This window comes from Phodopus roborovskii, unplaced genomic scaffold (assembly GCF_943737965.1).
Source record: "Phodopus roborovskii unplaced genomic scaffold, PHOROB, whole genome shotgun sequence".
Classification (NCBI taxonomy): Eukaryota; Metazoa; Chordata; class Mammalia; order Rodentia; family Cricetidae; genus Phodopus; species Phodopus roborovskii.
Window position 1 is genome coordinate 13,159,944 of NW_026126629.1, and position 288,358 is coordinate 13,448,301.

Consider the following 288,358-nt stretch of genomic DNA (forward strand, 5'->3'; position numbering starts at 1 on the left):
AACCATTATGAGATGCCTGTGGCTTCCTTTGATTAGGTTCCTTGCAGTCCCCTCCCCAGCATTAATTTCATAAAATAGAGAAGAAAGTGAAATAGAGCACACCTCAAATGAAGAAACTATAGGCAGAGGTTCACTGGCTGCAAAGCCTGCATGTCTGGGTCTCTAGCTGATGACCAGCAAAGATTCAGGTATTTCCAGAGAAGCTGCAGCATGGCAAAATTCCTTGGTAATGCCATTACAGACATTGTGGTATTAATTCCAAGTGGTTCTTAGACCTGAGACTCAGGGTTGACTAGAACAGGAACTTCCATCTCCCAGCATGTTTTTGAACCTCAGGGACAAGCTTTGGACTTGACAGGCATATGGCATAGAGAGAAATGACCAAAAGTCCTCCCTTCCCCAGCTGGGCCATTTTAAAGAAAGCATCCTATGCTTAGATGACTCTTAGTAACCTTAGCCCATGCAATGGGAATTAAGTGGAGTGCTGGCTGTTCTGGTGCCTGGCCAAGCCAGGGGATGGCTTTGGCTTCTGTTTCCTGTACAAGTACCCTTGCCAAAGAGTGTGGCTAATCCCCAAAGAAGCAGAAGCATGGAAATGTTTCCCTGCTTTCTTTGATACAGTTTCCCTGTGAGGGTTTAAAGCGAAGTTGTTTGTTGTTAGATTAACAGTTCTTTCCGTTTTTCCTTACAGCATCCTGTTCTCCCAGGACTCAAATGTTGAAGGCTGTGCTTAAAGCCAAAGCCGAAAGATGCCTGGTCTGGGCTCCTCCCCGATGACCAAGCTGTTGATTGGATCAGACTCAGCTCTCAGGAATTCCTGCCTACTCATTCATCCACCAAATCCATTTAAGAACATGTTCCCTGTGCTTGTCACATGTCAGATGTGAGGGTAGGAGCTGAGAACACAGCTGTGACAATTCTAGGGTACCGATTCTTGCAAAAGGACCCTCTGTTCCCTCATCCCCATGGCCAGATGTGTTCAGAGATATCTGATTCCACTTTACGATGACTTTATTTTTTTGTCCCACATGTTTAAGTATTTTAAAACATCTTTTAAAAAGTATCTCATAGAAGACAAGTTTTCAAAAACTAATAAAATGAGAAGTATAAAAGCTAATAAAATTATGATTTTTTATATCCATGTCCAGAAATATAACTGCTAACACACTGATATATTTCTTTCTGATCTTTTTTTTTTCTCTAATCCATGTAAACTTGGAGACATACCACATCCCTGCAATAGGAAGAATTGGTCCTATCACCCATTCCTTCCAAAGAACTTTGGGAATTAAGGGTGTTGGCTAAGAATGAAATAAAGCCTTTTTCTAAGGGTGGCTTTGCAGACCCTCCAGGGTAACCAAGAGTACCTCCACAGAAGCATGAAATGGTTGCTTTATTAGGAGCCACAGGAAACAAACCAAAAACAACACATCCCAGCAATACAGAAACTGACTGCAGGATAAAGGGAGGTGCAGACTAATTATATGGTTATCCAGGAAAGAGCAACTTGCTTACTGAGGGTTGGGACCCTATCCCTGACAAATTAGTGCTAATACCTGTCTTTGGGAGAAGTAGGTGCTGATGTATGTAAACAGGAATCAGACTCAAGGCTCATTTAGGTGGGGATATTGCAAAGAAAATCTTACACAGAGGCTGAGAGATGGCAGAAGCATGGGAACTTGAGTTGGAACTCCAGAATCAATGTAAAAATGTCAAATGTGGTAAATGTGCATGTGTAGTCCTTTTGGTTGTGAGTGGAAACACAGATCCTTAAAGCTTGCTGGCTGGCAAATGAGAGACTATTTCAAAACCCAAGTCAGATATGTAGATGGCAACAGAAGAGCAATGGCTGAACTCTGGCCTCCATATGCATGCGCACACATGGGCATGGGCATGGACACACACACACACACACACACACACACACACACACACACACACACACAGTGTGACCCAGTGCTAATATCCATCTAACCATCAAAGCCCTTCTAGACCCATGTTTCACTTTGGTCTTTGTTGCTGGGGACTTGAGAAAGTGTTCTACAAGACAAACACTCCTCCTCTTACTTAAGCAAAGCCCCTGGGTGACATCAGGGTAGGAGATGCAGGTTAGAATAGGAGGATATATGTCCCTGGAAGGGATGTTTCTCCCAGGAGAAAAAGTGGTTAATTACAAATTGAATGCTACAAAGACCTTGCTTTTTGGGGTTTTGTTTAACGAAAGAAAGGGAAAAAATATTATGACTCACTCTAGGAGAGACACTGAGCTATATAGAAACACAGGATGGGAGTCACAGCATATCCCTACCTCTACAAAGAACATTGTTGATGTAGACATAATAAGATAGCCTCTATTGATTGATTTAAACTGCAGTAATGGAGCTATAATGGGAAAAAACAAAGGAAAAGAAAGGTGATGTAAGAACCAGATCATCAGCATAGAAAGTTCATTTTCTGTTTCTATAACAAAACACCCAAGAGCAGACAATTTATAAAGGAAAATATTTTATTTTGGCTCCTGTTCCTGTTGGCTGGAAATTTCCAAATCAGGCAGCTGCACCTGGAGAAGGTAATATGATTTAACACAAATGGGGGAAGGAAGGCCAAACAGGCATATTCCAGGAGAGGAGCCAGATCCTAAGACTTGCCTTCATTCACTTCATGGCAAGTCATTCTTGAAACAACTGACCTAGACCCACCAGTATGAGAACTCACCCCGGTTCACTGTCCTTTGCCTTGTGAGTTTATAACTTTTTGAAGGTCCCACCATTTTGTAACAGCATTCCGTTGGCAGCTCAATTTCAGTGCCAGCTCTGGTAGAAACAAAGCATATCTAGGCCACAGTGACTGTAAAGTGATAACGTGTAAGGTTCATAGATTACACATGATGACTTGGAAGAGATGAGATGTGCTCAGAGGTGGCATGTGGTCTGCCTTAGCATCATCACTGTATGTACTCCTAGTTCTCTTAATTGTGTCGGTATAGAGTCATCACTAAAGGTTTATAATCTATGAAGCATAGCTACCCCCGCCATTTGCAAAATGGGAGTGGGTTTTGCTGTATGGCTGTTGTAGAGAGAGTGTACCCTATCCATGTGCTTCATTGGGGACGAGACACCCCGGCCCTGGTTACTTGGCATAGCCAATGGTCTAGGAAGTCCTGGCCGTGGAAGATCTTTGGTAATGAAGAACTTTCTGAGACCTTGATCAGAATCTTCATGACAGCTTGAGAGAAAGCTCACCAATTAGAGGATTTGCTGCATGAACATGGAGAACTGAGTTCAAATCCCAAGAATCTATTTGCATTCAGGTACAGTCCTAATGACATACCTACAACCCCAGTTCTGTTGGCAGTGGGGTGGAGAACTGACATGTTTTGCTGACCATCAATCCAGCTCCAGGCTAAGTGTCTCAAGGGCACATGGCAGAGAGTGACAGAACAGGACACCTGGTATCCTTCTGTGGTCTCCTTATGTAGTAAACATGGCTGCATTTACTCTCACATATATACCACCTGTATACACTACAATATTTTTTTAACTAATCTTTCTTACTGCCGTATGTTAGATAGAGGTAGTTCTGGCTGGGGAAGACAAGGAACTACACAGCTCTGTATATGGTCTATGGCCTTTCCAGTTAACACTAGCCTATTGACATTTTTTTTTCTCTACATGTCTTGAAAATTTGCTTTTCATCTTCATGACATCTGGTCTCATGTGACTGTGATATTAGTGGCAAATCTACATACAGAATACTGTTTTGGTTCAGGGTGCAGTGCCAGAGCCCTTCTCTGTGCTAGGGTCCTGGCCCTGCCACTTTCTATCTTTGACATTGAGGTGCACAGCTGCAGTTCCTGCCTCTGAAAATGAGACCATTGCAAATACCTATGCCACAGAGCATTAGTGAGACATAAAGAAATGCATATATGCAAAGTGCTTAGAACAAGGCCTTCTACTTAGTAAACACCCAGTAAACCCTAGTTGCTACTTTTAAAAAATTTGCCTATCCTTCCTTTAAGTATAGGGTTTCCTTTTTACAAAATTTCACTTTCATAACTTGGGTAATATTGTGTATAATTTCCCAGAATTTAATTATACACTGTAAGGATGTATCTCAGTGACAGAGCATGTCTCCAGCATGTGGGTTCAATTTTCAGCACCAAAACTTCCACTTAATTATATAGCGTCTTAGTCAGTGTTCTATTGTTGTGAAAGGATACCATGACCACAGCATCTCTTATTAAAGGAAGCATTTAATTGGGGCTGGCTTACAGGTTCAGAAGTTTAGTCCATTACCATCACAGCAGGGAATAGGGCAATATACAGGCTGGGAATTGTATAGCCAGATCTTCAGACAGCAAGAATAGAAAGCCACTCAGCCTGGTTTGGGCTTTTGAAACCTGAAATTCCACCCCCAGTGACATACTTCCTCCAACAAGGCTACACTCACTCTAACAAGACAGCACCTTGTAATGTTTCTCAAGTAGTACCACTTGTGATGGAATGGTACTACTTCAATATATGAAGCATTCAAAAATATGAGCCCATGGAGACCATTTTTACTCAAACCACCGTATGTAGATAACTCACTTTCATTAGATAATAATGCATAGAAAATAAAAATAATTTTAGTTTTCATTCAAAGGTAAATTTATGTATATATGATGTATCTGGCATATGTGCTTAAAATCATTCCTCCCACATATATACATTGTACATATAAACATAAAAAATAGAACTATACAAAAATGAATTTTATCCCCTCCCTCCTTCCCTCACTCCCCACTCCATTCCTTCCTTTTTTCCTTCCCTCTCTTTCTTCCTCCCTCCTGTTCTTCCTTCCTTTCTCCCTCCCTTCTTTCCTTCTTTTGTAGACAAGGTCTCCTGTAGCCCAAGAACTGACCTTGAACTTCTGACCTTTCTCGATCTACCTCCTGAGTGCTGGGATTGCACATGTAAGGATGTCTTGTTTCAGTTGTGTTTTATTATCATTATTTTCTAATCTTTACTGATTCCTATTTTGCATTGGTATTTTATGTTCAAGTTTAATTTCATATCTTATAGTAACAGAATCTCCCAGTGAAAAGGCAAATGTGATTATCAGTTTCTTGAGAGTCTCCCTAGAGATGGCCTTACCTTTGAATTTATAAATATTCATATCCATCCATATTTCTTCATGTACAAATTGCAGTACACTGTACCTATGTACCTCTTATCCTGTTCCTGGCTTTTCCTCTTTGATATATAGACTTAGAGCGAGTTTTACCTGAGCACACTGGGAAACGTTTGTTCTTGTTAATGGGATGACATTTCTTTGTCTTTGATTCTCGGAAATAACTGGGGCCACTGTGGGACACCATGGCAGCCAAACCTGCTCTTGGCTTCTTATACTAAAGATTCCAATGAATTTAATATAAATATATTCCAATGGGGGGATCATTTGCCATCCATCCCACCTTCAGAGGCTTGCACCACACCCAAGCTTTGACCTTCCTGCCCATAAGGAAGAATGAGGCAGTGCTACCCGTGGAACATTCATTCCTGCCACCAAACAGCTGAGCTAAAAAGGGAAATGGCTCTTTCTGGAAGGGCATGTGTGGACCTTCAGCAATGACATGCTGATGCCTGGCAATGAGCCCAGAATCACAAAACTTTCTCAGCCATATCAAACAAATGGCATTTGCACCATTAGGGCAAGGCTCAGCAATATCAAATCAGCAATGCTTCAAGCTTTATATGTGTGCTTCTCCTTGTGAATAAATAAGGGGTCACTTTACACCAGAAACAGTCTTCCTGGCCCAGGGCTACACAGTAGCTTCATTTCCCCACCTCTGGGGCATGTGTAGGAACCCCAAGCACTGAATCTCTTAGCAGATTGTCACTTCCTGGAGAGTTAGGATTGATCCCTAATTCAAAACACACACACACACACACACACACACACACACACACACACAGACATACACACATAAACACAAATTCACATACACACAGACACAGATACACACACACACAGACACAGATACACACACACAGACACAGATACACACACATACATATACACACAAACAGACACACAGAGAGACAAACACAGACACACACACACAGACACACATAGACACACACAGACACACACACACATACCTACCTCACTGTGTGGTCCTGGCTGACCTGGAACTCACTGTGTAGGCCAGACTGCCCTCAAACCCACAGAGATCTTTGCCTTCCAAATGCTGGGATTAAAGGTGTGCACCACAGTGCTAGGCTCCCCCATCAACACTTTCTGAATGTTTATGTTTTACACAGGTCAAGTTTTAGGACTTGAAGCATGCACGTACATGCAGGTTTAGCTTTTCTTCTCATTTCAGCATGGCACCCTGCCCCTGTAACTCTCGTATATAGGCCACAATTGGCTTCTTGACTGCTTCTTGTATATTTCTATTAAAGAGGATCCAAGAAGAAGGATGGACTTTTTCACATAAATTTCCTACTAGATCTTGCGATAAGCAAAGCTTCTCAAGTTCCCTGGCTTAACTCAAAGAAGGTAAAAAGGAAGGGAAATCATCATTGAACTACCTTGAACTCCCCATGGCAGAAACTGTCCCAAATATCCAGTGTCCCTTTCTTAGTGGTGGTGGGCTTTGTCTCTAGGTACAGGGCTGCAGAGAAGAAAGGGCACATTCACCGGCTTCTGTGCAATTAGATGTATCTATGAATGAAAGATTGACAGAAGGCACATAAAAGGAAATGTCCTGTGACCACATTTAGGAGCGTTCCTGAAGAAACTTCTAGAGTATCTTTTGACTTTTATCATCATCTGCCTGGGATACAGATGTTGACTTAGCTCCCAAAGGTGAAGTTGTGAAAGAAAAAGTTGTTGAATACAATGCATTAAATAGCAAGATAGACATTATGCAGGACTGCCTTGATAGATGAATAGAAAACAAGAACCATCAGGAATTTGTCATCAAGGGTCAAGGGTGGAGCTCAGAGGCTAGAAAATTACCAGAAGAAAACATCAAAGGCAAGGGAGATTCCAGGTAAACTGACCTAACAGGATTCTTGTTCAAGGCAGGTGTGGAGCTCAGGCATCACCTGGAGGATGATGCTGGTGAGGAGCCTGCTGGATAGAAGGAGATCAGATATGGAGGATGGAGGCTTCTGGCCAGACCTACTTAGCAGTATTCTTTTCTAATACTATTTATTTATTTATTTATTTATTTATTTATTTATTTATTTATTTTACTACATCCCAGGCACAGTTTCCTCTCCCTTCTCTCTTCCCGCCCCCCCCCTGTTCTCATCCCCCAATCTACTCCTCTGTTTCTGTTTAGGAAAAGGGAAGGTCTCCCATGAGTATCAATAAAACATGGCATGTCAAGTTTCAGCAGGACTAAGCACCTCCCATATATTAAGGCTGAACAAGGTGACCCAGCATGAGAAATAGGGTCCCCAAAACCAGTAAAAGATTTAGATAGCCCTTGTTCCCATTGTTAGGAGTCCCACAAGAGGACCAAGCTACACAACTGTAACATGCATACAGAGTGCCTAGGTCAGTCCAGTCCCTTGCAGGCTCCCTGGTGTATGCTAAGTCTCTGTGAGTTCCCATGAGACCAGGTTAGTTGATCCTGTGAGTTTTTTGTCCCCTCTGGCTCCTAGAATCTTTCCTCCCTCTCTTCTGCAGGATTCCCTGAGCTCTGACTAATGCTTGGCTGTGGGTCTACATCTGTTTCCATCAGTTCCTAGCAGGATTCTTGCTTACACTGGACAATGTAAAAACAAACATGAAAGTCCAAGAGTTAGGCCTAACTAAGAAAAAGCTGAGAGAAGCTTGAGAAGAGTTTGCCTAAGGGGAGGGTTGCTGAGGAATATTATTTAAAAGTGTGTTACTTTTGTTTATGTTGCATTTGTTTAACTTTGTGAAACTGTGTTATTGTGCCTGTCTAAAACATCTCTTTTGTCTAATAAAGAGCTGAATAGCCAATAGTGAGGCAGGAGAGAGGAATAAGTGGGTCTGGCAGGCAGAGAGGTTATATATGGGAGAAAAGGAGGAGGGTTTCACGGGCCAGCCATCCAGCCACCCGCATACACAACAAGCCATGGAGAAAGAAGTAAAGAAAGGCATATAGTAATGGAGAAAGATAAAAGCCCAAGGCCAAAGATAGATGGAATAATTTAAGTTAAGAAAAGCTGGCAAGAAACAAGCCAAGCTAAGGCTGTGCATTCATAACTAAGAAGGCCTTTGTTTGTGATTTATTTGGGAGCTGGGTGGTGGGCCTCCCCCCAAAGTCAAAAGACTAAACAGCAAGGAGAGTAAACATCACACAACAGAGGGTCACTGTGAAGGACTTCACTATAGAGGGGGTAAAAGACTTCAAGGGAACTTGATGCCTGATCTCATCCAGCCTTAGAGTTGCACATTTTATTTTTCCATAAGGTAGAAATTAATTCTGGTCAGCTGTTTTGAATTATGCTTTTAAAATCCTAATAACATGAATTCATAATGTTGTCAGTGAATCTTAGGATCTGGCTTTCCAATTTACACAGTAAATCACGTTGCTTGACACTTCAACCCTTCAGGGCTTGGAGTTGAGCAGGACATGGGAGCTTAAAATGATCTTTTAGGAGGTTGGATTCTTGGCGGCAGCTTGATTACTTACATGGTGACCGAATTTCAGCCCCACACCTGCTTGACCCATGGTATGGTATAAGGGATAGTAGACTATGTGCCTTTCTCCAGCTGAGCAGCTGCATGCATCTTCATCCCTTTCCAATCTCTATTAGAAGAGCTGGCTGCTGGTCAGGGACCTGGGATGAGGATATGCTCCACAACAGAGAAATTGGTAAGAATGACTTTGTTTCTGGACTGTAGAAACAGCTAAGGTAGTAATAAGGAAATATGAGAATTAATAATCAAGCATCAGGGTGTGTTTCAGGGGATTGAAAACTATTGAAAGAAAAGCATTAAGAATTAGGAGGAGTCTAGACAAGCCGACTTAATAGAATTAATTGCAATGAAGCCAGCTGGGATGAAGTGAGGAAGGTGGCTCATGGGTCAGTGTTAGGATGGCTTGTTGACCCTAGCACCAGCCTTAGTCAGTGTTTGCATGAGTTTGTTGACTTAAAGGTGGAGGTAGTTTTATAGGTTTAGGTTGTAGCCACTTTTTTTCTCATGTATGTGGTAGCAGGTATCGATCCCAGAACACGAGTATGGTAAACAAGTTACTACTGACCTATTTCTCGACATTTTTGAGGAGTCTCTCTGGGAACTGGTCCCCTGGCCTCTGTCTAGTTTGAAGCCATATGGGTCATTTGCTAGGGTTTACTGCTGCCAATGGACATGGAGTGTCCCTGTGACTTCGAGAAGGTGCTTTTCAGTCCATCCCCCATTTCCTGTTGAATGGGATGTCAGCTTATATAACCATACCCTCTGTGTGCTAAGTTGAAATCTCTGTCTTCTCTATGGAAGTCCTCACTCAGTGTTCTCAGTTACTCCAGGATTATCCTTCATCTCTTTGTTACCTGGTGCATCCTTGATTCAACAGCCTAGGGCAAGACTGAGTATGATCTCAGGGTTCAGAAGAAATCTCCTTTGTTTTCAAGAACAGAGGTGATGCTGAGTCATCCAGGGAGAGCTGACACCCTGTCACCCTGATGGAGCTTTCCACCTGGGAGGATAGATAGGCAAGGGACATCCTTTCGGCTACAAGAGGAAGAAGACAGTGCTTGATGAGTGCAATTCCTCCTCATCTCTATAACACTCAGAAAACTGTATATAGCCTTCACCTCATAGAGCCAGATATCATCTTATAGTCAGAAGCAGGAAGTGGAGGCAGCCATGGACACTGAGTCTTTTAATAAAATAAAAATAAAATGATTCAAGACTTCCTAAAAATTATCATTTTGAAGGCCACCTATAAACAAGTTTTAGTAACTGATTGATATTTTCCTAATTTTTTCTAAAACAAACAAACACAAACAGCAGTAGGGACCCAGGGGGAAAATACAGACTGACTGTATCCAATTAGGGAAATTCTATTTCTCTGTCATTGTGGGATGAGTTGCACCCTAAATATTGTATTTTTGTTGTAACCTCTAGTCACTCAGAATGCAATTTTATTTGGAGATGGAGGCTTTAAGGAGATAACAAAATTAAAATAAGATCTTAACCCCACACAAATGATGCCTTAATCAAAAGAGACTAGAAAACAGGCATAAAGGGAAGAGCATGTGGCATCCACAAACTAAGAAGGGAAGCTTCAGAATGATTCCAACCTTGCTGTCATATTAAAAATCTATGCATGTGGAAATCAGAGGACAATTTTATGGAGTGAGATCCTTCCCTCTACCTTTACATGGGTCCCAAGGGGTTGAATCTGGGTGATCAGGCTTATATGACAAGTGACTTTATCTGTTGAGCCACCTTGCCAGACTCTTGCCGACATCTTAATGTTAGACTTCCAGCCTCCAGAACCACAAGAAGAGGTCCATCTCTGTTTAAATCATTCTGCCTGAGGTTCTTGCTAATGGCAAATTAATGTCTGCCTGGCTAGGAGTGTAAATAAACTTCTCTCTGTTTCGCATTTTACAACTTTTGTATCAATGGGAGCATGTTAAAATTGTATCTAGTTACTGAGCATTTTCTATGTGCCAGGCATTGTTCCAAGGCTTATATATGTTTGCTCATTGAAATCACAGAACAACTTCATTTAGTTCTCATGTGAAGGTATGAAAACTGGGGCATAGAAAGTTTCAGTGGCAAGTGTCAGACAGTATTGTAAGCTAGATGCTCAGCCTAAGGGTTGTCCTTCCCACGAAGCCTTCCCACCCAAAATCAACAAACTTAGATTTTCACACAAAGAACCCCTCTCTCTAGATAAAAACAGGGTCCTGCTACATAGCCCAGACTGGTCTTGATCTCATGGCCCTCATGCCTGCCTCCTTCTTCCCCCTGAATGCTAAGATTACAGGCATATGCCATCCTAGCTAGTTTCTGTGTTGGCACAAGTCTGCCTATTGCACCTGCTATCAGAGCCATGTGGAATGGTAGATTTTATCCTAGGTTTAAAAGCTAAAGCCACGAGCCACAGTGAAGTCTGTGTGGCTTTAGCAAGTAGCAACTGTCCCTTCTTAGGAACACTAAGTGACTCATAAGGAGGAGTGAAGGCATTTCCTCTTCTAGGAGAGGTTGGTCACTGTGATTTTAAGCATTGGAAAGCCTTCCTCAGCTTTGAAGCCCCTTCCACTGTGTTCATAGCTGTAAATCATTTTTGAGAAGCTTTGCTTGAAAGGACTTTATAACTTAAGAGAGAAGAGAAACAAACTATTTGCTGCCCAGTGACAGGCAGATTTAGGGCTGGAACACTAAGAACTGTCTGGGAGTAGGAGACAGGATGGGGGTGGGGTGGAACCTGGCCCATCCTTAAGAGGTCCCAGCTGTCTCTTGTAGCCTCGACTAGACTAGGTCTGAATATTAAGATGGTTGCATGGGGGCTTTGGTAGATTATCTAGGAGGGTTACCATTGGCAGCACACTAGAGCTGCCTGAGAAGCACCAGAGGAAATGGTGCCTGTCCAAAATACTCTTGGGAGAACTGCTTGGAATCCTGACTCCTGACTTCCTGAGTCCCATCCTCACGAGGAACTTATTAGTAAATAATCAAATAATTGGGCCGTCCTTAGGAGTCAATTAAATAAGTCTCCCCCTTCCTGTTATTTTCAGTCTTTTACTGTTGGTTCCAGTTTACAGGTTTCTTCAAACTTTCCCCTTATTTCTTCTATTGGGTTTCCATATCTTTCATTTCCAAGGGCTCTCTTGCCTTTTAAGAGTCTTTCTTTCTTTATGAAAAAATAAAACCAAACATCTATTCATATTTTTGCAACATGACTTCTTGCTCAGTTCTTTGCATGCTACAGTGCCCATGTAGAGAGCAGAGGATAGCCTGTAGAAGTCAGTTCTCCTATTCCATCATATTGCTTTTGGGGATCAAACTCAGGTCATTAGGTTGTCAGACTGGGCAGTGAGTGCCTGTTCATGCTGAGCTATTTCACCAGCCCAATTCTTCCTTTATAAAAGGGCATTAATGGCTCCATGAGGGCCTCATAATCTTGTTCATTTGTAATTTCTGAAGACCCTTACTCTAAAAAGACTCTCCAGGGAAGCGATTTCAAGTTATGTATTTGAGAATATACAATACTTTAACATAACATACACACATGCATGCACATGTGTATATATATTATATGTATGTACATATATTTTATATATATATATCTTCTGTTCAATCTGATGAAAAATTTATAATAAAATTGTAGGATATGCTCACCTACTGTTCTCTAGACTCAACACCACACAGATCTCTATAATTTATTCTTCTCTATTTCCCCTCATCCCCAACAACCTCCCACTAGACTTAATGGGCATATTCTGCATTATCTTGTTATTTGAAAGCTAAAGGTTTTGTTTAATTTAAGAAAAAAACATTATTAAGTGTATGCATGCATGTGCATGTATATGGGCACACATGTGCCATAGCACATACACACGGAAGCCAGAAAACAACTTATAAAAGTCATTTCTTTCCTCTAAAATCTGCAATTTCTGGGATGAAACTTGGGTTGCCAGGCTTGGTGGCGCACTTGCCTGCTGAGTTCGCCCAACCATCATTGTTCATTCCAGTTGTTAAGAAGCTGTTCTATGATGCAACCCTGCAGGATCACTTGGCTTTCCATGTCTGCTCTGACACTACTCAGTAAACTGAGAAATAAAAAAAAAACACAAGGAAATGTGCATTCCTATCATTGCAGTTTGTACCCTCTGCCTCCGACTCTTCATCATCAGTCCTTCCCAGCTCATGGGCTTGGGTCATACTCCAGCTCTCTCAGCTGTTCTTTACTGGTCAAAGGTTGACACAGTTGTGATATTTTTTCACATGACACGTGACACTTAGATCCTTAGACCTTTATGTCTTATCAGGAGTTGGAGAATTTTTTTCCACCAGTATGGAGATTGTTGGAGAGGCATTCTAGTCATGTAGTTCTCCATGTCTCCTCCCTAGAGTAGCACTGTAGTTCTCTGGGTACATGACAGAAAAGCAAATTCCTGTGCCCCACCCCAGGCATACTGAATTTGAAATTTTAGGGCTGGTGGCCAGCACTCTGTGTTATTTGGATCTGAGGCATGCTAAACATTGTGAGCCAAATGTCCAGCTTGGTCTGCCTTCCCACCTGTAACCTCAGCCACACACAGCCTTCAACTCCCCAGGTGTCAGACTTCTTAATACATAATTCTAAGATGGTGTTTGAACGTATTTTCTTAGAATTGTCTATTTGGCATCCTAACAAATGGTGACCCTTGTTTGCATTTCCCTTGCAACCCACTTCTCATGAGCATGTAAAAATCTTATGACAGTCTTCAGCCTATTGTAAGTCCACACTACAATCACCCTTTTGTGTGACTTTCACAAACCAAGCCTGTATTCTCCCGATCTAAATAACCCATGGTCAGTTATCAAACAACTGGGGAGGTGTCCGTGGTTTAGAGTTCTCTGACATTATCCACACTAGTCATTCCCAAGATATTCCTACCTCTCTCTTTTCCTTTCCCACATAAACATAATAAAAGCTTTGGTCTAGGCTGTCTCTTCCCTCCTAAGTCCAATGCTTCTCCACATGCCTCCGCATGACTTAGCATTCCATCTTTCATGAAATGTCAGCAATAAAGATCTTCTTTCAACACCTTGACCTCTCTGTGTATTACAGTCACCCCACAAATTAAAATCCTGTGGAATACATTTAAATCAGTGCCTAATAGAAATAGAAGCAATGTGACACTCAAGGAAATGAGAAAATTGGGACAAAGATGACAAAATAGGAATGCAGAGAATTAGACGAAGCCTGGAAAGATTCATACGCATCCAACACTCAGTAAGTCTTCTACCTTTGTAGAAGAAAGGGAAATGGCGATCCAGCTCTTCAAATTGCCAAAGAAAACACATAATTACCTCAAACACTCAGGAAGTCACAAGACAACAGCCAAGTTGTTCAGAGAAGGGAAGCTTTTCCTGGTGTGGGGAACTGAAGCTCACCCTGCCCCTCTCAGATCCTTTATGGAGACTGTTGAAAAGGGAGCGTTGTGTCTGGTTCCCAGACACAGGCTGTGGAGAGCCACTTCTTTCCCATCTCTCAATTTAGATTGTAGCACAGACTCCAAAGCATTTTTAGTAAGCTCATCTCAAGAATGATGTGCCTGAGTGGGGCTATTTCAGAGCTCTGGGTCTGGTGTTTGCTTTCCTAATGGTTTATTTAATCTTAAGAAATGAACTGTAGGCAGACCCTGTCTTTTCCAGCATTTTAAACATGCACATTACCATCCACACAGTTAAATCTCCCTACCATTATTTAGTTGACCAATTAAAGAGACAAGTAATGATGAAATGAAAAAAAAAAGGAGATGTATTCAATATGGCCACTTAGGGAAGCAGAGGAAACAAAGGGTCCAGTGACTACCAAGTCTACCTTCAGGACTATTGACAAGAGCTTTAAGTTTAAATGACACCAAGAGATAGTCGTAAATGGAGCAGTGCTGCCTAGTTAAGGTGTCTCTTGCCCACCCCTGACCTACCATTGTCTCAGCTCACTCAAGCCAATCTGTAAAGTGGTCTGAGAAATTGTCAGAACTGTGGGAAATCCTGGGAGGCAAATTTCTCCTCTGGATGGCATTAGACCTCCAGGGTTGTTTGCATTTTGCATTTCTCCATGATGGGATGCCTCAATTAAATTTTTTTTTTTTTTTTGGAATATGTTTCAAGAGTCTGATGGCCAAAGGGAGGTGCACAAGGACTCCTCCCTTACCAAGGTGGTTATTTCAGTGGTATGGAGAAGTGGTGGTTTTTTTCAAGTTCTCTTTCAGTGTTATTAATTTCAGTCGAGCTGTTGGGGTTAGCAAGGAGAACAAGCAGTCTAGGGCCAGATAAAGAGCACCTTCAATGATTTTTATAGACAGCCAGATACCACAGGCTTGCATGATGACCGGTCCAACCATCTAGGAACAAGCAAGAGATGGCTTATGAAAGAAAGATAGAAGCCCCAAAGAAAAGGGGTACCGGGCTCTGGCAAATGGAATTCAGATCCATATCATAGGCTAGGTCTCAATCTCAGCCAGATTCAGTTTCCATGGCTGAGGCCAAAACAAAATGTAGAAAGGGAGGGTGGAAGTCACGCTTGCTCCAGTGTTCAGGTCACGTCTACTAGTGTGGAGCAGGAGCTGACAGGTTTGGTCGTGGTCACGTAGCAAATCTGAAGCCAGATGGACATTTCGAGGTAGTCAGCCACGAAACTGGAGTGAAAGGTTAACCCCAAGAAAGACCTGAGTCCAGCACCAAAGAAGCAAGGTCAGTGGCGGGGCGGAGCCTGGGAACGGCTGGCGCGAGGGCGGGGCGGGACAGGAGGCGGGGCCTAGCTTAGGAGACTCGCGCCTGCGCGCCGACCACGGGGGGGCGGGGCTACGCACGCGTAGTGCGCGGGCCCCGGAGGGCGGAGTCCAGGCGGGCGCCGGCCAAGGGAGGGGGCGCGGCGTCCGTGAAGTCCGGCGCTCCCTCAGGCCATGGAGGCGATGCTGGCTGCTGCGGGGCAGGCGGCTGGGCAGATGGGAATGTGACCAGACTGGCCCTCGCCTCTGTTCCATCCTCGGGCTGGCAGGTCGCTGGGCGACCCGCATCCGGGCCGCGGCCGAGGAGGCAGCGCGACCTCCGCACGGTGAGAGCCCGGGGTCAGGGCCGGGGTCGCGGGGGCGCCCGAAGGTGCCCGTCTCCGAGACGCGGCGCAGGCGGGTGGAGGGCCGGGCGTCCTTGGCTACCAGCGGTCTGGGACGACCCTAGGAGCCCCCGCCCCCTCTCCCGAGCTGCCTGCGGTGCAGCGGGCAGGCCGGACGCCCCTACCCGGCCGTGCTGTGATGGGAAGGGGTCGCGGGACGCCCGGGCTGTATCCTTCCTGCAGCGGGAAATCAGGGCGAGGCTGAGAAGCCCCAGGATGCTCGTGTTCGTAAGGGAAAGTACCTGACAGCCCGGGATGAGTGGGATTTTTTTTTTTTTTAAATCACTGAGTCAAAACAAAGACACGCCCTAAAACACGTCTGGGGAAAGAACTTTGGTATATTACACCGTATCAATACGTTTAGATGCTCCCCCTTCCTCTCTCTGTCTCTCTGTCTTCTTTTGGACATCTATTTTTATGCAGTTTTAAATGTACCTACTTTCTTGACAAAGTAAGGGCGGGGGGCATTCGTTTGAGGTGGTTTTGGCGATAAAGCCTGACATTGGACTTCAATAATTGCAAATTCATCTCTGCTGCTACCTAGCCAATTAGGCTTGCTCATCATCTAGAGTAGGCCTTAGCAGTGGAAATTACTGGCGCAAATACTCTTTGCTGTCCCAGATTAGAATGTCCAGTTTCACTTAGAGAGAGAAGGTGCATGCCTTTAATCCCAGAATTCAGGAGGCAGAGGCAGGTGGATTTCTGTGAGTTCCCGGCTAGCCTGATCTACTTAGCAAGCTCGAGGCTAGCCAAAGCTATATAGACCTATGTCAAAATGAGAGACAGATATATATATATATATATATATATATATATATATATATGAGAGAGAGAGAGAATGTTTTTTTCAGAGTAGCCATTTAAAATCATGTTTTACTTTTGGTCAAGAACATTAAGTATTAATGAATATATGTATTTAGATAGTTGATTAACTTATCACCGTTTAGGCTAAAAAACTTTAATCACATTTAATGCGGAAGATAAGTACAAAACATGCCTTATAACATGTAATCTATAATTGTTAAGGATGTAAGCATTGATGGATGGTTTGCAGTCAGTCTTCTTCCCAGACTTTATTGATGTTTTGCCTCTCTTAATTTGTTAAAGCGAATTGATCTTGTATGGTGGTTTTTGTTCTTGTTCAGAACAACATTGGCCTCAATCTCTAGGTTAGAAGTACTTCCAACCCTTCATTTGTACTGTAATTTGTTTCTTTAATACGCCATAACAAGAAAGCTTGAAGCTTTCCCAATTTCTGGTGCTTGCCTATATCCTCATGTCATCTACAAGTATCCACGTCCTCTCCATGCCACTACATGCAGTTCACAGATGACATCTTCCTGTTCCCTCTGTCCAGAATGTCTTCCTAGGAAACATTTTGCTCTTATGACCTCAGGAAAGTGTTGAATTTGAATCTTGTCCAGGCCTCTCATCTCTTGTTTTCACTGATCCATTTGGACCATCCCATTGCGTACTTAGTACTTTGTCATTTGGGAGTTAGTGGTTTGCTTAAATATGTCTCCCACAGGCTTTTGAGTGTCTTACTAAGTTTGTTGCTACAGCACACACTGCTAAAATCTATTTACTGAATGCATTTTGGTGAAAGGGTAAAGGCTTGAATGCAGATTAAAGATAAGCAAAACATGTTTAGACTGTCTTTCAGTATCAGAAAACTTGGAAAAGAATACCATTATTACTTTTAAAAATGGTTTATTTTTATTTTATGTGTTTTGGTCTTTTGCCTGCATGTATGTTTGTGTGTCAGATCCCCTGGATCTGGAATTACAGACTGAGCTGCCATGTGGGTGCTGGGAATTGAACCAGGATCCTCTGGAAGAGAAAGCTGTGCTTTTTTTAAACTGCTGAGCTATCTCTCCAGCCCCAACATTACCACTTTTATTTGTTTAAGGATGAAGTAAAAATTGATACTGTTAGGGATGACATCCTAGATATGATGGAAAAAAGTCAATCTACTTTTTTTATTGAGGTGCAGTGATTTGCCTAATTATATGAGTAGAAAGGGACAGAGCTGGGAATACAACCTTAGTCTTTTAACCATCCTTGTAGTTCACTTTTACTCTCTTTTATTCTAATTCTACATCCAAAGATTTTTAAAAATTATATTTATCTAGAGAGGGAGAGGAAGAGAGAGAGAGAATATATGTGTGTGTGTTCATGTTCACGCATACTCATGTTCCTGTTCCTGTGTGTGTGTTATGATGGGCATGTGCGGAGGTCAGTTGTGGGAGTGGGTTTCCTTTTACCAGCATATGGGTGCTGGGGATAAAAAGCTGTGCCAGGGCTGGCAAGAAGCACCTTAACCTACTGAGCCATCTTGTCTCCCCCTACCCCTTTAAAGAGTCTCACTGTAACCCAGGCTAGCCCAGAACACAATGGGTTGTTCAGCTTAGGCTGACCTCACATCTCTGCAGCCCATCTCAGCTTTCTTAGTGTTATGATAACAGAAATAAGCTACCAATGCCTAGCCTCTGATTCTCAGTAGAGGTTTTACCATCATGGTGAGGTATGAGAGAGGTGACGTTTATTCGAGAAGGACTATATTAGTAGATATTGAAGTTGAAAGATTTCACAGATCATTTGGTTCAGCTCTAAAACTTTTTCATTTTGAGCAACTAAAGCCTGACAAAGCAAGTAGCTTGACTCTGTCTCCATTCAATCTCTGTTGCAGCTCCTGACTTCCTGTTTGTGTGTTTCCCATTGCTTTGTGAAGAAGTCAGCTTGTGCTTTCCTCCTCCTCCAGGTCCTTAGCTGCCACTCCTAGGAACCTAAAGCCCTTGAGTGACTGAGAAATGTGATAGCTCATTTGGGAAAATGGGAGGAACTGGGCTTTCACCACTCCACTGGGGTGCAGTTTGCACTTTGGTCTGGGGAGCCTGTGGTCACCATATGGAGATCCTGCACAATTCCTTCTGTTGGTGAAGTGAGACTTCAATATAATTGGTTGACAGCTGGGTAATAGCATGGCTAAAATTACATGTATGGCTTGTGTGTTGTGAGAACAGCTTCTCTGATTACTCCTGTGATAATTTTTTAGGAACAAAAAGTGATTATTGTAGGTTTATGTTTCTAAAAAGTCAGTTTTAGCTATGTGCTTAGTATAGTGGACCTGACCAGTTCCCAAAGGCATTTGTTTTGTAACTGGTCAAAGAAACAAAATCAAGAGAAGCAATTCCTTGATTCTTGTTAGTTCCAAATAATTTTATACCACTAACTGATTGGTGTGTAAGTGTAATCTTTAATCTGTACTTTCATATTTGATGGGTTTTCTTTCTTTCTTTCTTTCTTTTTTTTTTTTTTTTGCTAGTTTTTATGCCCTTGGGTTATTAATCAATGTGATAGAGCATAGTTAACTATTTCTAAATGGACATGTAAGTTGTTTATCATTTGTAAGTAGTGCAGAGATTATATTTAGGTGTCCTGGATGGCCTAACTAGAATGCCTCTCCCAGTTATGTTCAGGATTTTGCAGTTACTGTATTGCCACACATTCATCATCTTTTTTTCCTGTAGGCTAAAGGCCCATGGGAGGAATTACAGCATCAGAGGATATGAAGATTTTTTTTATCAGTTTCAAAAGCTCTTGCTAGATTTACTTTAGAAAGATTTGTACTTCTTCCAGCAGAATTCAGTTGACTAATTTTGTCAATACTTTCACGGCCTTTTGTTTTGTCTTTTAAAAAATGAAGGTAAGAGATTTTCTGTCTAATACTTAAATGCACATGCAGGTTTTTTTTTTTTTTCTTCTCTCTATGAATAGGTTGTCCTCACCCACTAATTCACTGAAGTATTCTTATTAGCATTAACACTGAAAGTTTTTTGTTACTTTTTACATTTATTTTGAGACAGTTTCTTGAAACCTAGGCTGACCTTGAATCCTGATCCTTTTTATTCTACCTTCCATGAATTATAGGCACGTGTGAACATACTGACTTATCTTTTAGTATTGAAGACTTGGTAGTTTTTAAAGATTTTATTAGAATCATTGTCTTTAAGAAAATACTTTCCAATTTTGTGTTTTAATTGTGAGGTTTGAGTATGATGGTACACCACCATCTGAAGCATGGTGTTTAATTAGCCTTTAGATCCATCCTCCTGTCTCAGGCCATACTTCTGTTTGGTGCTTACTTTTGAAAGATGAAATATGGAAGTATTAATTAGAATGTTTAGCAGGATGCTTCTTAAATCTTTAGACTTATAACCCTTTAAATGCTCTTGAATACCTTAATGGACTTTTGATTATTTAAATTAGAATTTTTGATATTTATCAAAGTATAAATATACATTTATTTTTGATTGCTTAAAGTAACAAATCTATAATGTATTATAATAAATTTAAGCAAACCAAAGTGTTTGTGAATGTAGTGTATTTAAATTTTTGCTTGTTCAGTGTTGGTCAGAAGGTCATTTCTGACTTAACTTGAATTGTTAATCATTCAAAAAGCTACAAATCAAAACCTTATTATCTGCTCTTTTTGGGGGGGAAGTGATATATTCTAGACAGATAAGATAGTCCAGAACAATAGTTACCAGATATACTCCACTAACACCTGGCATTCCAGAGTTTACTACTACTCATTGGCCACCTAGAAGGTAGGTTCTTGGTGTCATTATTTTATGGATGACATATAAAGGGATCTGCTGAAGATAATGTAGGTAGTTCTAGCAAGCCATGACACTGGACCTGGTCTGACTTTTCTTTAAAAGGCGCTGTTCAAATGTGTATTACCTTATTGCATTGCTAAAGATTGGACTTCCTCTTCTGTGCATTTGAAAGATTTATTTTTAAAACCAACACTTCCTGACAGGTGAACTTTCTCTAGTTTACCTGTTTGTGTTGACTTGTAGCTTAATTTGAATATGGCTGGAGGATCATCTTTGAGGATTTCTTGATCTTAAAAATACCCTATGATATCTCTTAGGGAGATGGCTGATGTAACAACATAGAAATATATTAAGGTGTGTTTCCCATAGAATATAATTGAAATAGATCATATGTGAAATGAAGTCTGAACTCTGGTAGAAGTGGAGATTGCAGGTATTTCTTGAAAGATAAAAGGTTGTGTGTAACCCTTTGTACGAGGGTGGGAATGTGGAGTGACGATTTGGAAAGAACTGAGATTGGAGTGTCCTTTGTTGTGTTCTTTCCATTGCTCTGTGATATGTTGCACCTAATCTTGTGATACATCTAATCCCGATCTGATTGTGTGCTTGTCAATGATAAGGGCTGAGTAGGAAATATGAATGACTGCTGGATGACATGACACTGGAAGAAGGAAGAGACTTCTGGGAAATAACAAATCATGTAGTTCAAAGGAGTGACCAAGAAAGCAAGCCCTGGAATAAAATAGGTGTAGGAGAGTTGAGGGAACCACAGTGAGGGAGCTTAAGGACATACTAGCATTGTGCATTTGGAATGCCATCCCAGGCTGTAGTTAGTTTATGTGCATCATGTGGCAGTTTCTATTGGCATTGACAGCCCTTCCACCCCCACATTTTCTCAGCATTCTGTGGCTTCCTGTCTCTTTTGTTTTCTAACTTCTGATTGCCAGGGTGCTGATGCTGGGGTGTGACTCAGCCTATTAAGCGATCAGCCAATCAGAATGCTCCTTTCTTTTTGAGTGAATTGACCAGTCAAAAAAATGTTATGTGTAGCCTTTGAGCTTAGTTCTACTCTATTGAGTTTGTTGCTTTATGTCTCCTAGTGACTCTTTGGTATTATGGTTGCTTAAATTGAGGCCTGGAACTATGAGGAGGTAGAGGATTCTTAAAGATCTGTGGGAGCGTGGGAGATGTTTTAAGTTTACTTGGTCAGGTTTTTTTTTTTTTTTTTTTTTTTTTTTTGAGCTGGTGTCTTACTGTGTGATCCTGGCTGGCCTGGAACTCAGAGATCCACTTGCCTCTGCTTCTTGCTTGGTGGAACAGAACCATGGTGGTCCATAGTTTCTGTTTTTATGGTAGGCATTGAAAAGGCCAGATGACACCTCACATGCTACTTGTTGTTTTCAAAGCCCATTCTTCACCCTTTAAATTGCAAAAAGAAGAACAGTTTCTAATCCTATGGTTTTGGATTGGCAGCCTCCCCACCCAGCCACCTCCCCACACTAAGATACCATAATCTCTGATGAGTGAGCTGGTAGTATACACTAGGGACGACAAAGAGGCAGCCATCAAAGGTTCTTTGACTAGTTCTTGTCATCATATTAATGATATTTGGTTGCAGTCTGAGTGCTTTGGAAATTTGAGAGCTTTCTCAGACCATTATGTCTTGGCAGCCAGTGTTAGGGATGAAAGTTCAGTGTTCTCAGAAGATCATGGCTTAGAAAAGCAGGAACTATTCATAACAGCTCTTAAGTGTGTAGAATGGGGTTGGTGTTATTTTGGAGAGAGTTGGTAGGCCAGCTTATAGGAAGCAATCAGGTGGTATTTCTTTTCAAAGGATGGAAAAGCAAAGACCATTTTTCATTTTCTTTGCTCTCCCCATTTTCTGCTTCATCGTAGTGTGGACTTGTTAACCTTTATTTTTGTCTTTAGCTAGAGTTATGTACTTGTCTGTGTGTACTGTCTCGCAGTCGATGTTTTTCTAGGACTTGAGAGCTTCTACATTGCTGATTTTCTTCAATCTTGGCTTTAAAAATAGACCAAGTCTGAATGGAATCAGACATCCATCTATTGAAGATGGGTGAACACTTGCTTGGCATATACAGTGAACTAAACAATTCATACACCTTTTTGGAACATACATACAAATGAAACAAAAGAATATAAGTACATGTGTGTGTAGTATCTCAGCTGCTACAGTCCTATGGAGAAAGTAAAGCAGAATGAGGTGGAAAGAACATGGGTAGGGATCCTGCTATTTTTTTACAGGGCGGTTACTCGAAGGTCTAATTGGAACTGATTCTTGAACAGAAATTTTAAAGTAAAAGTGTGGTCTGTGCTTAAAGTAAAAGTGTGGTCTGTGCAGACTCTAGAAGAGAAAGCATTTTTTTTTTATAATTACCATTTTTTTAAATTTAACTTTTTAGTGTGGTATGGCATGTTGTGTGCATTTGTGTGTGGAGGTCAGGGGTACAAGTTGAGTATCTTCTTCAGCTGATCTCTGCCTTATTTTTTGAGGGAAAGTCTCTCATTGAGCCTGGAACTCATTGGTTCAGCAAGACTAGCTGGTCAGTGCACCCCTGGGATCCTCCTGTCTCCTCCACTTGCCCAGCACTAGCATTACAGATACAGGTTACATATGCTTAGCTTTTTATAAGGGTGCTGGGGATCTGAATGCAAGTCCTCATGCTTATATAGTAAGTGCTTTATTGATGGAGCCACTGCACATTCCTTAGTGAGAGAACATTTGATAAATATGGAACAGGCATGCAGAGATGCTATGCTGTATGATGCTAGGTCTGTTTTCAGAGTGATGGGTATGTTAGTGGAGACATTGAAGGGAGTGATTGGCACAAAGTGGATAGGTGTGTTGGGTGGGAGAAGTCAGACCATATGTGATTGTGTAGACTCTTAAGTTCATAGCCAGTGTAGAGTTTTGGCTTTGTGTATTCATTTTGCTGGAGATTAAACTGAGCCCCTCCCAGTTGCAAACTACAGAGCTACATCCTTGGCTTTGCTTGTTTTAAATGGTTCTCTCTGCTGCTAAGTAGAGAATGTCCGCATTAGGGGCAATGAGATCATTTCGCCAGCTGCAGCAGTAAATCTGGTTGGGTGATGGTATTGATTTTAGACAGGAGTTGGGAGAAGTATTATAGTCTGAATACATTTTGAATATAGAAGTAATGATTTGATGATGGATTGGATCTGGCCTGAAAAACCAGAATAGAGTTGACATTGATAAGTAATACTGCATAAGAAGCAAGTTTTAGGGGAAAAAATTAAGGTGTTTAAATTTAGATATGCTAGGTTGGCAGTAGAGACATTATAGATATCTGGGTATATTTGTGATTAATATAGGTTAGGGAGTGAGTGTGTCCGGGAAAGTCCAGAGATATCCCTTGAGATTTTGGAATGCTGAGAAATAGAGACACACAGACAGACACACAGACAAACACACATGCACATGCACACAAGAAGGCATGAAGTAAGTGGTTTGGGACAGCCAGGACTTTGCAGAGAAATGTGATCTTAAAACACCAAAGAAGAAAGTAAATGATATCCATGAATTCAAGCTAATAAGGGAGGAGGGAGTGATCAACTATGCCAGAAAGATGTCTATTTTATGATAGTTCGCTTTAACGGTTAGGTTTATGGGGAAGTGGTATGACATGGTGTTAGTTGGCAGAGAGGAATTGGAGAGAGCACGGTAGATAGATTTTAAAAGGAATTTGCTAGTCAGTGAACTTGGAAAAGTAGCAATGGAAGCATGTGGAATCAAGCAGTTGTTCATTTAAAAAATGTAGGTATTTTATGGTGTATTTGTATATACATTTAAATTCTATGTTGTAAATGGAGCAATTTCTTTGAGGTATATATAAAACTGGTATAATCTAAGCACTCTAGCTCCATCATCACACACTTGATCTTAGCTGAATGGTCGAGAAACAAACCAGCATTGACTTTACCTTTGCTATGATGGACTACCTGACAGAACAATTAAGAAAGGAAGAACTGAGTGTGGTTCATGACTTGAAAAGGTACAGTTCATTATGGTGGAAAAGGCATGCCCACTGAGTGTGAGGCTGAGGGCATATTATGTCAGTTAGGAAATGGATTTGGGCTAGAAGCTTGACTGGGCAATATCTCATGGCCCACTAATTCAGTTAGATACCATTGCCAAAAGGTTCCACAGCCTTTCAGAATAGCACCACTATTGGGAACCAAGTGATTAAATACACGAGCCTTCAAGTGTGAGGTACATTTTTTTCATCAAAACTGTAACATATGTCCATGTGTATTTCCTTGTCCCCCTTCCCTTCCCAGATAAACACAATGGCTAGCTTTCATTTTTTAATAGAGGGTTGATAATTAACATCAGTTCAAAATTATAGTTTATACACAGTTGACCATATTTTAATGTTGATAGGGAATGAGCTTAGTAGCCTCATATTTACTGACTTTATTTTTTAGCAGTTTTGTTCATTGTTTGTACGTTGTAAACTCTAAAGATTTGGTAATCTGACATGGTAGTTTTACTCTGAGGTATCTCTTCAAAAAGAAATAAAATTAAAAACTAAAACAACAAAATGTACAATGTATAAATGATTCTCACCCCTCTTTTTTCCCAGTATACCTGACACATACATACATACATACATACAAAACTGCCTGTGGTTATTGAGATAATATCTGAGATGAGCTCAGAAACACTGTCCAATATGCATGCTCCATTCAGCACTTTACAGCCTCCCGTGGTTTCTTTTTGTTTAAGTAGTGAGTATTCTGCTGGAGCAGCTTTGCAGTTGCTTCCTAGTATTCTCCATTAAGCCAGGTCCACATTTTCTAACATAGCATTAATCCATGTTCTTGACTTTAGGATTTCTGAATTTAAGCAGGCACTATCTATTGAATCTTCTGAGGCTTCTTGTCTACAGAAGTTGCTTTTCCTTCTTTTATGCCTCTTAATCATTTCATGCCCACACATGCTTTAGGATGGTGGACCATTTCCTTGAGAATTCTAATGTTTCTCGTTTTAGGATTGTAAGATAAACACAGAAAGTCTTCTATGAGCTCCTTTGCATACTGTCTGTGGTAGTTCTAGGACAGTGAGACATTGAACATGGACATGTTTTTTTTTTTTTTTTTATACATGCTAGCCTTCATTTTTTAAGCAATTCTTCAGCATCTTAATACCTCATTAAATTGTTTCCTCTTTTTGTTGTTGTTTGGGACAGGATCTCACAGTGTAGTAAATGTTCACTATGATTATACCATCTGGAGTTACAAGTGTCTTTCCAGAAAAGTTTGCTTTCCTGACTGGTTTCTGTTAGCTCCAGTATAGATACTTGGTGGATTTTTGTTCATTTTGACCCAGTTTTGATTGACACACTGGTTGGACATTTATATAATTTAGTTGGTATGCGATACACTGAAATAAACAATTTAAATGACATTTTTCTGTATGTGATATGAGATATGAATGTGGGCAAGTATGTGCTTCATTGTGGGTGTAGGTCAGAGGACTTCTGAAAATGGATTCTTCCCTTTGGCTCTGGGTTCTAGGGATAGAATTCAGGTGGTTAGGCTTGCACAGAAAGTGCTTCTACATGGTGACCTATCTCTGGATGAAATAACATTCTTAATCACAGAATTATACAGAACCAATCTGAGGGAACTAATTATATTTAAATATTCTTGTCAGCAAATAAAGTAAGATTTACTGAACACTTTATTATATATGCCAGATCTGTTTGTGTTTGAGATTTTCCTTTGGCTTCTCATTCACATTCATTCTCTTTTCCTTTATATTTCTAAGGGTATTGTCCTTAGTCATATTTCACTCTGAAATCCAGTCGGTCTTAAAACTCATTCCTTGAATGTGATCTACCTCCTAACAGCTTCATTAGTGCTTGTTACCATCTTGTAGGTCACATAGATTTCTTTGCAGTCTCCTCTGTCTGAAAGCGTTACTGTGTTCCATTAGAATTCACCAAACATGTTTTGGCAACTTGCTGTGGTCTTGCCTTGTTAGTACTAGTAACGAGAGGCAGAGTAAGAGAAGGGTGCATCCACACCTGATTATGATACCATGTCTGAGGCACAGTAAACAAGAGTTGTGGAACATCTAGGGCACTGTGGGAAGACAGCCAAAGTGTGTTTCCCACACACCACTCAACACAACCCTTGACAGCGTATGTAGGTCTCCTACAGTTTGCCTGAAGTCTGACAGTGTCTGCCTGCAGGCAGCATCAGATCCTACCAGGTGAAGGTTTAGCCTTCTAAGACTTCTACTTCAGATGCCCATGGCAAGCCCTCCTTTGTGGCCTGTGCTTATGACTGACAGGTTACTTATACCAGGCTTTACCTGATTCCCTCCTCGAGTTTATTTAATTTGTTTATAGATGTTATAAAGGAATTATGAAAGATGTAGATGAATAGCTAGGTGACTAGGGCAAGCACGTGGATAGGGGCTCATGGCCTTTATGCTCTTTTTGGCTATACCTCTCTTTAGGCAACTCGTCATGCTCAGCACTCCAGAAGCTTGCTGAACTGTGTCCCTTTTGTTTTTATGGAGGTGTCATAATGTGCGGACAGTTGATTGCACTGTTGGACTCCGGTGATCAGCATGACCTTCAGCCCCTCTCTGGAAGTTTAGGGATAGAGCTGAAAGTGCAATTTTCTAATCATGCCTCTGTCATTTGGTGACTCAGCTCCTGCCCTGGGGTTATATAAGGACACAGCACACAGAGGAAGTACTCATCACTGGAGATTCTAGGGGCTTTAAGAGCTGCCTGCCAGGAACCCAGGGCAGAGACCAGTTATGTGTTTCTCGTTACACCACCATGTCCCAGGCATCTTGGGATAGGGAGTATCTTTCATATACATATGTTTTAAGTTTTTACTTTTGTTGCTACCAGCCACTTTTAGATCTTTGTTGTTATTTTTATACAATTTTAAGTCCTCTTAATAGCTTTGGTTTTTACTATCTTGTCATCCAGTTTAGAAAATAGCATATCTTCAGAGTATTTTTCTTGATGGGGGCGCTATCTTCCCTCTTCCTTCTGTTCACAGAATGAAGTCCCCAGACAACAACACCTGGAACTGGTCTTTAACTCAGACTCCCCTGTGCTCTGCTCATAAACCTTTCAGGAAGTAAAGCTTTTTATATTCTCTTCCAAATGCATGCCACATTCTTCCCTTTTTTACCATTATTTGAGTCATCTTTTCTTTTGCCAACAATCTTCCCTTTGCTTTCTCAAATCCACAGTGGACCTTTTAGTTCTTGGCACTCTCTCTTCCTTGCCTTCAGAGGCGTCACTTGGTTCTCCTTCCTTTTCTTCTTTTCGTTTGCTTTACTGGTGCCTTTAGTCCTATGTTCAGCTTTCTTTCTTGGTTAAGCTTCATGCATGCAACTCAGTAGCTCCCTGACTTTTGTTCTCTTGTCTTTCATTTGTCATTAGTTGTCAAGTTTTGGTGGTTCTGTTCCTTCTTCACTTCCTTGGACTGTCTCTGAATAGACTACTGTAAAATGCCATTTCAGAGTAAATATGCTTAGTCTCTGATTTCCTATATAATTTGTGTTCAGGAAACCTGTGTTGGTTATAGTAGAATTTTTTTGTGTTGACCCCTTGGAATAGTACTTGAGCCATCAATTAGATGTTCTCTATCTACAAAAAGTTACTTTCTAACATCTGTATTAGACATTATAATTTCTTCTTTTTCTGAGAAATTTTATTTCAGATTTTGGGATATTGTTTGTTAAGATTATTAAGAAAAAGCATGGGATCCGATTTCTGGTTGGGAGAATTGCTGGAAACAATCTTAACAGGATTAAAAAAGATTTAGTTTTAATTTCATATATTTATATGTGTGCTTGTGTGCTTATGTGCCCCGTGCATGTGAAAGGTGCTCTTAGAGGCCAGTGGGTGTTGGGATCCCTGGAGCAGGGGTTATGGGAGGTTGTGAGCCTGAAAACTGAACCTGGTTAGCCATCTCTCCAGCCCCAGCAGACTATTTTTGTAGTGGGACGGAAAAGATACTAGAAGTTTGCAAGTAACAACTTGGCTTTTAGTGCCCTAAAGTCAGGTAAAGATAAACTGCAAAACTGCAAGGTTGTGAGACTGACAGAAGACAGAAATGTGAGCATTAGTATGGAGTATTTTAAGCTAATTCTTGAATAGTACTTTGAAGAGAAGCTGTTTAGCTGTCAGTTAGTAACCAGTAGGAACTCCTTATACAATTGTTGCATGTTTCTGGAAAGAACTGACATAATGTCCTAATAAATGAGAAGTAGTTAATGCCATTGTCATAGCTCCACATCACCCTTTAGTTGAAGTTAAAGCATTGAAGTCCTGAATTGGAGTTCTCTTGGAACCTGGGTATAGGTATAGAAAAGCTACCTCTACCATGTCCGACCCCTTCCCCCAGTTCAAAGACTTGACTGTTTATTGTTGTTACATACACATTTAAAGAAATCAATGTATAAATACAACCTGCCGAGATGGTTCAATATTACTTTCCCGTATGTTTCTAGGGCTGACTATGTTATTACATAGTCAGTCAGTTTTATTCCTGAGGAAGACTAGTTCTTCCTCTCTCAGGAGTTATTAATTACCTGTGGCTCTTCATCTAGGGCTGGGACCCCGTGAAATTTTCCATATCTACAGTGGGATGTCAGCTGTTAGAGTTGTCTTAGGTCTCCTTCAGGTAGCCAGATTGTTGAGCTTGTGTGAGTGTAGCTTCGCTTTCCTGACATAGCTAAAAAGTACAGTCTTACACCAGATGTCCTCATCTTCTGTTTCTTATAGTATCTCTACCTCCTCTTCCTAGATGTACCTTGAGCTTTAGTTGAAGGAGTTGTGGTGAAGATGAATCAGTTGGGGCTGTTCATCCCATGGTCAGTGTTATTTATATTTTGACTAGTTGTGGCTTTCTGTAGTGGTTTCCTTCTGCAACAAAAAGAAACTTCTTTGATGAGGAATAGCACTACACTTACCTGTGGGAATGAAGTAATTATTTAGAATGCAGTTAGGAATTATACTGGTTTAATTATACTGGTGGTGATAGGTCCTCTTCTAAGAATCATGGCCTCACTGATCAGTGTAGTTGGCTGTGTTCTATTCCCAGTTGGAAGGGCTGAAGAGGGTAGTTAGATGTGCTCACTGTTGCTAAGGGCCTGTGAGTGAACTTGGCTGACTGACTGCCATTTTTGCCCAGATGAGTTGAGTCTGGAGTGCATCATAGTTGGGTAGGACTATTGGGTGCTTTCCTTCTTTGGAAGTCTTCACAGTGCATTCCTGAATAATGAAAACTAGACCTCAGGGAGGAGTTTTCAGGTGAGATCCAGTTTGGGTTTTCTGGGTCCTGTGTCTTAGCTCATGGCCCCTTCATCAATAGAGAATCACTTTTTTCCCTCTTGGGCCAACAGCGGTGAGGCATTTTATTTCAACGTAATTCAAGATGTTCCATTTTGTGCAGCTTTCTGCACTGTGATGGCCACAGTTAGTAACTGCTGTATTGACAGAGCAGATATATGGATTGGATAGAACAGCCATAGAACGTTGACACTGTCTGTGGGTGATATTGGAAACTGACTGTGTGGGATGAAATTATTCATGAGATTGAAGGCAGGTGTAAGGATGATTGAAGTGTGTATAATCTTTTGGGTTAAGAGAAGCTAAGTCCCGAAGGTTGGTTGAGGAATAGGAGGTGGAACAAGGTATCAGGGCATTCAGTTCTTTGTATTGCCCATTAGGTGGCAGTGTTGTCTCAAGTTAGTTGGATTTTGGAGAAGTTTGTGGGTCGTTGAATCTTTATGTTATAATGAATATTTAAAAGGAAACAGTTTCTTAGAAACTTATGTAAAATGTTTCATATCATATGTATTTAGGTTTTATGGTGCTCATGTTTAAAGGGGCCACATTTTGAAAGAGGATATTGGTGGAATAGGAATTAGTTGTTCTCTGAATAGTGTGGCCATTCAACTCTGGATTAATGTCTGCAGTAGAGCAGAGTCCTACCTGCCATCTCTGTCACTTTCCCACATCATTAAGAAGTACTCTACCTGATTGGGTGCCCGTGAGGAAGACTCCTGACCTGCACAAGTGCAGTGCTCCTCACACTCTCTGTGACTCTGTAGAAGTGTCTTTCCTATGCTGTATACACAGACCTAGATGTGTAACCAAACTCGCTGAAACATTTGCTTTACTGTGTATGACTCCCTTTGATATGTTCTAGTCTATTCTTGATACAAGGACCCAGAAAAATGCTTCAGATATGTAAAACTAATTATAAGAAACAATTAAACATTAGTAAAACTGCTGAAACTGTAACCGTCTTAGGGTCTGTGTTGATTTTCCATACGTAAAACACAAAATGAAAACGATTTATTTTAAATTCTGTTGCCAATTTGTTATAGTAACCTATAACAAATTATTTTAGACTGAATAATTTAAAACAATGCAAATTTATTATTCATAATTGTAGGGCTTGAGAAAACCAAGATTGGTTTACCTACAGATCTGTTATGCAGTGAGAGCGTTCTTTCTCAGGACCACACATCTATGTCCTCACATGGTATTGGGGAAAATCATCTGACTTGGGTACTGGGTAGAGCAGCAAGTGCTCTTAGCTCTGAGTCAACTCTCCAGCCCTCTTGTTCTTTCTTTATGAGCCACTGGCTATGACCAGCACACTTTGGGAGTCAACTCTCCAGCCCTCTTGTTCTTTCTTTATGAGCCACTGGCTATGACCAGCACACTTTGGTCTGATCATATGTAACTGGTTGTCGTGCACCACTGTACCTTGTTCTAGACCTCTTCCTAAGGGTCAAGCTGACTTGCTTTTTCTTCTTCAGTTTGTTGTTTCAGAACTTTCTCTTACATCTTCTAATTGTACTTTCATGTATAAGTTGTGCTCTTACATCACACTTCTGTTTAGAACATTGTTTTTCATTTTCTACTATTGATTTCTTAGCCATTTCTTAATTCTTGAGGTGGCTAGAAGTATTTTAGGCTTATTGTACAGGGGATAAATTATTTTTCTGTTTATAATAGCTGACATTTGCTTTTTATGTTCCATGGTATGTATTTAGGTGTGTTTGCATGAAGAAAAGCTATTTAATGATACAGTTTTTGAGATGGAGGAGATGGGTCTTTGTGAGTTCAAGGCCAGCCAGTACTACACAGTGAGACCCTGTCTAGAAAAAAAAAAATGTGGTTTCTGTCCATGTTATAATTCATTGTCTAAAAGTACTTCTGTTTCCTTACTTGTTCTCTAATACACCTGCAATTTATGTATCATTGATTTTAAAATTATTTAATTTTAAATTATGTATTCATATGGGTTTACAAGCGTGAATGCAATGCCTGTGGAGGCTTGAAAAGGGCATGAGATTTGGAGGTGGACTTACAGGCAGTTTTGAGTCACTGAACCCAAGTCCTCTGGAAGAACAGTACATTCTCTTAACTGTGGAACTACTTCTTCAGCCCTTTAATTTAATAGAAATTACTTAGCCTCTCTGTGCTTACTGTCTTCATTTTAAGAGTAAAGATACTAATTTTATAAAGTAGTTGTGAAGATTTTATATATATATTAATACATAAGAAATTTTTAGAAGATTGTTTAACATATAGAACTATAAACTGCTATTGCAGTTGCTGCTCCAGCTTGTGTAGAGAGCCGCTGGCTTAGGTTCTGTTGTCCCATCAGTCTCTGTATTAACTTGGACAAGTTACTTAACTCCTCTACTGTATAATCTATAAAAGCCATCTTTAAGGTCTGGGGGTATGTGAAGAGGTCAGCCATAGCCCCACACTGTGCTTTTTGGCTTGGGCAGGCAGAAATCAACCAGTGGTTGGGTACCATTATGGTGAGCAAGTACAGGGTGGACAGTTGGAAAAGAGGAGGTAAAATGGTTTATGTGCTGGGGAGAATGGCAGATCTTAGGGCGTGAGGGCGGTGAGGAATGGGTGACATGGATGGCCTGTTTGCTACCTAGGTCCATGATGATTGCCAGCATGGGCTGTTACTATGGGCCACATCGTGGGCCGTGGCCCTGACACAACTGTGGGGGGTCTTTGTTGATGTCTGTGGCTCCTGATACCTCCGAGGGCCCTGTGGATGCCTGGAGTGTGGGCCTTCACCTGTGACCATGTTGATATCAGAAGAATATGCCCCCCACTGGGGTCATGCCAATCTGGGTGACCTTCGGTGCCAGCTAGGACCACAGTGACATCCAGGCCTGGGCTGCTGGCATGTCTGGGTCTGCAGCCAGAGTCTATGTTGATGTCCATGGCTCATGTTGCCACCAAAGGCCATATGATTGCCCAGGGTCTGTGTTGGTGTCTGAGGTCTGTGTTGCTGCTGGGCCCATACAGACCTAAGTGGCAAGTGCTGCCACTTGTGCTGCAAGTGCATCTTATGGGCCTAAGTGGCAGCCAGGGCCATGTCTGGGTCTATGGCCCTGCCATAGCCAAGGTCTGCACTGATGTCTGAGGCCTCTGTTACCGTCAAGGGCTATGCAGGTGCCTTGGGATCTGTTGCCACCTGGGGCCATGTTGGTGTTTGAGGGCTGTGCTGCCACTGGGTCCAGGCCTATCTGAGTGATCTGCATTGCCAACTGGGGCAATGGCTGCTGCAAAGTACCATACCGAGCCATGGTCTGTGTTGATATCTGGGCTGCCACCTAGGGCTACATTAGTGTCTGAGGGCTGAGCCTATGCTGGGGCCATACAGACCAGAGTGGCCTGCACTGCCACCTGAGGCTGTGTTGGTGTTCTGGCCTGGGTTGCTGACAGTGGTTATGTCTGGTTCCATGGCTCTGTTGCAGTCCTGGTCTGGTCTGTGTTAAAGTCTGTGCCTCCTGTTACCACTCAAGGCAGTGAGTTGAGGGCTGCACAAAGTTGGTTCCAAACCTCACTGGCTGCAGCACTAGGGAGCACCAGTCCTACCCTCACCAACTGCAGCACTCAGGAGAGCAGACCCAAGGTTGTGAGAGCTGGAGAACTGGCTCTGCTCCTTGCTGCCTGTTGCATTGGGTGATCTAGCCAGGGCAGTTCTGTAGAGCTCGCCCAGGTGGTGATGGATGGTGATGACAAGCCCAGGTACCACATATACCTAGAACCAGGGCTGTGAATTAGCCCACCCAACATCCACCTCATCTATGAATTGTTGGAGCATGTGAAGGGGCTGGGCCTGCAAATCCAAAACTGTATGATCTGCACAACACAGGACAACAACAGGATATCCAGGGGAGTCCCAGTGAGAGCTCATTATCAATGGAATAACAGAAGCCAGACCAGTGATTCAGAGCAATGAACACTTACAAATGAAGATGCAGGAATTTAAAGGTACACTGTGTGACTCACTGGGCCGCACTACAACTTCCACACCAAGAATTTTTTTTGATTGTTCTTTTAAATTTTGTTGTGTGTGTGTGTGGGGGGGGCTTACAAAGGCAGAGGGCAGATGTGAGGGGACAGGGAGATGAATGGGATCAGGGGACATGATGTGAAATCCACAGAGTCAATAAGAGGTTTAAAAAGTTATCTTTAATGACCTCAGTGTCACATTTTCTTGTTCTCAGTCAGTGACAATTAGGTCCTTCCATTTTCTTGGTTGCACAGGCCTAGAGTTTCTTGTTCAGGTGGTCACAGGGTATGCACAGCATGTTTTCTATACATATTTCTGTCTCTTGGGATGTTTATCTGAGCAAGACTGGGCCTGATTCATTTGTGTGCATCAGTGTTTGTTGTGTGCCATATTCTGTGCTAAAAGCTTGGAATTCAAAAATGATTTTATTAAGCTTCAGTATATATTTTCTCATTGCAGTCATATTTTGAAATTATTTGTATTGCTCAGGTTCTCCATATCCTTGCTGGTTGAATTTGCTCATTGTGTTTAGTGAGACTTCATCCTTGCCTCCTCCAGCCCCATTGTTCTACAGGCATTATTCCATATCCTCCAAGTTCAGATTTCTAGGCTACTGTATGTGAGTGGGGCCTGTTACTAGTGTTGCTGCTATAGGCCAAGATACTCCTGGGGTTGGAGTCAGTGTGCCATCAGAGTGACATCTTGACATGTGTGTTAGGACTGATCCTTGTTTTCCCTGTCTAGTTAGTGTTTTATGTCTCATAATAACACTCCGTATTTGGTACCAAATGTTCCAAAAAGTACTACTTTTTTATTTTTAACTTCCTTGAGTTCTTCTATCCAAAAGGATGAAAAATTCAAAATCAAAACCAAGAAGTGATTGCCTCTATATTAATTCCCTCAAGTTAATGACTAAATCTTTGTTGCTTTAAAACAATAGGTGATTCTCCACTCCATATCCTTATCTCTCCATACTTGAAGCCATTTCACTTTGTCTCCTTAAACTTCTCTGGCAAAAGGAGCTCATATAAAAAACTAGCAGGTCCAATCATTCTTTTACACGACTTTCTGTTATCTTCAATTCTCTTCCAAACATCTTTTTTTTTTCTTGATCCTGTCCTTTGCTGTTAGATTATTCATTGTCAGTCTTTTGTTGCCTACTGTCTCCCCTCCTCCCATCTATGGTCCCTGAAAGTTGCCTTAGGATTCCTCTCTTGGGTGTTTTTCAGGGAACTCCCTTGTTTCTCATGAGTGTTTGGTTTTTGTCTCTGTGCTGATAATTCTAAAATCATCATTCCTCTTTCTGGTTTTGCTCTTGCTTTTTGACCTCTTTTGCTTGACCAGGAGACATTGTTATCTGCATAGTTTATAGGCAGAATCAGCTCCTCAGTATCAGCTTAACATACTGAGTTCATGACCTTGTTCTCTCTACTTACCCTTGATAAGGTATTGCTCATTGTCCAGTTGGACAAATCTGGAATAGTAAGCCCTTTCAATTAATGAATTATTCATTTATTTATCTCCCCAAATTTGTCTCTGACAAAATCCCTAAGATTTAATATTGGAAATTTTTTGTATTTAAGTTTTTTTGCCACAATCCTTGCAGCTTTTTCTTAACCTATCTCCTTCTAAATTGATTTTCTTCTTTGAGAGTATCATATGCGTATATAATGTTTTCTCCTTTCTCTTTCCCCTCTTCCTTCTCATATCTCCCTTTGATCCTTGTTCAGTGCTCTTATCCCTACCAGTTCCTTTCCTAGATTCATGCCTTCCTATTCTTCCTAGGCATTCCAATATGTCCTTCTATCCCCTTCATGTATTCTCTTCTTTTGTTAATAACACACTGAGCCCATTAGTCCTGTCTCTTGGAATGTTAACTGATGTTGTTGACCTGCCCTTGTGCAGGGTGGCCATAGCACAGTGATCTCATGAGTTCAGTAGTTATGTCATGCCCCAGCATTTCACAGCACCATCCTTCTCCTCCAGCTCTTACATTCTTTCTACCCTTCTTCTGAGATGTTCTTTGAGCCTTGAGGTTGGACATTGATATTTGTATGGACTACCCATTTAGGGCTGAGTACTCAGTAGGACTAATTCTCAGCACTTTGATCAGTTATGAGTCTCTGCATTAACTCTTTATCACTGCTTCACTGGCCAAGGATGAGGGCAGTACTTACCTATGGGTATAGGCATAAATACTTAGAAGGTATTTATTTTGACAACATGTGATTTAGCTAAACAGTAGTAGTAGATTTCTCCCTAAGTCCTGTAACCTCCTGAGCCATGGGTTTTTGACCAGGATTTTATAGTACTAGTCGTGAATTCCTTCCGGTCGAACAGGTCTCAAATAGAATTCAAAGGTAGTTGGTTATTCCCATGACCTCAGTGCCACTCTGCACCAGAGAGCACAGATTTCTTAGTAGGACACATAACGTCCTTTACAGGTACGTTTTCTCTATGTCCCCCTTTTCTTCTGATTCAGTTTTTTGAATGTTTATTGTATTATTTTCCTTGTTTAGCTAATATGTGTTTGCTGAATGTGTCATGTTGGTTTGATGCTTTCATTTATGCTTCTAACTTAGAATGTATTGTTTTCTATATTCAGTGTTTTTGTTGTTATTTGCTGCTTATTTTTGAGTTTTAGTGCAAACATTGCCTCCTGTGGAACCATATAGGATGTCTCCCTCTCCTAAACACTTCTTTTGATCCTGTGTGCTACCCTATATTATATAGTAGAGATTATAGTTTTGCACTACCATTTCTTGTTTACATGGCTTTTTCTTTGGGGATATCTTAATTTTTCTATACCTTCTAGCACAGAGCCTGCTGTATAATAGGCTTTAAATAAATATTTAATGAATGAGTAAATTTATTTTTACGTCATTACTGGAATGAGAGGTAATAAGTTCCTTATATTATACTCTGTTTACTTTTCAAAATCTTGTCTTAAAGTTTTGCTTAGGAAAAAAGGCATTATGCTAGTCTGAGATTGAAGTTTGCAATGGATTAAGTGGGACATTTCTTCAGAGGTGAATTATGTTAGTGCAGAGCATTACCATGGCATGCCTTGTGTCACAAATCATTTATGGATATGAATACTGTCCCTCAGTTCAGTTGCTGTGGTATTTTGTAGATAAAGACATTTTGCAATAGCAGTGCAGTGATCTTCACTAATTTGAAGTTGTTTTTGTTTTTTTTTTTAACAGCTGAAAGATGTTATACTATGGATTTCCTAATTGCTGTTAAGAGTTGAATACTTGACTGTATGCCCCATAATTGTACCGTACATGGACTTAGCATTTAAAAAACACAATCATACTAACATTGTTGTCATATCTTATTTCTTTCATAATTTAATATTTCTAAATGTGTTTTAAGCTCAGAAGTTTGTTTCTTCTTAGAAAAATGAAAAATAAAAGAGGTACCATGGCTTTGAGTAGAAGGTGATAATGTGAATTAGAGTCATTTATTAAGCAACAAAGCATGTATCATTGAAGAGACAGATTTTTTTTTTCCTGTTAGTATTGGTAACACAGTGTGGTTTCTGTAGAGGAGGGAAGAATCAATGCTATAAATTGATACCTGTTACACTTAGGGCAACAGAAGCTTGGAAACCATTTTGTAGGATTTCAGAGATTAATTGAAATATATTGCCAATTATATATTTGGTTTCTATGTTTATATCTATATATGTGTTGATTTTGTAGATTGAGGGATAGACTAATAAAATTGTCAGTGAGACACTGTTGCTTTCACCATACACACACACACACACACACACACACACACACACACACACCACCACCACCACCACCACCACCACCACCACCACCACCACCACCACCACCACCACCGCCGCCGCCGCCGCCACCACCACCACTATGTCCTAGGGCATAAGTGAGAAAATAAATGGATGAAAGTCATAGATTGAAAGTGAAGAACTTGGCCCCCAGTGTAGGGAAAATGAACTTGGAGTGGTCTGAGGATTGTTTCTTGGTGAACTGACAGGAAATAAGAAGATCATGGTGTGAGGAATGCGAGAAAGGTGAAGAGTTGTGTATTCTGAGCCAAAGAGACTATACGTGCAAGCGCATGTGGGTGAACCCCAGCACTCCCCAACAAATCATATGTAAATGGTTAGTGAAATAATCTTGGGCTAATGACCATCTACACTGACCATAGGAATCTTGAATCCTCTTAACTTTTTATTCCTCCACTGGATTTAGTTTTCAGTGTATTATCCCCAAACCTCCTCTTTATAACATTGTTTATGTTTGTGTATGTGCTATAATGTCTACTCTTTGCTAGAGCATTCTGTCTGTGAGATTCATGTGTGTACCATGTATAGTAATAGCATGTCAAGGATGCCTAGTACATAGCAAAATTAATGTATGGTGGTATGAGGAACATTGTACTGGTGTTTTAGAAAGCATACTCTAATTCTGCCAGGAAAGAGAATGTTGTTCAATGTATGTTTTTAGGTATGTATTTTAATTTCAGCCCATGTTTTATTTCCTGTAGGTGGTAGAATTTAGATATTTAGAATTCATACAGATTGTTCTTGCTTCTTTAGTTTTTGCTTCCAGGGATTTGGGGGATTATTTAACTACAAAGTAAGACATCTTCAAATTTCTATAGCATTAAGTTATAAAAACTGCTGTTGAAAATTTATAAAATGACCTCAGTTTATCTTGGTCGCCATTTCTTGCAGCTTGGTTGAGCACTAGTTCAAGCAGTTGCATACTCACACAAACTGTGATTATGTTTAGATGCTACCTCGAACTGGTAGTGAGCGTATGCTATGCTAGGCATGCAGAGACTGATGGAGGGAAGTCGACTGTTCCCTCATGTGTTCATGTTTGAGTGAAAGGATGAAGAGTCACTTAGACCTCTAATGTTTCTCTGGCTGCAGGAAGTAACTCTACTTTGTCTAAATTAAAATTTATATCTGATTGAGAAGCTGAGACAGATTTTGAGTTCAAGGCCAGACTAGTCTGCAAATTAATCTTTCCTTCCCCTATTTCTTAGTGTGATCCAGCCCAGTCTTTGTTTAATTTTCCTGAATGGTCTAAAAAAAAAAAATCTGTTACTGGGAATTTGTTTAAATTAGGGATCCTTTTGAATTCTGCACATTCCTTTAGTTAATGTGTTTCTTCTGTTTGTAACAGTACCTCTTCATCCCTTGAGGGGGGAAAAAAAAAAAAAACAAAACTTGAGTCTTTCCCTTGTAAAAGATTTTCACAGTCTAGATTTAACTGGTTATGTCCTGTGTTGCTTTAGAGTTTTTCTGTTCCTACCTTTTTTTGTAAACAGACAGTTGTGATAGGTTATTTCATAGGTGATTTTTTTTAAACTTCTTTTCATTCATAACAGGGTGTCAGGATTGATTTCACTTTAGTTCTTTTACTGTGTTGGAGCCTGTCAGAACTACTAAAATGTACTTTTCTGTGAAAATAAAATTTCTATTCATGTCTGTTTGAATTTGGCAGGGTTCTCTAGGGAAATGGAATGAATTGAATGTATGTACATTATAAAGAGATTTATTAGGTTGTATTAGGGATTGCACTTAGACCAACAGTGATTGCTTTTTTGCTGGATATGTTGGAAGTCTGTAGCTCAGTGCACAAAGCTGCCTGGTTTAGTGGTTTCAGACCAGTGCAGAAGGCTTGGAAGCTCTTGGAGAATCTTGTTAGTAGGCATAATTTGGAGGGCTGAGGAAGCTGGAGTTTGGTGTCAACTAATAGTAGCAACAGTGATGGACACTTGTTCAGGGAGAAGCAAAGGCAGGCAGGCAACACTGTCTTTTCCCTGGACTATTTTGAAACTCGCTCTGAAGAGCAGGCTGGCCTCAAACTCAGAGATCTGCCTGCCTCTGCTTCCTGAGCACTGGAATTAAAGGCGTGCACCACCACCACCCAGCTTTCATAATGTTTCTTATATAAGTATTAATTATCTATAATATATAGGACAAACTTAGTGGGGTAACATACTAAATTCAATCTACAGAGTATATGTGCCACTAGCGAATTCACATCCCAGTAACCATCCATCCTTGTTAAAGTCACTGGTGTTACTATTCTCTTCTAACACTTGATTTTTTGTGACCCTGCCCTTATTGCTCATTTAATTAAAATTTGAGAACTTTGTTCTAGCAAGCCTGATATAAACCACAATATTAAACTGTTGCATGTTGAGATTTGACAAGCACCAGTGTATACAAAGTCTGCATTTATTTGTTATGTCTGCATATCTCCTTCTTCAGTAGCTACAAAGGTATTAATAGGCTTGATTATTATTCCATCAGTGGCACTAGATTCTTTTCCTGGCCTTTAACATATTAATGAAATTTGCATGCTCCATAGTTTGCACTCCTGAACTCTGGTAATACCTGGGAGAAAATATGCATATTGTTTCACCAGGAGAGCTTCTGATTCCACTTTTTATGCTAGTATTCTTGCTGCCCTCTCAATTCAAGTTTTAGCAAGTAATAATACACTTTGACTTTACACCGACTAAGATGATGAATCTTCCAAAGTCACAGATTCCTTGAGCCTAACTTTTGCAAGTTTGGTACCATGTGATTAAAAAGCAAGTTGTAGTAGGACAGAAAAGGTCAAGCTGATGAATGATGGGGCTTTGTATTGAACCTTGTACCTTCTTTTTAAAACTATGAAGGACCTGGAGTGAAAGGTACAGTTTTAAATCTTTGGAGGTTTCCTTTCTTACATAATCGCCATAGTTAAGCATTTGAATCAGCTTATGTTGTATATGAAAGCCAGGAAAAACTGGGCAAAGAGGATGTCAGGAGAAGTAACTGAATAACACAAATTAGAAAACATGCCTGTTTAGTCATTAGCATTGTTCAGTTAATTGCCGCTAGATTAAGTAACAAATTTTTGCCCATTAAATCCCTAAAATTCAAGCAGTTTGTAACCTTCTGAAAAGCTACTTGCAGTACTAAATAAGGAAGGTGAGTGGGTGGTTTCTTAGAGGATAATGTAATGGATATGAAAAGAGTTTGCAAAGGGGCAGGTTTGAGTGTTCTGCAGAACTTGGCACCCTGACCCCACAGTCCTCAGGCTTCTCCTGTGACATTAGCCTCCCACCTCCTTTCTTCATGCTTGTCCTTCACTGATGCTATACCTCCCAATATATTTCATTCCTTTGTCATTGAAGGCAGTCTGTACTGACCTTGATGTCAGAAGTGAACACAAATCATCTTTGTAGCTTTATGGATATTATTTTACTTTTTAGACTTGAGTTAGCTTTTGGAGATGGGAAAAAAACTATCACCCCATTATTATGGAGATTAAGTAATTAATGATGAAGTGATAGACATGGTGCTGCTTATGTATATGTTCAATAATATTTGTTCCTATTTTCCAGTTCTTATTCAGCAGAAGATTCCTTTTCAACCAAGAAACTTTGATTTACTAGTTTTTCAAATGTGTCATGCTAATTTGTATTTATACTATTAACTTTGAAAGCTCAGAAACAGTATTTATTACAGTATCTTACAGATTATATGATTAGAGATGTAGCCAACATGGATTTTTTTCAGATTGTTAGTGGTTACATTTTTAAGGACATACCAGGTGAAGTGCATCAAAGGTTACTGAAATGAGGCAGGATCACAATGCTTGTTTATTTTAGAGCTACAAGCAGATGTAGGAGAAAGTCTCTTAGCATTCAGACAAAAGGTCTATTTCCAGTGACAATAGCAGGGCTCACACAGATATGCAGGTTTAGAAAATTTACATGAGACATCAAAATAATTTCATTCTGAGACCACAGGTTAATTTGTTCGGCAATTAGTTGTATATTAAAAACTCCATAATATTACTGTATGAAGAAGTACATTTAGATTCTAACATTCCCCCCACCCTCCAGCTGACAGACCCTGAAGCACTTTGTAGTGACAGTGTGTTTGGCCTTCGAGCTCCTCTTTGGAAGCTACTGGAAAATAACAAGTATTATGCTTACTTTAGACAGAAAAGTAAGGATGGAGAAGTAAAAGGCTAGCATTATCTCCTCAGTCTACTTCTGCAGGCAGGAGACACTACACGATAGACTCTTTATTATATATTATTTAACAATTGGAAAACGACCATTACATGTGATGCAGTATTGTTACCAATTTTCTTACAGCTATTCTAAAAGTGTGAGTATGGAAGTGTGATTTTGTGATAAAGGCCACTATCAAAAATGGGAAAAAGTGTTTGTCTGGCATGGGTATTGTTACTGTTTCTTTTACTATGTAGGGCAATCATGGCTGCTTGATTTTTGAGACCACTGCAGAAACTAATTTGGATTCATAGTCCTTTTAGTACATTAATAGCTCAAAGTAGCCACCACCAAACACAGGTCCACAAAACACTTTAATTTTTCAGTCTTGATGTATTATGTTTATTAAAAAATTGGGTGCTGGGTGCTGGAGATGCCTCAGAGGTTAAGAGCAGTGGCTGCTCTTCCACAGGTTCTGAATTCAACTCCCAGCAACTACATGGTGGCTTACAGATAATGAGATCTGGTGACCTCTTCTGGCATGTAGGCATACATGCAGGCAGAACACAATATAATAAATAAAAATCTTTTTAAGGTTAAAATAAAAAAAAAAATCAAGATTAAATATGGTTTTACATTTTGATTATTTTACATAGGAGTTATGGATATTTTTCTACATATAATTAATAAATACATACTTATATATCCATGTAATTATACTTATTTAACAATGTTTAATCTTCCTTTTTTTCTCCCCACAGATTCTGTCAAGTTTTAAGAACAAATGCACCTTATAGCTCATGGAAGAAAAAACACAAATCAAGACGTTTTTGGGTTCCAGGCTGCCAAAATATGGAACAAAATCTGTGAGAAGTACACTGCAGCCAATGGCAAATGGGGCCACTGTGACTTTATTAGGGACATCCAAGAACAGTAATGTCAAAAGTTACATCAAAAATAATGGCTCTGATTGTTCATTGTCCCATTCATTTAATTGGAGGCAAGCAAATAAGTACCAATTTGGTTCAGAAAATACAGCAGAACGTAACAGTATTCAGAGTGCACATGATAAACTAATTGATCCTGAGCAACATGCTCCTGCTCCAGGAACGCTGGATGGGAGCGGGATAAAGGGAGGCTTGAAAAGTGCTTCCTTGTTCACATCCAAGTTAGCAAGACCATCCACCATGTTTTTGTCATCTACAGAGGAGTTAAATCAAAAATCTTTTTCTGGACCATCTAACTTGGGTAAATTCACCAAAGGCACATTACTAGGAAGGACTTCATATTCTTCGGTCAATGCGAAGTCACATTTGAATACGTTTTATAGGAACCAATCACCTGGTAACATGCAGAAGCCAAGAGTGAACTCCTGTGCCACCAGAAGCAGTTCTGGAGAAAGTTTAGCACAGTCCCCAGACAACACTAAATCTATTACTTGTGAAAAAATGGTAAGGTCACAAAGTTTTTCACATTCCATTCAGAATTCATTCCTCCCGCCTTCATCCATAACGAGATCACATTCCTTCAACAGAGCTGTAGACCTTACAAAGCCTTATCAGAACCAACAGCTACCTGTTCGCATGCCTCTCCGGTCAGGTATGCTATCAAGAAATTCTCGGCAGTCAGAAGTACTCAATGGGAATGAACATTTGGGGTTTGGTTTTAATAGGCCTTATGCTGCTGGTGGAAAGAAATTGACCTTATCCAATGGCCCAGGTGTATCTTCTACTTTGGGTTATAGGATGGTTCATCCCTCTCTACTGAAATCTGGCCGACCTTCATATTCTGGGACTATGACAGTTGATAGTAATAAAAATTCTCCTGCTGACATGTGTGTAGAAGAAGAAGCTATAGTTTTGGCAAAGGATGGCTCTACTGGTAAGGACCAAGAACTAGTTGAAAATGAAAGTTATCAAACAGACAATGATCAGACCATAAAGCATGAGTCTAAAATTAGGTACCTGAGTGATGATGTGGATGATATTTCCTTGTCATCTTTGTCATCTTCTGATAAGAATGATTTAAGTGAAGATTTCAGCGATGATTTTATAGACTTAGAGGACTCCAACAGAACTAGAATAACTCCAGAGGAAATTACTCTCAAAGAAGAAAAGTGTGAAAACGGACCATCAAAGGATATATTTGATTCTTCTAAGGAAAACGAACAGATCTTCAGTAAAGCTGATGAGTGGATCGATATAAGTGTCTCTGGTAAGTATGAATATCCTTAATTTATGTGCTTTCACCTAGGGTTTCTAACAGCTAACATCTAGGATTATCTTCTGATAGATTCCAAGATGCTGTTTCATGGAGGAGTCTTCAGTCTAGATAAAAGTGGAGCAGCAGGACATCAGTCTTGTGGTTTGTTTTGATCCTGTTTTCATCTTATCTAGGATAGAATCAGTCCAAACTCTTCAGACTTTGCTGTTTTAGGGGCTGTCTGTATCAGGCTGATTCCCATAGAGTGTAGGCTGTGCTTTCCAAATGCTCTTTTCTGCTCTGCCTGGGAGTGGCTCGCCATTAAAGATTACCATTCACTGTAATCATCATAGCAGTCCGCTAAGAGTGAAGCTGTAGCAAATGCCTATCATAACAGGCAGTGTGCAGTTGAATGCTTTCTATACTAGGGAACGTTTTTGGTTAGTAGTTCTTATGGTGATACTCTCTGAAGCATTATTTACTTAATGTTACTTAGGAGAGAATGTGTATTAAACCTCTCTTCTTAAACTTGGCTATATTGGTACTTAGTGCAGGATGAAGGTTATTTGTTCAATTATCCTGAAAAATGAATACTGAAGGAGTGCACAAAGGCATGCCTAGTCAAGGGACTAGGTCACACAGTGATGCACTGAACTCCTGTAGTCTGCAGCTCTCCCAAAATGGAAGATGTCTAGAACGCATTTTCTCCTGTTCAGGATACACCTGTGAGGCTAAACAGGTCACAGAGACGGGGAACATTTCCTGAACAGTGGTTCAAATTCAGCATCTTGAGAAATACTAAAGGAATGTGAGGATGTGAGAAATGTTGCAGAGTGAGTTTTATATTTACTACAAAGTGGTTCAGCAGCTTATTTTTAAAACTTTGCCTATTTTTTGTTGTTTATTTAGAATTTAGAAAAATGCTGCCATTACAATTTTTGAACCAAATGCTGTTATAATACATTGGATTATTAAAGCTTATATATTTTAGAAACGAGAAATGACTGTTTTGTAAATTCATGTTTTTTCCTTTCTTTTAAAATCATCTGAAGACAGGAGTGAATGTACAAAGCATAATACCACTGGAAATAACTTGATTTCACCAGATACGGATTACAGAGCTGGGTCTTCGTTTGAACTCTCTCCATCTGATAGCTCTGATGGAACATACATGTGGGATGAAGAGGGCCTGGAACCCATTGGAACTGTCCATCCTGTTGGCAGCTATGAGTCCTCTGAAATGAACAGCATAGTATGTATGGAATTGTGCCCCCTTTTGGAGTTTTCTTTTTACTCTATTATACAAAGATATATGACACTGATAAATATTTTAAACCTTGAAATCAACCGCCTTATTTGAGAAGTAGGAATTTATACCTGTCTGTTGATAGCGTATAAAATGTATACCTAAAACATCAAGAGTATGTGACACTTGACTTTAATACATACACAAATGTACGTATGCACGCACGCGCGCGCGCGCACACACACACACACACACACACTTCATTATACACCCAGGCATTTGGGCCTTCTGTATTGGTCAGATTAACCTGACTTTCAAGGAAGTGAAGGGTATGGCCTGTAGACATTTTTAGTTGCTATACTGAGAAGTGCCACTTGGTAAAGGGAGTCAGGGTGGTGCTTAACACCAGTGTTCCACAGAAAGGGTGGAGACTTGATGCAAAAATAGCTCCATGACCAAGAAATAGATGTTGGCAAACCCTCTGTTAGGCTGTTGATGTACTACCATTCTATTACCAACTCATTGTGGCTTAATACAATGGGAGGTTTTGGCGCTTGTTTTTGCAAAGTCTGGGCAGCTCTCCATTATAGTTGTCTTTAGTGACCTAAGCTGCTTTGTCCCTGAGCTTGATCTTGTCTTCGAAGCCCCTTATTCCTGTGCTAGAAGACAGTATTGACAGTCATGGTCTTGAGATTTTTTTATTTGGCCTGCAAGTAGCACAAGGTGCTTTCACTTACAACCTGGTAATCAGAGCCTGTCTGTGGTCCCATGTAAGTACTCAGGGAATAGGAAATGTAAGCCCTGTTTCTGGAAAGAAAGCTACTGGGCATTAATGCATGCCTCTTTTACAAAACATTACAAGTAACATGGTTAACGATACACGAATAAAATATAGCTGGTGTATTTAAAATGGCTCAGTGTAATTATTTAGGTTATAAAATCCTCATGCAATCAAATTGGTTTATAGATATAATATTCTAACTGGCTTTTCAGGCAGCATAACTTTCTATATTCATATAAGCCTATGACATGGAGAAATCATATTTTACAAGAGGCTTTTATAAGGAAATCTTTGTGTATGTAGTTTACAGAGTTATCTTCATTTGACTCAGGTTAAAGTTACAGTTTATTACATCCTATATTCTTTAGTAAAAGACCTTTTAAGTCTATAATTGAGGTGTGTATCAACATTTTTTCCAGTAGATGGCAGTAGTAAGTCACTTAGGATGCAGTTTTTAAAGGTTCATTGTCATAACAGATGGAAGGCTCTCTCTAGAGTTTAGAATGTACATGGATAACCTTGCTATTAAAATCCATGAGTGTATGTCTTGATTAGTATGCTTGAGAATAACAGATAGGAAGCAGTGAGTCTTCACACTGTACTTTAGAACAAGATGGTGACTCCTCATTTTTCTCTCTGCTTCTTTTTGAGTCTAGGTTTTACTATGTAGACCTGACTATCCCAGTACTCTCTGTGTCAACCAGAGTGACTTCAGATTCACAGAGCTTTGCTTTCCTCTGTCTCCCAAGTGCTGGGATTAAAGGTGTGCATTACCATGCCCAATTTAGATATTTTTCTTTTCTGGTCCAAGGGGAAGATGGTTTGAGGAAGGATAGAGGGATCAACAACAGCGTGTTGAGGTCTTTTTTGATAGTGGATTTACTGTTTTAGATGAATGTTCATATCTTTTTCTTAGACAGTTCAGCTTTCATGATACATCACTTAACTGTGGTCTTGATTGAGCTGCCTCTTTTGGCTGATGCATTTTGTCTTCCCTCTTTGTGCCCATATATCAGTATAGTTTGTCAGTTTTATTTGTATATTTCCCTCCCTGTTTGATCCTTAGAAGATAATTTATTTAAAATTAATTTTGTCTTTTCCTTTTAACCAAGGAGTTTGCACTTGCATTTTTTTATATACTTCACTCTGACATCTTACTATTTTTACTTGAATTGTTTCCTTTTTCTGTTTTCTTTTCCTTTGCTAAAATAATTCTAATACTTGTAACTTAACTTCAAATGAACTTTAGCATGCTCTCTCTTTCCTTGAGCTTTACAACAATGTTAATTCCAGCTTAGGTTAATATACGGGAAATTTCTCTAGCTTGTATACTGGTTGTCACTACTGATGCAGTTTAGAGGAAGCCACCCACCTGTCCTGTTAGGAATTTAGCCCAGGGCCTTGTGCATACTGTGTATGCACTCCAGCACTGGGCTGCATCCCCAGTCAGCTCCTGTTTCCTTCAGCTGATGCTTTTAGAGCAAGCCTTTGTTTTTGAGGGAAAAGAATGGTAAAGACACTTGGCTCAAGTTCTCTTGTTGTCAAGGATAAGCAACTTTCAGAATGGCACTTTGTAAACAGTCATTCTAGAATCTTGGCTGTTAGTTTACATATTTAGTAATATTTGTGTATAATTCACATTCAGTAAAGCACAGGAATTTACAGCCCAAGGAATTTTGGTGGAATTGTCCAGATTGTTATGGGGAGTATTTTCATCACCTCAGGAAACTTCTGTTCCTTTCATTGATCCTCTTAATCCAGAGAAACTTACTTCTTAACATGAGAAAGAGAGGAAAGGATGCTGCTGGAATGTTTCTTCTGTCGCTGTAGATTAATTATCCTATTCCTAAACTGTGTATAAATGGAGTTGGGCACATATTATTTTGTGTTTGGCTTTCTTTAATGAGTTGTAGGTTTTTATTTTTTGTTTTATTGTCTGTCCACGTGTGTTGTTCCCTCTTCTCTATGATCAAGTAAGCATTCTACCACTGAGCTGTATATATCACAGCCCTTGTCCATTATTCTTGTTGAATCCTATTCCTTAGTGTGAATGTAGTACAGCTTGTTGCATCCCCTTGTTGAGTGGCTTCTTAGGTTGTTTGAAATTTTGGGCTATTTTGTGAATCACATTGTTGAGAATATTTTGTTGTATTTTTTTAGTGGAAATTCATTTCAGCTGGCAAAATAGGAGAGGGATTCCTTTAATTGTAGGTATGCTTATTTTTTATAAGGGTTGCCAGTTTCCCAAACTATGTCCCATTGGCAGTAAATATCCCTTCCAAAGTTTCTGCATTCTTGTCTACACCGTCATCTGTTCTGGTGGGGAGATCATGGTATTGCTTTGAGACTATACTTGCTGCCATTTAGGATAGACTCTTTTGTGATATGCCTTTTATTAGTTTTATTTACATTAAAAATTATTTATATGGATCATTCATATATTTTTGCTGGTTAGTTTTATGTCAACCTGAGTTGTTTGGGAAGAGGGACTTCCAGTTGAGAAAATTGGTCTGTAGGCATGTCTGCAGGGCCTTTCCTGATTAATGATTGATGTGAGTGGGACTGGGGTAGGAGGGCAGTAGTGTCTCTGGCTGGTGGTCCTGAGTTGTGTGAGAAAACAGGTGAAGCAAGCCCACAAGGAGAAAGCCAGTAATTAGCATCACTCCATGGTTCCTGCCTCCAGGTACCTGCCTCAATTTTTTGCTCTGACCTCAGTGATGGAGTACAACCTGAGAATAGTAAAAAGAAACAAATTACTTCCTCCCCAAGTGACTTTTGGTTATGATATTTTATCATGCAATAGAAACCCTAAGACACATATTAAATATAAATCTTAGGTACCTAATATATCTTTGTGTATATTTTCCATTCTGGGTTACCTTCTAAATTTCTAGATAATATTTTTTGATGATAAATTAACAGTTTTAATGTTATTCAATTTACTTTTTTTCTTTTGTTATTACTTTTCTCCACTTGGAAATCTTTGTTTACCCTAAAAGTCAAAAAGATGTTTCAACCAGACCAAATATTCATTACAGTAAACACTTAAGTAAAGATGTATGGACTAAAGGATATAGTGTGTGACTTACTGGGCCACACTACCTTCTGTGCTGGTTTTTTTTTTTTTTTTTTTTTAATTTGTTTTGTTTTTTGGGGTTTTACTTTAAATCTTATTTTGGTGGGGAGATTGCGAGAGGACAGAATCGAGGGGATGGAGAGATGAAAGGGATGGAGATGCATCTTGTGAAATCCATAAAAAGTAAAAAGTTAAAGTTATTTCAGTATTTTCTTCTAAAAACTTTATTTATATTTAAACTTTTACATTTAGATCTACAGTTCACCTGGAAATTTACTTTGCATAATGTGTAGGATAAAAGTCAAGAATAATTTTTATGGTATGGTGTAAAATAGAGGTTCAGTATCTGTTAATATTTTTTGGAGGGGTATGAATTGGAAATCCATTTTCTCCCATTATTCTACTAACAGAACATTTTTTTGTCAAAACTCAGTGACTACATATATAAATATTTTTAGTTGTTTGGAGTTCTATTATAGTTCATAACAGTGGTTCTCAACCTTCCTAATGCTGTAGCTCTTTAATATAGTTCCTCATGTTGTGGTGACTTCCAAATTATAAGATTATTTTTGAGAAAAAATTATTTTTATTTCTATACCATTAACTGTAATTTTGCTACTGTCATGAATCATAATGTCAATATTTTTGCAGATACAGGTTTGCCAGCGGACTTACAACCCATAGTTTGAGTATGCTAATTTAGAGTAAGTTTCTGTGAAGGAGTAGGAGTTTGCAAAGGATTGCATTTAATTTATAGGTAAATTTTGGAGAGAATCTAAGTGTTTACATTAGCCTTCCCATTTGTGTCTGTGTAGTATAGTCCTCCATTTACTTGGTGTTTAAAATTTTTTCTTCTCTCTCTCTTCTCGACCCCCTCCCCGTCAATTTCTGTGAATTGTTACAGATAGGTTAGCAATGATTTTTTTTTTAAGTTGACATAATCTAGAGTCACCTAGAACTAAAATCTCAATAATAAATTGTCTAGATAAGAGGGCCTGTAAGTGATTTTCTTATTGAGCTGAGTGAGCTAGGAGGATCCAGCCTGCATGTAGGTAGCACTTTTTCTAGGAAGAGCTCTAGAGTGTATGCATTAATTTATTACTGTGCTCTTGACTGTGATTGCAGTGTGACCTGTTCTTTCCAGTGGCTGTTACGTCCACCATATTTCATAATTTTATAATAGCTCTTTGAAGTGGTTGTGGATGTTTACCACTTTTTTTAGATTGGGGTGAATTCAAGAGGAATTGAGTAAATTGAAGCTGTTTATTCAGGACTAAGTTCTATATTCTTGGTCTTGTGTACTTAATTTTCAGCCTTTTGTATGACCAGGATACTCTCTAGAGTATATTCTCTAGGATTTTAGAAAATTACATCTTTATTTATTTATTTTGTGTGTATGTGTAGATTTTTCTGAACCCATACCTGAGAGTTAATGTCTTTATCTGCTGAGTCATTTTGCCAGCCTTTAAACTTTTAATTGAAATTAACTGCTTTGAAGACTAAATATAGTAAATATAATTACACTCACATCTGCAGTGCTTGGGAACTATAAACACAGTGATTCATACTTGGAATTCTCTTTGCTGTGGTGCTGTGGTCATTGCAGAGGAGTACTACAGCAGCGTGATGACAGATGTCCCAATACTAAGATATTTGGGAAGCGATGAGTTTAAGCCATATGTATAGATAGCTTTTGTTTTGGGAATGCTTTTTTTTTCATATTTTTGGTTGTGAGCCTAGCCTTTAAGGGCTGAGCTGTCCCTCTAGTCCTAGAATGCTTAAAAAAAAAAAAAAAAAAAAAAAAAAACTGAGCATGGGAGTACATACTGTCCCTGCTACTCATCTGTCATGTGACATCATGGGTGGGGCAGAGCATGTGCCTGAGGTAGATGGGAAAGCTGACCCTGCCCACCACCATCTACAACACTTAGGAGAGTAGGCACTGTACCTCTCTTGGGCAGCACAATAGAGCCAACCCTGTTGACAGAGGTGTGGGTGATTCAGTCCTGATATTGTGAACCTGAAAGGGCAGTTACTCCCCTGTCATGTGATGGCATGGATGGGAGAGAGATACCCCCCTCCCTGCCCCCGCCGCCTGAGGCAGGTGGGAGAGCTGGCCCTGAGGTCATAAGAGCTGGAAAGCTGGCTCTGCCCCTCATCTGATGCAGCACTTGGGAGAGTGGTCTTTATGCTACACAGTAGAGCTGTCCCTGAATGTGTAGGTGAGGGAGAGCTAACACTGAACACATGAAAGCAGGAAAACTGGCCCTGCTCGCCCTGGTGGTGAGGACAAGGGGAAGCTAGTGGGCTGATCAACCCTGAACCAACTACCCAGGTCCAGAACCAGGGATATGGGTTGGCTCACCCACAATGCAGGGCCACAACAGGATAACTAAGAGGAGTTCCAGTGAGGACCTAGCATCTACAGTGTAATGGAAGACAGAGACCTTGAACCAGACTCTTTGCAATGAACACTTGCAAATAAAGACATATGGACAAAAGAGTTTACTGTGTGATTCACTGTATCACACTATAGCTTACATTACATTTTTTTTTTTCATTTTTTCCTCCTTCTTTTCTCCCATAAATTTTACATGGGGAGGGGTACTGCAAGGGCAGAGGGTAGACTGAAGGATAAGAAATGAATGGGATTGAGATGCATGATGTAAAAGACACAAAGAATAATTAAAAAAAGTTAAAAATATTGGAGGGATTGTCTTGCTCTGTAGCATGTTCTGTAGCATGTAGGCTAGCATGTTCTGTGAGATCCTTATTCACATTCTAGGATTGAGGACTTGAGCTGCCAGCCTGCCTAGAGTGATTAAAACAGGATGGGCAAGGAGGTGTTCTAAGTAATTTATTCTGGAACACGTTGGGTTTTGTGTTTTTTCAGCCTTGTCTTGTTTTCAAATAGTAGGCCAGTGTAATTCCTTATTTAAACTAGCTACTTCCCTTTAGAAGCAAATTACTTGACACTAACAAATAGTCAGGCCTCCATTTGATAATGCTGACATATTTTTATTTCAAATGAGTCTTTTTTTCATTGAGGCAAGTGGCTGCATTTGGGTTGTCCAGCTGACTGCAGATAGACATCTGCTGATAGACATCACTGAGAATTACATGTACACGGGGTCTTATGAAACTTAGTAGTTTATGGGGCTTTATGAATTACATTGATTGTAATAAATTTTGGAATTTTTGTTATCCAGAAATAGAAAAAGAAATGAAAATATCAAATCTGATATGTATTGTCTTTGAGTTTTAGAGGAAACTTAGAGATTATAAAATTTATCTTTAATTAATTATATATGATCTTAGTCTCATTTAACTTACCCTTTTATGTTTTACATTGAGGAGACTAGAGATACTTTGATCATTTCTAAAGTATATTTACATATATCACCTCAAAGACAGTGGTAGCTTGTTTTCTTTCTACTGGTTTTTACCCCATTTAAGAGTCTTTTACTACTCAACGGAACTTTGGTGAGGTCTTTTATTATTATTATTATTATTATTATTATTATTATTATTATTAACCTTTTCTTTCTTGTTCAGGGATGCTTGGATCACTCTAGCTTGCCTTGCCAATATCCTTGTGTAAGGATCATTTGAAATTAGTTGTATTTCTCCAGATACTTACATTTTGCCTCTTCCTACATGCTGGAACCTAGCAAGCCTTCCTTTCCTGTGGTCCCTCTGCCTCTCAAAGTTTATTCACCTTCCAAGGTTGCATTCTGATCTTTCTCTTCTCTTTGTCCCTGCAAAGGGTTGTGGTTTAATGATGAGGTGCAACCCAACACTTTTAAACCACAACTTGTTTTTCTGCCAGATTGTGAAGACTCCTCGTCTGTTTTACACCATCATTACTGATTAGTGGTCCCTTTCAGTTTGTTTGGAACTGTAGCAACCCTTCCTCCTATTTTCAGCACTATCCCTGTGTGTTACCATACTACTTTATGTTGATTTTTCCACTTACATTGAAGACGTAAGGATCTTGTAAGGATCTGACTATGTTTCTTTTATTTTTATAACAAAGGAGAACTTTGAAGTGACATTAACAATCTAGATTATATAGGAAGCTAGAGACATGGTAGTGATCTGAATTATGAGTTTTATTTTATTGTTTGTTAAATTCTCATTTTTTGGTGATTATTGCCCTTCACCCCAGATTTAAAAAAAAAAAAAAAACAAAGTCTATATGAGTATTGAATGTCAGACTGTGATTTGTGTTTCATGAGACTATTTTCTGGCTAAACTATGGTTCTTATGAGTTTTTTACTTTTTTGTGGTTTATTACATTTATTTATTTGTTTATTTGTATGTGCATGAGAGCAGGAATTATGCATATGGAGGTCAGAGGATAACTTGCAGGAGTCAATTCTCTCCTAAAATTCAGGTACTTAGGCTAGGTGGTAAACTACTTTATCTACTGAGACATCTTGCCATCCCTGTTTTTGTCTTTTTCTTTCATGGTGAATTTATAGCTTTCCTTGATTTTCTGTTGAAGCTAATATGGAATATTATTTCCCCCATTCTTTTATACTTATGTTACAATGTTAACATAACATCAATAACACAGTGTTTATGGTCTCTACAAAACGATACAGAACATGGTGTGGTTTATTAAAGAGCTTGGTTGATGGTAGTGCTTATAATCTCTCCATCTAGAGGCAGGAAGGTTATGAGTGAGTGAGAAGGCTGGGGTAGCCCAAGAATTGATATGACTGAGAGATAGAGAAGAGCCTGTCAGTGCAGAACACTTGCCAGGGAGAGGACAGACTTTTGTTCTGTGAACTGAGAAAGAGCTATGGGAGGACTTTAGTGGGAAGGAGCATAATTTGATTCACATTTAGAAAATGTTCTTTGTGAAAGATGAGTTGGAAGGCATGGAGATTAGTGAAAGCCATTGTTGAAGAGAGGGTGGTAGTGGCTGGCACTAAGGTGGTGAGTAGAGACAGAGGAAAAGACATTTTGGAAAATATTTAGAGAGGTATAGTTGGCTGAATTCCATACTTGATTGATTGTACAGATGGAAGCATTACCTCCTCAATTTTAGAAGTTACAAGTAATATTTCTATTCTCTCTGCCATCATCTGGAGTTGCTGGTTTGACTTGTTACTTTCTTGTCGGCTTCCAGCTCCTTGTAATATGTGGAATCTATCCCATGACTTTGATTTTCCATAGCCTTTTCTCACTTCAGTCAGTCTGGCCACTTTACCTTCTAGTTCCTGCTGCTTGTTTTGAGTGTGGTTGATTGTTTTTTCTCATTGCTCACTTAGGTTTTAGGTCCTAAGGTCTCAGTAAATCCTTATTGACATGAATGCCATGAAAGGCCCCATAAGTATTGCCATTCAGTTAAAAAATAGAAACCCCTGAACTGCAGCTACTGTTTAGTATTTTCCATGCATATTGTGACATAACTTCTTTAGAAAGTGAGTTTCTAAGGCATCACGTGTCATAATAGCAAGCTGCCAGTAACTAAAAATGTGGTGCCAGTGTAGATGGGAAGGTGAGGGACGGCTTACAGAAAGTTGAGAGTCTTAAAATAGGTAAATGGGAATCTCAAACTCATCTTCTTCCCTCAAGCTGTTCCCTGATACTGAATCACAGAACGAGAGAATAGAAGGATCTACCCAGTGCAGTTGCTACAGATATGTATCCCTTATAGTGAGAGGGAGAAATCTGCTCTCTCAGCAGATGTTTTCCCATATAAATTACCAGTAAAACTTCTTTCTTGTCCCAGGAATATATAACTCACCTTTGAATATACTTAAATTTATTAGGATAATTGTTTTGTTTTGACCCTTTAAACATAATTATCTCATTTGTTAATAATGAATGCTATAATACATTAGGTACTTTGCAATCTGAAGTTTAGTTCAGTAGTTTATTTTTTTTTTCTCTTGAGTTTTTACTGTGTTGCAGGAATACTGTTAATTTCAATGAGTTCAGATTCTGGTACCATATAAACAGATGATGACAGCATGGATTTAAAAGTGGTAGGCTATTATTAGTGTGCATGATGGCTACAGATAACAGAAGGGAGGTGTGACTGTTGGAGAGGGAGAAGAGAGGGGAAGAGGATGCATTTTTTTAAATAGAGAAAATGACATTAGAATGAAGTTTTGGCCAATGAAACCATGAAGGTGAACATGTTAGCATAGGGAAAGCATGTATAGTAGTATGTGGGTGTCATTAAGTCATGATGAGGAATAGCAGCATAGCTAAGTATAAGTGTGACACGGTGGAAGACAGTTAGGGATGAAGTTAGGGGGATGAGGTAGGAAGGCAGGGGAAAATCTGTTATTCCAAGCTGAACCTGCAGATATTTGCAAATAATATTTTTAAAGGTAGTGAGATTGACACAGTAGTAAATACTCTATAAATAGTTCTGTTTCAAATGCTCATATATACTTGTATCTGTAATATTAAACACAGTATTTTTTGGAATGTTTATTTGTCTTTCATAAGTGTAGAGTTGGTGTACTATTTAAACTTCTAGGCCAAAGGCTTTGTATGAAACAGAAACATTTAAAAGTTATTTGTTAGCTGGACAGTGGTGGTGCATGCCTTTAATCCCAGCACTCCAGAGGCAAAGCCAGGCAGATCTTTCTAAGTTTGAGGCCAGCCTGGTCTACAGAGATAGTTTCAGGATACCAAAGACTACACATAGAAATCCTATGTTGAACACCCCCCCCAAATAATTTGTTACCAAAAAGTAGCATTCTTAACTATGTCCTCATTAGGTAGCTGTGGTTCCTAATGTGGGTGCATCGTTAATAAGATCAAGGAGGCTTGACTTCTCAAAACTGGATTAGACAGGTATTAAAGACTTGTTCAAAAGGACACTAAAGCTGAAAAGTAAATGTTTTTCACGAATTGGATGATTTTTAAGAGTTGCTAAAGTTGCTGTCTATTCCAAATGAGCAGTTTATATTTTAATACACCCCAAGCTATTTTCTTTGATTGTCCTAAAGTAAATGCCAGGACCTACTGCCTCCAAGTTCTTCCATTTCTAGGGGTATTTAGGTGACATACCCCAGTCTTTTATCACTCTTTTGGTTGAGGACTCAGGTTGCCTATAGTCTCAGAACCTGTGAACTGAGTACCTTGCTCTGGGTTGCATGTAGGCTGAGACTGAAAGGTGGTTTGTGGGGCCTCCATCTTTTAATATATGATGTAGTGGAAAGTAGCCTAAGAACATTAGGCCACAAAGCAGAACCCCAAATTTGATCTTACCTTTAGAGTCAGTGTCTCATAACTTACAACCAACCTATAGTGTACTTCCCTCATGAGAAGTTACATCAGATTATTTGGGGACATCTCCAAGCTCTGAGGTTGCCACAGAAATGATAAGTGTTCTCCTTTTCATGCCTATCAGGAAGTGTGTGATTTCTTATTTGATGCTTCTATTGATAATACTTTGTTCAGATAAATGAATGAAATGCCCACCAAGTTTTTCAATGCAAATTCTGTTTATTTTGTGCAGATACTTTGAGAGTGTGTAAATATTTATATCTATCTTTTCCAGTGTTAGGATCTCTTGATGCTGTTTTAATTGGAATTTTGTTGTAAGGAAGAGCTAACCCATTTCCTGTCTGATTAAGGTGATTCATGTCATTATGGACTGATAGGCACTTACTCTGTATTTCAGCAGTGTTGTTATTCAATTGTTTTTGCTAACTAATAGGACTACCTTTATGCCAAATCCTCATTACTTTTGAACATTCCTTGTTTTGGCACCAGAAGGTCCTAGTAGAATCTTCACGTCTAGAAATAGATTTAGGAACCATAACTAAGGACTATGTGTGTGCTTTTTTTCATGTCATTGATTTTCAAGCATTGTGGTAAAATGTAGTTAGGAATTATGTGTAATTTCTGTTATTCAGTATTCATAGTGGTACCTTCAACTCCACTTATTATCACAGAGTTCATTCTAGTCTTTCCTTTTCCTTCTTTTTAACTCTTCTCTCAGCTGAGAAACCTAACCATGACTTGTGTGTGCATATTAGGGTCATATGTGTGCTATAAATGTATCTACATGTGCATACATGAGTCATACCTTTCTTTTCAGCTTTATTCTTAACAGTTTATAGCTTAAGTATTATTTTTCAGGTTTCCTTTTTTTATAGTTCTTAACCTCTTTTGGCAGTTAACAATTTGTCATAATTATGGTTCATTTGCTATTGTGTATATTGAGGCTTTCTTTATGTCTTGATTTACTTAAAGTATTTATTTCGTGTCATTTCATGGATATATTCCTATTTTTTCATACAAGGCATACTACATTATTTTGTTGATTATCAACAAAATAATAACATTGTTATTAGAGTAAATATATTGTTACTCTAATAACAATGAATATCAGGATTATTTCTAATATTTTGCAATTACAAATTGCTATAGCAATCATCCTAGTGCACATTTCTTTTTACAATTTAGATAGATGCTTTTGTCATCTTCTGTCTTTTCCAACACTTGTTCAGTTATTCTTAAACTTATGCATATCAAAGTGCTAGTTATTAATACCACTATGGCAACCACTAACTATATCACACCTGTGCTACTAATGCATTCATGGTTCAGCTTATTAAGCATGTCTTAACTAAATCTATCACCCACTGTTACAATTTCATAAGCCTGTAGAACTTAAAGTAAATTTTTTAAATGCTTAAAGTGCAGTGAAGTACAACTTCGCTAGGGCTTATTGTTGAGGCCACAACCTACTACATGATCGACAACTACTATAAGTTTCCATGTGCTGTATGGCTTCAGTGATTTACGTGACTGGGACAATGAAGAAAGGACACACACAGAAAAGCTGGATCAGGTATACTGTGTTCACCTTGGTGGAGATACTCCAAGGGCGGCGGCAACAGCAGCAACCTGCAAACTTAGTGCCTTTTTTTCATCTGAATTGATGAGGTGGGTTTACTGTATATAGCTGGGTAATGAGGTGGATTTGTAATAAGTGGCTGAACAAGAAGTTGCATTTAACTTATTGTAGTAGGTCTTTTTAGGGGAATAGTCTCAGGCTGAAGTCAATCCTAGAAAAGGAAGTGATGGTTGATAGTTTCTGCCTAAACTGAATATCCACACATGAACCATAGAAGATTGGCAGTTTCATGGGTCTATGACAGTGGGATCCTTGGCATGGCACACATTCACTCAGGGCTTTCTCTGCTCCTGACACATTTCCTTAGGCCTTCTTCCTTTCCCTACAAGAAGTCCCACTATTAACTTCCCAGTGATCATCTCCTCCTTTTAACCTTAAAGGCACCACTGTGCTTTCAGCCTGCTGGGAGCCACTACAGAAAGATGGGAAATAATATTTAGACTATGAAAGGCAATGGCAATAATATTGGCGGTAAAACAGGAGAAATAGAAAAAAAAATCTGGCTATAGAATTCGAAGGATAGAAAAACAATAGATTGGTTTTCTCATGCTGTAACAAATTCCTACAGCACAGCTCTAATTGTCTTGTTGGAAAACAGTAAGAAGCATATCTCAGTGACTAAATCAAGATGTCAGCATGGCAGTACTCCTTCTAGGAGTTTCTAAAGGGGTCTGGTTTCCTTATCTCTTCCAGCTTTTAACAGTTGCCTTTGGCTCATGGCCTCCTATCTCTGTTTCAGGTAGCTGGGCAGTCTTTTTTCCAGAAAGACTTTAGTAGTGGGTTACTATGTGGGAACAAGGAACAAGAAAGGTTATTGGCTTAGAAGTCACCAAGGGCCGAATGTTTGAGAATTGTGTATGTTGAGAATTGTGCATTTTTAGTTATTAAATATGCTTTTGGTGTCTACCAAGTAACAATTACAAGCAAGATCATAACAGTTTTGGATCTTTCTTGAGTAACTGTTAAATAAATAAGGACTTTGCTCCATTATTCTTTTCAAATTGGGGACATTTCTGTTTAATTATTTTTCTTTCTCCATTTTTCTTCCCTTTTCTAGATGTTTTGTTATTTGACCATTATATCTCCTTTGATTCAATTTTCTTTCTATTTTTATTTTTTTTTAAGCCTTATTACTTTTCTTTTGGCCAGTTTCATTGAAGATTTTCATAATGCTTATTGTCTGTTAAAGTTTTAAATAAGGCAGTTCTTTATTTCTGTATGGAAACTTCAGGATGTATTTAAACCTAAGGAGTTTTTGTACTATACCAGTCCCCCAGCTTTGATAGCAATCAAATGTGATTTAATCTAGGTTCAGCTGCTACTGTCTCCCAACCTGGGATTGATTAGAGTGCTTTATTTTTTCATGTGTGTGTTGGTGACATGCATGTACAGGTTTAGACTTGTAGACACCTGAAACAGAATACATCGGTACTCATTGAGGAAGGGTCCCTCAGTCAAACCCAAAGGTCACTGATATAGCTATTATTCTTATACACCTTGGTGTGGGGGGGTTCCCTGTTTTTACCTTTGGAGGCTGGAATCATGGTCTAACCAGTTGGCATAACACTTACATAGGTTCTGGGGACCCCCAAGTACTGTCCTCATCCTTACACAGCAAGTGCTTTAACTTCTGAAGCATCTCCTCCACCACATCTTTATCATTTTAGATGTAATATAAAATATGCATTGTGAGCCAAGGTGGTCAATGTCTATAATCTCAGACTTTAGGAAATAGAGGTAGGAAGATCAGGAGTTCAAAGTCATCTTCAGCTACATATAGAGTTTGAGGCCTACCTTGCTTACAGGTGACTCTGTAAAAGAGAAAAGAAATGAAAGAGACTAAGTGTATGCTTGCACATTTATTGTAAGTATGTTGAATATATTCCCAATATTTTGTCTTGAGGTATAACTACGATCCAGCAGATGAGATGGCTCATCTGGTAAACGTACTTACTTAAAAAGCTTGATGATCTGAGTGCTGGGGCCCATAGGTGAAGGAGAGAGTCTACTTGCCAAAGTTCTCCTCTGATCTCTATTGTTCTGTCATGTACACAGCTGCACATTCATTCTCATTCATTCACACTCACTCCTGCATGGCCTCCCCTTATACACATACACCCAATACATTTTAAAAAGATCATTACAATCCCTCCTTTCCATCTTCCTTTCCTTCTTTGCTTCCTTACCTCCCTTCTCTCCTACCCCTCTCTCCTCCTTCCTCTGTCCCTCCATTCCTTCTGTCTTTCTGGGCACAGCCTACTTTCCTTTGTGGAGTTCTGTGTGCAGGCCAAGTTGTCCTTGGACTTGCTCTAATCCTCTTATGTCTGCCTCCTGAGTGCTGGATGACAGACATGAATCTCCACAGCAGTATTTCTTGTTATTGAAAATCCAGTCATTTTTATGAGAACCTTTTTTGGATACAGGTTTAGTTTAGAAAAATTATTGTAAAGATAGTAGCAGGGAGTTTTTGTCTGTTTTATAGCTGGTTTCCTTTATTCTTAATATTACACATTTGTTATATTAATTAACCATTGTTGGTACTTTATTACATAATGCGGTTATTTAGAGCCTAGGAGTTTTGGGGACACACAATTAATAGTCATGTTCTCTGTGGTCTGACCATGTCTCTGACTTTCCATGTTGAAGGCCTTGGCAGTTTTAAGGAGCATTGCTCAAGAATTTTGTTCAATGTGCACAATTAGGATATATCTGATGCTTTTCTTTCCTTCTTAAGTAACTCTTTGAGAATTCCATACAGTGTGTTTTGATCATACTTACTCTCTGAGGGGGGTCCCTGCAGGTGTCATACAGGGAAGTGAACCCCTCAAAGAGCTAAAATGAAAACCCCATGCAGATTGACTTTGTCAGTCTTGATCAGACTTCAGGAAGTCTAATGCCTGGCAGTTTATTGTCAGCATATTTAAAACAGTACCATTTGGGAAAAGCCTTCTGGGGACCAATTAGTCCAATCACTCCAATTCCAGGTGCACGGTAAAGCAAGGTGTGACTATATAGAGACTCTTTTATGTAGTACATATGGCCATGAGGATGGGTTCTAGCTGAAAGGCCTAGAATCTAGTGTGGTCTCTGATCAATAGCATAGAGATCAGCAGGGAGTCAAGTACAGGTGACATCTTCCCTAAGGATGGATAATGGTCTAGGGAGGAATATGGGAAAGGTCTAAGAATAGTCATTCTGGGGAATTAGGACGAGGTCTGCCCTCACAAAAAGCACAACCTCTACCACTCTCAGCTTTCTGGATGGAATGCAGGTGTTTCTCTCCTTATTGAGGAGACACTCTTGTGACTAACATTCCTGGTTCTCTCAGTGCTTCTCTGTGAGTACAAGGGCCTCTGTGCTCCCTGTGCTTTTTTGTTTGTTTGTTTTTTGTTCTTTTTTTTTTTTTTTTAAGGAAAAAAATAGTGGTTGTAATAGAAGCCAAGGTTGAATGCATTGCCTCTGTAACTAGTCTAATTGATAGGCAAGTATGAGAGACATACAAGAATAGGTAACATTGGATTGAGGAAAGGCAAAAACTATCCTTAATTCATCCATGTCTTAATTTCTGCTATTATTTTTGCTGTGAGCAAAATGAGTGTAATATGGCCATTCCACACAAACCTTTATGAACAGTCCTTAGCATGGCAAAACAATATCGTATGTCTCCTATCACAGGTGTGTCTTTTCTACCCTAACAAAGGCGTTTGGATTCTGCATTGACAAGAATTAACGTACAATATAGTCATAAAATATAATAGCATCAATTTTGGGTTAGTCCATATTTCCTCAAAGTCTCAGCTTGAGGAGTTAAAGTCTTGATGTCTCCCCAAGTTATCAGCTTACCCTCCCTCTTGGGACATCACCTCTTGATGGATTTGTCATCTGCTCTCAGATGTTTTTGTTCATCTAGTGGTCTCTGGATGTCCTGGTCAGAAGTTTTCACTCATGTGGTCTTTAGGGCAAATGCTTTGAGGCGGCAGAAAAACCATTATCCTTTTAAAATTAGCATAGATAAATCCTATGTGAGGATGTAAGTATGTATAAACAATCTCCCTTTATTTATTTCGTTATTTGCCAATTAAATATGTGATGGCATCATTCCATAATAGCTTGACTCCATGTATAGCAAGAGATTTTACTAACATGATTAATATTAAAATTTCTGAAATTATTTCCTAGCATAAGCAGGACCATTATTAACATTTAACTGTAATGAGAGTCCTAGAAAGGAAATATATAAAATGCTAAATAGTTGTTGTTGGTTTTTTTTTTTTTAAATCTTCGGGGCCTGCCACCCAGTTTCCAAATAAATACATGAAATCTTATTCTTACTTAAGAATGCCCACCCTTAACATGGCTTGTTTCTAGCCAGTTGTTCTGATATAAATTAACCTGTTTCTCTTCCATGTTTTGCTTCTGGGATTTTTATCTTTTTTCTGTTTTCTGTTTTTTTTTTTTTTTCTTTTTCTTTTTTTAATTTCCGTATATGTCTTTCTTCTTTCTAACTCCGTGGCTGGTTGTGTGGCTGGGTGGCTGGCCCCTGGTGGCGTCCTCTCCTCCTTTTCTCACTTATAGCTCTTCTTTTTCTCAGTCCTTCATTTCTCCTCTTATTAATTCCATCTGACTGGCAGCCCCACCTATTTCTATCACCTGCCTAGCTATTGGCCATTCATCTCTTTATTAGACTAATCAGGTGTTTTAGGCAGGCAAAGTAACACAGCTTCACAGAGTTAAACAAATGTAACATAAAAAATGCAACACATCTTTGCATCATTAAACAAATATTCCACAGCCTAAGTGAATGTAACACACCTTAAATATTCTACAACAGAGCTGTTTGACAAAGTTAAGTTTCAGATAAGATATAGTGGTGTTTTACTGGAGTTTCCAGGGCCCCCTGCTGTGCCTGGGGCTGTGTTCTGTAGCTGGCTAGTTAGGGAGAGGCATTGTGCATGCCTGTATTGTGTTTTGGGCACAGATCTTCCCATTCCTGACAGCAGAGAATGGTCCAAGACATAGACAGCTATATTTTCAGATATCACACTGATGTTCATTCACTATTAATTATGTGTTAGATGCTTGGAATACTGTATAAAATTTATGTTTAATAAAGAATAGGCTCTTGTGAGCCTCCTTAAACTTTCACCCTTGCCAGAGTCTGACCTTTTATCAGACCAAGAGAAAGAGTAAAACCAAAAAAAAAAGAATCCTTTAACAATGGTGATTAACTCTTAAAGATTTAAACTTGTCTTTAAATTTAAAAATTGGTATCTTTAAGATTTAGAATAATCTTAGTTATGAGTTTAAGAAGACTTTCCTCCTAGGTAACAGGATATTTAGAAGTACCTAAGAAATAATCAGAAAATATGAAGTACAAAACAATTGGATTTTTCCATGCAAGCATGAAAGTACCTATTTAGTCAATAATGTAAGAAATAAAATTGTAGAAATATCAAAGCATAACAGTTTCATGAAGAAAGAATTTGCTCAAAGGCTTTAGTTTTCACTACTTTCTGAAAACAATTTGATGTAACACGTTTGCAGACTGTATTCAAAATAATTGCAGGTGGAAAACTTCAAAATAATCTAATTCTTACTGATTGCCCTTTTGCTTAAACTCTTTTTGGCCTCTAGGGGGATTTAAGCAACATATAATTATCATTGTATTTTTTCACCATATTATCTAGAAAAATATTCTTTTAAAATATTTTATCTATCTATTTATTTTTATATTATGGGCACATTTGTCTGTGTGAAGGTGTTTGATTCCCTGGAACTGGAGTTAAGACAGTTGTGAGATGCCATATGGGTACTGGGAATTGAGCCTGGGTCCTCTGGAAGAGTAGCCAGTGCTCTTAACCATTGAGCAATCTCTCCAGCCCACCCAGAAAAAATAATCAAAAAACTTTATTGATCCCAATTTTTTCCTATTTTTCCTTTAAATCTGTCCCAATCATGTTTACTTGACTTTTAAATTTTTGTTATGTTGTACAAAAATTTATATTTAAAAATGAAGTTTACCAATGAAGACAATACAAAATTTCTTTATCTTACTAACGTTGTAGTGTGTGATTGGATAGAAGCATAACTTGACCAGGCAACCATCTATTAGGTATGCCTGATTTTAAACAAACTTTGCTTTTAATTACTTGTTTTAGGCTTAATCTTCAAAACACAGATAAAGGACAAAGCTTGTCTTTTTAAATAAATCATATTTGTACTTAGTATGACTACAACAACTTGGCTTTGAGTATATTAAAGAATTTGGTAATTTATAGGGTGACCATTAATTTGCATGTCTTGAACAAGTTAGTAATTTTTATAAGATTAGCATTTTACAGTTTTTGACAAACACCTCTGAGTTAATTTTTGTTAACCAAAGTATGTTTTCATAACCTTAGGGATTATTATCATACAAAAGTCGATTCTAATCCAAAATATCTTGGAGATTTGCTGTTGCCTCTTTCATTTAAAAAGAAGATATAATAATAAGCAGAGGGCTTGTTAGGACTAAGAAGTTCATAGGTGCTGTCCTTTACCGGTGGTAACAGCCTCAGCTGTTCTGGCTTTCCTCCTAGCAGGGCTTCTTCTGGTGTTTGGAATTCTAGAGACAGAGGTGCCAGTGGTCCAACATTACTGGCGTGTTTCAATAAGATTGGAGTTTATCTATCTATCTATCTATCTATCTATCTATCTATCTATCTATCTATCTATCGGTTGTGAGCCTAGCCTTTTAATAGCTGAGCCCTATTTTTATTATTTTCAAAGCAAGTTACTCTACCTAATGTTTGTTTGTTGTCTCTGCATCTGCTTCCATCAGTTGCTGGCTGATGCCTCTGACGACAGTTGGTCCAGGCACCAGTCTAGTCAGAGGAGACGGCCAGTTCAAGGCTACTTATCCACTATTGCTAGGAGCCTGCATGGGATTGACCTAGGTACTTGGCATACTTGTTACAGTTATGTAGTTTGGTCTTCTCATGGGACTCCTAACAGCAGGAGCAGGGGTTGTCTCTGACTCGTTTACTGGCTTCTGGGACCCTATTTTACTTGGGTCACCTTACCCAACCTTAATCCATGGGGAGGTACTTAGTCTTATTGCAACTTGATATGCCATGCCTTATTGATACTCATGGGAGATTGCCCTTTCCTGGATGGAGAGGGTAGAGGAGGGGGTTGGGGGAATGTGAGGGGAGGGATTGAGAGGGGGGTCTGAGAGGGAAGGATCGTGGGGAGGCTGCAATTGGGATGAAAAATAAATAGAATAAAAAAGTAACACCTGAAACAGTGAAGGCTATTAGCTTTTTGAATAATGTGGCTGGTAAGGCCTTAGCTCATAGAAATAATGATAAAAAGCCTAAAGAAGTTATTTTTTTTTTCACTAAATAAAATGCAGATAATTGACAGGTTACATTAACATGTTACTTGGTATTTATAAAAAGAAGACCCTCGTTTTAAGATTTTTATAAAAATACCCCAAGAGTATTGCCTAAATTTAATGCTTTTATAGTGGCTCCTGAAAAGAATAAATCATGCTTACACACAAATTTTCTATGTGTCACAAAAAATAGTGTACCCACCACAAAAAAGATTGTACCCAATCTAGGTTATACAGCTCAAAAGTCTAAACTCCCCACAACCCATCAGCTTTTATTAGATGTTTCTTGGCCATTGAATATTTTAACACTGAAATTTTCTGGTTGATAATTCATGGTGGTCTCGGGGAGTTTATGTTAATTAGGTAGCTTAGTTCTAGAGGCTTGCTATGCCAGAAGGACCAAACACTGAGAAAAGGGTTGCTTTGAGTCATGTGTTAGGCTGGCTTCTGGGAAAAAAGAAAAAAATGCTGGAGGCAGAGCTCAGTCATGTGGACAGTAATTTAATCAGTGTTGACTCTCTTAAGACAGTCCAACAAAACCCCGGACACTGGGTCGTGGGTGGCATCTTTGTTAATAGTGCTGTGTGTGTTGTTGTGTGTCAGTGTGCCATGGAGATGACACGTACTGGTTTCATTTGGAGAGCGCACGGAAGCTTTGAATTAATGACCATCCCAGACCTTGTCTTATGTGGCTCTTCTTTGGTGTCTGTGTGTGTTCATTTTTTGACCATAATTCTAAATATATTACTTTCCTGAAATCTTTGCGTTCTACTTAATTGTCAAATCCCAGCAAGACCTTTGAGAACCCTTCAGCCTGCAGCCAGTATCTCAAGTATGGTTTTGTGTAAGCCTATGCCCTGTAACATTTTGCCTAACTATAGATAGTATCAAAAATCATTGTAGTTTGTATCAGGGAAAAGTAGAATTTGGTATACCAGCCCTGACTCAACCAAAAAAAAAAGTGTTTAATGAAGAGAGGCTGAAAGGATGGTGGATGGGATTGGTTCCTTTAATTCTTGGATGAGTTCCTTGTCATTTGTGCTGTGAAATTATAGTGTCACAATACTCTATTCCTATAGAGATAGATCTTCTGGGTAGAACATGAAAGGCAGAATAAAAAGAAATGAAGTATACAGTCCTTGAGTTATCTTCTGTAATGGAAGCCATATGAAAGTGACTAATTTAGAAGTTTTGGTTTTGACTGCTTTGTAGTGGAAGAGATGTTAGGGTTGATATAGGACCTAGCTGATAGAGCTTGTTGCTGAGCAATCATGGATGTCTACATAGGATTCAGAAACATAACTGGTTATTTCTGAGGTAGCACTGGACTGGATAAAGCTGCTAGACAGTGACAGATGGGTTAGATAAAAGCTATTGGAGAGTTTCTTTACACGAAAGGAAGCTGTCTTTGTCCAAGTACGGAGTGGAAGACCCTAGATAAAGTGGTTGTGTTTCATGTGCATTTCATGCTCAACTGTGATATTCATCTTTTGAGACCTTAACAAGGTCTCGCCTGGTAAGTGCTGATTAAGGGGTCCACTTTGTATAATGTCACATCTGCTATATAAGTACTTCTGTGAAATCAAGCAAAAGACAGATCTTATCACATATTGTCTCAGCTCTCCGTGAGTCTTAAAGATGCCAAAAAAAAAAAAAAAAAAAATAGTAAAAACAGGTAGGGGTGGGGAGAAGGAATGTCAAGGGGCTAGTTTTTGTAAGGACTGCTATTTGTTGAGCAATGGTATGAAAATATCAGACACTGATCGGCTTGAAACTGATCGTGTGTGTGTGTATTCATGTGTGTCTATCCTCCTGCCTCACCAGCCCTGGTTCTCAACAGGGCTAGCTGGCCAATGAGCTCCAGGGATCCTCTTATGTATGCCTCCAAAGTGCTGGGATTGCAAGTGTGCACCACCATGCCTGGCTTTTATGTGTGTTTGCTGGGAATTCAGCTTACAAGCATTTTACTGAATGAGCTGTTTCTTCAGTCTCTAAAACAAAGGTCTTTATGCTGCTCTATTGAGTACACCAGTGGGTGTACAGCCAAAATTCCATGATGGTTCTAAAACATTAAAGGCTATAAACAAGTCCCTTCTGCTCTTCTGTGCTTGGAACAGTATGAATCTTAGAAGATACTGATTCTTTTATCTACTTTGATAACTTGTATTTGATTTTATTTTATGTATATGGGTATTTTGTGTATACATACCGCGTGTATGCCTGGTGCCCTTGGAGGTAGGAAGAGGTGTTGAATCTCTGTAACTAGAATTAGAGATGGTTGTGAGCCACTATGTAGGTGCTGGGGATTGAACACAGGTCCTCTGGAAGACCAGCAAGTGCTCTAAACTGCTGACCACTCTCTGCAGCTCCTCTTTGTGTTTTGAATTGATTTCATATAATAATTTCTCTGGCTCATATTTAAATTCCATATTTGTTTATTTGATTCCCCTTCTTGGACTTTGAAGATTTTTAATGAAGTAGTCTTTCTTCCAGTTCAGTTGTTTCCTCATCTATAAATGGAGGTTTCTCCCAGCCACCAATTCCATAATAAACACTCAGAGGCCAATGCATCTCCCTGATCCTACCTTTTTTTCTCCATATCTTTGTTTGTGTTTCTTGTCTGGCTCTATTCTGCCTGGCTCTATTCCATCAACAAATAAAAGCAACACATATTGACATCCCACATCAATCATCTTTGTTTTCTGTTATTGAGATACTATTGGTTTGAGGTATTGCTCTAGTATAGTGTTGTCTAACACCTATATTAGGGGATTGAATTTTCCTTGAGTATGTGCTAAGTTTTATTTAGTAGACACCATGCTGGTCCTTTTAAAAACATAAATTCGGGTGTCACTATTACTTGAGATTGCAGATATATGTGTGAGGTTGAATAATGGCCAACCAAGAAAGCATAACCACTTTTAGTTTCCTTGTTTTCAGTTTCTACTTCAGTTCTGCTTCAATTTGAGTTCTAGAAAGTTTAGCTGTCACTATAGTATGCTGTTGCTTACTGTTATATGCTAGGAGAAGGCTGACATTCTGGGTCTTTCTTTGAGTCTTTGCACTGAGTGTTTTCACACACACTCATCTATTCTGTAGCCTACTTTCAACCCTATACTTATTTGCTCTCGTGGATTTTTGTTTTCCTTTTTTTACTTCTTCATTGACCCTTTGAGTGTCAAGAGGAAGGTAAGGTAATTTTATTTGCTGTGGTCTTTTAGTATACATAAAGTATTATAGCACTAATCTAAACACTGCCAACTCAAGGCCACATATTTTAATTAAGTAATGAGATACAATTTATAATTTTAATAATGATAAACTACTTTAAAATAAGCATCCCAGGGCCAGTGAAATGCCCAGGGTGACTAAAGGTGCTTGCCACCAGCCTGACAAACTTTTGAGTTCAGTTCCTGAGAACCCACATTCTGGAAGGATAAAATTAATCCCACATTGTCCTCTGACCTCTATACTCATCCTGTGATGAGTAAAAGTTTAAAAAAACATTCTAAGCCAGGTGTGGGTGGCTTACACCTTTAATCTCAGCACTCAGGAGGTAGAGGCAGGCAGATCTCCATGAGTTCAAGGCCAGCCTGCTCAAATAGAGCGAATTCCAGGACAGGCTCCAAAGCAGTACAGAGAAAGCCCATCTCAAAAAAACCAAAACCAAACCAAAACAAAAAATCCAAAACAAAACAAAACAAAACAAAACAAAAAATATCCTAAAGGCAATAGAAAAAAAAAATAGAAAGGAAAAAGACCTTTCGGGAAGAATAACAGACCAGATCTCATTTGTTTCAGTAATTACTCAATATGTAAATGAACTAAATACCTTTAGTAGGGTTAAATCTGATTTAAAAATAATAATCTAATCATTTGTCCTTTATGACCCAGCCTTTATGTATAGGGGCAGATAGACTGGGGTATAAGAAGGGCTATTGATGAACACATGCTGACCTGGGTTTCTGTGGGTTCTTAGTCACCAGCTCTTGTAGAACCTGCTTTTGCTCTATGGTCAGTGTCTCCTTCCAGAACTCAGTTACCCGCTAGCCTAGACTTTTCATTGTGTCCTTCATGGCCTTTAAGTTTGTTTCCCATTTTTTCTTCGTGTCTATATTTCACTTTCAGGATTTTCTTTTGATGTATTTATCTTTAGATAATTGCATTAAAAGTTAAAAATATATTTCTAATATAATATGGATAAGTTTACATTTATCAGATAACCAGAGATTCACTTTGTAACCTCTAGTTAAAAGAAAGCTTAGGTTGGCTGTTTAATTAGAGAAAGTACTTTTCAGAGTAAAGAAATTCCTAGGGATATTAGGTATGGTGACCTATTCCTAGAATCCTACTACTTGGGAGAGTGAAGCAAGAGGAAAATGAGTTTCAGGCCAGTTTAGGCCACATGGGGAGACTATTGTAAAGGGGACACACACACACACACACACACACACACACACACACACACACACACACACACACAAAGATGAATAATTAGATCTTGGTAAAGTCCAGTTCATAAGAAGGCAGGGCAGTGTAAAGGTGTAACTTAAAATGAAACTTTTAAACACTAAGTCAAAACTCACAGCAGTAGAATCATCCTGTCACTGACTCTACTTCTGAGCACAATGAAATGCAAAGAAGACCTGACGAAATGCTCATAAGAGGCCCCAACAGAGGGCAACAGTGAAGGAAGGAACTTCTGGGACTTCTGTAACTCAGTAACAGGGTCTTACACAAAGAGATGCTGCTAGGAAGTCATGCTCTTCCAGCTCTGTGAAGAAAAGCAAAGAGCTAAAATACACATCAGTTCCAGCAATCAAGGGTACAAGTATCACTTCCATCGTCACTGGTCTCCCACAGAGAAGGCTTGGCCTGCTCAGCTCTAACATGGCCTCCAGGTTGTAGCTAGACCTTCCCATGAGGCTTATGAGACAGGTGGAGAAGACTTTACCTTAGAGTCATTTCTGTCTTTGATTGTCATGCCTGTGTAGAGCCAAAGAACAGTCTTGCCTTAAAATAAGGGATGCAGATGCAAAAATGGGGATTCATTCTGCTTTTAGTTACCTTGTGGGCCTAATTAAGAAGACATGGTTTTCAGCTAATTTGACAATGAATGAATGGACCTCCTCTACCCTTAATCAGTATTGAGTTATTTGTTGCTTATTGATGGGGAGATGTCCTGAGAAATATATTGTTAGGCGATTTAGTTGTTTTGTGAATGTCATGGAATATACTAAGGTGGCTACAATTTCATCAGACAGTATAATCTTAGGAGACCACTGTTGTGTTAATGTATGTAGTCTGCCTTGGCTGAAATGCCTTATGCAGCATATACCTGTTGAACAAAGATTTGGCCAATACAATACAAAGTTAAAATTTTTATTTTCAGATGACATCATGGTTTATAAAGCAAATCTCATGGAATCTTTGAGTAGTAACAATTTTTAAGTTTTCTAAGTACAAGGTAAATATGTAAATATTTTATTTCTTCTTGTGCTTGTAATTCCCATACTTCTCAGGAGGACCAGGTCAGATCTATGTAGTGAGACCCTGTCTCTAAAGGGGGGAAAAAGGCAAAAACAACAACAACAACAACAAAAAACTAATTTGATAGCTAGGAACTAGAATTAACAAAAATAGAATCTTAAAATATACCTAGGTGTACATCTAATAGGATGTACACAGGGTATCTGAAGAATAGAGTTGAAGAAAGAAATGAAAAGAGAGTTAAAGAATGCAGAGTTATGTAGTGTTGGTGGGGTATGAGATGCCATGACATTATTCTACACTTACATGATGTGTACATTTAGAATAATACCAGCCAAAACCTTATGTGAATAGAGACAGGCTCAGTTATACACAAGGAAAAACAAACTACATAGTTTGAAAAGATTAAATAAAATTGCAAGAATTACACTACCTCATTTTAAAGATCTGTCTGTTAGGGCAGTATCAGCCAAGAGTGGTCACACAATTCATTGGAACATGATGGCAACGTCAGAAAATACAAGGACACATACTTTGACAGATGTGAAAAATCAGCTCAGAGGAGAAAGACTCCTACCTTTTATGCACCAGACACTCTTAGCACACAGATATGCATGTAACTAAAAAGTGGAGTTAATAAAACCAAAGCAGGAGCTGGTAGAAGCAGACTCCAATGGGTTCACAGGGAGAGACTGCAGCAGGGATGTGGACCCTCTCCATGCACATGACTTCCTCTCTTTCTGTAGTATGTAGTGCTTACCCTGTGCAGATAATGGTGAGGAAAATTACACTTCATTACTTTTTTCCTGGACCTCACAGTAGTAAGACCCAGGAATATTGCTGGTGTCATTCTGAGACAGTCATTAGTTTAACATCTTCCAGTGCTCATTTATTTGTTGATGACTCCCATGCTGTACATCTTTTTGCCCAACAGACCTCTATATTCAGTTGTCTGCTAGAGACATGTCTCTTCAGAAATGGAATAGGTACATCAAAATTATTGAGTTCTAAAACTTTGTGTTCAGTTTTTTGTTTTCCTACTAAAACCAACCTTCATTTTTGTGTGTGGGGGCGGGTGTCAGTCATTGTCTTCCTTCCTTCCTTCCTTCCTTCCTTCCTTCCTTCCTTCCTTCCTTCTGCACTTTTTCTTGTATTGGGTTCTTTTTGACACAGGGTTTCTCTGTGTAGTCCTGGCTGTCTGGGTACTTGTGCTGTAGACTGGGAGATCCCCCTGCCTCTGCCCAAGTGAATCAGTTAAAGGCACGTACCACCACCACCCAGCTGGTTCTTCACGTTTTATGTGTTAGCTATTAGGCATCAGTTTTTAAGTATCTGGTTTTTAAGCCCAAATTCCAATCTTACATGGACTTTGCTTGTTATGTTACTTTGATGTTATGTGTCCACTCCACAATGTGTATCAGAACTACTTTATTGTCACCAGCACTGTCAGGCTAGTGTATGTGTCCTATGGATTCAACAGTAGCCACAACATTGTTTTCCCAGCCCCCACTGATACCTGTTTTCAGTGTTAGAGCCACAATAACATTTCTTTATTTCAAATCACAACCTCTCAGTTCTTGACAATTTTTTATTCTTCTTTGCCTATGTTCACCCTGTTGTAGAATAGTTCTTCATATGTGTTGGCATTTTATTTGTGAAACTATTGGTAATATGCCAAGTGGTAATATGCAAGGCCAGGGTTTACATGAACTTCCTTACTGTCAATAAGAAGAAAACTTTTATCTAATATTGAATTTTACTGTTAAATAAGTCTAATAAAAGCAGTATGTCTTTACTACAGAAATATCAAAAAGAATAAGAGCATAAGCATGTATGATCTCATAGAATGGTTTATTATTCCCTTTTAAATATGTAGACATTTGTGCATATTTAATTCACTCCTATACTTTCTCCTAGATGCCTCTCATTTCACAGAACATCTTAACATAAAACTAGACAGATTCCAGAAATAGCATATGTAATGATTTGTGCTAAGCATTAAATGTTGATACTTCCTCCTCCCCCACTAATAAGACTGTCCTTTTTATAGTCTTATAGGCTTTAGTAAATCCTCAAGGTTATATTATGATTTTTCTATTACTTTTTCATTATAGCAGGCTTAGACCCTGTTTTTAAGGTTATTTGAAAAAAAAAAAAACAAACCTTTTCATTATAAAACAAATGTGTAATAAAAGCACAGATAAAGCAATTATAGTTTAGATATAATTTTTTCACATTTATTTACTGAATATGTGTGTGTGTGTGTGTGTGTGTGCACATGCATGCCTGTGTATATGTGATAAATCATGCATGTGTATGTGCATGTATACCATAGTACGTGTGTAGGTCAGTGGACTGTGGAAGCAGAAAACTAACTCCCATTAGCAGGTCCTATGGCTGGGGTAAATACCATTTCTGCTGACCCTTCTCAACTTTTGTGACATGTACAGCATTGTTAGGCTAGATATTATTTTAGCAGTTGTTGGTAGTACTGCTTTTGTTGATTGGGTGTACCTCATTTGGCTCTGCTGTGGACTTAGAATACTATGCTCTGGCCTTAATTGTCATTTTTGGTTTGGGACACCCAGTGCCATCTAGTTTGATAAGTACTCAACTTATCACAGCCAGATTTTTTTAAAATAGAGGATTGTATATGATTTTTAGAATTTAATTAAAATTAATTAGATTACTACTTTCCTGTCCTTCTTACCAGGAGTTAAGCTCCGCTAATCCATGCCTTCCACTTCTTGAACCCTTGTTACATATACCAATACCTAATACATATACATGGGTCAACAGAGAAATTTATCTTGCTGAGTCTATTTAATATTGCCTGCATGTATATTTTTCTAGGGCTGAGCACTCAGTACTGGATAACTAATGAGGAGTTAATTGATTGGGCTTCTTCAGCTATGGGTGGGATCCTGTAGGACTGCCTCCATCTGCTTTGGAATTGTCAAGTTCTTGTTCAGGCTGCCATGTTGTTGAGATTTCATAGATGTAGCTTTGCTGTCATAGCTAGAAGGCACAGCCTCACAGCAAACTTCTGGTCCTCTGGCTCTTAGAATCTTTCTGCTCTCTCTTCTGTGATGTTCCCTAGGCCTTGGCTGTAAAAGTTGTGTTGTGGTATACCACTTCTGGCTGGTGTCCATGGCCAGTTGCTTTCTGCATCTTTGACTAACTGTGGTTTTCCGTAATGGTCTCCTGCTTCAAAAAGAAGCTTCTTTGATGAGAGGTGAACTATACTTAACTGTGGGTGTAAGATTAAATATTTAGGCCAGGAAGTGGTGCCGCACGCCTTTAATCCCAGCACTCAGGAGGCAGAGATAGGTGGATCTGTAATCGAGGCCATCCTAGTCTACAGAAAGAGTTCTCGAACTCTTGGAAAAACAAACAAACAAATAGCAAAACAAAAAGTAAGTATTTAGAATGCAGTTAAGAGTTACACTGGTCTAGGAAAGTGGCAGAAGTAGCTCTGCTCTAGTCTATAATCTCAGGGGGTATGTGCAGTTGGTCACAATACCAGGCATGATTCCCTCCTGTTAAGTGAGTCTTCAGTCCAATTAGATGGCTTGTGGTTACCACCAAGATATGAGTGCCACAACTGTTCCTTAGCTTGCCATTTTGGGCTTCGCAGTGGTTCATAAGCTTCACAGCTGGGTAGGACCATTGACCATTGTCTGTTGCCCTCCTCTAGCAGATCACACAATCACCTTGTACTGTATAGTACCTAGTCCTCAGGAAAGAAGCATTTGGGTCAGTTCCAGCTTAAATCCTTTGAGTTCTGTGTCCACAATGCATGGTGTCTTTAGCAGTAGGGATTTACTTCCAGCTTTTAGAAGTAACCAAGGGCAACAACAGTAGAAATCTCTTGGACTCTTGACCAACAACTTGAGTTTCTCATTCCTGTACTGGGGTTTTTGTTAGCTAGGGTTCTCATGGGGAGTGTTGATCACTGCAAGTGGTGCAACTTCATTTAAACTACATAATGTATGTGTAGACATATACTTGCATGTGTTATATAGACAAATGTAAAATAAAAATTGCCTATCTTCTTTCGAACATGCTAGTGTTATTTCCCCCTTCTCCTTCTTGCTGCTTTTGTATTAACTTCCCTTTCTTCCCCTGAGTTAAAGGTCTGTATTTTTCTCATTTTTCCTTTATCTCATTTGCATCCTACTGTTTTCCTTCCTCAGCTGGGGGTCCAAAATTCAAAGTTAATGTACAAATGAATTTTTAAAAGTACTTTTAAAAATCAGAACTATTTTATTCTTACAGTACAAATACTGAATAAACCAAGTTATTATATGATGATACTTTCAAAATGAATGATTTTATGTGTCCTTGGGTAAGGTCATATTGTTTTACCACTTTTATTCATAGGATATTCTGAATAATCTTGAATCATGTGACCTTGAGGATGATGATCTTATGCTGGATGTGGATTTGCCGGAGGATGCACCTCTTGAAAATGGTAAGTTAAGATTGCTAAGTCTGCAGATGTATGTGTGTGAGTGGCTGGGTTGTAACCAGTTTAATAACTGTTAAGTCAAGACTGGGAATCCATCTCTGTTGGTGTAAGAGAGGTTTACTTGTTACATGTTTAAAACCTGATTATGTGGTGGGTCTTAAATATAATTTTGTATGATTCAGCAACATTGTATACCTTTATCTAAACATGGTGTGTGTGCGTGTGTTTGAATGCCTAGTTTTTCCTCACTTTGCTTCATTCTAAATTCCAAAAGAAATCTATTTAGAGAAACACTTGTTTTATAAAGCATTATAATAGTATTAATTTGATAACTATTTTAAGGTCAGTTCTGGGAAAGTAATCATCTTCTGAATGAAGGTGACTCCTAATTTTAGTCTATCTTTCTCCCTGTGTTCCCATAACCAGCAAGGTAGAGTTTTAGACAATCTATATGCAAAAGGACTCTTGTCCTCAGTGGTATAGCATATACAGGGTTACTATATTAGGAACTAGTAAGACAGCCAGAAACACTCTTAGGATCAGGGTTGAACTGGGAATCCTGCTATTCTGGAAATAATGGCTCCAGAGATCTGAGGATTTCCTGTCAGTACCCATTTGTGTGGTGTCCCAGGCTTCCCCAGAGCCAGGGAGAAAGTACAAAGAAGGGAAAGAAGGGGTGTTTTTTTTTTTTTTTTTTATCCATGGTGCTAGGACAGTGAAGGTTTTTCAGAAACTGAGTATGTTTGTTCTAAATGTGCTTTCTTCTTACCACCACATCAGTCATATTGCCATTGGTTGGACTTTTTTCTTTTAATTCCATAAAAAGTCCTCTCTAACAGTCTGCAGAATTAACATGTATTTATTTCCCTGATTCATGAATTCTGAATTGCCTGGCATGACATAATGTATGAAACTGTGAAGATTACTGAGGAGTTTAGTATTTTAGGATCCGCACTACTTTGGGTTGGTTATTATTATGATAAATCTCAGAAGTATAACAGGGAAAGCAGAAACTCACAGCTTAGGCTTAAAATCAGGACACTCATTTTAACCATGCTCTGCTGATGACAGCAAGTGTTTTGACTACCCCACTGAAACCACTCACAACAAGCAGGCCATGACTGAGCCTGGATTTACCAATCTGTTAAGTGAAGCACTGAGGGTATTGGTCATTGTTATTGTAGGAGTAGAGACTGTTAGACTGTCCTGTGGTGCTTCTGGCACTTGGGACACTTCTGCAACCAGGATGGAATTCCAGTCCCAAGAAAGAAATCATAGCCAACACTAGGAGGAATAGAAAGCTGAACTGCCAGGCTTAGGGTTAGTGCAGGGAGATTATAAGGAGGGCGCTTAGGGAATCACTGTTTTTCTAGATCTATGGAACAGGATTCCTCATAACACTATAGCAGTTCAATGGGTGATGGAAAACATAGTTGCTGTTGAGAAGTCTGAGTTAGTGACCTGGGAGACCAAGTTAAACACTGCTGGCACACAAAGGGAAAATAAAATGTAAACCATTGAAAATGACTGACCATTTAATAACAAGACCTTATGGTACAGGAGATGTGACATGTTTGATCGCATTTTATTCTTTTTTCAAGACTGGTAGGGAATGGTGAGGGATTTCCCTCTTTGGGATAAGTCACATCATAGGAAGTGTGTGTCACTTGATAGGTTACTACAACTTCTCTTTGGAAATATTATTCCCTTTTTGAGCTGATAGACAAAGCGCAGATCAAACCAGTCTTATAACTCAACTCAATTCTAGAGCAGAGCCTAGCTACTCTCACGTTAGACAGATGTGGAATCACAGAGAAGCTGTAGGTCTTTGAATCCTTTGTTGCATTCTCAGGAGAAATAGTCAGGGACTCCATTAACATTGCACATATGGTACAGATGTTTTCCTAGGAGAAAACAAACAAATATTGGCTATTTTGAACTAAAAGGACACCAAAAAGAGCAGAGTGTGGGCCTAAAATTAGTTCTGTCAGTAGGGACCCTAGTAAAGTAGTACTTATTACCACTTTAGAAAGGTAGAAAATACTTTTTAGATCTCTTTGGGAGATAAGAATGTGGAGGTACTGGTAGGTTAGGTATCTTTTAACATGCTGATGACTGTTGGTTTTAGTGCTTATTGGCTGTTTTCCATTTGAAGTAGTTTTACAAGATTAAGAACAGACTGTATTGGTTGGCTGAGCCCTCAGGTGTTTCAGCTTCACTTATTCTGCCAGTATTATTGGTGTTTGTGCCCAAGAAGATGGGAAAATCAGTGAGACCTTCCATTTGGATTTGGTTTGGGTACATGTTACTATGACCTCATTAAAAATAGGTGGTCCTTTGTTTTAAAAATAGTTCGTTGGGTAGCATGTATATGCATGTATGTGGGGGTGTATTTTCTTGTCCATGTGTATCATTGCAGAGACTAGAGGTTGATGATGGGTGTGTTTCTCTATTGTTCACTTCCTTATTGTTTGAGACAGTGTTACTTCTGTGAACCTGCTGTTCCCCATGTAGCCTAGACTGGCTGGCTGGTCATTGAACACCAGCATCTTCTAGTCTCCACCCACCCACCTTGTGCTGGCGGGTATAGGCACCCAATGCCAAGCCCTTTTTTTTTTTTTTTGTTTTTTGTTTTTTGTTTTTTGTTTTTTGTTTTGTATGGGTGCATGAGGGTTCTGGACTGTGGACTTCTTGCTTACAGAGTAATAATTTTTCCCACTGAGCCATCTCTCTAATCACTTTCTAGATGATTTTAAAGAAGTCATAAGGAAAGTGCTTATTTGATAATTGCATTTTGTGCAGGTCTTTTTGTCTGCTATCCAGGGGAGGAAAGGATGTGTGTTAGTCTAATGCTTGCTGAACAGTTAAATTCTAGGATTTGGGGGTGTTCACTTCTGAGTGTTTTAGTGGCCCTTGGATGGGTATGTAACAGTAATGATGTTTAGGATAGTGGTATAGTTTATGTATGTTAATAGAACATTCTATCACTTACTGGTAGGTACATAAAACATTTTCATACTGTAAGTACTGTAATATATTTGTAAAGGAGACTGAGAAGGGGCAAAGAAAGACAGAATACAGGTCAAAGGACACTTGAGTACTGAAAGAGGATATAAAGCCAAGTGTTTTTCTGATTTTGACTCTGTCCTTTTTTTTTTTTTCTTATTTTATATTGGGTAAGTACACAAAAAATGTAGTTGATAGTGAAAGTGAAACAAACTTGTGAAACTCCATGGCTTTAGAATGGCTATTCTAACTGTATAGAAGTTCAAAGATCCATGGAGTGTGTGTTTGAGTGGCTCCCTTAATCTAGTTGTGCAGTGCTTTTATTTGGGAGTTTATTACAATAAGGTGTTTTAGATAAAAATAAAACATTTGCAAAGCTCCTTTAGGTTTTTGGAGAAGCTTATGTAGAGTCAAAAGTAAGGCAGGCAGTCAAGTGTTCTACTTCCCCTAAGAACACTTTATTAATTGCCAAGTTTTCTTTTTCTCTCCCTAATGTCTTTGGAAAGGAAAGGGTGTTCAGAGACCCAGTGTCCCTCCTCTGAGTGACTGGGGTAGAGTGTCTGTCTGCTGTGTAGGATATTATTTTATTCTAGCTCCATTCTGCTTTGTTCTTTGGCTCATCCCAGATCATCCCAGAAATAATGTTTTTATTTCATAGAGGGTGAGTGTAATGTGTATGGTTTTTCCGCCCGCCGCCGCTGGTCTTGTCCCGCCGCCACGCCACCAGCCCCAAATAATACACAGAGACTCTGTATTTGGTACAATACTGTTGGCCCTGTTACTTGTTTCTTATCGGCTAGCTCTGCCTTAATTATTAACCCATTTGTGCTGATCTATGTATTTCTCTTACCGGGGAGCCGGCGGCATACTGCTTTCTTCAGACTCTCCATCTTGACTCCTCCTTACTATTTCCTATTTCCTCCTTGTCTCCTAGTCCCTCCTATCTTCCTTTCCTATTGGCCAACAGTGCTTTATTATTAACCAGTATGAGAAACATATATACATAATTGCATCTCCCATCAGGTGAGGAAGACTGGGTAACATTTGTTTAGAGTCTTGTGCATGCTTTCTGATGGTGTTCACTGACCCTGACGTTTGCAGGGAATTTAGCTGTCACCTCTCCCCTCTCCCCTGTGGGCCTGAATCAGCTCAATCAGAGCCTGAATCACAGGAAAGACTTTGAAAATCCTTTTCTGTACTGTCTTTTGCACTCCACCATTGTAGGTTTTTATTTGATTGACTTTTTTTTTTTTTTCTTGAGATAGTATCTAACTGTGTAGCTTTTGCTGGCCTGTAATGTGTTCTGTAGACTAGGATACCCTTTAACTCACTGAGATTTGCCTGCCTCTGCTTCCAAGCACCCTCATGCCTGCCTGCCATCATGGGCTCATAAACTACTGTCACATTCTTTACACAGATTTACATCTTTATGGTTTTGCAGAGAGTCTTTTAATTATGATTATGATTCCTAAGAGCTAGTCTAGATTTCCTTGAGGCTATTTTCCAATGCCATTTAGATCTTTTAAATTATTTAGCCGTGCCCTCTGAGCTGAGAACAGACTATATACAGTTTTCCCTGTTCTGAAAATGTTTAGCTTTAGCAGATATCACACTTAAGAGGTCAGAGAGAGAGGTCCTTCAGAAGGAAATCAAAGAGGTATGGAATTGTGGGTGAGGAATCAAGAACCATTTAGGCTTGAGTTGTGAGTTGGAAAGCTTGTACTTAATAACAGAATGTTTTAATTTTACAAGCTGTTTTTTTTTTTTTTTTTTTTAAACCTTGACCTGAATTAGTAGACCAAGGAATTTCATAAGGAAACAGTTTTGCAATCTGAATTTCTTTTGGAAGGCTATTAGATGTTTACAATTGGTCCTTTCTGTTGTAGGGCCTCTTTTTGTTGTAGAGTGTTTCTCAATATTTCTGGTATGCCAGAAATGCAGCTGTGTTGCCTTTTCCTCTTGTTTAGGAAATTCTGATGGCCAGCCATCGCCCACAAACACACACCTGGCATTTGGCACGTTAGAATGTAATCCTCAGGTTAGTGGATTGCCCTAGTGAATACTTTCTCTGTATACTGTTAATCATTTTAGCCATTCTGTTTAGACTTAGACTTTGAAAGATGTTTTTCTAATGATTTACATGAATCCCACACAAAGTTTAATTGCTGACTAAATTATGCTTATCCTATATTTAAATCCATCCAGCCACATTTTTGCTACACTCTGTATGAAGATACATGAGGCTCATCTTATTCCTGATTGCTTCCAGCTACTTATTTTTTTTTTCCTAGAAATTTATCTTTCTGTACCAGTAGCTTGTTAACTAATTCAGTTTATCATTTTTTTCACTTAAATGATTCTTTTTTAACATTAAATTATAGTTGAAAACTTTCTTGGTAATGTAAAGCCTCCTCAGGCTGTCAGTTATAATGTCATCCTATTTCTCATCCAATTACTTATATACAAATTACTATCTGTGTCATATTATCTCTCTTAGGACTTGAAAGCTCTAATGTAAGAGAAAAAAGAAATCTAGGATACATTGAGTATCATGTTTTATTCCTTTATCAAACAAGGAAAAATGACACCCAGAATGACAGGATCCACATATCATATATCTACCTGTTAGCTAATTATATTCTTTCCCTCTCCAGTGGGTTAGAACCCTGATGCTGTCTGTCTTTTACAGTCCTACAACTAACATATGCTGCTTTTTGCCATTGGAACTAGTGACCTTTAGCAGGAAGGAGACTACTCTCCAGAAACAGCTTCAGGTTGTAGTTAGGGTCTGGTCTGGCCAAAGGATATTTTTGGATCAGCATCTTGGCTTTTAGTATTCAGTTGAGGTAGCTTTAGGATTGCCCTTAGTCTTTCTTGGAGGTTTACCACAGGCGCCATCACCCTTGCAGCATTATACATTCAAGGGAACTTATTTTCCCTGTAAAGTGATATGTGCTGCTCTTGTTAGGCCCAGAAGCCAGATTTTTATCAATCTCCCTCTTGTGATTTTGTTGTTTTCCATTTCTTTTCTATTTTATACCTTTTATTCTGTCAAGGAATACCTTAATCTTGCCTAGGTAACCACCACTAGTATTTTAATATTGCCATCATAGCTAGATTCTGAAGTTTGTAAAGATGTGCTTGATGGACAGAAATCGAGGAAAGAGCTTAGGAGCAGCACTGTTGGGAGAACCAGGATCCTCTGTAGAAATTAGGTCTAGATGTGAACTTCATTCTTCTGCAGTAGTGGCGGATGTTTGTCTCTCCTGCTAACCAGACGTTAGGAATGAATTCCAGCTTCAGTAAAGAGCCCTCATTTGGAGTCTGTTCACCAGAGCCCCGCAATAACTTGTGCTCTGGAATTGCTCTAGTAATTAGCTTGCGTACCTGGTTTGCTTGCCTCCTACTACTCTTTGCACTGTGCTGATTTTCTGATTATATTTCTGATTTTCTGATTCTGAGAATATACAGGTCATTCTAATAACAACATTGATTCCTTTGGTACTGGAAATTTCTCCTCTTCAATTAAGGAAAAAATATTTAAGAGTAGATGTGTATTTGCATCAGCTGCTGAACTGTTAGGTGAAATAATACTCTGGGGGCCTCAGTGAGTGAATCTGAGTGTAATGCAACTGTGAGTTTGCTGAACTGAAATTTCAGTTTGCTAAACTGAAATTATCTTTAAACCTCAGGGTTTAAATTTTTTCCTTTGCCCCTTCATTTCTACTGATATTTTTCAACAGAGTGGTCATCATACCATTTATTATCCATAACTCAAATTCAACTTGATTTTAACAATAAAATAACAAGACGTTATTGGGAGTAATTTCATATTAGGCTTCTTTTAAAAGCTATCTCTACAAACTATGTGTTAGTGTTCACTGATTCCTCCTCATGAATGCGAACAAAATTTCAGTGTTTTTACAAAAGTATGCGTAAGTTGTTTGCTTTTTTTTCTGCAATATCTTTTTATAAATGGGAAGCCTTTTTATCTTCTCTGTAATGAAACAATTAGCAAATTTTAAATCCAAGTTTTTTGGCTAATGATAACAGCCATTTAAAATAAGTTAATTAAAAAACACAATTCTATTGATATGTAAAGTTCATCATAAGAAATTCTGAACTCCTTCATGTAGTTCTTGGACTGGAGAAGCCCTTCTTGTTGCATAGCTTGGGATAGCGTTTAGAAGTATTTTTAGTAACAGTCCTAACTCAGTAGCTATGTAAGCATTGGGAGAAGATGGAGTCACAGGGCAGGCTGGGCTTGCTTCCCACAGGGAGGGCTGGGAGTGGAGCAGGAAGGAAGGCCTGTTTCAGCAGCGCCTGTGTGTAGCTATGTCTGAGTAGGCAGTCGGCAACACAATGTCTCCCTTGTATCAAGTAGCTTTCTCAGAGAGTGCTCAGAGATGTAAGAGCAGAGCATTTGGGTGAGTGAAGAAGCTTGGGTGCTTCAGGGATTCTTCTCGAGTTTTTGTATCTGGGTATCTGGGTTTCAGGAGTGGACTATTTGTTGTTACAAAGTACTGGCTTTGTTTTCAGTAGCATTTCTGTCTTTCTGAGCCAGCTCTGTTGCAGGCAGATTGGAGCAGCTTACTGTTTAAAAGTGGTGAGCTTTATTTAAAAACACGATCGTCCAGGATGAAGGGTAGATTTGTGCTTCTTGAGGCTGAGAAGCTTAAATTGAGGCACTCATTTCTAAGAATGGACCCTCTGCTGTTCTTAAGATGTACACTTTCCTGTGCTGATTGTTTATATATATATATATATTTTCTGATTGCTTATATTTGAAACACGCAATGTTGATTTCAGGGAAGTGTTCCTTGTTTTAAAACAGCCCAACAGTTAATTGTTCACTTAAGTGGCTCATACAGAAGTATTATAATTTACTTCAGTTTGGAGGTTTAAAGTTCAGTTTTCACTTTGGAAACTTTATTTTGTGATTACTTAGCTTACATGGCTGGTGCTTTTAGAATTAAAAAAAAATAAATACTTTCAGCAGCATTTAATTATCAGAGCATAAGTAGTTAAGTTTTTGTAGAGTGTGAACATATTTATAGTCTGTTACTTTTTAATCTGCCTAGTGGAGTGTGACAATATGAATCGCTTTGACCGAGCAGACAGAAATGTACGACAGTCACAGGACGGATTTTGGAAAAGAGCACCCCAGAGGTGGAGTGGACAGGAGCATTACCACCTTAGCCACCCTGATCACTATCATCACCATGGGAAAAGTGACTTGAGCAGGTGAGTGTTGCTCTGACTGCAGCTTTACCTCTGTTCTCTGTTTAACCTGACTAACAAGTCTATCTCCAAGCTGATTTTGCCAGGTTTTCAAGGCACCTAAACCAGTTCAGGTTATACATGATATGTAATTGTTATAATAACTAATTATAGCTGGACTCTTTTTTCAGTAGCTTAATTCTAGATTTACAAATTAAATTTGCATCTATTGTAAAGAGTTGTTTAAGTTGTAATATGACTGGGGGAGAGGATTCACATTTGGGAATTGATGAATTGACTTTTTATAATTTTTAAAAATTATATTGTACAAAGTAACTACTAAGTTATTGGTTTTATTTTGCTTATCAGTTAAACATGTAAAATTTCACAAATACTGTTAAGGGATGTGATATGACACTAGGCGTACTTTCCATTTTAAAGGATAAAGTATGGAATTTGATCGGACCGTGTAATATAATGGGCTCACAGCCAAAACACCTGAGGTAATAGCTTCACCTGGTATAGATTAGTTTTGCAAGCTTAGTTTATTTAACCCTCTTCACACTTCTGTCTTCAGTCTACCATTTGTGACCAGGCTTTAAAACACTTTGCTATTAGTATGCATGGATCAGGATAAAGGTTCTTATGCTGTACCTCGTTTGTGGTTTGCAATGACATATTTTTTTAATTCAATTTTGTTTTTACTATCTCATCCCACAAGTGGTTTATGGTATATCCTGGAGTATATCTTGGAGTGTATTGTAGTGCAAATAATAAAACTGAGATGAAGAAATGATGGAAGGAAATCATATGGTCCTCTATACCCCTAAAATAAACAAAGTTGTTGCTAAGGGTCCTTGTAGCAAAAGTAAAGAGCAAAGCTTGGCCTTTGTTACCAGATACCAGTGTACATAAGATGGAGAATTTGTTTCTCTGGATTTATTCGTCTTACAAGACAAATACACAGGGAGTTATTATGTGTGAGGTCTTAGAGTGCTTTGGACATAAATTGGGCAGGTCCTGAGTGGTACAGTAACTTTCATAACTCTTCTACGTTATGTTTTTCTGTCTAAGCTAAACAAATTCTAGTCCAATAAAATGTTTTTTAGAGGACTAAGGAAAAATAGGGTTCAATGAAAGCCTTCTGTTGGAGTAAATAAATAGGATGTAATTGGGCAGTGTGGGAGAACTCATGCAGTACTTCCTCTAGGCATTGGAGAGTTGATCCTGTCAGGCAGTAGCCTTCTGCAGAGATCCTCTTCATCATTCTAATAGCCATCATGCTTCTCTCATCTTGATACATCTTTACAATAAGTTAAATGAAGGCAGGTATATGAAGCCTAAAGAAGAAATAAGCAAAGTTACTTTGCTTCACTGTCCTTACAATACCTAACAGAAACACTAACAGTGGGGATAGGTTTGTTTTGACCCAGTTCCAGTGTTTGAGTCCATCATTGCAGGGAGGTGTGGTGAGGCAGCTCATGGTGTGTTAGGAGCATTTGATGGAGGTTGCTCACATCACTGCAAATGAGGAATCAGAGAGAGGCTGGAGCTACCCGGAATAGCCTTGAAAAGCTTAACCTTAATAGTTTATTTCTACCAGATTCCCTCCTCCTATTCATTGTCCAGCCAGATTATCATTATCATCTGGGAACAAACACATCATGAGCCTATGAGATACATGTCATAATCAAACCATAAAAATGCTTATTTTTTAAAATTTGTTCATTCACTTAATAAATACTCATTTGTGTAACATCCTCTAAAGTCTTAGGCTGGTATGAATTTGGAGATAGTATGACAGGTGGAAGTTGTGGATTTTTAATGACTTCTTGGACTATTGTATTAAAGATGATAGGAAGAATTCTGCATTGATATAGCTTAATAGTAGACAGCTTTGCACTGAAACTAGGAAAAGACTCTTGTGCATGTGCCACGTCATACACATATGAATAGTATGTAGAGTCTGTGGAGACAAAAACGTGTGGGTACTTTAGAATGCATTGTTACTGCCGTGATAATGTGTGCCTACTAAAGGAATGAAAAGGGATACCATGAGTGTGCAGCAGTTCTCTGTTTCTGTGTTTTATCTAGGATAGCACAGAATAAGTGGTTACTTTTGAATCAGTCTGCAGACCTGACTAGGAGTAATATAGTGTTTGAAGGAGAGAAGTGAGCCTCAGCCGGCCACAAGGGCAGTTGCAGAGTTTGTGTGGTGGAATCTGGCATTTTCAGATACCCACTCTTCAAGTTTACCATTGAAGGATTTCTTGTTGATTTAGACAACTGAAGTATCATATCTGTAGTTTAAGGTAAGGGAGGCAAATTGCAGCATAAAGGAGGCACGACTTAGACTATCAGAAATGGAATGGGTAACATGGAGGTAATTGTCTCTGTCCTCAGAAATGGTCCAACAGAGGCTGAATTTAATCATCTACCAGAAAAGTTAGAAAGTAAACCTCCTCTCCCCTCTGTGATTTTTGCAGAAGTCAGTGAAAGATAACATGTAACATTTCCCAAAACATGATCACAAAACCCCCTCAGAGTTTATAGACCTTAAGGCATTTGTAATTGTGAATTATTAATTTCTAGTGGTTGGTAGTGAGGGGAGAGAGATGCACAGTGTTTTTGCAGATTGCTAATCTGATTTACCATTCTAAGGAATGGTTGAGTGTGTTGATAGTGCTGAGGCTCATGGGTTGACTGGTCCACTATACTTTAAAGCTTTGGTGTTTGTTCTGAGCTTTTTTAGCTATGCCAGAGGTATTTACAAGGATACATGTCACACACACACACACACACACACACACACACACACACACACACACACACAAACAACAAAAACAAAATAACTTCCACAGCAAGCCTTGGAACTGTCATTTTCTGTCTTCATGTTAGTGTCAAAGAGTTTGAGACTACAAACCTCTAGGTCTTTTAATATCAAGTGTACAAAAGTCCCTCTTCCTATTCTCTAACATCAGTGAGTACTGGTTCCCTTTCTTTTGGTGCTTAGCCACTATTGTTATCATAGTTCATCATAGCATTGTGTCTTAGCCATAACTTAGGCCTATTGGGGCATTAGTGGTTCAGAATGATGGCTCTGTCTGTTCCCTGGTGTTCTCCCAAGAGCTTTCCTTTCCTAAAACTTTTATGCCATCTGGAGTTCTCTCTATCCTAACAAACTTACAGCCTTGCCCTCCTTGTACTTATGCTAATTATAACAAATCTAGCATTTAACTAAATGTATTTCTTTCACACTTTCATAGTAGCATTTTTGTAGGTCAGATTCTTATTTTCTAGGAGTCCTAGTATTTTACTGTTTGGATATGGGGATGTGTGTTTGTCCTCACTCTTCGTTGTCATTTCTAAATGAAGTATTTCTAAGTTGCTGGTCTGAGACTTGGGCTGTTTAGCAGAATCAACTCCTTTTCATTGATCCCTCTATCTATATTTTATAAAAATTGTGGCCTCTTGGCTTACTATACTGTGTTATTGTAAGCTTTCACACACCATGAACTCTCCATTGTTATGCAAATGACTTAACTTTTACTGCGCTCTTAGGATTTTCTATTTATACTTTGTCATCTGAGAACAGATAGTTTTACTTTTTCTTTTTCGATCCGTATAGTTTTGTTTCTTGCACAATAATTGCTATGGCTACATCTTTTGGCATGGTGTTGAATAGAAGTAGTGAGAGCCAATAGCTATGTCTTTTTTTTTTTTTTTTTTTTTCCCGATATTAGGGGGAAAACATTCATCTTTTAAGGTCAGGAATGGAATTGTTTTGTTTCGTTGGTTTTTTTGTTTGTTTGTTTCCCAACCATATTTCCTTTTTCAATCTGAAGATGTTCCTGTCTATTCATGCTTTGTTGAACATTTTTATCTTGTTGGCATGCTGGTTCTATCTAATGCTTTTCCAGAGTCCATTGAGATGTTTTTCCTCTCCTTTCATCCATTTAATACAGTATGTCACATGATTTTTAGGTACTGAGCCAGCCATTTATTTCTCAAACAGCTATTTGCTTATGGCATGTAATTTTTACATTTCTATGTGCTGTGGATTTTTAACTACTTGTAAATACTAATTTAGTTTTGTTGAGCTGGATTTGTTTTTGGTTCTGGGCCATTTAGAATGAATTAGGAAGTGTTCTACTAGTATTTTGGGGAAGTTTGTGCAGGAATGATACTAACTTTTAATTAGATCTGAGCTTTACTTTGTGGCAATAGTTTTGTTACTAATTTAATATCTTTAGATATTCTATAGATGCATATTAGGTCTTAGAGTGCATTGTTGCCCAAGAACTTTGGCTCCTTGTTGATATGCTGGTCTGAAATGTTTGTTCCTGAAGGCAAACTTACAGAGGTACTGAATTCTTCTTTGTTACTATATCTTGGAAGGAAGGAAGATTGGGTAGCAACGGATTCTCACATTTTTTATTTACTTACAGTGACTTCTTTTAATTCTTCTTTATTTTAAAGGATTTCTTTGCTAAATATAGAATGCTTTGTTGATAGTTTTTTTTTTTATAAGTTTTTGACCCTGCAAAATATTGACCTATTACTTCCAGTTGAAAAATCAACTCTTATTTAACACTTCTTTCAAATCACGTGTCACTTTCCTTGCCATTTAAAGGACACTCGTGTTAACTTTGGCTTCTCACAGATAGATTTTGGCTTTCCTTTAGCTTATCATCCCCTTGAGCTACTTGGATATGTAGATAAATATTTCATTAAATTTGGAAATTTCCAATCATTACAGTTTATTTCCACCACTCATTTTCTCCTCCCATTATGTCACATTAGGAATTAAGTGAATATCATTCTTTGCTTGTCACAAGAAGTTTGAAAGAGAAATACATAAAATAGGCAAGATACTCAAATCAGATCTCCCCTCTCCAGGAATTGTTTGTGCTATGGCTTGTTGCCACTTTGCATTCCTGCCCTCAGTGAGGGCCATACCCTCACCAGCATTGGGGGTTGTGGTTTGGACATTAACCCTTCGGTATGTAGTGGTGTCTTGTTTTAATTCATAATTCTCTAATGATATATAATACTGAACATTTTTCCAGTTGCTTGTTTTCCATCCATTTCTCTTCTTTGCTGAGGTGTCCAGATCTTTGCCAATTTTTAAATTGAATTATTCTCCTATTGTTGAATTTTTAAGTTCTTTATTATTTGAGATATGAGTCTTGTATCAGATACACGTATAAGGAAATACTTTCTCCCAGTTTGAGGCTTTTTCTTTTTTTCTTTTTTCTTTTTTAATTTGCAGATGACTTTTAGAAATAAAGCTTGGGTATAGTTCTTCCTTAGAATATGTGTATGTAGTCATACACTTACACTGTGTCTAAAAATATTTGCAAACCCAAGACACTCTGGGGGTTTTACCCCGATGCTGTAGGAACTTTATAGTTTTATATCTTACATTGATGTCTGTTACTAGTTTTGGATTAATTTTTGTGAGCCTTTTGTTTTGTCTTGTTCCTTGGTTTCATTTGTACAAATGACCTTCTATTGAATCACCTTTGCCCCTTTTTCAAAGAGGAGGTGACTGCATTTATGAATCATTTCTAGACTGTTTCCTTATTTTCATGTTTTTGTCTGTTAGTTCACCAATTCCATACTGTTGTGATTATCATAGCTTCAGATAGGAAGTCTCAAGTGAGTGAGTGAGTGTTAATTTTGGCTGTTCTTTTTCTTACTTATCAAATCACTTCAGTGATAGGCACAAGGTAACATCCTAGAATGTTGATTATGATTGGTTCATATCTAGCATTTAAAGGATAAAATTGTTACCATAAAACATGCATGTTTAATTTCTGTGGGGAAGTTCTTAATGGTGAGACAATATTAAAGATTAAACTTGAAATAAAAATTGTGATAAAGACAAATAAACCTCTCATACCCACACATGTGCTCACATATACACATCTGTACCTGCTGGTCCTATAGTCACAGTATTTTGAAGATGAGGAAGAATAAGAAACTAAGTTATACATATGGCATATAATTTGGGAAGTAGTAATTCTTTAGTGATATAATTGGTTTTTATTTAGGCTGGTGGATGTGATAGCAAGTGATGCTTCAAATTAACTTTGGATTTCTAAAGATCCACTTAAAAGATTTTCTTTCTCTAGCTTCTGTAAATCCTGTGGGGTTTTTCTTTTTTCTCCTCTCAATTTAATTGGCTGACTTATAGAATAGTATTAAGGCATTTTTTTCTCATGCAATTAATTATTGCTCTTGCCCATATCATTACTGGTTGAATATATAAATGCTACCCTGTGACAGCCCATAGAGTCTGTGACCTACACTCAGTTGTCGTAGATTGTGGTCACGCCTGAGATTCCTCCCTCCCTCTGTTTTGCTGTTGTCTGGTTCTACTCTTAGAAATCTGTTACTGCTGGCTTTTGCACTGCTGTAGAATGAATTAATTATATCAAAGGACAGTGGGGTGTGGTGGGTAGAGCTCTCTTTTCTCTCATGATTATTTTTCACTCTCTTTATTCTTTTGCTCCTGGGTATGAGCTTGTCTCTTAGAAAATGATTTTAGGTCCTCTCTGTTTCCAGGATTCTTTGTCATATGTAAATAATATCACCTGGCAATTTAGAAACCTGAAGATTGTCATTGTCGTCTGTCCTGCAGTCTCTCTCTAACTTTTTCATCACAATGCTTGCTTTCTCTTCCTCCCATGTCTGCTGCCTCCCAGCCTTCATGGTTGTATCTGTGTTTCCCCACCAGCCTTCACATAATTATCTTATAATTAGATGGTTTGGCAACAAATCCCAACTATAAAGCTAATATGTCAATGTCCATATCTTTATAGTTGGTAAATATAAATGAAAGGGATGTGGTGGCTCCTTGTATTACTCTTGACATTTCTGTTCTAAAGTTGGAAATTATTAGTAGTGTGATAACAATATTACTTAATTTAATCATTATGCCAGTCTAGAGAAGTAATTGTATACTGTCCTCATTAATTTGTAGGCAAGAAAAATGAAGTGTACAGAAACTATGTTACTTGCCTTGTGTTGTATGACTGATGAATAATAGTGGGGACTTCCAACTCAAGATCTGTACAACAAATTAAAAAAAATTAAATATGATCCGGTTTTTAAAAGGCTTATATTTTAATTAGTCATTTTAGTGGCTGTTGTCAGCTAAAATTTGAATCCAAATGCAAGGCAATGGCAGGTTCTTTAATGTGCCTTTCTTGATGGCAGCTCTTAGTCCATATAACCAGTTAGCGATGAATGGTTCCTGTCTCTTCTCTTGAAACTCCTGAGTGCCATGCATAAATGGCTCTCATCTCTGTTAACTCAGTTATCTCTGTGAACCCAGTGTAATCTTCTGTTCATACTTGATTATCATGCTGTAGAGAGCTGACTAGTTCTCCTTAGGAGCTTTCTTGTCTAGTTTTCCTTTTACTCATGTGGCAAAATAATTAAGGGTAGTATGCTTTTTAATGAAAACAATTTTTAGAATAGCTTTATCCTTTGATAATTTCATACATGTATGCAGTGTATCTTGGTAGTATCTACTTCAGTACTCCCCTCCTACCTGCTACACCTGGATCCCCTTTCTTCTTTTCCTCCTCTTTTTTTTTTTTTTCCTTTTTAAAAATAACCTCCAGGTGTAGTTAGTACTGTTGGCATGAGCCTTGGATGTGAAGCCATCCACTAGAACATTGGCAACTTAACATCAGCCAGATCCCTAAGGAAAAATGACTTTACCTCCCCCACAGCCATTAATTGCAAATAGCTCCTTAGCTGGGGTGAAGCCTTATGAGCCCCTCCCTAGTCTGTACTGGAATGTTGACTTGTTTGATTTTGTGCCAATAACCATAGTTCCTGTGCGTTCACGAGCCCTGTGGTCATGCCGTGTCCACAAGACAGCATTTCACAGCATTCTTCTGAGTCCTCCAGCTTTTGCACTCTTTCTGCCCTCCTCATCTGCAACATTTCTGAACCTTTTCAGGGTTGATATGTATGTCCTATTTAGGGCTGAGCACTCAACAATCACTCCCAGCTCTGTGACCAAGTTGGGAATCTCCCACTGACTGCTACTTAATACAGTAAAAAGCTTCTCTGACCAAGGGTGAGAAGAACTTTAATTTATGGGTGTTAACAAGTATTTACAAGGTAATTTGACTTCATGTCCATTTAGCAAAACAATAGTCACAGGCTCCATCCTATGACCTCTATAGATAAGGGCTTTTGACCAGATTTGTACCAGGCATGGATTCTCTCCTGTGGAACAGGCCTTGATTCCAATTAGAAGGCTGTTAGCCACCTCATAACTGTCAGACACTGCACCAGTGGGCACATGGTTCCTGACAGGTCAGTATTTTAGCATGCAGGGCCTGCCATGGAATAAGTCCACTGATTAATGTCATATACTAGTAAGCTGATCTAGCCAGCAGGGAAGAAGTTTCTAGGTCAGTTCCAGCTTGATTTTTTTGTTCTGCAATCAAAGTGTGTTGTGTCTTCAGCAATAGGATCTTGTCATCAATTTATAGTGTGGAAACAAGAATAATGGTAATTAATAGCCTGTGTTGTTTTGGGAACCTCTGAGGCCTCCCTGACTCACAGGGAGGTATCTCACACCTGTCACTGAGATTTTTTAATACTGAGATTTTTATTTAATAACTCATTTCTTCTTAAGGAAGCATTGACTACTGTCTCAGTTCAGGTTTCTATTGCCGTCAAGAGACATCATGACTACCACAACTCTTATTAAGGAAAAGCATCTAATTGTGGTGCTTACATCTTGAGAGGTTTAGTCCATTATCATCATGGTGTGACATGGTGGCATCAGGCAGACATGGTGCTGGAGATGGAGCTGAGATTCCTATGTCTTGACTGGCAGGCAACAGAAAGTGGTGTGTCTCACTGGGCAAGGCTCGAGCATATATGAGGCCTAAAAGCTGGCACCCACAGTGACATATTTCCTCCAACAAGGCCATACATACTCCAGCACCTCCTAATAGTGCCACTGCCTTTGGGGGCCGTTTTCTTTCAGACCCCCACACCTACCCACCCAAGATACCTCCATTTAAATTCATACTCCCACCCACATGTTTACGAAATATGAGTTTCTATAAGGCTTTTTAATGGATCCTTTGTTTTGGTTAATCCTCCATACACATTTCTTCCTGTTCTCCCAGTGCCCCTCATACCCATAATTTGCCTGCATGAATGTATGTACACCGTATGCATACTTGCATCTTGTGCCTGCAGAGGGTAAAAGGCAGCCTTGGATCCTGTGGAACTGGAGTTAGGGATTTTTAGGAGAACATGTAGGTGCTGGGAATTGAACCCAGGTCCTTTGCAAGAACAAAAAGTGCTGTTATCCACAAAACCATCTCTCTGGCACTAAATCAATTTTTAAAGAATGTTTTTTCTTTTCCATGTCATAGCTATAGAGTTTTAGAATCTCAGAGATGAAAGCTTAAAAAAAAAAACAAACATGAAAAAATCCAAACTGGTACTTAAAATCCATTCTCCTTATTCATTTAGTACCAGGCAATAATAGCAGTTAATCTCTATGCACGTCATAGGAATAAGAATTTAGTCTTTTTCTTCATTGCCAGCCATAAAAAACATACACAGTGTACTGTGTCCTACCTGAGGGGATTAGGAAGCCTTCCCAGAAGGAAGTGTCAACTAACTAAAGATGACAAGGAGTTGTTGAGATATATGAGTGGATGGAGGGCAGGATGAGTGGATTAGCAAGAACCATTGAAAAACTGAGGGACACTTTGTAGTGTGCTTTGGGAATTGTGGGTAATTAGCTGTTAAGTGTCTATGAGGGAGATAGGTTTGGGTAAAGAGATTGAAGAAGAAACTGAATTCTATCTGTGGCATCATAAGCCATTTTGAAGATTTTCCTTTTACTTTGAGCCATTACCCTGTTCTTTTTTCCCCTATGAAGCCTCAGCCTTTTATTTCAAGCTCTAACTTCCTACTTTACTTTCCTAAGATTTTGCTACCTTAGGAAAACCCCCAAGTTGCTCATTCCCTCAGAAGTGCCACTATTTTCATATCTACTATTTAGTTGCTGGGTTATTCTGTATTTTCATCTTAATTCTTGTTGGTTTTTCACTAGATGTTTTTCGTCAGAAGGTAATCATAGGTGGGTAAATGCATACTAATTTACTGATGTTTAAAATCTTAAGATCCATAATTTAAAATTGATGAAAAATATACATAATTATGGTACCAAATAGGATATTATTAGTGGTTTAACAATTATTGAAGATTTTTTACTTGGTTTAGGAGAGTCCTAAAATTTAAATTAGTAGTTTCAAAGAAAAACAGTCTTGGGGAAATCTTCTACAATAAATATTGAAAGTTCTGAAATATTTGTTGAAAAACAGAAGCTTAAGTAGATACATATTTCTCTCTTCATGGTGGTCGAAATCCAACACACTGAATTTTGCATATTTAATTCACTGAATTTAGCTTCATTTCTAATATAAAACAATGGCTATTATATTGCAGAAATCATTGCTAAGTATACACTGTGTTAAATATTGAGATTTCATGTACTTGTCATTCTTTAATAACCTTCTGAAATTATGTGCAATGTGGGTGCAGTCATGTTTAAGCTATCAATTCTGGTTAATACATTATATTTTACATTCTCACGAAATATATCATCCTTAGTTTTTCTCTCATTCTGCGTGGATAATATGGAATAAAACTGAAGAGAAATTCCCGGTTTTTTGTTTGTTTGTTTGTTTTTTTTTTTTTACGATGGATTTTACTTTGAAGCTAAAGCGGGCCTTGCTTTCCCAATGCTCTTGCCCCACGGCTGTGATTATAAGCTTAAATGTCCATGTCCATAGCACATCTAGCTTAAAGTTTTAAAGGCAGACTCTTTTTTTTTTTTTTTTTTTTTTTTTGAGATAGGTTCTCATATACTTTGGGCTGGCCTGAAACTTGCAGTATAGCTAAGAAGCATAACTTTGAACTCCTAATCCCCTGGCCTAATGCTGCCTGAGTAACGATGGGATTATAGGACTGCACCAACATGCCCAGTTCATGTGGTATGAGAATCAAGCCAGGGTCTTGTGCATGCTGGGCAAGCACTCTTGTCCATGGCTCAAAGAGTAGGCTTTGATTTTTTTTTTAAACCGTAGTTTGTGATTAGAAAATTCATGGTGTACATCAGACTCTGATAAAACCTTGCTTAAACCTTTATTAATAAAGATGATTTATTAGCAGTATAAGAAAAGAACAGAGAAATAACTTCATTAGCTTTAGCTTTAGCTACATTGGGAACTAATGTTGCTTCATTATTTAGCTATGGATTTAGAATGGTTTGCAGTTTAAGATGCCAGCCTATTAGAAGCTCAGGACCAGTACCCCAAGAGGGATGTGAGCATAGTTCTAAGAGTTAGAGCCTTGTCAAGAATATTTTTCTTTTGGTTCTTAAGGAAGGTTTATTCAGCCATTGTGTGAAATACATGAAGTGAGTGGGGTTAGGCAATCATAGAAGATAACAGTTTTGCTAACAGCTAAAGGACTGTACTTTTCACTGGGGACAGTCAGTGACTGAGATGACTACAAAGACATTGTGAAACTGTTTTGTAAAGATAGCAACAATAATGTTATACCTTTCTTTCTTTTTTCTTAAATTGTATATCTTTTCCTTCCTTCTTCCCCACCCTTCCAGAGGCTCTCCTTATAGAGAATCCCCTTTGGGTCATTTTGAAAGCTATGGAGGGACTCCCTTTTTCCAGGCTCAGAAGATGTTTGCTGATGTGCCAGACAACACAGTGATACTGGATGAGATGACCCTCCGGCATATGGTCCAGGACTGCACGGCTGTAAAAACGCAGTTACTCAAGCTCAAACGTCTATTGCATCAGGTGAGTGTGTAATAATTATTCCAGTTCTACTTTTGTAACTTGAAAATATATTGGCTTTCTTAAAAAAAAGTTACTTGTATTTCTAACATTTATAGTTTTGGGTAGAAACAAAGCCTATAAATCTTACATACTTTGAATTCATCTCCAACACCATAAGACAAAAGAGAAAGAACGGAGGACTCTTGTTAGAGATGAAAGGAAAGATTAAGATAGCCAGTACTTCTTTTATAAGGTTGCTGAAAGATTAGAAATTGTAATGGTTAATTGAACAGTCTGTTACCAGAAACATAGTGGGTATTCAGTAACTAATGTAGTTTCAGCTTAGTGGCAAACAGGATTAATTTGATTTGTGTTTGAGACTTTCAGGATCTGTTTTCTTTAGACTAGAGTCTAGACCCATGGTAGAAGAAGGGTATGAGCAAAGTCACAGGATACACTGATGGAAGGTCTCAGTTTATGATTCATGAGTACCTTCTTTGTGGTAAATATTTAGAATTAGCAGATAAACAAAAAATAGAGTACCGATTTTAAACTGTAGGTAGCTTTTATGTGATTTAAAATCTGTCTTTTTGCATTTGATATTCTAGCCTAATTTAAAATCATAGATGAGAAAGAACAGCCTGATCTCTCTCAGTCTGCTGTCTGGGTCATTTTTCTTAGAGTTGTGTCCCTTTGCATCATATGAACAGGATCCAGGTTTTAGACTTATCTGTCTGCTCAGTAAAGGTTAGCTGAAAGTAATGTAAGGCTCCAACAGTTGACTGTGAAGAATAGGTTTTTCCCTGCCGATCGGTCCCACTGCTATGCCAGCCCCAAATAACACATAGAGACACTGTATTAGATATAATTCTGTTGGCCTGTTACTAGCATTGCTTATTGGCTAGCTCTGTCTTAAATATTATCCCATTTCTATTAATCTAAGTATTTCCACTTGGTCTCATCTTACCGGAGAGAGGGCTGGGACCTGTGTTCTCTCAAGTCTCTGCATGTTGATTCCTCCCTACTACTTCCTCTCTCCTCCTTGTCTTCTAGTCCCGCCTATCTTGCTTTCCTGTTGGCCAACAGTGCTTTATTCATTAACCAATATGAGAAACATGTTTACAGAATGACATCTCCCATCAGTTAGTTGACTCTGGGAGGAAGAATTCTTACTAATGTATGTTGTTTCATATTGGTCCTAGCTTTTCTTGACTTCTGTGGCTATTGAATAAGTATTAAAAAGAAGCTTTTGTGTGCTGGATCTGGGAAAAAGAGGGCAGAGAGTATCCTGCAATGCTAGGACTCCTCCTAAGCATACAAGGAGACTATGGTGGAACTGTGCAGACATAGAGATTTCACCTTACATAAACTGTAACTAACAGGCTTTGCTCCATAATGTTTCACCGCTGGCTGTTCTGGGAGGAAGAGGTTCTTTCTGGTCATGAGCTTTTGTTTCAAAGGTACAATATGGTAAAAAAAGGGTAGGGAACAGCTAAAATTTATTAAATGCCTTTTGTGAGTTAGTCATTGTTTTAGGGTATATTCCTCAGTGATAAAGCTTTATTAAATATCAGCTGACAAGATGAGGCCATGTTCAATAATGAAGTAAAGATGATAACTGTGGAAAGAGGATGAGTTAACAGCTGGTGACCAGTATCATAGGGATTATCTTCTTTGAAGGCTTTTATGTGTGTGAAGCTGTGAAACTCTTGAGTGTTCTTTTCTATCCTTACAGTCACCAAATGTTAGGGAGTTCACATTGAACAGGTGGATTTATTATTTATGGAGTAAAAACAAAATTGTGAGATTAAAATTGCAGAATGTCTTTAGAGTTTTCTAGTTACAAAATAAATTAAAAATTGGCATCTAAGATTTCACATAACTTCTCTTCCGTCTTTAATTAAAAAGTCTCATTATTATTGTATAAGTAATAGGTATGTGCCTGTGTGACTGAGGGATGTAGGTGTGTGACCATGTCTCTGAGTTGGCTCTGTCCTTATCGTGATTTCAGGGGTTGAATTCAGATCATCTTTACCTCCAGAGACATCTTGCTGCCCCTTTTAATTTTACTAATAAAAAAAGTCATGAAGTGTATACATAGTTTTTAAAAGCTCATGTACTATGTGAAGGCTTAATGAAAAATACAAAATAATTTTATTCTCTTTTTACACCTCAATCAGCCTATCAGCCTGTTGTGTAAACAGTTTACTGACTATAGTTCCGTAACTTTGTTATACAAGACTTCCTTTTGCCACAGTCTGGAGCTGTATCCACCTATGTCACTGGCTTCCATCACTCAGTCCCCCCTCCTAAAATTCCAGCCTCTGTTAAAATAGTGCCACAAGAGAATAAGATCTGATTGCAAATATGAACCCATGTGAGATACTTTGGATTTGGTCTGTAACATCTGGACATTTTAATTTTATTTATTACATACAATTTCATTAAATTTTCACATTAATATATTCTTTTTTGGTTGGGGGAAGCAGACAGGTTTTTTCTTTGTAGCTTTGGCTGAAAACTCACCATACAGGTCAGGCTGGCCTTGAACTCAGAGATCTGTGTTGTCCTTTTAATTGTTGCTTCCTTGTTTTTTTTTTTTTTTTCCCTCATATTTTACATATCATTCCTAGTTCCCTCTCCCTCCTATGCCACACCACAACCCCCCTCCCATTTCCCACCCACTCCACAGGGAGGGTGATACCTTCCCAGAGGGATCCATCAAAATCTGTCAAGTCTTTTGGAATAGTGTCTAGGCCCTCCTTCCTGTCTCTAGGTTAAGGGAGTATCCCTCCATGGGGAATGTGCTCCCAAATCAGCAACTACTATCAGCAACAAGCCCTTAGGCCACAAGAGCTGAAGCCTGAGGGAATTCTGTTCTTCCAGGCACTTTCAAAACTAGGAAACACATAAGAAGACAGTAAGAAAGGAAAAAAACCAGAAAATGTAGGTTGGACATTCTTAAGAAAAATATTGAACTCTGTTTTATTAATGCTCTAAGCAGAAGGTTTAGAAAATAAGTAGTGAGAAAAAAACCCAGGGATTTTTTTTTTTTTTTTTTTTTTTTTTTAATTCATTGTCTTTGTGTCTGAGACTGATGCCCATGTCCCTTAAAGGACAGTCTCAAAAAAAAAAAAAAAAAAAAAAAAAAAAAAAAAAGTGTGTGTGTGTGTGTGTGTGTGTGTGTGTGTGTGTGTGTTTCTGGGTGCATGTATATAAATGTACCATGTACATAAGTGTTTAGGGGCAGACAAAGAAAATTTTGAAAGCAGCAGTATCCTGGGTGGTACTCTGAATTTAGAACATGCTGAGTGGTTACTTCTTGGTGGCAGAAAACCAGAAATAGGGGTTGGCAAGGAAGGATGAGGGGTATGGCTTATAATGTCAGTAGAGACATTACAGTGAATAAAATAGGACTAAGCATGAATCAACTCAAAGAAAATGTTGAAGGAATGCATAAAAAATGTAGTAAAGTGTTACTAATAAAGTTCATTTTTTCTGAATTTTACTTCTTTTCCAAAATTAAATACATAAGCATGAACATAGATGGTAAAACTTGTCACCACACAGTTCTTATTACTCCAGGAATAAAAGTATATATGAACATCACATGAAGACTATATACTGTAGGGGGTCTCAGACATGTAAAATGTGAAACTTCTTGATAGACAACAGTACCCAGGTTGAGAAATGAAACACAGCCAAGGTCCCAGTGTGGTCCTTTCTGGTTGAAGACACCTGCTTAAAAGCAACATAGCTTTCCTTATAGACATTTTATTTGCTGTTCTGCCCCGCCTCCTTCAGCTTCTTTTGGAGATAGGAACTCGTGCCGTTGTTTCAGAGCGCTCCATCTTCTCTGGCTTCTATTTTAGTATTAAAGGTCAATTTTTTGTTTGTTTTTCTGTGACAAATGTTCATTTCTAAAATAATCCTAGTGTAGATGATGCCAAAGTTTTTCTCTCTAGTGCTCATTCCCTCTTTCCTTCCTTTTATTTTTATTAATCCAGAGCCTTGTCTTGCTTCAAGTCCTCAGTGCTAAGGGGTCTCCTACCCACTAAGTAATACTAGTATTTTGTTTTCCTTGAAGTATTGGTACCATTTGGTGGGTCATATTAAAGTATGACCTTGGGATATTGATAGGATTAGTACTGAAACAGTAAGTATATTTCAGGAAGAATTGACCCTTTGAATAGCTCTGTGCCCATGAACAAGATATGATGGTAAGATGATTTAGTTCTTTAATTTTTTTGAGCAATATTTTTATATTAATTTAGTTTTATTAGGTTTACTTCTCAAACTCAATGTTTTATTGCTGTTTGTAAGTGCTAGCATTTTTTCCTTTTTTAAAATTCAAATTAAAAACAATATTATTTTATATATCAGTCCCAGTTCTCCCTCCAATCCTCCCATGCCCCCCCCACTGACCCCCATCCTATCCCTCTTTTGCTCCATAGAAAGGGTGAAGCCTTCCATGGGGGAATCATCAAAGTCTGTAACATCATTTGGGGCAGGGCCTAGGCCCTCCCCAGTGTGTCTAGGCTGAGAGAGTGTCCCTTTATGGGGAATGGGCTCTCAATGTTCATTCATAAACTAGGGATAAATAGTGCTACTATTTTTTGTTTGTTTGTTTTTCCACAGAGACAGGAGGTGTGTGTGTGTGTGTGTATATGTATGCGTGCATGCACGCATGTGCATCTCTCTCTCTCTCTCTCCCTCCCTCCCCCTCTCTCCCCCTTCCTCCCCCTCTCTCTCCCTCTCCCCCCTCTCTCTCTCGTTGGTCTTAAACTTACTATGAGGACCAGACTTGCTTTGAACACATGATCAATCTGCCTCAGTCCTGAGTGCTAGAATTTCAAGAATTTTTTTAAGATCAGTAAGTTTCTTGAAGTTCATGAGGTAGGTTCTCTGCATCAAACCAAATATTACAGTACATTTCCTGCTAGCAAGGGTGTGTTCAAAATTACTTTAGCTATCCAGGAGCTTCTGTGGTTTCATATACATTTTAGGATTGGTTTTACTAATTTTCTGAAGGAAGTCTCAGGCATTTTGATATGGATTTTATTGATTCTGTGAATTGCTGTGGGTAGTATTGTTGTGAGGTATACATCAGAGAAGACTACTTGGGCACAGGTTCAAACCACTAGAGAGTCTTCATTAGCTGACTGGCAACAGCACTGGATCTTTGGACCCGAGTATAGTCCTGAGTATAATCATGAGCCTTTCTCAAGGTGAGCTTTTAAGTACAAAATCCAAATCCTGGCTTGACACATCTCAGTTATCCAGAAGTAGAAGTACAGAAACCTAAAAGCAAGGTTAGTACATTGGTACATTAGGTCTTTGTTCTCCTTTGGCAGGTGTAGCTGCCTATGTGCTGAATTTCGAGGCCTGAATGGTACTTCTATCGTGGTATCCTTGTGCTAAGGGCTCAGGGCCTGTTACAGTATGATGAGTTGAGAATTGTTAATTGTTTGGTTGAGTTGTTCACTACATATGAGTTCCCAAAGTAAACTGTGTTTACTTTAAGGTTTCTTTTATTTGTTGTTACTCTGTCCCTCTCCATACTCTATTAAGTACTGTTTGCATGCCAAAGAGTATGACAGTATTGAAGTTAAAAAGAAAGAACCTTATTCTTGCTTGTAAGTCAGTGCATTATTCTTAAAACTATAGGCTAAACCTGGCTGTGAGTGTTGAAATGCATGCTGTTCATAATGGTTATGCTTTTTAGTGAAGCAAACCAATATAAAATTATTAAGGACCATTGCATGTAATAAGGATAAACACTATTTAATGGAACTTGTTATAATACTAGGTGTACAGATACACACATACATATATGCATGTATACATATTCGTGTATGTATATGTAGAGTACCTGGATGTGACAGAAAGCACCATATTTAGTTAGGCAAAGAGGAGAATACTCAAAGCTTAATTCATAGATGATAAATGCTTATGCAGAATAGCTAGCTTATAGTTTGAGATGACATACAAGTGTTAAATAATTAGAAGAATGGTGTTTTGCAAAGGGTATCAAATTATATGTTGTATGAGTCAATCTAAAGTGTGTGATGTGAATCCCCAAGTTCTTACTGCTTATAGGCCCACTATAATTCAACTAATGTCTTAGCAGTGTTAAATTTGAAACTTGTGAAAATGCATCCATATTGGAAATGTTAATGGGTTTGTGAACATTGAAAAAAGACCAGAAGAGAGAAAAAATCAAGCAAAGAAACAAACAAAACCCCTTTAGTGGAGGATACTATACTAACACAGAGCAGTGAATGAGAATGGGAAATAGAAAAGTACTGAAGTATTAACTAAGAAAACCACAAAGATTGTAAAAAGAAATGTTGAGTTCACTCAGTGATACAGATCAATAGGATAGAGCAGATTGCTTTAGAGCTAAATGTTTTTAAAACAAAATGGAAACATTAGAAAAAAATGTGTTTGTGTGTTTCCCTCCCTCCCTTTCTCTTCCTTTCTTCCTTCTGTAATTTGGGCTCAGGTAATGAGCAGTGTCTTATTAGGTGTTTAGCTCAGCCCTGAATGTTATTAGCATTATAGGCATGCATTACCATGCCTAACTAAAAGTAATGTTTGTAAGTGTATATGTGTAGTGGGGAGGGTACTATAGAAAGACATGCCCAGATTCAGAGATCTGTTGCTTGGGTTTAATGCTAAATCTAGACATAGGTTTACCGATAGTATTTTCTCAAACTACTATGATTTGTTCCATTTTAACACATTCTCATATATTTTTAAATGTCAAGTATTTTTCTTTTGTTTAAGATGCTTTACCTCAACTATCTGTTAGGACCAACTCAATTCTGAAAAACTGAAAAATCAGGCATTAAAAGTCTCTACTGTTTAGATCCTCAAATGTTGCTTGAATTATTAGATTTTAAACACCCATAGATCAGTTATGGACATTAGTTACTCAAATTTGTTAGCTGACATTATGAACTGTATTTGATGTGATTTGCTTATTTATATATCTTTGAACTTACAAATAAACAGCCCAGCTACTTTTGTAAAAAAGAAGAAGCTCTTTCTCTTCCCTCTGCTTCTTTCTTGAGATGCCTCCATGGCCAGGCTCTAGCCTGTCTGAACACAAAGCAGCTTTGTTGACATCACTGATGATGCTTGTCAGTACAGGCTGCCCAGTGCTGCCAGAATCTTTTGCTAACCATTTCAAGCATTGATGTCTATTGCAGCTGCTCTGGAACTCATAGGAAGACCTCAGTTCTTGCAAACTCATGGGAGAACCTCCTGGGTAAGATGGCATTACTAGGTTTTCCAGTGGTTAAATGTGGAAGTTACATATCAGGCTGGAAGTGTACTTTCATGCTGCCTCACTAAACAAGCAAGCAAGCAAGCAAACAGCATTGTAAGAAGTCTGGCTGAGAGTAAATCTTTCATGGTTTTAGATGAGAAGGTGTTTTCATCTTTATTAAAATGCCAGTGTGGACTGGGGGTGTAGCTCAGTGGTAGAGTTCTTGCCTAGTGGGAACAAGACCCTGGATTCAACTCTCAGTCTGAAAACACATTCATTTTTGTGATTTGTTGCTGAATACATTAGCATTATAAGTGCATTTAGAATTCAAAGTCTAAAGAAACTGCTGATACTTCCTTCACTCAGTAAAAATCCAGACTATTTGGGCAGTTAACTAAACTTATGTTTTGTTCGGTAGGTGTACTTTTTCTTTTTTCTTATGTACGTGTATATGCTTATGCAGAACACTCAAAACAGTGTCCAACATCAATAAGTATTACTTTCTTATTGTGTATAATGTGAAGTAGGAAACCATGTGTGATATTATTTTTTAGTATTTGTTAAATTAAGTGTGTGTGTGTGTGTGTGTGTGTGTGTGTGTGCGCGCGCGTGCGCGCGTGTTTAGCGCAGAGGACAAACAAAGAACAACTTGGAAGAGTTTATTTTCTTCTTCTACCATGTGCTTCCTAGGGATTGAACTCAGGTCATCAAGCTTGGGGACGAATGCCCTTGCCTGCTAAACCATCTTTAAAATTAAAATGCTTTCAATCCATGCATAATTTTCTGTTTCCACATGTCTCAAAAGTATTTTCTAATTTTGGCCCAGATGCTTTCATCTTAGTCAAGGTTAAGTAGAATACTACCACTGTGTCTTATTTAAGGGAGGAGTCTTACCAATTAATTCAGGTGGAGAGTATGTTATGATCATTAAGCTCTTATGCTTTGATCTAAGTAAAAGCTTATTTCCCCTGTGATCTTCTAAATCTAAATTGCTAGTCTTTAAAAAATAAAGTGCAAAAATTTTAAAACATTAAGATATAGTAACAACTTAATTATTAATAATTGCTACTTATGTTAGGCTAGCCTGTGCAGTTTCCCCCAGTTTTACAATATTAGTTTGGGGATTGCAGAGATAGCCCAGTTGGTAGAGTCCTTGCCTGCTGGGCCTGAAGCCCTGGCTTTGGTTCCAACTATCTCATTAAACTAAGCATGGTACCACCTTGCCTCTAATCCCAACACTTGGGGGTGAGGCAGAAAGGCCTGGAATTCAAGGTCATCCTTAGCTATGCAGCAGGTTTGAGTCTAGCTTGGGCTTCATGACACCCTGTCTGGGGAAAAGAAAATATATGGTGCCTTGGTTTTTAAATTGACTTCTATCCTAATACCCTGATAATAAAGGACAGTGTTGGTATGAAATAAATTCTTAAGGATGTGTCAGTACTTTTGTATCCTGGAACAGGAGTTTGACAGTTTGCTATCGGCTGCAGAAGTTAACTTTTAGAGGTTTTTGTGTATTCAAAAGTGTTACAAATGAAGTCATTATACAATAACACCAGCTTATGGCTTCTCTAGCTTCTTTGTGAGTACTCTGCTTTACTTGGCTACCTGTCCCCCCCATCCCCACCCCACCTCTGCTCATTTCTCTTCCTCCTTACCCCTGCTTTTCCTTCCTAGAGTTCTGGTGTAGCTCAGACTGCTTTCTGACCACTTCTTCAGTGTCCCTTGTGCTGGGATAACAGGCATGTGCTGGGATGTTTTGTTTTTGATAGCATGATTACATTCCTTTCATTTATAGTCTTATATTTATAGAATTAATCTCATTTGTTCACGACATACTTTGCTTTTTAGATATGTTGAATCTGATTTTCAGTATTATGTTAAAGAATTTTGCATCTTTGTTGTGAACAATATTGGTCATTTTTTTACTTGTTCTATTTTTTGTCTTGTCAGGGATGTGGACAGAAAGGTTCACTTTGAAAAACTTTCAAATTTAAATTCATTTTCATTGATAGTCATGGGCTTATTACAGGGTATTTGTTTAATCTTAGATGAGTTTGAACACTTTCTAGTTTTAGAGAAACTTCTTCATTTTATTTTCAAATTTGTATACATAGAACTGTGCATGTGATTGGCTCTTGATTATCAGCATCTGAGAGATTTTAATGACCCTCTGTTTCCACTCCTGGAACTAATCTTGGTTTGCATTCCCTGTCCACCTTTGGCAGTTGTGCGGCATGTTCTCATAGTTCTGAAGGAACGTGTTTGTTGACTGGTTGGTTGGTTGGTTTTTCTCGAGACAGGGTCTCTATATTTGCCTGGCTGGCCTGGAACTTGCTGCCTCCCTGCCTCCCAATGCTGGGATTAAAGGCAGTTGCCACCACTCCTGGCCAAAGAAACTTACTAGTTTCATTGATTGTGTTTTGCTTCATTACTGTCTGCTCTTTACTGTTTAGTTTGTCTTCTCTACTTGTTCTTGGTTTATTATGTTCTAGTGTGACTGACACCTATTTATGTCAGCCTTTCTAGCCACCACTTTCCCTAAGCACTGCTTTAGTTGCGTTCCATAAACTTTGATCTGTAACATCATTCTCTCATTTACCTGTGCCCTTCTCTTTAGACCCATACAGGATTAGAGGTTTACTTTCCTTTCCAGATTCTGAGAGTCATCCTGTCATGAGGGGATCCCGTCTTCATAGGACCTAGTTTGTGTGTTCAGTCCTTTGAGTAGAGCTTCTTAAATTCTTAGCTCCCATGTTTCATGCTTGCCTGTTTCTTCTGTGACATCAGTGACTAAGTGTGATGCCCCTTTTTATTGCCTCCATACACCCCTGAGGAGACTCTTAATTTCATTTTCCTGGTCAGTGTTTTTTCTCTTCATTGATTAAATTGGATCATTTCTGTTGTTTTCATAATACTGATAGCAAGTTTTAAAAGTAAATATAAAAATTGTCAATTATTTTACCTTATGTATTTTATTTATTTGTGGAATAAGACATTTTCTTCTATTTACTTCACTTTTAGTTTTGAACATTTTTTGATAACTTAGTAATATATCTCTTCTAGTTAATTCAAAATTCTGTGTTATTTATGGTTTTGGTGTTTGTATGAGTTGACATTTTTTTCTATTTGAAGTTTTTGTCTTGTTTAAATTCTATGATGAAACACAAACACACACACACACACACACACACACACACACACACACACACACACACACACACACACACACCCCTACCGCTTTCCTGTAGTAGGGAAAGGTCTAATAGGCTTCAGGGTACAAGCTCTGGATGGAAACCACAGTTGAATTACGTGTTCAGCAGAAGCTAGTTGGGGCCTGCTGGATCTGCTTTTAGTTTACTTCTTGGCTATCTTTCTAACTTTGATAATAAGCTATTCAAGACCAATTTAGATGCAATTTAATGGTTTTCCTGCTATATTCCTATTCTCTCTCTCTCTTCCTCTCCCTCTCTTTCTGTCTCTTCCTGTCTCACCCCCTTTCCCTCTTCTCTCTTATATGTCTCACAACTACACCCACAGCCATTGCAAAACAATATCTGCTTTGTTTTCCCTTATTCTTTGGGGTTCTGTACAGTAAACAGGAAGATAATTGGAAATAGGTTAAATTTTCAGAGCCTGTTTTTCTCAAATGTACTTATTTGTAAGATTTACCCTGCATTGATGTGTCATGCCATTAGAGTAGAGTTGGACTTCCTATTGAAATTTCTTCCCTTTCTCTTTGTTTTAAAACCATTTTCAAAATTTAATGTTCTGGGACTAAGGGGGATGGTTTAGTCAGTTGAACACTTGTCTTGAGAACACAAGGATCTGGTCCTTGATCCGCAGTACCCATGTGAAATGTCCGGTGTGTGGTGGCACTAGGGAGGCAGAGAGAGGAGGCTATCCCTAGCCTCATTGCTAAGTCGTAGGCCAGTGGAAGACTGCCTCACAAGAAATGGATGTCATTCCTGAGGATGGTGCGTGTGTGTGTGTGTGTGTGTGTGTGTGCACTCACACGCACACACACACACACACACAAACACACTTTTCTGTTATCAAGATACTGCCTCTCCTCTCAGGTCCTAGTGTCTATACTATCACTAGTAGAAATGTTAATTTATCAAATGCTGAGAATCTGGCAAATGCTAAATAAGCCCATATCTACAGACTCTGATTGTCCTGTAACAAATCACCCAATGCCCCCCTCTCCTAATCAGGCACACCTGCCTCAGTTCAGGTAAAACATGGTTGTGTGGGCTTTGAACACGTATGAATGATAAGGGCAGTATTGTTGGTGCTGTGAAAGTTGTGCTGCATTGCTCAGGCTCAGCTCTTCAGCATCATCTGTGGCATATTCTGCACTGGTTCATCTTTCTTGAGATTGTCTCTTTGAATCATTGAACTTTTTTTTTTTTTTTAATTAGTAAGTCAGTTTAGAAAAGACTAGAACTTAATAGTATCCTCTCATTTAACATTCTGATGTTCAAAGGACAAAATATTATATTTCTCATTCTTTTCTTACTGGGGATACATTCTGTAGCTAGTAGAGCTGAAGACATAGTGCTGAAATCACAAGCTTGAACTCGCAGTATGTAGATTTATATAGCACCTTCTCATTAAGACATAGAGCATTCCCGGCTTCCTCTTATATGTGTCTCAATGTTCCTTCATACTCAGTACCTTTGTCTGTGTCTATCCAGATTTCCAGCACTGTATACCATTTGGCCTTCTTTTCCAGATGTCTTATGTAGAGTCACGTGATACATATTCTTAAGTATCTAGTATTTTATCAAATGATTTTTATGGCCAGGATTTGATGAGTTTCAATATACTATTCGACTGGAGTTCCCAGTTTTTCTTGGCTGAGTTAATTTTAAATGTTTTTAGGGTGTTTTCTGTAGTCCTTTTCTAACTAACTGTTCAGTGGATGTGCTCTTTCCTCAGGTTATCTTCGCCCCACTCCCTTTCCTTTCCACATTTCCTTCTGCCAGTGCAGGAATGAGAGGGGCTTCTGAAGTCTCACTTTTCGTTCTGTGCCCGTGTTTGAGCTAGGGGCAGTTGAAGTTCAAGTGAATGTTGGTGATTATTGCATTAATCTTTTGTCTTTTCCGTCTTTTCCTGGTAGCATGATGGAAGTGGATCATTGAATGATGTTGAGCTATCATTGTCATCCAGTCCAGAGCCAGAAGATGGTGATCAGATATATAAGGTATGGCTAGCTAGTTATGCTGAAGATTTCAAAGTCTTTACTCTAAAAGTAATACAGTGATAACATTTTAAGCTTTAAATAATAGAGGTTTTAGCAGGTTATAGTGGCACATGTCTATGTATCCCAGGAGACTGATTAGAAGTCTGCCTGTGCTACACAACACGTTCCAGGTCAGCCCAGATAATGTAGTGAGATACTGTCACAAAAATGTCTGAGGTAGTTCAGTGGCCAAATACTTGTTTAACATCCACAAGGCCATGAATCAGATTAATCTCTACTACAGAAAACAGGACAGCCTAGAGCCTCGCATTCTGGGAAAACAGTCACATTTCTTCTGAACCTTTGCTGCTGTATGAAACTAAAATGATAACCCAGTGACGTATTCCTTTAAATTATCCTTCCTTGTCATTGGAAAGTAATTGGCCCCTGTGTTATTACTGTTGCTTATAACCATGAATAAAAATTATCAAAATAAGATTTCCAATAAAATTAAAATGGTAGGAGGTACTTCATATATTCATAGAACTGAAGAAACTTTCAAGTAATGTGGTTATCCTTCCCATATTTGAAATTCTAATTATAGAATCTATACATATTTTAATAAGCAATTGGAAATATAATTTTCATGATCTTTAGATTTTAGTGGATAGCTTTTACAACTGTTTCTCAAGTGTACACAGATAATTTTTGATTCATTTGATATTTTCAAGGCATTTATTTTCCATTTCCAGGCTGTAATGGCCCATGTTTGCTAGTCATGGCAATAATAGATAATCTCAGAACATTAGTGACTTAACATATTGTTAAGTCTTACTTAGTTACACATGGTCTGTGTATTAGCTGAAATTCTGTTTTATTTGTCTTCAATCTGAGAGGCTGAGTGATCAGCCCTGTGGTTTGGCATAGCATTGTTGTATAAAGGAAGAAGAACTTTGAGACATTCACATGAATTCTCATGAATATGGCAGATACTACTTCCAGATGATTCAGGTGGTGTAGGCTGAAAATAGCTGGACAGAGGAGTATAGACTGCTTATAGATGTCTGAGTAATCCACTAAGAACTGAATCCTAAGAATATAGCACAGTAGTTATGTTGGGCTACTAATCTGATCTGGCCCTTCTCATTTGTTGTCACTCACTCAATCACTTTCTGTCTGTGGGTTTCCACATGACTGGTAGTGAAGTAGTGGTCCATGTCAGCAAACCTGCAGAAGATTGTGGCTTATTTAGAAAACTGTTTCATATTTGCATCCAGTTTAAGACCAGTGATTTAGATGACCTCAGAGAATGTCTAAATTTTTTTCAGCTTTCTGGCTGACATTTCCCCCCCCTCCAATTAAATATCGCCTCAGATTTTATCAGGTTTTGTACAAGTGAAGAATTATGAGACAAGGTCTTGTGTAGTCCAGAATGCTGTGTAACTGCCATATAACTGAGGCTAGCCCCCGTGTAGCTGAGGCTAGCCTCTGTATAGCCTTGAACTCCAGGTCCTCTCACTTTCACTTTTGAAGTACTGTGATTACAAGGATGTACCACCATACCAGCACAGGAACTTGCTGTGAAGAGACAAAACTAATTTCAATTTTTTGCATTGCCATGGTTTCATTGCTTATTTTTCTAGTTTGTTCATATGTTTAGTATTGCATGATAGACACATTGACAATTGACATTAATTCATGTCCCTATTCCCTTTTTGTCTAGGTTCTCTAATCCATCTTTTTCCTCCTGATTCATGAAGTTTTACTTGCTAAACTATTCTTCAAGTCCAGCTTTTATAGGCTTTCTGAATTACAAAATAGATGATAAAATTTTTATAAGCTCTGATTTAAATCATATTTCAAAAAAATTCATTTAATGTTTATTTGTGATCTTTTGTTAAAATATTTGCATTTTTAAAAAAGTTAAAAAAGACAGTTTCTTAAATGTATGTTATCTATTTTAATCATATTCACCCTGTATCCGTGTTTATTTGTATCTGAAGATGACATATTTTGCTCAGTAATAACACATAATATTTGTTTACATGTTTTTGTTCTAGAAAAATCTTTGATGATAATATACATTCTAATTTCTTATAGTACTTTCACAGTATATGTCTATATGGGGATAATTGAGTAGTGGTACACAAAATGGGCTAGGATAGGTTAACAGTACTTGCCATTTTGGAAATAGCATCAGAATATTGCTTAACTTGACAAAGGCTTCCATTTTACAGTACTGATATGTGTGGTTGACAGAGTTGGCCAGTGCCTTTCCTTTTCCTTCAATCAGCACTTGTTAGGAAAGTGTCTCCTTACAGAATACTCCTTGGTACTCATCTGGCATATTTGTATTTTTTTCCTCTGTTCTGAGACAATCTTGAAAATTCTTTTATACATTAATTACACCCTGACAGCTTATAAGTGTCCCTTGAAATTTTAGTTGAAGTTTTGGATGGTGATTTCCTCTACTGTATGACCTTTACCCTAGTTTCTTTATTATGTTAATGCAAAGGAAAAACAGCATATATCTCTGTGTGGCCAAGGTCAGCATAAATGCTAATTCAAATGAGAACTTCATGAATATTAGCAGTTACTTCCATTTAGCCCAATGTTTGCATGTCAGTTGCCATTAGATCATGAAATCTTTCTAAAATTTTAATGTATTTCCTTTTAGATGAACAAATCATTCATTCATTATTTGACCTCATTGACTTTATGCTTCACATTAGAATATTTTATATAACAGTATTTTTCATATTTCAGAATGAAGATTTATTAAATGAAATAAAACAACTTAAAGAGGAAATAAAGAAAAAAGATGAAAAAATTCAACTATTAGAGCATCGGCTTGTAAGTATTATAACACTGTAAAACAGGATCTTCATGAGGAGCTGTGTTTGCTTTTGTAAGATGGGGCTAGAGTAGAGCTTGACATTGGTTTGGCTCTCAGAGTTCAGTGTAGCATTGTGTTTAGAATGCATATGTCCCATTTAAAGTATGCGATGCAACTTTGACATAAAATGAGTACCTGGCATTTTCTGTCTGTAAGTAGAGTGACACTGAGTGCTTGGCCTTGACCATTGGTTATATTGAAAGGGAATCTAGGGAAATACTTCAACTCTGAATGATGGTAAGTGATTCCTCAGGTTAGCCTTGATTGAATCTTCATAATTTTATAATTGTGATTTCAAACACTCATGAGAAAACCATTGGTATAGTACCTTGAATTCAGTTATAGGGTAGTTTGTAATAATTAAAGGACCAGACTAAAATGAACATACTGCATAAAAATCACAATTAAAAGAGAATATTTACTCAGAATCAAACAACAACATAACAGCAAATTCAGCTTTATAAAGTACTGCTTTCAGTCAGAATGTCAAGGATGTAGCATAGTGAATTCTGTGCTTTTAAGATTGAATGAATAGGAACAAACATGGGATATGGTTAACAGGGCAAAGGCAGGTGATGAGAATTATGTAGAGAATTTATTTTTCAATTCAGAATATTCCAGTATGGAAAAAATTATTGAAGAGGCTGTGTAGCCCTGCACAGAGGAACAGACAAAGCATGTGGACTGCTTTTATTTAATACTCAGTAGAGTTCCATCAGAGATCCATTTAAGAAACTGTAGTGCTTGTTGCTGGAACACTTTCTCTGGAGAGTTATAAGGAAACACCTGTTCTTCCTTATAGGGCACATCATCAGCCTGAAATACAGTTCCACCAAAAAGTCCGTCTTGGGGACCTAATGAGTCTACTTAGTTTACTTTCAGACTTTGGGTGAGGGGTTGCTTGAAGGAGCAGGGATGAGCCCAAAGCACTCAGACCACTCGGACTTTTCATCCCATAGCTACATAGATGGAGTTAATATTCCACAGAATATAAATTCTAGCACCTCACAAGATTACAGGGCCACATTAACTAGGGCAGAGGTAGACATAGCAGGTGGAGGGTGCAGAAAAGAGTGACCAGAATCTCAGGTGAGGTATTGGAACCTTCTACCCTGTCTTTTGAAGGAATACCAATCTTAACGTTTTCTTGCAAGTAGTTACATCTGATCAAATCCATGGCTGTTGGGGGCCAAGGAGAGTACTTTACAGTAAGATCAAACAAAATAAACAAGAAAAGGAATATAAGTTTTCAGAGCATTATCTTATGCCCTTGATTGCTGCATATATCCTCCATCTAAGTGATGTGGCACATTTTCATATATCTAAAATCATATGTAGTGAGTTTTTTAGGCAGTTTAAAAGATTGTCAAGCAAAATGTTGTAGTTCACTGGCTTTATCTCAAATCCAGTTCTTGAAAAGGGGGAGGCAGCTGAATAGACCTTGAAGTCTGGTGTAGGCATGTATGCCATGAAAGTAGCCAGAGTGGCATTGCACTTTGGCTTGCTCTTCTTAATATAGTGTCTGTCTATGTGTATGTGCAGAAGAAAAACATTTTGAACATTTATGGTTTTGTCCAGGCAACCCGGTGTAACTGCCATCAGAAATCTAAAGATCAAAAGTGTATATATGCTGATAAATTTACCCAGACACCCTGGAGAAGAATCCCTGTAAGTCACCTGTTCTTGACTTCGTCTTTTGCTATTTTGTTGTGTTGCTTTGATTTTTTTTTTAATCTAACCACTAATAATTTTGAATCTGCCATAGCTATTTTGTGTTTAGATGAGCTGCTCTTCCCTTATTTCCTAGGTGTTATGTGCTTTCCAAAGCTTTCTTGTGTGCTCTATACAAATGAATGTGCTTTTAGTAGCTTTTCCATTGTGCATATTGTGGCCCATCTTATTGAAGTGTCTACTCTTTTCTCATCGCATGTTTTTGTGGGAAAAGTAATGTTGTGGTCCTACTTGTACAATATATCCCACTTTGAAAGTGTATGATGTGGTATGTTCCCTTTTGTGTTGAAACTTTTCCATATAGCTTTTATTATTATAATTACAAACTTTTGAGAGAATTAGGAAATATTAATCCATAAAAACATAGTTAGGGTTATGACTTATTTGAAATAATAGGAAATATCTGCCTAAAATTGTTTGTTGTTTTTGTAAGTATTATGTATCAAAATATATGTAGTGCTAAAAGTACTGTATTATTCATTCTTGAGTACTTGGAAGTCACTTCAGGGTGTTAGTCATTATCTGTTATATGGGGTAGGTAATAGGCTTTTATTAATAAGAGAATGCTTGGTACACTTGGAGACTCCTTTTGTGTTCTATATTGAAGCAGACTCCCACTAATACAAAGTAATAGAAAAATACATAGGTTAATATAGTAAATCCAACTTAGAAAAGTTAACAGTAAGCTTTAATTTTTATAAAATTGTTACTTTGTTTCTTTCCATATAATATGTAATTGCTTTCTCTGTATGTGGGATGATATGATAATAGAAACTAGCTTATTTGAACATCTTCTTTCACTGTGGTTCTTGAAGGAAAAAACTGGGGGAATGAGAGAAGGAAATACACAGATAAATGCATGCTCCTCAGTTCCTAAACAGCTGAAGGAAGTACTGAATCACTGATATAAATCAGTGCAAATTTCGAGGAGTTTGGAGGATATGGGAAAGTCTAGATTAAATCAAGAGTATGGTGAAGGATGGTAAAGGTAGGACTTAAGTTACAGAAAGCAAATGGCATCCTTAGACAAAGATCCCCCAATTCTACTAGATGTTAAAGGGTATGGAAATGTTTGGAGACAAGTCCAAAATAAGTTATGATGCCCAGTGCCTCTACATGGGTGTTTGATCTCCAATTTTCCTACGGAGTGTAGTTTTAAACATCATTGATTAGCTTTTCTGTTAAGTATAAGAAGTTCTATTTTGTATCTTTATGCAAACCTTAGACTTCATAATCACCCTGGCTTCCCCAGCCTCATTGTTCTGGAAGCATGGTATTAATCTATCTCCTACTCTAGGTAAAAGTAACTGATGTAGAACCACCCCAGTTGCATGTCAGAGTTAATTTTTACAATGATCTTGGGAGACGTAAAGGTCAGGTGCTTAGCCAAGCACTATCAAAAACTTGAACTTAAGCTTCCTCCATTAGTGTTTTTTTTTTTTTTTTTTTTAAGAGATATCATCTGGCCACATTCCTTTGTTTTATAGATAGGAAATGGCCTCTTAAGTCTCTACAGTAAAGAAATGGCTGAGACAGTACTATAACTTAGGACTCCTGACCACCAGTGATTGGTTCCTTATTCCAAAAGCACACTGAAGAGCCTTTGAGGAGGAGAGGTTTTGAAAAGTATAATGGGAGGAGTGAGATGTCTATCTGCTAGTAGACGCAGAGGTGGGAGACAGTCTGGTGGCAGTGGGTTCACAGGTAGGGTGGAACACAGATGTGACTTAAGGAGAGCAGTGAAGTTAGTGTGAAAGCTCATGTAAGTACGGAATCAGAAAGTCTAACCTATGGACTACAGCTCGTTTATTTACTTCAGTAATATTAAGTATCAGGTTAGTAATGAATTTACCTGTCTAGCGTGTTTAGACAGAGTACAGGTGATACAGATGAGGGGGTGCAGCATCGTTCTTGTTTGGTAATCTTTAGGTTTTTTTTTTTTAAAGACAGATTTTTAGAAATGAAAAGGCCAGTTAAAAATCATTGCAGTCTATAGTAAAATTAAAAAAAAATGTAAAGCCTTTAAGAAGGTAACAGATTATAATCAATGTCTTTTCATATTTTCTCATAACACCTTGGGGCATTTCAGTGTTTTTGACATTGCTACAGTCTCTTGATTATAGCATCTTCTTGGACTTTCTGTGTGAATTCCATTTGAACGTTATCTAAAAACACGAAGGAGGAAATCTGATTGCAGTAAAAGATGGAAGGATAATGGCTGAGAGATTTACTGACTAGGTTTGTTTGAAGCCATGTAGGAGGTGGAAAGAAACGGGAAAGGTAATAGATGGACACCTTGATAGATAGCTACCAGTGACAGCAGAATGGTTGAAGAGCAAATGCTTTGAAGCTGACATGAATTTCCTGTGGAGATTTGTCTGAGTGGAGTGAGGTATCTCCTCGTGGCTATAAGTAAGATACCTGAAGTAGAGAATCCACAAGAAATAATAAGCAAAGCAGTAGAGCAGACAAGATACCTGTGGCTTATTCCTCTGTGCCAAGCTCTGTCCACTAAGGGTCGCAAAAGATATAATACCAGCCCACCAGATGCCTACTTCCTGTGACTTAACAGTATGCTGGATGCCAGTGATCTTATTTCTCCACACAAGGAAGCTAAGACTGAGAAGCAACTTGTTCAAATACTTGCATGACTCGGGAATGCTGTGGGAGGCTGGTGCTATGAGAAACCAAAGTTCATTTTATTTTGTTTTTGTTCTTGTTTGAGACATGGCTTCACTATTTAGCCCTGGCTGCCTGATATAGAGCAGGGTGGCCTTGAACTCAACAGACTTCCACATACCTCTGTTCCTAAATTTAGGTATTACAGGCTTGCACAGCCAAGCCTGGCTGAAGGTTCATTTATATAATATATAAAGTTATAGAGCCAGCTGTGGTTGGTACAGTCCAGTTGATTCCAGTGCTTGAAGGCTGATGAAAGGATGGCTACAGTTAAAAAGCCAGGCTGTGCTTTATAGCAGAGCTTGTCACTCTTTTTAAACATAGTCTTTACAGCATTATTTAATATTGACTATTACTACTAATAATAAAATAAAAGACATCATGAATTTGAGAAGGATTAGAACATATGGGGAAAGTAAGTAGGAGGGAAATGATGTAATTATATTTAATTTAAAAATTGCAGAAATAATTTGGATGAGAAAAAATAAGACAAGGAATAAGTTCTATTACTCTATGTATTTCTAATATTGTTAACCTTAACATTTAAAGATAGAAAGTCCTTTTGCACATTAAATTCCAAATTATCAGGACATACTATTTTTTACCCGCCAGCATTTGCTTCAACACCTTAATCTGAATAATTAAGAATTTAACCCTTGGTCCCTGTCAGACAGAAGAGGTCTAAAGGATCTATTTGTCTTGTCACATAATCAGCTGGCCTGGATCACTATCAAAACAAGTGTGGGAAGATGCAGACTATTATGTTACGTGTTGAAACTGTTCACAGTTGGGCCTGATTCTGCTTCTCTCTCCTGGTTTAATAACCGACTGCTACAATGAGAGGAGCATGGCAAGATGGTCTTCCATACGTTTCAGAATGTTCTTTTGGAGTTATTTCTAACATTGAATGATGAATGTAGTAGAGACACTTGTAACATATCAACCCAACAAGTGGAATATGGTGTACTCATCTGTAAGCAGTCGTTTCTCTAAGAATTAGGTGTTTGTGCTGTAGACTTACTGAGTCAAGTTATTTTTGTAAAATCAGAAAACTTACCATAGGTGCATCAAAAAAGCATATCACATATGTGTGATTTCTAAAAGTTAATGTTTATAATTTTACTAGCAAGAAATCAGTTTCCTCTTTCTCGGCCTGGGAGATAGTATATCAGAGTAACTGAAACAATAGTGTATCTTGCAGATTTGTCTTTTGAGTAAACTGTCCCATGTGCTTTCCTGAACTGGAGCCTGGGCAGCGGCATTGATTAACATTTCTAAAGAACTGTCTGACTTTTAGACTCAAATTTGCCACTTTCCTCCTCATTAGGAATTGCCAAATTGTAACTCAGGTATTTATATGGGTATTTGGAGATAAGTACTCAAAGGGAATTAAAGGATTTATTTCTTTGCCAAGGGGTCTTTTATTTATTTTTTGTTGTATTTATATTTGTCATTCAAAGAGGTTTGTTTATGTGAACACACACACATACTTCAATGTCTGAACAAGTAACATTTGTGAGGTATCACACAATTGCTTTTGCATTATGTAATGTTAATCATTTTCAGGCATTGAGTTTTGATTATAGTATTTTGCAGTTAGCTTTATAAATATTGGCAGGAGCCATCTCTGCCTCTGAGACATCACATTCTAGCAGGCAGAAGTCAGCACACAAGAATTATTTATTTTCATGTCTTCTGCTGTTTTTTGAAACAACCATGTTTTACGATTTCTAGTTATATATAAAACCATTAACTGCGTAGAATTGTTTTTCAAGGCCAATAACAAATTATACATGGCTGTTACAACCATCTGCTGATCTGTTTATAAATGTCTGTCATTCAATTTGGATTTATTCCAGACCTATGGAAGATATTTTTGAAGCTGAGTGTGTCGGACGGAGCAGTATTTTCTCTGATGAATTATAAAATAAAATATATTATGATCAAGTTTGCTAGTACTAGAACCATTTCATTTGTGTTTTGTAGTTTTATCTGCGGATATCTTTTAATTTGGCTACAGTGGAGAGTTGAGGCAAAATATGTCTTTGATTCTGTGCTGTTCAACATCTGACATACAAATGCCTTCCAATTTTGATAAAACATGATTACGCCAAATTAAGGAGCTACTAGTTATCCATACTAAAAGCAAGCATCACCTATGGCTTGCATGCCACACTTTGTAAGAATGTATTGTCATAATATCCTAATTATTTCTAACCCTAGCTTTATTTTTTGTGTTCTAATCTTTTGAAAATCTGTGACTTGAAAAGAAATAAGTGTATTTGTTTGATAATGTTTGATTCCCTGATTCATAAATTAATGTTACCTATATGTTAGTAATGTAATTTATTCTCCTTTTTACAGTTCTTCTTCTTCAAAATAGTAGATAATCTAATACTTTAAAAGATATTTAATGATGGATTTACTACATGCCAGAAAAGCTTATTTGTGTGTTAATTACAAAAAGAGTCACATTTTCTGTAAAAATGTTTGACAACTAGAGTTTGAATTTGGATGTGTTAATAGTATGAGCTGCCTGTATGTTAAAAATGAAATTTACTTCTAATTAACACTGTTGCTGTGTTATTTTAAGTGAAAACAAATATGACTTTGGTTTCTCTGGTTCCCTTCTTTATTATGCCTCCCTACCCCATCTCTTTCTGCACAGGGTGGGTACTCTGCCCCCTCCTTCTCTCCTTGGCAGGGCTCCTTCCAGGGGATGCCACGGACTGTTCCACCGCATCGCAGACAGAGTGAGTCTGTGTCTCTCACTCCCATCTTGCTCTGGCTTCCCCTTCATGGTATTTCCCTTCTGCATGACCTGTCCCTCTCCAGTACCTTCTTTCCCTCCTGAGCTACCTGCAGGCACCTGCTATGGAGCACTCCCTGTGGTCTGCTCTCTTAACCTTGACGCATGCAAACAAACCTCTACTCTGGCCTAAAAGCTGTCAGAGGTTAATTCCACCTTAACACTGTTGAAACCTTCTACTGGTGACCCTAGACCTACTGACATGCATCTGTCTTTAAACAGATCTTATCAAGATGGTGAAATATGAGTAAAATTGCTGTTTGTCAAGTTATTTTGAAAATGTGCACATTATCCACAGATTCGATAGACAGATGCATATTATTTAGGGACCAGGCTTACTAGACCATTGCACACTTCCTAAGCAAAGGCTTTGATTGTACTTAACTGCCATCTAAAAACTTTAAATAAAACGTTTCAAGGCCTTTTTTAAAAACACTAATATGACTTTATAATTTGTTAGCCGCTTCACAGCACAGAAACAATGGCTTGGAATATATATGCATGTTTACTAACACTTAATGATTCAGTTATCACTTGACCTTCCACCTGTGTTGACTGCTTTAGATTATGTATAACTATACCTGGTAAGTTTGGCTGCATTTTATCTTTTTTGAAAAGTCACCCCTTCCAAAAAAAAGTTAGTATTAATGAAAATAGTCAATCAGAGTTAGTTCTATACCTTCTTCATGGATTTATTCTCATTATGTGATCTATAAAGAGTCTAAAGTGTATTTTTAAGAGTATATAATTTATTTTTTAATTATAGCCTGATTTATCAAAATCATAAATGATTAACATTAATCTCAGATAAGACATGGTTTGGTTGGTGCCTCTCTTCCTGTGATTTCTTTTTTTGATGAAAAGTAAGAGTTTGTAGAGCCTGCAGACTGTAACAGGGTATTGTGAAGCTAGTTCTTTTATGTAGAGGCTGAAGAGTAATAAGATAGTGAGGTAATAGGAAACCCATTAACAAATAATGGATTTTGAGGCTTGTAGTCAGTACCCATTAACAAATAATGGATTTTGAGGCTTGTAGTCAGTAACCAGCACTGCTTGACAGGTTTATCTTAGATCACCCTACCTGCCTCTGGGCTCACTGAAGTCCCCTTCTCATGTCCTCCTCCTCTCCACCAATTTTTCCTGCTATGTCTCTGCTAGCTGCAATATAGAATTGAAATAAGATTAATTGGCCTGCATTGCAAATGGAACTTTTAAAAATTAATTTTGAAGTATGTATCTGGAAGTATCCCTCTCATTAATTTCTTAACTGGAGTAGCTATAGAATTTTCTTACCCCTTCCTCTGGCCATTGGCCTTCTGTTTAGAGTCTGATTGTGTACTATTGTGATCAAGACTGATCTCTGATTTTGCTAGGTCAAACCTCTTTCTGCATTTCCAGATTAGGAAAAAAGAAAGATTAGTTGTATGCTTTAGCTCTGCTAGCTAATCAGGGATGGGTGGATATGTCCTTCTCTAGAGATGCTCATAGCAGTCTTGTTAGCCTTAGCTTCAGGTTCGTTCCACACCCTTTAGCAACTCTCACTGAGTTTGAGAGTTTCTTTTGGAAGAGAAAGGTGTTTTAACAACTCTTATTATCTGAGGTTCACCCTGTGGATAGCCAATGCAATGTGCTAACAAAGCTTATTTTTCTATCCCCGCCCCATTTTGTATGATGAAGTAAGGCCATGAAATCATAGGAATGAATCCAGTGATTTTATAGAGAGTATAAGAATAGATTTTTTTTTGTATACTAAATGAACATTCAACAAAATACTGTCTTTTTCTACATTTAACTAGTGCATGTTTCCCAGCACTCAGTTTTTATAGAAGTTGATTATTAATAATAGAAGGTAGTTAAAGAGTTTTTCTTTCATTATAATGCTTCATTTTAAAAGTCAAGCATGGGCCTGGAGAGATGGCTCAGAGGTTAAGAGCACCGACTGCTCTTCCAGAGGACTTGGGTTCAATTCTCAGCACCCACATAGCCACTAACAACTGTCTACAACTCCAAGATCTGACACCCTCACAAAGACATATGTGCAGGCAAAACACTAATGTACATAAAATAAAATAAGTTGAGCATTGACTAAAGTGCACTGTGTTTATCATCAGTGCAGAGGTCAGAAGTTGAGGCTCAGTCTTTAGTAATGACAGTCTGGTTTGCTTCTTAAGTTGTAAGAATAGATAGTCCAGTGTGAAAACATAGCCTGTTCTAAAAATGCAGAATGTGTATGTAGCCCAGGCCATTTCACTAAGCTACACTGGCCAGAAATCTTCTTGCTGAATTTAAGAATAACTCAAGGAAATGGAGATAAATATAGAAATTCCTGGCTTTTACATGACTTTCTCTGAAAATGTTCACTTGTATTCTAGTGAAAATTTTATTATAAAATATAAATACTGATATTTACTTTGCTGTTTTTCTTGTCACTTCAAATAAAAATTGTAGGTTAGCAGAAAACAGTTTCTGTTTAGGTTTATGGAGATCTTTGCTGCTGTCAGTGGTCACTTGGGTTAACTGGCATTGGTTACTCTTACTCTAATGCCCACTTGCATTGGATTGAGAATGATGAGTAATCTAATGCAGAGAAGGAAGAAATTAAGAATTGTTCTTGCAAATAGAAAGTCTTAATGACAAGTCCACATAGCTTCCCTTGCCACACTTGGTGCATCAAATCATATTTAAGAACAACACCTACTTGTTGATATGCCTACCATCCCTTTCAGAATTTTCTCTTGGTTATTTTACTTGAAAGAATTTAGGAACTCTCTGTATCTCTGTCTTCTGTGTCAAACAGCTAGAGGGGAAGGAAAGGAAACAAAACACATGAAATACATCTCCATGTGTCCTAATCATCCAGCAATTATTGGATGTGATACTTGATGTCTAAAATTATATCCTAATGTTAATTATGTTTACCAGAATTACATTGAAATCACAGAATTTATAGTTTTTGTTTTTTCCTTTTATTGTGTAACCTTCAGGTGATACTTAACAAATAATTTTGACAAGTGATGATAAGTTTATTTTGCAGCCCAGTGTGATTTATTGGATGCAAATATGTATTTGTAATCCAATACTTTCTCTTAGAACATAATATATTCATTTTCTTCTCTGGTGACTTTTTTTTTTCTAAAAGTGTTAGAAACTTGCAATAAAAAAAGTCGCTGAATCATGCCTCCTATATAAGACTGAGTGAATATAGGCTTAATATATCAACTTTAAATAAGAAGATTAAGAATCTTAGACAGGATCTGTAGACATGATTCATCAGTTAAAACACTTAAGCATGAGGCTGAGTTCTGATCCCAAGAAACCCTTATAAATATTGTTGGTATGGTTGTCCACCTATAATTTCAGCCTCAGAGAGAGCAGACAAGGGTCTTCAGATCAAATTACCTAGCAGACTAGCAGCAATATAAACGAGCATGGGATTTGATTGGGAGACTCTGCCTCAATGAATCAGGTGGAAGAATGACCAAACATGATTCCTGGTGTCAACCTTGAGCATCCATATACACATGCAAAAACGTGCATACACAAACATGTACATACCAATACACACATGGAAACTAGGAAGCAAAAAAGAGAGAGAGAGAGCACTTAGGCAACTTTTTATAAATTTTATGTTATCCTAGAAAATACTTTTAAAAATATCTTTATCATTTTGAGTGCTTTTTCCTGAGGATTAAACCCATTTGCCAGGAACCTTTTTTTATAGTTGAAGATGATGAGCCCCAAGTGAGAGCCATTCTTTGGTTCAGCCAGATACTATTCATTTGACCTCACCTGCCTCACTTGCTGCTAACATGCTGATTTTCACCAGCTTGTTCACTGATTTTTTTTTTATTTTTATTTTTTGGGGCTCAGGAATTACTGTCTTAGAGTCCATACCCTTAATCTAATAATTAAATACTGCATTTTGAAAATGATGTCTAAAATATTTAAAATTTTATGTATAGCTTATGAAATATAGCTATATATTTAAGAGAAGGATAAAGATAGCATATAATGTGTAAGTTTTTTTAAATTATCACTTGATCTCCACAATAACTCAGAGCTATTAATTATTCTAATTTTATAGTCAAAAGTGTAAATCAATAAATCATTTTCTCAGATAAGTAAAACACAGCAGAATTTCACTTAATGCTCAGACCAGAGCCTGTATCTTGCAATTTATTATAGATGACCTTTTCTTTAAAATTTAAAATTTCTTTTGACATATAATATAGTGGCTCATTATAGAGGAACTAAAAGAACTAAAGTAATTTTATGTGTTTTGTTCTAGTCTTATAAAATAAGAATCTTTATAGTCCTAGATATGTTTAAATCATGTAAACATTTTTCACATAGTTACTATAACTTGAAATCACCCCTTCCTCCCCCTTTTTTTTTTTTTTTTTTTTTTGGTGGATGACAGTGTATTATCACTTGGGTTTAGTTCTGATTGAGTCTTTTTTTTCCTGGTCCACATAAACTACTGCAGTGGAGTTTATTATTGTGTACAATCCAATGCCAGCACTTCCTCGGGCAGAGCTCTGGAAGGACCTCATTTACTAAGGCCTGCCCACTTGATAGGAACAGTTCCTATGCCAGACATGCTGATAGGTTTGATTTACATGGCCCAGTCTGACTGATTCCAACATGTGACTTCAGTCAATTCTATATGCATTGTTGCTTCAGCTGTTGTGTTCTTATGAGAATTGGCTTTGGGAGTGACTTTTCATAAAAAATACAATAATTGATTGAAATGGAAACTAAGACAATTTGTAGAAATTGAACTAATTACACATTAAGCCAATTTTTCCTGTAATCTTATATATATTTTGCAGCCAATAGTTATTGATTGGTTAATTAGAAATGTGCACTTAACTCATGGTCTAGTAGGACTTCCCATAAACCCAGACATGTGTTACTTCCTGTCAGCAGCTGCAATTGTGGCAGATATAGCAATTAGTTCTTCCTGTCTGAAGCTTTTTGTGGCGCCTGCTCAGCAGAGAATGGGAGTGTTTCTTTAGGCAGCCATTGCTGCTGAGGCATTGCACACATACACCCTACCCTATTGGTTACACCAGTGGGATTGTTATTACTGTTAAGCAATTTAGAACTTTTCTCCCAAAGTTCTCTGTCTGCATCTGCTAGGTAGTGACAGACTCTATGAGATGGTGGCATGGATTCAGTCATGTGACTGTGCCTCGGTAGTAAATACTTCAGTCATTCCCACTCATGTTGATAATTTAAAACAGTCAATTGGCTATAAGCTCAGAGGATCGGTGAATTCCATACTTTCTGAATTTTTAAGTAACATATACTAGTCATATTTCCTCAAGTTTTCTGAGATCTGGAGGTGCCATTCTGGAATCTAGAAAACAAAAAAGTATTCTTGGTTTCAAAGATCACTGGGAACCATGATTGGCTTAATTTGAAGCAGTTACAGAAGGGCTTACTTAAATAATTTGTCTTCACAGTGATGTGTAGAACCTCATGTATCATTTAGAATACCATTTCTAAGTTGAGGTCCAATTACACCTTAAAGGTCTTTAATGCCATTGCAGCAATAAAAACGAACTAGCAAACACTAAATTTATTTAGCCTTGTTTTGTGATAGAAGTTTTTTTTTATTACTAGAAAAACATATTTTTTTTTCTTTCTTCATAAGAGTTTATATGGGGACTAATCTTAGGTCTTTGAAATGTTAGTATTAACTTGTGCTAAAGTTTTTTTTTTTTTTTCAGTATTGTGTATGGTAAATTTCAAGTGATTCCTTTGTGTAAGAGTAAAGGAAGTGTCAAATATTTTTCTATGGATATGAATATTTGTACTAACTTGTAAACCACTTTAGCCAAAATAAAAGTATATTAAACATGCTTTACTATATGCAAATATACTATGTACAAAAATGAGGAATGCCTAGAAAAATACAAGCAGAGCAGATACCTTTGGCTGCTGCCCAGTCATGGCAACCCTTGGTGTTCTGTCTGGTCTCTGATGCCCTTGTCCTGTCTTTTTCTTGTCTCTGCTCTCCCATTGTGCCATTGGCAAGGAGTTGAGAAGTTAGTCCATTACTTCTCTGACAAAGCGTGGTACAGTACAATTTCAGATTTTTTCCTACCACCTTCCTCATGGTCACGTTTTGCTTTTCTGTTCTCTCCCAGTTTGCATGATGCATGTCAGAGTATGCATGCATGAGATTACAGGCATGTTACAGGTGGCTCCATTCCCATCTTCCTTTGAAGTATTAAAGTGTATTTAATAATAGCAACGAAATGATTTTAGGTATTTCATGTGTGTTATACAGTAACATTTTTATACTTAAATGGTTCCTGTTTTATACGTTAGACTATGGGAAGTTTTACTCAGGACTTGACATTTTAGCTGCCATCTTCTTTTGCTAGTGTCTGGAGGAGAAGGATGCTTATGAAACCCAAAATGGTAATTCTAGAGACCTTTGGGGTGGGATGAGGCAATAACGATGAAAAGCTTCCCTCAGGGTTTCCTCCACTGAGTCCCCGCGGCTCCACCTCTATCCAGAGGACTACTCCACCAATGGGCTTGGGCTTGATGTGAGTCAACTAAGAACCAAGTATGGAATTTTTAAGGAAAGCTGTTACCTGTATGATGGTATTGAATGTGTAGATTTCTCACTTCCCCTAAATCTAAGATAATCTTCTGGTGATGCTGTATATTCTGAAAGCCCATGAATTTGTAACAAATACCAAAAGGTAACACTTTTTAGTGCTGTATTTTAAATTTGTTGATGATTGAAAATTGACTTGCCACTTGCCGAAGTGTGTGAAACTTGAACATTACTTCATTAAATGTCAGTGTCCTCATTTAGAAAAAGAAGAGGCAGATACCTTCCACTCAAAGTCTCAGGCAGAGTAGACAACATGCAGTTAAACTTAGAATTGGGGTTTCTGCCATTGGGCAGAAGGAAATCCCTGCTTCCCAGTCAAGAGTGTAACTTTACTTCAGTAGTTGTAAGTGCTAAACATTGTGTTAGACTTGCTGTTATTTGCAGAAATTCATTTGTGAAATTCTACTTCATGGCACTCTGATCATTTGCTCGGTATCTCACTAATTGTAAGGAATAGATCCAGAACTCAGACTCACATCAGCCTGATCATAGATGCCATTTGGTAATTCTTCCAAAGGTGTAATAGACTTATGTTCTAACTCCAGTTCATCTACCCAGGAAGGAAGTAAAGGAAACTTAGCTTTGGCATGTCACACATGCCTGCTTTTGATTTAAAACACATGGCTGTGGTTAACCTTATTGTACTATGTATTTGAACCTAGAAACCTCATGTTCTGTAGCAACTAATTTATGTTCATATGACAACTATCTTGGCTATTCTACCAGATCCAATTATGAAAGAGCCATACCTTGAACTTTTTATGCTTAACTTTCTAAGTATCATAGGTGATATGTGTCAAAAAGCCTGGTGCTAAATGGTTTGCATGCATACTTATCTGTTGTTACTGGAATAAGGAAATAGCTAAATGCTCATTGAGATAGTTTTCCCTGCCTCCTGAGCCAGAAATGCCTATTCAAGGAAAAAAGAGTACGTGATGGCTAAGCTTGTAGGTCATTATGAAAGACACATCTGTTCAAGTTAATATATAATAAAATCAAACATTTTAAGAAAAGAAGGTTTATTTCCTATTAATCCAGATTTATTATCTGTTCATTAATTTTTAGAGCTTGATTTTTATTTAATCATTAATTACCTAACCAGTCATCTTTGCTAGTCCATGGCCAGATGAACCATTCTTGAATACACATCTAATATTCACTTGCTCATTTTTATGGTAAGCATGTATTTAATCACCACTTTGCGACAAATACTACTGACTACTATGAAAAATAGTGTGGTAGCTCCTGCATGAGGAGCCACATGGTCTCTGGTTATCTTTGCAAGCAGTTCTTATAGGCATCTTAGGTTATTCTAAAGATGACCATTATGCCTTTGTAGTTCCCAAGTAGTGCTTATTACTGATATTTAGCCTGAGAATTTGTAAAATGGTATGGTGACATTTGTTTATCTAAAACTCCTATGTGACACTTGCAGCTACTGAGTCTAGTTAGAAGCACCGGACACAAGTCTACATTTCAGAACTTTCCTAACAAACCCTGCACAAGTTCCAAGTACATTAATTTGTGACTACCGGAGGCTGCCTGAATCCCCCAATGGTACTTTGGTTTCTGTTGCCTTATGTTATGAGTCTAGTGAGCTTTGCTAAAGCCATGAAATGCATGGACTAGTAGGTGCTTCCCCAGATACCTTGCCCAGATAACAGGAAATACTATGAGTTTGCCTCTCTTCAAATCTGTTTGCCCTGTCTCCTTCCCTCGAAGTGTGCTGATTTTACACTTAAAACTTTATTTAAGCTATTGGTGATTGCCCACCCGTGTTCTCTGTAGCTCACCACATGATTCTTTAACTTTGAGTTTCTCACTGGCTCCCTCAACGTGAGATCCTGAAGCACTGTATCCTCTGATCTCTGCTTAGCATTCATCAGTAGCTCTCATTATTTAGCAAGTTCCTGTAGGCATCAGCCTTGCTTGTTCACCCAGCACTGTTCTCTCCACATTCTCATGACATCTAAAGGGCAGATCATTGAGGTCTTTGTTAGCCATGGCCATGCACCAGCCCATGCTTTAGAATTCCCTCCCTACCTGTCTACCTAGCAACTCCTGCTCACCCTTTAAAACCTCAGTCCAGATTGTTTTGTACATTTTTTTTTAATATTTTTTTCCTCCAGTAAGGCTTTTCTTTTCTTTTTGATTCTATGTTGTTGGAAGTGGTTTTGTCATTTATTTGCCTGGCCTCCTTAACAAGCTCTGTCAAGCCCAGGGATGGCTCTGTGCTCAACTCCAGGTTTCTCACTCCTAATACTGTGATTTAATAGACTTAAGTGCTTTGTAGCTGTTAGTGGGCACATTATTGTTTGTTAGTGGCAATTTAGTCCATGGCAGGATGCCTCTCCCACTATTGTTGCCTTAGACCTCACAGTGTAGCAATTTCATATTCTCCTTGAAAGAGACCTTTTCTGTCCATAACAGTGGAATTTCCAAAATCACAGTTTTCAAACATAGGGCATTCATTTTAAGGTAGGGAAACTATATTACTAAAATAATTTTATATCAAGTATAAAATTCACATTATTTACTTTATAGAAATAGTGGATTATTTTCTAATTAGATGATGTCCTCATTAAGTTTCTGTTGCAGTGAAGAGACACAGTGACTGTGGTACCTCTTATAAATGAAACCATTTAATTGAGGGGTCTCGCTTACAGTTTCAGATATTCAGTCCATTATCATCTTGGCAGGGAACATGGCTTTTTGTGCAGGCAGACATGGTGCTGGAGCTGAGAGTTCTACATCTTGATTCAGAGGCAACAGGAAATTGACCGACTCACTGGGTACTATTCCAAGCATAGGAACTCTCAGAACCCCTCACCCCCACACTTTCTCCAACAAAGCCATACCCACTCTAACAAAGCCATACCTCCTAAGAGTGTCACTCCCTATGAGACTATGGAGTTATATTCACTTATATTATTCAGGCTACCACATTCCACTCCCTGGCCCCCATAAGCTTGTAACGGCATCATAATGTAAAATACATTTAGTCCAACTTCAAAAGTCCTCATAGTTTATCACAGTCTCAACAGTGTTTTAAAGTCCAAAGCTCAAAGTCTCTTCTGAGATTTATGAAATCCCCTGTAAAATCAAATAAAAAAGCAGATCACATACTTCTAACATATAATGGCACAGGATATATATTACCATTCTAAAATGCAGGGAAGGAAGCGTACCGAGGAAATACTAGACTAAAGCAAGACCAAAAACTAGTCGGGCACATTACAAACTCTGCATTAATTCCTTTATACAAGTTGGTAATTTATCTGAGTGGATCTTGCCTCAAAGTTATCACTCCTTGTATTCCATTTCTTAATCCATTTATCTTCTTGAATACAAGATTTAGCTCCATTCCACTTTCTAATGCTCCTTTTCTCCTCAAACAACTCTTAGCACCACTGCCTTCCATGTTCCTACTAGTGTGGCCCATTAAATAGTGCATAAAACATTCTACTGCTTTCCTAACATGAATTCCATATTATTCCAAACAAAAACATGTCCAGGTCTATCACAGAAATACTCCAGTCTCTGGTACCAGCTTCTGTTTTAGTTAGGGTCTTTATTGCTGTAAAGAGACACCATAACTATGGCAACTCTTATAAGAAAAACATATAATTGGGGTGGCTCACATACAGTTCAGAGGTTCAGCCTACTATCATCATGACAGGGATCATGATGGCATGTAGGCAAATGTTATACTGGAGCTACATCTTGCAGGCAACAGGAAATCAACTGAAAGTCATACCAAGGGAAGCTTGAACAAAAGGGACCCCAGAGCCCACCCTCACAATGACATACTTCCTCCAATAGGGTCATACCCCCTCCAGCAAAGCCATACCTCCGATTATGGGGACAATTACATTCAGACTGCTATAGATGATAATTTAGACTTTTGTTTAACTATGTCATCTCATTTCCTCAGATAAAAGATTCAGCGTGGTATATTCTTAGAAACTTTGTCACTTTCTAATTGTCAGCCTTGTAAATGGAACTTTGTTATATTGAATACGTGCAGCACATCTTTCTGATTCTGCTGTGTTTCCATGTGTTTCTCCATTAGAAGTGGGGAATATGAGTAATTAGTAGTGCAAATGGCTGTGCCATGTTCAGGTCACAATGAGTCTGGAAGGTTGGTGCTCTGATTACCTTGTCTTAATGAGAAAAAAATACATTTGTAGGCCAGTAGCACCTTTTTTTATTTCTAGGGCAATAAACATGCTACCAAAAAAAAAAAAAATACATGTTTTAAAATTGTCACTGATATTTTCAGTTCTGAAATTGCTGTAAGGTCTTTTAAGTTGGTGTGAGGAAACTACTCTGTTTGGAGGTACGAAGAGAGAAAAACACTATGCACTTGGCCATCAGTGCTGTCCTTCTCCAGGCCCCCACCTTCAATAGACTCTGACTTCCTTAGTATGGCCCTGCCTGATCTTTCTGTTAAGTCTTTTTGTCATGCGTGTTTGCTTTTACATGCTCACTAGGAAACCTTCAGGAGAATCTACTAAATTAGTTACCAGTGATATTTTAGTACGTTTCATTTTGAAGGACAGTTTGCTCATCTCCATGGTAATGAATTGAAAAATGCCCACTGTCTTTGAAATTTTGATAGTTCACTTTAGGAAGCAATTGGGCTAGTTTTATTTTAAACATTCTACAGCTAAAGTGAATGTTAACATTCATTTTTTTGTACAGTTTAATTTGGGGTTTTGTTTCACCTTTTAAATATAATGCTTTTGTTCTTCAAGAATTCCATGTATGCATACAATGTGGTTTGATCTTTCTCAACCCCTCAGTCATTCCACTAACCCCTCCCAGACCTACCCTCACCTCTCCACCCCCTTCCAACATTGTATTCTTTTTAAAGACTAAAAATATAGTAACTTGTCAAGTTGAGTTTGTGTTGCCCACGTTCTCCCTGGTGTAGAGTCTTCTGCTGTAGCTTCATTAAGCTGTCAAGGACAATACCCTTAAAGAATACTCACACACCTCTCTCAAAGCCATCCGCTGTGCACAGCTCCTGAGTTGTGACTTGCTGGCCTTTCCCTCCTCCATGCTGGAATGACTGGATTGATATCTTATGCACCCTACTCCCATTTAAAGTACTTGGCAGCCCTCAGCTGTCCCTCCTGAGTGCTGAGTCCTGTTCCCAGTCACTCCCAGCCATGCCACTTCAGTCTCTCACTTTTGACCCTGAGCAGCCACTTCTACTGGTGGGCAAGGAGTAAAAGAACACACTGATGAAGTTATATAGGTCGGACCCTGCAGCAGGAGATATGAGAGACACTGTGTAGGTTTCTTTGTGGATTAGCATAGTTAAAAAGTTTTTTTTGTTTTGTTTTTTTGTTTTTTGTTTTTTTGTGAAAAATTCTCTAAAAAACAAACCCAGAGTTTTTGACATTTTAGCCCAAACTATTAAATAGAAAGTATGTATGTGGGAGAAGAAATAAATGATTACTGATTTAACTTACCCCTGTGCCCATTTGTACAGTTTTTACTGGATAACCCTAACTAATGGAAGTCACATATTCTCTGGAGTTTATGTAGGTAGTATCATAGTAAGCTGTTGAGGGTATGCAAGGCTGCTAGGCCTTGAGAACTTGGCTGCTGTGCTTTGGTTTTAGTTCCAAGTGTTCTCTTAGCTGCCACTGAAAAGACTGTTGGGTTGTTGGTGCTCTAAGGGTTGAATTTAATGCTTTGCACATTATGGGACACTTTGCAAGTCGTTAGAATTTTCCATGTGTTATGTATCTCTTGCTAAAAGGGATACAGCATTTGGAAACGTGTATAAAAATGAACTTTAAAATGCATAATAGCTGGAGAAGTGAATGACTAAGTGGTTAAGAGCTCTGAAGGCTCTTGCACATACCAGGATTCAGTTTCCAGCAACCACATGACATGTTACAACCATCTGGAAATTTAGTGAACAGGGGAACTGATGTCCTATTCTAGCCTCCCAAGGGCACCAGGGACATGTGCTGTGCATATATACATGCAGGCAAAACAATGATGTGCATAAAATCAAGTTGACACTATTCTAAAGGTTACCATTAAATGTGAGGGTCACTTAAGGAAATAATTCAAAGTACTAATGAAATTTTTCTCTGTATCCCTTGTAGATAAGGTTGAAGATAATGAATCTAATGGTGCAAAGATTTTTTTTTCTTCATTAAATACTTAAAGGGTTTCTTTTGTCCCATTTAATTTTGGATCTTGTTCAGTGTTTGCTGCCTGTATCACTTTGTTTGCATTATCATTTTAATGTATGTCATGAGTTTGCTTGGATCTTGCAGTTCATTCTTTACTTTTGAAAAATCACATATTATCCATATTAAAATATAATAAGTAGGTATTTGCTTAATTGGAATTGAACTTTCATTTATTCTTGGTAAATTTCTAATATAAATTGTTAATTTTTTTTTTTGAAATTTTAACAGCCTCAAGTACTACAGCCTTCCAGCAGCCTTCCCAGACCTACAGACCACGCCCAGGGAAAACTAATAAAGCCACAACATATCGAGGCCCACAGTGAATACACAGTCCAAGACATGTGTCAGGGTGGTGCACACCCAGATGGAAGCTTTACACATGGCTTGCAACAAGAAAACAGCTATGGTTTGGAAGACCGTCCTTTTTCGTCAAGCCCACAGTTCCCAATGGATGTGGTGAAGGACGTACCTTCAGAAACGAACCTGATGAATGCTCAAGAGCCTCATCATTTGGCAAAGAATCAACCTAGTGACATGCAGATTGTACCTACTCCTCCTCAGACACCTTCCCAGTCAAGTACGGTAAACCAGACAAAGAGGGTTAGAAGAAACCAGTCTCCTCAACCCAAGTCCTTGCAGCATTCAAAGCCATCCAACTTGAGTTCTTTGGCACCTCCTCCAGATTCTGATTCATCACCAAGTAGGACTTCCACATGTAAGAAGGCACCAGTAATCGCACCATGTAATTCAAAACATCAGCCAACGTCTAATCACAACAATCTTTCAAATAATTTGAATCTGAAAGTATCTAAACTCCGTCCCCCTTCTGGCTCATTCAAACAAAAACAAATAAGCAATCCCCAACCAGAGCCTCAAAATTTCCAGGTCAAGACAAGCATCCCAAGGCCATTAGCACGATCAAAAGAACTGCAGAATCCACATAGCAATTTGCATTCTGGGGATTATGTGGCCTCTAATCGATATTCTCGTCTTCCTAAACCAAAGATACATTAAGTGCATAGCCATCACCTGCCACTTTGTCTTTTGAAAACAGTCTGCTCTGTTAATAGCGTTATGTGCAGTTTATTACTATGTTGGAGGTTCCATTACAGCAAATCTTAAAATTAAAAGGCAGAAGCTTCTAATAGTTTGGCTCTTCCATTTTCTATCCTAGTTGAACTATATACCATTTGCACATTCTTGTCTCAGGTAAACACAAGTTTACTTATCCATCTCAGAGGCCCAAGTCATACTATTCAGCCCTCTTTCTGCACACCAGAAAAGTCAAAGTATTCCATTTATCAGGCAATATATGTACTTTGCTAATTTAGTCCTGTTGTGGTCCATAACTGTGGTTATCAAAACACCACCCCTCTACTTATTCCTACTGTGAATGTGGTTGATCTTTTAACTAAAGATCCATAGTGATGATGGAAGATGATTGTCCATAAACAGGGTACTGGATAGTGTTTCGTATGCTTATGAGATCTATGCAAAATTTCCACAATGATTAAAGACCAGGCTTTTAGTGGAGGATTCCTTGTAGGTTTTATCCCTCCTTTCTAAGCTCAATAATATAGTCCTACCATTTTTCCATTTATCAGAGAAATTCCCCAGGCTAACAGTTTTTATTACCAAATATATTTTGTTATATGTAACACCTTGTTTCATATACACATGTACTATTTGCTTACATTGCTATTAGGTAAATTTGGAGAGCTTGAGATGCCTAAGGATATAATGCTTGTAACCTTTGTTGGTGCTAGAATTTTGCTGATGTGTTTTAAACCTTATTAATTTATGGATTCATCATATTATTTTAGGTTTCCACAACATACTTTGAAAATTTTAAATTAAGTCTTTATTATAATGTTTGTATTTATTTGGACTATTTGTTAATATCTGAAGACTAGAATAATGGACTTGAAATATTTGCACAAAATTTTGATGCAATATAAGGAATTTAGAGCTCATTTTCTTTAAAAGTGAGTTAAAACACTTTAAGAAAATATATATAAATTTAAGACTATCACAATAAGTTTCTTTTCTGGGTTTTCTGAGTTTCCCTTTTTTATTTTTGAAGGACAGTTTCTTGAAACATAGATTTTGGGAAAAACGAAATTGTAGATAGGAAACTGTACTTCCTTAAGAGATGCTGCAGATGGTAGCTGTGAGGCCTCCAGGTAACCATGTACAGGAACCCAGCCATGCTGCCAGCCATTTCTCAAGCAGTTGCCCAACCCATGCCATCTTCAGGCTGGTATCTGATTAGCTGGCTAAAAAACAACAACAACAAAATGTATCAAAAGGAATTATGGCCAAAACAGTGAAACTGCTAGGGCTTCCTTTTTAAATGTAAGTAGGTTACAAAGAAAAGCATGGTATCAAATGCATTGTGGGAAGCTTTAAAGTCACATTTGCTGCCAATTGGGGGCAGTCTTCCCTTACATGTCACAACCCCTCAAATAAATTTGCTGTTTGGTGAGCTGACCTTTCTTGGGTTTGGGAATGGGTGAACATAGTCTCACACCATAGCACTTTAATCAGAGAAGAACAGATGCTCAGGATAACCCTGAACATAGGCCAGGTGCTATTGCATCATCATGCTGTGAGCAAAAGCATCTCTTCGTTCATGAAAGTGAGCCAGGTTGGCTGCAGCTGTATGTAAGCACATGTGCTTTCCCCTATGGAGAATGAAAACTGCTCATGCATTGCCTATCAGCTACAATCATACCCTATTCCCTGCAATAGAGCATACTAATGTATTTTTTTTATTAGATATTTGTATAGACTTTTGTGAAATACTTTTGCAAGTTGGCCTTATCCTTAGGGGAAAGTTTAAATTTTTAAATTTATTTATAGCCCTCTTGTCTAAGGGAAATGTCTTTGTCGTCTATTAGATAAAAATGTTGATTCCAGTAATTTGTCTATTCTAATCTCTGGCCTATAATTTTATTTTTCCCCTGATGAATTTGCAGAAATGTTTATCTGCCAGTTCACTCTCTGGACTTTGTTGAACCTTAGTCCTGATAGATAGGGAGGCTTATCAACATAGTTTTGGTTTTTTTGTTTGTTTTGTTTTTGTTTTTGTTTTTTCCTTGAGATAAGAGCCTCACATATCCCAGGCTGGCCTCTAACTCATTGTGTAGCCAAAGATAACCTTGGATTTTTTTATCTCTTGCCTCCATCTCCAGAGGGCTGGGTTTATAGGAGTGCACCACTGCACCTGGTTTTATATGGCACTGGAGGTTGAATCCAGTACTTCCATGTGTTTCAGACAAGCACTCTACCCTAGTGAGCTCAGTCCCCAGCCCTCATCAGTATCTTTTAAAACATAATGTATGCTTCAAATACATTACCTAGAGAAAATATCTAGGATGCATTCACAAACAACATAGAACATTTGCCTGCAGTTTTCTGTAAAAGCTGCAAGAATATCTTGTCTGCTCCTAGTAATACTGAGAAGTGGAGATGAGGTCATAGCCCTGCTGAATAAGCTGAGGTCGTGCTCTCACATTTAGCTTGATCTTTTGATTGCATCTATAAACCAATGCTCTGCCAACTGTCTTTCACAGAAACATAGCTCACTCTGTTCTGTCAGAGAAGATAGTGGGAGTGGGTGAATTCTAAGTGCCAAGGGTGAGTTTTACATTTATGAAAAGAAAATAATACACAGAATTGTTCATTTGGCTTCTAAAGGATGCATATCAAATGATTGTTTCTTGAGCTAGAGTTCTGCTATGTTGCCCTGAGTTTGTTCAAAGGAAGCTTGACTAAGATGTTTATTGGCATACGTCCAGATGATTCCAAGGCATCCAACAAAGGATAATAGATGATTTCTAATCACAGACTGTCTACCTGTTATTTTTCTTTTTTTGGAGTCTCATTTTTCATTTGTGCAGTATATTCAGGCATATCGACTACTGTTGTATTTATATAGATGTTAGGGAACTTACTAAGCATTTTAGTAAGTAAAAATTTGAGTATGAGAGAAATGTCAGATATGCACTTTAATTGAGCATAATTGCTTGTAGTTGTGCCTGAAATATCAAATTGCCTCCTGTGGGTGTGGCTTTGTTTAGTGAAATGAATTTCCCTGTCAATGTTGCTGTTTGAAGGAAGCTAGCTGTACAGCCTTTCACTGAACTGTATCCCAGCATGCCACTTTACCCATGATAGCACTAAGTTTTCTTTGAATGTCCATTGTCCCTTTTAAGTATTTTACTCAATGTATCAAAGACAACTTGTTTCCAGTAACTGTCATTTCTGAAAAGTCCCATGCCATACATGGTGTTCCAGACACTGGCGCTCCTCCCATTTGCCACCAGAGTAATCTGATCAGCTTCCTGGGATGCACTTTGGGATCAAACGAGCTTATCCTGCAGGCCAGTAAGACTGCAGCACCATTTCCACACCCTCCATTCACACTGTAGCTTCTGTGTTGCTGAGTTAGCTTGGGTAGTTACGTTTGCATGCTTAAGCACACATTTGAAAAAATGAAGTATCGCCGTAATATAAAAACACGAGGTTTTCCTTGGAGATGGTGGCCTTGCTGTTTTCTTGATTCTGATGCTTGAGTTCTATTTTCAGTTGGTCTTTCCACAGGTCCCTGTGAGTTTCTGCTGCAGCAATTTGAGAGGATACATTTGGATAGATGATTATGAGGTTTCTATAATTATGTAATTGATTAAAGATTGTGTCTTCACTGTTGAGTAAAAGCCACCCACTTTCTTCTTGGTAGTGCATTGCCATGATAAGTAGTGCTGGCCTTGAGAACTTAGTCATGACTAAAACCAGAAACAGTATCTGCAATGTTGTTTTCCCTGTTGATTTTACAATCCAGTTCAGAGTACATAATGTATATTAGAATTTGCCTGTAAAATGAATTATGGAAACCAGATGTAAAGTCTTTCTTGAGCGTGTTGGCTTAGTAAATAAAAAATAAAGTTCATAATTATAAAAATGTGCTTGTCTCTGTACAGTTTTCTCTTATAGCTTTCTTATATAACATATAGGATACTGCTATTTTTTTAATTCTGAAATTTTATTTACAAGTTCCCCTCCACACTCATGTTATACCTCAAGCCATGATACCTGAGAATTTCAGGACTGAGAGTCCACATCTTCACTGATAGCATCTTTGGTTTCCTCTTGAATTAAGTATCTGTTTTAAGACAATATTAGGATGGATCATGAATATAAGAAGAAATTACCTTGATTAGAAAGCTATGCAAGGGAGAAAACACAATTTTAATTTTCTGACATTCTTAAACAGTCCATATATAAAATACCTTGAGTCAGAAACATGTTTAATAAAGTTTTGCACACAAAAAAGAATATATAATTATTTCCTAATCAGGTATTAATGAAAAATTGATAAAAGCATAATGCCATTGTATTGCTCCAAAGTGGAGATATATATGTGTGTTTGTGTGTCACAGAAAGAGTTGAGGAAAACTTCATTGGTAAGTTTCACAGTAGCAATTGCTTCCTCTAAGGATTCTCTCTCACCTTCAAGGCTTCAGACTTCCTAGTGATCACAGGCTTTCAGTAACTCAAGTCTTTTCATTCAGTTGAGCGTGATCACTTCATTGTCTTCACTTATACATGTCGTTCTATGTTTTCATTCTAAAACTATTTCCCCACAGAAAGGACAGTCAGACAGAAGACAGGCATTTCTTCTGGTGGTTTTGAGGTGAGGCATTGTAGTGGTTCTGCTGGTTGCTGTGTGTGTGCAGCACTGAGTGGGTCCTCTGCCTGGAGCTGAAGGCCACTTTAGGAACAGTCACCCTTCCTTGTATTCTGTTTCTCCTTTTGAACACAGCAGTAAGGTGGTTTATGCTGACTCTTATCCAGCTTCGTTCCATTCTGTGCTTTAATTCTCACACTGTTCCATTTGATGTTCTATTATGTTTGCTCTGAGAACAGGGATATGTGCATTTCAAGAATATAAATAAACATATATGTCTATATTCAAGAACTCTTCCGCCACATAACAGTAGTACCCTGCTTTCTGCTGTAGTTTGAAAAATTTAACATTGAGATTTCTCAGTCTTTCTAAACTAACTTCCCTTTTTACCACCTCACACTGTAGATCTCATATCTGAAGTCTTGCTGTGGTATTCAGATCTGTGACTGCCTTCCTCCCATCTCATTCTCTTATTCAGACAAAATCTACCATTTTGAAGACCTTCTTTCCAGGTAATCTCTGGAGAGAGACAGATTATCCAGACCCTTTTCTTCATTTATGGGTCACCCCCCCCCATAGCTCTCCACTTAATATCTATCCTGTGTAAAAATGATAAAAGGAAGAGTCCTCACAGACTCTTCTGCTCCTCAGCTAGAAACATGGAATTGCTGTTTCCCAGATTCTGAAGCATGACTTGCTACTTAGTTCATTGACAGTCACTTTAGGTCTGAAAATTGCTTCTTTGGTAATATTTCAAGTAACAATAGACTTTCTAGAGCATAGTCACATCTCAGGTGCCAGTCACTACTGTGGAAGGAACACTAGATATGCTGGCTGTGCACCTGGCCCCGTGGGCTCTTGTGGGAGGCCCAGCAGCAGAGATGCCACATTCCAGACAGAACTGCAGTGTTTTAAGTGGATACTACAGGTGTTCCAGGCCACAGAGTAACCCTCATTTTGAAAACCACGTCTTCCACGAATAAGACTTGCATTTGGAACTTTTAAAATGATGGATAAGCAAAAATAAGATTGTTATCACATACTAACATATGAAAGGCTTATCAGTCTGAGCCTTTCATAAGCACGTTGTCTCACAATTGTTTTAAATTACAGGAAACATAAAAGTTTCCAGGACAATTTGTAACTGATGTTTTTGTAGGCATGTGGCATAGTAAGGTAGGTCAAGGGCAAATGTGAGTTGCACTGACAAAAGTAATACAGTTTGTGATGGATTATTAATGTACCCATTTGTTTAATTTTGTTACTAATGAGATGTGCATACAAGACTGTCAGAGTCCTGGTAATAGGGACTGCCTTAGCCAGATCCAGAGATGGACAGAGCATAGGGAGGTGCCTGGGAAAGGACTTCACCAGCTGTGGGTGCCCTGTGAAGCCTGGTTCTTTTTCTGGCTGCTATTATTCTGAGAGCTCAGCTTGGGCAGTGGGGGGACCTTTCAGAAGTACCAGGCATTCAAGGGGAAGTCCAGGGAGCCATGACTTCCTACACTTAAGAATGATGCAAGAAGTCACAGCATGAAACAATTATAGAAGTACCAAGGGTCAACAAAATATAGCAAGGCTTTGACCCTGAACAGCTGTTTAAGACACACATAGTGCTATGACATTCTGCTTATGATACATCTTTGTATTCAAAGGATGTTGGTGTGGAAAGCCAAAACAACCCACATCTCAAGAGAATGACTATTAAATTCCACACACAAAATAACTTCACAGCCAAGCAATAGTCTTAAACATTTACAATATTCACATTATATTCACAGTATTCAAAATACCTGTTTTGTAACAACTCGTAAACAAGATAAGATAGAGGCATTGCAATCATGGGTAACGGTATAATACAATAACAATAATGGTGGTACCCAATTTTAGACATTTTACTTTTGTGTCTTTTTTTTTTTTTTTTTTTTTTTTTTTTTTTGAGACAGGGTTTCTCTGTATTGCTTTGGAGCCTGTCCTGGAACCAGCTGTGTAGACCAGGCTGGCCTTGAACTCACAGAGATCCGTCTGCCTTTATAATACACATTTTTAATTGTGAGGGCACTTTTATAGAGAAAAGTTTGTATGTGTTTTTTAATAAAGTCATTTCTCTCAACATTCAGTAGCTGATCACCCCAGCCACTGAGTCAATGAGCCATCTGTTTATAACTTCCTACAATATGATTACATTTTAAGTCATTTATGCAGTGACACAGCTAAAGGGCCTGTCTATCTGACATCAGAGCTAGCACTATGCTTCATTTATTCATTCTTTATCTCACTCAGGTTCTTAAAGTTGAGAATGTTTTGAGATATAGTTGAGATAGCTCAACTATTAGGGCAGATTTTGTTCTCCTCAAACTTGGGCCATTTGTTCGCTTGGTGCATACAAGCTGGGCAGGGGGAGATTCACCCTACCTTACACCAGCCCTTCTCCAGGTTCTCCAGGTTCTCCAGGTTCATCATTGGCTCTGTCCATACTCTCCCAAATAGGAGTGCCATAGATGTAAATCTACTCTGAATGGTGATTTCCTGGGTCCCATGGCAAAAGGTCTGTTTCTCACTATATTAACTTCACCTTCATGTCTGGAAGGACAGAATGCATATACACGTGGGCAAGTTTTAAACAATGGCTGAATGGTGCTAGACACTAGAACAGGCCCAATTGGGGTGTTGGGGCTTCTTGGCTCACAACTCCCTTTGGCTGAAGACTTGAGGCTTTGTTTGTTGATGCCTGCTGCCACCCAGGCTTGGATGAGCTGAAGGTCAGGCCACTGAATTCTGCTGCCTGGTTCTGAGCAAAGGAAGGGGAGCCCGATCTTTATGCCAAGCAGAGTTGGTCTGCTCAGCTTTCAGCGGAACAGTGCCTGCATAGAGCTTTCTTCTTAAAGGATAGGTTTATTGATTGCATTCTATGAAGCAATAGAGGGCTAAAGCAAGCTACCCAAACTGAAGCCGCTATTGACTTATTTTGTACAAAGAAATAGAATTCTCACGATAGCAGCTATTCTCCTGTTACCATTATTTCTGTTCTCACTGGCTAGCGTCCAGTCTCACCAATGTGTCTCAATATCTGCTAAGTGCAAATGAAATTCTGCGATTATTTTTCTCTGCCTGAGAAAAATGGACATTTTCCCTTTCTTTTGGAGCAAGCTCTTGTTGTATCATTCAACACTTACAGATTGTGTGACAAATTCAAATGTGGAAGATAAATGCCTTACCTATCCACGTTTACTGTTTCATTCTTTGCTTGGCCTCATGGGAAGAAGCTGCTTCTGCAGGTCAGGTATGTGATGGCTGCACCAGGTACAGGGCCGAGGCAAGTGATCAAGAGAAGCCCTCTCTTCCCAGTTTGGCCTGAAGGCAAAGAAGTCACAAGTAGTCTTGGTGCCTTTTAAACTATGTGGTCTGAGCTTTCTCCAGCCTTCGAGTAGTCTCATCAGGTTAGAGGATTTTGCTCAGTTTCCCTTGGAATTTTATATTATACATTGTATATTATTTGAAAATTAGGCATCTTTCAAACAAGGCATTATTCCCTGGGCCCATCCTCCTTCACAGACTCACTGGAGAGAAGATTCATCGTCTTTATGTAGGTTGATTCCCAAAGCTATCTGTTCTTGTTTTTTTTTTTCCTCCTGAGTTAATAAGGCGATGTATGTATGTATGTATGTATGTATGTATGTATGTATGTATGTAGATTCCTTACAATGTTTCAAAAAATACCCAGGGGAAAAAATGTGGTCTTATTGAGCTTGTACTGATTTATGCATATAACACATATTGCATATGATTTACATCATATTGGGCATTGTAAGTTATTTTGGGGACACAGAGTACTTGAGGGGATGTGTGTAAGTTATATGTAAGCAGTATACAATTTCACTTAAGGAATTTGAACACCCATATGTTTAGGTACCTTCAAGAGCCCTAGAACCAATCTCCTTCAGACACCAAAAGACAACTGTACTTCACTGAGTTGTATTTTTACATATACAACTTACCCAGTCCAAGTATATAGTTCAAAGACATGTTAGTAAGTTTATCAGGTGTACAGCCCTTATTATAAATCCATTTTAGAATATTTTCATCACTTAGTAAAGACCTATGTACTCATTTATTAATGCCTACTCCTTCCTGTCATATACCACAAACCTCCTCTTTTGTGTCTATACATTTTCTCTGTTTTCATGTAAACAGATCATATAGGATCCATATAGGATATGGAATATCTTATATCAGACGTCTTCCATTTAGCAAGTCCTAGCACTTGTCAGTTCATTTCTTTCCTTACTAAATAGTATTCCACTGTATGGGTATACACAATATGTCTATCCGTTCACCAAATGAGAATGCTGTACTTGTTTTCCATTTGGAGCTATTATGAATAGAGAGCCCAATAACACCCAGGATTAGACTTTCATGTGGATATACTTACATTTCTCTTGGGTATACACCTATGAGTGGAATTGCTGGGCTGTGTGATACATTGATGTTTAACCTCTCAAGAAGCTGTCTATTTTCTAAGTGGCTGCACAATTTAATGTCCCTGCAGGCAGTGTTTGATGGACCCCATTCTTCTCTTTCCTTGCCAACATTTGTCACTGTGTTTTTCTAGTTTTTTTCCCACTGGGTGTGAAGTTGTTCCAGATTATGGCTTTGTATTTGCCTTTTCCTATTAACTGATGTGTCCAGCATCTTTCTGTGTTGTCATTGGCTATTCATTTATGACCTTTGTTGTTGGGCCTGTCTGCATCTTTGTGTTTTCTTATGGACGTTCTTTATTACTGAAGTGTGAAGGTGCACTGTGAGTTCTAGGTACAAACCACTTATCAGATATGTACTTGGCCAGATATTTTTCCCCAGATGCTTGCTTATCCTCATATCTTAGGGAACACAAATGTTTAAATCTTGATAAGGCCAAATGTAATGATCTTTAAATTTACCGTATTGCTTTTTTGATGTCATACCTGAAACATTGCTAAGGCTGAGACCTCATAGCAGTCGTATTAGTGGGTTCCTGCACTAAAGCCTCTGCTGCATCTGAGTTCATTTTGGTGCACAGTACGAAGTAAAGTCATCTGCATATGACTATCAGTTTCCATGTATCAAAGGTCATTGCCTTAGCATCTGTACTGAACATCAATTGAGTGTAAAGAGAAGAAATTGATTCTACAAAGTGAGGTTTGTCTTAGGGTTCTCTGTGTTCTTGTGCCCATTCCTACTGTTCATAACAGTGGCAATAGAGCCATAGATGTTAGGAAGGAAGTCCTCCCTTGTTTGGCCATTCACAGTCTTTTATGGTTCAGTATAAATTTGGGAACCACTTTGTCAAGTTCCTCAAAAGCACACAGGACTTCAGTAAGGACAGCAAGGGCTTACTGAGTTTTGGTTGAATCATCACCTTAACACACTGGGCTTCTGATCTACAACATGAACCGTCTTTTCAATTTCTTCTGTTTCATAATCATCAGGGTACAGAGCTTACATTTCTACACTTCTTCCCAAATATGTGAGTCTTTTTGATGCTACCATGGGTGAGATTGTATCACTTTTTTCGTTAGCTTTCAGGTTGCTCAGCATTTGTAAACTGAGATGCAATTGATTACTGTGTATGGATCTCCTCCGGAGATGATGCTGAGTTCTCAGTTTTAATGTTATTATGGGCCCCAGGAGAGGCTCTGCTTACAGGGTATGTCTCTGCAGACAACGAGGTACCTTCTCATTCCAGTGTTGATGCCCCTTTGTCACCTTGCTTAAGTGTATGATTGCACAACCCTCTTTTATTCTGGGGCTGAGTCTGCTAAAGCTGCACACCTTGGGAGACCCACTGACTTGCTGTGGCCATAAAGCCTCGCCTAGGAAAATGGCTGTTGTGGCCCAAAACAGCCTTAGAGGTGGACAGGCAAAGCTGCCACTTCCTTTCACAGGCAATCATAGGAATCCAAGGACACAGTGTGAGGTGTACGACAACTTGTATTTGGAACCCTAGTTCTGGAAACCTTGGAATGTCTTGTGCCTACCTTGTTTTCTCCAGTACACATCTTACAGCAGGAGCCAACACTGGGCCCCAAATACTGCCCATGAAATGCTTTAATAAAATTTATCCTATCTCTTATCCATGAGGGAAATATCGACCCTTGTAGGAATGAAGCCAGAGCATTTAGAAGGCTTAGCTTTCAGACTTCCCAACTATTTATGGCTTTAGATAAATGCTCCCACAAAAGTGTTGAGGATCTGGTGTCTAGCTTAAAACACACACACACACACACACACACACACACACACACACACACACACACACACACACACCACACCACAACACAATGATTAAGAAATAGAGAATGAATAGGGTGTTATTTGTTATGGGTGCTTCAGGAGAAAGTTAAACTCCGTTTAGAGAGAAGGCAGCCTGAGAGTAGTGGTATTTAAAGGAAAAATATTCTACATAATTTTATTATTGTTCCCCCAGCTGTGAACTTCTTTTGTTGCAACAACATAAAGAGTGAAATTCAACAAAACAAAGTCTGTTGTTGAAAACTGCAGAAAATAGAGTGAGTTTCAAAGGCAACATGGGCTTTGGGGATTCGAATTATCAGGGTACAGAGCGGGCAGTTCTGTGGGTGCAGATTGCAAAGGAAGAAGCCCCTATTGTGGCTCCTAGACAGAGGCGAGTGAGTGGATAGCCTGGTGATGCAGGACGATTTCAGAGTTAAACTTTCACCAGTCTCAACATTGTGAGTGGAGGCTGGACCGATGCTGTGTGCCCTGGAGAAAGTAGCTCTGGTACTCAAAGCAGGTTGGTGGCAGGGTAGACGTTTCTCTTCCTTTATGAGAAATTTATGGGATCCAGATACCCATTCTGCACTGTGAAAGTCAACCCTTCAAGATAGCTGCTTGCGTCTCCAGCTTGCTTCATTGTTTTGTATGACTGTGTAAATTTAGGATTATTTTGCCAAGTTTTGCAAGACAGCATGTGGGAATCTTGATGGGGATTCACGAGTAATTTCTGCCGTTTTGGTAGAAATGGGGGTGCAGCCTGGTCCCAAGCACTTTTCATCATTGTGCATTTACCTGGCTCCTCCTTTCCACTCAGGCTTTCTCACCCCAGGGAACCTCAGGGCCCGGAAGCAACCCTGTCTCCTTGGTACACAGACCAGTCTATGTGGCACCTAGAAGCCCCAGAAATATCCAGGCACATTGGTAAATTACTAAAACAGCTTGGTGAGGTTTGTGGTGATGGTGACTTGTGTGTGATGGATAGCAGCTGATGATCCCAGTGTGCCTGGTGGTGTGTGTGATGGATAGCAGCTGATGATCCTAGTGTGCCTGGTGGTCCGAGCTTCATATACCGCTATCTCACTCTTCCAAGAGTTCTACAATGCAGGTCCTAGCACCTGCCTGAGGTCATGGCAATTAAACAGTGTGATAGAGTTAGAAGGCAGTCCTCTGCTGTAGAATCCTTAATCAAAAAACTTCTGTGACTTCTCAAATCTCAATTCAGTTTGCAATAGCACCCTATTTCTGGCATAAAACTAAGGTTCTGGGGGATAAAAATCACCTGCTGAAATCATTCAGTAACCCAGTAGGCCCTAGTGGAGTTGGAGCCTCAAGTCTTCTATTATATAATGCTTCCACCTAGTGGTCAAATTGACAAACAACTTCCATATGCATGCATACTGTCTTGGTTCTCCAAAACGAAGTGATTGATATGTATGTATGTATGTATGTATGTATGTATGTATGTATGTATGTATATGTATATATTTAATTTCAAACGAGCTTGTTTTACATGTAAATCCCAGTTTCTGCACCCTCCAGCATTCTCCTGTTCCCCCCACCAACCCTCATCCCATCCCCTTTCTGCTCCACAGGGAGGGTGAGGCCTTCCATGGGGAGTTTTCAAAGTCTGTCACATCATTTGGAACAGGGCCCAGGCCTCCCCATGTGTTTAGGCTAAGGGAGTATCCCTCTATGTAGGATGGGCTCCCAAAGTCCATTTGTATACTAGGGATAAATACTGATCCACTACCAGAGGTCCCATAGACTGCCCAGGTCCCCTAACTAACACCACATTCAGGAAATCTGGGTCTGTCTTGTGCTGGCTTCCCAGCTATCAGTCAGGGGTCCATGAGCTCCCCTTGTTCAGGTCAGCAGTTTCTATGGGTTTCTCCAGCCTGTTCTTGATCCCTTTGCTTATCACTCCTCCCTGTCTGTAGGGATTCCAGGAGTTCGGCTTAGTGTTTAGCGTGTCTGCTTCTGCTTCCATCAGCTACTAGATGAGGGCTCTAGGATGGTATATAAGGTAGTCATCAATCTCATTATCAGGGAAGGGCATTTAAGGTAGTCACTATTGCTTAGATTGTTAGATCCTTGTAGAACTCGGGACATTTCCCTACTACCGGATTTCTCTTAAAACCTATAATGGCTCCCTCTATTATAGTATCTCTTTTCTTGCTCTCCTCTATTCTTTCTCTGACTCAATCTTCCTTCCTGATCCCTCATGCCCACCTCTTCCCTCCTCTTTCCCCTAACTCCTCTCCCCTCCCCCCATGCTCCCAATTTGCTTGGGAGATGTTGTCCCTTTCCCCTTCTCCTGGGGGACCATGTATGCCTCTCTGACAGTCATCCTTGTTTCTTAGCTTTTCTGTTAGTGTGGATTGTAGGCTGGTAATCCTTTGCTTTATGTCTAAAAACTGTGTATGAGTGAGTACATACCATGTTTGTCTTTTTGTGACTGGCTTACCTCACTCAGGATGGTTTCTTCCAGTTCCATCCATTTGCCTGAGAATTTCAAGATTCCATTGTCCCCCCCCCCCGACCCCCAGAGTAGTACGACATTGTGTAAATGAGCCACATTTTCTCCATCCATTCTTCAGTTGAGGGGCATCTAGGTTGCTTCTAGTTTCTGGCTATTACAAATAATGCTGCTATGAATATAATGGAACAGATATTCTTGTTGTATGAATGTGCATCTTCTGGGTATATGCCTAAGAGTGGAATTACTGGATCTTGAGGTAGACTGATTCCCATTTTCCTGAGGAACTGCCATACTGATTTCCAAAGTGGCTGTACAAGTTTGCATTCCCACCAACAGTGGAGGAGTGTACCCCTTTCTCTACATCCTGGGGGCCAGAGCAATCTTTTCAGTAAGGATAGATATATACCTGTGCTTCCTGGCCTCTAAAGAAAATAGGGAAGCAAGCATTGCATTGCCCTCATTGCCCAGGAAAAGGAAAGCAGTTTGTAACAGGTTTCTGGGCTTGGAATTAAGTAGTAGATCAACATCAGCCCTGAGGACATTGGGTGTGGTCTCAGTGGGAATGCTGATGTATGAGCCAGCATTGGCTCCTCTTTTAACTTCTAGAAGAGCCCCAGTACAGCATGGCCCTTCTTTACTGGGACAGTAGGTCTTGAGATGGGGACACCCTGTGATTTGTGCTCGGTTATGTTTCAAAGGCAGCATTGAGGGTCCAGCACCTATGGCTTGATGTAGTGGCTATGCCATTGATCAAAGATGAGCACCAGACTTTCGCTCTTGTGTCTACATGTGACTACAGAGAACTCTTATGGAAGCTGCTCTGAGCTGTGATGTCTTAGAATTGTAAAATCCATACCACATCTCCACTCAAGATCAAGTTAAAATGTCTCATTTGTAATTTTGAATTATTACATTTTGAAGTATATTATTTCATATTGGATTATTAGAGAGAATTTCACTTCATATTTTAAATGTGACTTCTTAAAAGTATTTACTGTTATATAAGCAGCTAGACATGGCAATATGTGTCTGTGATTCTGGTATTTTAGGAGGCTGAGGTAAGAGCATCATAAGTTTGAGGCCCGAGTGGGCTATACAGCAAGATCCTGTCTTACAAAGAAAATACAGCAAAACATAAAGTATATGACACAGACAACATAAAACAAAACAATAATACAAACACAAAACACAGCATAACAAAACACAAATGTGACCAACATTATTTCTGTTCTTTAAACTATGTTGCATTTATTCATTCTTTCTGTGTCTGTCTGTCTGTCTGTCCAACCCTGTGTGTGTGTGTGTGTGTGTGTGTGTGTGTGTACTTGTGCACATTTTGGAGCAAGTGCAGAGGTCAGAGGACATTTGGGACAGTCAGTTCTCTCCTACTATGTGGGTCCCAGGGATGAAACTCAGGGTGTCAAGCTTTCCTGAAGAACTTTCACCTGCTGAGTCAGCTAACTGGTCCATGGCTCCGTATCTGTTAAAGACAGTTTCAGTAATTTGGCAGCCTCCTTCTGAGTTCAGAGAGAAGTGAAGTGGACTAGACCAGGACCATACACAAAGCCTAAGAACTTTCACAAAGTTCTTACTGTGTGAGGGAGGGGCAACATTTTGCCCTTGATCTTCAGATCAAGGCTAGCTTGGGAGATTCTGAGATGTCATAAGTGAACTACTAGCTATGAGAAAACTTGCCTGCAGTATTCAGTGTCCCAAATCCTTCTCTATGCATGGGGACATTTGATTCTTTGTATATCAATAGTCCAGGGCTAGAAAGGTTAGCAAGGAAGAGTGTCCTCAATTGGCTGGAAGTTTGGGAAGGCAAGTGTGTTTTTCTGGTGCTCAGGATGAGCAGATGGGTCCCTTTTGAATAGGGTCCTGCCCTCTTCAGTGTAGTACCACTTACTCCAGCATCCAGCAGCAGGCAGGCTTGGGCACCAGAGTCTGGACTTAATTTGCTGGATCTGCTTTGTTTGCTGTCTGTCGTTGACAGCCTTCAGAGGCCAACCTTTGCAAGTTTCTCCTTGCTCCTAGAAAAGGCTGGAAACAGAGAATCAAATAAAGTGCCCTTTAGTTTACCCAAATGTCAATAACACACATGTGGCCTGTGTTTTCAAGCTCATGAGGATAGCCCCCACCACCCCAGTCAAGCGCATCATTCTCGGGGTTATATTTCTCCCGCATTGTATGTTATATATTAAGAGTTGGTTTCCCAGACATTTTAGTTGTTCTTTTCTGGCTGTACCATTTATGTCACCAAACCCTCAGCAGGGTTTTTTTTTTTTTTTTTTTTTTTCCTGCTCTACATGATAACTGAGTGGAACAAAATTCCTGGGGACAGTCCTTGACATTTGTCTTACTTACTTTTCTATTGCTGTGATAAGACGCCATAACTGAGACAACTATGGAAGAAAGCGTTTATTTGGGTCTTACGTTTTTAGAGGGTTAGAGACCATGAACATTATGGAGGAGAGCACAGTAACAGGGAGGCAGGCATGGTGATGGAGCAGTAGCTAAGAGCTGGCAGAGAGGAGGATTTGGGGAATGGCATGAGTCTTTTGAAACCTCAAAGCCTATCCACAGTGGGACACCTCTTTCAACAAGACCAAGCCTCCCAGTTCTTTCCAAACAGTTTACCACCTGGGGACTAAGCATTCAAATATATGAGCCCATGGGAGCCATACTAATTGAAGCGCTATAACATCACAGGTCTGAGAATCTTGCTAAATCAAAGGTGCCAAAACCCCCAAGGTGGGTGGTCCAAATGATGAAGGCTGCTTGCCTGTGTGGGCTTCTTCACTTTCCAGCTTCTTCATTTTTGCAGCGCTGGGGCTGGAGCCCATGGCCTTCTGTATACCAGGCCAATATTCTCTGAGGAACATTCCTAGCCTTCATTTGTTCTTAATGCACCCTACAGTATACCCTAATTCTTAGGTACTATCAGGTCTGGTAATGGCCACCCATGTGATCAGAGGTGTGTGGTCCTCATTCAGTGTGAGTTTGTCAATGTGCACATGGGGTCAGGTGTGCCTGCAGTCTTGGGGTCTCATGCTGGGAAGGTTTGATGGCTGTTCTTGGTGTCCACTTGGTTGCATATGGAATTAACTAAAGCCCAAAAGGTTGCACACACTTGTGGTTTTTTCTTTTTAATTAAATCATTTGAAGTAGGAAGACCCACTTCTAATCTGGGTCTATGAGGTAAGAAGATCCACCTTTAGTCTGGGCCACACCTTCTACTGGCAGCCTGTATACAGGACATGTAAGAAAGAAACTTTTGCTCCTTGCTTGCTTGCTCTTGCTGGCAAAGCCATTCATTCACGGGCATTAGAACCTACTTCTTTGGGATTCTGGCATATACTGAAGACCAGCTGAGATATCCAGGTTCATGGACTGAACAACTATTGGATTCTTGGACCTTCTGTTCTTAGGCAGTCATTGTTGGATTAGCTGGACCATAGTGTGTAAATCATTCTAATAAATCCCATATATATATATATGTTATATATATATGTGTGTGTGTGTGTATTCCACATATATACACTCCCATATATATGTGTATATACACACATACACACACACATGCAACACACACACATATATATGTATATATATCCTACCCACTATATATATTTGTACACACACACACAAACATATATTACCACATATATGTATATTCTATAAGTTCTATTACTCTGGAAAACCATGACTGATACAGAAGGAAATGGTTGACAGTGATCTGGGATGCACAGGACTCCCTGAAGGTTTGCTCTTGTGGCAATTTTGATAAATTTGAATTTCCATGACTGATTTTGAATGTCCCTGGTAGTGTGCAGAGGACACAGCCTCAGAGCAAGGTGGCTGGCTCATGGCTCACACTTACTAAGCCCTGGAATAAAAGCAGGGGGAATGACAGTCTTGCTCCCTGTTCCCCTGAGCCGCACTTCAGGGCAATGCTGGAGGGGCCTTGCCTAAGGCTCAGCTCTGGAGAGAGATCAGTGGCTCCTGGTCCATTCAGTGCTTCCCGAGCTCCTGAAAGAAAAAGTTTGGGGTGCAGGAGTCTGGACTGTGCCATTGGCAGCCCTTCCTTCGGGGAAGGGGGCTCTCAACACTCTACACTTAAGGTCTGTCTTAGGTCTCTTGTTCAGCTCCAGGCTGGGCTTCCTTCTCTCCATGAGTCCCCATGACCAGACTTGCTTTTCCAGGCACGGCCACACGAGGGCGCGCAGCTTACTCTGAAGCAGTGTGGCCATGCTCTCCGGTCTGAAGGAAGAGAGGCCTGCAGCTAGGTGACTCTTTTGAGCCTGTTGGAGGGACCTTTGGTGCGGTGGAGACCTGACGATGCCCTGCCGCAGACAGCTCTATTTCCAAGCAGCAGAGCAGCTGTTCTGTCTGTAAAAATGGCAACAGCGCCCTACCTGCAGGACTGCAGGCCCCTCTTAGGCCTTCTCAGTGCAAGGAGAACAGGTGCTTGGGACGATTCATGGGCCCCCAAGATTGTGTTCCTGCTGAGAGTGGTTGTGGCATGTGGCTTCTAAACCAAAGTGATGTACTGGCTACATCTGGTACAGGTTACCCCTACACATTTCCCTTTTCGTTCGTCTTTGGGAGGGAAACATTGCCTTCTGAAGAGGGACTCCTAGGTCTGGGTCCTGCCCTTAGTGTCAGGGAACCGGTCTTCACATGTACCACTGGAAAACTGGGGCCCTGCTCCGCATTCCCACGCACGGCACCCAGAGACAGGCTGGCTGACCTCAGGGCTCGTGGGCTGGCAGGACCGTGGACAGTGGAATATTGTCCTGCAGCCCCGAGTCCCTGTTATCTGTGGTTCGTGTGTGGGTTCTATGGCTTCGCACAAACCAAGGCATAGGTGCTGGTGGACCTCAGCTGGAAAAGTGAGGGTGTACTTACACCAGCTGTAAGTGGCACAGCAGGCACTGTCACCCACGATTAAGCACAAGGACATGCGACTCAGGTGCATGTGGCGAACTCTGTCCTCCTCTCCTGTCTGAACTCATCACCTTGGTCCAGCATGTCTCTTAGGCCTGGCAGCACTGTTTGGCCAGGAGCTCTTTGCAAGATCCCTAGGGCAGTTCAGGCTGAAGAGAGAGTTTCAGAGAAAGTGTTTATTCCTTTCCCTGCCGTGGTCCAGTGACCACAAGCTACTGCCCAGAGCCAGCTGACCAGGGGTTTTTGTTTGTTTGTTCTATAAGTGGAATTCTAGGGTGACCACTCTGCAAATGTAGAGCACTTTTTCTCAGTGTGTTCCTGTGTTAAACTCATTTCTGATACTAGGGATGATGGGATGGCAACCACAGTTCTGGCACAGAAATAAATGAGTGTGTCTGTCTGTGTAGTGTTCAGGCTGTGTGTTTATGAGAGGTGTGTGGCTGCTTCTCTTTGATGTGGGACCCAGGACAACCATCACAGAATAGATGTCATTTCACTACCCCCACCCCAGTTTGGGAACCCATACTCTCTTCTGTGACAGCCAGGGCTGCAGGGACACACTGGCAGGTGATGTGCATATGGAGACAGTCCTAGAAGCCTCAGAGTTCTCAGGATTGTATCTGCAGAAAAATACTTGAGGTCTAGAAATTTCCAGAGACTGACAAGCCTGTAAAAGCAAAGTCACCCATGCATTGAGATGAGACACTACATAAAGGTGACTGTCCTCAGGAAGATGGGTAGCAGGCCACAGTTACAATACCTTGATTAGATAATACCCAAAATGTAGGATTTTGGAGAATAGACTGAAATGTTTACATTTGAACATTTAGTCAGATATTATTCCCCAGAATGAGTTCTGCCAGCAGGAGGAGCTGCAGGGTTACCAGGTAGAGCCCAAGGGTTCCTTCCATAATTCCTGATACAGGACCTTGTTAGGTGACTTCTGTGGGCCTCCAGGAGTCACTGCCTGGCATCCCTGGGAGTCAGGCCTCCTGCCTAGGACAGCCCTTCCTCCTCTGATGTCCTTCCTGCACAGTGTCTTTCTTTTTTCGATGGAGTTAGGAGCCATGGTTCCCTAACCAGTGACCTCTGAAGTTGCCATTTTATTCTAATCTGATCCAGACTTTCCTGGCTCTGGCACTCGGAGTTCATTTCCAGATAGTCCTTCAGGCCTGGGCAAGTATGGGGAATGGTTTACTATGTTGCCTGGTGACAGTAGCTGTACTTTGAGAGGACCAGCCATCCTCCTCAAGACTTTGCTTGTCCTTCCACCTGTGACCTGTGGGTAATCCTCAAGGACTGCTCATAGGATGCTGGTTCTGCTAGAGCAGTGCCTTTGGCTGGATTGAATCCTAATGGAAACCAAGGCTGTGAGGTCACCAGTGGCCAATCTGGCCTGGGCTAGCAGGTGCAGGACTTTGAGCTCTGTGCTCTGACAAGCCTCAATTCAAACCTGTTGTGTGACCGTGAGGAACTGACCTGACTTCTGTGAGCTTTGATGGTTTTGTGAAGCAGAAGCCACCCGGATGTGGCCATGCCTGCCTCTGTCCTTCCTGAAAGGTTTCTGGGCTGTGTCTCATGCAGGGGTCTCACTTTCCAAGCCTCTGTCTGGGGGTCCTGTCAGTGGCGTTCAGCCAGAAAGTGCAAGCTGGGCTCTTTCCCTACAGGCACCCTGAACTCCTCCCTGACTCTCATCCAGTTAGACTGCTAAATGGAAATATACCTTCATGCGGACAGGACTTGTCAGTCACAAGGCTCCAGCATTCACAGTGCTAAGGGATTTAAGCTCTGTGTTTCCTGAAGTTCTTACAGCTCTGTACTCAAAAGAAACTTCTTAGATTTTTTTTTTTTATATCAAAGCCTTCCACTGTAGTGAGTCCTTTTCTGTCCCACCAGCAAGTTCCTAAATAATGACACAGAGACTTCTTATTAACTATGAAAACTCAGCCTATAGCTAAGGCTTGTCCTAACTAGCTCTTATAACTCAAATCAATCCATTTATATTAATCTGTGTTCTATCATGTGGTCTTGCCTCTATTCCACCTCGTAGTCCTGTTTCTTTTCTGTGTCTCTTGGTGTCTCCTCATGCCTAAATTCATCCTCCTCCTTTCTCTTGCCTCCCAGAAGTCCCACCCATCTCTCCTGCCTACCTATCAGCTGTTCAGCTTTTCATTACACCAGTCATAGAAATACATTTTCACACAGTGTACAAATACCCCACAACATTCCCCTTGCTTCCTCCAGTTCCTGATCCAGAACACAGACTTTGGGGTTAGGGAGGCCAGTTTCCCTGTGAAGTACAAACCTTCACTTTCTGCTTGCCTGTCTGCACCACCCAGCTGGAGCTTCATGGGTCCCCCAGGATGGGTTGGTAGAGGAGGGCAGACCTAGGCTCTTGGACTGTGGAGATGAGTAGGCTGTGTCATAAGTCATGTGTGAACATGCATGTATGGTTTAGGTGGGACTGTATGCCTGGGTGTTTCTCTGTAGATTTTTAATACATGTATATGTGCATGCTTTCCTAAATGAATGTATATGTATGAGAGCACTGTGCAATTTTTCAGGCACGTTTATTGTTGTTTATTTATTTATTTGTTTAGTTTCAAGCAGGGTCTCCTGCCCTTAAACTGAACTTTCGGTCCTCCTGTCCCTATCTTTCCAGTACAGGGACTACAGCCATGTGCCACCATAACCAATTTTAGGAAGTGATAAGGATAAACATCGGGCCCTCCCACTTGTCCTGGGAGCTACTTTAGTTGTGTCAACTGAACAGCTCTGTCACGGTCCACAAGGTGATTCCAGTTTCATGTTTTCTAGTGTTGAGTTTCTTACCAGATTTCCTGGCCTTATTTGCAGACTCTGAGATCTGGCCATTTGCTCCTCCCCGGTGGTCCCTCTCGCTGCCTTCTGCTGTGACCCTCAGCCTGAATGGCATTCACTCATCTTGCTGGATCCTCCTTGGAGAATGTGCATTTTATAGTCCTATACTCAGATGCCCAAAAGCAGTGGTCATTTCATCATAGCAAAAGTTTCACTTGACTCAGAAGTCTCTTTTTGTACCTCAGGACTTCTTCACCCAAGCCAGGGATGCATGGTGGTCACTTTTCATGTAAATGCAGTCACTCTGGGAGGCATCTTTTGGGAAGGCTGGGGACTTGTTCTTCTTTCGTATAGAAAGAGCAGTGTTAAATCTCAAAGAAACCCAGGAGTCTCATTCAGTACCCATGGCTCCTCTCAGCTCTTCTCACCCCGCCCCTACCCAAAACCCTCCCTCCAAGGGGTGGGGCTTCTGCTTCTGTTCCCTCAGCCTCTGACCCCTATAGAACATGAGCTGCTTTGGCCACACAGTCTCTTTTGATCTCCTGGATCTGTCTTGGTTCTCTTGCCTCCTCCCTCTCTTTCCTTCCTCTCATTCCCCTTTTCCCCCCACCTCCATGGTTTAGTTCAGCCTGGGTTATTCCAGTTGCCCCTGGCTGTGCTTGCCCTCATATCTACGACAAACCTTCTTTTCAACCATACCTAGGAGCCATCTAGGAGCCATCATGCATCATGTCCTCCCCCCACCCCCATTCAGGCACCGGGAAGTGCCTTCTGTTCTCTAGCCAAGGTTAGGTGGTGGTCCTGTCTAAACTGTTCACTGCCATCTTCACCTCTTCTCCAAGATATGGTCCTGTGCCCAGGAGTGGGAACATGCTCTGGAGGGGTGTGGCTGCACAGCATGATGCTGGTATGCCTACAGGAGGCAGCTTTTCTCCATTCTCTTTTCTCAGTCTTTCAACCAGTAACCCCCAAGCTACTGGCCGTGGTCTCACTGAAAGTCTTCAACCAGCAATGCCTTATGTGTGCTCCCAGCCATGCACCGTCTTGTCGGCTTCTTCTGCTCAGCACTAACAGGGCCAGGATGTTGAATGAGATTTTGTAAGAGCCTACTGACGTGGAAAAAGCCCTGCCCTGAGCTGAGCAGACCAAACCAATGCAGAACTTAGCGTTACTAAGTGTAGGAGGCTCTGTAACCAATCACCCAGTACTGAGCCTTACTTCTGTGCCCTGTAAATTCTGTCAGATCAAGAGACTGGCTGATATTCTCCAAATCTGTTTTGGTTTTTGGGGCCTTCCTGATGTGTGATGTGTGTGTGTGTGTGTGTGTGTGTGTGTGTGTGTGTGTGTGTGTGAGTGCGCGTGCGCGCACGCACGCACGTGCACTAAGGGAGTCTCTGGAGTCTTGTCTTCTTGAAGGAAGGAATTAAAAGGCATAGTTTAAGCAGAGGCTTATTTAGCAAAGGAAACACCCAGAGTGTTGCAAGATACTTGATTACATTGTGTAAAGATGGGTCGGAGGTATAGGCCAGCCTTCTGGACAGAGAACTCTGGGTGGAAGAAAGGCAGAATCACCAGCCATATGGCAAGGAAGCAGGATGGAGAGTATAGGGTAAAGGTAACCAAGCCACATAGAAGAATGTAGATTAAAAGATATGGGTTAATTTAAATTATAAGAGCTAGTTATGAACAAGCCTAAGCTAAGGCCAAGCTTTCATAATTAATGATAAGTCTCTGTCATTTCTCTGTGAGCTGGTGACTACATCAATGAGAGATGATAGCGGGCTGCCCCATGGTGGGAGCAGAGCTGTGGGTTTTGTCTTGTGGATTTTAAATGTTTTCCTGAAGAGGGTGGCATATTTGTGGGGTAATGTGACCTTTTTCTCTTCCAAATCATGGTGAGCTGGATTTCCTTTTAAAGCTGTTTCTTCCCACGATCCCCTGGAAATGCCTACAAGGAGTCTACTCCACAGTATAAGTCGTATTATAATGCAACCAACTCTTTAAGGCTGTAGACCCTTCATCCATGCTCGTGCAGTGGCGCATGCCCTACCATCTTAGTTTCTGGTCTAATGGGAATGACTTGATTGCTGACACATGGATGACCGACTACAAAGGGCATCTGATCATCACGAGACAGGGCTATGGAGACACAGCTTCAGTTTGCCTCAGTTACCTCTGACTCTGTGTACATAGTGCTATGTGTAGGTTCTCAGAGCTGGCAGTGGACTCTGTTGGTTCCTAAATTCTGATTTCAACATGTGCTATTTGTTACCTTGGCCCACTTATCCCTTTCCATATCCCTTGGGCTAAATATCCTGGGGTGTACATTTCTAGATCAAGACCCCCAACTACCATCCCCAATAAAAATGATTGATTTTCTACCTTGCCCACAGTTTTGACCTCATATACTCTTGTGAATGCTCTGAGATGCTAATTGTCCAAAGACAAATCTGAGGTCCTCACCCATTAATCCCTCAATGGTACCCTGGGTCTGTCCACTGACTGGCTCTCATTCTTTTATTCTTTTCTTTTTTCCTCCCTCCCCCTCCCTCCCTCCGTCTCTCCCTCTCCCCCTCCACCCCCTTTCCTTCCTCTCTTCCTTTTGTCATTCTTTCCTTTTTTGGTTTGTTTTGTGAGACAGGGTTTCTCTGTGTGGTTCTGGCTGTCCTGGAACTTGATCTGTAGACCAGGCTGACCTCTAACTCATAGCCATCCTCCTGCCTCTGCTTCCTGAGTGCTGGGATTAAAGGCGTGCACCACTACCTGACTTCTCATTCTTTACCTGCAATGGACCCCTACACGTACTCAGCTGTTTCCTGACCTGGACTCTGGACAGTGAGATGGCAGCAGACTCAAGGCCAGCAGAGCTCTGTGATATGCTTGTGAAGCAGCCTTTGCTCCCTTGAACAAATGACTGAGTCTAGTGAGAGCTGTCTTTCACTGATGGCTGCTACTCTTTCATCCTGGACTTGGAAATGAACATGGGGAGTGGATCCAGATCCACCCACAGTGAGGAAGCCTGCCCTATCTGTCCTGAAGCTTGAACCAGCTGTGCTGGCCCACCATTCCCAGTGAGCCTCATTTGTAAGTGCTTACCATGCGTAGCATCAGCCAGTATGTGATGGGCATCCAACAAAACTGAATGACCAGTGCCACCTTCTGGGTAAGCCAGAATGAGTTGCTTATCACAACTATTTTGAATATTATGTAAACGAGAGATCTGTCCCCTACCTCCAGGAGTTTGTGTTATATGTACATTGTATTCTCTCTCTCTTTCTCTTTCTCTCCTTTTCCCTACCCCTACCTCCTCTCTCTGGCTTGTGGTGTATGTGCTGTGTATATCATGAATTTAAGTGGTCATGTGGTATGTGTGTGAGGTAGATAGATGTACATGACATTTATCAGATTGGAATGATTTTGGCATGTGTGGTATACATGTGTGTTATGGAACATATGATATATTGTGCATGTGTTAGTATGGTGTGTGTAATGGGACTGTGGTACCATGCATATGGACCTGGGAGGATATTGCCTCCTGTCAGTATTCAGGCAAGTGGCCTGGCCTGAGACACTGAGGGACCAGTTCAGACTCTCCAGGCAAGTTTGATTTGATGCTGGGAGTCCTTGTCAGTTCCTTCTGAAGGGTTCTTGTAGAATATGACTGTCCTGTGGTAGATAGTGGTTTGTACTCTCTCTGCTGGGTAGACAGTTATTTTTTCAATATGAGGCTGTGGAAGATACCATGTCACCTAGACCAATGCCTTCCAGCCTCGGCATGGCCTAACTCAGTGGTTCTCAACCTTCCTGATTCTGTGACCATTTAATGCTGTTCCTCATGCTGTAGTGACCCCCAACACTACAATTATTTTCATTAGTACTTCATAACTGTAAGTGTGCCACTGTTATAATGTAAATATATGTAAGGAGTAGGTTTTTCTGCCACCCACTGGTCTTGTCCTGCTGCCGCGCCAGCCCCAATGAACACACAGAGACTCTGTATTAGATATAGATATATCTATATATATATTATAGTAACTGGCCAACAGTTACTTGTTTCTTATCAGCTAGCTCTGTCTTAAGTAATTACCCATTCTTATTAATCTAAGTATTTCCACGTGGTCTTATCTTACTGGGGAGTGGGGCCAGGGTCTGGTCTCCCCAGTCTCTCCATCTTGACTCCTTCTTACTACTTCCTCGAATCCTCCTTGTCTCCTAGTCCCGCCTATCTTGCTTTCCTATTGGCCAACAGTGCTTTATTCATTAACCAGTATGAGAAACATATTTACAGAATGACATCTCCCATCAAATATCTGTTTCCTGACGATCTTGGATGACCCCTAGGTTGAGAACCACTGTCCCACACTGTGATTTAAGAGCAATGACTTGTCCTCATCATCCAAGTTAATCTCAGCTTTGAAGAGTAGGTAAGTAGATAAGGGTTTTTGGTTTTTTTTTACTGAGAGACACAGAACCCTGCTACTGAGTCCATTGAGTTCAGTACAGAACTGGAAAGCTGTCATGTGCACCAAGGGTGTTGCTCAGGTTGTTTCCTATGTGGCATCCTTCTGGATGGATGCTCATCATGCTCTTTGTGTTGGGCTTCAGCTATCACTGTTGTGCCCTCTCCTTCCCTTGCTATGATCTTAGCACAGTGGATGATTAGGAAATTCCTGGTCAGGTCTTGGCCTTCCCTTGTCTCCACACTCTCCTAATCCCTGTGGCCTTCTGGGATTTTGCTTTGTTCAGGAACAAAACCTTCCAGGCAGTTGTTAGAACATGGGCCCCAATTCCTTTATGGCTCCTAGTCTGCAATACGCCTGAGGTCTGAGAGTTGTCCCTTCTAAGTGTCACTTCTAAGGCCTGAAAACAGCAGATTTTCAAGCAGCCTCCAAACTCTTTTAGTGTGATGAAATAACGAGGGGAAATTGCTCTGTGACATGTGATACTCCGTTTTGAGTTTACCCAAAATAACAAGATCATTTTGTTTATAATGAGATAACCAGGGAGCCGTGCTTGGTAGGCCTTGGTGTCATTACAGAGCCATTTCTATGTTAATAGCAATGAGCAGAGAATGCAGACATGGCTGTCACAGATCGAAAAGGGTGACATTAAACATGCCAGTTACACTGCAGCCCATTTAATGGAGAGGGTGAACAGGCAATTTTTATATATACAGGTATGTTTCTAGATTAAAGAGTATTGGTGCGCTTTTGAGGATCCACTTCAATCAATCAACCTCATCTTCTCCTATCCGACATCAGGCCCTCCTGGCTAAGGGGCAGTAGTCTTAAGAGGGTCATGGTGGGATATGTAAACTTCAGATCGTCACCCTGGCTACAGCTGACCAGTGTGATGGGGCCTAATGGGCAGTCCTAAAGTTGATGACAGAGAAACTGACCCTAAGCTGATGAAAGATGAAGCCAGAGGACTTTGAGAACAGTTGCAAGAAGCCATCTACACTGGCTGAGGTGGGAATGTGGCTTACAGGGCACCTAGGGACTCATGACCAATTTTCTCCTTCGCATTCCCTGCCTTCTGGACTGGGTCTATTTCCAGCTTTCTTCATGGCCGGTTCTTGCCCCTGGCAATGCAGTGACATCTTGTCAGGTCCCAAGGATAGCAGGAAGGACCTTTTCTAGAAAGCCCAGTACAAGAACTGTTGCCTACTAGTACTCCAGTTGTGCCATGTTCACTCATGACCTAATCTAGTACTAGTCAAAAAGCAAAGCTCTGATGGTCAGGCCTGGGCTGTGGGTGCCACCTGGGCCTTTGTGGGACACATAGACAGATAATAGCAGGGTTATTTAGATAGGGGCTTTAAGCTGCTATCCCCTGGCCTTTCCTTCCTCAGTGAATGGGTGAGTGCCTGGCTTTTGACATTGCAGACCTGCTGCTGCAGGAGTTCTGGGCTATACATCCTGTTCCTACTGACTAGAGACTGACAGCAGGCACAGTAAGAGCTTGGCCCCAAAGGTGGGGCCTGTTCACTCTTACCATTCATTACCAAGGCCTCCCCATGCCCATGTGTGCCTATTCTTGTGCTTGTGTGGGACTTCGCTTCTTGGTTAGCACAAACCCAGACACTTACTGTTAGGAGATATAAGGGAATTTGTTGATTTGTGTTGTGGAATATTCCTTTACACTGTGTGAAGATATGTCACTGTGATTGGTTTAATAAAAAGCTAAACAGTCATTAGCTAGACAGGATTTTCAGGGCAGAGTGAACACTGCAAAGAAGACATAGTCACCAGTCACTTAGAGAGGATGCAGGGCGGGCAAACCAGAGATGAGGTAATAAAGTCATGAGGCAGAAAGCAAATTAGTAGAAATGGGTTAAGTTATAAGAGCTAGTTAGAAACAGGCCTAAGCTATTGGCTGAGATTTAATAATTAATAATGTCTCTGTGTCACTTTCTGTGAGCTGGTGGCCCAAAGAATTACCCATTTACAGATTTGATGGGAAGAAAATGATGTTTTGTGTTTTACCAACAACCTTATCCCTGTGTTCTCTCCAGTTCCAGCAGCTTGGTCAACTCTTCTCCGTGGACAGCCTGCATTCATGCAGAGGCTGCCAAGAAAGGGTCTGCTTGGAGCCCAGATCTTGGAAATTTGAGAGCATAGACTGGGCAGGTGGCTATGCAGGGCCAGGGAGAGGGAAGGTGAATTACACTAGTTAATATGTGGCCCAAGGTAATCTTTTGTTATGTGTAGCCTTGAGAAGCCAAAAATTTGGATACCTTTGTTGTAAATGATGCTACTAGTGGGTGGGAGAGCCAGGGAAGTGGGAGCAGAGACAACCAGTACACGAGGATGGAGGAGACCAAGGTGGCTAGGGTTTTTTGAGAAGAACAATTTGCTAGCCTCGCTTATTGTCACCAGCAGTTATTCAGGAGGCCTCCCAGATTCTGGGTGGCAGTAAGAAATCCAGGCATATCCCCTTCCCCAAAGTGCATCTTCAACAGTCAACAGAGATCACTATCAGGCTCAGGGATAAGGCTTGGCAGCTCCTGGGATGCCAAGGGATAGTTAGCAGAGGTGAAGTCTAACCATTTCCTTACTTACCAAGGATCACCTGTGGTACCAGTAGCTAGAGCTTAGCTCTCAAATACATGTATACAGTTCATTACAATTCAAAATCAGCTTTAGGAGGACATAAGTCATGATTGACACTGCCAAGGTTCCCAGTACCTAGGACACCTCAAGAATAATTACTACTCAACACCACAGATGGCATTAATATCCCATCTCAAGGAAAATATTCCCAGGGTCTTATGTTCTTTTAAAAGATTGAGCAGGAGACTCGGGAGATGACTCAGTGGTTCAGAGTACTCGATGCTCTTCCAGAAAACCAGAGTTAGGTTCCAAGCTCCCAAGTCAGATGACTCACAACTACCTGGAACTCCAGCTCCACAGGATTGATTGGGCATTCCTCTGGCCTCAGAGGACACACATGCTCATATGCACACACACACACACACACACACAGACACACACACACACACACACACACACACACAAAGAAAGAGGGATGGGAGAGGAGAGAGAGTAAAATACTTAGGGAAAGAGCATTAACTCAAATGATTACTAAAATTTAAATAAAACAATTCACATAAAAAGAACAGTTATGAAAATCCTTATATGAGAAGTGTCCAGAAATTAAACCTGCTTTGGATAGTAAAGCCAGCTAAAAAGGGACAATAATAGAAACAGTCAGCTTAATGATACAGAAGTAGGTATATCATGGACAATATTAAAATACAGAAACTCATTCATAATGAAAATGGCATTTCAAAGCAACGGGAGAATGATAATACGAGCAATGGTGTTACAACCTCTGGCTAAATATTTAGAAAGCAAGAGCAATTACATATGGGTCCCAAGCCATGCACTAACATTAATCACAAGTCCAGAGGGAAGGCTTTTCCAGAAGGCAGCTACTAGTTCCACAGCTGAATGGAGGCATCTGCCCCCATTTCTTCTTCCCTGGAGCTCTAGAGGTTCTGAGTCCCTGACACTGATAGATGTCTCTAAGCCCACAGGAGGCACTGTCCTATGATTTGAGAGGTTTGGGAGCTCCTTAATGAAGGCATGGCCACAAGTAGCAGTAGTCCTAACTCTTTAGCCATGCCAGAATGCATGGGCATCAAGCTCTTTTCATCTGCAAGGTATGTGCAACCGGGCCATTCCTGAGAGGGGACGGAGGTCAATGTGAGCTTTCTTCTCAGCATGGACAGAAGTCTCTGAGCCCAAAGCCTGGAGGGATGGGGGCTAGCAACTTCAAGGCTGTGATTGCACGACAGACAGTATCCTATCAATGGTCACCAGCTGTTGAGTGAGGTGTAGGGGAGAACAAAAAGGAAGTTAAATGGTTCCTGTTTTGAGCTATTTATTTTTATTTTTTTATTTTTATTTTATATATGGATCCCAGTTCCTCCTCCCTCCCTCCTTCACTCTTTCCCTCTTTCCTACCCTCCCATGCCCCCCAACCTCCCTCCCCTCTCAACGCCCCCTCCACATGTAGGGTGATGCCATTCAGGAGTCATTTGGAGTAGGGACTAGGCTTTCCCTCCTGCCTCTAGGTTAAGGCAGTATCCCTCCATTTAAAGTAATTAGACATGCAAAACTTTGAGGTCTGTTCTAACAGGTTTTTTGGTCTAATTTATCCCAGCTCAAGCAAAATGGAGGAATGAAGAATCTAGAAGCCGGTGTACATAAGGCATCTGTATTAGTCCACTTTTAGTTTTTGTAACAAAAGAAAAGAAACTGTATACTTTATTTTTAAAAAGAGATTCATTTAGCTCAAAGTTCTGAAACTCTCAGTTTGGTTTGGCCTCTAATGAGGGGCTCAAGACAGATGGCATCTGAGTGTGGAGGGAAACCTAAAGCCATAGACCCTCAGAGGAAGAATCCATATCCTGGGAGAACTATATTAATCCCTTAGATGGCATCTCCTCTCCCTTTTCAGAATGGGGACTAAGTTTCCAACACACACATATTGGTTCTTTCTCTGTGCCTGTAACCAAATTCCCAGAGTTTGGATTATGGCTTCAGAAGGAGTGTAGTCACCAGTAGCAGGGAAGCTTGGAGAACAACTCTGTCCATGGTGCTGAAAGCTTGAGGCAATGGTAGTTCACAGGCCATGCACTAGAACACAGATGCAGGCAGGAACAAGAGCCTGATGGACCCTTCCACACCCACCCCCAGACCAACTTTCCCTAGCAGGGTCCCACCTCCTGAAGCACTATAGCCCTCAGCATAATACCACAAGCCGGGGACTAATATTCAAAACATGAGCCTGTGAGAGACATTTCAATTTCAAATCCTAAAAACTTGTGTCTTTGGAGAATCATGTCTATAACTCAGCACTGATTTGGCTCCATATATGTAAAAGCCACCCTCAGAAGGGACAGTGCCTGGAGCTGGTAGGAGGGACTCAGGCCAGGGGAGCTGTGAATGCACAAAACTGCTCTGCTTCTCAGTGAGGATGCAGGGTGAACCCTAGGCCAGGCTGCCAGCACCCAGCGTCTACTGTGGCTACTTAGACCTCAAATTCCTAACTTTTGGGAGTCTTAACAGCCTGGCTCAGTACAAACCAGAGCTTGCCCAAGAGGAACTGGGGCAGTCCTCAGTGTGAAAGCTGTAGAACAGTAACAGACCTCAAGTCTCTAGACCACAGATGACATGAGTTAGAAGCCTTGGGAAGGACCCTTTGATCTATGGGAACAAGCTCTCCAGGCCAGCCAGATGCCTGCAGAAAATGGAGAACAATGACAGGGATTAGATACCGGAAGCTCTGGGGGCCACTAATGCTTTAGTCTGAGTTGGAAGTCACTGTCCCCAGCCAATGGGCCTCACTCTTTGCTGCTGCATCTTAGACTATCTGGAGTGGAGGACCTAGTAGTGGTGATAATTGCGTACACTATAGAGCATATTAAAACTCACACCTGGGCCAGTGAAGTGATCAGTGGGTAAAAGCGTTGCAGCACAACTCCTACCCAAGTCCCAAGTTGGCTCTCTAGAACCCAGAGTCGAAAGAGAGAACTGACTCCAGAATGTTGTCCTCTGGCTTCCACACAATCATGGTGTGTGTGCATTTGCCTGTCTCTCATAGACTCACAAAGGAGGGTGATAGCAACAATAACAAAGCACAATAAGGGAAAATCCAATCTGCTCCTGCCCTCAGGCATATTTGCTTTTGAGGCCAGGGAGGTCACAGGTTCTTTTATTCCCTAGGAGCTGGTCAAATGCATTCAAGGTTGAGAACCTTGCATGGAAGCACAGAGTGCTGCCTCAGCAGGCCTATGCTGCCATCATAATAGGATTAGAGGAAGCAGTTGCTGGCTTTCTGTACATGCCAGATAACAAACATGCCATAGACTGCATTAACCTTGTCACCAAGGAGTCTTTACTCCACACAGACCCCTGCTCTATCCTGTTCCTGTCTTAGACTCTCTCCAATTTTGCCAAAGTTTTCAAGGATTGATCTCCTGAGCTGGGGACTCCTGAAGTGGTATTGGCTACATAATTCCTATTCCCACCATCTGACAGTTCCTTCCAAGGTATTTGATACTTAAGATACAAATCAAGAGGTCTGGGAAATGGGGAGGGACTCCTGCCCAATTGAACTCTGTTCTTAGGGAGGAGCCTGAAAGTGTGGAAAACTAGCCTCAGCCTCAAACTCTTATAGCAGGAGGAATGGGGAGCATGGCCAAGAGTCATGTGCTGAGTTGCCTCTTATGGTCCACTATGCTCTGGCCCCACACAGTGGCTTTTGAGCCAGATGTGCTGAGAAGGTCACTTCTGCATCCAGCCATGGCTGTCCTGACTTCAGCTCACAGGAGGTAGCCCTGTCATCATGGGAAGATGCTATTTTACTTTTTGAGATATATATCATAGTCTCCTTCTTTCAGTCAATCTCTGGAGAAGACAAGGATGACTGACAGATCTATTGAGTATTTCTATGCCAGGCATGCTGCCACAGGATTCCATGTAACATTAACTATACTAAACCAACTGGTTGGGGGGGGGAGGACTTGTATCACCCAAATTTTACAGGCAAAGAAACTGAGGCACAGAAAGGGAAATCAATTTGTTCAAGGCCATACAGAGAGCAAATAGTTTGGTTCTTACCCACCCCACAGGTGGGATTTAACACCTCCATTTCCCTCTCATCTTCCCACCATTGCCCCCACTTCTCATTTCTTTATCTACTTGCGGCACAAGTGTTTTATGAGGCTCTTGGTAAGCCTTTCATTAGGTCTGGTCCATCCTTCTCCATTAGTCAGGATCCCATCCAGAGACAGATCTCATCAGTCATCTGAGCAGAGAGAATTCAATATATCATGCTGGATGAAGTTATGAGCTGTGTAGCTGAAAAGACACACAGAGGACACCAAAGCATCTCCAAGGTAGGGACTGTACTTCCCTGAGGTGGGAGGAAGAAGGAAAGATAACAAGATTATCAATTCCCAAAGCAAATCATAGAGCCACACAGAACAGGACCCCAACATGTTGACTGAGTTACTGATTGGTGCTGGAGTTCCTCCAGTGGACACAGGAAGGGGGCATGGGATGAAGATCACTACAGACTAGATGCAGCTGAAGTTGCAGAAAAAGAGGTGTCTCTGTTGTACCCATAAGAGTGAGAGGCCAACAGGAAGAGGCAAAACCATGCCTCTTCAACCTTAGCTCCTTCAACCTTGCATTTCTTCTCCAGCAGCCTCTTCTGGGAGACTCTGGTTGGACATTTGGCGAGGTGACCATGAGGTCACAGCCAGAAGTGTGGTAGGGGGTAGCCTTTAGAATTATGAGACTAGGTAGACCACCTTCCCAAGGCCAAGGTGGAGGCCTTCTCTCTCTTACTCCAGGCTAAGCTCATCATCTACTTCCCTTCTGCTCACCTTTGGAGACTCTACGATGCTTTGCAGCCCCCACATAGACATTGCTCCTCTTTTATGGGATACAGAGGACAGGGAGACAGAGTATCTCTCCAAAATGTATGAAAAATTATGTAGAAAATTCTCTTGAGACCTTACTCCTTATTGAGGAGATATTTACAGTTGATAGCTACTGGGAGAGGGAGAATTATTCTTCAGTGAGGGTGTGTCCACTGTGCTATGAGTAGCTTTTTCCCTGATGGTCTGGTCCCACCACCGCGCCAGACCCAAATAACACAGAGCCTGTATTTTATATAAAGCTGTTGGTCAGTTATTAGTTTCTTATTTGCTGGCTCTGTCTTAAATATTAACCCATTTCTATTAATCTAAGTATTTCCATATGGTCTTATCTTACTGGAGAGAGAGTGAGCCTGGCATACTACCCTGTAGGCCCTCCATCTTGAATCTCCTCCCTACCACTTCCTCTCTCCTTCTAGTCTCCTCATCCTACCTATCTTGCTTTCCTATTGGCCAACAGTGCTTTATTCATTAACCAATAAGAGAAACATTTTTACAGAACGACATCTCCCATCACTACTGGAAGGTTACCCATGCAGCCATGACAGCCATACCCAAGCATACATGGCCAGAACTAATTGAACTTAGTGGGTCAGAAAACCAACCAACCAAACAAACAAAACAAACAAACAAACAAAAAACCATGACATGAATTTTGCAAGTGGATTTTAGAAGGAGTCAGACTAGGGGGTTATATCTAAAACTTGATATCTAAAAAATAGGTTAGAGAAATGTGGATATCTGAAATTTTATTGGGTATGTGTATGAAATTCTCTAAGAATAGAGTAAATATATGCATACCTATGTCTTTGACCTTTCCAAAAATTAATAATTAAGTTTCTCAGAAAGGTACTGAACATGAGGTGCATTTTTTCAATACTAAAGTAACCACATCAATTAAGTGTCTACTTTCCCATTCTCTCTGGTTTTCCATATTCCAAAAGGCATACAATAAAATAAAAAAAGTCCAGAGTTACTGAACTGAGATATTTACAATTACTGTCTTGGTACAATAAAACAGAAAGGACTGCTTAGGCATTTAATTGACACCCAACAACATCCAATAGTGTGTTAATTAGACATCAATTATGGCACAGAACTAATTGACATTTGATAAGCATTCTAACTGATAACCAACATTATCTCTACCAAACTAAATGCTTTGGTGAGCTGGATTGACAGCTGGGAGCAGGTGAGGAGATGGCTGCAAGTGCCTGGCAGCCTAGAGATGGACTGGCCTCTCTGTAGAATAGGCACCCATCCCCTGCTCAGGAGTCACTTGTAAGAGTTAAGCGATTGGGATGTCATCAAATCTTGCTTTGGGGGAAAGATGCCATATTTTTGATGAAGCCTTTCTTTGCATAAGATTCCCTTCTTTGTCTTCTTCTTCCCCCAATTTGGCCCCATTGCTGTGGTCTTTGGAATCAGCCTATGTATATACACTAAGCCTGGCTTCACCACTGTCTAAGCACTCCCTGACTCTGAGTTGCTGTTTCAAGTTTCCTTCTCTTGTGAAGTCGTTTGCATAGTGTAAGAGTTTAGGGTGTGTGCTCTACTTATATCCATTTCCCCTCTGGTCTCTTATTCTTACTCCTAGCTTTGTTCTTCTCGGGCTTTACCTCAGACACTGTACAAAGACAGCTGAGCTGTGCTATCAAGTTGTGACCACTACTAGAGAGTCCTTGGGCTGAAGTCCTAAATGCCCATTTAGTCAAACTAGGTTGGTCACTTTACTTCTGTTCTTGGCTTTCTCTTCCATGTTGCTGTCCTAATAGTCCAGTCAATCTGAGGGTTTGGCATTCAAATTCAACTAATAGAAGACTAAAAGTACTCTAAAATTTTTTGTTGTCTACTTTTATTATTTCTTGTTATCATTCCCTAAACAAAATTGTATATTTTGTATTCATGTTGTATTAGGCATTAGCAATAATATAGAGATAAGATAAAGTATCCAGAAGCTCATGTCTGGTTACATGTTGATACTATGCTTTTTCATAAGGATCTAATGCATCCTTAGGTTTGGATATGGTGTGTGACTAATCTCATATTTTAGAGTTGATTTAGGATAGTGACTATGCTTGTCAGGGGTTTGGTGTTGACTATTGTAATCATCAGGCCAAGTTCCCTGAAACCACTGAACTTGGCTTGAAACAAAGTGACTTTTTTTTTTTTTTTTTTCGGCAACCAACTTGAGTATATTCAGGCTTCCATAAGCTCCTGTTTTCAAGTGGCAAGATGCCAAGTAGCCTCATTCCATCTTCTTTACTTCCTTCTCTGAGGACTTCTGGGTCATTATGAACAGATTCTGGTTGCTGTAGCAGCTGCATGCTTTGGGAGGGGAGAGGAGAGGAGAGAGAAGAGAAAGAGAGACAGAGAGACAGAGAGAAAGAGAGAGTCAAAGAGAGACAGAGAGAGACAGAGAGAGATAGAATATTTGATACACACTGATTAATATCTAGTAGTTCTTAGCTTTTTTAGAGTATAAGAAAATTGGATTCTTGGCTCTCAGTTAACATTTTGATTAAACTATTACTTGAGAATTTAGGTTGTACATGGATCTAGGTCAGTTCAATGAAAGCTAATTTATTGAATGGCTAATTTTCTGACAGTCCACTCACAAGGAGTTAATTTGCTGGAAGTCAGTTTGCTGAGTCATCAGATTGCTGAATGGCAATCCCCTGGGAACTGTCAGAAGCCCTGTGGGTTCAGGAAGGGCTTTTGCTTCTGCTACTCTACTTTCAGAACAGGAGCATCTGTGCAAGTCAACTCACAAGCTGAGAGAGCAAGGAACATGTCCTTAAAAGTAAGGAAGACAGCTGCTTGCACTTAAGAGATAGCCAGACCGACCATTCATTGAGTTAAGAGATGTAGGTTTTAGAAGCACCCTGGCTTTGAGCCAGGAAACACATTAAGACTTCATATTCTGCTGAGTTGGTCAGGCTGATCTGTGTGTAGATGGAAAGATAAGAAAATGTTGATAAAACTAAAACAAAGTATAATTATTAACAATTTGGAGCCTCTATCATTTACAAATCAACCTTGGCACACTGATTCTCAGTGAATCAGTCTACTTCCTTCTCTGTTATAGCCTTAACCTTGGGTATGCTAATATTGGAGAAAGAAACTCTGTCAAAAGGTCCTCAAGGAAGATGGCCTTTAGTCTGGCAGCTCCATCTTAGCCAGGGTAGGGAGGAGTATTGTAGAGCCATTTGCAAGGAACCACAACATTCCATTCAGGAGGGAACAGTGATCATACATCCAGGAAAACCAAACTTGTAAGAGTCAGGAGGACCCTTTGATGTTATAGAAGCAGTGAACACTTCCAGAGTAGGAGACTGACAAGCTGAGTGGCCCAAGGAGATTACTCATCCCACAAGAGTAAAGACCATTACCCAAGTTAGCCAAATTTATAGTAAGCTTTATTATATTTTGACAATATAGCCAATCTGGCAGCTGCCTCTCCCTAACTGTGGGATTTGAGAGGTCAGTTCCAAACATGAGGGAAATGGGGATTTTAGCCTGAAACCTGCAAGGATTCAGAGTCTACAAGGATTGGAGAATTTCCAGAGGAATATTGGTTACATAGGATTTGGGCAGAACATCTCAAAATCATTGGGCAGAATGTCTTATTGGTACTGTCACACTCTGAGTCAAATTCCATGGGCTGTAGAAAAATGGGAAATTTCAGGAAATGGGTTTTACAGAATACAGAAATGAACTATTTTTGATCTTGTAATATGATGGCTCTTAATCTTAAGATGGAGTCAGGCTGGTACATCAAGATGCCTGAGCATCTCTGGTTTCTTAGTTGTTGCAAGTCAGAGAGCTCTGAAGTTGCAGACTTCATGATGTCAGGCTGGATTGGACTTTTCTGTGATATAGTCACCCTGGAGTCATCCCTGCTCCTGTAAGTCACCCTAATTCCCTTGTTTGTAACCCCCCAAAAAACTAATTGGTTAACCAAGTTAGACTTCAATGCAGTTGTTACTTTGATCTGTGTGGAATGAGTAGATTTTTGTGTGTGTGTGTGTTAGTGCTGTGTACGTAAATAAGTATAAGAAAATCTGCAAATATGGCAAATTCAAATATTACAAGATAAAAAATCATCCCCTATCCTTAACATTATTCTTTAAAGAAGCTATTATTATATTATTATTAAAGTATATTAATGTATATAAATATTTATATATCTGTATCTTTTCCTGTCATAAAATGCATATGAGAAACATACCATTCATCCTTTTACTCCTTTCAATTGAAACATGAATGGAATTTCTTCCTATGTAAGTGTATATAAATACTCAGTGTTTAAAAGAAGCCAAGTGTTATTCCACTGTGTGAATCTATTGAACCATATTTTATTTAAACATATATGAGTGTTCCAACTGTCACACTTAACAAAGCTTGGTACTGCCAGCCTTTTTAAGTTTAAACATTCTAGTCAGTGTGGTACCTGATGATAGTTTAATATACATTTTCGTAATGACAGGTGGAGTGTAGTCCATCCTCATGTGCTCGTTGGTCACATGACTACCTTGTGTGTGATGGATGGGCCTGTGCAGTTGCCTTTACTTGTTGTAGGTCTTTGTAGATTCTGAATCCCATAATCTCTCAAATTGTATTTGTATATGGGAAATATTTTCTATTTGTAAATTGACTTTCCTTCTCTTTTTGTCAATCGGATTCCTCAATTCTAATCAGGTCTCCTTCAGTAATTGCTTATTTTATAGTTGGTGCTTTTGGAACATTATTGATTTAATCTTCCTTTATCTGCTTTCCCTCTTCCCACACCATTTCCTATAGTTCTATTGTTTTACGCTTCTCTTTAAAACTTCAGTAACATGTGCTTGATTCTTTCTACGAAAGGTAGTAAGTCTTTATCCAGGTGACCCAGGGCTAGGTTTATGAAAAGACAATCATTAAATTCCAATTAATTAATGATATTTTGGATTTTGGATTCAGAGCTTTGCACATATTAAGCTTGTGTCTCAACATTTAATTTCACCCCAGCTTCTGGGTTCATTTTTAAACTGATACATTGAAAAATATTAGGACAGGAAAGATGGTTGAGTACTTAAGGGCATTTGTTGTTGTTGTTATCCTTGCAGAAGACCCTGGTTTTATTTCCAGTACCCACACTGGGTGGCTCACAGTTGCCAGTAATTTTATTCTAGGGGATCTCATGCCCTGTTGGGCTGGCCTCCATGGGCATATGTACATACACAGTCTGCACATACAGACATGCAAGCACACAAACTTACACATACAAATGGTTTTTTATTTAATCATAAAAAACCATGACTGCTAGCCATAAGGAAGGACAATTCAAGCTACGGTCCAGCTTGATTTTTTTTGTGTGTGTGTGTGTCCTGTATCTATAATTCTTTATGTTTTGAGACAGGATCTTTCCTAGAACTTTGAGCTCATTAATTTGGCTAAGATGCCTGGACAACAAGTTCTGGGCATCTACCTATCTCTTCTTCTCCATGTCTACTAGTGTTGAGGTTACAGACATACCTTGTAGTAATTGAGCTGGAAGTGCATGCAGTCCACTTGAGCTTGCTTTCCTCCTGCCTCTACCTCATCAGTATTTCTTACCAGCACACGCTACCACAGCCAGATCTGAAAATTCTTGAGCCTTGTTTGTGTGAAACATCACTTGCCTCTTGAAGGACTGGACATTTGTTCCAGACTCCATGATTGACGTACTTTTCTCTTCTCTTTCCAGAATTTCTAAGCAAGGCTATTGCTTTCTATGAGCATGCAATCATGTATACTGTTTGGTCACTGATTGGCACTAGGGCCCAATTTTGCTGGGAGTCTGCTGTTGTTTGATTGTTACTGATTCAGCGGAAGAGAACAAGCCAAGCTTGTTTGTTGTTGATAGACTGTTTTGTATGTACTAGAAAGTATCTACAAAGACTTTCTCTGGGAATTAAGTAGCCCAAGAAATGATACTCACTCACCTTCTGTTGTCAAATGCAGTGGCGTTCTTCTTCACTATAGGCTTAATCACTGTGATGTGACTAGACTGAGTCTTATACATATTGCCTATGGCCACTGACTATAGATCATTGTGTCATACCCTGAATCTAGTTTACTGACACCCCTACAGTGCTAGAGTAGAAAAAGGCCCATATTAATGTGGGCTTCCTACTGTTGAGTCAGTTTCATAGCCGAAGATTGCCACTATCATCTAGTGAGGCTGCTGGCCGGCACAGAAGTAAGACACTGGGTCACCTGACTCTAGGACTGTCCCCAGTCTCCATCCATTGAACTGCCTTAGGGAAAGGGATCATTATGATCTGTCCATTGTTAGACTTTACCAGTCCAACACTGAGCTCCAAGGCAAAGTCTTGTTTTTTCTCCCTTGTTTTGTATCAGTGCTTCAAGATGTGTTACATAAAATTGAGGCAGTGCTTGTGAGCAGACCTTGGTTATCAAGGATGATATTAGATTTGGTGTACCGTAGTCTTACAGCTACTAATTTTTATATTCAGACACTTTGTTGAAAGTATATCATCAGCTATAGGAGTTCCCTGGTGGAAATTTTAGGATCACTTATATATAATGTCATATCACCTGCAAATAATTTGACTTCTTTCTTTCTAGTTTTTACCTCCTTGATCTCCTTTGACTGTCTTACTCTCTAGCTAAAACTTCAAGTACTGCATTGAACAGAAATGAGAGAGTGAAAAAATCTTGTCTTATTCCTAATTTTGGTGGAATTGATTTGAGTATTATTTTTCCCATTTGATTTGATGTTCAATATCAGCTTGCTGTAAATTGCTATTCTTATTTAGCTATGTCTCTTGTATCCTTAACCTCTCCAGGACTTTTATCTAGATGTGGTGTTAGATTTTGTCAAAGGCTTTTTTTTTTAATCTAATGAGATAATTTTGTGGGTTTTTTCTTTCATTTTATTTATATGGTGGATTACATTTACCGATTGTTTTTTAGGTTGAACCATCTCTGCACCTCTGTGATGAAGCTTGCTTGATGATGATGGATGATCTTTTTGATCTTGAATTTCAGTTTGCACATATTTTGAGGTTTTTTTTTTTTTTTTTTGCTGTTTTGCATTTTCAAGACAGGTTTCTCTGTTGTAGCTCTGGATGTTCTGGAACTCCATTTGTAGACCAGGCTGTCCTTCAACTCTGAGAAGCAGAGATCATCCTGCTTCTACTTCCCGAGTGCTGGGATTAAAGGTGTGGGCCACTACGACTTGGCTTTTTGAGTATTTTTGCATCTACGTTCATGATAGAAATTGGTCCAATTCTCTTTTTTTGGTTGTGTCTTTATGTGGTTTGGGTATCAGGGTGATTACAGTCTCATAAAATGAATTTGTCAATGTTCCTTCTGTTTTTATTTTGTAAATAATTTGGGGCATATTAGCATTAACTCTTCTTTGAAAGAATTCCCTATTGCGACCATCTGAGCCTAGAGTTTTCTTTAAGAAAATATCATCAACATTTATTTATTTAGTGTTTCTCTCCATGAATTAAATTCATATCACAGTTCAAATTCCTAGTTCCTTCTTGAGTTTTCTTAGAAACAATATTTTCTATTTAACTATATTGACAAAAATGGCTCATTGCTGTCACTTATGCTTTTTTAAAAATGCCCGTCAGGTGCATGCTTGGTTCTTCTTTTCCATCTAACAAAAGTTTCTTGGACATTCCCTGCTTCCACTATACATCATTTCCCCAATGACTTAGTTTCTTGTTAGTGTGTTCAGAGAAAAAGACGTTGTTTCAAACTTTGACTTTCTCAGTTTTTCTCTACTCTCCCTTTATTTCCATATTTCTTCATTTCTGTCATCATCATTACTTTATTTACTTTCCACTTTATTTGAGCTAATTTGTTTATCTTTCCCTAATTTTATGAGATGGATGTTTGGACCCTTGTTCTTGGCATTTCATACTCTCTCTTCTGTGCACTTAGTGTTAAACATCATCCTGGATTCATAAAGTCAATCTCATAAATTTTGATATGCCACCGATAATGTCAGGTATTCTTAAATACCTATTCAAATGTTTTATTTCTCTTTTGTACCCTGGTTAGTTCATGAACATTTGAGATTTTTGTTATCTTTTGGTTACTGATTTCTAGCTTATTTCTTTATGGTCAAAAAACATACTTCATTCAATTTCAATGTCTTAGTTATTGTTGAAATGCTTTATAGGTCAGCATGTGGCTTGCTTTATAAGCCTTTTTATTAGTTTTAAAATAAGGATCCATTTTATTGTTTGAGCTATAATGTAAATTAAGTAATATGTGTTAATTTGATTTAAATAGTCTCAATTCTAACCTTTTCTACTTACTCTATCAGTTATGGAGAAAAATATATTAAACTCACACTATAATTATATACTTGTGTTTCTTTTTCCTTGAAGATTAGTCAATTACTGAGTTCTATATTTTGTCCTTACACTATTAGAGGCATGATTGTTTTTTTATGTTACTCATTATTGTCTCCGTTATCATTATGAAATGCATTATATTGTCATATAAAATATGTTGGTCCTAAAGTTTCTCCTTTTTGATAATATGGAAGTGATACTGTTTTTCTCTACATATTTGTATGGTACATTTTATTTTTGCTTAACATCCTTTCTATGTGCTTATAGTTTGAAAATATATTTTGTAGGAACAATAGAATAGTTGATTTTTAATCTGTTGACATTTACCTTCACTTGAAGTGTTTAGTTTATTTATTTAATGTCATTTCTGATATGTTTGGATTTATAGCTATCATCTGAACTACTTTTTCTTTTTGTTGGTCACATCTGGATCTGTATTCTCTTTTATGTTCTTCCTTGTAATAAAACAAAGAAGATTTTATATTTGATAATTTTATATTAGTTCAAAGTTTAAAAAATTTACTTTAGATATACAGAAGACATTTTAAATTCATTAAAAGCTAGCACTAGAGATTGTACATATGCCAGACGTAGTAACTATGTTTGAATACTTTATAAAATTCTGTTTTTTTATTTTTCTCATTTCTTTTGTTTTTACTTCCCCAGTTTCAGTCTTTTGATTTCATTTTACATTCCAGCCACAGTTCTCCCTCTCACCTTTCTTCCCACCCCTTTGCCTCCTCCCACTTCCCTCTCACCTCCCCCCAGCTTACCCCCAGTCCACTCCTCACAGGTAAGGGCTCCCATGAGGAGTCAACATAATCTGATATGATAGGTTGGGGCAGGGCTCCGCCCCTGTCTCATAGATTTAAGACTGAACATGGCATCCCACCATAGGGAATGAGCTCCAACAGGCTAGCTCATGCACCATAATTATATCATGGTCCTACTGCCTCTGAGCATGGCATCTTACCCTGAAGAATGGACTTCAACAAGCTAACTCATGTCAGGTTTGTATCATAGTCCTACTTCTACCCCCCCCCCCGCCATAGTCCAAGCTTCACAACCATCTCCCACATACAGAGGGCCTAGTCTGGCTCCTGGAGTCTCTATAGTTGTAGGTCTAGAGGGTGTAGAGTCCATAAGTTTCCACAAGCTTGGTTCAGCTGTTTCTGTAGATTTCTCTATCATGATCTTGACCTCCCTTGCTCATATGTTCCCTCCTCCCTCTCTTCACCTAGATTCCCAGAGCTCACCCTGGTTCTTGATTGTGGATCTCTACATCTGGTTCCATCAATTACTGGATGAAGACTCTATGATGATAGTTGGGGTATTCATCAATCTGATTACAGCAGAAGGCCATTTCAGGCATCCTCGATACTGTTGCTAGGAGACCTGGCTGAGATCAAAATCCACAAACCTTGTGGATTCTTGGTAGTTACCCTAATACTAGGTTTCTTCCTAAGCCCACAGTGGCTCTCTCCATTAAGGTATATTTTTCATTGTTCTTCCACTGCATCACATGCAGCTTAGGCCATATCATTCCCTCCTGTTCTCATCTCCCCTCCTGTCTCCATAAGAACCCCTTCTTTGCCCCACCCCATTTTTTTTCCTGTAGATATCATCTAATTTCTCTTCCCATGGTGATCCATGTGTTCCTCTTAGGATCCTTCTCTGGAGTTGTGGACTTTAGTCTAGATATTTTATGCTTTGCTTTTCATCTAATATTGAGTGACTTTTTAAAACAAAATTTCCATGTGGAGTTATTTTGTTTTTGATATCCTTTTATTTTAAGTTGAGAATAAGTGAAATCAATCCAAGTTTACTATAGTGATACAATCATGATACTGATTTATATTTGCTAGTTGTTTTCAAAGTAGAGGTCTCGCTGCTTCTTTTTGCCATCAAGGGACTTCATTTCTCCTTTGGGAATGTCACTGTGCCATAGATCATGGGGTGTTGGGTTGTTAAGTGTATCTATATACAACAGTCCATTTTCAGAGGATCTACATCATGTGTCCTGAATAGAGCTCCCTAAACTAAGAATCGAAGCAATAGTGGAGAGGCTACCTTAAATGCCCTCCCATATAATGAGATTGATGACTGACTACCTTAAATTCCATCACAGAGCCTTCATCCAGTAGCTGATGGAAGCAGAAGCAGAGGTTCACACCCAAGCACTGAGTCGAACTCCTGGAATCCAGTTGTAGAGAGGGAGTAGTGGTGAGCAAAGGGGTCAACATCATACTTGGGAAACCCACAGAAACAAGTGACCTGAACAAGTGGAAGTTGAAGTTCACAGACCCCATTCTGACAGCTAGGGAATGAACATAGGCCCTAACCAGGCCCCTTGAATGTGGTGTCAGTTAGGAGGCCTGGGCAGTCTATGGGGCCTCTGGCAGTGGAAGCAGTATTTATCTCTAGTGCAGGAATGGGCTTTGGGAGCCCATTCCGTATGGAGGGATACTCTCTCAGCCTAGACACAGGAGGGAGGGTATAGAACCTGCCTCAAATAATGTGATGGACTTTGATAATCCCCCACGTAAGGCCTCACCTTCCCTGGGGGGGGTGGATGGGGAGTTGGGGGACATGGGAGGAAGGGAGGGAGAGGGAACTGGGATTGGTATGTAAAATAAGATTGTTTTTAATTTAAATAAAAATTTATAAAAAGAAGAGCTTTATGTTGTAATGACAGGAGGAGCTCTGTTCTTGTTTCTTAATTGTATTAAACCTTGTACTATGACATTATCATTACTGTTTGTTACAGTCAATATTCTTTCAGATCCCTCTGTGTTTGTTTGTGTATATAATCTATTTTCTCATACCTTTCATTTCTTTCTGGTAATTTGTGGTTTCACCTAGAATTATTTTTATTCTTACTTTAGTGTTCCGTGTAGTGCTGATCCCTTAGGATTTTGGCTATGTGAAATGTGTCATTTTAAAAAGATTTATATGGAGACAGTGCTGGTTATCTCTCTCTCTCTCTCTCTCTCTCTCTCTCTCTCTCTCTGTATGTTTGTGTCTGTGTGTGTATGTGTTTGTTATTTGTGTGTGTCTGTGTGTCTGTAAGCTTCAGCTTCAGGCAATTGTGAGCTGCCTGGTGTGGGTGCTGGGAACTGAGTTTAAGTGCTCTGGGTGAGCATCAAGTGCTCTTAACACTGAGCCATCTCTTCAGGCCCTATGAAATGTGTCTTAATTTGCTTTTATTTTAAATAATATAAAAGACTTCTATGCTGTACATAAAATTCTTCATTGCTTATTCTCATACACACACACACACACACACACACGCACACACACACACACACACACACACACACACACACACACACACAGATGTTCTTCCTCAGCCCTATCAGGTAACAACAACACTGCTTCCTATAGATAAGCTCCGGTAACCTAGGCTATATAGAGTTACTCCTCTTTTTTGCTTGCTGATTTATTTTCATGTGCCAACAGAGAATTTTAACTTCTAGTGTATCTGGTAGAAAACTTTCGCACTTAATAACTATGAGCTTTAACCCATCAATGCTTCTCATGTTGAGAAACGAAAGGAAGCATTTTGTGTTCAGTAGCTGGGTACACTTCTGTAGAATTGCTTTATGGATACTGGCCAACAGTGAAATGGACTAAGATAGAAACTCTATGCATCACCTGTCTCAACTCTAACTCTTGAGATACTGTGCCATTTTGAGGCTTCAGGGATGAGTGTCGATTCAGTGTCCATGCCCAGCAATCTCAGAAAAGCCTGAGCACCATCAGTTTATTTGCAGATCCTAGTAGGAGATAGAAAGAGTGGTTTGCAGTGTGAAACTGAACTAGGCTTCTTCTAGTCAAGTGCTCCATGTTTGTGAAGTGGGGACACCCAGGGAATTATGGGAAAGGAATCCCCACTTTTCCACTGTACTGTCACAGGACCTAACCTCCAATCTTTATTTTCGGATTATTTTTATTTGTTTATTGAGCAGATTAAGGCTTTAGTAGTCTGCTAAGCTATTTCAGCTCTAAGGATGCCAGGACTGATCATTGACAAATGTCGCTATTCTTGAAAATATTTTAATGAAATCATTGCAACTTGCTGCTCACTGTAGTGACTGTATCATTCCCATATCTGTAGTTGAATTACCTGCTTTATTCACTCCTTTTGATATGTTGAGTCACCTCCATGATCATGTAAGATTTCAGATTCCACCCAGACCTACTGAGTCAGAAACTGAGAGAATAAGGCTCAGCTCTTTGTGATTAAACTAACCATTCATGTGAATTGAATATATACTGAAATCTGAGAAACACCAAAATATTATGATATCTCAACTACAACAAAAAACTCATCCCAGTCATGGTAACCACTAGTACTGTTCATAACCAGTGAGGATATACATTATAGTGCTTTGTTAGTGATTCTGGTATTCCTGACCAATATATTTTTAAATATCTTAGTAAGCATAATTCCTACATGTCTTTTGGGAGATGCATTTTGGTTATGTCGACTAGCCTGACACATGATAAACACACTCCAACATTCAAATTCCTATAGTTGTTCATTTGTTTTCTCTAGAAGTTATATCCAAGAAGTCTTAGCACTCACTTAGTGTGGTCTCCAGGTAACCAGCCTTGCAATCTGACAAAATCCCCAGATGCTTTGTCTAATGCACTGAATCATGATGCCTGGTTAGAATATCCACATGTACAGATTAGTCAGGGACCACAGTTTTCTTTCTCCATAATTATTCTAGTTTGTTTTTATTATCTTTCCATGAATTATCTGTAAGCACTTACTGATACAAGCTAGAAAAATATTCTGTTTGTGTGTGAAGACATATACCCGCATGATGTTTACACTCTTATCCCTAGGTTATGGGATATGATTCTAATTATATATGTGTAGGGGTGTGGGTCGTAAGGAGAATGAGACTTGTTTGACAATTGAAATTATATTTCTTTGTGAAACAGCAAATTGTTTTATTAGTTTGTGTTTGTTGTACATAATGATTCATTTCATAAAGGTATTTTCATTCATATCTATCATGTTCTTTGACCATATTCACTATACCATACCATCTCCTCTTCTCCTGTTCCTAGTAGTTCACATTTCCCTTAATAGTTCCTCTTCCACTATCATGTCATTCATTGTGTGTGTTTGGCTGTGTATATATAAAGAGTCTTTCTTATTGTGGAAAAATAAGGTTCAGGGAAAACTGATGGGCTAAATAGATGTTTATTCAGGGAGAAATAACTTACAACAGAAACAGATGAATGCCAGCAGCTTCCAGTTGCACAGATGACGTGGATGCTTTCTGTCTCTGTCCTGCAAGCAAGAGAGAGCTCTGGGGTCCCTCTACCCCAGACCTAGTTCCCTCATGCCCCAATGGGCGTGGTCAGTGCAAGAGATGCAGACAGAGTGAATATCTCATTACACTTTCTGAGTCTTATTTATTTTACTTAATGTGATGATCTCCACTTCTATCCATTTCCCTAAGAATGACCTTAGTTCATTTATTTTCTTTTTAGTCTATGTGCTTTTACATTATGTATCTTGATTCCATTCATTTTCCCATTTCTTTTCATCTACCCTCTTTCCCTGCTCTCCTCCTTCAAAGTAAAACAAAATTTAAGAGACAAAAGGGAAACAATGGGAAAAATTAAAAATCTCGACATGGAAGCTGCAGTGTGACAATGAGTCACGTCATGAACCCTTTGTTTATATATCTTTACTTGCAAGTGTCCATTGCAAATAGTCATTGGTCTGGTTTGAGGCCTCTGTTTCTACTACACTCCCTAGGGCTCAACCTGGACATCTTGCCAGTGTCCTGTATTGTGGAGATCCTGCAGCTTTGGGACTGCAGGTCAGGTTCCTTTTCATGCTCCAGCAGTTCATAGATGGGGTGGATGATGGGGGCAGGCCAAGGCATAACCCTGGTTCTGGCCACAGGCAGCTGTTGGAATGTTCCCCCTGCCAGCTCTCCCTGGTCTTCACCACCAGGGTGAGCTCTCCAGCACTGCCCAAGCTAATTAACCTCTTGCAGCAATGGGCAAAGGGTGGAGCCTGTTTTCCTGCTTTCATACTCTCCCGGTTGGCTTTCCCATATATACACCATCACAGCCAGCTCCACTGTGTTGCCAAGTTAAGGTACAGCAGTCACTTTTTCAAGTGCTGTAGCTGGTGAGGAGTAAGGATGGCTCTCCAGCTCTTATGACCTTTGGGTCAGCAACTCTATCTGTCACAGGCATTAATGGGTAGGAGATGGTGGGCGGAGGGCATTTCTCCTCTGCCCACAATACCACATATCTGATGCTTAATGGGGACAACTATCCTTTTCTGGTAACATTGGGGATGGGTCACCATCGCCTCTGACCATAGACAGCTCTGCTATGCTGAGTAGGCGAAGGGCAGGACCTATTTCCTCAGTGCTACAGCTGGTAAGCTGGGGGCAGCTCTCTCTCATCAGTTTCAGGTGGTGAGAGGTGAGAGGTAAGGAGGGGTCATTTCTCATCTTCCCACACTGCCACACTACAGCCAAGTAGTGGGGACAGCTCCTCACACTTACAACTTCAGGACTGGCTCACCCACACATGTGCCAAAAAGGTTACCCAGGTGAGTTGTAGGGCCTGCTCTCACAAGTGTTGCAACTGGTGGGGGATAGGGCCAGCTCTCCCACCTGCCTCAGGCAATGATGAAGGATGGGCTCTTTCGCTCACCCATTGCCACCACAAGACAGATGAGAAGTGGGGACAGCTGTCCCATGCTCACAACTCCTGGGCTGGCACACCCACATCTGTATTAAAAGGGTTGGCTCTACTGTGCTGCCCTAGTGAGGTGTATTTCATTTATTTTTATGGATGAGTAATATTTTATTATATATACATGCTACATTTTCTTTGTCTATTCATCTATTGACAAATTCCTAGGCTGGTTCTCTACAAGAGCTATTCTTTTTGCTTAAGACAGGGTTTCTCTGTGTAACAGCCCTAGCTATCCTGGAGCTAACTTTGTAGACCAGGCTGACCTTGAACTCAGAGATCTACCTGCCTCTGCCTCCTAAGTGCTGGGATTAAAGGTGAGCACCTCCACTGCCTGGCTACAAGAACTATTCTATTTACAAAAATGTGTTTTTCATTTTACATACCAACTCCAGTTCTCACTCTCCTTTTCCTACCTCTCCACCTTCCACCCTTTCCATCCCATCCACTCTTTATAGAGGGTAAGGCCGCTCTTCAGAGGGGAGTTAACAAAGCCTGGAATATCAAGTTGAGGAGGGACCAAGACCCTCTCTCCTGTTTCAAGACTGATCAAGGTATCCCATCACAGGGAGTGGGCTCCAAAAAGCCAGTTCATGAACCTGGGATAGGCCCTGATGTCACTGCCAGCCCCAATTCCAACATATATAACTGTCACCCACATTCAGAGGGTCTAGTTCAATCCCATGCAGGTTCCCTAGCTGTCAGTCCATAGTCTGTGACTCTCAGTAGCTGGGGTCAGCTGTCTCTGTGGTTTTCTCCATCAGCTTGAGCCCCCAACCCTTGTTCATATGATTCCTCCTCCCTCTCTTCAACTGAACTCCAGGAGCACAACCCAGTGATTAGCTGTGGGTCACTGCATTTACTTCCATCTGTTACTGGTTGTAAGTTCTATGATGACAATTAGGGTAGTCACTAATCTGATTAAAGGGTGTCCATTCAGACACCCTTTCTACTACTGAGAGGAGTCTTAGCAGGGTTCATCCTTGTATCATCAGTATTTATAATAGCCAGAACCTGGAAACAACCTAGATGCACATCAATTGAAGAATGCATAAAGAAAATGTGGCATATTTACACAATGATGTAAACAATGTAAAACAATGACATCTTGAAATTTGCACGCAAGTGGATGGAACTAGAAAAAAACATCGAGCGAGGTAACCCAGACCCACCCAGAAAGACAAATATGATATGTATTCAATCATAAGTGGATATTAGATGTAAAGCAAAGGATAACCAGGCTACAATCTACAACCCCAGAGAAGCTAGGTACAAAGGGGAACCACAAGAGGTACAAACATAGAAGACTCCTGGAAGGGAAAATAATTAAGACCTCCTGGGTAAACTGGGAGGGGGTAGAAGGGAGGAGGTGGGAACATGAGAGATCAAGAAGACTGAGTTGGAATAAGGATGGAGGGGGGGCAAGGAAAGAGATATCTTGATAGAGGGAGCCACTATGGGGTTAGGGAGAAACCTGGAGCTAGAGAAATTCTCAAGAGCTATTGTTAATAGTGCCACCATGATAATGGATATGCAGGTATGCCTGTATAAATAAATATGAATTATGCCAGTATTTCCATAGCCTGCTAATTTAAGATTACTTTGGGTACATTCTCAAGAGTGTTATAATTGGATCATTATGATAAGGCTATTTTTAGATTTTGGAGGAACTTCCATAATGATCTCCATAGTTATTGGAATAACTATAAGGCTCCTTTCCATGCATCCTAACCAGCCTTTGCTATTTTGTTTTAAGGATAGTTATTCTGACTGGGGTAAGATGAATATAGTCTTATGGCTAAGGATGTTGAGCAATTCTCATATACTTATTGGCCATTGGATTTTCATCATTTTAGAACTGTTTACTTGATATTCTCATTTATTGATTGTATCTTGCATTGTATGTACTTTCTTGAGTTCTTATTGACCCTACACATTAACCTCCAGTCAGATGTATGGGTAGCAAAGATTTTTCTCCTGTTCTTTTGGCTGTGTATACAATTGGTAATTATTTCTTTTGCTATGCATAGCTTTCTAGTTATATGCACTTCAGTTTGTCAGTTCCTGGAGTGATTTGGGTTCTTTTCAGAAAGTCTTTGCCTATGTATGTACCTTGAAGTTTTTTTTGCTATGTTTTCCTCCAGACATTTCAGGTGTTACAATTAGGTCTGTGACCCATATTGAATTAATTTTTACATTGATTAAGAGATAGGAATCTATTTTCATCCTTCTCTTTGTAAATATACACTTTTAAAGCACCATTTGTGGGTGAGGGTATATTTTATCCAATGTATGTTTTGGGGTTCATTGTATAAGAGAAGGTGGCATAAATGTCCGTTATTTTTTGAAATCAGCACCATGGGTTTTTGTTTACCATTTATCTGAAGTACAATTTGAAATAATTTATTGTGATACCTCCAACACTTCTCTCTGCTTCAGATTGCTTTGAAAGCCCAGAGTCTTCTTAATAGATTCAGAGGCCTTTGATACAATCCCAAATCCTTCCATGAAAGAAATTCTTGAGGAAAATTAGAAGTAGAAAGAATAAACATAGTAAAGGTATTATGTAACAAAACTATATTCAATATTATGCTTGATGGAAAAAAATAAAAGCATAAATGCTGGAGCTATCACAGCCACTTTTTTTAAGCACCTAGGAATATACCTAGTCAGGAGGTGAAAGACCACTTCTAGGAAAACTATAAAACATCCAAGAAAGAACTTGGAGAAGATACTAGAAGATAAAAAGATTTCCAATGTTAATATATTGGGGAATTAATATCAGAAAATAGCTACCTCACCAAAAGAGAACAAAAGATTCAATGCAATCTCTATTAAAATTTCAATAACATCCTACACAAAAAAAGAAAAAAGGCCCTACAATCTAATATGCGTATGGAAGCATAAAAGAACTTGAATAGTGAAAGTGGTCTAACTTTTCTTTGTCTGGTTGACTGGTGCCTTGTTGGGGGAGCATAAACTGTTGGCAGTGTTTAGGTTCCTGTGTTGATTTTTGTGTTGCTTGTCCTACAGTTTGGTTTGTGTGTGTGGCAATGTGGGTCAACATTACCTTCTGAAGTTAGAGACAGTTCTGATGTGAGTGCCTAGAACCGAAACTGGGTTAGATACTGTTAATCACTGAGCCATGTCTCCAGCTGCCTCGCTGTCTTTTTACTTCCAGAATGAAAGTCAAATTTGTATTACTCAGACTATCAACTGTGTCGTAATTTATTATGATGATAATAGAAAAGTAATGTAAAAAAAAAAAAAAAGACAGAGCAAAACAGAACAATAGAGAAAAAAATCTACAGATCTTTGCATATAGGGTAATATGCAAGTTTACTAATGAAGCAGGAAGGGCAAGTGGAAATAATGAGATATCATACTTGACTCTTCAAACAGGCATTTGTTAAAGCAGCTGATAACAGTTCATTGTGATACTGAGAAGTAAGCACTCAAATGCTCCTGATGAGAATGGGAATTTCTGTAAGTTTAGAGAAAGTAAGAGATGATACATAATATTATAAATAACAGAAATCCTTTGATTAAGTGAAGCAGGACTGAGCCAATATTCTTATAAAAATAATAGGATCATTATTTTTTTCTGTAAATGTATAAGAAAAGTTATCATGGTGTCAAAAAGCCAGAACCAATCTAAAGGTCTATCTTGAGGAATAGATGAGTAAGTGATAGCGTATCCATGGTGTGAAACATGAGATAGAATTAACATTAACTAGATTTCCACATAGATCTCAAGTAGAGTGCTAAATGTATGCTATTGACTTAAAAAGCAAATACCAAGAAAATGACAACTGTAAGATCAACCCTATCAAAATGAAAAGCAGTACAACAACAACAACAAAAGGACCAATATTTACATAAAGGCATTTATGTACTATTCATGTTTGTGCAGAGCAAGATGTACAAACATACTCAGCAATTACAGCATTGGTGTGGGGAGACATGGGAAAGAGCAAAAACAAAAACAAAAACAAAAAACTACTGTCTTCATATAGCTCTGTTGACCAAGTTTTACAGTGAAAACATCTACAAGGTTAGGCACATTTTACACCCTTAGGAAATGGAAGAAATCTTACAATATTAAACATGTCTTCTGCTTAGGAGCAGATTGATGACTTCTGGTTGACACTAGGAAATTTCCACTGACCAGGAATCCAATGCAGATTGCAACACACCATCTTTGTTCACACTCAGAGCACCTTTGTGAACATTCAATGGCACCCCATTGTTCTTTTTCTAAAGACAAGAGGCAATTAAAGTATGGATAAGAAGTGTAGGTCCCATAAATCTCAAAGATGGAAACCATTGAGCGTGCCAAGAGTACATGTTCTATCTGAAGTGAGCTTTATCTGTTTGGCTGTTTGCAAAGAAAGAGAACAAAAACTAAGAAACAGAGGCAAAGCCACATTCTCTTTTGAGGCAAATAAGTGCACACAAATTCTTTTCTTTCTAAGATGGAACTATATCTTAATATCTTAATACCCTGAAAGCATGTAGGTGTGTTGCAGACTTTCCTCATATTTGACATTGCTTACATGTTTTGTATGTACCATGGTACATCTCAAATGCTATACATAATATTTCTTCCCACTTTCCTTCTGCATGTTCCCAGTCCTGATCTCTAATCAACCAAGCTATTCATGTGCTCTTCATGAGAAGTCGGATAATCATCCTGGTTTAATAAGAAAGCAGGTTGAGCATGCTATAGGAAGCAAGCCAATAAGCAGTACTAAGCCACACCTTCTGCTTCAGTTGATGCCTCCAGGTTCTTGCCTTGGATTCCCTTAATGGACTGTGACCTAGAATATGTAAGCTAAAATAAACCCCTTCCTCCCCAAGTTGCTTTTGATCAGGGGTCTTTACCACAGCTAACAGAAACTTTAACTAGGGCACCCTTTAAGATCTAAAACGCAGTGTTGTGATGCCCCTTAGTTGGTAGAGTGCTTGCATAGCATGAACTAAGTCCTGTATTTGCTCCCTAGCACTGTGTAAAATGGGATGTGGTGGCTGACCATGGTGGTATAAGCCTGCAGTCGTGAAGTGTGAACAGAAGAACCATAAATTCAAACATCCTTGGCTATGTAGTGAGTTTGAGGCCAGCCTAGGATACATGAGACTTTCAAGACAAAAATCTTCAAAAGGGCAAACCTGAATAAATCAGAGTTATTTGTATTAATGTATTTACTGAAATTTATTGCTCAGGCCCTGTAATCATGTGATTCCCCCTGTGTTAGCTTCCCACATAGACCAGAAAACAGGTACACACAATCATATTTAACTTATAGTGAAAAATTTAATTAACAATGATAGGACTGTAAGGGAAAGAGAGAACAAGGTAGACTAATCTACCCATGTCACCACCCAGGGCTGATGAGCAACTGACAAGGAGTGTTCCCGTGGGAGCCTGCATGTGTGACACAGGCAAAAATGTTAGTGATTAGATTTATAGTGGTTAGTGATTGGATTTATATCAGGATATAAAAATATATTTTTAACACTACAACTTTGCTTAGTTGAAGCAACAATGACGAGTTCAATAAGACATTACCCTGTAATGTTTGTATTTTTCGTATCTCTGTGAATGTTTCCTGGCCTGTTTACATGCTATGTAATGCACATGTCTGGCCATTCCTGGTGGTTTCAGATATGGGCATAGATCTAGTTTTGTTTATGTTGGAATTTATAGTACACATTGGCCACTCTACTTGTTGAATGCTGAGTATTATTTTGGGATCCATGGAGACTTGGGTGACAAGGCGAGGCTGAGAGGTGAGGATTGGAACTGAATGAATACAGACACTTGAATATAATGCCAGAGTAATGGCAATAGGCAAAGCACAATGAATGAAGAGAATAACTGGGAAAAAGAAGAATGAGGAGTCCCCAATGACCCATAAAATCTAAGTGTATATGCTAAAATTACCAGCAAGCTGGAACAAGACGGCAAGAACAACGAAGGAAATATCTGTTTATCCTGGAAAACTTTAAGGCAAGGTCTTAGAAATAATAAGAACATGTATTTATGTCTTAGTAACAACTGTTAAGATCTTTTGGGATTGAACATCTATCACATGTGGTCAATGAATGAAAGGTATGAAGAGAAGGTATTAAATAGGTTTGAATTAAGACTCTCCCGCCCAATATGCATGCTTTCCTTGCTATCTTACAATGATTTCTGCCTTTCAAGTTTCCCATGCATCTGAAGACACTTTGAACTGAGCCTTTGTCAATGAACTTATTCTGTGCTGAGAATGACCAAAGGACTGTCCCGGCTCCAGCTAAGGAAAGGTTAGTGGAAAGCCAAAGTCAATATTGCAATATTGTAGTGTACGGGGAAATGACTAGTGGTCTCTGAAGGGCTGATGAACTGAACTTACGTGGACTTCCATGACCTTCCAGGCAGTGTGGACTATACAGAAAATAACCACGTCAGAAGTCTAAATCACAAGTAGTCCAAGGTCTAGGTACTCTGTACAGGATCAGTGTAGAACAATAACCTTGCTTATAGTCAATCAACATTACATCTAGGTTTTCCTAACCAGTTCCAGATACTGTACTAAGGTACTAAGGAGAAGAGGTATCAACAACCAAAACAACAACAACAAAAACAAAACAAAACAAACAAAAAAAAAAACCATCTGACATTATGAACCAAATGAAAGAGATGCAAGAAAGGCATCCATGCTGATGTAGCATGGCTGGAGAAGAGAAAACCTGTGTGGATAAAAATTGTGTAGTGAGGACAGGAGGAGCCACAGCTTTAGCTTGGAAAGATACAATACTCATGTTTCATTATTATACTGAAATACTCAAAGTGGTCTTATTTTATAAGAAAAGAGGTTTTTTTGGGGGCCCATGGTTCCAGAGGTACAAAGTCTAAAGGCCTTCATCTAGCATTGTTCTTCTGGCTCATAGAGTCTTGAACATTACACTTCTCCTTATATGAATAAAACCATATGTGTTTTAATAAAACCACTAAATTTAATTAGGGTTGCTTGCATGTGAGTCTCCATTAGTTATTATTGCCCACTGCAAAGGAAACTTCTGTGAGCAACATCGAAAGCAGCACTGATCTATGGAAATAAACATAAATATCTAAAAAGAAGTTTTGAAATATGCTCATTTAGTAAACCAACAGCAGTAGATTTTCCCCTAGGGTTGCTCCATGACACTCCTGACCATGGGCTTTTGGCAAGGTTTGCAATATTAGGCATACATTCCATTCTCTCCTGCTGACTAGGAATCAGATCCAACCAGAAAATAATTAGTTAACTCCACAACATTTATGTTACTATTACTGGACACATCTTGGTTATCAGAGTAATGTTGTAGCAAGCAAAGCCTACCACTGAACAAGACCACTGATCACTTTTCTTCTCCAGTTTCCAGTGCTATAAAAGATAGCTGCTAGCAGTATCTAGATCAGTCTCCAGATCATTTCCAGGTTGATTTATTCATATCCTGCAATAAAGGTATGTAATGTATTTAGCAACAGTGGTTGGAAACCAAAAGCAATGGTGATAGGAAGGTACCCCATGCCTACTACTAGGGATTTAATTAAATAATAACCCATGAGTATAGAATCAACATTATTTACCCATACAGACTACCTCAACTCAAACGCCTTTTCAAAAAACATTTGAATTAGTGCACAAAGTTGTCTATCCTAATGACTTTTTAGCCAATGCTAATTACTTACCAAAGCTCCTACCTGTAAACACTACAACCAGATTAAATTTGGCCCTTTTAATGCTATTAGTATATGCCTTTGGAGATTAAACTGTTCCATGCTTTTTTGTGTAGTAGATGGGAAAACATAATCAAACAATGGAAAAGATGAGATCTATGTCATGTCCACAAGCCCAGGTCACTTACAGAGGAGTATATGAAGAGGACAGTGAAGGACAAAATGAGGATGTGTAGGGGATGAAGCACATGGAAAGGTAGAGTCTTAACTGGTGGGGTTTCAGGAATTTTGTCACTGGGGGACAAGCCAAGCTGAAGCCCTTGTATCCATGACCCACATTTCATGATAATGGTGTTGTAGTCTAGTCTGGGGGATGGGCACTCCTTCTGTATCCATAGAGTGACAACCCCTCTGGTCATTTAACATGTCCACAGCACCTCTGCCATAGTTTAAATTTGTAATGCTCCATAGGATTAAGTTTTGAGCACTTGTTTCCTGGCTGATGGTGCTCCTTTGACAGACTGTGAAGCCATTAGGTGGTTCCCAGTTGATGGAAGCAGGCATGTGCCTTTAAAAGTCATAGTTCAGCCCCTGTTTGAGCCAATTCTCTGTTTTACTGATCCACTGACATTTATACATCAGTCCTCTATCACAAGCTCCCACTCATGTGGCTGAGGCTAAGCCACTATGGAATGACACTTCTGGAATCAGGAGACAAAATAAATCTTTCCTTTCTTAGGTGTTTTTTATTAGGTTCTATAGTCACAGCAATGTAAAGATAATTAATACTCGAATGATCTCTTCACATATGTGTATTGATAACACCTCTGTCAAGTATTCATGGGGACACTCTGCATATCACCTGTCTCTGTTATATGCAGATCTTTCCTCTCTGCTTTCTGACTTGACAGCTCTGAATACCCAGGTCTCCCTAGACTTAGTGGCACTATTCTTCTTGCACAATAGACTTGGATCTCACAAAAGACAGAAGGTTTTTGTGTTAGGGTTTCTATTGTTGAGATGAAACATCATGGCTCAGGAGCAATTTGGGGAGAAAAGTGTTCATTTGACTTACATCTCTATATCATTTCTCATCATCAAGAAAGTCAGGACAGGAACTCAAACAGGGCAGGAAACCGGAGGCAGGAGCTGATGCAGAGGCTACGAAGGGGTGTTGCTTACTGGTTTGCGCTCCATGGATTTCTCAGACTGCTTTCTGGTGGAATTCAGGACCACCAGCCTAGATGAGGCCTTTTCTCCATCAATCACTAATTAAGAAAATGGCCAACAGCCAGATTTTATTGAGACATATTCTCAATTGAGGTTCCCTCCTTTCAGATAACTCTAGCTTGTGTCAAATTGACATGAGACTAACCAGCACAATATTATTGGGGGAAGTCAGGGTTCTCTCTTTGTGTTCTTAGTCATTAGTGAACAAACTGAAAAATAAAAGACTCAGTAGCAAGCTTGGGGATAATTTTATTAGTGTTTAAGATGAAGAAACCACAAAGCAGACCATGTGACAATCTTGACAATCACTGGGAGAAGGGGCACAGAGAAAAGGAAGAGTAAAAAGTCAAATCTTTTAGGCCAGGCAGGCATGTTCAGCAATGGAGGTCAGTAAGCAGCCACATGGTGGTGAAAAACTGCATGGTGTAAGGAGGAGAGCTTCAGAGAAAGAATGGGAAAGCTCAGAGCATCAGGAACAACACCAACAAAACAAAAACATGCTTAGGCTTTGTCTAGTATTCCCCCCCCAAAAAAGAAAAGAGTAAAAAGGAAAAGTTATGCTCTTTTGAGTTAGGACTCAGCCAAGTAGGATAATGTAACAGAGATGCATGGCCTTGGTTCCATAACTACTGCATGGAGGGCCAGGTGTCTGGAAAGGAAATTAAATTATCACATTAAGGGGATAATTGCTCTTCACATCTCTGTAGCTTGGCTTTATGTGAACCAGCCTTGCCTAGAAGAAGTTTCTTAGGCAGGTGGTCAACAGTCCAGCTGGATTAACTTTTAGGGGAGCAGTCAGTGTTCTATAAAGTTCTAATCACTCTCTGAGCAGATCAGAGTGCCCTAGTCAACCTGTGTCTAGAGGTATTCCATTAGGGAGGCTTCCATCCTCAATGGCCTCTAAGACTCCTATAGCACTGAGTTGGTAGTAGAACTTGGCAGCATCATCAATTTTTATGCTACTGCTTTTTCTTTTTAAAAGCATGAAAAGTGCATGCAAGAATGAGGGGGTAATGAGAGCTTATGCAAGGTTCAGGAAAGCCCATCATGCAAGGCAACATGTGACAGGGACAAAGTCTAGGCAAGGAAAATACTAGAAGCCATTGCATTAAGCTGAGAAAGTGAACCCTAGATGATGGAGATCCTAAGATGTTGGAGATGCCAGGATAACTGGACATCTGCTAAGAAAAGCTGCAGGGATAGAGTGGAGACGGTCCAATACAAAGGTGGCATAGGCTGTGGTTAGTAGGAGTGGAGTTTCCTAGAGGATTGTTGGGGTCTACAGGATTCTATCATTAGCTCAAGATAGTGAGCATAGACCTGTAGAATGTGTGAGGTATTTTCCCATCCTGGGTTTTGTATTCTTTTAGTCTGATCTGTATTTACTATCTTCCTATTCTTCCATTTGGGGGTGAAATAGGAATGCTTTTTGTCTGTGATTGCATATTGGACATATGAATTTTAAAATATTACAGGGGGTCATAGTTATGAATCACCCTGATCATCAGAATGAACTTTGCATTTTGACCTTTGAACAGTGTTAGGAGTGGTAAAGACTATCATAGACCTTTAGAGGTAGCCTGAATATATATTTGCATTGAGATGAAAATGAGACATCAAGAGTCAGGAGAAGGGGAAAGAAACAAGATCTCCTGAGCATTTTGGGAGTGGGGGGACAGTGAATGGAGAGGGAGCTAGGAGAAAGAGAAGGGGAGGAGAGGAAAGCACGTGGAACTAGGAGGATTGAGTTGAGTCAGGGGAGGAATAGATGAGAGAGAGAGAAAAAGAGAGACCATAAAAGAGGGAGCCATTATAGGTTTGAAGAGAAAACTGACTCTTGAAAAATGTCCAGAGACCTGCAAGACTGACCCCCAACTAACAATTTGAGCAACAGTGGAAAGGCTATCATCATAAATGCCTTCCCCTGATAATGAGATTGATGACTAACTTATCCACCATCATAGAGCCCTCATCTAGTAGCTGATGGAAACAGAGGCAGACACCCACAAGTAAACATTGAGCCAAACTGGAATCCAGATGCAGAGAGGGAGGACAAGACCAGGCTACAGAAATATATAGAGACAGCTGACTTGAACAAGGAGGCGCTAATGGGCCCCCAGACTGAAAGCTGGGAAACCAGCATTGGACTGACTCAGATCCCCTGAATATGGGTCTCAGCTAGAAGGCCTGGGCAGTCTAAGGGACCTCGGACAGTGGAACCAGGTTGTATTCCTGCTGCACAAAAGAACCTTGGGAGCACATTCCCCATTGAGGGATACTACCCCCTTTTTTGGGGGGTTGAGGAGAAGATTTTTATTGTAGATATGGGACAGAGTACAGCTAGAGGCATCTGGAAGAGTTCAGAGCAGGGAGAGAAAATAGTACATTGAACATGGTCAGCAGACTGAACAAGGCCAAGAAAAGTGTGTTTGGCAGGAGTGTTAGACCTGAGAAAAACCAGTTCTATGACTGGTTATAGCAAGCTTTATCTGGAACTGGCCAGCTAGCTATGTCCCACATTTCAGAGAGCAGCCTCTACCTGGCCTTTGAGCTCCCTTTTACAGAGAAGGGTTAGGGTTGACAGAAAACAGCTGTGGGGATAATTGACTGTTAGAAAGGAGGAGATAGCAATGCAAGATTCCATCATGTGGAAGGTATTTGGAAAGACATTTTGGAAAGGAAAAAGCACAATCACATCATCAATTCTAGAGTTCAGCAAGGCAAAGAGGTAGGCATGCATCATGGGATGATAAGTAGAGCCTAAGCTGAAAATCATAGTCTGCAGGATATAGTAGGATATAGTAGGCTTAGGGAACAGAAACTTATTCTTGTAATGTTTGGAGACTTAATAACAATGTATAACAATATGGCTCCTAGTTTGGTTTCACAGGGGAGAGGGAGAGGGAGAGGGAGAGGGAGAGGGAGAGGGAGAGGGAGAGGGAGAGGGAGAGGGAGAGAGAGAGAGAGAGAGAGAGAGAGAGAGAGAGAGAGAGAGAGAGAGAGAAAGTGTAGCGCCCGTGTTACGATCTGTTCCATGAATCGGGCGGAGGCCTAGAGATTGAAATAAAGACAAGACAGGGGGTCATTCGTTCAATGGCAATGTCGGAATGCCAAATGCCATTTATTGAGAGGGAAAGAATGGGCTTAAATACCGACTTACAGCACAGTGGAAAATTACAGGAATTTTAGGCTTAGCTCCTCCCCACGAGTGTATGTTGTCACGAGGTGTGTGTTATCAAAACAGGAAGAGTACCAACAGCCTTTGGGCAAGGAGTTCCAGCCAACAGCTTCAGGCTAGCTCAAGGTGCCTTGGGGGTCCATGCAGGGCCCTACAGGTCCCCTTTTCTTTTAATATAAACTAACACCTGCCTTAGGTGGCAGAGGATGTCAGCATAATTCCTTACCCGTCATTGGAGAGGTCACCCAGGCCTGTAACCTTCCTGTCTTAGGTTGGATATTTGCCCCCTCTGCCTTACCAGTCACTGGTGAATAGTTTGTCAGCACACATAGGGAGAGAGGCATTTTTCTCTTAAGCCAAAGACAGTAGACTCTGTCTTGTTTGAAATTTGGCCTGGGCCTGTCTAATGCTGTGGCAAAGTAATACCAAGAGCAAGGTCTACGAATCCCAATGAGAGAAATTGCCCAATCTCTAAATAATCTGCCCTCGAGTTGAAGTCCTTGTAAAAGGTCTTCTGCACTGGCAAGTGGCACTCAGGTTTCATTGATGTTAATGGGTGCATGGTTACAGCATGTGTATAATTTAAAAACTGATCACTCCAGTATCCCTGGAGAAAAATGATGCATTAACACAGATATGTGTGAAAGACAGAGATCAAGAAGCCATAAGAGCTTCTCACAAAAATTTCAAGTGTTCATATAGGAGGCTAGTTTGTAAATTTAGTTTAAAAATGCCAATTTGTACTAGATAATCAAGTGTGTTTTGGGTGGTTAAGGCTTCAGCCAAATCATCTGATAGTTGATCTACCGTGCTTGCATTATTTGCAGATTGGGAGAGGGCTGTGTAGAAACTGTTGCTTCAGTGGTGAAGGCAGCACTGGCAGCCATGATCCCGGAATCTCCTTTCCTCTCAGCTGCACACCTGGGGTATGTGGCCCACGACAGCTGTTACAGTTGGCAGACCTGCTGAGAACAATTGAAACTTTCTCCAAAAATTAGTAGCATTGGTTACAACAAAAAGAAGGGAACCAGAATACAGAGATGAAGGTGAAATTCTTGTTCTTTGGATCAAAGTGTAAATTTATAGCTACTTAATCCAAACTATAATTAATGGTCAGGAAAAAGGGCCACATATGGCCTCTCAGACCTACAGGTATCAGAGTGGGTAGATCTTGAAGACCCATCGGGCCTTCTTTCTGGCTGTTACAATCATGGTCCCTCCACATATGGCGAATCAGCCACTCAGGCACCCAAACAGGGTTATCTGTATCTTGTGGAAAGACACAAACTGACCCTCAGGCCCATACTAGAACTGGGTCAGGGCCGCACCATTTTCCAGTAGGTACATTCTTCCACATAACTGAGCCATAGTCAGATGACCGAGGGCGCCAATGCCTGTCAGCCACAGATCAAGCAGCACCATCAATAGTTAAAAAATTTAAAATATAAAGGACAAGAGAAAGTTGATTATGAGGAGATCCTGTAAACTCCCCCTTTTTTGTTTATAGGCTTTAATTGTACGATGTACACGCTCCATCATGGCGTGACCCTGAGGATTGTAAGGGATGCCTGTCTTACGAGATTTTTGCAAAAAGAGTTGAAACTGACTAGTATAAGAGGGGCCATTATCTGTTTTTTTTTTTTAATTTTTTTATTTTAAATGTTGATCCCAGTTCCCTTCTTCTCCCTCCCTTCATTTCTCCTTCCCTCCCTCCCTCTTACCTCTGTCCCCCCTCACATGCACCCTGACCACCCTCCCCTCCCATCCCCCCACTCCAATTCCACATGTAGGGCAAGGCCATCCAGGTGGAGTCATGTAGATCTGTCAAGTCATTTGAAGTAGGGACTAGGACTTCCCTCCTGTCTCTAGGTTAAGGGAGTATCCCTCCATGGGGAATGTGTCCGCAAGGTCCTTTTGTGCACCAGGAATACATCCTGGTTCCACTGTCTGTGGTCCCTTAGACTGCTCAGTCCTTCTAGCTGAGACCCATATTCAGGGGATCTGAGTCAGTCCCATGCTGGATTCCCAGCTATCAGTCTGGGGGCCCATTAACTCCTCCTTGTTCTGGTCAGCTGTCTCTATGTGTTTCTGCAACCTGGTCTTGTCCTCTCCCTCGGCATCTGGATTCTAGTTCCACTGAGTGTTTAGTTATGGGTGTTTGCTTCTGTTTCCAACAGTTACTAGATGAGGGCTCCATGGTGGTGGATAAGTTAGTTAATGATCTCACTATCCGGGAAGGGCATTTATGGCAGCCTTTTCATGGTTGCTCAAATTGTTAGTTGGAGTCAGTCTTGTAGGTCTCTAGACCTTTCTTTAGGTTCAGTTTTCTCTTCAAACCAATAATGGCTCCCTCTTTCATGTTCATTCTCTCTCTCTCTCTCTCTCTCTCTCTCTCTCTCTCTCTCTCTCTCTCTCTCTCTCTTCTGTCTTCTATTCCTACCCTGGCTCAATGTCACTAGTCGCATGTGCTTTACTCTCCTCCCCTTCTCTTTCTCCTACTTCTCTCTCCATTCTCTGCCCCCACACTTCCCATGTGCTCTGGGGGACTTGTCCCTTCCCCCCTCTGTGAGGGACTTTATATGAATCTCTTAGAATACACTTTGTATCCTAGTTCCTCTGGCAGTGTGAATTATAGGCTGGTGATCCTTTGATCTAGGTCTAAAATCCATATATGAGTGAGTACATACTATGTTTCTCTTTTTGTGACTGGGTTACCTCATTCAGGATGGTTTCTTCAAGTGTCATCCACTTGTCTGCAAATTTCAAGATTTCATTATTTTTTTTCTGCAGAGTAGTATTCCATTGTGTAGATGTGCCACATCTTCTCTATCCATTCTTCAGTTGAGGGAAATCTAGGTTGCTTCCAGGTTCTTGCTATTACAAATAATGTTGCTATGAACATAGTTGAGCACATGTCTTTGTTGCATGGATGTGGATCATTTGGGTATATGCCTAAGAGGGGGATTGCCGGGTCCTGTGGTAAACTAATACTGCCATACTGATCTCCAAAATGGCTGTACGAGTTTGCACTCCCACCAGCAGTGGAGGGGTGTTTCCCTTTCTCCACAACCTCTCCTTGATAGCTAAGGATGTTGAGCACTTTCTTAAGTGTCTTTCAGCCTTTTTGATTTCCTCTATTGAGAATTCTTTCTTCAGTTCTGTACCCCATTTTTTAATAGGGTTATTTGTTTTGTTGACTAGTTTCTTGAGTTCTTTGTATATTTTGGACATCAGCCCTTTGTCAGATGTAGGATTGGTGAAAATCTTTTTCCAGTTTGTGGGCTGCCATTTGGTTTTGTCCACTGTGTTCTCTGTCTGGGACTGAAGCCTCATGAGATTTCCTCCATGCAGTTTAGCATGCCATATTGTTGTCCTTGTCCATATTCTTGTTCTGCTTGTGTTTAGACAGTCATGTTAGTGAGACATTTTGGCTGTGGCTTCTGGCAATTCTAGAAAACACAATCTCACAGCAAACTCTCTGTTCCTCTGGCACTTGCAATATTTTGCCTTCTCTTCCAAAGTGATCCCAGAGCCTCAGGTGAGGGAGGTGTATTACAGATTTACTCCTTAGAACTAGGCTCCACAAGTCTGAATTTTGGTTGGTTGTAGCTTTTGTAATAGCCTGTCTGTTGCAAAAAGAAATTTCCTTGAATTGGGCCACAGTTTTATTTAAAGAAGTGATTTATTTTATTTTATGTATTTATGAGTGTTTTGCCTGCATAAATGCCTGTGTACAACATGCATACCTGGTGTCCATGGAGGTCAGAAGAGGATACCAGTTCCTCTAGAATTAGAGTTATAGATGATTGTGGGACACCATACGGGAACCTCTGCAAGGGCAATAGTACTCTTAACTGCCGAGTTGTCTATTCCACCCTATGCTTTAATCTGTATTGTCACTGCATAGCAGATATTTATTTTTTGTACTACTGAACTGAATATTAGTAGCATTTTTTGAAGGAACCTACCTATGAATCACTTTCATAATTTAGTTTCATCTGCTTTAAAACATTATTCTGTTGAATTTGGTCCTGACCTCTTTCCCTGTTCTCCTTACCCCTGGGGTGAAGTTGGTTTCTGTGCAATGGCAGCTTTGGAGGCAGACTCCAGCATGAGGTTCAGTAGGCACACATCCTGAGAAGACAGAGCTCAGCAGGGCACTGCTCTTTCTCTATGGACACTGGTGCTGACAGCTCAGCCCTCCTTACTCAGGGCTTTCTTACCTCAGCCATGGGCAGTGATGTCATCAGAACGAGGGCTTGTTTCACCATGAAAGAATTAGCAACCTCTACCTGACTCCCTGTGTCAGTCCCTCAGAGTTGAGCCCTGTTGATAGCCCCAGATAAGCCACATGCCCAATCTATGGGAAATGGTTGGGAAAAGGGCTATTTCCTGATTCTGTACTACTTCACTGTTTCAGAGGTAGAGCTTAGGCTCTATCAAACCATGAAATAGTCTTGGAGTATGAGTAGCTCAAAATGAGAAATGTCCTCTCGAGCCAGAGCAGGACTAAATGATCTTGCTAACCCACTGTAGCCTCTCTTAGCTCCCGAAGCCTAGGAAAAACTATAACAGACTGTGTACTGCTCAGGGGAGGATGGCAACAATGGCACAGAACTCAGAGGCTGTCTGTTTGCCTGAAGCCTACAGGGCAGATTGTAGTCCTGCCACCCTCAGGTAAGTTAGGAAAAAGTTGGGTTGGCTGGAGGGCAAGTGCACTCAGGCAGGATCATACATGACTTACCCCAGGCATAGACACCAGTAATGACAAATGCAGAGGCAGAGGCTGAAGGCCAGAGGTCTCCAGACTAATCTTGCTACTGACGACTGTTCATCATGGACTCCTTCTGTCTATTCCAGTCTCTGACACTAGTCAGAGGTTCATATCTAGGATTGATATATTTGCATTTTGAGGGTGCTCTGTAAGTGATATGTGAAAGGCGAGTCCTTAGAAATTTCTCTCTGCTTTCTTCTGCCTTCCTGTCTCTCACCTCATTCTCTTTGGAGACAATTATATAGAAACTAGAATTCTTCTTCTCCAGGAGAGGCCATAGAAAACAGAACCCATTTATTTGCCCCAGTGCCAATAATAAATCCTGGAAAACATTACTCCCTTTTTCTGTATGTCTGGGTAAAATTCTCTGGTCTACATTGTTTGATAATAGATTATGATGCCTCCATTCTAGAATTGGTTTTGTTCTTTACACAGGAGGAAGAAATGATGCACAGAGGCCAAGAACTGAGAAGATGGAACTCCCATTGTGGGCTCCCATTTCACCTGTTTCGTTGGCTTTCAGCCCTTGTTCAATCACAGTCTTTGATGGTCTCCATGCTTCATCAAACCTAAGCACAAGTTTATTCAAGGTAAATCCACATCTTTGTATTCTACATTAAGGCTCTCAGGTCATACAAAACCATAACTAAATAAGTCTGTTAAGATTTTCTCCAGTTACTCTGTCTATTGTGAATTTATTTCAGCAAACTCAAATATGTAACCTCCTGGAGGGAAAGTTTGGAGTTCCCTACAGTTTGAGAGCAGGAATCCTGATAAAAATGTTGCCTGAGTGTACTGTGCCACCATATCCAGGTCCCCTATGTTTCATCTCCTTCCAGGATTTCCTGTTAGAAAAATAGTCTATTGACTGCTTGACATAGCTCCCTCAACCCCCTGTAAAGAACTTAGGTGTTATCCATCCTCAGAGCTCCAGCCTCAGGTCTTGATGACCTCAGGCCGGGGGATGCTTCTTCATCTTGTCCTGCATTCTTCCTCCACCTAGCCTACTCTTCCCTAAGAGCTGAACTCTACACTTTATCCTCAGCGCTCAGGCTCCCCATCATCCAAGTCAAGTAAGTCTTTTGAAAAAGGACACCAAGTTTGCCTTTTAATACATGCCTCTAGGAATCATGCTTGAAGGTAGAAATTGAACTCTTTGTTCTGTTCTGACATTTCCCCATTCTCCTTGCAGGTGGTGCTGGGAGGAGACAAATCTCTATGAAAGATGGAGGGAGGGTCCACGGCTAGGGAAGCCTGGGAGCTGCCTTCTTGTAATAGCTAAAGATTCAGTCTCACTACATTTTACTTTTAAAGTTCTGTTACTAATTTTCTCTGGAGGGCTTATTAAAATTTGAAGATTATGGTACAAAATTATTAAGGATGACTTTATAGATGGTAACACATTTTAGAATCCAGATATTAAACTCAATCAAAGAAGCTTGGTCCCCGATGAGACACATTTGTAGAAAATCAGCCCATGACCCCACACAGTCAGCACAAAGGAACTCATGTGTCTATTCCCTGTGCTGCACCCTTCCTCCACACCAGCCTGGCACTCCTTGGCTGCTGCTGTCTTCTGACTAAGGGTCTCTCATCTCCCCTCTCCCAGCATAAGGAAGCAGGGGAATGGATAGAGTTGGGCAAGGGAAGCCTGGTGGCTGCCAGCAGAACTAATGCAAAAAGTCTTTGTGTCTGCTTCCTGTGGCTTGCAGCCACATTATAGTGGACTTGGAATGATTTTCACATTGGGTGGGAAAACAGCTTTGGGAAATGTTGGAGTTGAAACAGGAGGGTGGGCTTGGCAGTGGTCTCAGTCCAACTTGGATGGAGCCTGCTCTTCTCTCTGCAGGAGTGCCTGGGCTGTGCTTGCAGCCCATGTTGTGAGGGAGGATTAGGCAGGAGACCATGGCAGGTGACTTGATTTGTGAAGAGGAAGCTCAGCCGTAGACAGAGAGAAATGGGCAACAAGGCTGGGCTTCTATATAGAGCCAGGCTGACCTTATAAGGCTTGACAAACACCAGAACCCAGCCTTTGCAGTTCAGTGACCCTCAAGAGAAGCCGGGCTTAACTCAGTGCTGATCCTTCTGCCTCTGCTGGCTAGCTGCCAGGTCCACCGAAGGAAGGAAATATATGCTAGGCAAGCTTAGAGTCCCTCCTATGTCCTAGTGGTAGGAAGAGTAGAGATGTGGGTATCAGAGTTCTGGTCTCCAGCAGCGAGCCTAGAACTTCCTAATGTGTTGCCTGGGGATAGTGCTATAATAGTTCATTGACTTCTAGTGTCCTAATCTGTGCAAAAGACTTAATGGTACTGTCCTCATACAAGAGTTGTGATAGTTGAATGAGTTGACAATTAACCAGTGTAGCATCAGTCTGTCGTAAGTTGGCATTTTACAGAACCATTTGTGTCCCCTCTTCTTGCTCCCCAGTGAAATGTTTCTGTATTGGGTAAAGATATCACAGGAGGACCTGTTGTGTTCAATACAATCTAGAAGCCTATTATCCCATTCCACATGCTTACATTTAAAGAGGAATGTGTTTTAACCAGAATGTTCCCTGATTCTTATATAGGGTTGTTTATGGCATTTGAGATTTGTGACCGAATATGAAGGCCTTGTGTCCTACCCTGCTGTATTCTTTAGGCAGCATTAACATGTTCAAGACTCTTGGACCACCTGATGCCAGCCCCTCATGCTGACTCCAGGATGGACAAAGGATCCTCTGAAACTCTGGGCTTAGAATGAGAAGGCAGAAGTACCAGCTCTTGCTGGAATTCAAATGTCTATAAGGGAGCCCCAAGAGTCAGAAGAGGCTGGCCAGTTCATCCTTCCCAGAGCCTTTTCCCATTGAAACAGACTTTCAGCTTTGTATTAGCAGCTGCCTGAAGATCAGACTCCCTGAAAGCAGCTTTACTACTTCAGAAAATGATTTATTCTGCAAAGTTAATGATCTGGAACGATAGATTGGCCTTGGTCAAAAATCAATTTTTATTATTTGGCGAAGGGCTGGATAAAGTCTCCCCTTCATTATTGGGCCCACAGACAGCAATCCCAAATTATGCCTTTCCAAGGACAAAGTTGAATTTGGATTGGGGTTCAGGCACATTCACAAGTTTTTTCCTTTCATTAGTTCCTAAAGCTTAAATCCATACATGGTGATGACTTTTGTAACTCTCACTTAAAATAAATCAGTGGTGTTTGGCTCCCACCTATGGTGGGTACTCCTGGATGTGAGTCAGAGAGAATGGTTATTAATCCCTTGTTTGTTTGCTCTGTGCTGCCCAGGACATAGCAGGTAGCTGTGAGTATTTACAGGGACTCACTGCCCTGGTGCTTGTAACAGGGCTGGGACTAGTCCCAGGACTCTCACAAGTGCAATTCACTGGGCTTTTACAACATGAGAAGGGAGGAGGTGGCAGTGTGTGGCTCCTAATTTGAGAGAGTGAGATGGAAGCCCAGAGGCAGAAGAGCACTGCTGGATGCTGCCTTGGCAGGTCCACACAGCATCTTGTTTCTCAAACGCCAGGTTTCATTCTAGCCTTCTCCCTCACCCCTGGGAAGAAGTCCTGTTGTCATTCCTGGACACGTTTGGCTTTATCACACTCAGGGACCTTTGGGATCTGCTTCCTTGCTTTTCTCCTAACTCAGCTTCTCAGATCTTAATGCCTAGTTTCTCAGCCCCCCTGATCTTGTGTGAACATACTTTTTGTAGTTTGGCATCTCATCCCCTTTGCCCTCTGCCTGTGCTGGTCCTGAACATTTGTTTTTAGCATGCATCACCTGGTGAAGGTCTGCATTAGTCTTCTCTCCAGCTCCACCCATGCTGCCTATGTAAATCTGGGTCTGGGTCCCACAGTCACTGCTATCTCCTCCCAAGGTTCACAGCTTCTTGGAGATGGCTCTAACGTTTCTGCATCTCCAGGACTCAGAGCATACTCTTGGGAGGTACTCTATAAATATTTAGAGGAAGAACACATGTATCTTTTTTGAGATACTTCCCTGGGGTTCTCATCACTGCTGACCTTGACCTTCTCTGGATTTCCAATCTTTTGTCCTCTCTGATATTCCCTCTGCCTTAGATTATGGCCAGCTATGTAGAGCTGAACTGGTCTCCTGGGTCAGATATGAACACTGTCCTTCCTGCAAAGCTGCCCTAAGAATAACTCAATACCCAGGGTGGTGAGTGCCCTTTACTCTGAATTTCTCTAGGGAGAAGTGTCTTCTCCATATCTGTGTGTGATCTAAATGGCTTCCAGTAACTCAGTGTACACTTGGAGGAAGATACTTTTACTGTTAATGATCTACATGCTTGTTGCTGATTACATCCCTCAGTGAAGGCAAGGTCTCAGCCTCCCACTGGCACTTAAAGAAAAGTCAGGTGTGCACTCTACCAGGCCATTACTTGAGTCCTTTCTGGATGCACCTTGGAGGAGTTAACACCATTCTCTCTCCCATCTCTTATTTAGTGCTCTGATTTTCACTCTAGACACTGCCCCCCAGAGCTCTGCAAATACCATGACTTCCCAAGGATCTGAGTCTGGAATATGCTTCAGTCTTGCAAGTCAAAGAGGGTTCTGTGCCCAGAAGAAACAGCTTACATTGTATCATTTTCTCACCTTGTCCCTGGAAATCCAGATTCTGTGTAGTGACTTCCAGGGTGCTAACGGAAACCACTTTTATTTGTAGTCACATTGTCCTTGAAGGCAAAGGCAGATGACATCAATCAAGCCAGCCTTAATATCTTCATCTTTTTCTTTCTTCTTCTTCTTCTTCTTCTTCTTCTTCTTCTTCTTCTTCTTCTTCTTCTTCTTCTTCTTCTTCTTCTTCTTCTTCTTCTTCTTCTTCTTCTTCTTCTTCTTCTTCTTCTTCTTCTTCTTCTTCTTCTTCTTCTTCTTCTTCTTCTTCTTCTTCTTCTTCTTCTTCTTCTTCTTCTTCTTCTTCTTCTTCTTCTTCTTCTTCTTCTTCTTCTTTTTTCTTAGAAACTCATGTGCAATTGATTCAGCAAAGTCCTAAGTCAGGGAAGAAGTTTCTGTTGATGGAGAAGGAAGGGCATGGCAGTGACCTTTGGACCTTTTGAAGGGGATTCAATGAATCCATTTAATTTGTTCAGTTAAGTATTTTACTTCATACCTGAGATCCATGCATAAGATTATTAGACAACTGTAGTTTCTTTTCTTTTTTTCAGAGATAAATGCCGACTGGATCCTACAAGTAACACAGGAAGAGAGGCCACAGAGGAGTTGCTGAGACTGATCAGGTAAGAGCGGAAATGTGTGCAAAGTCCATGCTAGGTGCTGGATTTGCAGTGAGGAGAGCAGGATGGAGAGAGCAGGTCAACAGTGACTAAGAGGCTTTGTATTCCTGAATAAGCTCCATTACCATGGTGGCTGCCCACTTGCTATGAGCTGGTGACCTGGGGCTCACTAAGATCTATGGTCCTTAATTGTAGCTTGTCAGGTTGTCTGTTGTACTTGTGCTCTTGATAGCATGTACAGATTCTTTTCCAGTGAGAGTGTCCTTCTTTATCAACACCTAGTCCCATTCCTATTCCTTATGCCAAAATCCATTTACAATGCAGATGACCTGTTTCTCTGTGAGCACCTTCTGTGTTTATACCCTCTTCAATATGTACTTCACTGTCGAACGTTCCCCCAGATCTCATGATGCAGATAACCCAAGGAACAAAGCTGGCTAAAGATGGAGTGAAGATGTCAGCTGACCTAATAGCTCAGGATGTATGCCTCCATCCTACTCCTGTTTCTGGCCACATTTTCTATATAATTTTTATATAGTGAGGCAGAAATGAGACACACTTCCAGCTTCTAGATTAGGGAATATTGATCAGAAAAGCTGGGGAGTACATTAAATAGTTACTTCCTTTTATGGAAGATCAGACTTTAGAAAAAACATCTGTGACAGATGTTGTGAGTAGGAGTGTTAGAAATCGCTGCTCAAAACAGAAATTTAAACAAGAGGAAAAATTTTAGGTTAGATGAATATGTATAGGGAATGGATCTTAGCATGTATTTGTATTTAGACATATTTCTGTATATATTAATGTTTTGGGGAAAGAAAATTATATATTAATTTATCTCTCCCTGACAAATATAACTAGGTAAACAATATACTTAAAGGGAAGTATGAAAAAAGTATGTGAGACTATTTTTGAAATTTTTATTAACATTTTAATTTACTCTGAAAATTTCATGTATTCATATACAGTGTATTTTGACAATATTAACCTTTCATTAGCTCCCTCTGACTCCCCCTAGTGTAACCAACCTGTATTCCTCTCTATTTCATACCCTAGTGTTTTGTTATTAGTAACTTTATGAGTCTAGTGAAGTTAAAAAATTTAAGGAAAAGTTAAAAACTTATACAGAAGCAACTGAAGATAAGTCCATTTTCTGTGAATCCATTCTAGTTATTAACTACAGCCAACCTTGCTTCTTCTAATGCTCCAGAACCATCTTGAAACAAATTAACCAAAAGGTTTTATTTTTAAGGTAAGGATTTTTAAAAGTCACCAAAATATAATTACTGCATGTAAGAACTGATCATCAATTTCTTGAACATCAGTAGATAGGTAATGTTCTGGTGTCCTTCAATGTTTTACAAATGCTACTTAGTTTCAAAGTTTGAATTAGGTTCCAAAAGTTTTGTCTTGTGAGCTTGACAGGTGCTGTCTAAGTCTCTCTTTTTCCTCATTCATTGTATTTTCCTGTTGAAGAGAATTGATTATCTCTTCTGCAGAGTTTCCCATAGTTTGTTTTGCTGTGCATGTCATCATGGGTTTTTAATGGGCGTCCATCTTTTATATTGCCTATAAGTAACTCTAGAGGCTCAGGCAGACTTGGAAGAGAGTTGTTGGTGAGGTTTCATCCTAAAGGTATGGCCTCCTTTAGGAGACATGTATGTAATATCTGGTTGCTTCTTTATTCATGATCAGTAGTTTTCATGTGTAAGTTAAACATATTTACTATGAAAAAAACATCACCTCATTGGCTATTGCATTAGTCAATTTATCAACATAACTAGGTAGATGCTTGATCATTGTAGAATGTATGCTTGGTTCTTCCATGTAGAGGTTTTTGAAATAGTGAACTGATTGTTTAACTTCCTCCAAAGGTAGCCCATATCACTTTCTTTTATGGAAACAAGGGCTGAATCACAGTCAGTTTTCAAACTATTGTCACATTTGAAATGTTTTGATCCATTCTAACCAGTCTCCACTGTGGCTCAAATTGCCTCATCAAATTGCCTGGGGGCATCTATTAAAATAAGCTTCTGAGTCTTTCAGATATCATTCTACTGGTCAGTGATGTCTTCCTACCTCCTAGCCTGGCAGGGGTGTACAGCAGACTCATTGTTTTCATCCAGGTCTGGCTCCTGCAATTTCTCTGTGGAATCTGTCTCTTTTCATGAAGACCATCCTCTGATACTATGGTCCTTTTCTGGTGTTGGGTTGCTATTGTTTCTCAGTCTCTGCAGTGAAAATGGCTAGGAGACATGTGGTTTGTATATAATTAAAGCATATCATGAACTCAATGCCACCTCCAGCTTAAATTCTGGATTGCTCAGTTCTTCCTTAATTTGGTCAACTTGATTACCTGTGTTTCACATTTTTTTTGTGTGTGAAATACAAAGGGCTTATCCACCAAAACAGTTACTATTGTATTTCCTATAATACATGCAGCAGAGGCTGAGGTTTTAATTTTCTTTAGTCACAAGAGGGAACTGAAGTGAGCTGCAGTTTGGAAGGAGTCTATGGAGGCTACAATGACTGTGTTTGCAGGCAGACAAGCTTGATTTGAGGGTATGGGAGAATGAATACATTGGACTTGAAATATTCAAAACTCTTGGCCAGTTTCCACCCATGGTTTATTCTCCTGACCGGATCATGGTTTTACTGCTTCTGAATCTGTTTTTGTGGTTAGTTGTTCTCTTGTGTAAGGAAGCTCTTCTCTGGCAACCGCAGAGATGACCTCCTGGTGACTGTAATGTAAGAGAGTTACATTGTGGAAGACTGGCAGTTTCAGTTAATCTTGCTGCCCTATGATGCCACTGAAGAGAGGTGAACTTATCAATCCTCAAGAGTAGGATGAATGGCATGACCCTTCACCTACAACTATAGAACTAGAACTATACTACCTGGTTTCCATTGCCCACGTATTCCTACCGGAACTCTTGCCCGTTGATTTTCTTGATCCCTTCCCATCTACACACGTACTATGTGGTATCTATCTCTGGACTCAATTTTCCTTTTTGGTTTTTCAAGACAGGGTTTCTCTGTGAAGACCTGGCTGTCCTGGAACTTGGAGATCCCCCCTGCTTTTGCCTCCCAAGTGTTGGGATTAAAAGCACGCACCACCACCAACTGGCTTTGTACTTAATTTTTATGTCATTAAAAAGAATAAATGTTACAGTAGAGTGGAAGAAACACCTGTGCTTCCCCACTGGCAAAGCTTTCTCATCATTCATAGACTTTAAGGAAGGAGTAGAGGCATTGATTTGCCTTGTTTACTAGAGAGCGGGATTGCCATTCATTAAGGGTCTAATCCTTTTCACTTTATGTTTCTACTCTGTAGAGTTGCTTTGTATAACCCAAGGGTTCTGATCATGACATGGTAAAATGACAGTGAGGATATAACAGTTATAAGTTACATAGCCCTGTCATTTGTATCACTTTATAAATGTATCCAGAGGGAGATATGCTGGCAAAGCTACCTTCTAGGTTGGTGTATAACTTACACCAGAGTGTACATGTCCTGATTAATTTTTACTGTCAATTTGGCATAACTGAGAGTCACTTGGGAAGAGGGAGCTTCAGTTGAAGAACTCGCTCGATCAGATTGGTCTCTGTGTGTGTCTTTGGGGCACTGTCATGATTTCTAATTGATGAGGGAAGGCCCATTGTGGAAACTACCACCCTTAGGCAAGTGGTCCTGAAGTGTATTAAGAGAGCTATCTGATTCAAGATGTTGGTGGCTTCTGGCACCCAAGGGACAGTGGAGTTGCTCAGAGGAGCCTGAGCGATCTATGGAGACTTTGAGGGAAGAGAGAGGTGAGTCTGCAGAGCATGTAGGCTCTCCAGAACAACTGAAAAAGGGCAGGTCTTACGGGAAGATGCTTTAAACAGTGGTCTCATGGAACTGTGAACAATGGTGGCTGGGTGGAGCCATGCGTGCAGCTGCACTCTGACTAGTAGACATGTTGCTGCTGCGGCTCACTGTCTTGGCCCTGTCTGGAGGAGGAGAGAGATTGCCTGTGGTGCTCCCTGAGAGCTGAGAACAGGATGGTTATGTCTGGTGAGCCAGTGGGATGGCTCTCAGTGGTGAGAGCAGGAGGTACATAGTGCTTACTGGAATCCTGTGCCCAAAAACCCTGCTCAGCCACAAGATCACCTTGACTCTGGGCAACAACAGGATATCTGATATGAGTCTCAGAGACTCTATGCTAAGTCAGAAACTAGAAACATTGAGCCAGACCAACTACTTATTACAATAGCTTCTCCCCCAACCCCTCTTTGGCAGCCCTGCTACCCAGCTCTCAACAGACTTATTCTTATTTATAAATGCCTGGCTTTAGCTTGGCCTGTTTCTAGCCAGATTTTCTAACTTAAATTATCCCATTTCTCTTTATGTTTTGCCCCTGGGCTTTTTTTTTTTAAACCTTTCTTTCCTCTGTTTATCTTTCTTTCCTTTTATCTCTGTAGTTGACTGTGTGGCTGTGTGGCTGTCCCCTAGTGTTCTCATCTCCTTCTCCTTTTTTTGCTCCTTGCTCTTTCCCCTAGATTTCTCTTCTTACTTATTCTGTGCCCACAAGCCCCACCTATTTCTCTCTCCTGCCTTGCAACTGGCCATCCAGCTCTTTACTAGACTAATCAGGTATTCTAGGCAGGCAGGAAACTAACACAGCTTTACAGGGTTAAACAAATACAACATAAAAGAATGCAACACATCTTTGCATCATTAAACAAATGTTCCACAGCATAAGTGAATGTAACACATCTTAAATTAATATTGCACAACAAATAAGTATTTGTGTGGTGGCACATACCTTTAATCTCAGCAGCTGATCGCAGTGAATTCAAAGCCAGCCTGGTCTACAGAGTGAATCCCAGGACAGCCAAGACTTACACAGAGAAACCCTGTCTCCCTCCCCCCCCCCAAATATTTGTATGTAATATACATGTTGTGTGACACTCAGCAGTTTGCAGTGCTACACTGATAGATAAATGCAGAGGTAGGAAAGAGGATGAGATCGAGTTATAGAGCAGTGAGTGGCTGAAAGAGGCAGAACTAAAGACACAGTGGAGTTGACAGGTATGGATATGAGAGTACAATTGTGATGGACAAGGAAGCATGTCACTGCCAAGTATGGCCAGCAGGGTGGTGTGCAGATGCCTGGATCTCACACAGGGTTTATTTCTGGGCCATCCAGGCAGTGTCAGGCATGGTCTCCCTCCTGTGGAATAGGCCTCAAATAGAGTCAGAATTCAATTGCTTACCCCATATCATTCATGCCACTCTTTCACCTGTGGACATATTTTGCCTGACAGATGAGTATTGTGGTATGGGGTGTCCACGGCTAAGTAAGACCACTGATGGCTTTGTCTCTCAGAGGCCTGCATAGAACCTTCCAGAAGTATTAAAACTAGCCAGCAGCTGGAAGGTTTCCAGTTCAGTTTCACTTCGGTTTCTCTGTATCCTACAGTATGTTGTCTTCAAGAATGTAGATCTTGCCAAACAGTCTGATGGGTAACCAAGAGCAATGGTAACAGCTTATATTATTTTGGGGGCTTCTGAGGCCTTCTTGACCAACAACTCATAATTAACTGTGAGGATGGTACTAGTGAGTTAATATAACTTCTTCCAGTGGGATAGGATGGAAATGGATTCTGGTGTTTGTACTCATTTAACTGTGGGACCCAGGATATATTAGCTGCCCTCATCAAGTCCACATTTTTGACCTATAAACAGGATTGCTAAATATCTGCATCACAAGTCCTTAAAGTTCAAGGACTCCATGGAACAGCCAGGGCAAATGCAACAGTGTGAATTTTCTTCACAGTCTGGATTCTTCAATAAGAATAATTCCTGCCTAGGCACTCTCCAAACCACCCTAACCTTTCTCTCATAGAGCTACTGAAGGCATGATCAACTATCCGTTGACCCTTAAAAGTGCCTAGCAGGCCTGAGAGGACAAGTTCTTTCTCTCTATTTCTTGCTTTGAAGCAATTTCCCACTGTCTTGCTTACCCTTCCTCTTCTACATTTCCCCTCCCCTCCCTCCACTGAAGCTGAGTGGGATCACATGATACATAGTGATGTGACTCTTGATATGTTTTTTATTAAAGCACTAATGCTACATATCTTGAAATGCGCTGCTCTGGGAGCTTTGCAGAGTTTCCAAGATGAAATCTGATGATTTCTGTTTCTCTCCTTTATTAGAAACTCAATGAATTTGACTGTATCACAGTACGGGGCACTCAGAGAGACCACATTCCATGACAAATCCACTTACTTAATGGCTTGTGCTCTGTGTTTAGGGACAGTGGTTGGAGGTTTGGCAAGATTGCTTGGCAAGAATCCACAAGCCTTATTTGTCCCTCTTATAAAGAGAGAGCTTCTTCCCATTCAGCTCTCCTAGATGAAATGGAGAGGTCATTTCTGTATGAGACTTGGGTATAGAAATACAGTTAAATTTGTATTTCCCCAAATCAAAAGAGAAGAAACATTTGTATCCCTGTTCCCTCATTTGGTTGGTATTGTTTCAAGACCTGACTCTCACATTTGCTTGGGAAAACTTCAAAGGCTAAGTTAGGTCACGTGACTCTTCCTTCTTAATCTTATCTACAGAACTGTGAGACTCATCTATATATCCATCTATCTAGCAAGCCAGCTACCAGCCATTAATTCACTTATCTGTTCATATGTTGAACCATTCACTAATATCTTAGAAAGTATTTATTAAACAAAATCTTTCCTGTGTTTTTTAAATTTAAATTTTTTTGTAACAAATACATAGCCTGGAACTCATTGTGTAGATCAGGCTAGCCTCAGACTTACAGAAAAATGCCTGCATTTGTCTCCTTAATACTGAGATAAAAGTCATGAGCCATTATGCCCAGAGTATGTATGTTGTTTTAAAAGCTATTTTGTGTATGTTGTGTTGCATGTATGGTAGGTATTGTGTATGTACTTGTTAGTACAGATGTTTACATTGCATCTACATGGTTTCTCTACACCATTTTTTGGAGATAGGATCTATCACTGAACCCAAAATTCATCAATTCTCTCAAATGGCTAAACAGACAATCTGCCTACCACCCTGTGCCCCTCCCCAAGCTCTGAGATTACAAATGTGTGCTGTCACCCATGGCTTTTTATGTGGTAGCTTGGAATCCAAAATCAGGTCTTCACAATTTCACAGCATCACTTTATTGACTGGACCACACCCCCAGATCGCTGTCCTATATTATGGTGGAGATTTGTTCTAGGCACTCACAGGAAACACTAAATAAATTTCATTCAGACCATTCCACCAAGATGTTTGCAATCTGATAAAGAAGTGGGTGTGGGGAGCCAGATCGACTGAAGACTCTCAGAGGCCCCATGAAAGGACAAAAGGGGCTTTGGTTCTGTATCCTTATCCAGGAGTGGACTTTGCAAGGGTGGTCTAGGGCTTGGAGCCAGTGCCTTGAAGGAGTTAAGGTTGTAGTTTCTAGGGACCCAACTCTTTCTCAGGGCTGTGGTTGTCAGTCTTCAAGCAGCTCTATCTGAGGTAGCCTGTGTTGTCTTTGCCAATATCGTCTGACTTACCTCTCAACTGACCTTGGCAGATTTTCCCTTGCAAATAGTATATGAGATGCTGTAATTTAATTTTTAAAAATTTTAAAACAATCTTTTCTCATTTTACATATCAATCAATCCAAGTTTCCATTCCCTCCCCTCCTCCTGCTCTCCCAGCTCACCCCTATCCTGCTCCATCCCACTCCGTCCACTCCTCAGAGAGGGTAAGACTTCCCATGGGGAGTCAACAAAGTCCGTCACTTCACGTTGAGTTATGACCAAGACTCTCCCCCTATATCTAGGCTGAGCAAGGTATCCCCCCAAAGAGAATGGGCTCCAAAAAGCCAGTTCAAGCACTAGGGATAATTCCTTGTCCCACTCCCATTGTCCCCATAGACTTCCCAAGCCACACAATTGTCATCCACATTCAGAGGCTTAGACTTATGCAGGTTCCCCTGCTGTCAGTCTGGAGTCAGTGAGTTACCATGGAGATGTTCTACTCCTTAATAAACTTGGCACCTGATCCCAGCTATTGCTTTTGTCTTTCCAGTTTTCTTGATTTCTCATGAATGGGATTTCTAATGAACACCTCACAATATGGAACCCTTACTCCTGCTGATTCGGGACTAATGGGTACAGATATCAATCAATCAGGAGTCCGTTTTCTTTGAGTCCTGATGGGTGGGGAGCTTCAGGGTTAGGCTGATTGGATCAGCAGCATTTCCAGCTCATCTTGGAAAGATCTGAGACAGCTATGGAATTCACAGAACTTGTGGAAGGCTCCAGTATCCAGAAAAACATGTTTTATTATTATTTATTATTTTTTTTTATTTTACATGTCAATCCCAGTTCCCTCTTCCTCCTTCTCTTGCTCCCTCTTACCCTTGCTCCCCCATCACATGCACCCTGACCACCCTCTCCTCCCATCCCCCACCCCAATCCCACATGTAGGGCAATGCCATCCAGGTGGAGTCATTTAAATCTGAAATAGGGACTAGGAATTCTCTCCTGTCTCTAGGTTAAGGGAGTATCTCTCCATGGGGAATGTGTCCACAAAGGACCTTTTGTGCACCAGGAATACATGCTGATTCCACTATCTATGGTCCCTTAGACTGTTCAGTCCTTCTAGCTGAGACCCATATTCAGGGGGACCTGAGTCAGTCCCATGCTGGATTCCCAGGGCCCATTAGCTCCTCCTTGTTCGGGTCAGCTGTCTCTAAGTTTTTCTGCAACCTGGTCTTGTCCTCTCCCTCTGCATCTGGATTTTAGTTCGACTCAGTGTTTAGTTATGGGTGTTTGCTTTTGTTTCCAAAGGTACTAGATGAGGGCTCCATGATGGTGGATATTAAAATCCCAGCACAATTCTTCACTGACCTTGAAAGGATAATAATCAACTTTATATGGGAAAACAAAAGAACCAAGATAGCCAAAACAACCCTGTACAATAAAAGAACTTCAGAAGGCATCACCATCCCTGACTTTAAGCTCTACTACAGAGCTATAGTTCTGAAAACAGCCTGGTATTGGCACAAAAATAGACAGACCAATGTAATCTAATCAAAAATCTTGATATAAACCCAACATACCTATGAACACCTGATTTTGACAAAACAGCATCTTCAACAAATGGTGCTGGCACAATTGGATGATGGTGTGTAGAAGACTGCAGATAGACCCATGTCTTTCGCCATGCACAAAACTCAAGTCCAAATGGATCAAAGACATCAACATCAATCCAGCCACACTGAACCTCCTAGAAGAGAAAGTAGGAGGTACCCTTGAACAAATTGGTATAGGAGACCGCTTCCTGAACATAACTCCAGGAGCACAGATACTGAGAGAAACAATTAATAAATGGGACCTCCTCAAACTTAGAAGCTTCTGTAAGGCAAAGGACACAGTGGACAATACCAAACAGCAGCCCACAGACTGGGAAAAGATTTTCACCAGTCCTACATCTGACAAAGGGCTGATCTCCAAAATATACAAAGAACACAAGAAAATAGTCAACAAAACACCAAACAACCCTATTAAAAATGGGGTACAGAACTGAAGAAAGAATTCTCAATAGAGGAAATCAAAAAGGCTGAAAGACACTTAAGAGAGTGTTCAGCATCCTTAGCTATCAGGGAAATGCAAATCAAAACAACTTTGAGATACCATCTTACTCTTTCCAGAATGGCTAAAATTAGAAATACCAATGACAACTTATGAGAGGATGTGGAGAAAGAGAAACACCCCTCCACTGCTGGTGGGAGTGCAAACTCGTACAGCCATTTTGGAGATCAGTATGGCGGTTCCTCAGGAAAATGGGAATTAGTTTACCACAGGACCCAGCATTCTCCCTATTAGGCATATACCCAAATGATCCACATCCATGCAACAAAGACATGTACTCCACTATGTTCATAGCAGCACTATTTGTGATAGCAAGAACCTGGAAGCAACCTAGATTTCCCTCAACTGAAGAATGGATAGAGAAGATGTGGCACATCTACACAATGGAATACTACTCTGCAGAAAAAAATAATGGAATCTTGAAATTTGCAGGCAAGTGGATGGCACTTGAAGAAACCATCCTGAATGAGGTGTCCCACTCACAAAAAAGAGGAACATGGTATGTACTGTCTCATATATGGATTTTAGACCTAGAGCAAAGGATCACTAGCCTATATAGTTTACAACACCAGAGGAACTGGGATACAAGGTGTATTCTGAGAGATTCATATAAAGTCCCTCACAGAAGGGGGAAGGGACAAGTCCCCCAGAGCACATGGGAAGTGTGGGGGCAGAGAATGGAGAGAGAAGTTGGAGAAAGAGAAGGGGAGGAGAGGAAAGCATGTGTGACTAGTGAGATTGAGCCAGGGTAGGAATAGAAGACAGAAGGGGGTGAGAGAGAGACAGAGACAGAGACAGAGAGAGTCAGAGAGACAGAGAGAGAGACAGACAGAGAGAGAGAATGAACATAAAAGAGGGAGCCATTATTGGTTTGAAGAGAAAACTGAACCCAAAGAAAGGTCTAGAGACCTACAAGACTGCTACCAACTAACAATTTGAGCAACCGTGGAAAGGATACCATAAATGCCCTTCTCGGATAGTGAGATTAACAGAAAAACCTGTTTTTAATATCAAAGTTCCAGATCAGAGATGAGAGCTCAGAAATTCCACAGGCTGAGTTTCACTGGAGATTTGGTTTCAATGCGGATTTTAAGCCATAGCACTTGGAATGACTGAAATGGAAGCGATCCCACTGGCAAGCTGGCAAACACAGCATCTGAGGTGTGTATGCTCTGCAACAGGATGTCACCAAGTCATCGTTGAGTTGGTGACCTTGTAGGGATCCTCAGTGGTGAGTAGCTGGGTCCCAGGTCAAGCCTCTTTTGCCTTTTTCACAAACATAATTTCTCTCCTGTATTGTCTTACCTGATCTGGCCAAGATATCAGCTAAGGGAACACTTTAAGAAAAAAGTACAACTAACACCCATATATCTGTCACTTAACTCCAGTAATTGTTAACATCCCATTGAATTTGCTTCTTGCTGTATTTTTTCTGAACTATTTGAAAGGAAATTGCAGGCATCATAAAACTTCACCTCTAAATATTTTATCATGTACCTCTTAGAAATAAAAAACTTTTATCACAAAATCACCCTACTATTTTCACACCTGAGAAAATTAATAATTCCCCATATTACTTCAAACAGTTAAAATTATTCCTAAACTGTCTTAACTGGCTTATTTCTTTGTTTTCTCAAGATTAGGATCCAATTAAAGTTCATACCTTGAAATGCCCAATTTTTTTTTTAAGGGACATGGAAGCCATTTCCTCCCCTGATGTGGAAATGAATAGAGGTCAATTAAGCAGTAGGCTGTGAGCCCCAAGTTCTGGATTATGGTTAAGATATCCATGGCTATGGATTCTGCCATGTGGGAGGTACTCAGATATAGATTCTGTAGAATAATTATGCTTCTAAAAAGTATTTTAGATACTTTTTAGTCCCATGGTGGTTGATATTTTGTCAGTGTAAGGAATCAGAAAATAGTCTATCATCCGACGATAGTACCATTGTTTAACTAACAAGTGACATTTTAACACTAAAGTCAAAGTCACTGTTTCAGAATATAAGACATTTTTCTTTTTGCAGACATCAAGATGCCACTGGATCTTGACTTGCCAACCCATCCATTCCTTCTCTGACACTGGAGCCTAATTCTTCAGGATTCCAACATATACCTAAGACCAGCTGAGACACGCAGCCTCATGTGACTGAGCAACTATAGGTTCTTGGCCTTTTGATTCACAGCTAGCCATTATTGGACAGCAGCCTGTAAGTTATTCCAATAAATTCCCACATATGTATGTATATGTTTATATACATACATATGTAGGAATATATATGATAATATATAAGGAAACATATGGTAATATATTTGCTGGTATATACATATATATTATATAGATATTAGGTTCTGTGACTCTAGAGAACCCTGACTAATAAATACATCCTCTACTAACATTTAACTATAAACATTTCAAACATGCAGCGAGGATTATATAATTTATAGTAAACGTGCATATTCCTACCATTTATATACTGTCATTTGGTTGGCTTTCCCTCCTAGTTTCATCACCCATTTCTCAGAAGTGGGATGTGATCACATATTGGTCTTCTACCTTGTGTAGGACCCTACTATAAGCTCTTGTTTTCATACAGCACCTGGCTGTGAACTCCCACTTCATCCCTACACTCCCAGTGTATTGTATGAAGGCTTATTTTATATGCTGGTCAGCAGGGCGAAGGCTGGTCAGGCTCAGGCTGCAGATTAGAGGCTCCCTCAGGTTTTTGTTTGTTTCTTTGTATTTTTCTTGAGAAAGGGTCTCTCTATTTAAATTTGGTTGCCTTGGAACTCACTGTGTAGACCCAGCTGGCCTTGATCTCACAGAAATCTACCTGCTTCTCTCTCGTGAACTCTGGGATTCAAGGCATGTGCCACCACACCCAGCTTCCCTCAGGTATTCTTGATTGTTCAGTCATAAGGTTGTGACATATATATGCACACAACACACATACAACAAGGGACCTTTTGCTGATGTGCCAAGCTCCATTTCTGCACAAACCTGGCTTGTGTGAGCTACATGCATTTCTTGTTTTAAATAGTTAATGTCTGATTTTCTGCATGCTTTGTCTTGAAGACTAGAGTGTCTCCAGATGGTAAGGGCAGCCTCTCTCTGTGGACACATAGAGATGTATCTCTCAAAGCATCTACCTGGAGCAGTCAGTAATAGGTGTTCACGGAGTGAAAACATGCCCAGCTTGCATGGGTGCAGGAGTAGGGTAAATGGAAACAAATCTGAGGATTTGGCCTGGAAGATCAGAGCCAGACATTCTTCACTGGAGGCTTAAGCAGCAGTGAGCTGTCTGAACACAGTGGGCACACATCTTCCCCATTCAGGAGAGTCTTTCAACATTGGGAGATTATCTACCTCCACCAGGTGTGCATTCAAAATTCTTGCTGGATGCTACATGTAAATCTACTAGAACTTGGGATCCAAGAGAAAATGGAAACCTTCCACATAACTGGAACCCTTTCCCAGGGCCCTGGGACTTTCCATAAGCACCTTGAACGTTTAGGCCAGTGCTTACATCACTGGAGAGATGTTCTGTGACCTTGGCTTCCAGTTCCTTTGGTGTCTGCCTGGCATGCATTACCTGTTGGGTAGGGAGAAGCATGCAGTATGGCTTTCTGGGCAGCATGGGGGACACCTACCAGAGGTGGACAGTTCATAGAGGGACCGATCAAAGCCCTGTCATACAACTCCTTTCCTCATGCAGTTCCTGACTGTGCTTGGTCTCACTGCTTCCGTGGTAGAGAATACATGCGGAGATATGATGCATGTTCGGTTCGTAGACAAATCACTCATACATACCACACATAACACATTTATGCACTACAACACACAGCTTGCACCTTTCATATCCCCCACATATCCATGTTCCAAACTCACATCATAATCATACATTCACATATACTCTACACATGCTATTCATATCCTGCACATGAATAGTATATATATACCATACCACATATCTCACATACTATGTATGTATATCACATACTCCACACACTCCACACTTACTATGTACACATACTACATGCATCACCTCACACATACCACTTATGGACATGTACATATATTATGTGTGCATACCATACATACTATGTGCATCACAAATACCATACACATCTATACACAAATATACCACATACATAAATATTCCATACATCATACACAAATACTAATCATACTGTGGTAGTCTGAATAAAAGTGGCTCCCAGAAGCCCTTATGAGATGGCATTATTAGAAGGTGTAGCTTTCATGGAGTAGGTGTGGCCTTGTTGGAGTAGGTATGGCCTTTTTGGAGGAAGTGTGTCAGTGGGGATGGGCTTTGAGGGTTCAGATGCTCAAGCCATGTTTAGTGTGGCATTCTCTTCCTGTTGCCTGCAGCTCCTTCTCCGGTACCATGTCTGCCTGCACACCACCATGATTCCTGGCATAATGATAACCAACTAAACCTCTGAACTGAAAGCCAGCCCCAATTAAATGTTTTCTTTTATAAGAATTGCCACTGTCATGGTGTCTCTTCACCCCAATAGAAACCCTAACTGAAATATATACACAGAGTAAACACACCATATACAATGTATCACATATATCATGTCCATGTTCATATCACCCTGTACTACAGCACACTATACACACATACACATAGTTTCTTCTCTTCTTCTACCTTTATCTTTTCCAGAGTGACTTGTCTCTGTTCTGAATGTTGTTATACAAACACACACACACACACACACACACACACAGAGAGAGAGAGAGAGAGAGAGAGAGAGAGAGAGAGAGAGAGAAAGAGAGAGAGAGCAAATAGAATAGCTGTGAACTGCATGTCTCAGCCGAAGATGACAGGCAAACAGTTGCCTGGAGCTGGCAGTCAGTGACATCTGAAATAGTGACTTCTATGAATGCATGATTCTCTCCAGGAAGAGAGAACTATTTTTTTCTCTAATTTTTACAGTTAGGAAAGTGCCTGTTTCAGAGAATTGCATACCAACACAAACAAATAGGCAAGGAAAGGACAAGAATTGCAGACAACTAAGGGACAGCTTACAGAAATATATCCCTAGCAAAACAACTTCTGAAATACATATTCAACCGGAGTTTGTGGGTGAATTCTTGTGCATTAGTTTCATTTTCTTCAGTGACTTTAACCAAAGTGTTTCAGAAAGGCAAAGGACTGTGAATTGAGATCCAAGCCTGAGTCTGCTGAGATGTCCTGCAAGGCTCTGTACACAATGGCAGACCCTTGTTTGAAGTAGAACCAAGCATGCCATGTCTTCACAGGGCACCAGTTGTTCTTTCATCTGAGACGTTATACAAATCTAAAAAAACATTAGCTTGCAGAGCTCTGTGAAGTGAGCTCACTTGGAGGTTGTGTCCAGTTTTGTTGCCCTGGTGAATCTGATGAGAAGGTCTCTTGCTCGCTATTTCCTTAGCCTGGCTCTCAGTGGCTGGCTATAATTCTACAACACCTTGTGTTGCTGAGGTAGGTAACACTCTCAGTCCAATGTTTCCTTGTTCCAGCCATCAGTGAGAAGCCCTGGTCCCTCTCTTGTGTCCACTGTAGAAAGAAAGGGGACAATGGCAGCCCCAAGGAGGTGCCCAGTGTCCTCAGTGCCTTGGCATCCACCTTCAAGAGCCATGGGTGAAGGAAAGGTTTGACATCTAAGATACTTTAGGATCTCGAGGAAGTCTTCATGGGGTTCTTGAGCTTAAAGAAGGGAGATACCGGTGGGGATAGATCTGGGGCTGCAGAGGAAGCTGGTGTCTCAGGAGGGAGCTCTGAGCTGGTCTCTGGCCTTCCATTCCTGTGCTACATTGTGGCATCCATGTGGCTGGTTATGGACAAGGATGCATTTGCATTATGCTGTGCTGATGTGGCATTTGTCTCCGGAGATGTTTGGAGGGTGAAAGGGACTTGGAGTCCTGGAAACTCTTTGGAGTGGAAGAAGAAACAGTATCATGAAAGTTGAAATGATGGTGGAGCCTGGAACATACTGAGTACTTAATAAACCTTCTGCAAGGGATCACCAGAGATTTTAAAAAAAAAGCCATTTGTAGCTTATCACCATTAGGAGGGGCATCATGTGCCCTGGGAACTATAGAATGGACAGTTTGCAGAAAAAATGAGACACCTTCATGGAGTCAATGTCACCTCACCCCTCTGCTCTCTTGGAAGCTGTGTGACTCCCTATTTATCACCTTCACTTCTGCTCTGAACTTGGAGGCTACTCTGTAAAAGGGTTCAGATCATCACTTAGAAAATCATTTAGGGCAGCGGTTCACAACATTTCTAATACTGCAGCCCTTTAGCATAGTTCCTCATGTTGTGGTGACCTCCAACCACAAAATTATTTCATTGCTACTTCACAACTGTAATTTTGCTGTAGTTATGAATCATATTATAAATATTTGATATGCAGCATACATGCGATATATATGACCTCCCTACCCTTCAGCAATCTCTACCCACAGGTTGAGAACCACTGGTTTATGGGCAAAGATAGGGATGGAACTTTTGTACCAACCAGAATTGACCTTAAAACTAAACCTGTGTGGAACCAAGAAGATGGCAAGCATGAACTGAGCAGGTACCAAGGGAGTGAAGGGGATGTGCCACCAGCTGGGGGATATTTGCATTTTGCCTGAATCTTTGGGTTCTATCAGAAAACTGGAGACCACATTGTCTGAGGAGATAGGTACCATGCCTTGGTTGTTTTGGAGATTTTTTCAATTCAGAAATCCAGAGGATGCAGGGACTTGGGACTGCGACACGGTTTTGCAGGGAAGGAGTGGTTTTTCCAAGTATTTGCCCAGGCTGTGCTGTGTGGCTCTGCTCATCCAACAGAGGCAGTATGCAATCTTGCAGTGGCAGGACTCCATCCACCTGGAACAGCGCATAACACACAGCACTGTCAACCAGAGGCTACCTACACCTTTTCTTACTTGGGAGTTTCGTCTCTTTCTAGAACACTTTCTGGAAACCCTAGTAAGTTGGGCCAGGCTGAAGTTTGGCTGAACCCACTTCCTGTCCTGTGATGCGGGCCAACTAACACACAGCTACACTGAACCCTAAAAGTCTGGAACAAATTTGAAATGTGAACAGGTTTCCCTTTTTCTTTTTCATTTAATGAAAAATGTTCCAAGCTGCAAATGAAAGTACTTCTGAACTTGGCAGAAAATGTGTGGATAAGGAGGTATTCAGTGGGGGAAGAAAGGGCTCTTGAGCGCCGTGGACAAACACGGAGAACATGCCTCTGCATCAGCCAGAGCTTATCTTCCGAGGCTCCCTCCTGCTTCTGTCCCCCATTTGCTTATGCTCCTGTCAGCTGCCACTTCTCAGAGGCCACAGAGGCAGAGACATGATCTCATCTGCAGGACTCAGAGACCCTTTTCCCCATGTCTCATGTGGGGCAATCCAGTGCTGGTTATCCACCTAATTTCTGGGTTGGAGCAGAGGTCAATGGACCCCTCTGCCTCCTTGTCCTGGAGAAAGAGGGTCTGAGGTGGGATGGCACTATTTGTGGGTAGGTGGTTGTGTTATGCCAATTTAATCCCCCTTTGAAGTCCAGATACCTTGGGAATATTGTAAGAGAGTAATCAAGCTATGAATAATTGATGTTGGCTAGTTGACAAAACAGCTATCTTCTGTCTGTTGGCATCATTCAAATAATTCCGAAGGGGCTGGAAAGATGACTTTTGGGTGAGACCTGTTGTTCTTAGGGAACACCTGCATTTGTTTGTCAGAACCGGTATCTAGCAGCTCACAAGTGCAGGAATTCCAGTTCCAGGGGATCCAATGACCTCTTCTGGTCTCCCCATAAGCACTGTGTATGTGTGGTACACATACATCTTCTCAGAACTTGGATTACACATATACTCATGAAATTAAAAATAAAACTAATCTTCAGATAGTTTGGAAAAAATACATTTCTTTAGTTTCATTGTTCTGATTTAATTCCAGCTAGAGCTCTTTTGACACTTTCTGTATCTTAAGCCTTTCTGGCTGCAAGGAGAAGAAACTAAACTGCAACCATAACCCCAAAGCAAACCTGCAAGTTGCCCGATTATGTCCTTTCATTAAAGCAAGGGCTAAATTGGCCCAAATGACAGAGAATGGTCCTGGCCCACACTGGTACACTTTGGGGACAGCCTTGGAGAAGGTTGCTGTCATGACAGGATGGGTTAGAGGAATCTGCTGATGTCCTCAGAGGTGAAGCCAGCCAACTGACAGCTTGTTTCAGAGCTGGTTGTCCCTGTTGAGCTTTCAGAGATCAAAGTTAAAGACTAGCTTGGAAGGGAGTGTGAGACTCAGGCTGCAGCCTCTGCCTCCTCCAGGGATATTCAAGTGAGGGGTGAATGGAAAACGGGACGATTTCAAACCAGCAGTGCAGGACTGTTTCTATATTGCTCTTTTTCCCTGGCTAAGCTCCATCTGAGGGGGCACCGTTTAAGTGCATAGGAAAGGGATTACTATACTGAGGTTTTCGATAGCAATTAGGCTGTAAACAACTTTGCTCGCCTTTAAAAAAGTAGACCATGCCTCTTTTGAAAAATTATGAAATTCAAAAGCTTCCCCTGATCAATGCCTGAAAGTTCATTCTACAGAAACAAATACTGCTAGTGTATGTGACTCCTCTTTATGTTTTTTTTTCTATTAAATTTCACACTGTTGATCTCAAGCAGTGAGTATAAAGTTGTATCCTTTATTATCATCATTAGGTTTTAGCTAATGGTATGATTTTCACTTCCCCCATTTCCTAAGAGCTACAGTTTTCAGGCTGACATCTTAAGTACATCCGTGGCACTGACCCTGCCTGCAGGTTATGATGAAGGGGCTGTGGTACCCAGAGCCAGTTGATTTAGTTACAGGAAGGATGCCTAGGCAGCTGGTGGCTACAGACTGTTCACAGTGAAGGAAGCACAACACAAAGGAACAATTCCAGCTTCAGGAAGTTGTGGGTTGCCATGTTTGCTCTCTACAGCTTTCAGTAAGTTTTCTCTTCTGAAATAACTGATGGAAGGAGTCTCTAAAATCATAAAATATCTAACAGGCAACATGGAACATATAGCATATATTATTTAAATATATATCAATATTAAATATGCGATGTAAGTTATATGAAATGATTTTATCATAAGTGACCCAGCATATAGAAAACACAGGCTATCATCTGGAAATAGGGTGTAACTTATGTGGTCAGCAAGGAAACTGCCCTCTACCTGTTAGAGAGCAGTGCTTTCTGACTTAGCTGAAAGGGAAGAAGGAAGAACGTGTGTGGAGTCTGTTCAGTAGATGGGTTAGCCCAAGTCAATGAGCTTGGTAGTGTCTGACTGTGTTCAGTTAACCAAACTCTTGGTGGTTCTTGTGGCACCTGGAGAAGCTGGGAGCTCCTTCAAGTTTCCTATAAACCCTGGCTTTCTGTGTCATTTACTGACAGGCATTTCTAGAAGACTGACATTTCAGGTTTGTGTTACACTGTTAGCTTTCAGAACTGCAAGCAAAGCTCTTCAGAGAGAAGCATCAGCTTCTACTTAGTGGTGGGTTTGCGGACTTGCTCTGGTACATGGTGGAATCGATATGGATAGTGAACACCATCCTTTAAATTCTGTGAGCAGAATGTGGGTACCTTAGATGAGCTGGGCATTCAGATATTGTACCCCCATTCTCATGTTCCTGTGGAGGATTGCTTGGTCTGGAGTCTAGCATTATCAACTATTACCACAGTTTCCTTAGATGACTCACTTGTCTTTTCTTCAGAATGAGTACAACACCATTCACATGACAAGGGTTTTGAGGACTAAGTAGACATGTCTAACACATCTAGGACAGCTTATTTCCCCTCTCCACTTAAGAGACATTTTCTTGACCCATCACTACTGAACTGTCAGACAAATGCACATGCATGCATGCATGCATGTACTCAATACATGAACATGTACCACACAGAGAAACACATATACACATGTGTCAAGACAGGCACATGCATACTAACTGTGTGTATATATAGATATGCACAAACACACGGCTACTTATACATATGTGCCCTTAAGCACATAGGTGAATACACATATGAATTGACATATATGTATGCACAAACAGCCCATCCATGCCCTCACAACATGGGTGCATATACACATGCTTGCATGTAGACTGTAGTCTACCCATACTGTTCTATCCAGATCCCTAAACATGCCATACATTTTCCCAGCTGTATGATTTTGTAAGCATTCTTTCCTGACTGGGAAGGTATCTTTTGTTCATCACCCAGTCAACTCCTCCTCATTTTGTATGATCTATGTCAAATGTCACATCTTCTGTGAAGCATTTCCCAAGACAAGAATTATTAGCTCCTTCTTTGTTTCTCTTGAAAATTGTGAGCAGGTCGAGGAAATGTATCTCATTCATCTTTGGGTCCCCAGCACCTGACACAGAGTCAGGGCTCCTGACATAAATTGTCAGATGCTGGAAAAGCAGGTGCTGAGTTTATTCTACCAAGCTCCTTCAGTTTGTGATCCCTTTAAAGAAGATTGGGGGAGGGCGCTTTCTGGGGAAGGAGTGCTGCTTTGGGAGCCCTGAAAGGAAGGGAGGCAGGTGCCTTGCAGGAGGCAGACTCAAGGCTAACACAGGTGGAAACAAAAGGAAGGAATATTCTGTTCCCACAGCCTGTCAGCTCAGCTGCCTTGGGCCAATGACACAGCCTGTGAGGGAAGGGGGAAGTGTAGGGATTTGGAAGATAGGGAGCCTGGTAAGTAGGAAAAGTGGGTATCCTGCAAGAATAGAGGGGTTAAGAGGAGCATTGTCTTCTTACGGTGGGGGTCCTGTGGGTGACAACAAGAGGCAGTGAGGATAAAGTGATAAGCTAGTGTGTAAGGTGGGGACTCGGTATGTGACCTTGGGGAGCAGTGGGGATAGGGTGATAAGCTAGCATGTCAAATGAGCCAGGCATTATCAACGATTTAATCTCAGAACCTTACTACACTCTGAAAATATTGTTGGATTCCCTGAGGAGTTTGTGCTTATGTGGTTTACATAAAATAAATATTTACCAATTGTTATAGTATAGCAATTTTAAGATATATACCAATTAAGATTATAGAATAAATTAATTGCTTGTAAATATAGTAATGTATACTTAAAAATTTGTATATTAGAATAAAACAGATGAGACGGTATGCTGGTGACCTTTACTGCCTGGTTTGAGGGATGACAACTAGTTCTAATTCTGCATTTGCATTCAGTTGAGTAGATTCAATACAGAGAATCTTTGTCTGCATTTTCACCATCTAGCCATCACTTCATGAGCCTCATGTGATCTTTGTGTTATCTCATGTCAGCCCTTCTCTGGAAAATAACATGTAATGTAAGAAAAAAGTAAGGTGTTGGGAAAATAGTTGGACATTACAGACTCACTAAAAGGGTCATAAGGACTTTGGACACATGGTGGATGAAGCCAGTTGAAGTGGTGGTGTTCATGGTTTCCTTTTTCCAGTGGAGCTTTGTGTCTTAGCTGCCATTGTAGACAGCCTGTCTTGGTTAGGGTTTCTATTGCCATGATAAAACAGCATGACCAAAAAGCAACTATTTTTACACTTCCACATCACAGTCTATCGTTGAAGGAAGTAGGGATAGGAACTTAAGGTGGTAACTGAAGCAGAAGCCATAGAGGAGTGTTGCTTGCTGTCTTGCTCCCTCCTGTTTTGCTTCTAGTTTATTTTCTTATATACCCAGGACAGCATACCTAGAGGTAGCACCACCCTCAATGTACCACATGGATCATCACTCAAGAAACTGCATCTAATAGGCTTGTCTCTTCTTAGATGACTTAGCTTGTGTCAAGTTGACACAAAACCAGCTTGGACAACTCTCTGACTGCTTGTTTCCTAGAGACCTGGGAAGTTGTGTCTTCTTGCTATGCTGTGGAGAGTTTCTGGCCACACCCTTCATGGGAAGTGGTAACATTGGGGGAGAGGAAGGATCCTTGAGTGGGAAGTAGGAGATGAAAACAAATCCTAAAGTGCATGGAGCTCCATGTGTTCTTGGTTGAGCCATTTCTCTTCAAGGAACCATGTTCTGCCCTGCCCTTGTCTGGAGTAGGGGTAGGGTCAGGTTCTGTGGGACCCTTGTGCTTTGTAGGTGGCTGAATTCCTGACCACATTTTATGTGAACCCTTTGTCTTTCTGTTTGTTGAGATGGGCTTCTTTGTAAAGGAGACTGGCAGTCTGCTTTATATAATTGTAACTTACATTGTTGAGGTAATAAAAAAAAAATCATTGAGTTGTTAAGAATGGAAAAAGAACACAAAAAGAAAACAAGACAAATGACACTATTGTACCTTACCCTAGAGATAGCTCCTGTTAGCACTTGGATAATGCTCTTTATATTTTCTCTATGAGAGCATATAGTTCATTCTTTATGCTTTATAGATTGTTTCTTCTTAAATACAACCTTATCATGTGATTCCCCGAAACTGAATGACATTTGATTTCTTTATTCTGGCATTCAAGGCTCCATTTTCTAAATGGCCTTTGACTCTTACCCTATCTGCACTGCCTCATCCCATCTTTCCCTAAAATAAACTGTGTTCATATGTCCTCTTCACACCACTAAAGCTATCCCACTTCATGACTGAGCATTCTTGTAAATGGAATGTATCCTGTGAGGCCCAGGAATTTAGATTTGCTCATTTTCCCCTTGCTTCCTGGACAATGCCAGTGTTTCCTGATCTAGTGTTATTTTAGATGTTTCATCATAGCCCAGGAAAGACTCTCTCCTCTTAGGTAGCACATTGCTTAATATAATATATTGCAACTGCCCACATATGACAGACTGAGTAAATGCTCACTGAGGTGAGCCTACATAGGCTCTTTGCTCTCTCCATCACCAAGTGTGCATACATTTCGGTTACTCAGTTCTCCAGCTGAACTATGAGTCATCTACAGGTTGTGTTCACAGAGGACTGGTCACTCTATCTGTTTGGTTGAGAAAGCCTCAGGGCTGAGCCTGCTCTGGTCTGTGACTCTTGGGGCAAACAGGATTCTAGACCACAAGATGTCAGTATTGTCTCAGTTACAGAGGAAGCAGTCAGGGTCATACTCTCACATCTTGCCTGGTGCTGGCATTATTGAATGCTTTCAGGAACTAACATGCAGATGCATCTCTTTGTTGCAGGTGGGTCTGGAGGAAAGTGAAGTGTAGGGCGGCAACAAGACTCCAATAAGAGAAAGATGCCAGACAGGGAGAGGCAGTGACTGCTCTCAGTCTGCCTTCTTTGTGGGAGATGAGATAGCAAAGTTGAAGCAGTTGCCGGAAACCACTGATTATCCTGCCACTCGTCCAACCGAAATCACTAGCGGGTCAGGAAAGTGGGTCGGACTGAAATGGACATAACCAAAACATATGTGTCTCTGTCTGCTCTTTTGTTCTAACTTCCGTTCCAACAGCCAACTGACTTCCCTCTTAGTCATGGCTTTTCTCCAGAAGACAAAGAAAGCACTTGTTTTCTTGGAGGAGTTCAGGAGACCACTGTTCTCAGCCCTGATTTCCATTTGTCACCAAGCCCAGGAGCCTTCCAGGTTGTGGGCAGAGTGTCAGATTTTTGCCTCTGGCATGGAATGTCTGAAGGGTGCTGGGTTGGGAATCAGAAGGACCCCATCCTATCCAGTCCTGTGAGTCACAAATGCCTCCAAGCCTCAGATCCCCCAATTCCCACTCAGATATTCTGCTCCAGTCAGCAAAGGGCTGCCTGCTCCCCAGGGCAGCTTCTCCCTGCTTCCCGGGAGAGAGTATTGAAAAGCCTCTTTGAGTTGGATCTGCTCTCATGACCTAGCTTTAAGTATTTTTGTGTCAAAAAAAAAAAAAAAAAAAAAAAAAAAAAAACAGCAGAAGCATTCTCTTTGATGTTTTGCTATTTCTTAACTAGGAGGTAAAATTGAGATTATTCCAAAACTTCAAAACCTTTTTAATTTTGAATGCAAAACATAATTTCCGTAAAATCTATTAATTTTCCCTGAATTGGGTCTAACAATTTATTTTTCTGGTCTGTTTATGCTCCGGACCCCTCTGATCCCTTTTTAAGTCCTAGAAAGTCTAGCACCTTAAGGCCTCACAAATGCCATAGCATTTTTGCAAACACTCTTGAAGATATAATCTTCATAATAAAATTCAATTTGATTGTGTTATTTAATATTGTCTGAAGGCATCATGGATGACTTATTGATTTTTTTCAAAATTAAAACTAAGAACAAAGAGAAACCCACCCAATTGTTTGCAGTACACCAGTTAGAAAAATGTTGAAAAATATTTCAATGTAAAATCAATGAAATCTGACAGTAATGGAAAGATGAGTGTCATCTGAAGCAGCCCTTTACCTCAGAATTAGCAATGCTTCCCAGGAAGATTGAAGGCAGCCATTTTACCTGGCAACAAGGTTAAGGCCGGGACTGGGAATGACAAGAATGGCAGGGAAGAAACAACTTTTCCTGGGTACTTTCTGCGATGCGAATGTTGGATACCCAGGATTTCCAGTTGTTTATGTTTCATGTGTGAATGGACATACTTCTGGGCTGCTGCAGCAACTCCTGCCCATTTAGTTGGCTAGATTTCCAGTGTTCTGTGAAGCCCCAGCTGGCTCTGGGTAAAGCTGAGCTGTAGATTTGCAGGAGAATGGAATGCAAACCTTAGATATCTGGGCTCTCACAAACCACTTCTTTCTTTCCCTGTCACTTATTTTTCTAAGGACTGTAGTTACTTTAGTATTTCCGGTGTCAGCCAACGAGGACAGGCTTGTGTTAGTGCTCTTAATTTAGAGGGGGGTCACATGGTGATTCAGAGGGATTAAGTAACTTATTGGAGGTCTCAGGGCTAGCAACAGAGCTATGATCTGAACCTGGGTGTAAGGCTCCAGAGGCTCTGTGTGTGACCACTCTGCTTGAGCATCTCTGTAAGAAAAGGACCAACTGGTTCATCCTTTGGAGTCTAAGCAGTTGGATTTCTGAGGAGTGGGTGTTTTTCAGAGAAGAAATGGGGATTCTTGCTTTTACTGTCTGTGTAATGGCTAGGAGAGACAGGGTTTCCCCTCTCACAGGTGAAGACACTTGAATATACTTGGTGGGCCTGTCTTTTCCAATTCTCTTAAAATTCTTTTCTAGCTAAGACTACAAAAATTTAAGGCAGAAGTTACATAGTATAAGGCTAAGTGTATATCTTAGTCTGTGCACTTGTGTAGGGCTATGTATCTAAAAATTCCTTCAAGCAAGCTGACATTTAGTTCAGCCTACAGGGATGAACAGGAGACAGCTTCAGAGAGAGCAGGTCTCAGTGCATGTGTTAGAGTTAGAGGGTAGCCTTGGGAAGGGACATTTACCTTTAATAGGATGAATATCACAGAGTTTGGAGAAGTGAAGCAATTGCATGTTAGCAATTCATGTCAAATCATACCCAGAAATATGCAGTGAGCACATGGCAAAGATTGATTTACCCCACCGAAGGGGGAACAAACAGGATGGTGAACTGGTTCCACACAGAATATGAAAGCCCAAAGTGTATTGTCAATGAAAGAATGCTGAAATAGAACAAGACACTCAACCATTATCTTGCACCAAATCTTTAACATCTGCGTATCTATGCTCTACAAAATTCTACCCAATATAAATCTCTTGCAACTTGTCAGCATTGTCAGGTTGGCATTTACCTTGACAAACTCCTAGCAGCAACCAATAGGAAACAGTAAATTAGAAATTCCACCAGAATATCAGGAGATCCTTGTGTGTGTGTGTGTGTGTGTGTGTGTGTGTGTGTGTGCGCGCGCACACACACACACACACACACACACACACACTCCACTAGGCTTGCTAGACAATGTGACAGTTTGCCATTGAAGGGTATTAGAAGTCTTTTGAGTCTTCTGTCTTATCTCTAAGCCTCAATTATATTTTTATAAATGCCCAAAGGTTAGAAGTAGGAGGGGATGGAGGAAATGAGACTGCTAAGAGTAGTAGGTGGAATATGTATGTATGTATATACATAAAAAATATATATATATGTGATGGGAGATGTCATTCTGTATATGTTTCTCATACTGGTTAATGAATAAAACACTGTTTGCCAATAGGAAAGGAAGATAAGAGGGACTAGGAGACAAGGAGGAAGTAATAAGGGGAGTCGAGATGGAGAATCTGGAGAGAATAGAATTGCTAGCCGCCTCTCGCTGGTAAGACCATGTGGAAATACATAGAAATGGGTTAATAATTAAGACAGAGCTAGCCGTTAAGAAACTAGTAACTGGCCAACAGCATAATATCAAATACAGAGTCTCGGTGTGTTAATTGGGGCTGGCGCGGCGGCGGGACAAAACCAGGTGGCGGGAGGAAAAACCGTACTCCTTACATATATGTATACACACACACACACACACACACACACACACACACACACACACACATTAATTTACCAGTTTTATTCCTCTAGAGCAGTGTGGTTCTCATCCTTTCTAATGCTGTGACCCTTTAACATAGTACCTCATGTGGTGACCCCCAGCATAAAATTATTTTGCTGCTACTTCATAACTGTAATTTTGTTACTGTTATTAATTATAATGTAAGTGTCTGACACGCGGGATATCTGATATACAACTCCCAAAGGAATCATGACCCATAGGTTGAGAGCTGTGGCTCCAGAAACCTGACTAACACAGGCAGTTTTATTTTTAATGGAGGCATATGTATCAACAGTTGTGGTGATTTGACCAGCTCAAAATGACACTGGAAATTATGGGAACCAGTTACATGGTATGTGAGGAAGTAGATTCAGTAGTAACAAGGGAGGTGGTTGGAGTGAACTGGCTCAGTCCCCCAGACAGACAAATGACACAAACCTTTGAATAGAAGGACAATGGGCATCCAAATGACATGGTGAGTATCCACAGGGCAGTAGGAGTAAATTCATCTCTAGGAGTAAAGGTGCCTAAGCTGGGAAAAAAACTGGGCCTAATTTTGTTTCGCAATGTATCATTTTGGTTATTGTTTTGGACACGGATTAGGAAGCACAAACGAGGGGAACAGGCTCAAGTGGGCCTTGACAGGAATGCCATGACCATCCCATGAGCAATGATGGGTTTATACCACAGTGCTAGGCTGACTAAGGTTCTTTTTAAAATACCATGTTGATAGCTGAGGCAGAGTCTTTCTGAGAGACATGACTGGAAATAAAGGACCAAGGTCATAGGGAGGAATTAATAGTTTGCAGTAAAAAATATAAGTTGAAACAAAAGCATAATTCCGAAGTTGCTCTTAATGAGGTCTTTTGCTATCTAACAGAGGTTTTACATGTCTTTGCAGTTCAACCAGCAGTGGGACCCAGGTGTTGCCCAGACATTGACATCTGTAGAAGTGAAAGTATCTTTGTAATGGTATTTAAGGTGCTCTCTAGGGACATGGTGACTAAATGTGTGGGGTTACCCATGGATGATTTCAAAAGGATAAAGGAAGGCAGCCATTTTCCAATCCAATCCTGTCCACTGCTGAGATCCCACAGTCAAGTGGCAGGGCAACATTTTTATCAAAGTCCTGCTGTCCCAAGCTCACTCCTGTGTGCAAGCTAGGTCTGTTTCCTCAGGGCTGCTTCTTTCTAGGTTTCAGGGCAAAGCCAGGCTCATTTAAGCAGAGTCTGGAGAGTTTTCAAATGCCTGGCTTTCTTTCTGGTTGGAGTTTTCAAACATTGGCCTTCCATTAAAAAAAAAAAAAAAAAAAAAAAAAAGGAAAAAAAGCTGTTTTTCTATCCCCCAGGAAAGAATGGTGTGTGTGGTCTTAAGCTAAGTGGCTTTGTATTTATGCAGGAATCTAAATGCCAGGACTTGGGGAACATAGCAGAGCCAGGTGAGGTCTCATTTGCTCTAATATGTAACAAGGAAAATGTGATTGTATTTCTGAGTTCTATTCTCTCTGGGTAATTACATACAGTGTTATATTTTCCAAGATCAAAGGGTGACTCTTTGGATCTGCGTTGCAAATGAGTTACTGCACTGTGCAAGCTAACTCATGCTTTGTAGGCTGTTGTGGCATGGGGCATGCATGCCTAGAGTCAGGAGCCTCAGAAAGGAGATACAGCAAACCCACTGAAGCAGGTGGCATGGCATTCAAACAAATTAGTAGGGAGAATAGAGGTTCAAAATTGGGATATAGGGCATGAACATGAAGTTAGAAATCCCAAGGGAGAGAGACAGGAAAATTCAGCTTGGAAGCTGTTCTCTTATTCAAAGATAGGACCATCAATGCTACTAGCTACCCCACCCCCACTATGGAACAGCCAAGAGGAGAAGGTGTTCTGTTATAGATATTTACAAAGTTGTTTGGAAAGCAGTGTTCCTGAAGTCCCAGCAATTGTGTGCATCTGTCACTACCAAATGGAAAATGGAAATTGCTTGAGAAATAGTCTTAACACTAGCTGAAGTTAATGCTTACAAGGCCAAACCTGAAGCAATTTCAGACACAGACTATGAAATCTCTCCAATGAGTATATTGACTCCGATAGAGCAGACAGATTAATTCAGCTTGAATCAGTGAGAACTATGTGCTGTTGCATGTTTAGGGATGTATATTCTTGGTATCCAAACCTGCAAGATATGTTACAGATGAGGTATTGTCTCACTAATATGATCAGTAAGGAGTCTGATATGGAGAGAAGCTAGCCAACCTCCTTTGGTCACAGTGGATCAAATCCCTGTCATGACTTATTGGTGGGGGCTGAGAATGTCCCTAAGATAGACCAGGAGGAGGCACACCACACAACTTTAGAAGACATTAGCAAGACCAGAGGAGGCATGTCCCTCTCTCTGGTGAACACCATCAAAGAGATAGGGAAATATCAACCTTCCTTGGGGGTACCTTTTAATTTTTTGCTGGATTTCTAGTATTCCATGAAACATTAAGAAATGTCCTACAAAAAGGCTTTGTGCGCCAAGAAATTTTGGTTAAGCTGATCCATTAACTGCAAGACTTTTGCACCCTTTTAATGGGCTTGTATGTAAAATGAAGAGGAGGTAGAGTGCGCAGCTCAGTGTGGTTGATGGTGCCCTCTTCTTCCCCTCCTTTGCTTTTAGTCTGTGTCTATAGATCTATCACTTAGTGACTTACTCATGTGGCTCATTACAGATTGGGTTTGGGTATTTTTCATTTTACTTTTCCTTTTCTTGAATGCATTCCACATTGCAAAGACCTCTACATGTTTGGCATTTCAGAATTTTGATGGTGGTGCCTGTAGAGCAATGAGGAAGGGACAAGGAGAAGGGCTTGGCTCTGGGGGTTGATAGTTTGGCTATCTATAGAAAGAGGCTGTGCAACTTAAGAAACTGATGTGTGACTAGTACTCTAGTTAAGGGAGATGTAGAAAAGCAAGTCAGGACACAAGACACTCGAGGTGAAGCACAGGAAAAGTAGGTAGTATAGGGAAAAGGAAGGCCAGCCTGATACACCATGTTCCTCCAACTCCCTTTTAAAAGGACTCTGTGAGAACTGCTTGGCTCCTTCAGATACTGCACAGGCTACTGTTCTTCAGGAATACAGAAATATTAGCTGGGCTTTAAAGCCAAGCAGATTTACATTGAAAACCTCTTACTCCATACGTGACTTCAAACTCTACTATAGAGCTATATAGTAATGAAAACAGCTTGGTATTGACATAAAAACAGACAGGAGGACCAATGGAATCCAATTGAAGACTGATATCAATCAGCATACCTGTGAACACCTGATTTTTAGCAAAGAAGTATAAAATAGAAAAAAAGAAAACATATTCAACAAATGGTGCTGGCATAACTGGATATTGACATGTAGAAAAATGCAAATAGATTCATATCTATCCCCATGCACAAAACTCAAGTCCAAATGGATTAAAGACCTCAACATAAACCAGCCACACTGAACCTCATGGAACAGAAAGTGGGAGATACATTTGTATACATTGGCACAGAAGATTGCTTCCTAAACATAACTCCAGTAGCACAGACATTGACAGCAACAATGAATAAATGGGACCACCTGAAACTGAGAAGCTTCTATAAAGCAAAGGACACAGTAAACAAGACAAAACAGCAGCCTACACAATGAGAAAAGATCTTCACCAATCTCATATCTGACTGATCTCCAAAAATACATAAAGAACTCAAGAAACTAGATATCAAAGACCCAATTAAAAATGGGGTACAGAGATAAACAGAGAACTCTCAACAGAAGAATCTCAAATGGTCGAAAGACACTTAAGGAATTGCTCAACATCCTGTTCATCAGAGAAATGCAAATCAAAACAACACTGAGATACTATCTTATACCTGTCAGAATGGCCAAAATCAAAAACTCTGATGAGAGTTTATGCTGGAGAGGATATGGAGTTAGGGGAACACTCCCCCATTGCTGGTGGGAGTGCAAACTTGTACAGCTACTTTGGAAAGAAGTATGGCAGTCTTAGAAAATTAGTAATCAATCCATCTCAAGAACCAGCAATACCACATTTGGGCATATACCCAAAGGATACACACTTACACCATATGGACATTTGTTCAACAATGTTCATAGCAACATTATTTGTAATAGCCACAAGCTGGAAACAACCTAGGTGTCCCTCAATTGATGAGTGGATAGGGAAAATATGGTACATTTATACAATGGAGTACTACTCAGTGGTTAAAAACAAAAACAATGGCATCTTGAAATTGGCAGGCAAATGGACAGAACTGGAGAGCACCATCCCGCGTGAGGTAACCCAGACTCAGAAAAAAAAAAAAAAAAAAAAAACATAGTATGCATTCACTCATAAGTGGATATTATACATAAAGCAAAGGACAGCCAGACTACAGGACACAATCCCAGAGAACATAGGTAACAAAGAGGACCCTGAGAGAGATACATAGGCCTGCCTTGGAAGGGAGAAAAGTCAAGATCTCCTGAGTGAATTGGGAGCATGGGGGGCAGACGGGAGGGTAGAAAGGGGGAGGGGAAGAGAGAAGGGGGAGGGAAAATGTATAGCTCAATAAAATAAATAAATACAAACAAACTTCTTATCTATTCAATTCTTGATTTCTGGTTTGGGATAGAGTTTCCAGGACTCTCATCTCATTGATAAGAAGCTTTGCAAGGGTTCTGGGAGAAATGACACAGAGAGCAGTGCCTTCCTTTTCTTGTTGAGAAGTCCAGTGTGGCAGTTCCAATGAAATGGCCCCATAGACTGACTCAGACCCCCTGAACATGGGTCTCAGTTAAAAGGCCTTGGCAGTCTAAGGGACCTCTGACAGTGGAATCAGGATGTACCCCTGGTGCATGAAAGGACTTTGGGAGCACATTCCCAATGGAGAAAGACCCCCTTAACCTAGAGGCAGGAGGGAAGGGCTAGTCCCTACTCCAAATGACTTGACAGATTTAGATGACCACTCCTGGAAGGCATCACCCTACATGTGGAGTAGGTGGAGGAGATGGGAGGGGAGGGTGGCAGGGGGCATAGGAGGGTGGGAGAGATGGAAAGAGGGAGGGAGGAAGGGAGGGAGAGGGAATGGGATTGATATGTAAACTAAAAGTAAAAAATAAAAAATAAAAAGAAGAAAGAAAATGGCCCATAGGTCCATAGGGACAGGCACTATTGGGAGGTGTGGCCTTGTTAGAATAGGTGTGGCCTTGTTGGAGAAAGTGTGTCATTGGGGGTGGGCTTTGAGGCCTCAGATGCACAAGCCAGGCCAGTGGCTCACCTTTTGTTCCTGTAGCCTGTGGATCCAGACCTAGAACTCTCAGCTCCTTCTCTAGCACTATGTCTACCTGTGTGCCTCCATGTTTCCCACTAGAATGGTAATGAACTAAAACTCTGAACTGTAAATCTGCCCCAAATAAATGTTTTCCTATATGAGAGTTGCCACTGTCACGGTGTCTCTTCACTGCAATTGAAATCCTAAGACACCCAGGGTACATCCTCAGCTCCATGTACTGTCTCTTGCTTGGCCCTTAGGTCCTTTCTATCTGCCTTGAACTTTGTCTCATTTCCTTTTTTGCTGTCTGTTTTTACCCCCTGCTCCTCTAGGTCTCTGCCTTTCTCTCTTGGGCTTAGAGCTGTTCAAATCTTACAGGTTCTGGTCAGCTCCTTTCCTGAGAATCTTCTGCTTCTGTAGCTGTTGCTTCCTGGACTTAGAATCTGAGGTTGTAATCTGAGAGCAAGGAGCACCTCTCCATGGAGTAGGGTGCATGTCCTAAGAGCTTTCTCTTGACAGAAGAAGGGCAGCTGGAAGTTGCTGTGTAGATGGGTACCTCCTGTGCAAGTAGATCTGTTTGTGCTATAGCACTATATTCTGCCAAATCAATTGAAGGAGGAATTTTAATGCAATCTGAGAAACCTACTGGTAGTGACATTGGGTAAGATTTTAAAGGCAGATTTTATTTTATTGTTTTTGCCACTTGCAGCTATTTGCTGTACAGAATGCGAATTAAACTTTCCATGGTATACTTCTTTTCGGTCATCATCCTTCTTAATGTTCCCTGTCTGTCACATCCGAGTGGAGAGCAATCTGAAGGCCTGAAGTGGCTGTCAGCTCTAGAATTCTGGACAGATGATTTTAATCTATTTGAGTGAACAATAATTATTTGGGACCATTGCTGAGAGGCTAACCTTGGAGAACACCGAACGTTAAAAATATTGAACTGAGTAAATTTTGAAGCGTTATTATTTTCCCTCTGATTTATAAGTGTAATATATGCTCTGAGTAAAAACTAGAAATACAGAAAACTACCATTAAAGTTAAATTTGAGTATATTTCCTAAGCCAGTCTGTATTTTCTTCCTATGTCCCCCCATAAACCAATAGCCAACCCCTGAAGTCAACTAGTTTTTGGAGTGCACATATGGGCTAGATTTTTCCTAATTTAAAAAATACATTTATTTACTTACTATGTGTGTGTACAGGTGTCCACTTGAATTTGAACATGTTTCCAGGCCATTGTGTGGAGGTCAGAAGTTAACTTGTGCAAGTCATTTCTCTCCTTCACTATGTGTGAGCAACTCAATCTATCGGGTTTAGGAACAGGTGACTTTACTGACTCGGCCATCTCAGCTGCCCTGGATTTGTCTTTTCAAATTCTTTTTAAACAGTTGCATAGCTGGGTATATCTGAGGGGCCCTTGACCACAGGGACAGTATTTATCCCTGGTGCAAGAGCTAGCTTGTAGAAGCCCATTCCCTAAGGAGGGATTCCATGCTTAACCTTAATGTGTGCATTGGGGGGGCTTGGTCCTGCCTCAACTTAATGGTCAAGGCTTTGTTGAACCCCCATGGAAGCCCTTACCCTGTGGGAAGAATTGATTGGGGGTGGTGCCGAGGAGGAGGTGAAGATGGTTGGAGTAGGGGTGGGAGGAGAACTATGGTTGGAATGTAAAATGAAATAAAAAATAAAACAAAATAGATGGTATCATATATGCTAGGCTGGTCTGGAATTCCATGTGCAGCTTCTACCTTCTGAGTGCTGGGATTAGAGGCATACTCCACCACATCTGCTCTTATGCTGGCCGTTTCTGTGTGTCAATTTGACACAAGCTAGAGTCATGAGAGAGGAGGGAGCCTCCATTGAGGAAATGCCTCCAAGAGATCCAGCTGTAAGGTGTTTTCTCAATTAGTGACTGATGGAGGGGGGCCCAGCTCAATTGGTACCATCCTGGGTTCTATGTTAAAGCAGGGTGAGCAAGCCAGGTAAGCATGCCAGTAAGCAGCACCCCTCCATGGCCTCTATATCAGCTTCTGCCTCCAGGATCCTGACCCGTTTGAGTTCCTATCCTGACCTCCTTTGGCGATGAGCAGTAATGTGGAAGTGTAAGCTGAGTAAACCATTTCCTCCCCAACTTGCTTTTTGGTGTTTTGTTGCAGCAATAGACACCCTAACTAAGGTAAGTACTGAGGGTTAGTCATAGGACTTCCTACATGTTGGGTAAGAGCTCTACCAACTGACCCACATCTGAACCTTCCCCTGGAATTTAATGTCTTTTAATTCTTTCTTGGTGCCACCCCCCCTTTATTTATTTATTTATTTTTGCTTAAAAAATATTTATCTATGACACTTAAGGCTCTCTTAGTCTTTCTGCCTACTCTTATTATGTTGTAGATGTATCACCTGAGCATGGGCGCCCCATATCCAGTTGTTCCCCTGCATTTTGATCAATTGTGGCTTTCTTATCCAATACCAATTAGTCAGTCCTGAAGTCATATACCTACAAGCAATGCTAAGCAGACTCAGCAGGTTGTGTTTATATATTTATGCATTTATGTGCATGTGTAAAACAACAATAATTAAGGAAAAAGAGGCCATGAATTTGAGAGGGAGTAAGGGGAGGGCATGAGAGGACTTAGAAAAAAGGGAGGAGAGAAATCATGTAATTGAGTTAAACAAAAAGAAAAATAATTAAAAATGTAAAGATACTTTTCTATTTCAATTCTCATATGATGAAATACATTTATTTTGAAAAGCTTTATTATGGTTTTGATTAAACAATTTTATTATTCTTCTATTAAAATGTGAGTTATTTAGCACTAATTTTTGTGACCATTTATGATACATTTTTCCTTATTGCATTTTTTATTTTTATAGACAACATTAGTAATTTTCTTCACAGTTCCTCTCTATTTCTAAATTAATTGAATATTAGGTGCTTTATCTAACAATCTGTATTTATTAATGACTTTCTTTCCCACACTGAATTATCAGTTTTTTCAAGGTATAGTTTTTTAATCCTGTAGTTATCCAATTTTTCTGAAATTCTATTACTGATTGTATGTTTTCATTTTTGTTGTTGTTGTTGAGCTTGAGAAAATAATGAAATATGTAATTAAATATCATGTCTAGTATATCTGTTTATTTACACTTTCTTTTATGTTTTCCATGTTTTCTTATTGTGTCAACCAGTAATCCCCAAACAATGGTAAACTAATAGTAATCTTGGCAGGCATTTTTTCTTGCTCCTGAATTTAATGAAAATGCCTCAAAAATGAATGATGAAGAATAATGCCTGGTGTGGGGTTGTGGTGTGTGTTTTTTGTCACAAAGAAGACAAATGCTTTAAATTTTGGTTTTGCTAAGAGGGTCTACTCCTTACCATTAATAGGGTACTGATTTAATCATTTTTTTTTTCTGCTTCTGACCAGGTTATAAAACTGTATTTTCTTTTTCTAAGTTATTGAAGTCCAACAGCATTTTAACAGATTTACAAATACCAAATATCCCTCATATTCATGGATTATTTTTGACATGGTCATGCTGCATACTTATTTGAATATATTCAGTTTTAAAAATTCTCACATTCAAGCTTACAATTGATTTATGGTGTTCTTTTGTTTTAGATTTTTCTCAGATATTTTGTTGAAGAAACTCCCTTAAAAATATTTATGTTCATGGTCATTTGGGGCCTTACCTGTCATACCTTTAAGATTTCTAAGTCCATATAACATGTTTTAAAGAACCCTTTTTTATTATGATAATATTTTTTTATTTAAATTTGAAACAAGCTTGTTTTACATGTTAATCCCATTTCCTTCACCTTCCCCTCCTCTGGTCCCCTCCTCCCCCCAACATCCATCCCATCCACATTCTGCTTGCCAGGGAGGGTGAGGACTTCCATGGGGGATCTTTAAAGTCTGTCATATCCTTTGGAGCAGGGCCTAGCCCCCCCCCCCATGTGTCTAGATTGAGACAGTATCCTTCTACGTGGAATGGGCTCCTGAGGTCCATTCATATATTAGGGATAAATATTGATCCACTACTAGAGGCCCCATAGACTGCCCAGTCCTCCCAAATAACAACACTTTCAGGGAATCTGGGTCAGTCTTATGCTTGTTTCCTACCTATTAGACTGGATGGATTCCATGAGCTCTCCTTGTTCAGGTCATCTGTTTTTGTGGGTTTCTCCAGCCTAGTCTTGACCCCTTTGCTCATCACTCCTCCCTCTCTACAACTGGATTCTAGGAGTTTGGCTCAGTGTTTAACTGTGGGTGTCTGCTTCTACTTCCATCAGCTACTGCATGAAGGCTCTAGGATGGCATATAAGGTAGCCATCAATCTCAGTATCAGGAAAAGGCATTTAAGGTAGCCTCCCCACTATTGCTTAGATTGTTAGTAGAGGTCATCATTGTAGATCTTTGGACATTTCCCTAGTGCCAGATTTCTCTTTAAACCTATAATAGCTCTCTCTATTATGGTATCTCTTTTCTTGCTCTCCTCTATTCTTTCCCTGCCTTAATCTTTCTGCTCCCTTGATGAGAGATGTCATTCTGTATATGTTTCTCATACTGGTTAATGAATAAAGCACTGTTGGCCAATAGGAAAGGAAGTTAGGAGGGACTAGGAGACAAAGAGGAAATAGGAAGTGTAAGGAGGAGTCAAGATGGAGAGACTGGGGAGACGAGGCGCTGGCCCCTTTCCCCGGTAAGAAGACCACGTGGAAATATTAGATTAACAGAAATGGGTTAATACCTAAGACAGAGCTAGCCGATAAGAAACTAGTAACAGGCCAACAGTATTATATAAAATACAGAGTCTTTGTGTGTTATTTGTGGCTGGTGCAGCGGCGGGACAAGACCAGCGGCGGCGGTTGGGAAATACCCATACTCCTTACACTCGCTCATGTCCTTCTCTCCCCTCCTTTTCTCCCCTTCTCTTTCCATTAACACCACCCCTGCTCCCAATTTGCTTGGGAGATCTTGTCCCTTTTTCCAGGGGACCGTGTATGTCTCTCTTAGGGTTCTCCTTGTTTCCTAGCTTTTTTGGTGGTGTGGATTATAGGCTGGTGATATTTGGTTGTATGTCTAAAATCCATATATGAGTGAGTACATACCATGTTTGTCTTTTTGTAACTAGGTTACATCACTCAGGATTATTTTTACTAGTTCTATCCATTTGCCTGTGAATTTCATGATTCCATTTTTCCCCCCACTGAGTCGTACTCCATTGTTTAAATATACTATATTTTTTTCATCCATTCTTCAGTTGAGGGCATTTAGATTGTTGCCAGGTTCTGGTTTCTGGCTGTTACAAATACTGCTGCTAAATTGAACATATGTCCTTGTTGTATGAATGTGTATCTTTGGGTATATGCCTAAGAGTAGAATTGCTGAATCTTATGGTAGACTGATCCCCATTTTCCTGAGGAACCACTATACTGATTTCCAAAGTGGGTGTACAAGTTTACATTCCCACCAGCAGTGAAGGAGAGTTGCCCTTTCTCCACATTCTCTCCAGCATAAACTGTCTTTGGTGTTTTTGATTTTAGCCATTCTGACAGTAGTAAAATGCCATCTCAGAATTGTTTTGATTTGCATTTCCCCGATGGCTAAGGATGTTAAGCCTTGCTTAAGTGTCTTTCAGCCATTTTAGATTCCTCTATTGAGAATTCTCTATTTAGTTTTGTACCCCACTTTTTAAATTGGATTATTTAATGTTTTGGTGACTAGTTCTTGAGTCTTTGTATATTTTGAAGATCAGCCCTCTGTCAGATATGGGGTTGCTGAATATCTTTTCTCATTCTGTGGGCTGCCATTTTGTCTTGTTGACTGTGTCCTTTGCCTTACAGAAGCTTCTCAGTTTCAGGAGGTCCCATTTTTAATTGTTAAACTCAGTGTCTTTGCTACTGTTGTTCTGTTCAGAAAGCAGTCTCCTGTACCAATTTATTCAAGGGTACCTCCTATTTTCTCTTCTAAGAGATTCAGAATGGCTGGATTTATGTTGAAGTCTTTGATCCATTTGTAATTAAGTTTCATGCATTGTGATAGATATGGCAATACCTGCAGTCTTCTATACATCAGTGCCAGCACCATTTGTTGAAGATTTCTTTTTTTTTTTTTCATTGTATAATTTTAGCTTCTTTGCCAAAACAGGTGTTCATAGGCATGTGGTTAATATCAGGGTTTTCAATTTGATTACATTGGTCTCCCTGTCCTCTTCCCTCCCCCCCAATATCAAACTGTTATCAGTACTATAGCTCTATAATATAGCTTGAAGTCAGGAATGGTGATGCCTTCAGAAGTTCCTTTATTGTACAGGGTTGTGTTGGGTATCCTGGTACTTTTGTTTTTCTATATGAAGTTGCATATTATCCTTTCAAGGTCTGTGAATAATTGTGTTGGGATTTTGATAAGGATTGCATTGAATCTGTAGATTGCTTTTGGCAAGATTGCCATTTTTACTATGTTGGTCCTACCTATTCAAGAGCATGGGAGAATTTTCCATTTTCTGTTTTCTTCTTTAATTTCTTTCTTTAAAGACTCGACATTCTTATTATATAAGTCTTTCACTTGTTTGGTAGCATTACCCCCAAGATGTTTTATGTTATTTGTGGCTATTTTAAAGGGTGATGTTTCTCTGATTTCTTTCCCAGTCCCTTTATCATCTGTAAATAGAGGGATACTGATTTTTTTTTTTAAAGTTAGTCTTGTATCCTGACACTTTGCTGAAGGTGTTTATCAGCTGTAGGAGTTCCCTTTTAGAGTTTTTTGGGTCACTTATGTAAATTATCATATCATCTGCAAATAGTGAAAGTTTGACTTCTTCCTTTCCAGTTGGTATTCCCTTGATCTCCTTTTGTTGTCTTATTGCTCTAGCTAGAACTTCACTTCAAGTACAATATTGAAGAGATATGGAGAGAGAGGGCAGCCTTGTCTTGTTCCTGATTTTTAAAGGAATCACATTGAGTTTCTCTCCATTTAGTTTGATGTTGGCTGTTGGTTTGTTGTATATTGCTTTTACTATGTTTAGGTATGTTTGTATTATCCCTGATCTCTTCAAGAATTTTATCATGAAGGGGTGTTGGATTTTGTCAGCATCTAATGAGATAGATGATCATGTGGCTTTTCTTTTTCAGTTTGTTTATATGGTGGATTATGTTGGTGGATTTTTATATGTTGAACTATCCCTTGTAATTCTCTTTTAAAGGCTCTCTGCCTCTGTCTCTTTTCCTTTTCTGTCTGTTTCTAATATTGTGCATGCTTGACTTTTATTCCTTTTTTTGTTTCATATTTCATATTTTGTTTCATGTTACTCCATAAATTTTTCAGATTGAAGAGTTGATGGAACCCTCATCTGGCTCTTATGAGCTTTGATTAGTATGTTGTGATGTATATAGTTTACCTGTTCCCAGGTAGGTAGGCCTAAAGAGAATGTTCTGGTTTTAACAAAAATAATTCCCAATAATGGAAATGTAGGTAAGAAAGACTTTCACAAAATAAGCTTAGGTGAAAGATTATCCCAATAACTCAAGCAAAAGTAAATAGTAGCAAAAACTGATCCTGGTCCCCCAAATAGAAGTACAATATTTCTCTAAATATTACATCATCAGACTCACTGCAGTGCCATCAATAGTTACCTAAAGAGCAATGATGACAATAGATCTCACTGGCAATGCACCTGCAAATGGGCTGTTAATCTATCTCCAGTGAGTAGGAAGACCCCACAAGAGCAATGTACTCCAGGTAGTTTGTTTTCTGAACCCAAACCTAAGTGTTGGTATTCCCCATTGTATTTAAATCTACCTTCTTAATTCAAATGTGCTAAAGTGGGTAATTTATTTTGAGGTTTCTTTGTTGTTGTTGTTGTAAAAACAGAAATCACACATTGTAGCAGATATACTTGTGCTTGCTTTAGTGGTACAAGCCATTGAAATCCCATTCATAAAATGTATCATGATGAACTAGAACAACATTCTTTGTTAGCAACTAAATTTCCACATAGGGGGAATATATCATTATATTCACGAAGAAACAATTTTTAGAAGGAATTCTTTTTCTGATTAACTTATTTATTTGTGTATTTATTTTGAGATAGGATTTTACTTTGTAGCTCCGGCTGGCCTGAACTTGCTATGCAGCCCAGGTTGACCTTGAACTTCCTACCTTAGCCTTCCGAGTGTGGAAATTAGATGTATGTACTACTATGGCCAACAAGAGCAAATTTTTGGAAAATTAATAGTGTGTATGTAGTTGGCTAGCAGTACAAGAGCCAGCCAGATGCTTCTGTGTAAAGTGGTTATCAGATGACCTCTGAGTAGCTCATGTTCAAAGCACATTGGCTGCACGCACTGAGCTACTTTGATACATTTTCTAAAGTGATAGAGAGGGCAGCCCCTCAATAACCATTAAAAAACCCATTGTTTTATGGGAGTTGGGATAAAAGGCTGTTACATATGGAGCAGCTGTGTCTGCTGCACAAAAAATGGGTCTCCCCACAATGTGAAACATCATTTCTCTGTCTATGCAAGGAAATGGACCAACTAAACTAAGTTCAGGCGAGGAGGGTCATTGATGTAGTGAAAAGAGAGTATTAGAATTTTCATACTAATATGAAGAAAATGGTAATGACATATACATACATATGTACATACATATACACACACACGCACATATAATGCGGAGCATTTAACAGTCTCGTAGAAAACTGTTTCACAGATTAATCAAACTTTAAGATAAGAAAAATGCATTTGTTTTGTTCTCACACAGAAAGATAAGCAATCCAAGTTTGATGATTTTTTTTTCTTTCAAGCAGACATTTTTGAAGAAACAAACACAGTTAATCTTTCCCTTCAAGGTAAAGATGATATTTTAACAAGTGAGAATCTCTTATCATTATTATTATTGTTATCATTGTGTTAAGGACACACAGAACATTTTGAAAACAGATGTCTGGGCTGTTTCATTCTCACATGATTTTGTAAACAATGTATGCCATAGCATTTCTCCCCCAAATCACAGAAGAAAAAAAAAAATCTCACGTAAAAAACCATTCAAGAATCTTGTTGGTTTTAGCTTATTTGGTTAAAAAAAAATCAAAACACATTACCTTCCAGTTATTTGGCGTGAATAACTGATTGACAGGTGGGATAATGGAAAGTTACTAACATAATTTTAACAAAGAACCTTTTCATAAAGTGCAGCCAACAATGTGATTCTTGTATGTGGCTGTAGGCATTTATCAGTAGCTTTTCCATCACCATGAAATTGCAATATTGATAGACTTTAATCTTGGAATAATGTCATGGATATTTTTATATTTTGTCGTTGTGCCTTCTCAGGGTTAGTTTCTTCAAATGTAAGGTCATTCACAACACTGGTGTGTGCAGGATGGGTGGTCTAACCTTTGCTTCACACTCACATAGCCACTCTTGAAACACAGTTTGAGAACACTACTTCACAGCCTTGTCTGTGGTGGGTATCTGCATGTTGTAGTGGTATAGGTGCTATTTCAGCAGAATTAGTGGCTATTATGTCCATAGGTTTGGCTTGATTGTAATTATTTGTTACGTGGCATGCTACACATGCTTTTCTTCTTTGAATATTAGAGTATCATTATACAGCACACCTTTTCCAAGGGTAAAATAACCCTAAGTGCTTAGCTTTCACATTTTCCTTTTGGCTTGGAGTTTATATTGGAATGAAAGCAGAGGTGTTATGTTGGAATGAACATCACTCCTCCGCTTTTACTGTTTGGTTTATTTTAAATGATATTGCATTTTTAACCTTCCTATATCAGATTCTGTGTTGGATGTTTGATAACAGTTTATAGTCACAGTTTCTCTTGCAGCTCATTGTAGTCTCTTGCTTTAGAATGGCAATTTAACTGATTTATATACTCATTGTCAGCAATACTTCCAATGTCATTCTTTTCATCTAAATTTGTGCCTCTCTCTAACCTATTCACTTTCCAACTCTTCGATTTACATACTATTTATTTGATTTTCTATATAGCAAGTAACAGGCTCTACAACTATATTTTTACTCTACAAATAAGTGTATTTAATTAAGAACATCTCATTATAGTTTTCTGTAATTGTCTGTACCAAACATTAAAACAAAGGGGGGTTGGAGAATTAGATTTAAGATAGAGTGCTTACCAAGTGAGCACAAGATATTGGGTTTGGTGTCTAGACCAAGAAAAACAAGTAAGTAGAAAGTTACAGAAACAAGCTTATTGTTCCTAAATTTCTTAATGTTTTATTCCTGTTGGGAGGAGGTCTCCTCTGTTCACTATGTTTCTGGAATCACACTCAGGTTTCCATCTTCTTGGCTCAGTCTTTATCTGAAAGAAATTTCAATGGTAATTGTTAGTTTTGCTAATTATCTTCAGTTTTAGAATAAATTTTGGCATTTCTTTGAAATCTACTTGCAACAAACATCCAGCCAAGTCTATGCTTGTGGAAGTTTATTCCGTAGCTACCAATTTTTCATAGTTTTGTCTCTGACTATCTTAGTTTTTACTCACATTAGCTCAAGTACATTTTAAAAAAAACCATTCTGCCAAGGATGTTCTAGTGCTGTGTTTAGTGATATCATCTATGTATGATTTCCAGAGGCAAAAACAATGCTGCTAGAGGCACCTCTGGGTCGTTGTCACTTGAGACTGGTGTGATGCTTTGCTACCCAGTGTTCAGCTTCTGAGGTATGTATTCTGCCCTCAAGCTCATCCTACAGAGGGTTTCATGCATTTCTCACAGCATTATTTTCTTGATACAGACCATTTCCCTAGTTTCTGCCAGTTCTAGCATTATGATATATACTGTCAGTAAATTTATTTTCATTTAAAACAGCCAGAAGCAATTTATGAGTATTTAAGTTAGAGTCTGTCCAATGCATTCACAGCCTGCTCTTTGTGTCTGTAAATCTTGGTTTCTGCTCCTTTCAGCCCTTATCTGTCAGCCACATGTGAACACTAAGTGCTAGGCTTTGCTTGTGCTAATCACCAGTACTTCCTAGTTAATACAACCAAGATCCTTGGCCAAGACCATATGTTTTTATATTAACTCTGATGGTTTTCTGGTTTACTGTTAAAGCAGTCTGGTGTTTTCTCCTTAGCTGGTAGATGAATTTGCTTTGATTATATCATGTTCACTTTGCTACTAGAATCATCATCTTGGGTTTTAAGCTATGGGGTGATTGACATATATAACTCTGGGTTACTTTTGCTGAGATTTACAAGCCACACATTTAGTGAAAATCTATCAAATTAAAAACAATCCTTTGGATTTGTCCTTCCTGGATAGTATGCATATGGATGAGATGGTAGATTTGTGTTTAGAAAATCAGAATGAGAAACTCATTCTAATATTTCTTACATTTTGTCCAGTGTGCTTCCAACACTATGGCCTTCTGAGCCCTGTCTAGTATACTCTTTAATGCCCAGCCTCTGATCCTGCTGACCTCTTTATTCTGAGTAGAGAACCTAACAACAATAACATGCTCACCATTTTGCGAATTTGTGTTGTTGAGCTCACTGATAGGACTCCTCGGGGAAGAAAACAAACCCAAAAACAAATGTGGAGATGAAACCTTGCTGATTCACCTCTGCAGCCTCAGAGAGCACTTTCTTCTCTGCCTAAGGTTCCCCTTTGCCTGACAGAAAATCCTATTTGAGGATTGAGTTGCAGTGGCATGGGGGCCTGAGGCCAGTCTCCTCTGTTGGGCAGTGGCCAATCTTTTATGCATCCAGCAGATGTTTACCTAAATCACAATTTTGATTCCTGTGGAAATTCCACAAATCTCTTTGTACTGTGTATTTTTAGTTAATAAAAAGGGTGGAGAGGAGAATTATGTGTCTTCAGCATGCTACTGCCATAATCTGTTCCACACTGCTGAGAGAAATTTTAAGCTTTCTGAGAGCCTGATGCTGCTAGCTCTGAAAAGGAGCTCCTAACGGTGCCCGATGGCAGAGTGTGAAGGCTTTTATTATCTAGGCACTGAGTTAGGTGGAAAATAAAATTGTATATCTACTTCACACTTTATGCCAAAAGGAACATTCCAGATACACTGAATACTAATGTTTATAAAATGGGGAAAAAAGAAAAGAAGAAATTATGAAAGGGAGCAGCCATAATGTTAAAGGAGTAAAGACAGTTGAAAGGACTTCTCAAAATTCAGAAAGCTTGAGAGAAAAGATGAATAAATATGAACCTATTGAAAAATGGAATGATTCTTCATGGTGAAACATAAAAGGAAACCAGGGGTTAGAGATCTGGTTCAGCTGTTCAGAGCACTTGCTGCACTTGCAGAGGAGCTGTGTGGCCCACATACTCATGTCATGTAACTTCGAACTGCCCCTTTACTTCAGCTCTTAGGGTTCAGTGCCCTCTTCCTGGCTTTGCAGGTGCCTGCACATAACATGCACACACACACACACACACATATATAAATAAAATAAATCCTAAAAAATATGTTGAAAACAGGATTAGGAGACAAATGGAAAACTAGAAAAATATAAAACAAAGAGTGCACCATAAATATGAACATTATGTATAATAAAATAAATACCCCTTCCTAAATAAGTAAAAGACCTAATGGGTAGCACACAAAATGCTTAAAAATTCCCTCTTTATATTTGTGGGCAAAGTGTTCAGCTCCATTTTTAGAAAATAAACCAGTTTCAGTCAATGACTTGTACACCCATATGCTCTGATGAGATGCAATAAGCATTAGACTAATACAGAAGTCACTTAGGTTTTTTAAGGATGTAGGGAACCAGCATCAGATGTGCTACACGCCTCCCAGGAGAATATCCTTTCTGTTCAGTATCCTTCTCCTGCTTTCCGGTTCCCCTCTGCTAGGTGTGTACATTGTTCTTAGCATAGGACCGTACAGAAGTCAAGACCTGGAAGATGTTAGCCCTCACAGGATTCACCCAAATGGTGAAAGAGATGGGAAGGAGGAGAGCAAGCCTGAGGCTCATCATCTGGGACTCAGCAGACCTTTTCACACTTTCTCAATACAGTGGTTTCATTTCCTCAGAACACAAGGCAGCTTCCTATGCCTGTTTCTCTTCTGGCCCTTCACTAGCACAGGGCTTGCATAGGTATTGGGGACAAGAAGCAAGGTGTCTGGGGCTTTGCATTTGTGGTGTCTTGAGACCTGTGCTCCAATTCTTCTGTCTGGTCAGGCATACTCTCACACCACAGTAGAAGGATCAAAATGTTCCATGTTTACTTAAATCTATACTTTCTGAGCAATAAGTGCTCTGAGGTCCTGGGTTAATGAAGTTTGAGGTTAATTTTTTTCCTCCCAGAGTGTAACTCTAACTGATAAAGAGCTGGATAGACTAGTCATAGGAATTTGGGAGGGCAGGTTGATCACACTTACCCAAACTGCCAAAGCGCATTCCCTTCAACTTAGTAGTTTTAGTTGTGGGAATTTATCACACAGATAAACACAATGTATTAGTACAGTGATAGAAACAACCTAAAATTTTATCCATAGAGGGTCTGAATATATACAATATGTAAGTCACTTTAGAGAAAAAACTATGCTGTCATTTCAAAGTGAGAGATAGCTCTGTATATGCTAAGATTAAACAGTTTCAGGGCTCTGTGCAATAAGTAAGTAACAGAGGAGCATATGGATGTCAACTTCTGCAAGGAAAAGTAAATACATGATGCGTCATTGTACATTTGTATAGCTTGCCTCTGGAAATACTAGCAACACATTGTTAATTGAAGAATGGGAAAGAGACAATTGCATTCTAATTTCTGTATCTCAGGAATGCTCTAAAAGTTATATATGTATAACTTTTATATGTATATACATATATATGTGTATCTATTCAAAGATAGGAATATATACTCCAAAATATAAATCATATATATATATATACATGTAATATTAATTTACTAAAATATTTATATAAATACATACATACATTTTCAGTGTATATGTATACAGGCTTTTTCAATACATATTGAAAAGTATACATTGAAGTTTATAAACATATATGTTTATACACACACACACACACATATATATATACATACATATATATATATATATACATACATACTGATAAAGTAATTTGGTTAGGGTTATTGTGGGTGATAAGAAAAAACTCATTTTTCTTTGAATGAAAATATTTAATTTATCTAAATAACAGAAGTAATTGGAAGCATAAAGCTATTGTAAAATGCAGTAACTACTTCCATCAAGTTGAACTTCCATGATAATGTTGGCCATAAGTGTGATATAATGGCAATACTACTTGTTGACATGTTGGATAGACTTAAGTGTAGAGTCAGTATTCATTTCTTCAGTTTTCCTCTTTACTTTTCCTGAAGAGCCCTCTGCTACTTGTTCAGGAGTTTTCAAACTGTGGAAGAACAATGATCATTTTCCAGTGTTTCCTGGCTTTACTTTTGACTCCAATGTTGATAAAGATCTGTTAATTTCCTTGGCTTGTATTAACCCTTCTGTGCACTATGCTTTGTTCAAGGCAGGACTTCAATGGGAGGAGTCATAACATTTTTCTGGAATAGCTGAGCCTCAGAGACCCCAGGAACCCAAAACAGAGATGGAATTACCCCTCTCCACTCCCACCCTCCGTCATTCCTGCTCCTACTAGGCATGGACACTTCATTTATTCCTGTAGGAAGAAAACGGGCATTACCAGTTCCTGAGAGTTGAGTGTGTCTTAGAGCTTCAGCACTAAAGCTGAACGAATTCCTTCCCTTCCATGTCCCAGAAAAGAGATTCAAAGACTCAGCTTGGACTAGAGGAGAGCCAGGCTAGACCATAGCATCCTCTTCCCCATTTTGCTTGGCTAGCATTGAAGAAAGTCTAGAAAAGTATCCCTAGGCCTCAGATACCCACAGCCTGCAGCATTTTCTACCCAGCTTGTGCTGTGCAACACATTATACACCAGCCTATCTCTTTTTTGCTTCAGTGAAGTAGTCTTCATACCTGTCTTATCCTCAGCACTTAAGTGCAAAAATGGTGACATTTTCCTGCAACTTCTGGGTCTCTCTTCATATGCATGCTGTTATTATCCCTTACCCCCCCCCTTTTTTTTTTTTTGAAAACACTGGTTTATAAGTCTCTCTGAGATGGTAGCTGGAGGACTTTTGCTAGTATGTCTGTCTCCTGTACTCTGCTCTGTTATTATTTAATAAAAGGCTGTTATTAATACAGTGAGGAAGTGGGGAAAGGCCAGTTGAGTCCCAGATGATGAGCCTCAGGCTTGCTCTCCTCCTTCCTATCTCCTTCACCATTTGGGTGAATCTTCTTGGTGCACTGGAGGCTGGGGGCAGCATTGAGACCTGAGGATTAACAGTTTCCTGGTCTTGGCTTCTGTAATTTCCTGTCCAGAGAACAATGTACATGCCTAGCTGAGAAGAACTGGAAAGCGGGGGAAGGATACTGAACAAAAAGGAAATTCTCCTGGGAGGCGCATAGCACATCTGAAGCCTTCAATCCTGTGCCAGCACTTCCTCCTTGGGGACCTGGATTTTATTAGAGTCACACCCAGTTTTCAGGAGTTAGACCTTTGAGAGAAGAATTTACCCCTCATCTCTATAGGAAAGACGTGATGTTGGAAATGCAGCTGCTGCATCAGTGGTGCTGTCCTTCATCTTTGTTATCCCCGGACCTTCTCTAGGGAGCTGCTCTGGTGCTTTGTTTGGCCCATCAATCCAGCCATGTAGTATTTAGGTCCATGTGAGTCCTTGCTCAGGTGTCCCATTATCATTAAAACTATCACACTTCAAAGCTAAAGGCAAGGATAGAAACAATGCTATGCACATATCCAATTCGTGCTCCACTTAGAGGAGTCTGGCAGGTCACATAGAGGAACAGGGTGATCCACTTCTGTCATTTGGATTCCAGAGATGTCTGTGTCCAGAGGAATGTTCAGTATCATGCTGTTAGATCCCAAGAACATGGACTAGTCAGGAGTGCAATGGCAGGAGTCATACTCAGGTAAGGGCTAGAGGAGCTCAGGCTTCCCAACAGGTCCATTGTTCTCCCATCATCCTTCCTCTGTATTCACAACTTCATCTGACAGACAGCATGCTTGGAGTAGGTCTCTAGAAGCTCACTGGGGGATAACTTCAGCCCCCCCCCCCGACCTTGCTTGGCGTAGTGACTATACCCAGGCTGTTTTCACCTCACATGTTAAATAGCTAAAGGAGGGCACCATGGGGGTCTGTCCCACATTTTTCTCATGTTACTCATTGCAATGAATGATGTTTTGCTGCTTAGAGTCCCAAGAGACTTTGTTCCTCCTCTTCTTTTTTAGACACATTGAATTAGTTGCTAAGTTTTTTCTCCCAGTTTCCTCAAAATATGTCTCTGGAGTCCATCACTTTTTGAGTTCTCCCAATTATGAGGGAGATAACAGCCTCCCTGATAGCTGGTCTTTACAGATCTCCATCAACTTACTCCCAGATGCCCATATGATTAACCCTAAAGTGATGCTCTAGCTAAAATAGAAGGTGCTTTGCAAGTGAGTCCCAGTGGAGCAGTCCCAACCTGAGCTGTAGGAAAGACAGAGAAGGAGATTTACTGACAGCGTGGCCATGGCAAGATCAGAAATCTTATGACCTAAAAATCTGTCTTTTCATCCCAAGGCAAGGACTGAAGGCTTTCGTAGTGATGGTCTGGGCCATCTCGGTCTGGCCACTCATTACTGCTGCCATAGAGGGCTGTGTTAGTACCTACACTGCTCATGAGGTGGTCCTTGATCTTAAAAATGTTCATCAATCAGACCTCTTGTTCCTAGGACCCAAGATAACAACAGGTGAGGAAGACTCAAGGAAGGAATGAAATAGGACAGGTCAGAAACAGAATGGGGTTAGATAGGTCACGACTGGACTCTCCTTCTAATGATAGCAGTCATTTTGCTCCTGAGGATTTTTGCACTGCCTTGGTCCCTATCTGAACATCAAGGATGAGATGGCTATGCATACTCATGTACCTGAAAACCTTTATTCTCTGACTGCATGCTTCTTTGGCCTCTGGGTAATACACACAAATGTTTGCAAATGGTATTGATGCATCTGAACCTGTTCAAGTCCAAATGAATAGGTGCTGGTTTTGTTTCTGTGCATTAAGTCTCTGTATATTAGTGCCTTAGGTTTGTGTTTACAAGAATTGTTTGCTTGTGCGTTCATGCATATGTCGGTGGCCATGTGTAGTCTTGTATCTTTTCTGTCCTTTGTTGTTTTCCTGAATCTGTCTCCCTCAGAGAGTGAGTGATTGTAGTCGATGGGGAATTTTCCAATAAGGAACAGTGTGAAAGAAATCATTTCACACTCTCCATAAAGCAGACCATGAGCTCGTGCTTAGCAAGTGAGTGGTTGCTGAGTTACTGGGAATCAGTTTCCTTTCTCCCCTGTGATGATGCACTGCCTGATGGCTGGTTGTTTTTTAACACATACCAGCTTCTCTTCTGAGCTCTTTCAGGGATGGGAACACAGAACTGGGCAAATTCTCATCTTTCTTGGTGATTTACTATGTCTGGGAGAGCTTGGGCAACCCACAGGAATGTGGGGGACTGAGCATGCCTGGGTGGAGAGATGAGGTGCTGTGCAGGATTTGGGGCAGGGAGCCACTGTTTTTATTGCTGTAGCTCTTCCACCTTTAGAGCCCTTTGTAAGAGCCTTAAGGAGAAAGAACTGGCTGAGAGAAAGTAAAGAGTGATCGAGTTCAAGCCAGATAAATCTGCACTCCCCGGAGCCCAAGACTTAAAAGCACCTGGACAAGCAGACAATAGCCTGAATCTCAAGGCCAGTATTTTCCTTCTAGGACTCCTGGATTCATCCCTGCATGAGAGGAATAGAGCCTATCCTACCTCCCTTCTCTAGTCTGTCTTCCTCTGTGACTACTTTGAGCACAAAGTCCTCTCACTGGTGTTCACACGAGAGCATGGTAGGTAAACCTCCACAAGGAAAGTGCTAGACAGGTCAGAGGACATTGCCCCAGTCCCAGCTTTCCTGCCCTGGACATTGTGGAAATGAAGAGGAGGGACACTTAGCATGACAGTGTGCAGCTTTATCAGACAGAGGATCAGCTGTAGAGCAGTGAGTGCAACTCTACTCTCCAGACTCCCCAGCGAGTGTCCTTTCCATCACACAAAGGTCACTCAGGACGATTTTGGGTACCCGGTGACTTTTATTTAAAACCAGAAAATAACTTCCACTTATGAGGAACCATACAAGTGAAGTGGAAACTCATGTAACGAGAGTTAGGAAAAGAGCCTGTCACAGTGGAATAGAGGACTTTCATCTGGAAGGAATGTTCCTGCCTTTGAAGAGGCAGTTGTAGGAAGGTTTGATGTAGGCCAGATATGGAGAGTTCTGAGAATGAGCGATGTAGTGGCCAACTTGACAGTCAGTTCAGTGCAGTTCAGCCATCGTGTACTGAAGACCCTTCAGAGCTAGGGCCTGGGAAGGTGCCAGGCACACAGAAAAGGTGAAGACATAGCCATGACTTCAAGGATCTTAAAGGCTCATGGGAGCCAGAAAGCAAAAAATTACACCTGGTGAAATGTGCAGGTAAGGCTCAGATATCTGGGCTGGGATGTAACTCAGTAGCAGAATATTTGCCTCCCCTGTGCTAGGTCCTGAGTTTGATCTTGAGAATGGTCAAACAAACAAATAAGGAAAAAAAAAATCAAAACAACAATAGCAAATCCAAGATGTTTGGTAGATACAAGGTTACTCAGGTAATAAAAAAGAGTTTGTGTGATGGCTATTTTTGGTTGTCAACTTGACTACATCTGAAGTTAACTAAATCACAAAAATGGAGGGCACAACTGTGCTTAATTTGAAATGGAAAGATCTACTTGTAATGTAGATCACTGAAATAGGAAGACACACTTTTAAGCCATATCTTGAGGTGGGAAGACAAGACTTACCTAGAATCCAGATCTGATCTGGGCTCTGCCTTCTTCTGGAAGCCTATATACAGACATGGAAGACAGTAGCGTTTGTTCTTTACCTACTTGCTCTGACATTACTAGCAAGGCCATTCTTCTACTGGCATTAGAGTTTGTTTCTTTGCTATTCTAGTATCTACAGATCAGCTGAGACATCCAGCCTGATGGACTAAGCAACTACTGGATTCTTGGGCTTTCTCTTCATAGGCAGCCATTGTTGGATTACCTGGACTACAGCCTATAAACCATTCTAATAAATCCTATTTATCTTTATCCATGTATAGAGAAATTCATTCTATAAGTTCTGTTACTCCAAAGAACCCTGACTAAAGCAATGCGCTTTATCTGTAAGACCCACAAGATGCACCGATGGAAATGTCATGTATGGTACATAGGGGATCACAGAGATTTTGTCTAGGAGAGCTTAACATGCAGGGTGAGTAGTGGAGGGGGAATAATATGACATGTTTTTTTTTTTTTGTTGTTGTTGTTGTTATTTGAGGCTATCATAAAGAGCTTGAAAATAGGAACCAGTCCAAAAGTTTTAAGCAGGGTGGTAGATGGATCAGATGTATGCTTCATATCTCCCTCTGAGATCAAATTTAGAAAAAAGTCCATGAGGAGATGATGGCAAGTCATAGATAAGAGAGGAGGAGAGGCAGAGAAAGGACAGCAGAGGATGGCAGAAAGTGATGGGTGTGGCCACATTAATATGATCAAAGTTAGAGATAGTGGTATGTCAATGACTGAAGGTGAGAGAAATATTGCTGCCTCATGTTTTCGGGGCAGTGCAGAAAGTAGTAGGAATGTTATGTTAGTACCTACTACCAACATAGTAAGGAATGTTAGTTTGAGAATTGGTAGAAAAGGTGTGATGGTGAGCTGAACCACATATCTGAGGGCCTGTAGTACACTCAATTGAATGCTTCAAACAACCACAAAGTTCAGAAGCTTCAGAGGGAAGCGTGGGTTAAAGTCGGGGATTTTGAGAATTTATGTCTACAGAGGAGGGTAAAATCACCAGGTGCACATGCAGTATATGGGAGGAAGTGAATCAGAAAAACAAACTCAGCTACTCTCAACCTTTAGAGGACAGTTAGAGGAAGAAGGCTGGCTAAACACAACAGGCCAGAGACAGTCAGAATGGGACCAAGAAAACCACAAGGTGCTATTGCTGTAGCCAGTAATACAAGCACGATAGTTAAGGGACTGAAAGGTCTGCAGTTGCAGAGAAAGGGCCATTTTCCTACAAGACCCAGGGGGTGGAGTGTAGAAGGGCTTATCAAGACAGAATGGCAGAAATAGAAGTGAATTGTGGGTGGCCTTGGCATGACTGGAACTTACAGTGTGCAGAATGTGTTAGACCAGACTTTATGAAGTTCTGATGGGAAGAAGAAAGAAACATTCCCAGAATGAGCATAGGCAAATGAGATACTTTTATGGGATTGAAACTGAAAGACAAGAATACAGCTAATTATAAGATGAATATTCAGCCAGACACATATTCCAACATTCTACTAGGTAGTGAGATATGGTCAGAGTATAAGAAGTTCAGATGATGGAGGAAGACCTGAAAAATGCTAAGGATGGATGGACATGAGGACACTTGGCCATCTAAGAAGATGCTGGATAGAAGGAACCAGTTCTTTGTGGCTGCAAATCAGTTTGCAGGTTACAGGACTTAGAAAGGGAGGGAATTCATGCTTGTAGTTTTCCTATCTTGAATGAAGAGACAAAGTTTCATATCAAGTGTGTTTGGGGTTTGTGTGTGCAGGCTGGGACAATAATTAGGAATATTTGTATTAGAAATAGGAATTAGCTATAGACAAGGTGTAGTCAGCAAAGCTAAAGGTCTAGTGAGGATTCTCACGGCTCATTGGCAGTGGTAGGAGCTCTTCAATATTACAGTGTTTCTTCAATGCATAGTGTAACTTCAATAGTGTTAATTGTCCATGTATAAGATACTATTACCTGGATCGCTATAATGCCAAACCATGATACAGATGCTGAGGGATGAAGGTAGTGATGGAACTGATCATCTGGCTGACATTGAACACGTGCTTAAGATCCTCCCATGCCTTCTTCTGTTTGAAATTCTTAATGATTCTAGGGTGTTGTAATTACTACCAGATTTATTTAAAAGATGAGGAATGTATGTCTCAGGAAAGTTAAATTTGTTCAGAGTTGAGTGTGCCAGAGACAGGATTCACAACGAGGATATCCCATTAATTTTCTAGGAGTTAATGGTGTGATTCTGGCTGCATTCAGAAGACAAAGGGGCTAGCAGCACACTGGTAGATTAAGGAATAATTAAGGCTGTCAGAGATGTGTGTCTATCTGAGGCCAAACAATCCATGAGTGCAGGAGTAAATCTGGAAGAATAATTAGTTGAGAGGGTAAGACATTGGCTTCTGGAGGTGAGAGGTCGAAGAATATAATGATGGTGTGTTGAATGGAGTGAAGATGTTGAGATGTCTTAGGATGTTGTAGCTAAAAGGCAGTAAATTAATAACTGGCATATAAGGTCTGAGGTTAACTATGCTGGATATTAACTATGCTTTGAATTACAGATTGGAGTTTGTTTTTCAAGCATCATAGACCTGTCTGTCATCTCTTGGTTGACAACCACTGTTGCCATCTCCTTCTAAGAAAATGAAGGTCAGTATCTCTTCTCGCAGACTAAGGGACCAGATAAGTCAGAGCCATGAAAGACAACGGCAACCCTCAAGTCATCACTATTTCCTCTTAAATGTTCTACACTGTTTGACTGACACATGTATGCTTGAGAAAGTGTTTGGGGCACTCATATGCTTGTGCTTATAAATATACAAGTGTACACATCTATACCTGTGTGATTTGTTGATGATAATCCTCCAAGGAGGTGAAACAGATACCCATATAATATAAACAATTAATTCCTTAAGTGGAGAAAGGCTCCGGGTGGGTGTAAGGGGGGGAAGCAGCATGTGAGGCCTAGAAATGTCTCTGCATCAGGCTAGAAAGGAGCCTCAAGGGACAGAGAGCCACTTAGAAGGGCTATAAAATGAGGGAAAGAGTTGGGCCTTTGAAAGCTACAGAATGGAGACTAATGAACCTAGAACTAGCCTGGCCAAAGAAATAGCCTTCTGAAGAAGTCTGAGATATTCTGTTGTTCAGCAATCCCCTGAAGATTCCTACTGCTCACATTCATGCCATGGCTGCTTTTGACTCCATGTGTATATGGGAGCTTCCCATATACCACAGTGGGAGCTTCCAGAAACTTGGTGGAGTTTACTCCAACGTTTATCACACTCTTTAGGAACAGAAAACCTGATATTTCTGAAACAGGCCTTTAATGTACCTCCTGTTAAAGGCCAATGAGAGTCTGTAATGAGAGTAGGAAAAAGACCCTGAGAACAAGCAACCATCCATTATTTTGACTGTCACAAGCATAGAAAAGTGTGGGTCACCCCCATCGTTTGAGTCGATTTCTGCTCTGCTCACTCTGCGACATGCCAGGTGGCAAGCACCCAGTGCCTTAGGATTTTAACTGGAGGCCTATCTTCTTCTCTGGAAGGACAGTACACATTGAGTCTCCAATCAGCATTGGCAGAGGCCCAGCTTGTCTCCATCTGGTAGAATCTCGCCTGTCTAAGCTCTGTTGCTGAGGTGTGAAACTGAAGTTGCTTCATTTTTAAAAAAAGATTATTTCCTGATTTTCAATTGATGGATAATTGTATGTCTTTTGGGGGCCATGATGTGATATTTTGGTATATGTGTAATGAAAAATTCAAGATATTTAGGTTACCTGTCATCACAAACATTTATTCCTTAATGGGAACACTCAAAATCCTGCCTTCTAGCTAATTTAATTGTTGCAATACAAACTTGTTAACTGCACTCACTGTTCTATATAATAGCAATGGAAACATTGTCTGGCTCTGTTACTGCACTGTGTTTGTAATCTAACAAATAAAGCTTGCTGAGGAGTAGAATGCAAAGCTAAGTCACTAGTTAGCCGTACACCTAAGCCACTAGTTAACCATAGAGAACAGGCAGTGGTAGTCACAGCTTTAATCCCAGCAATCAGGAGACAGAGGTAGATGGATCTCTATGAGTTTAAGGCCACCTTGGGCTACATGAGAGTGAATCAGTCCAAAAGAGAAACAGAGTTAAAACCTTTTATCCTGGCCCTTGGGATGATATGTCTTTAATCCCAGCACCAGAGAGGACACTAAAGCATGAACTCAGTGCAGTCTGAGCAGTCTGAGGAACAATGCAGTTGGGAGCAGATGTTGAATTCTGTCTGCCTGTGTGCTGCCATGATCTCCACTATAATAATGGACTAAACCTCTGAAACTATAGGCAAGTCTCAATTAAATGCTTTCTGTTTATAAGAGCTGCTTTGGTCATGGTGTCTCTTCACAGCAATAGAACAGTGGCTAAGACAAATTGTGAGGGAGCACTAGGAAAATGTTCCTTCCCCTGTAATGTTTCACCTGGACAAGTTGTTCTCAACTTGTGGGTCATGGCCCCTTTAGGGAGAGAGGGTGTTAAACAACCCTTTCACAGGGGTCGCATCCCAAACCATTGGAAAACATAAATATTTACATTATGGTTCATAGCAGTAACAAAATTACAGTTATGAAGTATTAACAAAATAATTTCATGGTTGGGGATCAACATGGCACAAGGAATTTGTATTAATGGGTCATGGCATTAGGAATGTTGAGACCCACTCACCTGGACAGATGCTGTCCCACCTTGCAGCAACAGTATTATTACTGCATGGCGAAGTCACTGACTGGTGGACCCTGGTGTGAATCCTAGTTTAGTCTTAAGGGACTTCTTGACATGTTTATTCACTAATTCTTCCACTGTTTCTCCTGACCTAGCAGCAGCTGCTGTTCCAGCAGTTGCTATCCCAGGAATACCCTGGCATTCTCTTTCTACCTTCATTTACCCAGTTAATGACTGTACATGAAGTCACCCATTCTTTGCCTTAAATCATATCTCTTCATGTAGTTGGTTTGGGCTTTGTATTTCAATGGATGTCTGTGCACATATCAGTTTACTTACAAGCCCCAGGCTGTCTATACCAGAACTTGTGATCCTTGCTGTCTCATGTCCACAAATATCTTTTAGTTCCAGGCCAGGCACATCCGACCTCCTGAGGGGTTGAAGATTATCTTAATGTCACTTTATACATGTAGCATTTCTGTAGCACATTCTAAATATGATTGTAAATCTTATACAAACCTCTGTATTTTCCCATTTATTTCTTAAATTTGTGTTAAATCTCTGCAGTGTCTCAGGCATAGCTAAATCTCCAGGGAGTCCAAACCAAGCTGTAGTCACAGGCTTTGGATTTGTAAGGTAGGATTTTTTTTTTCCTGTATTGACCAACAACTAATGCAAATGCACAAATCTGCATTTTAAGAAGCTGGGAGTTACTAATTTAAATATTTTAGAGTTTCTCTACTTAGCTTTCCTTAGGTGATGTTTGCTTGTCAGGATGCAAATAACAAAATTCGAGAAAGGATGGATTAAGGAAGGAGGGGATTTTTACATATTTTTGTGAAACTAGGTATCAGAGATGAGAGTATGTGAAGTGTCCCGTGAGTATTGACACTTACATGTTTATAACTCTTTTCGCCTTGGCATTTTTGCTTCTGACTTTCATCCTCATTTTCTAAATTGGGTGGAAAAGCCATACTGTTCCCTGACAGGGTGTCAAGATCAGGGCAACTACAGGATGAAATAATACTATGAACTGGGAATAGAACTTCTCCAAATATCCCTAGAGGAATTTCTGTTGTGTCTCATTGACCAGAATTTTGCCATACGGGTACGCCACTCCTTGCTGCAAGGGAAGTGGAAATATATAACTACCTAGCTGGCACATTTCACCATCCATTTGTTCAAAAGTGATTCTGTTAATGATAGAGATGGGATAATAAGCATTGAACGGAAGGATCTCAGTAATTGCCACACAAGGAATATGTGCCCTGAGTTCAACATATTTTCCTGACCATTTTAGTCACTCCAATTTTACTTCTATTTTCAGTGAGGCCTCTTTACACAGTTTTCATGAATTAGAAGAGTATTCCAGGAGTTCTCATAGCCAACACTAGGATATCTTTGTCTCAGATCCTTGCATATTTCAAGTAGAATTTATATGCTCATGGGGAAAATGAACTTTTGAGCCATTAATATCTTAATATTCTTAATCTGTCTCAGTAGTGTTGTACTAGTTACTTTTCTGATGCCATGATAAAATACTATGACCAAAAATCACAGGAAGAAAGGGTTTATTTGGACTTACAGTTTCAGATGGATGGTGTCCACATTGGTAAAAAGGCTTGGCAGCTGGGGCATAGACAGGAAGCAGACATGGAGAACAGTAAGTGACCTGAGAATAAAAACCCTCAAGGCATGATTATATGATCAATATCCTCCAGCAAGTTTCTACCTCTTAAAGATTCCATAATTTCCCCAAACAGTGCCATAACTGGGTACTGTATTTAAACATATGGACGTCTGGGGGACATTTCTCACTCAAACCACCACATGTATCCACAGCATCTTCCAGCTTGACTTCTTTGCAATGGGCCATCTCTCTCCATTTCGTGCCTGGTAGCTCCCTTGGCTCTCAAGACAATCTCTCATCTCTTTCTAGGACTCATCTATTGTGTATCTTGTTGATTTCCCATATTTCATTTCTTTCACAGTAGCTTAGGGACAAGTTTGGAAAGTAGGACATAGGTTGGAGGTTAGTGGGCATGGAGGCAAAGAAACTGAATTTCTAGAAATCTCAGGAAAGAAACGGTCCACAAATGATAATGGATTCAGAGTTTCATTATGAATGTTTTCCCTGAGGTCTATCAGAGAATGGCTGATTGGAACGGGGAGTCACTGAAGAGGCCAGGAAAGATTCTTAGAAAAAAAGTGCTGTGGCAAGGAAGGCAGTGATGGCTGGTTGAGGAGTGACTTAAGACCTCAGAGGAGCCAGCTCATAATGGTCTGTGGCCTCTCCATGATGTGGCAGCTTTACTGTGGTTTTTGTTCCAACCTCTGGGTATTTCGGTGTTTGTTTTTAGCTCCTCCCCCACTCCTTCACTATATTCATTCTTCCCCCAGCACCTAACATCATGCTTGGGACCTGTGCCAAGATTATGGGTGGATACTTAAAGGTGCCTGTAGGTCTATAAAGGCATACCTCCATCAGTGCTAGTATTGGAAACTTCTTGCTTAAGTGAAATCGAAAGAGCTCTTAATTATGTATGACCTCTCAAGGACCATTTATGATTCAATCCAGTGTTTACAAGTGGATTTGAATTTTTGTCAGCACAGGAAATTAATTCTGTTACTTCTCAGTGCCTAGAAAAAGCAAACAAAAAAGCCTAATTATTTGTTCAGTAATATGAAAAGTGGGGCTTCTGGCCCAAATCCTGCAATGCTGGGATTTTATATGGTTGAAACAAAAACTTGCTGAGTGTAGTGGCATGTGCCTTCAGTCTCAGCACTCGGGAGGCGGAGAAAGGCACATCTCTGTGAGTCTGAGTTTAGCCTGGTCTACAGAGCAAGTTCTAGGACAGTCGGGGCTATATAGAGAAACTCAGTCTTCAAAAACGAAACAGGAACATCTCCCAAACTTTAGAATATTTGATTAGAGAGAAACAGGGTTGCTTCAGAGACAGCTGTTCTTCCTCCTGAGTGGGATATATCTGGGCCAAAGGGGTGACGATGTAGACGTAGGCATCAGACCTTTTTTCCATAGCCAGATACCCATCACCAACAGACTCCAGGAAACATAATCAGCAAAATTCATGAGCCAGAGAACAGGCTGTGCTATCCAGGGAGGACAAGGGTCTAATTTACAAAGCTGAGGCAAATGACCTGCATATGGTGGACCATGGCTACCTTGTACACCAACAATATGAACTGAACACAAATATTTGCTAGTTTTTAATTTTCCTCATTAGCTCATGTGATTTATTAAAATTAAAACTGTCCTGAAATCTAAACTATTTAATCTGGACTTTGGATGCCATTCCCTCCTTTGATAACTGGCTCCTTTATTTCTAATGCAGATATGAACCTCATTATTGATTTGAAACTCCTGATTAGCCACATTAAAAAAAAAATCAAAAGGAGATAGATAAAATGAATTTTAATGATGCATCTTATTTGAGTTGATATGCTAACAATTATTATGTAATTAATGTAAATATTCTAAATATTGATTTTTATCAGAGAGTGATGAGAGATAGCGATAGATTGAGATTGAACTGGCTCACTCGGTTATGGTGCCTAAGAAGACCCATCATGGGATATTTACAACTAGGATGACCCTGGAAGCAAAGTTTAAAAGTCATGGAAGTTAGTAGCTTGGCTTACTTCAAGACTGAATGATGCAGAACTAGGGCAGCTACTGGTATCTCAATCAAAGTCCACTGGTATCTCAATCAAAGTCCAAAGGCCTTACAGCTCAAGACTTCCCCATGGAAGGGATAGTATGGCTCAGCCCAATTTAAAGCCCTTGGAACAAAAGAAGATGTGTTAAGTCTCAGACTAAAACCAGTGTGGGAAAGCTTGGAGGCAGGGCTGGGGGCTCGCTGGGGTCACTTCCAGGACCAAATGCACAACTTGGAACTCTGATATCCAAAGGTAGGAGACATAGGGCACTCTGACTCTGCAAGACAAAGAGAAAGATTTTATTTTTTCAACATTTTATTCCATCTGGACCTCCAAATGATTGGGCAGTGTCCACTCACACTGAAGACATATCCTCTTCACTCAGACACCAACTTCCCAAGATCATTTCTTGTGGAGATACCTTACAGACAGACTTAGGACTGTCAAACCATAGGGTTGTCTCTTCACAGATAGAGGAATCAGACTAGTACCTATTGAAGCATTGAGAAAAATAATATGTTACCAGATGTCTAAATATCTTTATTACATTGGCACTCAAAATTGACCATGACAATGAGCTATTTTATCTTTTAAGTTAGATTCTAAGTCCTTGAAACATGATGTTTTGCTATTACAATTCTCAATTCAGGAGGGCTGCTACATTCCAAGCGCATAGCCACCCTGTTAAATAACACAGTTGCAGAAGGCAGTGTCTCCAGGACATCTAAATCTGACTGAGTTCATCAATTTCCATGGTAGTACATTTTATGTATCAGTTTGACTGGCTCCAGTGCCCAGCTCTCTAGTGTATCTGTATATGTATTTCTGAATGAGATGAAGATTTTACATAAAGAAAGGAGACCACATTCCTTAAGGTGGTTGAGTTGTACCCAATTGTCTAAAGACACAAAGGAAATAAAGGATAAGCAAGCAAGAGTTTTGTATTTTTCTGACTGTGTTTGAGCTGGGACATGGGTCACTCCTGTGTAAGGAGTAAGGTTTTTCCTTCCGCCCCTGGTCTGGTCCTGCCGCCACACCAGCTCCAATTAACACACAGAGACTCTGTATTTAATATAATGCTGTTGGCCAGGTACTAGTTTCTTATTGGCTAGCTCTGTCGTATTAACCCATTTCTGTTGATCTATGAATTTTCCCATGGTCTCTTCTTACCTGGGAATAGGGCAGGCATCTCCTATCCCCAGTCTCTCCATCTTGACTCCTCCTTACTACTTCCTCTTTCCTCCTCATCTCCTAGTCCCGCCTATCTAGCTTTCCTATTGGCCAACAGTGCTTTATTCATTAACCAGTATAAGAAACATATTTACAGAATGACATCTCCCATCACTCCCGCTTTTGTCTTAGACTGGAACCAATATCATCTCTCTTGGCTCTTAGCCTTTGAGCTCAGACTGAAGCTATACAATGAGTTCTCCCATGTAGCACAATAAATACAAACTACAAGCTGGAGATCAGAAAAGCAAAGTAGGTGCTCTTACTCTACCTCAGACTGAAAGGTGATCCTGGCTCCACCCAACCTCAGGCTGCTGCCTCTCCTCAGCCAGTGTGGCTGGAGAATCTTGAGACTTCAATGTTTTCCTCTCCTCAGTGTGGCGAGAGAATGAATTCCAGCTCTGAGACACTGTTCCTGTGTAGAATACTTCTCATGAGTCCTGGGATTGAAGGTGTGTGCCTGACCTTCTATGGTTTGTGGATAACTTTGCTTCCTGAATCCTTAGGCAAGCTTTAATAAATTATAAATATCACCACACTCCTGAATCCTCACTTTTCAGTCTTTGTATACTCATTTGAGTTAGCCTCCCCTTCCCATGTATGTGCATATAAAAATTGTATTGGCTTCTGGAGAACCAGCCTAATATCATATCATTCTTAGAACTATGAAACCGATGATCAATCTGTTACAAAGACAGATTGGTAGATTCCAGCCCTCTATAAAAAGTTGTAACAGGGGCAGCATTCTGAGCTACTCTGGGCAACAATCCAAGGAGAAGTTAGCAGGTACTTTTGGAATGCTATTTAAAAAAACATCAAGGAACTATCTGAAGAAGATAGAATTCTGATAAAGAAGCCAGAAATCCAGAGATAGGAGAGTTCATATTAGTAGAGAACATAAGTGAGAGGAAGATTCTGCCTTGTGGATGTTGAGATAAATTAGGTAGCTGTGGATGAACTTTGTGATTCTAGCCTGGGGTAAGCCTAGAAAAGCCATCCCTGTGGAAGATTAAGTAGTCTCTTTCTCCTTGATGCTGTTGTTCCCAAGGCCTTGGAAATCTCAAGTCTTCAGCCTTCCCTTCCCTTCTAGAGTCTTTGTATGATGAAAATCTGACCTTGGTGTTAGCTCGTGGCTTACAGAAGAATTTGCTTATACTGTGCTTTCAAATTCCCATTGGTGTATATTCAACATGCATGTGCTGCCTTTAGCTCATCTTCTCAGCCACCCATTTACATTTACCTGATCTCTTCACACCCATGACAAAATGCTCTTTTTATTAGTATACTTTGCTTTCACAGCTATGCCTGTGTGTGTGGTTTTCTCTTTGCCTAGATGTCACTGCCCTTCCCATGCCATCACTCACTTCTCCATTTCTCTTCCACGGATGTTTGTAGGTATCCACTCCATGAATCTCACCTGATATTTTGTTTTATTTTCAAACTAAGGTTCTTTAGATGTCTTGTGTTAGCAAAAGTGTTCTCAGCACCTTTGTCATAAGACCCATCTTATTCCATGTAAATAACTTCTTAATATATTTTCCATGTTGTACATCTGTAAAATACTTGAGGTATTTATGTATTCTCAGGACATAGCATAATGTTTGGCCTGGGATACATTTCAGAAAGGTTTATTTGATGATGTCTTTATGGGTCTGCCTAGCTTCTATAGAGATCACCAGTGGAAAGTGGAGCCTAAGCCAAACTCTGAGCTTTCTGTCTGGCTTGTACCAAGATTCCTAAATTGCCTCAAGGCTAAGTCAGCTTAGACTAGGAGCTACCTCTTAGTGAAACCAATGTGTCAGTGTATGTACAAGAAAAGGCAACATGCCTAACTATGTTTAGTGAAGTTTGGCCTCTGATAGAAACGTAGAAGAAACAATTACATTACAATGAATATGTAAATTATAGCATGTCAATGGGCTGGAATGTAAGCAGTTGTAAAAATCATGATTATGAAGACAGTGGAATGGACTTAAAGAGTCAGCACTTTCTGTCCACTTCTCAGAGAAAATCCAACTCATTAAACATCTTCCTTTTGTTCATTTACTCATGAATTCAACAAATGCTTATTTAAATACTTACATTGTACAAGGATTTGGTCATTAACAAGCAGTCTAGATTTTAACAAAGTTTTTGAACAGAGACGGAAGCCAAGGCTGCATCACTCATTACAGCATCTGAGGTAAAGATGTCACTTACTAGTTCTCCTGGAAGGAAGTTACTCTTCAGTACTCTCCAGACCTTCTCTGCATTTGTACATGAATAACTTGCCTGTGTTAGTCAGCTTTCTGTTACTTTGATAAAATCCTGAGACAATCAACTTAAAAGGAGAAATGGTTTATTATGGCTCTTGATTTCTGAAGTTTCAGTCTATGGTTTCTTGGAACTATTGCCTTGGGCCTGTGGAGCCCAGAGCACTATGGCAGAGTGTGTGGCTGGGAGGACTATTTGTACCATGATGGCTCAAATATGGTGGTAGAGAGGGGAAGGGAAAGAGAGGGGAAGGAGCTAGTGTCCCAATATCACCCTGAAGACATGACCCAATGATACGACTTCCTAACTTCCTACAAGCTCCCTAAAAGTTCCGCCACCTCCCAGTGGCACTATAGGCTGGGAACCAAACTTTGGGGACATTCAAGATGCAAGCTACATGTAACACTCCAATCAGTATCTTATATCTCATATCCCTTCTTGCCTTTGGTGAGCAATTTCAGCAGTTGCCTAGCCTTGCCTAGGTTTCCCCACCCTTGTTATTCATCTATTTTTACCTGTTTTTTTTTTTCTTTCAGCATAGACAATTTTAAAATTTTGTTTTAAATAGAATCAATGGAGATACCATAAGGAAAAAATTGAATGTACTGATATGGCAGGTATTGTCTTTGGCCATACATCTTCAACAGGGTCAAGACCTCTAACTGGAGATGTTGCTCATCTTGTATCTTGGTTAATTTGAAACTCAACACAGTACTGTGAACAGAGCAATCTTTAGGAGCCTTTGCATCTGTGCCCTGTGACAGGAGATGTTCATTCCTCATGGGTTTTCAGGATGGCCTGATGCTCAATCAGTAGTGTTGATTAGGCTCTTATGGGAGCATTTCACGGCCAAGAATTTTGGTTATGGCTGTTTCTCCCTGTCAGGACTGGGAGAAAATCGCCTGAAGAGGGGAAAGTCAGCTGCCCTAGTTTTAAGTACAGCCCAATGGTATTTAAATAATTCATATATTTAAAATAACAAAATAAATATTTTATGGGTCTTTAAATTTTAGTAACAGGCTGTACTCTTAAAACCCACAGATTAAAAATTAGACTTTAGTCACAAATACAAATATAATTGTCTAGTAAAATGTTGCTATTAGTAGAAGAATTCAGGGCACACATAATTTTATTTATACTCAAGGGCTACAAAGTCAAACTGAATGGCCTGGTTAGGGATGGGTTAGGGGGTATGTGAGAAGGAAAAAGCCTTTCCTTACTTCATGATGCTTCTGTGTCCTATGACCAGTTTTTTTCCTTAAGATGGGTGGGGTCCTTCCTGCACACTGAACTCTCCTAGAGAAAATAACGGCTCACTCTTGACCGAATGGGAGACTTCTAAAAATCCCTGTAATAAAGCTTGCTGGGAGAATAGGTAGTTACTGAGTAAAACAATCATGTTGGTAGGTGTTGCATAATTTTTCTGTTTGCCTGTACTTCCCAAAAGGATTTGAAAGACAATGTGAAGTAGTTACAGCACTGTGACTGGAATATTGCCTCAGAAGGGTTGCTTATTTTCATTCTGCCTGTTCTGAGATATAATGCACATTGGTTTTTTTGGTAGAATTGTAGAAGTAATGTATGACCATTATATAAAATTTGGAAAATATGGAGAAGTATAAAGAAGGAAAGAAAAAACATCCATGATTGATCACACAATAATAATGTGATCATTATTTGTGTGTGTGAAATATCTCATTTCTATGATTAAGCTTTTTTGGTCCTCTTCTCTCTTTTATGTGTGAGCATGTTGATGAGAGCACATGCAAGTACCTGTACACAAATTTGCCCTTGTGTATATGAGGCAGAAGTCAACCTCAGGTATCATTTGTCAGGAGCCATCTACCTTGCTGTTTGAGACACGGTCTCTCACTGTCCCAGAGCTCAACAAATGGTTTAGGCAGAATGGCCAGTAAGCCCTGGGTAGCTGTTTGTCTGTGCCTCCACAATGCTGTAGTTACAACCCAGGAACTTGCTACTATGTTTGGTGTGTGTGTGTGTGTACATGCTCACATGATAGGGATTTGCAGAGGTCAGAGGATAATACTGAGTGTCTGTTCTTGCCTTCTGCTTTGCTTGAGCCCAAGTCTGAGTCTTTGCTGTTCATCACTGGATCCAGCCTTGCTGCTCCACGAGCTTCTGGGAACTCCTCTATGCCTCTGCTGCCTATTTCATTGGTGGAAACATTGAAATTACAGACATACACTATTGCTTCTAGATTTTACACGTTTTTTGGGAATTTGAACTCAAGTCTTCACACTTGCATTATAAACCTTTAAAATCATGGAACCAACACCCCAGCTTTCAGCTTTAAAATTATATATGGGTTCTTAGGATCAAACTCAGGTCTTCATGCTTGTATACAAGCACATTATCTACTTAGTGTCAACTTTCATCGACCTGTGCAGATCTTGTCTGGATGTGAGATCTGAGGACCTGGAAGAATGGGTCAGGCTACAGTCTAATGCTGTAGACAACCTGACTTCAGTTTCAATGCACTTTTATACCTGAATGCAACAAAAAACAAATGCAATGATTCAAAGAAAGTTATTTGAGTTCAGAAACACTTCATCAGACAAACTCGATTAGAAAAACAAATAATCTCCAGTAAGCATATACTAAATATTAACAGAGCAAGCAGCCTTATTCTAGAACTCTCTCAGTACAGAACAGTTTAAACATAATGCCTGACATGTGCTAGAGATTATGTCTGGGAAAGTACAAAAGCAAGGCAGAAGGCCATGTCCAGATCCAGGGTCCAGATCCAGGGTTCATAGACCAGACTGTGTAGTATAACTATGTTCTGACATCCAACAAGAATAAACATGCCTCATAAATTGAACATAAATGTTTGTCACAGAAGGCATGAAATCACATATAAGAACAATTCAGGGAACAAAATGCACTTAAGGTAAAAGGCCCTCTGCTTTTTTTGAGGGGGCTCTCTCACAGTTCCCCAAGGCATTGTTCACTATGTGAAATTCCTTTGACAGTGGTGCTCTGACACTTAGTAATAGCCCTGGTCCCTTCCTTCTTGTCCTTCTCTGATTAACTTTCTTCTGACAGGCCATCTAGTTAAAAAACATTTTCAAGGGGGCATTCTCTTCTTCATTTTGTATTTATCCCTCATCTGTGTCCCAGGTCTCAACTAGGATTGTTTTTAAAATTAATTACACAGTTTTATCTTTCCTTATCATGTGGTAACTTGAACTTTCCAGCTAATAATCCTTAGGGATTGATGAATTATATTGAAGTAATATTTTTCAGCCTTTGTCACAAAGAGAGATTCCCCATGCACTTAGCATCAGCTCTATTCTTTATTCTCTAGTGGTCACTACAAATTCCCCCACAGAATGAAATATCTTTCTAGTGTCAATAAGTGCTGGAAATCTAGAATCTAGGAATACCAGAGTTTCTTATTATGAATTGGTTATCTTTTAGATCATAGGCTGTCAAAAATATGAATATTCAGATGGGATTCTGAACTGACAAATACCGTCAATTTGTTTTCCTCTTCTCTTTTGGGATGAGACATGCTATGACAACACAGATCTGCACTGGAGACCCTACTATACAGGAAACAGTCACTAGAATAATCCATCTAGGTGTTTTAATCACAAAGGGAGTTAATACAGGGAAGTGGGAGCTTGTAGGACCCATGCAGACATAGGTGAGAACCAAGGTCAGAGGAATCTGGAAACTAGGACTGTTTGAAAAGCTTTCCAGGCAATCAGAAGCTGCAAGACTCCCAGGGGTTTTGCTGCTGCTAATCTCAACAGCTCATAGAAGCAACATGACTCATTGTAAGAAGAAGCTGGCAAGACTCTTGTACAGTCATGGATCTGTAGACACTAGAGAGCCTGCCCACAGCTGAACCTTCTTTCCACCTTCTGGATCTTCAAAGACTGTCACTCAGTAGCCCAATCAACCAAAGAACTGTTGGCAAGAGGGTCTGGCAATGTTTCTAGGCTTCTATCCTGGCAGTATTAGAGGTCACTGAGGATGGGAGTGGAACAGAAATAGGAACATGTGGAAAGTATTCTGGGACAAGACCTTTTTCAGGGTTAGATTGAAAAGACATATAATACACTCTGGTGGCACTATACTGATTCTTGGGAACAACTGTGTTGAAAAATCTGAAAATTAGGAATTCTAGAGTTTCCAAATCCTTGGTCCAGAGTTTCCAAATCCTTGGTTGGTATGTTTTGGATTGAAAAATACCAAGAAGAGAAACATTTAAATGGAGTTTCTAAAAACACAACTACCAACAGCTGAACTAGGGGGTGGGGTTCAGTTAGAATGCTTGCTTAGCCCATACAAAGTTCTGAGTTTGATCCCTAGTATTGCATTAAAATGAATTTGATGGCGCATGACTTAAAAAAAAAAAAAAAGCGCACAGGAATAAATAACAACTCGAGCTCCCACTTCTTCTAAAACAATTAAAAACATGTTGTGTTAAATTAAAATATAATTACAATTTACCCCTTCCCCTTTTTCCCTCCAACTCCTCCTATGTGCCCTTCCTTGCTTCTTCTCAAATGCATAGCCTTTTTTCTTTAATTGTTTCACACACACACACACACACACACACACACACACACACACACACACACACTGCTCAGTCTTAATGTTATTTGCATTTCTGTGATTTTATGGGGCTGATCACTTCATATCAGATAACCAGTTAGGGGACTCTTCACCTATTTCTTCTGCTCTCAGCATTCCTTATTTGCCTATACATCTTGTCTAGCAGTAGGGCCTTGTAAGATTTCTTTCCTCAGTGTTAGAAGTTCTATCAATGTTATACTTATGCATGTCTAGTTTAGGCAGCCATATTGCTAGGTATCATATGTGAGAGATTCTTCTTTACAAGGGTATTACAAGGGTCTTTTATTCTTATACATTGTCAAGGGTTTGGAATAATCTCTAGCTGTGGAATGTTTTCAGGGTTGAAATTTCCTAGTTTCAACAAGACAAATGAAGCTACCCTTATGTAAAAATTAGGACAATAACCACATATGTAGTTTCATATACTCTTTGCTTATTTGCTGTTTTCTCATGAGATTTTTTTTCTACAAGTATTATGCTCAGTGTTCAACTGCTATTCTGTTATTCAGGAGCATGATCAGTGGTGTAGTAACAAGTAAGTTATCCATGCGCCATTAAATAACCTCCTACCCATACTCAGAAAAGTAACTCCTAGAATTATTACATAGATGTGTGAAACTATCAAACAATAATGTATATTAAAGGTAAACTCCAAAGTGCATTACTGCTATTAAGAAAAATCCAAAAGTATGCTATCCATTTATATGTATATACAGATACATAGTCACTCAAGCACAGACATATACATGGATATATACCATTATTTTAAAAGCTTTACATAATTTAACATTCATGCATGAATCTTTGTTCTGACTATGCTGTGGTTAGTTCCTTAGAAAGGGGTTTTAGAAGTGGGTTTACTCATGCAAAGCTGTATATACCAAGTGGTGTTCAATGACTAACTCCCATCAGTGGCTTGAGATGTCCCTACACTGAACCACTTTGCAAATGGTGAGGTCACATTGTTCATTTTAAAACCAATTAAATCAAATCAAAATAAACATGCTTGCTATTTTGATAAGTCTGTACATGCAATTTGTCCTTCCTTGGTTTTACCAATGAGATTGAACTACATAGTTTTGTCTAGATCCTGCACATCCTTAGAAATAGTCATTATTGCATAGATAATGTAAGCCAAATGTATGAACTCTAACAAAATGATATATGCTGAAAAAGAATGCTCTCTGTCCTGCTCCAGCCAATCAGGTCCTTCTAACAGCATAAAATGGTTGCTTATTTTTAAGGTGTACTCCAGAGATGTACACACACATATACTAACATAGGTATAGATCACATACATTTAATATTTTTGCAATAGGATATAGTATTATGATATAATTTTAAACAATGTAATTTAAATATACTTCAATATATTAGCCTATAAAAATATAAAGATAAAACATTCTGTTCATGTAAATGCTGATTTACTTCATCAGCCTATTGCTAATCATTTTAGGGTAATTTTGTCTTTTTTTTAAAAAACAAGATTTATTTATTTCTATTTTATATGTGTGAATGTTTTGTAAGCTTGTATATACCTGCACCATGTAGTGCCCTTGGAGGCCAGGTGAAGGCATAAGATCCCCTAGAACTGTAGTTACAGATGTTTGTGAGCCACCACATGAGTTCTGAACCCAGGTCCTCTGCAAGAGCAGAAGCGCTCTTAACCACTGAGCCATCTCCCATCTCTTCCCTTTTAGCTTTTTAAACACATTTTTGCTTTGTACCTACTAATCTTAAAAGCATTCATGTATATCTCCAGGATAAAAGATTGACACTGCAATTTGGGCCTGGATTTCTGGCCCCACTCCAAGCCCCTTTGTTACCAGCTTGATAACCAGTTTGGCCTTGTCAACAGATGATAAACAACTGTTAAGAGATGTGACCCAATGGGAGACCTCTAGGTTATTTGTATTATGTCCTTGAAAGGGATTATGGGACACTGCTTTCTTTATTTTCTACTTTCTGGTCATGAGGTGACCAGTTTCACTTCACAGTGATGTGGCACTAAAACTTATGACAATGGGGCTAATGTATCATGGATTGCTACTTCCCAAGTTGCTAATGAGTATCGTTGCACATGGTTATAATTTCAGTCCCCAGGAGATTGAGATGAGATGATCACAAATTCAAGACCAGTCTAAGGTATTTTCCAAGTTAGAGTGAAGCCTACATTAGACAGTGAGACCATGCCTTAAAGAAAAGCAAATGAAAACAAAATGCAAAAGAATTCTATGAGCTAAAATTGATCTTTCCCTTTATAAGTTGATTGATCTCAGTTGTTTGTTATAGCGATAGAAAGCTGACTAACAAAACATGTTATATATACTTAAATTTTTAATAAAGACATGTCCAGACATTTAGGTTAATTATAATGTCACTGGTGTTTTTATTGTAAAAAAACAAGTAATCATTCTGCCTTGAATCATACAGAGATGCTATCCTGAGAATTTATTCTTATAACAATGCTTGTGATGATTCATTTTCTGATCAACTTGATGGGGCCACGTGGTTCCCCTATGAAACATTATTTCTGGGTGTCTATGAGAGTGATCTAGGTGAAGTTGACATCAGTATCAGTGAACTCTTCCAGGCCTTCCTCCAAGTATGGGTATATACTATCCAAACTATTGTGAGCTTGTTTAGAACAAAAAACAGAGCAAAGAGGAACTTGTTTGATTTTTGCTGAGCTGGGATATCTAACACCATCTTTTCCTGCCCTTCAGACCAGGATTTACACCATCAGCTGCATGGTTCCTAGGCTTCTAGACTCAGATCAAATCATACCCCTGGCTTCCCTGTGTCTTTCTACTATCCAGACAGCAGCTGACTGGTTTTCTTAACAGCCATAACCATGTGAGCCATTTTGCAAGAATAAATCTTTTCATATACATCTCCTGTTGGTTTTGTTTCTCTGGAGAACACTGACCAGTAGTAATGACTACTAATACTGTGAACTATCTGCAGGTCAGTTCTCTGAGAACATTACCAAATAGAGAGCTGTTCAGTTGTCACAGCCCTATACATTATGCATGATTACTAACATCAGAGAAAAGTGAAGCATAAAATTTAAATAACATGCTTAAAGCTATGAAGGACAGTAAATGGGGAGCTGGAACTTGAATGCAGGGTGTTTAGTTCCAGAGCCCAGGAAGGATGGTACTTGGGTACATCACCAGGTAGTCTAAGCTAATTATTAAAAGCAGTGGATCATGTCTCTGTGTGGTTTATTTGTTGTTTAAAGCAATGGTCCTTAGGCTCAGTGACTATGACTTAGTGACAGATCACATGCAAATTTTTTGTAGGGCCAAAATGTACATGTTTGGGGGTACAAATTATAACCTTTGTGCTGCTTCCATAATATCTCAATTAATCACTTTAGATAGACAACAATGGAGTCATGTTCTCTATGCATATTATTAATTTGATCTTCTTTACCATATCCTACACATTCTATTTTGTTTTCTGATTATGCATTAGGATAGATCCCTAGAATCTTACGATTTAACTTTCATAGTTCCACATCTACCTACCCACCCTTCAGATCTTAGTGGGAATGAGCACCTACAGTGGTCCATGGTGTGAATGCAGATGAGTTTCTGGACAGAAAGTCATGACCCTGATGAAGGGCTCTTCTCTTCACTTACTAGGATTTTTTAATAAGGAATGAATATTTGATTTTCTTAAATGCCTTTTATGGGTCACATATGGATATTATTTCATATTATTATGCTAATCAATTATATTTGATGGCTTCCTGTGTCCCAGTTCTGGATTGTCTATTTCTGTGTAGGAAAATTCTCCAATGCAGTATCTAAACAATAGTCACCATTTATTTTGCTCTTGATTCTGAAAGTTGACCAATCTTACTTAGACAGTTCTAGCTGCAATGTAGAATGGGAAGTGTGGAATTAGGAGTATGTGGGAGGGAATGGTCTGCATAGCTTTAAGGCAGTCAGTGTCAGACCAACCTGTCCAAGTGGGCTGGGACCTCCACGTATAATGTCATGACTATGGGGAAACATCCTTGAGTGGTCTTGGGAATGAAACAGCTTGACTTTCTTGAGATGCAGCCAGAGCCCAAGGGAAATAGCACCACCCACGGGGAGCAAAGGAAGCTTTAAGGTCTGAAACACAGAACAGTTGTTCAGTGAAAAAGGGACTTCAGTAGAAGCATCTGAAGGAGGACCCAATTGGGACCAAAGCACTCAAGTTGTACGTGACATCTTGTTTCTTGTTCAGACAGACTCAGATTTCAAAGGGACCATGCTTCAAATTCATTCTGAAGCCAGCACTGACTACTCTGCAGACAGTCACTGTCATGCAATGGCATATTATTTTTAAGAGTATTTGGGATGCAAAGAATAAATGCATAAATGAATATATGAATAAATAAAAATCATGGAGTTGGGTCATTGCCAGAGGGAGCTTATGACAGCCATGTCCCTACTTCCCCTCCAACCTGTAAGGGCACATTATTCCCTAGCACACCAGTGCACAGCCCAACGCTAGACCATCAAGGTTCAAGGCTCCAGGCTCTTAGCTGTGACTCCAAACATTTTATTCCACCTCTTCATGCCTCAGTTTCCTCATTTATAAAGTGGACTAGCGGTATTAGTAAGGCTTAAATGAGAAGTCATAAAATTCCTCATTCCCAAAGCAGCCTGTCTGCTGGCACCATCAGCCACAGGATAAGCATTTTCAATTAGCACCAGTTCTTATGATTTTTTCCAGTTCTGTGAGCAGTCATCAAGTTACTTTAAGTCTCTCCTCTAAATGGGTCTCATTCTTATTCATCTTTATCTCATCAACACAATGACTACTCTGGTACTCTCATAGCCTCTGACTCCCTGAATCCAAACTCAGCTTCCTGTCCTCATTCTAATGGCTTTCCACACTAGCCACTGAAAAGAACAATTCTTCATGGAGTCCTCATATTTATTTATTTGTATCACAGTTATCTTTTTTTTTCCAGTTTATATCTACTTATGAGTGAGTATTTACCATGTTTGTCTTTCTTGGTCTGGGTTACCTCACTCAGGAGGATTTTTTTTTTATAGTTCCATCCAGTTTCCTTCAAAATTCACAATGTCATTGTTTTTAACAGCTGAGTAATAGTCGATTGTATAAATATACCACATTTTCTTTATTCATTCTTCAGTTGAGGGGGCATCTAAGTTGTTTCCAGGTTCTGGATATTATGAATAAAAAGCTGCTATGAACATAGTTGAACATAGTTGTGGTATGAATGGGCATCCTTTGGGTATGTGCCCAAGAGTGGTATTGCTGAGCCTTGTGGTATATGGATCTCCAGTTTCCTGAGTAACCACTGTATTGATTTCCAAAGTGCCTGTATAAGTTTAAATCCCCACTAGCAATGGAAGACTGTTCCCCTTGCTCTATATCCTCTCCAAAATGAGTTGTTTCTTGTGTTTTTTTTTTTATCTTAGCCTCTGACAGATGTAAGATGAAATCTCAGATGGTTTTGATTTGCATTTCCATGATGACTAAGGATGTTGAACATTTCCTTAAATGTTTCTCGACCATTTGAGTTTCTTCTGTTGAGAATTCTCTGTATTCCATTTTTAACTGGATTATTTAGTTTGTTAATGTCTAGTTTCTTGAGTTCTTTATATAATTTAGATATTAGCCCTCTGTCCAATGTGGGGTTGGTGAAGATCTTTTCCTATTCTGCAGGCTGCTGTTTTGTCCTATTGATAGTATCCTTTGCTTTACAGAAGCTTTTCAGTTTCAGGAGGTCCCATTTATTAACTGTCAATCTTAGTGCCTGTGCTATTAGTATTCTGTTTATGAAAATTTCACCTATGTCAATGTGTTCAAGATTATTTCCCACTTTCTTTTTATTAGATTCAGTGTATCTGGTTTCATATTCAGGTCTTTTATTTGCTTGGACTGAGTTTTGTGAAGGATGATAGATATGACTCTATTTGCATTCTTCTATATATTGACATCCAGTTATGCCAGCACCATTTGTTGAAGATACTTTATTTTTTCCATTGTATAATTCTGGATTCTTTGTCAAAAATCAGGTGTCCATCAGTCTTTGGATTTATGTCTGGGTCTTTTATTTGATTCCTTTAATCCACCTGTCTTTTTCTTTTTTAAATGCCAATACTATCCTATTTTTATTACTGTAGTTCTGTAGTACAGCTTGAAGTTAGATGGTGATACCCCTGGAAGTTTTTATTTTACAGAGTTGTTTTAGCTATACTGGTTTTTTTTTTTCATATGAAGTTGAGTATTGTTTTTTCAAGGTATGTAAAGAATTGTGTTGGGATTTTAATTGGGATTGCATTGAACCTGTAGATTGCTTTTGGTAAGATGACTATTCTTCTGATCCATGGGCATGAGAGATCTTTAATCTTCTGTTATCTTCTCCAATTTCTTTCTTCAAAGACTTGAAGTTCTTGAGTTCTCTTATTATGTAACATTTCAAGTCAACTCTGCTTGATATTTAAGGTTTCATATGAACATAGGCACATGCACACACACAGAGATGCACACATATAGACTTGTATATAGTTTTGTGTTGTACATATATGTTAATTTGTCTCATGTCTCTTATCTTATGGAATATCCCCCTCCTTCACTAGGCCTGTTTTTTTTCTTTTTTTCTGTGTGCATACACCTACCTTCTTTCCTTCCTTCCTTCCTGGTTTTGGTATGGTATCTGCCAAATTCAACAAGAGGTCTCTATGTTAGGTAAGATGGACTAGCTCCATTCCAAGATAGTTATATTTCTTTATTACAGAGGCAAATTGCACAGTTGTTACCAAAGAAGGAGCCAGGAAACCAGAACACATCAGGAAGGTTACAGGAGCAAGGCTATATTCTTAGATTGTACGTGACCATGGGAAGTGACTGACATGACCAGGAGGCATAATTCTCATCAGGGAGATGTGGAGGGATGATTTCTCTGTTTTTCAAAAAAGGCACAAGATTAGACTTCTTCCCTCATGTCTCAGAATGTTGTTGTGTCTGGACCATGGTGCTTACAGATGATGAAGATAACTTGTAGTCATGAAGAGAATTTGTGGGGACCTAGCCAAGGCATGGAGGAAGCAAAGGGGTTGTGTCTGTGGGGTAGAGTAGGGCCTGAAGTGATTATGGGGCATTCTGTTCTTGATATTGACCATCTGAACCAAGCAGTCCTTAAATTGTAGCCCTGGTTTATCTCCCAAGGATTTCTCCAGCCTGGTTGGGTCTTCTGCTGTATCACTGCTCCAAATGCAGAAGATTCTTCTTAGGCTCTGGAAGATGTCATTCTGGAATGTCCTGTAACATATTTTGTGACCACATGCTTTTAACTGGCATGTGACTTTAATGCTAGATTCAGTGAAGCTAAACCATGGGGAACCCCAGTGAGATTATAGGTCTAATTTCCAATTGAATTCCCCATTTAACAAACCCACCCTTGCCCTTCATTTCCCAGGCCTCTGAGAAGCATTCCTTTGATATTCCTGGATAAAATTTAACCTTTCTTTGTCATTTTTTTTCTTTAAGAATACTTTGGGTTTTAGATGTATAGGTATCACTTATTGGGAAAAACACTGTAATAAGCTCCCCCTTAAAAGTATACACATCTTATTTAATCTCTATGACAACCAGTTCAGCTGGTGTTATTGTTGACATTTTACAGTAGGAGAAATTGAAGCATGGAAAGGTTAAGTAGATTGCCCAAAATCATACAGCTAGTGGTATTTGAGAAAAGATCTGCTTCATTGCAAAGTTTTGCTGTTAACACAGGGCATCTACCAATCAAACACATGTAGATATGTACATGCTTGGCCTGAGCTTCTGGAAGATGAGGATTAAGTCTTACCCACTATCTGTGACTCAATCTCTTTGCAGTCCTTAGTACACAGGAGACATAGAGAGTGGGAATGTTGAAATAGAAGAATAGTAAAGAGTACTTTGAGATTATCATGGTACATAAAGGAAGGATCTTTAAAATGCATGTTCCATGATTCTGTTTTGTCTACTGGACACTTGTTCATTGTGGGTTCAATTATATTAGCTACATTTTTTCCTTGAACAGACTGATCATTCCAGGTACAGCTGATGGAACTGCTGAAGGTAATGGCAACTTACCTATGAGACCCCATGGAATTCAATCAGTCTCATGAGTAAGTTCTCAAACTTTGTTCCTTTGAACTCATTCCTTTGTAAGCCAATATACACCTTGTTCTAAATCATCCTAGGAATAGGTTCAAGGTAACAAAAGACTTTGCTAATCCCAAAGTCCACTAGAATCATTAAAAAAAAAAGCCAACCACAGGACATATTCAGCCCCAACTTTCTTCTTTGTGGTGACATAATAAAGGCCTCTACTGTTTCCTCACCCCTTTTTCTACTTCTTGACCAGAGCCCCAGTGCATCTGATTCTTCCTGGAGGGTAGGTACTCCTTCTTTGGGATGAATGAGTTTAATGGACTTCTTCCTTTCTGGCTTTGTTCTCATTTCCTCCTGTGGCTACACTGACTTTACCACAACCTTACCAACTTACAACCGAGCCACTTACAACAAAAGAAAGGGCATAGAAGAGAAAGTTTTAGTAGGGGAGATGAGAGAACTTGGTGAGACAACCTCAGTGGCAACCTTAGTTTACACTAAAAGTTCTGAATGTGGGGGAGTTCTTCAGAGATGCATTCTCTTGAAGAGAGAGAGAGAGAGAGAGAGAACACTGAGCTTTAATGGCATCTTGTGGACGTGGATTATGTTGGCCATAAGTCATGATCTGCACAAGGGGTGGAGCCTTATGCAGTTGAGTAACACCTTGAGCATGTTAACAATCATGGGCATTTGGACAGTGAGCCCAGAAATTGGGAAATATGTTCTTCATTCCTGAAGGGATCTGGAGGTGTCTCATAGAATCTGCCCCTTCCATGCAACCTTCTACTGCTCATGTTGTTATTCCTGATGTGTTTATGTTGCTGTTCATCTCTCTCAGAGGAGGTCTACAATAGACAAGGAGGAGGAAGCATTTTCCTGCATTGAGGATGGGACCTCTAACAGTGGAAGTATCTAAGAACTTGCTTGCTCTGGTTTCTCTTCCTGGTTTGGGTTTTTCCTACCTTATATTCTCAACTTTTCACAATGTTGCCTTCTCTGGTGGCTTCTGGGAGACTTCTCATGAACATTGGGCTCCTCAGAGTTTCATGGCGTAAGGGACAGACCCCCCTCTCTAATCACCAGAAGCCTTCATGTTTCTCAGCCTTCCCTCTCCTTTGAGCAAGAAGGGCCCTGCCTCACCAGATAGGCTGTTGGTGACCATGTTGCATGGAGACTGAGAACAGTCAATATCTGACCTGCCATGGTGCAAGTGATGCCAAAGGCCCCCTGGGGAATTTCTGCCCTCTCCAGAGAAGGAGAACATGGCCACCTGACAAAGACATCTCAGCAGGAGACAATAGGACATGCCAGATGTTCAACGTGAGTCCGTTCTTCTCACAAATGCAATGTGCAGTTGGCTCACTGGTTTGTGGTCTCTAAGGACAGCAGCCAAGTTCACATTACCCAAGGAGGACACTCAGAGTGGGGAAAGACAGAAGCAAAACTCTGCAGGTACAGCATGTCTGAGTAGCTGCTGCTCTCAGTTCTCCCTGTGGATACACCTATCATGTTGTGACAGTGAAGAAACTGTTCAGCAGTGCGGCAGTTGGGAGGAAAGAGGGCAAGTCTTCTGCCTTTGGACATGCTGTCATTCTCATTACAATGCCATTAAAAAGTACTGACCATCCTCTTGTATGCCAGTTACTATGCTGGTGGAACAAAGGCAAAGTTGAGACACAGAGGACCTCTGCCTTCAAAGCAAGAAACTAAACACATGAACATATTGCTTTGAAGGAATATATAGAATGTTTTCATTATTGGAGAATCTTTCAGTCATGTATAGAAGTTATAAATAATAGAATGACCTCTGTGAATACATCACCACTTTTATATTTAAAGTTTGTTTTGTACATACGTGTGCCACGGGGAGAGGGCTGTGGTGGTGGGTGTGGAGGTCAACTTGTAGGAGTTGATTTTTTCCTTCTACTGTGTGAGTTCTGGGGTTTGCACTCAGGTCATCAGGCTTGGTGACAAGTGTCTTTACCTGCTGTACTGGCTGATTTTATGTCAGCTTGACACAAGCTAGAGTCACCAAAGAGGAAGGAGCCCTAGTTTAGAAAATGCCTTCATAAGATTCAGCTCTGAGACATTTTCAATTAGTAATCAATAGGGGAAGGGCCAGCCCCTTGTGGGGCATACTTTCCCTGGGCTAGTGGTCCTGGGTTCTATAAGAAAGCAAGGCGAACAAGCCACGTAGAGCAAGCCTGTAGACAGCATTCCTCTATGGCCTCCCTATCATTCAGCCCCTGCCTCCAGGTTCCCACCCTACAGGAGTTCCTGTCTTGATTTGCTTTGGTGATTGATGAACAGTGACATAAGAGTGCAAGCTGAATAAACCCTTTCCTCTCCAGCTTGCTTTGTAGTCATGGTGTTTTATTGCAGTAACAGAAACCCTAACTAAGACACCTGCTGAGCCATCTTACTGGTCTCTTTTTAAATAATTACAAACACAATACTAAAGTATGGTTTTATCCTTTCCTTTATACTGTCCCTCAAGCATATCCTACCTCATAGCACTTGATACCTGAATAGCTTAACACAGCTCTAAGTGACAAAACACACACACAGACACATACACACACACACACACACACACACACACACACACACACACTCAAATAACTGCAGTGCCAGTAACTCATAGTTCTGTAGTTTCATCAAGTATCTACTGAGTGTTCAAACTTTCCTTCACTATCTTTTATTACATTTGTAAACAGTTTGTTAAATCAGTCTCCAAGCAAGGTTAAATAGTTAATCTTGCAACTGGCTGTGTCTCATAGCAGAAGTGTGGACATGGAAATGAATGACCCTGGCAGAGATGCCAGGTATAGGCAAGAGGAACTCCTTGGCCTTTCCTCCAGTGAGCTTCACTGTAGCTTTGAGCCCAGGGATCCTAGCTGTCTGAGTCTGAGATAGTTAACCTGTCCAGACTGAGCTCTTTGTCTGTTTGTTTACTTATGAGGTCACTGAGAATATTAACCGAGATAACATACATTATTGAGCACAAAGGCCAACCTGTATACTAGGCACTCAGTACTTCTTTATACAATGACAACAGTAAGAAGAAGATGACATTTACTTTAGGTCCTTAAGTATACAGCCTTGTAAGAGTTAAGAAGAAATGGTGTGTGTTTTCAGACTGAGACAACAAAACAGCTTTATTTTACTATCACACCACCTAGTAATCCCACTCTGGGTATGTATTGAAGGAAAGACAATATGTTGTAAAATAGTATTTCTAGAAAATGATGAGAAGACTTATAATAGGAGTTATTGGGAAATAAGGCCAAACAAGTAGACAGTGCATAGATCACACATCAAGAATTTTATGGCTACCAGCCTCTGTAATAAAGAACATTAGGGGATAGTGCATAGCTCGATGCCAACACACCTGAGCCAACTTTTCATCAAGAGTTCACCAGCAAGCTTGATAATGCATATGCTTTTGTGGCTACAGCATCTCCTGCAAAAGGAGTGGATGAATCAAGATAAAATGACTTTTTAAAATTGGTCTGAGATGTCTTGAGTGGCTTTTGCTATATCAAAATCTAAATCTGCCTATTCAATTGCATTGTATCTAATGATTCATAATCATCATGTCTAAATCTTAACAGAATGAGCTGACTTTTTCATTCATAACACATTTAGTATAGCAAAGTCAGAGACGGGTAAAGTCTTTTTGCCTCCAAGTTACCTAAGGCAGGACACACATGATGGGATGGGCTGGAAGGTTGAAGAAGACTACCTAAGACAGATGCAGCCCTGTAGCAGAAGCACAGGTATTTTTTTAATTATATTAAGAAGGGGGAATTTGTGAGTGCCCATAAAGATGGCTGCACTCCATCTTGGCACAAGGACAGAGTTCAAAGCTGTCAGCAAGTCACAAGACCTAAAGGTCAAAGGTGTGGCTACAGTAAGGATGTTTTGTCCAGCTTAGTCTAAACAACCACAGACCTGAATCTGAGGTGTGGCTACTCCTGACCTCAAGATAGGGAAGGAGAAGTTGAATCTGAGGTATGGCTACTCCTGACCCCAAGGCTAGGGAACAAGAAGTTTAGAGCTAAGGTGTGGCTACTGAACCCTTAGAATAATGGAGGAAGAAAGTCTGTTTGTTCCATATACGTGATACTGTGTTCCCTTTTTGGTTATGTCATTAAAAAAAAAAGAATTTTATGGTGCTGGGTATGTTGCTTAGTTTGTAGGTTGCATGCAGAACATACCTGAAATCCTGGGTTTGATCCCAAAAATTTTATAAACTATTAAAGACAGCATATACCTATAATGCCAACACTGGATAGGTAGAGCCAGAAGAATCAGAAGTACAAGATTATCCTCGGTAACTCACTACATAGTGAGGTTGAGGCAAGCCTCGAATATATGAGAACCTATCTCAAAAATAAAAGAGTTTATGAATAGAAATCAAGTGTGATGTTTCACCCTTATAATTCTAGAGCTCGTGAGGCTGAGGCAGAAGGGTTATTATAAGTGTGAGGATAGCTTGGGCAACATAAACAAGTAAGCACACAAACAAGTCTTATGACTAGAACTAAAGCTTCAGGGCTTAAACTTGTAAGCATAGAGAAAGAAGAGGTTTGTGGAGGATCTATGACATTGGATTCTAGTGCTATGTCAGCCTGCAGAAGGAACTCAGGACATAAGTTACATCAACAGCCCTGTGAGCATCGGATGACTCCCATAACCAACCAGTAGTTATGGGATAGAGGCGAGATATTGCTGAATCAGTCTAATCAGGATTTATTGAACGATTAAGTGTTGCCAGACTAGCAGAGATGAAAAAGTTAGTTATAAGTATTCTAAAATTTTTGTCTTGGCTTCTTTGTGGGAAAGGATGTTGTTGCCAAGTGAAATTGCACACACAAGAGTCTACACAGGTTTCAGTGGAGAGGATAATGAATTCTGCTTGTAATATGTGCACTCAAAGCAGCAGTGGCCCATGCTTTTTATCTTTAAATGCAAACTTGAGGAGTCATGTAGAAGGGAAATTTATAAGGACCAAAAGTTGTATTGTCGTGTCTTCCTTGATGGCCCCAGACCATGCCAGAAAAATCTGATATCTCCTTGCACTGAGAAGATTTTAGGGGTGACCAATAACTTTCACGGAGGCCAGGTTATCAGTGTTGATGGCAAGAGAAAAATCTGGACTCATGTATTTATAAAGCTTTTGTTCATCAGGGCAAGTGGTTCTGACAGAGACAAAGGACCACTTCCACCAAGAAACTGCTTTGTGTGTTTGTGTGTGTATGTGTGTGACTGTGAATTTGTGTGTGTGTGTGTGTGTGTGTGTGTGTGTGTGTGTATGACTATGTATGTCTCTGTGTGTGACTGTGTGTTTTTCTGTGTCTGTATGTGTGAGTGTGTGTGACTGTGTGTTTGTCTGTCTTTGTCTGTGTATGCCTGTGGCGTTGGGTGTCTTCCTGATTGTGTCCCTACTTATTTGTTTGAGACACAGTCTCTCACTGACTATGGATCTCATTGATTTGGCTAAGTTTTCTGGCCACTGTGCTCAGGACTATTCCTGTGATCATGCCCTTAGTGCTGGGATTATAGACACACACCACCCATCTTAGCTTTTACACAGGTGCTAGCATTATCAGGTCTTCATATTTGCAAAACAGTTGCTTTCTCACCTCAACCATCTCCCCGACCCCTAAGCTGCAACTCTTAATCATTACATCCTCTGATAATGTTGGTTTGTTCTTATTGTCACATACTGTCCCACTTCTCAGCCTCATCAAAGTGTCCAGACATGAGGCAAAATATTTTGTATGGGATAAGGACTGGTTTTGTAAAGTAAATGATTAGATATAATTTTTTTTTAATGAGAAAGTTCCCCATCTCTGAAAGCCAGTTGGGCATTTAAGCAGAGGTGGCAGAGATGTCTGTAAGAGATTGGCACCTTGAGTTGTTGGCAGTGGGAAGATGGATTGGTTGACTCTGATATAAGATCTTTGCTGTGATCCCAATAGCCATTTTTCCTTCTTACTTGGTGCAAGGCCCTTATTTTATTCAGTGGTTAGCCCATTTATCAGAGTTCTCCCATCCTCTTTTGGCAGAGATTAGTTTAGGGTTGGATTTAAAAAAATGACTTCCAACTTCTTGACATAATTCACATCAGCTGCAAGGGATTGTATGGCCCATTCTCCCCCTGCCACCATTGGAGCTGGGAGATTGTGACCTCAGCTAGAAGAATATTGACACAGTTATACTAAGTGACTTCTGGGATTAGAAGATAGAGATGATGAGGTGTATACACAATGCTGTTGTAAAATCTTCCCCTTACGGTCCTCCATTAGTATCCTCCCATGATGTTTGAGGATGCTCAGGTCTTAATGGAGAAGATCCAAATTAGAGTACTCTAAGCTCTGGTCTATCCAGGTCATGTGCATTACATCTTGGTCCTGGAAACCTGGCTGGGACAATAAGTAATGAAGAAAGAACGGACACACATACACATGTGTGGAGAATCCGGCATCAGTGGTGGCCTGCTGGCTCTAAAGGAGCAACATCAACTAAGCAATGGCATGGTAGAACCTTAGCACTTTTATTATGTATACCATAGAGGCAGGAGCTAACTAGTTTTGACAGGATGTTCCTGTAGGCTAGAAGTCTCAGGCTACAGTTATCCTGGAGTAGGAGTCTGCCTTTGCTAGGTTTTGTGCACACTGCCAGCATTCACACTCAGACCAGAGGAGGGCTTTGCTACTCCTGTGGATTCAAGCCTCTGGTTGTTGATATGGGCTATGCTATGTCAAACAACACATATTCACTCAGGACTTCATCCACTCTTTACCCATTCACTCAAGGCTTTTTAAATACTGAGTTCTTGGCCCAAGCACTCCTAATGCATAGAGATTGTCTCTTTACTCTCTTCACTGTTTGCAGTGCAGAGGTTGTTTCAGAAGAGAAATCCAATTTGCATGATTTAGCCTTTGTTGCCTGTGCTTTTGGGTTCATATCCGAGTGATAACTTAGTTAGACTAATATAATTTGCACTAAAACTTGCCCCATTATTGAGATGGTTTGAAAGAGAAGTTTGAATACTTAATAGCCAGTTGGTGGAACAGTTTGGGATGGATACAGATGTATGATCTTGTTGGAGAAGGTGCCATGGGCTTTGAGGTTTCAAAATATTTGAAACATTCCCAATCTCTCTCTCTCTCTCTCTCTCTCTCTCTCTCTCTCTCTGCCTACAACTTGCAGATCAAGATATAAGCTCTCAGTTGTTCCTACCACCATGATTTTTCTCTGCCATCATGAACTCTAACTCTTCAAAGGCATAAGCCCCAATGAAATATTTTCTTTTATAAACTTCCTTGGTAATGGTGTTTTGTCACAGTAACAGAACAGTAACTAACACAAGTAATTTTTATAATTTCAGGTCTTACCTTTCTATCTTTAATCCATTTGCTAATGTATTCTTCCACCTGGAATGAGATAAGCGTCTATTACATTCTTCTGCATATAAATACCCAAATCTCCCACCAGTTTATTACTGACACTGTCCTTTTCTCATTGTGTGTTCTTTGTACCTTTGTTGAAAATCAATTGAGCATAAATGCATGGATTTATTTCTGTGCTCTCTACCCTGTCTCCTTGCTCTTTGTCTATTTTTATTCCTCTCCTAGGCTGTTTGCATCACTATAGGCTTGTAATAAAATTTTAAAAGAAGGGCATATGATGGCTCCTGCTTTTCTTTTTGCTCAAAACTCTGTCAGTTACTTGGGGTATTTTGTGATTTCAAATGAACCTTTATGATTATTTTTGTCTATGTGGATAATGTCATTAGAATTTTGGTTGTGTGGTACCAACTCTGTAGGCAGCTATTAAAGTACAGATAGTTTAATAATGCCTGCACTTCTAATGTACTAACATGGGTTTTTCTCATTTATTAGTAATTTATTTAATATTTTTTAATTTTTAGTGTACAAGCTTACTTTATTCTGGAGTACTTTTCTTTGTCTTTTAGTCATTGTAATTGGGATTTGTTTCCATGTAGTTCTTTGTTAATGTAGAGAAAACTCGTGTATGTTTGCAAGTTGGTTTTATGTACTGCAATTTAATTGTATTCTACAATTTAGCTAGGTAAACTCATTTGATTTACCCTGTAACAGGGAAAACTGGACATGTAGCAAGGTTTCTAGCTTTACCTGTGAGTGATGACACTACTTTAATGTGATTGTACAGATGTATAACCTTCAGATCTTGTGATAATGGTGTTTTCTGAGAAAGCTTAGATTTGTTTCATTATTTCCCCTCCTACTCTCTCTTTCTCTCTTTCCACTCTCTGTCTCTGCACCTCTCCTTCTCTTTCTACATATTTTCTTTTAAGATATTTTTCTTTAAAATTTTTATTTTGAAATCTATATGTGGTACATTCATGTAGTCTTAGTAATTTGTTCCATCAGCATTTCATGTGCTATAAACCTGGTCTCCAACATAATGGGGATTGAAAATGCTGGGGCCTTTAAGAGATGGAGCATCTGGGAGATGGTTGGGTCATGACTATTCTCATGCAGAAATTAATGCTGGACTTTTAAAGAAGATTATTATTAGGCTTTCTTTAAAGGGGCCGTAGTCCCCTCTTACCATGCATGTGCTTAGATGCTGTCTGGCATGAGGAACTTAACAGAAGCCAAAGAAACACACCTGTTTCTTTATAAAGTACCTAGTTCAAGTATCTTATTACATCAATATTAAGCAGACTAAGCCTTCTGCTTCAAATTCTAGTTGAATGTTCCTTAAAGTATCTGTTGGGTTTGTGAGGTAAACTCTTCTAATAAAACAATATTTAAGATATTAATTCAGTCTCAAACAAATTGAAGCTGTTCCACTATGCCTTCATTTATACCCATTAATTTAGTTTTCATTGCTTGATTTTTCTCTTAGGGGTGGCTGGATGAAAAATTAAGATTCAGTTTACCCGCACAGTTAGGGTGATCCATGGCCTCACTCAGGATTGTGAAGCACCACTCCAGAAATATCTCAGCTTCCTTTTTCATATGCAAATGACACGACTAGACAATGCTGGGGAATACCAGGTCTCAGCACCATCTATGGCACCTTTCCTAGGGATTATTAAACACTATCCTGTTTCTCCAGGGAGTAGTCTGCCAGAATGGATACACACTCACATGGATGATACTCATATCTCTGGATTTATAGGGCATAAGCACTGATAAGGATGCTTAAGAAAGCAATGTGAAAACGGGGGCTGAACACATACACTCAACATGTCCGAGATTTGCTGAAAAACCATTCAGGAAACCTAAGAGGTCTGCTCTTCCCCATTTGCATGTGTGGAGAACACAGGGCCGGGGTAATAGTGAACTCTTACTCAACTGGATTCCCCAGGGTGGTGGCAATGCTAGCTTTGAGTACCTCCCCTCATCTATAGGCTCTTCATGAGTTCACAACATTGTGCTTCATGGATGTTGCTTCTTATCTCACTTCTGTGGCTTTCACTTGTGTCATGTGCTTTGGTGGAATGACACCTCTCACTGGTGGTTTATACATTTCTGCCCTGGCTTGTTCTACAGTGAATATGGGATAGTCTCTCCCACCCCCAACTTCTCTGTTCCAGGCTCAAGGATGACTATAAAGCTTTGTTGCAGGGAAGAAACAGTGTCTCTAGATATTGCACTCACAGTTTGAGGAAGGAACAACGCCACAGGACAGAGGGAGGTTGGGACCACTTCCTTTCTGCTATCCCTAGGGCTCAGCCCTGAACGTGTGGATGATAGTCATAGTAGGACAGGTGTGCCTATTCCCTGGGGACTCTGGGACGATCATGTAGACTGCCTTGTCTGTCTTTGTGTCCTCCTCCTTTCTGCTGTGTAAAAATGGGCCCCAGAGCCAGCAAGGCGCTTCTTCCTGAAGCTTAGGGGGAGTGGATGTTCCTGTGGCCCTGCCAATTGCGCAGTGGTGAAGCTCTAAAAGCTTTTTAAGTACCAGTTCTAGGCATTTAGCTTTACTTTCTGTCCTTTGTAAACAGCAATGGAAGCAGAGTGTACTTTAAGGACAAAGCAGCAAGAAGTCTTTGAGATTTGAGGTCTTTTGAAGAGCTAAGATGGGTGCTGGGAAGCTATGTATGTGAATTAAGAGTCATTGTGCATCCCCGTGGCTCTTACAGCTGATGGTGCCTGCTGCTCAGGTTCTTGCCTTTCTGGATGCTGCCTGTGTGCCCAGATGTGTCCTTGTCTCCTCCAGTGGGCATTTTTATAAGCACTTAGTGAAAATTCTTTACCAGTAGCATTTTTATCTTCAGACTTGTCATGGGCAACTCATCTCCTGTATGTTTCCAGAATGTGAGCTCAGGAGAGTGGTCTCCTAGCCATCCTGTTGACCGCTGTAGCCCCAGCTCTTATAAGTAGAGGCTGGAACACATTTCTGGTCAGTCATGGTAAGTGATTTGTCATCTGCACCAAGTGTCTTGCCATTTGATTCTCAGTTCTTTTTTTTTTAATTTATTTTATATAACAAAGTCCATTTAAATGAAAACAAACATTTATAGACAATATTTGGGAATTTGGGCGTTGTTCCTTCCAAACTACTTCCTGCTGGTAAGGGGCGCTGTCATGGGGGATTTGAAGACGATTCAGAAATCCTGGCTGTAGTCTGTAAGGCTGCTTTGTCCAGCTGTTTTGAATGTAGGATCACCTCTTACTCTGTTTCAGGCCGTCTGGCTTGATCAAACCACATTAGTCTGGAAGGAATCCACATCTTTTCATTTTCTGTGGAAACAAAAATAGAAATCCTTTTCCCCAGTAACTTGTCCTTGAACTTAAATTTTGGAGTCAAAGCATTTTTTTTTTAATTTAATTTATTATTTTACATGTCGATCCCAGTTCCCTCTACCTCCCTCCCTTCTTTTCTCCCACCCTCCCTTCCCTCCCTCCTTCCCTCCCATTTACCCTCTCTGCCCTCTCACATGCACTCTAACCACGCTCCCCTCCCATCCCCCCACCCCAATTCCATATGTAGGGGAATGCCATCCAGTTGGGGTCATGTAGATCTGACAGGTCATGTGAAGTAGGGACTAGGGCTTCTTTCCTGTCTCTAGGTTAAGGCAGTTATCCCTCCATGGGGGATGTGTGTTCGCAAAGTCCTTTTGTGCACCA

General features: G+C 39.9%; 1 protein-coding gene across 5 annotated transcripts; it reads left to right on the forward strand.

The window, feature by feature from the left end:
* Positions 1-15,524: 15,524 nt before the first annotated feature.
* On the forward strand, positions 15,525-135,814 carry Ccser2 (coiled-coil serine rich protein 2). Of its 5 annotated transcripts, none has more exons than XM_051206861.1 (12): positions 15,525-15,754; positions 42,567-44,019; positions 45,060-45,259; positions 75,255-75,345; positions 83,430-83,592; positions 95,249-95,444; positions 107,819-107,902; positions 110,648-110,734; positions 112,356-112,445; positions 117,856-117,988; positions 124,040-124,079; positions 131,080-131,281. In XM_051206861.1, the coding sequence occupies exons 2-12, from the start codon at positions 42,606-42,608 to the stop codon at positions 131,141-131,143; spliced, it is 2,562 nt and encodes an 853-aa protein (XP_051062818.1). In that variant the 5' UTR covers positions 15,525-15,754; positions 42,567-42,605; the 3' UTR covers positions 131,144-131,281. The 5 variants fall into 5 exon arrangements, with proteins under 5 accessions (XP_051062818.1, XP_051062820.1, XP_051062819.1 ...); XM_051206863.1 differs by having other exon boundaries at positions 117,856-117,940; XM_051206862.1 differs by lacking the exon at positions 124,040-124,079 and having other exon boundaries at positions 131,080-131,316.
* Positions 135,815-288,358: the final 152,544 nt, after the last annotated feature.

What these genes read in the sequence shown, in the direction of transcription:
- Ccser2 (XM_051206859.1), top strand. Translation starts at nt 42,606, where the DNA reads ATGGAAGAAAAAACACAAATCAAGACGTTTTTGGGTTCCAGGCTGCCA. An exon ending in TCAAACGTCTATTGCATCAG is followed by an intron (nt 95,445 to 107,818) that starts GTGAGTGTGTAA and finishes TTTTCCTGGTAG; the next exon opens with CATGATGGAAGTGGATCATT. An exon ending in AACTATTAGAGCATCGGCTT is followed by an intron (nt 110,735 to 112,355) that starts GTAAGTATTATA and finishes GGTTTTGTCCAG; the next exon opens with GCAACCCGGTGTAACTGCCA.